The sequence below is a fragment of the Asterias rubens genome, chromosome 9 (assembly GCF_902459465.1).
Source record: "Asterias rubens chromosome 9, eAstRub1.3, whole genome shotgun sequence".
In the NCBI taxonomy this organism is placed as follows: Eukaryota; Metazoa; Echinodermata; class Asteroidea; order Forcipulatida; family Asteriidae; genus Asterias; species Asterias rubens.
Window position 1 is genome coordinate 5,079,460 of NC_047070.1, and position 235,450 is coordinate 5,314,909.

Sequence of the window (235,450 nt, forward strand, 5' to 3'; positions counted from 1 at the left end):
GTTCCTTTAACGACCGTTGAAGAACTCGTCGCTTTCCTTTGATTCCCTTAGTCAAGAACTTTAGAAAGATGTTTCATAACTGGGTAATTCAGTGACTCAATTAATCTTAGACAATAGCTGGGCACGTCAAGAAGTCACTCAGGTGTGAGTTTGGGATACTGAATGGACAACACCATGCACTAAAAAACAATTGTACCAAACACAATTATTATACTTTAATATTGTTTATTAATTTGAATAAAAAAAAAAACGAATGACCTCTCCGCAGTTATAGGTTAAAAATGCAAAAATAATGTGGTTTAGAGAGTAACATGATAGCAAACAGTAATAACAATGTTAATATTTTAAAAAGTAAAAGTAGGCCCATAAATTTGTTGGTTAACTTTCAGAGCTAAGATACTAAAAAGCACTAAAAATACATACGCATGTTGGTATAACAAGCTTCACTAAACAGGAATAATTTTGACCTCAGCTACTATCACGTATCATCACCTTACACACATTTTTGTCTGATAATGTAAAGAGAAAAGAGCAAGGTTAGAAGAAGAACCCTTTCGTACACGGTCGAAATTTAAACTACCGTTTAAATTTATGAAGAGATTTTTTGAGATAATGTATACAATTTGTCAAGCCCCTATCGACAAAAGAGCATAATGCATATTATTTTTCTGAATAAAATTATTTGAAAATCAATGTTTAACCATACTTTTGAAAATGATACAATCGGAGATAACACATTATTAGTTGTTTGTGTGGTTTTAAAGAATATGATAAAGAATAATTGTTTAGAGTTAGGAGTGTTTTCTTTTGTCTAACTTGTAGTTTGATATTAATTATAATAATATAGGATTTGAGGCATGGCATGGTGAGGTATCAATGTATGTTTGGTTTGCGGTAACACCATGGTGTATAGAGTTGTCTACCTGGCAAGTTACACCATTGTGTATCTACTTGCCAGGTAAAGTTGTCTACCTGGCAAGTATATACATGTACACACATGGTGTTACCGCAAACCAAATATATACATAGATATAACAATGTTAACAACTATGTGACAAATTTGTTGAAGTGATTGAACTACGCTTCGAGAGGGCGCTTTTTGATGAAGATTTTCATTGTGCAGTATTATTTTCTTTGCAAAACATTTCAAAAAGGTTTAGTACAATAATATAATGTTCTGCGTTTACATGAAGCAAACATATAGTGAATTAATCAATAATATGCCGTATTTTTTAAATGAGTGTGAAACTCAAAAGAACCATACGAGCAAAATTGACGATATATACATTGTCAACTTTTAAAAAGACTTGTTTTACAATTATTACAACAAGTTGGGATACATTTTTGTACAAGAAAAATTAAGAAGCCGGGGATCATAGACCCATAGCAAAAACAAATAAGTAAAACAGTGTTGTGTAGTTTAAAGGTACTAGACAATATCGGTAATTACTCAAAAGAATGTTTAGCATAAAATCTTACTCGATATTAAACATTGTATGAGACGGCTCCCTCCGATGAAACGTTTTTTTTTTGTTTTTTTTTTAATAATTATGTACTTTCTCACTCAAATAACACAATATTTCAACTGAAGTCTTTTATTACGCCTCTGAAAGCACACAAAGTAATGCAACAAGTGTGTTTTTCTTTAATTATTCTCTTGCAGATTTGCTATTTAAGCTCAATTGTTTGCATTTTTGTGAGTTTATGCATGTTGTTGATACACCAAGTATACTGGTCTTTGACGATTACCAAATGTGTCAAGTTAAATAATCCAAGTCATTTCGCCTACCCCCTCACAGGCAGTTGTCTCGCCATAATCCCGAGTAACTCGGAGCAACGTTTTTGTCGTTTTCAGTATCGCCTTGTCGCCAGGCCCAATTCCAAGATACATTTCTATAAAAACAATTCCAATTTCATTAAATTCAATAAGTGCATTTTGAGAAAACTTTAAACTATTTTATCATTTAATATTTTTTTAAATAAAAGTAAACCTTCCTAGCATCCCAGAACACCAGTCCTACCATAACCTATCGAATCACACAATTCTACTTCTATTCTAGAAACGCAAAAAAAAAAATAATAGTAAGTATTTTACACACACTTTCTATAATGCTTGATATTATTCAGTTTTTCTTAATCATGTAATTCTGTTGTAGGGTCACAGTCAAAGAAAAACGTTATGGGTGCCATTTTTTTGCGTGTAAAAGTCCCAACGATGTGTATAAATTATGTTTATTACATAATACTGTTTCCTTTGACGTCGAAGACATAACATCATTATTTTCCCACACACACAATCAATTAGGGACTGGAAACCCAATTAACCCACATAGTGCCCCCGGTCGATTGGAACATGGCCCCCATTATAACAGCGCGCATATCCGTCGCTCAGTGTGACGCTCCTGTCGCTGTAACATATAACATACAGTACGTCTATCCTGTAGGACTAAATTATGTCTGAATTATGAGACCTAACTTTTACAGCAACATGTAATGTTTTACAAGGTGCTGTGGCGCAATTTGCTGCCGATCGGACCGGACCAGGAACACATGGCCAACCCCTTCTCTTTGTGCGATAAGTGCACTGGGTTATTTTACGTGCGTTAAATAACACACGAGACAGACAACTTTACGTCCAATCCGAAGGTTGCAGCGTCGTAGTTAAGTGTCTTGCTTAAGGACACAATTGTGTCACGGCTGTGCGGCACCTAAATTTAGCCCGAGCCCTAAATGTAGCCTGACCTAACACTGCTGAACACTAGAGCTCGAGTCCACTGCTAGGCCATGACTCGCCACAACAACCTCAAACCAAAACACAAAGAGATGCCTACCTGGTGCCATCATGCTTTGCAGTGAAACTCCTCCTTCATAAACCAAAGTATACCAAAAGCGATGATTTGGTGGGATGTTGTCTTTTGTCATATACTCTGGAAAATCCTGTAGGAACAGTGAACAAAATATTGTTTTTTTGTTTGAACTGTAGATACATTTCAATTCTTTGACTGTCGCCAATAAACTTGGAAAGTCTGTCCCACTGAGATTTTTTGTCCCGAGTGGGAAATAACATGAACTGAAAGAGGTTGCGATAAAGAATATTAGTTGTGGTTTTACCCTATAGCACCGATGTGTGTACTGTACGCAATACTTTCCCGAGTCCGGGGAATAGAATCACATGCATTTTACTCGGGTGGGATTCGAATCCACGACCTTTGCAAGAGTGAAGGGGCTGGTTAAGCAGAGGGCGCTTTTGACATTTTGAGTCCTTGCCTAACAGGTAAGACTTCAAAACATATATTTTGTGGAAATGTTTCATTTAAATTCAATTCAATTTAATTCACATTATTTTTATTCCCACTAAGACATTTCCACAAATAACAGAATACAGCATAATAATAAGAATAAACTGATGGCGGGGAGCGCGTGGAGGCAAGGTCAAATGTAAGCCAGGTAGCTTGTAGCGGCTTGCCTTTACATACCATATTTGAGTAGTACACAAACAAAGGTACAAAAAAAACAAGCTAACAAACAAACAGACAGACGGACAAACTACTGGAAATAATGACAATGACAAAGTATGCAAAAAAGGAGAAGAACGGTATAGAAACTGTTTTTCATACTGGGAAATAAGGAACTTTTTATAATATGATGTTTTGAACCTAGCTACAGAGGATGAGGTTTTGATTGGACGAGGCTCCGATAGGACGAGGACCACGTTATTAACAGAAAGTATTTGATGTTTGATGTGCGAATGGGACGAGCATATTGTTCCCATTGCTGTTTTTTTGTTAAATGACTTACCATTAAAAAACGGTATAGGCCTAAAAGGAACAAAGCCGTCTGTGTCACGATTCAGTGTAATGTAATTGATTGACACTGTCATGACAGGTAAAGTTTACTAAGTGTTGATCAAACGAACAACACAGAGTTATTTTCATGGCTTTCATTCTGAATGTCCATAATAGTACTAAACATTCTGGCTTTAATCCTACCCGCAAGGTATCGTAGACTCACCATTACTGTCGTATCAAATTTCGAGTTTTTAGCGGTGGCAGGAGAAGACTTCTGTAAATAAGAAGTAAAAAACAAAAATCGTCACCATGTTCCTTTTTATTTTTTTAATAATTTTTTTACTAACTATTATCGTCTGAAGTAACTTCAACCCATTATTTTTCTCGAACACTGTGGTTATGTCACGCTAAAATGTATAACAATCATAAATATTTATGGTTTTTTTTTTTAGTGTACGTTATCAATTTAGTTTCTTTGTATTACCTCCCGTAGCTCACTGTATCTGTTATAATTATGTCAGTATTTATTGGAGCTTGTTTTATTGATAAACATGTGTTGTTGAATAAACGGAGTAGTACAACTCCACGTGTAGAGGAAAAATCGTTATTTTTTTTTTATATAAGACATGCAAATCTTTGACTCTTTAAATAGAGCTTTCTCCGGGAAGGGGGGGGGGGTGGTAATAATGAGTTATGTATAGAACTTTATCATACAAAATAGGCCTAGGAGTTTTTAAAAGTGCTCATTAGTTGTCTTTCAACAGGAAACGCAGTTATGAATTGGACTATTAGACCACTTAATGGTTCACAAGGTGCTGTGGTGCAAGTTCAACAGCCACTGCCAGAAACACCAGGGGCAAGTAAGGTTTTGGCAGTGGCTATCTGCTGCCACCTAGCGTCTTCTATTACCTAGGCATTTTCTATTAACAGTAACACTTACCACACATTTGTTGGACGAATCATTTAAGGAATATGCTACAACAGCTCCATCTATCGGTTGCATCGACGGATCTGTATACTTGTATAGAAAGAACTTGCCTGGAAGACAATCAGAAAGTAACATATTGACCCATTTCACCTGACGTCATCATCAGAATAATCTTGGATGCGCCATTTTGGTGGTCAATGTCAACGTGTGTTATTCAGTGAAGTACGCATTTTTAGGTGACGCGGCATTACACATAAACCTATAGAGAGGTTTCGCGTGACGTCACAATAGTCAGTTTTTGACACCCGCCGCCATGTTGAGTACTATTATCAGCTGGTCTGTAATTAGCGTAACGCATAAACGGTGCAAAAATCAAACCAAAGCAGTTCATGTTAAATGTAAATCGTAAGCCAGGAGACCGCGAATATTTTGTCGCCAACCATCGATTATTCTGACCCAAGCGGGGCCTAGCAAAGGCTGGCAAACAATCTGAACCTGATGAAACAGCCGCGGAGGACAAGGCATGGCTTAAATTAAAATGGCGGGAAACATCGGAATGGGCTTTGGAGAGAGCATCTCGACGACAAGAAGAAGTTGCCTAAACACAGGACAAACAGATCGTCCACGTATCAACATAATTATAAAAACAATATGAATTTGAAGGAAACATTAATAAAACAATTTTATCTCTCTGGTTTCTGACATTTTTGAACTTCCATTCCAATCCCAATTATGTTTTTGTTCAAGACACTGGACACTATAATTGTCAAAGACTAATCTTCTCACTTGGTGTATCTCAACATGTTTATGCAAAAAATAACAAACCTGTGAAAAGTTGCGCTCAATTGATCGTCGAAGTTGCGAGGTAGCAATAAAATAAAAAAAGGCGTGTGCTTTCAGATGCTTGATTTCGAGACCTCAAATCTGAGTTCTCCAAATCAAATTCGTGAAAACTTACTTCTCGAAAATTACGTTACTTCAGAGGGAGCCGTCAACGTGAATCGCCCCCTTCAGATAGTTGAATCTAAAATATACCAGAGTGCCGATGAAGGCAAGCACAATACCGCACGCTTTGCCGAAAACAAGTCATACATTTTGCTGAAATCCCAGTTCCGATTTGAACAAAAATAATTTGTTTTCTTCAGTGGTGGTACCGTGATGTGGTAGGTAGTTGGTAGCCATGTCCACGTCCATACAAAATAAATAATGTTTCGCAATAAATGCGGCTTGAGAGTAAAACTGCAGAGTTTGTTTACTTTCACGAGCAAATTGTCCTCACCTCAGTCACCCATCCAATATGATTGTATAGTGCATCAATGGATCTAAATGCGTTCAGAGTAACGGTATTTAATAACATCTGGATACGACACTGCTGAGAAAAGTTCAATGTTTGGAGACCAGTCGGCAGGTTTGAATTCTGGATCTTTTTTGTTTTAACAATTGTTGTTTTAACGAATGAATTCGTTAGTAATTTTTCTCACAGTATCGACCGGCGTTGACTTGCATTATCCGGAATTAATAGTATGTGCTTGAAGTAATTCAATTGTTTTACCAAATAATATATACTGAAAGAAAACCTCCACCAAATATTTGTCTATCGGAGAAAAAACAAGTTTCTCGGTTACAAACGTGCGTCTGCTGTTGCGAGCAGACGACGCGTTACCAACAGAAATAGTACTCAACATGGCCGACGACGCGCACAACGAACTTTTTGCGGGGTCTCATGACGTCCTTTTAGTAGGGCGCCCTCACCTAGAGGTCAAAAAGAGGCTGTTCATTGGCCAAACCTGTGCGCCGCGCGTACAAATCTGTTCGTTTCGCCATTGTTTCGTCACTGTTTTTCCTCTAAGATGGCGTCTGGGTGACGTCAATGCATAAGGTCTATTGACCACCAACATGGTGAGCGTGGCATCAGTCGCCGCGTGTGACGCGCGTGCAAGTGGTCAATACTCGGAGCTCTTTATTGAATAATGTGACTGTCACGGTGAAACTATGCCCAAGTGAAAACCGTGCAATTTGTGTTTGAAATATTATACAAATTTTATTGGATGGTACAATCATGCAGGAAGGAAGAGAAGGAGCTCGAACGAAGGGACTTCAAAAGCCGTACCCGTGGTACCGCGGTCGTCCACATACCTTATACAAACAATGGGCGACCTGGCGTATGTGAGTTTGCGCGTGCGCACTTGGTTCTTCACTCACCTATGGTGTCGTATGTCGTATTGATATAATAAAGAAAAAACAACTTGTTTGAGACCTGATAAAATTTGTGGACACTTTCGCCCACCAAATCGAAAAACACAATTGAACACCCTCGTGTGCTAATACCCAAATTTTGAACCACCGCTAGTGACAGGAAAGTTGCAAAAAATAAAAAAATGTAAAAATATGCTTTTTGACCCCAGTGAGCATGATCGTCGTTTATGGCGGCCTAATTACGTCACATCAACGCATAACGGTATACACGTGCGCCCCTCTACTTACTGGATTCGCTGTACTCCTGGAAAACCAGTTGCTTGTTTCCAGTAATCGTCAGATACTTGGCGGGAGCTTTTTCTTCTTCAATATAAATATTGTACGGTTCGGTAGCAACACTTATAAAATCATATACAGGGGTAGAGGGGAATAGCATGGCAGGTTGCATTTCATTTCTATCATTTTCGAGGGTCTCGAGAACAGCAACCTCTAGAACACCGTCTGAGAAAAGAATAAAACATCATGCAAAATAGTAAAGATAAAGTAAAAAGTAGCTATCTACATATAAGGGGGCTCTCATCAAAGCCTGTTCAACATCGTTAGTAATATTAATAATAATTTGGGGGCTGATCATCCTTACTCGCAGCTAAGAGCGGAATTGCGAAGGACGCGGCTACGACGTGTTCGAGAAGCAGGCATGCAAGGGCGCCTTTGGCTGCCAGCCACATCAACCAATTATGACCACGGAGCACAGCCAAGATCGAAAGTGTTTGATTTTTCCCGAGGGAGGAAAACCGGATGTTCTGGAAAACTCTCGTGAGGGGCTTTTAATTCAGCAAGCCTTGCAGTGACTTGTGTACGACACAAAGGAAGAGTCTTATAAAGGGCTACAGTTCAGCACGATCAGTTGAAGAGCAACATACCAAAGGGTGGCATAGGCCCTTGGTGACTGGCTTACACGAAGTTGATTTTTTGAGACCTTTTGACATCGATTGACGGATTTTCTCTTTGCTGTTTTTGTTTGATTCTTTCTCTCTTTGTTTGTTCCTTCGACTCGGAATGCTGCAACAAGTCCAACGTGAATGTACTGAATGATGCAAGTTGCCGATTTATTTGAGCTTTTGTTTTCGAACGAGTTCAATGATCAAGTGTTTCAACAAATGCTGCAACTTGTCGGAAACCCAATTTCATCAATAATTTCATGCAACCGTTTTGTGACAATTTGCATTCAATTTCTATTCACATTTAGCTGTGGGGGTTTCGCCGGCTCTTTTAAAGCAAATCTCACCCTTTGTAGTGATTTTGAAAATAACCCAAATGAAGGTAGTTTTCCCGTCATCTAACTTCCTTTCAACTCCCTGCAAAAAAAAAAGGAAAAAGAAAGAAAGATAAGAAAATTCAAATTAAAGAAAATTCACATCATTAGTTTTAGAATTTTTCCAACCTCTCTTTAGCTGATAGTGATTTAGACGACGTATGCTGTACACTCTAGGGGAGTTCGCAGTTTTATACGAACTCCCGAATAAAAGTTGTCATGTGAAGAATCGTTGACTTACAATGATGTAGTTAAACTCTTTGTAGTCAAGAAGCTCTTTCAGTAATTGCATCAAGTCCACGTTGTCAATGTCGATGGAGTTTGCCGAGACTAACACATCACCGGATCTGATACAAAATATAAAAACAATTAAGAAGACATGTTACCAATTATACGTTTAATGCAATAACTACATCAGAAGTGGAGATAAATATGTTGGTTCAAGCCTAAAACAATTAAGATCAAAACTAGATAACATAAATAGGTCTCAGCAGGGTTTTTTTTTCGTTTAAAGGCACTGTAGGCCCCCTATACATTTTGTTTTCGAACCGTTTGGATATTTTAATCCTATCAGATGGTCGCGTTTTTGAGAATAAAAAGTGATACTCTTTTTCATAACCATACTTCGAAGTGAAATTTTTCTCAATGTGCTTTACACTATCAAGTTGTTATGCCAATCATTTTCTGCGTCATTATCAAACATAAAGACCCCTTAAAGGCACCAAACAAGCAATAAAATCCATCGTAAGACAGATCAGTGATTTGTATTGTGGCATCACACTTCACTAAGCAACTACGATTGATTTGCAGTTACGATTTATCGTAGTTCTTTGTGAAATCGACCCCTGGACACCTTTGGTAATATTGTCAAAGAACAGTATTTCCAGCGAGTACCCCATCACAAAATATTAAATCTGTGAAAATTTGGAATCAATTGGTCATCAAAGTTTCAAGAGAATATTGAATGAAAAAACGTCCTTATTACACAAATTTGTGTGCTTCCAGATGCCTAACATACGACTTCAGCTGCAGTCTTTTATTTATTATGTTGAGTGAGAAATTACCTCTTTCTCAAAAACATTACTTCAGAGGGAGCTATTTCTCACAATGTATCTCATTTGCTCGTTTTACCAGGTAAGTTTTTATGTTAACAATCCCGTATATTATTATTATCAAACTCACCGGAAGCCAGTTTTGTAAGCCATTCCGCCCTCTAGAAAGTCCTTAAAGACAAACCGGCCGTCTTCTTGATGTAGGTTCACCTCAAAATGCACACCATACGTCTCCGTATCTTCCGGATTGTGGAGGAACACTTTGCGTCCATCACCGTTGTTCTCCTGTTAGGATGAACACGGTAGAAGAAATACTAGAGTATACGCCTCTCTTTATTCATGCATATGACGTTACAAATTGATGCAATCGGCACACGTCACACAGCAGTGGCTGCGCCGAAGGCCTCGATTACAGCCATTATACACTTTCGGTACAGAAAAAGAAAAGTACACAGATTTACAAATAATTAACAGGGTTTATAGAAGGTAATAGTGAAAGACTTCTCTTGAAATATTGTTCCATGAAATGAGTTACTTTTTGAGAAAACATTAAAACAATATTAATTCTCGTTAGCGAGAATTACGGATTTATTTTAAACACATGTCATGACACGGCGAAACGCGTAGTCTAGGTTCCTAGACCATTGGTGTTGCGTGGTCACACACAATCAACGTTCCGATTATGCACGGCAAAAACTGTACACGCTTGTAATGAACGAACGCTAGCGGGCGCTCTGTTTCTCTGATTTCCGGATCTCCCCATAGACCTTTTCGCAAATACCAGGGCGCGCGCGTAAAGCTTGGAATTAGGTGCATTGTGGTCTAGCTGGTATCCAAATTTGATCCATATATATCCCACAATGCACCTCATTCAACAGTCTGCGCTTGCGCATTGGTATTTGCGAAAAGGTCTATGTCCTGTGCTCACAGGAAATCAGAGAAACAGAGCGCCCGCTAGCGTTCGTTCATTACAAGCGTGTACAGTTTTTGCCGTGCATAATCGGAACGTTGGTTGTGTGTGACCACGCAACACCAATGGTCTAGGAACCTAGACTACGAAACGCGCGGAAACAAGAGTTGGTTTTCCTGTTATTTTCTCCCGACTCCGATGACCGATTGAGCCTAAATTTTCACAGGTTTGTTATTCTATTATAAGTTGTGATACACGAATTGTGGGACTTGGACAATACTGTTTACCGAAAGTGTATAATGGCTTTAAAGGCAGTGGACACTATTGGTAATTACTCAAAATAATGATTAGCATAAAACCTTTCTTGGTGACGAGTAATGGGGAGAGGTTGATGGTATAAAACATTGTGAGAAACGGCTCCCTCTGAAATGCCATAGTTTTCGTGAAAGATGTAATTTTTCCACGAATTTGATTTCGAGACCTCAGATTCAGAACTTGAGGTCTCGAAATCAACCATCTAAACGCACACAACTTCGTGTGACAAGGGTTAGTCATTATTATCTCGCAACTTCGATGACCGAGTGAGCTCAAATTTTCACAGTGTTTGTCATTTTATGCATATTATGTTGAGGTACACCAACTGTGAAGGCTAGTCTTTTACAATTACCAATAGTGCCCACTGACTTTAAGGTAAAATGGTGCAAGGATATTAAAAACACTGGACACTATTGAAAATACCTAAAAATACTAAAGTGGAAGATTACTGGATTTACCTGCTGTGAAAACCAGTGTGCAAACCAGCTGAAATAGTTTCCCATGGTGGTTCGTTTTGCTACCTAAAACTTCCGCTGCTGTTCCAATCGATGGCACTGCAAAAGTGGTTTGGCTGCCAATTCTTTGAATAATTGACAAACTAAACTTGATTCAAGCATATCGCGCCAAATACACTACTAGCAAACAAGCCGTATAATATATACTAGCGGGATGCCGCGCTTCGCGCGGCACCCCGCTAGATGAGGAGGATTCTAGTATACAAATGTTGTAAAAGGTAATGTGGGGGCAAGGGAGGTGTTCTTACAGGTAATAATCATTTCGTAGGATTGGATTAGAAATTGTATTTATAATCGGTATGGAAATTTGTCATTAATGTTGTATTTTGATAAAAATTGATTGTTGAGCGTGCACAACTTAGTTGTGAAACGTCGCGACGCGTCGCCTCCCCTCCTCACCTTCTCTCTTGCGTTCTCCAACTCAAGGAATTGGTGTTCGTTTCTGGAATTTAGCTTAAATATTGGGGATGGGTATACTTGGCAATGATGGTACTTGGCATGATATGTAGGGTATTTCGTAATATTTTAGTGTTGATCGAGCGGGCCAACGCATTATCCGTAATGTGGATTATGTTTCGCCTCATTTACGCATAGTTTTAATTCAATCGGCTTTTGTCATTGTGTCAATTTTATCCACTGCACTGAGTATTTCCCAGCTAAGATGACTGTAAGGGTAATAATGCTTAGTCGACTAAAAATATAGCACGTACACTGCTCCAATGACACACTTTTTTTTTATTGTGTTGAGCACATTTGGTATAATTCAGTTACACGGATTTGAGTGGTCTCCCCCCTCAACAATAATCACCGCTGCTAATAGCACAGGAGAAATCCGACTAAAAAGGCTTGTATGAAAGTGGTACCCTCTTTTAAAACAAACCCATAATCACAGCCACTAATAGCCGTGGAGTTTATCTGACTGAAAAGGAAGCTTCGAGGAAGTTCTGGTATACAGCAGATAAAAAAAAACCGCGCCAGTTGGTATGGACTTTAACGACAAAGTCAATTTCTGCAAATTGTATTGAAAATAAATATATTTAATGATTGGTTGCTATAACTGTTGAATGTTTTTTGCTTTGTTTCCAATGACGTGTACACGATTTTAGTCTAAGGCCCCATTCATCGTGATTTATTGAGCGTACGTCCAACGACGCATACAAAGTTGTCTGAGCACCAAATAAAGCGAGTTTTCGGAACATGCTGTGCAACATCTAATCTACTGTTTTTACCACCGCTTTTGGGAGTAACAGAGCGTCGGCCTCATGAATTTTTAGTTTATCGTCATATCAATTAATTCTCATGTAAACTTTCTGGTCAACATCCGCCACTAATGGTGCAGAGTTAAATGGAACAAATAAAGTTTCACAACAACGGGTTGCTGTTTGATGCGTTTAAAAAATGCTGGAAAGTTGGGTAGACCTACATGAGTGACTTAATTGTAATAAACACAAATGTAACAGATGCATGTATTAAAGCCTAATGTTTTTTATTTAACACGCGAAATTAAACCCCCTGTACAAAATGGTATATTATACACAATGCCATTTACCCCTCTGCGAAACATCAATGAGTCACTCTGGAATGTTATTAATGGGAGTCCGAGGTTGCCACCCACTTCAAACCTAAAGAGGTGGCTCTGTGTGCAGCCTACAGCTTCCCCCCCCCTTAGACCAACAGGTGGCCCATATCAAAACCATCACCAGAACCAAACGAGTGGTAAAAAGAATTTTCTTTTTACCTGAGAGGGTCTTTTCACTTGGTGTGTCCCAAATACATATGCATACAATAACAAACCTGGGAAAATTTTGAGTCAATTTGTCATTAAAGTTTCAAGAGAACTAAGGAAAAAACAGCATTGTTGCATTACTGTGTGTGCTTTCAGATGCCTATATATAATAAAATTGGAAACAAAAATTGCCTTAAAAACCACGTTACTTCAGAGGGAGCCGATTCTTACAATGCTCTTTATTACTCGTTGCCAAGTAAGGTTTTATGCTAGTAATTATTTTGAGTAATTTTAAAAATGATTTTGTTCAGTGCCTTCAACAAAACGACAACAAGTAGCCCTTTTTAGCTTTTACGCTAACACTTATTTTAAGTAATAGTGTCCCGTGCCTTTAAAAACATGCACTACTTTCCATGTCTTGACCTTATAGGGGGAGGGGATTGCCTTTTATTCTATGACCTGCTTATTCTCGCCTCCCAGCCGGGAAATACCAGACAGTAGTGACGAACAAAGGCACGTCACAGTTGAATGACTCCATAACCATCTCTACCATTGTCATGTGCCATTCCTCATTGCGCTTGGTAGCTATTGACGTATGTGGCTGCTGACGTACTTTCCTTCAGTACTATGATACCAGTCGGTGGTTGGATTTCCATTCTTTGGTTGTTGCAAACCACTGTGGTTTCTGTACTTTCTCTTTTTATTATGACGTAGAATCCGGTCCGTTGCGGGCGAAATTTGGTGTAGGCCTATTGTAAAAACATTTTGGTACATATTATGACGTAGAATCCGGTCCGTTGCGGGCCAAATTTGGTGTAGGCCTATTGTAAAAACATTTTGGCACATACGCTCACTCGCCCAATCGGCACAGTGTTGATCAAAGTGAACATCATCTCTACACTGTAAACCAACTGACAACACCACATACAACTGCATCTCGTTATAGATTTTGGCTTCGTGGACAGCGTATACTATCCTCCCGAGTGTTAACGGCCTTCTTAATGAGGATGGCGGTTTGGGCTGCATGTCTCTTGCTGGCAATACTTCAAGGTACGTGTACGTCTAAAAAAAACAAGTGGTTAAAAAAGTAAATATAAACATAAATGAGTAATAAATATATTATAAGTTTTCATCACATTGTATGGCAAAAGATGGCCAATTCTCATTATAGTTGGTTTCCAAAAAGGATAACGGAAAAGTTTCCGTATGGCGCCACCACGTTTTCATTCGAAATAAAATAATATAGTATCTAATTTACCTGATTGATATATCCCTTTTTGTAAAAATTAGTAAAAAAGTGGTAACTTTCCGCACCTCGCCACCACCTTTTCACAATTTTTTTTCAAATTAGATACTATATAATTTCATGTCCAATGAAAAAGTGGTGGTCGACGCCCTCCCTTTCCATTGCCAATTCTCTTACCATTTGCTCGTGGCCGAAATTGTACAGTTATTATTATTATTATTTTTTGCCTGTGGATTTTACAGAGAACTCGGGGAAGTACTGTATAGAACAGACTGATGTAAAAAAAACATCGTAGTAGAAGTAACAAAAACCATGCCTGGGAACCACACACTGTTCTTCTTGACATGACTATATTTAGTTAAAGCAGTCTGCAAACAAGTATCTTGTTTGCCTAGTAAAAGTACCTTTTAATACCAAAGGGGGAGGGGGACCAGGCTAATCTTCAATCTAGTCTCGGTTTGGTTGTTTTGATTTCAGAAAGATATTGTAAGTTGGTGGCCTGAAACATTCCGTGATATTAACCTGATGATGGACTGGAGAATGAACCTAATGAGGAGCAAATGACGCAGAAAATTACCTCAAAGCGCTGAAGTATTAGAGTTGTAAAGACAATACAACAGAACCAAATTTGCCATAGTTAGGAAAACATTGTCATTTTATAATTTTAAGCGCGCGAATTCACGAAATAAATTGTACAAAATAGTTAATTAGAGGCCACAAGGAACGATTTTCAACATTAGTTGTGTTTTTCACGGAATGCATAAACATGCTGGTTAATTAAAGGGAATGTTAGACTTTTCGTCTAGCAAAAGCACTCTTAAAAATTAATGGCAATTCAAACGTTTGGCACTGAAAGCCTACAGCAGCTTTCACTTCGTGAAAAAAATTCGTTTCGACCCTCTAGCAGAGTCTTTCTCGAAGGTTGACAACGTAACAAACATGAACAGGTAAACTAAGTGAAACATAAGCAGTGAAGTGGAAACATGAAATGGAGTTAGAAAGTATGAAGAAAAAAAAGCAAGGGGAATGCCTAAAAATTGAATAGGGGGGACAAAAGGGGGGGGGGTAAAGGGACAATATCAAGGGTGGGAAGAGGGGGGAAAGCTCTGAATGAGGCTAGCGAAAAAAAGTGAAAGGCCATATACATCTGAAAACAAGTATGTAAAAAACTTATGCTTAGAAAAGTGTCGAAAATCAAAGACTGTTTTAGAGTGTATAGGTACCATGAACTTTAAAGGGAAGGTACACGTTTGGGAATTGTCAAAGACCAGTCTTCTTACTTGGTTATCCCAACATAAGCATAAAGTAACAAACCTTGAGCTAAATTGGTCATCGAAGTTGCGAGAAAATGATGAGAGAAAAAACACCCTTGTTGGACGAATTTGTGTGCGTTCAGATAGAAACAAAAGACTTCTGGTTAGAAGTCTTTTACTATTTTAGTGAGAATTTACCTCTTTCTCAAAATCTATGCTACTTCAGAGTAAGCCGTTTCTCGCAATGTTTTATACTATCAACAGCTCCCCAATGCTCGTTACCAAGTCAGTTTTTAAGTTAATATTTGTTTTGAGTAATTACCAAACGTGTACCTTCCCTTTAATTAGCAAACATAAATTTAGTAAGTTCTCGAAATCAAGCCGGACTTGACCTCCGGGCGGATGTCTGGCTAAAGCAAGGACAGATACAGGTGCTCATCCATGACTGGATTGTTGGTGGAAGCTACCAAGGATAAAAGGCTTGAATATATTTGACCCTTTCCAAGGGCGGGAATCTCCAGCGCCACCACTTCATATCAAAGTAATGAGAGTTTCCCACCAAGGAGAGATTACGAAACTACGGGCCTTGTCACACGAGGCAACTTTTACTGCAAACTTTGAGGCAACCAACTGCAGTGCATAATATATAGATGGCCAAGCGGATAAGAGCACCAAACTCAAGCTCTATTGATTCTGTTCAGCAGAGTGTGGGTTCGAATCCCAGTCGTGACACTTGTGTCCCTGAGCAAGACACTTAACTATACATGTGTCATTGCTTCTCTTCACCCAGGGGGTAAATTATCACATGTGATGGCAGAGATGGTTCTTGTGATTGATTTAGCCGAGTAGCAAGTTATTAATGTTGCACAGGCTGCATACTCCCCAGGGTGCTGAGATGGTTTACGAAATGATTTAAGGCACATTGACCAGAGGTAATAGTGTCGGAGCGCTTTGGGAGACCCTTCGGAAAGAAAAGTGCTACATAAAAACTATTTATTATTAGCAAAACTGTATTATCCGTCACTGGGAAAATTAAAATGGCCTTAACAAAAACCTGTATGCAAAATACAATCATAATTAAAATGTTTTACACGGTTTTCCTATCGTGTCAGTTAGAGTATCGATACGGTACTTTTCTCGTAACCGCCACTCAATACCGCCCTTTTTTATTAAACAAGCATCACGTCAACCATATTAAAACGTAACCATGACAACAGTTTCCATAGCTCTACTCCACTAATGTTGTTGTCATGGAAACCACGTAGCGGTGGTGGTACAAATGGCTGATAGTGTTAAAATCGCTGTCTTTGAACAAACCTTGAGGTTTTTTCGTTGCGACACTCTTTCTTGCCAACTTCAAAAGCCGAGTTCCGATCAAGAAGCCCCTTCCATCATAAATGCTAGGTAAACCTTTGGCTTTTAGAACCGTTCGATTGTTTAATCCAGTTTAAGTGTCTTTGTACACATTTAAAATTAAAACCAGTGAACATTTCATTTTAATTTGTTGGAATGGTTCTTTGTTCTACTCTCTAATGTAAAAGAGTGAAAAACACCCCTCTTTACATTTCGAGCTGTCCCTCATATGGCTCTTTAAAAAGTGTGGTGGTTATTTCACTCCTTAAGAGGGGTTTCACTCCAGGAGTGAGTGAAAAATTACTCAAAAAGATGCAAACTTCAATCTAAAATAGTGGAAGACCACTCGAAAAAGAGATGTCATTCATAATATGGCTCTTCAAAGAGTGCCTTTTCACTCTTTTACATTAAGAGAGTACATCTTAGCAAAGCAAGCTTGTGTGGGTGAGAAGGCAGTGTTTTTTTTCTTTCAGTTAATCTTTGATGAAACTTACAGTCCTATTGATGATTATTTGTTAAATTTCAGCCTTTACGATATGTGATGCAGACCCGTACTATGGTGCACTCGTTGGTAGTTTATCGACCATTAATCACGGGGTGACCGGGACCGTATACGCCGTCGACTCTGACCGTCTGCTCATCCGGGGGTTCACGTACGATGGCACGGCACCAGGTAGGATCCAAGTCAAACAAAAAGTTTATTCATGTTGGTTATTGGTGTGGCATGACAGAGTCGTCTAAAGTGATATAAATTATTATTACGTAGGGTCCCTTGCCTTATTTAGCATGGTTGTCAAAAGGTAGCAATGTTTGACAAGATTTTTCAAGAGAACTTGGTAGTATAGAGAAAATGATTGTCCTTTCACACGAGGTACATTTTGTAAAGTTTTACAACCATGCTACAATTTAGCACGGGACCCTTGCTGTAGTGTCAAAGGGGCTTAATGATATAAATTATTATTACCGGTGTCCTTTGTCTAATTTTAGCATGGTTGTAAAACTGTAGCAATAATTGACAAGATTTTCCAAGAGAACTTGGACAATAATGTAAATTATTGTCCTTTCACACGAGGTACATTTTGTAAGATTTTACAACCATGCTACAATTTAGCAAGGGACCCTTGCTAAATTGCTTTCGTGTGAAAGTGGCTTAATGGTATTAATACCTGGGGTCCCTTGTCTAATTTTAACATATTTTTTGTTGTAAAAATGTAGCAATGTTTGCAAGAGATCCAAAAGAACTTGGACAGAGGGAAAAAATGTTGTCCATTCACGTGAGGTACAGTTTATATATATTTGTATATATTACTTTACAACCATGCTACAATCATGGAGCAATAAATCTAGGTCATTGCTCCATGCTACAATTTAGCAAGGGACCATTGCTTCTCGTGTAAAAGGGCCTTAATTAAAATGCAACAGGCTAATCTAGTGCATCAGACTGAATTACTAATGGTTGAATGGTTAATGGTTGAGTGTGTGCATGATGGGTTGGATTTCCGGTCATGACAATAATGTCCTTAAAGCGGCACATTGCCTGTAAATAATATGTCACCATTTTGGCAGTGCTCCTTGGAATTTGCAATATTTTAAAAATGATGAACACAGAAAATTATGTAAAACTCCATGATACGAAAATGCAATTTTTAAAGTGGAATTCTTGTTGAAACCATTCCATAAACCATATTAACAACACAATACATCTGGGACATTTAGTGCCAGGATCTTGATTAATCATTGCATATTGGAAACCAATAGAATAATTGTAAATTGTTTTGATTTTTCTACCAGATGCATTTTTATGGATTGGTGATACAGATCGACCCGATGCTAGTGGTACTATATTGCCAGTCGATCCTAATAATCCGTAAGTACTTAAGGGTGCATGATAATCGATACTCAACTGGAAATAATTATATACAGCCTTTCCTGATTTAAAGTCGTCGTTTGTGAAAAATACCACTTTTGTCGTCTAGAAATTGGCAAAAACACAATAATTGTGAAATAACTAAACGTTACATCTAATTTTACAGTGAGATACGATTGTTTGATGTGTTCATTAAAAACTAGAGGATGTGGTGAACTTATAATTACAACAAACGACGTGTCATAGTCTTTTGGCCCTTTCCGGGAAGTTTAATTACAAAGTTGTCCGGGAATTTTTTTAGCAAGGATAGCAACTCTAAAAAATGTCTGGTAAGTTGTGTCGTGACCCGTTTCCCCTGTGTACCAATAACAATGTGAGACTTTGGGGAGTTTAGGTGCCAACAGAATCACCAGTTAAACCCATTGTGCTAAGTCTAATGTCACCTACAGTCAATTATGTTACTGATTTTGTTTTCTCCATTTTGTTTTATGTGATGCAGGGATGTCAAATTAGGCTTGTACGGAGATGCAGAGATATCGGTCCGTCTCCCAGCGGGTAAAACAGTCTCTGACTACAAGTGGTTATCGGTGTGGTGTCGTCAATTTCGTGTAAGTATAGCAAAACCTGGGCCGGGCACAATTTTATCTGCTTCTTAAAAGCAATACAAATGAGCAGGATACCAGTAAAAAATTGTACACATGACATGGTAGTTTGGCTGGTAACCTTTTAAAGTTATTTTACGTACGTTACTCGTAATTTTTTACATTTCCCCGCAAATATTTCGTTATCAATATTTTACGGTAATTGTTTGACCCCTTGGCTGCCATGATCACCACACATTAACTACAGTTATTTACAATAGTCCTATAATTACAGTATGTCGCAAGGGTTGGTTCTTATATCCTCGTTCTCCTATTAATTTAAAAAAAGGTATCGTATTAAAACGGTTTTGAACGTTATTTAAAATTTTGTACGAAGTTAAATTAGTTCACCGATAATGTGATACAAAATTGTAGATTTTTGTTTTTGGTTTTTTTTCAAACTAACCCTAAAGTCAAACTTGTTAATATTTTATCCCCTTCTGCATTTTAGGCGAACTTCGGTAACCTAGCCATAGCCGACAGTTTTGTCAATCCAGCCGTCCACGACCTCGGTGCTCTACCGACGTTCGCCCACGCGGTTCGTGCGACCAGCGTCAAGGTACTAGACGCAAAGACGTTCCGTTTTGAAGGGCTGTATTACGATGGATATGGACCAGGTTGGTTGGGTCATTCTCGACTTTTGCTAAGGCTGTTGTTCGGATAATAATAAAAATTAATAATACTATCGAAGTCTTATAAATCACACGTATCTACCAAACAAGGTACTCAAGGCGAACTGAGTATATAAAAACTTAAGAAAGATAGGTTATTGCAGTGATGAATTCTGAGAACCAATTATTCAGCACCTTATAAGGGTTTACAGGGTGCTACGGCGCATACAGCAGCCACAGCCAGGAACACCCGGGCGAACCCCTTCTCTTTTCGATAAGTGGACTGGGTTCTTTACATGCGTTACATAACACATGGGACAAACGGCTTTACGTCCAATCCTATACGAATACAGCTAAGCCATCCCTTTTACTGTTATGATTGGGTTTTTTTTATTTCTAGATGCATATTTCTGGGCGGGACCCGGAAGTACTCCCACAACGAGCGGTATCAAGCTTGTATGGAAACCAGAGTAAGTTCCTTTAGATAATTTCGTGGTTTGCATTATACCTGAAGCAGATGACTCATTTTGTAGCCTGAACGCAATTTTTTAGTAGTGGAGAAATAAAATAATTGGCTGCCCATATAGTAATTGTTGAAAAACCTACATAATAGTTTCAGATTCAGAAGCAGGAGCTTGTAGAAAACAGCCAAACAAACAAACAAACAGACAAACAACTACCAAAACAAACAGACAGCCACTTAAATATTATTCATAAATACCTGAGACAGTTTCGCTATTCCTATTGGTATAGAGCGCGTCACGTGGGTGTGTATAAACCTTTGTTTATGACCAGTAAACAAATGTTGAAACATGGGCGTGACACGCGAGCTTGCACCTGTTATTATAAGACAGTTTCTGCATTCCTATTGGTCGAGAGCACCGGCTGAAATGGTCTGGTTCCCAGACCCAAAAATCTCCGACTAGGCTCTGTCGAATTTAGGGTCCAGTATCACCCAAAATCACGTGAAATTTCGAAGTTATCCGAAATGTTCCGAACGTGTTGTCGTCAACATTCGGACAGTATCGTTGATGTTCGGTATGGAATCATAATGTCAGTCCCGTCGGCCGTAGATCCAGGAGTTTTTATGCCAGCTATTGTTATTAAAAGCCAATGCAGGCGTTGTGCCTAAATAAAGCGTTTGCAAAACGATGCGACAAGTTCAAAATATATAAACCTGGGAAATCGCTCCGGGATCTGGTAAGTTTTTGTCCTTTTTCTTCAAAAGTATTGTCTCAAAGGTGTTTTGACTTGAGTGTTCATTTAGACATTGATTGAGGATTAGTTGTCATGATTTTTGAAAGTGGTAAAAATGGGGGAAATCAGGTGACAAGCTGTCAAAATTATACGTATTGAACCAGATTGTCATTTGCCGATCAAAATAATCTCGTAACCGGCCTGGCGGCCGTCGGGAGGAGGGTTACGTTGTCGCAACTAGTGCAGACATGGTTTCCCTGGGGATGACCCCCGACCCTGACAAGTTGCGTCATGCTCTATTGTTAACCGTGGGTGATACCTGACCTAAGATTTGTAGCAAGAGACGTCAAGGAATCTTTGGTCAGGGGACCAGACTACGGCTGAAACAGTTGTGCCACATCACGCGATACGCGCGACGCGCACAGCATTACCCGAGGGCGGCGGAGGGCTTTACCATTTCATAGCTGGAGGGGTGTTGTGTTGAAAGAAATCATTGAACAATTATAATTTTTGCATTTATTTTACATTTTGACCAAAAAGTGTTGATGTTTTTGACCGAAAAGGTATTTATGAATGGGAATCAAAGTGTGTTTATTCGGTTTGCAACTAGTGGTTTTAACCCGCCGAGGCCTGGTTTCTTTTACCTCGACTTCGTCTCGGTAAAATTATCAAGAACCAGGCCTCGTTGGGATTAAACCACTAGTTGGAAACCTCTTCACCACACATTATATCATACAGACGATCTGGGGAACCTCTGATGGTCGCCCTTCCACTGCATCCCGGTCCAGCATCAGCCTCCTAAAGCTCAGTTGTTTCTTGTTGTGTTGCGTCCATCTCCAGCTGATCTACGATAGTAATTTAAGTCTCCTCCTGCCCTTGCTCTTGTTTCCATCGATGTTAATACTGCTCGCCATTTATGTCATAGTTTAGAAGAAACTAATATACATATAATGAATGTTTATGAGTGCAATGGTGCAAATATGTTCATGAGTTGAAAGATGGAATGTTCTATTCAACGAGGCGGAGCCGAGTTGAATGGAACATTCCAGCTTTCAACGAATTCGGATGGAACGAAAAAGCACGGTGAGTGACTCGGCGTGTATTGGTACTTTTATTTGCTATCACGTGACGGACAATCCTCCAGTCAAATGGCAATGATCTGCTTGGGTGTTATATAATACTAAATAGTAAACTTGCGAGTACAACCATGTGTACTATCTCGATCTTTTGAATGAGTGTTGGCTCTGAATAGAGCCGTTGTGGTCTTGACGTTTCGATTAGTATACTCTGCTCATCTACTCCACTACCTTCACACAATGCAAAGCTTCAAACGCCATTTGAATTCATAGTTAACGAATCGTTGATATGTTAAGTTTTATGCTTCGTTCACACAGCTTATATGCGGCAACCAGAGGACTGGACAGACAGACAGACAAACAGACAAACAGACAGACAGACAAAAACGCAAACAGTAGGAGAGACAAACATTGGGCGTGACAAGTAGCTACAATCTGCCTGACAAATAATATACATTTATCATTAATTTTGTCTCCATCTTGGTCATGTTCCTTGTACAAAATAACAATAATGAATGATAATAATAATTTTGAAAACAGGAACCAGACTATTATTTTCTTCCAGCGTCGCTTTGGTTACATTGATATCAATGGGGAAATTAAAAAGGATTTGAGTTGTATTATCGTTGAATTGTATTGCTGTTTCTGCCACACATCACAGCTTACCAGCTACCGGCAACAACCAGAGAATCGGACAGGCTTTTACTGGACAAGATATTGAGGTCACCATGCCGGAAGGCATGACCGTGTTTGACATCAATAACATCGGTATGTGGTGCGTCCTGGCCAGGCAGAACTTCGGCCACATCTCATTTACGTCGAGCGCCCTCAATGTGCCCGCTGTCGTCCCCGAAGTTATGGTAAATATCGATGCGGTTATTAGACTCGTCGTTGTTCTCATGTATAACTAGATTCATTCATTCATTGTTGGTTTGTTAACTAAAAATATCACATGAGAGCAAAGGGCTGAATTGTGGACACACATCAACAATTAAAACCTATACAGCTTTTTTTCAGAACCACCCCAACTCAATAAGAGATTATCATTACATGGTGTTACCGCAAACCTTACTTTTATGACAACCATCGAGTTAAAAAAAAAGAGAAAAAAAGAAGCTAATTATAAAATGGCCTATGAAATGCAGAAAATTCATAAAAACCGTACAGACAAATAAAATAGGTGAGCAAGACACCAGTCACACATTGTACTTGTGACACGGTAGTTTTGCTGGTAATCTTATTCTGGTAAGCATAATTTATCTTGCTTAGCTACTTTCTATGCTTAACATCTCCATGAGCGTACAAACGGTACGCGGGGGGGGGGGGATTAATGCACGCCGTACCTTTAACAAACAATTAATGTTGATATTAATTTTACGCAACTCTCCTGAAAAAATTGCTCTGTGATTTTCACTTGACGATTTGCATTGTATGAAGCTGAAACTTCTACGGTAAATATACAGCTTCATTCACACTAGATGTGGGTTAATGTCATGGCCAAAAATTTGATCTACAAAATTTACAAAAACCCTTTAAACCACATGCACTTGTGAAAATGTTGGTAATTGTGAACGGCCCCTAAGCAGCACTGTTTTTTCATAACCACCCCAACTCATTTAGAGAATGTCATTACATGGTGGTACCACAAAGCTATACTATATCGTATTTCCACCATGCAAATTTTCAAATTCATCCCACATAGGCTAATGATGTTATTTTGTTTTTTTTCTCTCTCCAAAAGCCTGCATCGTTCCAATGCGAAGTACTGTCCGATAACGAGTTTCAAGTTAAATGGAGAGTCGACGGCACCGACCTCGAAGTAGAACTCGCAGGTCGAGTTGACCCCGGGAACTACATGGCATTCGGCCTGAGCGGCTCTGACTCTCAGACCTTAATGGAGGGATCGGACGTAGTGGTCGGGTGGATGGACATCGCGTCGATGAGCCCCAGGGCCGTGGACTACAGGCTTCAATCCAAAGCACAGGTAGATATAGATATACAAACAATATTGTATTAAAAAAACTGTCCTCCCAGCATAAATGCTGAATTAAATAATTTTGAATTTTAAAAAGTTAGGTTAAACAAGAGGACAATATTAATTACATTTGCTCATACCATTTAAGCCACTCGCTTTATAACATGCTTATTTTTGTAATGTTTTAATGTAAATTGGGCTTTACTAACAAAGCAGTTGCTGGCAGCGTAATCACTTTATTATTTCAACCATATACTTAAACTGACAAACCTGTAGAAGTTTGAGATCGATTGGCCATCTGGGTCATGAGAGAATAGTGAAAAACCGACTACAAATTTTGCATTGCATCGATGCCAAAATAAAAATGAATACAACGCTCACTGAGCGATAAACTCCATACGCGAAGTTAGATTATTTATTTCCCATCAAATATGACATTTCAGACAGAAATATTTCAAGGGATGTTTTCTACTATCATCATCATTAGACCGTGTAAGTTTTATGTAAATCTGTGATCTTCACGATTTTTGTTTCTTACCAATTCTGTAACGTTCCTTTAAAGCCAGGTTCATACTTCATTTAATGATTATGAAAATTTGATATAGTTTTTATATTTGATAAAGTTTTTACAAGCAACGGGAGAACTGTATTTAGCGCTGATTTTTATGTGTTTTGTTCACAATTTTTACAGAGTCTCTGTTGTCAGGGGTTTCTGGAAATTTCGTTTAAAAATAGTCTGTTTTTCCCTTTATTTTTAGTGTTCCACCAACGATGGTAGAGGGGCATGCCCTGACGACATCGCAGCTGTTGGCGGGACAAACAACGCAGTGGTAGGCAACTTAGTCTCGGTGAATGGTATTGTGCGTCTATCTTACACAAGACCTCTCAATACAGGTACGCTTTAACATAGCACTAAGTCCACAGACTTACAAATTACACCGTTTGAAGTTAATGATAGTAGAGATTTTGTTCGCTTCACTTAAAATATTACTTGCGTAGGGGTTGTAGTTTTTGAGAAATGAGTAAAACAATGTCACGAAAAATACGTTTTACATGCTTAAATAATGTTCGTCTCCTGATAAGAACATGTTTTATAGTATCAACAGCTCTCCATTGCTCGCTACCGAGTATAAGTTTTTATGCTAACAATTATTTTGAGTAGGTACAAATAGTGCCCAGTGCCTTTAAAATAATAAGTTTTATTCTAAATTTCCCAGGTGACAGCGTTGATCAAGTGATTCCCACTGATCGTGAAGTGTACATATCCTGGGCGTTGGGACCAATCAACCCTGACGGACGAGTAGCCAAACACACAAGCGTACCAAGAGGTAGGCCCTTAGTGTAGTGAAAATTAGTATACGTTTTTCCTTCCATTTTTTTTTATTTATCTTTTTTTTATGCAATTCGCCAGATGCACAAGGCCCGAATGCCACTCTAGGTGTGCTACAATCAACTATCCAGGGGCCGTTATAACACCTACTCCTGGGGCCGTTATAACACCTACTCCAGGGGCCGTTATAACACCTATTCCGGGGGCCGTTATAACGCCTGCTCCTGGGGCTGAAGCAGGGCTACCCCCTTTTAAGTCCATATACGGATGTAGGCTTGGGTATCATCCATCAAAAGCATGGCTGGTAGAGCAGAAAGCACTACCTCCCAACTTTTACAAAACAATCATGCTTAAGGACACATGTGTCACGATCTGGACTCGAACCCACACTCTACTGATTATACCAGAGCTGAATTTCTTGTTACCCCTACCCCCACAGCGGATCTGAAACTAAACTTCGGTCGCCAGGGCGTCACCACTTGTCCAGAGTTCACCAGGCCAGCCGGCACTGACAGCTCCATGACGTCATGGACACCGTCTCGCATAGAGGGCGTTACATCATTCACCGTACAGATCGGGCAATCTGGTGGAGAACGTGGCTACACTGGCATTACAGGTGGGATTAGAAAGCTAACAGACCATCAAAGGCAGTTGTCTGAAAAGATTATTGTAGTTTCATTTTTAAATCTCTCTGATGATAAATTTCAAATCAGCATGTCATCTAGCCTAAACTTTCTGACGTCATACTTCGAGAATCGCGAATAACGCCAGAGAGTGGCCTCTAGCCTATGGTCAATCCCCGTCCACAATCACCTTTCACCTACAATCATATGCAGACTACCGAAAGTGCAGCGGACCAATCAACACGCAGATATAGAAAGCATACGTCACTGCACGTTTATCCAATGAAATCATTTTGTAAAATGAAACCACTAGTTCTTATACAATGTCCCTTACAGGTAGCGGCACACCCTCTTAAATACAAAAATTAAAAAATATTCAAACAGGAATAATTCAAACAGGAATAAGATACAAATGACTTGCGAAAAGCTTTATGTTTCATAAACAAAACATTTTCCCCTCAAACTTCAGGGATAGTTGGCTGGGGTATCGCTTGGTACGTCAACGAACTTCTGATTCCCGAGATCACAGTCCAACGTGGTACCACCTATACCTTTCAAATCTACGGTGGAAACGACCCTCAATTGTCGGCCCAATACCACCCATTCTACATCACTGACGACTCGGAAGGAGGCTACGCACAGAAAACGGCAAATGAGCAAAACGTAAGACGTGAAACATTGTTATATCATCAATGTAAGGCAATTTTGTCACACAAACCTTTTTTTAACTTGAGGCAAACAATTGGTCATAATTATTTTGGCAAACTGCGAAATTTCTTGTGTCATTGCACAATTTCAACTGAGCATGACTGTACTTGCAATCTGGATACATTTTGTAACTTTGAGGTTCGCTACAGATAAAATTTTGGAATGTAAAGGAACGTTTCACATGGCAATATTATTTATTTATACAATTTTTTCCTCAACACCTCCAAAAATGGAAAAGATAAAAATGATAAAAGTACATCAAATTTACAGTAAAAGGTACATAAACAAAATTAAAATTGTATAATTATTGTTGTTTATCTTTTTAGAACGTGGACATATATGCTGGGATGGAAGGTAAGTTGAACTGGGAGTCGATGAAGCAGGAATTAAAATATATCGTAATACATTTTACCCATTCAGCAATTAATTGGATATTATCTAGTTATAGTCCAAAATCTACAATATCAAGACTAAAAAACTTCTTTAGCAATTTCCATACACTGCGACCACATTACATGGGCCAACACTAGGTCTTTTTCATGAATAACTCGAGGATTTTTAAAAATGAATGTAATTTTCCAAGGAGAACGGTAACTCATTCCACCAAGGAAGTATAACATTACTTTGAAGCTTCGAAATAATTGTTTGTTCTTTGTCTAGACGGCACAATGTGCTCTCTGTCATTATTTGCGATCAAACTGTTTTTCCCGGAAACGTAGGTTTTCTTTTCCGAAAGCATGACCTCAAAATAGTTTTGAGACAATCCACCGATAGGAAATAAATCTTTACTCCAGTGTTGTAGGTCTCGAGTCTTGGACATGCTGGTCTTGGTCTTGGTCTCGGGCGTACCGATCCTGACTATGACACTGCTTTAAATAATGTACAATTTTATACTATCTTATAGTGTCTTGGTATGTTGGTGTTTGGTATGAGTATAATTGTATTGTTGTATTCACATTCTGCTTGTGTTCTACGGGCAAAAATACAATGTTAAATGTACACCAAAAAGAACTTCATGTATACTTTACAATTTGTTTTGTGTTATGTTTTGTAATATGTGTTGTTTTGTTATGTTTACGTTTTGTATTTTATGCTTTGTATTATTTTTATGTTTTAAAAGTACAAGATATACGTAAAAGAATAACATGTTCCCGCCACAACCAATAATAAGCTCAATATAAATATATAAAAATAAAAGCATAAAGGTTGTCACCCAAACGTTAAAACATTAATGCCGAATACAAACGGTTTATCCACCATTCAAATAATAATAATTACATCATTTTTAATCTCCGTTTTAATTTTCTTTGATTGTGGTTATTCTTATTGTAAATTTAATTGCTCATTTAAAAAATAATTGTATTGCTGTTTCTTGTATTCATTTGTATGAATAACGCGTTTATGTATGTGTTTGTATTCTTTCTTGTATCTATTAAATATTTTGTTGTTTAGCACATTTTAACAAAATTATGTTGGAATTTGCGCTATATAAATTAAAAAATTATTAATATTATGATTTAAACCTTAAAATGATTTTCTTCTGAAAAAAAATCCATTAGCACTTTTGAAACCTTAGTCTTCCTTCAGTTGTTTTGTAAAGGCTTACCTTTTGTTTTCTCATTATATAATCCCCATAAATCCAAGTCATAACAAATGCTTTTGTGTTCAATCACAGTTGGTCCGTACTGCGAGTGGCGCCCCAAGACCATCGGAACGTCCCCGGATAACTACGACAGCTTCGCAGCCTTCAAAGATACATTGGAACTCCATTGCGTCAACCCATCGGCCTCTGCTGGAGTGTTAACTTGGACACCAGACGGTACCACACCGGACTTGGTGTACTACCAGGTGAGGAACCGTGGTCAAGTGGTTTGACTGCAGGATTGCAATCGCAAGGTTGTGGGTTCGAATCCCCCAGTCAAAATGTTTGACTCCCATAAATGGCCGACCGTGTTAGTTCGCAACGTAAAAGGAAAACCACGCAATTTCGAGACACATTTGTGTGGATCATTGTATTCTACTTTTAAAACATCTTTCTAACCATATGCATTTTATAACAGACTTATAACAGACGCTTTTTAAAGACCAACTCGACCTATCCAAGGCAACGTGTTCCTTTAAAGCCACGTTGAATACATCTAGTCCAAACTTATCAAATGTTTATGTCGTGTTTTCTCTTGTACATATTGTGCCTTTGTATGTTGTTTTGTCTGGATTGCCTTTAGATAGCGATTGTTTTCGTTTTGTTGGTTATCTGCAGGCTTGATGTTCTCTGTAGTCTTACTTTTTATAGTGTTATTTCTCTGCATGTAATGTTTGTGTGTTGCCTGCTGGAAATAAATAAATACAATAAATTTTCTTTTCTCATTTTCTTTGAATTAGTGTTACACGCACAGATTTTTGGGATGGAAGATTCGCGTCGTGGATGACCCCAGTATCACGATGCCTGACGGAGAAGCCACAGGAGAAGCCACTGCGCCTTTGGTGTCCGTCGTCGCCATTTTGTTTACGACGATGTTCGCAGTAATTTTGTTTTAAAATGTTCCACACAAAATTTCTCTGCACACATTTATTCTTAAATACATTCTCAAAAAAGAGGTTTCTTTATCTGGTTTGTACTAAAACAGTTCTTTGAGTCATTGGTGTTTTTTAATCAGTTATTTATAACACAATCAAATTTGGCAGGTTGGTTACAGCTGTTATAATTCCCGAGAAAAAAATTTCCCAGATTTTGTATATATATTGTTTTAGCACATTTGTTATAATATCTTTGTTTTCCTAATGGGAGACTTTCGAACGCCAGGTGGCAGCAGACTTATTAGGTAAATTTCCAATGTTAACGTAGTTCTGAGCATGCGCACATTGTTGAGTTTGCGAGAAATGTGTAGGCTTAGCTGAAATATTAACAAAACGCACAAGTCAGAAATTGTTGATATCTATATTTTTTTAATTTGTTTTTGCAAACAACTAACTTCGCAATAATGCCAATAACAGATCGAAGGAAACTAAAATATTTTTGTTAAGATGTAATAGGAAAAACACCCCAGGGGGAAAACGCATGCAATCGGGTAGAGGCTGAGAACCAAATCCACACACTCTGTAGCTGAGGTTGGATTCGAAGCGGGGTCCACTGGTATGGTAAGAAAGAACCAGCCTGTATGTAAAATAAAGAAATGTAATTTGTATCTCTGTCTGGCGCACAAATTAATATGAGCGTATCATAGACCAGCTTTGAAATAATTTCGAATTAATGATAAATGTTTTGATGTCTGTGTATGACGTTTAAACTCCAGTGTAGACTATATTTATCTAAACTCTAAAGTTTCAAAAGAATTTTATTAGTGTTAACCTATTTGTGACACCTCAACTGTATACATATCGATTTTTTTGCTATTTACTAAGTAAAGTTAATGTTTATTTTGAATATGAATATTTTAGTTTTAATTGTTTGAAAAATCTTACTAGCTCTTTGCGATTGTACATATAAAGTGGTTTGGTTATTTGTTTTGTATTGCACGCTTACTCCGATCCTCAAGGCTATTCTATTGTAAACTTTTTAAAATGTGCGACTTCGAATTTCAATACATGATAAAATAATAAACAAATACAGTACTCCATCAGTACTCCTTGTCCTGCACTTCAACGCAACGCGATGCTGAAATCTAGCTGTAATCATAGCTGTGGCAGGTAGTCAATATAAACGGTCTAAATTTATTCCAATGATTGGTCGATACGGTAATAGTTTCGAAGTCAAGGTCGGATCCCTTAAAACATGCAGATTCTTGAAAATTATCGATGTTGACATTATCCACAGCTAAACTCGCACGGTTCGATCATGACCTACCTAATGTGCCAGAGATCAATGGTTGCATAAATGTTATTATGGCACGGTCTCTTGAGGTCGCCCTATTTTTTGTTTAATCGAGTTTGTTTGAATGTTGTCAGGTTAAACGTGTTTCACGGTATAGGATGAAATGGTCGAATATTATAGGCTAAATAGGCTTTAGCGAGAACATCGAAGAGCTTTCAATTATTTGAACCTTATAGCTACCACCTATTTTTAGTGCGTATAATGAACTTTGCCTTTCGAACATTACTGCAGTCTCAGTTCAAATCGTGTGTATACTGGAATATTTCTTTGAGATGCGGGACGGTGTCCCAGTGAATTCTGCCCCCGCCCCATCTCCTGTGATTTTAACCCCCCCCCCGCCCTCCTTTGAATCCTCATTCAACCCTTGTTAATTTCCCATAATGGGGGAAAGAATCTCCATTCTCCGGCGGACAGAATTCCCTGGGACACCGGCAAAAAATGTTCAAACACTTTCCCCTGACCCCTAAAGCTGTCTGGATGACCCAAGGTCAAAATGTCCCACTACAAGCGACAACCATTTGAGTCCCTGTAAATCAGTGTATTGTGTGTGTACGTGCAAAATATATAGTGTCAGAATTCAAAAGCATAAGGTGAGAGAAATTAGGGCGAGAGGAGATAAGTTTATCCGACGATATCAAATCGCCAGTCGTAATCTAAGCAATCAGGATCAGCTGAAGCTGTTCCCCCACGAAGGGCCTTCTGGTCGATTGCGTACACTATCTGGTTACTAACAAATGTATTAGTCACGGAAATTATTAGGTCATGTTTTTTTTATTCACTTGTTTTAGAATACAACTTTATCCAAATTATTGATATTGAAGAAGTCGTGTTCCAACAACAATTTCTCTCTGGGCAAATTGTATTGTTTTTATGCTTTCCATGTGGTGTGCAATGGCCGAGCGGATGAGAGCGTCCGGGCTGAACTTGGTGTTTCTGATCAGCAGAGTGTGGGTTCGAGTCCCGGTCGTGACACTATCCTCTGTCATTAAATTAGTAGGCAAGGCACTTAACCATTATTGCTGCGTCTTCGGATGGGACGTAGACGCAGCAATGTAATTGTTGGTCCCGTGTGTTGTACAAAGCACGCAAAAGAACCCATGTGCATGCTTATCGTACAGAGAATAGAAGGGTTTTCACCCCTGTTCCTGGTTTGATCGGCAGCAAATTGATCCACAGTACCTTGTAGGCCTATTGCATTGTGCTATATGATAGGTATCATACTTCAGAACGTAGCTCCACATTATATGCAGGAAGAAAATACAGAAGACTTTGAGACGCCCATCGGGTGCGATAAAGCACTAAATCGGGGTTAAATGATTGACTTATTAACTAAGGATTTATCAGTCAGAAAGACATACCTTTTATAACCAAAATATACTGTAAAACTTTATCTAAACTTTTTATTTTCTGTTGATTTTTTAACAAATTGATCTATACAGAGTCAACTAAAAATCCATTTCAAAAACTTGTAGCAACATTTTGTACTGTGTATTAGTAGTCCAGACAGTTTGACTTGCTAGGTGGTCGTTCGTATCCTAACAATATTATAAAGACTTCTATAACACAGACAGGAAAGTGAATATAACACCACAAACAGAAGAAATCTGTTAGAATTACCGGGCCCCTGTGACTTGAACTCTAGATAATGAGTAAAATGGCTAAACCGCGGCACCTCGTAACCAACACAAGGCGAGCCAGATTAACCGGTAAACTGAAACAGTTTGCCGTTACTTGTGACCAAATTAAGGGGGAAATTACTGCTGTTACGAGTTTTCTTCCATGGGTGGCGTGAAGTCACCACCGTGATTTGGCCATTTCATAGTACCGTTCACACCGGCCGCCGCCAGGGGCATGATTCGTTACTCTGAGGTCCTCGGCGATCGGAGTGGTCATTTGCAGGTGAATTGATTTTGAACGCAAATGGGAGCCAGCGGGTAGTTGACCTATATAGAAAGAGGTTTTGGATACGGGACTAACTTTAAAGGGAAACGTTTGTTGTGAGTAACTTTTTGTGTGTGTGAGGAAACACTTTTTGTTTTAATCCACGTTATGCCCTTATACTATTACCATTTGAGTGTCATTCTCCTGCGTTAGATATTTTCCACAGTGAACGTTGTTTATGGCAAAGCCTGCGAACAAAAGAATCCAAATTTATGGATTGTTTTTAATTCACATGTCTTTCTTTGGTGACTGCTCTTATATTCTGACAACCCTGTGTGCCAAACCTAATGAAAGTGTTAGAGCTATAGAATTAGGACATTACATCACTGACGTTATCCCGGAACAAGGGTATCGGAACATGGGTGTCGGAACATAGGGGTGTGACCCTTTCCTTTTCTAACAGTCTCGAAAGACATTTGTCAAACTTTGTTTGTGAAGTCGCTCCTTTTGATGCCATAATGTCTTGATTTGATTTCCGTTGTGTGTATAATTGTGTTGCCACGGCACCTCCAGGATGTTATTCTTACGGTATCGCAACACAACGTTTTGAATGACCAAAGATTGCCAGCTATAGTTTCATGCCCTTCTCTGAAATTGAAAGTTCAACATCGTTTAGAAAGAGGGAGGGAAAAACACTCCTAAAGTTGCTTTTGGGGAAATATAATGATTTGTTTGTCTTTCTATCGGCAATAACACCAGAATGTCTTGACTCACTCTGAGGTATCGCCTTAAGCTCCGTCGGCTTGGTAATCCGGCTGTCCTGCTGCTCCTACAGTGACGCATGGCATCCAAGTCAACCCCTCTTACCGCAATTTGTACACCAGTGTTGTTGGACGTGATCCAAGTTCCTATTAAATCGAAACTTTTGCGGTGAACCGGTAACTGAACCTCAATGTTTTAGAGCCTCTTTTTGTTTGTCTGTTTGTTTTGTTTTGTTTTCTCGGATGTTATGAGTTGACACTGATCGAATCACTGACGTTAAAACCATATCAAGAAATTGTCGCTAGGCTGAAACATATAACAAAATGTGCAGTTACCGTGACTCACTTTTCAAATACTTGTTAATAATTCTGTTTGACTATGCAGTCTATGCCATAACTTGTTTAAAAAGATAATCTGACAAGAGTATACGTTAAATAATTGTCCGTATCGCATAATTATTATAACTAAAAATAAGTTTTGAAAACATGTGAAAATATCACAACAAAGCTCGTAAAATTTAACTCGGACTGTAAAGTCAAGATTTAAGGGGGGTGGCGGGGGTTGTCACGAAAATCAGTAAAGGCGCGTGCCCCGTGCCCCTTCTTCTACAGTTGCTTGTGCCACTGTGATTTGGTGCCCTGTTTCTGAGTGCTTTTGTAAACAATTAAATATGTTGTACCATTTTCAGTAAACTGTTAGAAGATAGTGAGAAAATTTCAAAGCTTTCGAAGTGAGCCATCATGTCTTTATTATCCCTTTAAGGTGAAATGAACCATTTCCTGGTCGCGGGTCTCACCTGTGGGAGAGGAACCCAGGTGGTCCTCTGAGGGTGGCGCGTCAATTGTACCTGCCAGTCTTTCTGGGCACGATGGGGGTGGGACTGGGTACACAAGGCCTTACAAGGGTGTCAATTGGGTGCAGTAATTGGGGTATAGTTACTACGGTCGGCCTTCCTTCACCCCTGTACGTGGGATATATTTTGGGGCTGTAAAATATCTTGGATGTAGCATGTTAGTATTGGTGTCAGTCTCCTTCTAAACAACAATGAAGCTTTGATAAGTTTTCGGGAAAACCGTACTGACAATCTCTACTTGTGTTAGTTTTTTGGAGTGGTTCTGAAAAGAAAGGAGGTTGAAAAGAGGCGTTGAAACCTTCGGTTCTTTTCAGAACCACCCCAACTCAATGAGAGATTATCATCAACCCAGGGGTCGATTTCACAAAGTAAAGAGTTAGGACTAGTCCTAACTTAGGACTAGTCCTAGGAGATACTACAAAACTTAAGGGTAGTCCTAAGTTAGGACGAGTAACTCGTCCGTCCTAACTCAAGATAAGACTTATCTTAACTCTTTGTGAAATCCTCCCCAGGTGTTACCGCAAACCGTACTATATCGTATTTCCACGATGCAAAGTTTCAAATCAAGAAGCCTTGGATAGACCCTGTTTCCTTGTGCCAATGTGTGACTGAATTTCAGTGGAAAATAACCAGGTCCTCTTTTCCCGAGTAATTATGATCGCATTGGTATACACAGGGATCAAAACAGAGATGGATTTCTAAATTACATAAGCACACGTGTCATACTGCACTGGACAGCAGGAAGGCCTCCTTTTTATTTTATCTCCGCACTGCATTTTTTATTTATAGAGAAACCGTGTACAAGTTTAAAGGCACTGATGGACACTATTGGTAATTACTCACAATAATTGTTGCCATAAAAACTGAATTAGTAACGAGCAATGGAGAGCTGTTGATAGTATATAACATTGTGAGAAACGGCTCCCTCTGAAGTAATACAGAGTTAATTTCACAGTCAAATATTAAATGAAAGGCTTCAGGCCTGTAGCACACAAAGTTGTGCAACAACGGTGTCTTTTCTTTCATTATTCTCTCGCAACAATTCTCTCGATGACCATTCGATGACCATGCTCAAATTTTCACAGATTTGTTATTTTATGCATAAATATGTTGGTATACACCAAGTGAAGTTAGAATACTGGTCTTTGACAATAACCAAATGTGTCCAGTGTATTTTGTGTTCTTACGCCCCTAGTTCCGTTGTCGCATGCAATGATGTCCTCTTTGCAATACTATATATCCGGAGGACATTATTGCAAATGCAATAATGTCCGCCGGATGTATTTGCATATGCAATCGTGTCCGCCCGGACGCTGCTGCATAATGCAATTGTGTCCGGTCGGACACATTTTCATATGCAGTTGTGTCCGCCCCCGTGCAAAACCGTCATTGTAGTAAATTAAACGCCCTTGGTCGACGGAACACGTTCGCCATGTTATTTTACAAGCTAATTGCATGTCATGAATGACATGGGAAATGTTCGGCCGTTGGGTATTCGCTGCAATCATAAAATACGTGAATATTCATGCTGCAGATTCAGTGCATGCACGCTCGCTTACGCGCGCACACATAATATACATGTGCATGTACAGTCAAGTACATGTCCACCGGACGGTTTTTGCAAGGCCCCGGACACGATTGCATATGCAAAAGTGTCCGGAGCGGACAGTATTGCATGGCGGACACAATTGCATCGGACACCGGCAGCATCTGATGACGTCATTCCGAGTATGTCACTTGCTCTTTGGGATGCTGTGGGTACACTCAGCAGTGCTGTACTGCAGGCCGAATCTCCATACCACGAAGCACGCGTATCTGGTGCACATCGAATGGTAAAATCCATGTAGAAATAACTGAAGTTTGCCCCACACAAGGCTAAACGCCAATCTTGATAATAAGGGGGCTACACGAAGACAACATTCAAGATTAATACCCACTGCCAAAACATAGGATTCGAAATGCCTCTAGCTGCCGGGCAACCTCGGTAGTCTAGTTGGTAAGACACTGCTCTAGAATTGCAAGGGTCGTGGGCTCGAATCCCACCCGAGTAACATGCCTGTGATATTTTTTTCACAGGACTTGGGAAAGTACTGAGTATACAGTGCTAACACACATCGGTGTATGGGTAAAAACCAAAATTAATATTAATATGCCACTTAAAACGCTCCAGATTTAGTGATGGGGGACACGCGACTAGGCAAATTAATATTCAAAAGATCTGCAGTAGGCGTACGAGTACTGCTGTTGGGAGTGATTTTTTTATATATATTTTTTAGATTTTAGCAAAGCAAGAGATAATATAGCTTGAGTGAGAACAAGCAGAAAGCCCGGTTCTACCCTTAAACAACCTGTCCTTATTGTTATCTCATTCTTTGTAACCAGTATACGGTATAGGGCTATACCTTTACAATGCAAATGTTATTTCTGAAAAGACAGGAATGTTTAAGTTGAACTATCACTTTAATTTGTACGCTCAACTGTATATACGCCTCTCTTAATATTTTATGCATGACGTCATAATTCTTACCTAAAATGAGGTTATGGGCGCACGTCCCCCATCACTTGCAGTGGCTGCGCCCATCGCCTCGTTTTGGGTTAGCATTGTGACGTACCTCATGCATAAATATTAAGAAAGGCGTATAGATTCTGCAGTTGAGTGTAGATTCTAAGTGTAGATTCGTAAACAAATAATCTACACTTTCATCAATAGGGTGACGTCAACCGAATAGTTTAACAATCAGTTTAATTTACAGACCTTGCGTCTTTCTTAACATGATTGTGTCTTTCAGAACTACTGCCACCGTTGTTTGCCTCTGTATTACTCCTATGTTGATAAAAAACAAACACAACTTTTTCATTTTTTCCCCTGACCCCATTCCGTACGGCTCGTGTTACTATTTAGCCTAATACAAGACAACATCAAATAGATCGTATAACATTTAATTTGGATAATAAGTTGACATTTTAGCCCACACAGTGCGACTGTAGCAATGCGGTAAATTATCACTTGACATTTCCATGCGGTCGTACAAGAAAAAAAGTACATCATTTAAAATACAAAGTGGATTACTGTCCCATGGCTTCAAAACCCACTTTTTGTAAAAGGGTATACCCAGTTTGGGTATACACCGCTAATTGTGGGTATAATTGAGTTAACCAGACAACCCGAGGTGAATTCTTTATGGTGGATAGGTACCCAGTGTACCCATGGCAATTAAGGGTCAGCGAGGGGTCCGGGATCGAGCTGGGTTACCCCTAGCCTGGGTGACATTTCGGGGCCGGTGTCGTGCCGTTTTGAACCCAGGAAAACAGGTGAGGCAGCCGTGGGACCATGGGACTCATCTTTCACACCGTGCAAAAAGATCACATCTTTCCCTCGACGATTTGGGCCTTGTGATGAAGCGGCGGGCGACAAAACCGCAAAGTTCACCCTCCAATCAAATGTTGTAGAAATGAATACATAGCTTGGAAAAGGCATCCATATTCGCCCCATTACTTCAAGATGCGTGTACCCGAGATGTCCCACCACCCTGGATTTAATCGAATAAATGTGGGTATTATAAGTCGAGCTGGATAAAGTTTGAGTGGCTTCATCGCAACTCGGCCTCTTGATCTCTACATAATTCAATCATTTTTTTTTCTTTCATCATGACAATGTTACTGAGTACATTATTTTATTGAATGTTCCTCGAGTTAAAAAAAAAACTTCTTCGAGACTGGTCGATAACTCTTTGTCTAACCCATTTTCCCACGAACCCACAGCCAGAAATAAATCAAAATAAATTGAAAACTTCGGAGGTTCTATTATCAAGACAATCGACATCAACCTACGCAGTCCAGTAGCATTTGTAATGCATCTATTGCTGTTTTTTCAATGCTAGTAAAGGTGTTTTTTCTTGTCTGGAAACTAACTATTTGGAAAACAAAAATCTCTGTTTGTAAATGTTTGTTGTTATTTATGCTTTAAAAACATGAATGCCGAAACGAGGCTTCAAGGGGGAAACAGACTGTGCCTTTTCTGACTCTTGATGGTTTCAGCCCCATTGGATACAATAAACCAGACCAATGGTGGCCTTGGAGTTGCATTAAAGTTTTACATTATGCTCGCTGTGGATTCATCTTAACTCAAAGTACAGTGCATTTGTTCTCCCTCCAAAAATTCGTTAGAGCTTTTGAAACCGCGTCTTCGGCTTGCGGGCTGCAGTCGTGGCTTCCGTCAGTGGGTGTAAGGCCCCTTGCTTTCGTCAAGGAGCCCAGACGGGAAGTGTGGACAAAAGCTGTGATTTCGAAAACGCCCATGTAATGTACTTTTAAACTGGCCCATTTGTATATTTGTTTGAGGTAATAACATGTGTGTGTCTACTTGAATGGCAGATGTTTTGTTCTTTAGAGAACTCTATTGCTTTATATTATACTGACGGGGTTGCAGATGTTTTCGGATTTCGGGAGACTTCTTAGTTCTGAAAAGAACTGGAGAGTCCTGCTTTTTTAACTACTACCTGGCGGAAGGTAGATTTCGGCGTGGACTACTACTTTAGCTTTGTACGGGATCGGTATTAATTTACCGACTAGATTGCTGTTGTCATCGCCCAACTTGTGTATGGGAACTGTGATGGTACATCCTCGCTGCCATAAGCCATTTTGAGATATGGTGGACACAACACTCTGACGTGTATCTTTCTGTAGACAGCCAAACCAAACCAGTGCACTTAAAGTGTCCCCCCATATCTCAAAGAGGCTAATGGGCAGCATGCCATATCGATACCTCTCGTATAATTATCGAGCAAGGCATTCGGAAGCGGGGGGGGGGGGGCGGCACGGCGAGATTGCCCACCACTGGGGGCGAGGTTGTGTGTGGCGAGACTGTACACAATTTGCGACGAGGCTGTGTGAGGCGAGATCGTACGCAATTGCGGACGAGGTTGTGTGAGGCGAGATCGTACACCACTGGGAACGAGGTTTTGCGATGGAGAAGATGAGCATCTCCGATGACGTCATGTTCCCCCATGTCGACCAGAGTGAAAATCAAACCATCAGCTCTTCTTCTCTTTCCTGCCAGTCCCTAAACAGGTGTCTCTCACTACTTCCCAAACAGGCCCCGGCGGTGCCTTTGATGTCTCACACCGGCCCCTTGCTGTTACTGTCCTTCACACTCAACGCAACCTGTCTACCCTCCCGACATGACAGTTTGGCTCACAGTCATTTAACGTGGTCATTACTGGGCCTTAAAGGGATTGTATACGTTTGGGTATCTCACTCGTGAACCTTAAAATTGACGATGACTAGAGAAAGCTAGTCGAACGCTGAGACCAATTAAGAACTCATTCCATGGTAGTGCAGTTAATAAAGATTCTATCAGCTTAACTAGTAGTTTCAGCCCCTTTTCTACCTTTAGGCCCAGGTAGTAGTTAAACAAACAAGACAGTTTTTTTCAGAACTGAGAAGTCTCCCGAAACAAATCCGAAAAACTTACTCCGCGGTTTTATAGATAATAGCAAGACGGTTTTAACAAACTCTACCTGTCTATAGACACACACATGGTGTTACCGCAAACCAAATAATATATTGATACCTCACCATGCAATGCCTCAAATCCCATATTAAAATTAATGGCAATACAAACTTCTTCGGTTTTGAAATCATGAAGTGTTTTGAGAATGGGATGAAGTTATGAGGTAGAGGAAAATTACTTTAGTTTGTATCCACAAAATTTGAATTTGAGAAACGTTACTGTATAAGACAGATAGTGTGTTCCGATATAAACTGCACAGCTATTATCACAAATGGACTAAACCGCTCCGACCTGGTTAGTATTATCATAACTTCTACATTTATTTAGGATGGAAACAATCGAACGGTTAAAAGAACAAAGGCACGAGTTCCCTTTAAAGGTACGGAGTCTTAATGGTATAATGCTCAAAAAAGTAATTACCATAAAAAACAACTTTGGAAGTGTCGTGGCCGAGCGGTTATTGAGCACCGAATTTAAACTCTGGTGTTTCTGATCAGCGGAGTGTGGGTTCGAATCCCCCAGCCGTGACACTTGTGTCTTTAAGCAAGACACTAAACCATTGCTTCGTCCTTCGGATGGAGCGTAAAGCCGTTGGTCACATGTGTTGTGTAACGCATGTAAAAGAACCCAGTGCACTTATCGAAAAGAGAAGGGGTTCGCCCCGGTGTTCCTGGCTGTGGCTGCTGTATGCTCCATTAGCACCTTCTAAATCCTTTAAAGGTGCTACATAATTGGGTCTCATAATTAATAACTTTTAAGTTAAAATAACCAATCTTTCTGTATAACACTAAGCGCCTTGAGTATATACCATGTTTGGTAGAAACGTGCGCTATATAAGACTTCAATATTAAAAGGCCCTGCAGCTGTTGATAGTATACAAAAGTGTAGTATACAAAAGTGGTAAAATGGTTTGGATGATTTTTCACCGCAACACAATTGAGCTTTGATGAATCGTTTCTCAGATTTCGGAGGGTTGGTGTCCGTTCGCTTATGCTGCGGCCAGATATGTGGTTGGTACCTGCGGTCGCCTCGCTCTCGCTTGAATTTGAAATTGAAACCATTCTTGTCAAAATACAGTACGGTTTGTTGCTGTTTCTTCAGCAATTTGTTTGTTAAAGATAACTATTAGTTTGTCAGTTAATATTGTCGTTTGCCTGTCTTTGTCTAACCTGTCTGTCCGTTTTTTAGTTCCTGTTGTGTCTGTCCTTGACAAGCTTCGGATTCGCTCGTAATACATAAAGTTTTTTATGCCAACAATTATTTTGAGTAATAACCAAGAGTGTCCAGTGCCTTTAAACTTGTACACGATGTCTCTATAAAACACAACACTTTAACTGAGTCCTTACAACACCTTTAACTTTGAATCTAAGAGACTGATGTCCAATTACTTAACACTGCTATGACGTCAATTTAGGTTGCACTACGAGGGGGCGTTTATATACTGCTAATAACCTTAAAGGCGGTATCATGGTTTTCTCAAATTAACCAATTAGAGTCACGAGGCTCACACGGTGTGGAGTTTATCACATGGAACAAAGCTTGTGTGAAGTTTTGCATGGTTTCGATAAATAGGAAATAAATAGTAAACTTGCGGGTACAACCATGTGTACATCTTTGTTTTCTTCTTGTTTTCCCTCTTTTTTTTGGAGGGGTTGGGGGTTGGGGAGGGGTGGTGGCTCTGCAAAGAGCCAGAGTGTGCTCTTGACGCTTCGAACAGTATTCTCTGCTCGTCTTCAGGAAGAATGCTGGACTGGCGGTGGTGGAACAGCTTCTCAAGAAAAGTAAAGAAGATTCAGTCCAATAAAATCTGACTTTGGGTTTTCGCGCCAGGGCTTTGTATAGTCAGTTTCGTCTAAAGGCAGACTTCTGTCAAACAGAAAATTGCACCAATTGAACGTGACTGTCATGTTATTTCTGTTTTCTCTCTACTTAAATGGAGTGTCGCCCATTCATCATCTTTTTCGTTAAGGCTGTGTTCATCAAGTGTAAGATATAATAACAATAATAATAATTTTGGGGCTATTCATCCTTACTCGCAGCTAGAGCTGAATTGCGAAGGACGCGGCTACAACGTGTTCGAAAAGCAGGCATGCAAGGGGGCCTTCATCAGCTGCCAGCCACATCAACCCATTATGACCACGGAGCACAGCCAATATTGAAAGTGTTTGATTTTTCCCGAGGGAGGAAACCCGGATGGTCTGGAAAACCCTCGTGGCACAGCAGAGAACCAACGCTTAACTCAACTCACATATGGCCTGGCCGGGAATCGAACCGGGGTCACATTGGTGAGAGGCGAGAGCTTTACGAGCGCTTTACGCACAAGCCAACCATGCCACCGCCAAGATGTAGCCATCCTCACGTATTCATTTCTATTTCTTGCAGTTCTGGTCCATGTTGTTCCTGCATATAGTATTATACCCTAATGTAATTTCTCCATCTTCTTCTCTTTCAACCTCTTTTCATTTCCCCTGTCCTTGGTCGTCTATTGGTCGTTGTGACTGACCATTGTGTTTTGTCTCGATCAACTCGATGTAACGAATCAGAGATTAAGGGGGGCAATGGTTCCCTTTTCATCTATCTATCCAAACGCTGATGGACGTTGGGGCACACAGAAGGCTTTGTACCCAGTTTCACTTATAACCCTATTCTCCACAGACCACTTATGAGTTGGAAAAAGTCCAAACATGTCCATTCTTTGTCACGGCTTCCCGCCTTTTCTTGGCATGGTCCTCTTCTTCTGCCTCATCTAACTGATCCTATATCGGTCAATCCAGCTAACCTTGTTTTTTATGAATTAAATATATCAGGAACAATTTGGGTGCAGGTTGTTTTTCAGTAGAGTATCACCATGGACTGGAGAGAGAGAATTTTGCCAGCTGAGTAAAAATACCTTCAAAACGGTACTTCAGAAGTGCTCGGGTATGTACGAGCACCAAGTATCGAGAAAGGTACTCGAAAGGCACTGGACACCTTTGGGAGATGTCACAGACCAATATTTTCACTTGGTGTATCCGAACACGCATAAAATAACAAATCTGTGAACATTTTGATGCAATTGGTAATCGAAGTTGCAGGAAAATATTTTGGTTTTCACCCATGATACGCCGATGTCTATTAGCACATGTATGAAAGAAAATAATGAAAGAAAAAAACACCCTTGTTGCACAAGTGTTCACTTTCGGATGCCTAATAAAAGGCCACACGTTGCCTTCGATTGGACGAGTTGGTCTATAAAAAGCATTTGTAACGTTTGTTATAAAATGCATAATATGGTTGGAAAGATGTTTTAAAAGTAGAATACAATGATCCACACACATTTGCCTCGAAATTGCGTGGTTTTCCTTTTGCTTTGCGAACTAACACGGTCGGCCATTTATGGGAGACTTGACTCTCATAAATGGCCGACCGTGTTAGTCGAGGTAAAAGGAAAACCACGCATATTCGAGGCATATTTTTGTGTGGATCATTGTATTCTACTTTTAAAACATCTTTCCAACCATATGCATTTTATAACAAACGGTTACAAACGCTTTTTAAAGACCAACTCGACCGAATCAAGCCGGCAACTGCTTGTATAGTTCTATATTTTTATACTGTATACCATGTTTTAATAATGTCCATCTGTAATGTCCCTTTTTGTCTCTTCGTAAATTGTGGCATCAGGAGATTAACTCGATAGTAATTTAGTTTACTTTTTTAAAATCCTTCAGGGGTGCTGCTTTTTTTGTTATTGTATTGTATGTTCTTGTTTTTGTTTTCTTACTGTTCTTATTGTCTGTGCTTGAATTTTTGCCTGTGAAATTAATAAATGAAATGAATGAAAATGGCAACGTGTTCCTTTAAACTTTCTTTGTTGTGTCGACTAACCAAGAACACAGTTACCAACTTTTTGGAAAAAGGCCTTACCAGAAGTGCGTACACGTAAACCATACACACACAGGGCCCAATTTCATGAAGGGCTGCTTAAATATTTCTTACACATTTTCTGCTAAACAAGTATAAGCAGGATACCAGTGACAGTGTGACATTGTAATTTAGCTTGTAACCATATTCTGGTATCCTTATTTTGGTTAGTTAACCTTATTCTGGTAGGCATAATTCGATTGTGCTTAGCTACTTGTTGTACTCAAGCAGATATATGAAGAAGATGAACTGCAGATCGAGTGCACCAAATTGTCCCTTCGTCATTTTGTGCTTTTCATAGTTTGTGTAAACTTTGCCCGTCACTTTTTTGCGTATGCTGACGTCATTCGTGTAAAATCCCCGGCATTTTGAGGTCAATTCTCCTGAATAGAGGAAAGCACACAAGGAAATGGCTGCCGTAAAGTTTGAATCTTCATCGTCGTCCATAAATAAAAGTCATGCTTTTTATTCCCAGGCAAGTTGACCTCTACATCTGACCCCAAAAGCCATCACACTGATATGTCTACAAAGGATAAGAGTACGAGCTAAATTGCACGTAATTTAATAAGAGTCCAACTACAAGGAAAGACCTATGTGCCCGTGTTTGATGCAAGATACAACTTGTGCCCCCGGCTTGTAGTTTTAAGCCCGGCCCCTTGAACAAAAAAAGAAGAGGGGATAGCTGACTGTATAGGGTTATGGGGAGTTTGCGGCTATGTTTAGCTCTTGCGTGGATCTCTTCTTTTTTTCCCAAGATTTTATTTGTGTGCATCTTGTCAGAACGGAGTGTAAACGTCTGTACAACGGTTCAGATTGGAAATGTCAAATGGTGCAATAAAGTACCTCGCCGTAAGGGGCCCTTCATGCTAATATTATTACTAACCATGAATCTACAAAACAGCGGGCTGATCAAAGATTTAGCAAAGTGGGGGAGTGATTAGACAAGAACGCCCCCATACTGACTTTCTAGACAAGTTTGGCAAATTTGTTTATAATCTGCGATATCTGTCAAACATCCTTAACTGGAATTGTTTTACTACAGTTTTCTCCATGCGCTTGCATATATCTTTTTAGCACGAGGAAAAACAAACATTTTGTTGTATAACATCTCTTTGTCTCTATAGACGGCTTTGGTATCAAAAGATCCCTTGCATTGGTAACCGTCGTTGATGTAATGTGCATTAGCGTGATTGGAGAGTTGTGCACAGCGCGTACAAGCGTGCACTCAGTTTCCACTGTTTTTTAGGATTTATGCATGGGTATCAACACAAGTAGCCTGGCTGGCAGCGGTAGAGTAAAGCACTTCTTCTAAACTGTATCTGTAAACGAAGCAATTATGGTTAGTGCCTTGTTAGCTCTAGGGCATAATTATCATGACCGGGATTCGAACCCACACTCTGCTGCTGACAACACCGGAGCTATGGTCCGGTGACCGCTCGGCCACGATAAGTAAACATGTCCTCCCAATCATTGTACTACTCGCTTTAAAATTCTAAACTCATGGTTTTTTCGAAACGTCTGCTTCGGGAGACCGACTTCGGCTTAGGCCTGTCTGTCAATTGGAAGTCATAATATCACAGTTTGAAAACGACTGACCAAGTCTACACCCTGAGCCAGAGCCCCAAACTCATCAAAGTCCAAGGCTTGGAAAACACCGGAGGTCGGTTGTGAAGATAATAATAGAATTGTGCGTATACGTCAAAACATTCATGATAAGTAATTTAGATTAAAGAAATGAATAAATAAACCTCAATGCATTTAATTTCCTTTAAACTTCCTAAATGGCTTGGCTCAACGGTTGTCCAAAGACAACAATCTTGTTGTTGTTGCAGATGGTCTGAAACACGTCACTGTGTAATCAATTTTAATGCTATTAATTTCACTTTTTTGTTTGACACCAGAGTTTAAAAATGACTAAACCAACGTCATTGAGAACACACCCGGATCTGACTTTCCTGGTATACGGTGAAGAGTCATCGAGTCTCTAGTTACCGAACAGTGATAACTAGAGCAACTTGTCCGCTCATTGACGCGCTCGCTGTACACCTACAACTACGGGGATCTGGAAGTACCATCCAACTTATCCTGTAATGGTTTACTGCATGGTGATGACACTGTAGCGGTTTGTCATTTCGCCTTAAACCTTTTAACTCCGATTGTTTGCAACGTTTTATGCTACGCCATCTTTTCACAATCAATTGTGTGTGAGTGAATCCGAGATCGTCGTCCGAAAATCCGAAAACGTCGTCATTCCAGATTACGGCAGAGTGAACATTCAGCCGTATAGGTGAGTTCAAATAACATACAAAATCATAAACGTAAGATGGGTTTCCCGTGATCATCTTGGGATGATAGCATCCTGAAATGGTCGAGAACCCATTATCTTTGGAAGACAACATCCTACTTTCAAAATGATGCTAGTGGAATTGTATATAGCGCGCTTATCCGTCACTCAGTGACGCTCAAGGTGCTCTAACATTTTCCTACAAGGTATGTGTGACTACGTTTTGAATTATGATACCTACTCCTTGTAGTAAGACCATGTAATGATTTACAAGGTGCTGTGGCACAATTTGCTGCCAATCAAACCAGGAACACCGGGGCGAACCCCTTCTCTTTTCGATAAGTGCACTGGGTTCTATCCGTGCTTTACACAACACACGGGACCAACGGCTTTACGTCCCATCCGAAGTAAGAAACGTCTTGGTCAAAGCGTCTTGCTTGAGGAAGAAAGTGTCACGATTTGGACTTGAACCCACACACGATCAGAAATACCAGAGTATGAATCCGTTGTTCTTTTCTGCTTGGCTAAGACACTTTCATCCCGAAATAAATCGACTCAAAATAGCGTCATCTTAAGTTGTCATGTAGTTGTCATGGAGTAAGCTCTCTCAGGATTCCTACATATTGGATGGCACTTCCAGATCTCCGTACAATTTTCCGAAGATGGTTTAATTTTTCAGGGGGTGGGTCCGAGGCAGTGTACAAACACCGCAAATGAATTATAATAGCTCAACCTACGCTATAGCATCGTCGGAGGCTCCTCAACCCGAGCCTGAAGTGACGTCATACGGGGTTTGCTATGACGGCTGTTTGGCCTGGCATCACTCAGTGAACACGCCGGGACTGCGTCGCTGCCGTCCCCCGGAGATACACCGTGGAGAATACGGTGAACACCATCCCTATAGGCGGGGGCTGGTGACGATCCGGGCCCAATTTCATAGAGCTGCTTAAGCACAAAAAGTAGCTAAGCACAACAAAATTATTCTAGCCAGAACAGGGTTACCAGCCAAAATACCATGTCACATGTACAGTTTATGGCTGGTATCCTTAGCTCTTTGAAATTGGTCCTTGGGCCCAATTTTAGAGCTACTTGTGCACAAAATACTGCTAAGCAGATATGAGTTATATGAGATAACAGTTATAGATTGTACATGCGACATCATAGTTTGGCTTGTAATCATATTCTGGTGAGCATAATTTTGTAATGCTTAGCTTCTTGTTGTGCTTAAGCTGCTCTATGAAATTAAGCCTTGTATACATGATCCACCACAGCTCGAAAATATTAAGTCGTTTTTTAAGACTGTTTGAGATCGAAAAATCATGTAATACAAGAGCCCATTGTTATACCACTTCAGTGATCTTATTGCAACTTCTGTCGTCACATAAACTTGTTTTCTCATTCCCAAATGGAAACTCATACGGTACTCGCTGTTCATTTTCGTGTTCGGCATTAACTTTTACACCACATTGTGTTAACAAAACACTGATTACAAAACAATTACATTTTTGCTATTTTAACACCATGATGTCAATTTTGATTCTCTTTGCGGTATCTCTATGTGACAACGGCCATAATGGTAATAAAGACATCAACACTTTTCCAAATGTATATATTTTCTCAAGAAGACACTGAAAACTTTATTAATGTTTTTTATTCTTCACTTTTGTTTAGATTTTATTTTGGTGAATATATTTACTTTTTTTTTTTTTTATCACATTTTGTTTTATAACTCCTTCATCATCAACGACCCAAATTTTGGACACACCTGCGAGATAACACAAACCAATAGTTGTAGATGCTATAGACATATATTATTTGTTCGCAACTATAGCAGTTCATCATTTTTCCTGTTTAAATATATGTGCAAAACGAGATAGTGATTTTCATGCTGGCATGATGAACAATAATTATTGAATTGACTTGAATTATATGAGCATTTTCCGAAACAACATAGTGAAATCCAAACTATTCAAAATGAAATTGCCCACCTTGACCATCTTGAATGCCTCATTTTGTGCAAAGCGGAACTTTATAAGATAATATTTTCAATGTCACAAAAATGTTGTGACCCACAATAAGAATACAACCAACCACTTCGCTATCAAGGACACTTAGGTGAAGAACATTTATATTTTGAATATAATTGAGGATCGAAGAAAAAAAGTAGGCCTAGTTAATTCATTGTTTTTTAAATAAAGATGACTGTCCTATACAAACCCTCACCAATAATTGCATTAGACAGTGCGTGGGTGAGTTGTTTTCGTGACCTGATTTCACGCATGACCTATTAAAATAATATCCAATCCAAATTAGACATTATTAGTTATCCCTGGTTATATACTATAGGCAAGTTACTATCATTAATATTTTGTACGCTCAATACTGTCCTCAAGTCAACTCGATCGGGTCACAGCACTAACGGCCAATGCACGACTTAAAGACACTGGACACTTTTGTTTATTGTCAAAGACCAGGCTTCTCAATTGCTGTATCTCAACATATGCATAAAATAACCATACCTGTGAAAATTTTATCTCAATCGGTCATCGAAGTTGTGAGATAATAATGAATTAAAAAAAACACCCTTGTCACGCGGAGTTATGTGCTTTCAGATACTTGATTTCGAGACTTCAAAATTCAAAATCTGAGGTCTCGAAATCAAATTCGTAGAAAAATACTTCTTTCTCGAAAACTACTAGAGGGAGCCGTTTCTCACAATGTTTTATACTATCAACCTCTCCCCATTATTCGTTACCAAGTAAGGTTTTATGCTAATAAGTATATTGAGTAATTACCAATAGTATCCACCCGTTATCACTCTCTCGTGTAAAAAGGGACCTTTCTATTGTAACGCAGCTCGAGTTTTTGCCAGGAGTTTCACTGTCGTTTCATCAATTACTGACACATTTTAAACTGTTGACCTTTTTGTACCATGTGTGGGTGCTTTCAACGGTTAATGGCCTTATCTCATCAGGTTGTTCACTTTTTATATTATTTTGACAGCCTGTAATTGTCTTGTATCTATTGACAAGCAAACAATACTCATAATTACAATGAAATGTGTTGTTGTTTTTCGACCCGGGTTTCACAACACGGAAATTTGGTTCACACCATGGCCTCAAAAATACTGCGAAATGGCTCAACCTTTCTGACGTCACCATCGCATGCTAAATCTTGCTGGCGCCCTTTTGGGAGTAATTTTTGTCCACAGGTGTATCTTTGTTGTGCGGTTTAAGGTGCGTTTTGTCGGTCGTTACCAATAATTGTTTCGGTTGAATTGGTCAAATGCTGAATCACTGACCACTAACCGAAACAGGTTTACGACCGCCAAAACTCACACCAATTGACTCGCGCGCAATGAGCTGCGAAGACAAGTCTGTACGTATTTGAAAGTTTCATGGATTTATTCATTTATTCATTTAAAAAAACATTAAACAAAAACTGGCAGCACACAGCTGAATTATGTGGCATTAAAGGGTAAAATGTTTGTTAAAAATGTCACAGATAAAGGACATAAATTAGCACCACCGCAGTACGGGGGTACAATTAAACAAATATAAATTAAATTTAAATACATGGTCGTTGAGTTTTTGATAGCAGAGTGTGGATTCGAGTCCCAGTCATCACACATGTATCTTTATAAAGTAAGACACTTAACCATTATTGGTGCGCCCTTCGGGTGGGACGTAGTGCTGTTGGTCCCTTGTGTGGTGTAACGCACGTACACTAACCCAGTGCACTTATAAAAAATAAAAGAGGTTGTCCATGTTGTTCCTGGTATTATTGGCATAATATTGCGCCAAAGCACATGGTGCTATAAAGGAATAGGTAACATACTTTAAAAACGTATTAGTTCACAAACATTGTAGGAACAAATACTGATGGTTTTGACATGCTTCTATGGGGTAGTGATAAAGCGCTATATGGCAGTAGAGTATTATTAATTTCCAATTACTAGATAGCGTATACCGACACACGTATAAATACCATAAAGGATGTGATATGATCCAATAATAGTGCAATGCACTATAGTGGAGGCGATACATGTACTATTTCAACACCCCAGTTTTTATCGCAGGTCAAAATTGTACACTCTGAATACGACAACATTTGATGAAAACGATCTGTGATATAAAACAGCATATCCATAGTATTAAATTCGTACGGGTGTTCCGTACAAGAATGTGGTACTTTTCTTGTTAAAGGCACTGGATACCAATTGCAATTACTCAAAATAATTATCAGAATAAAAACTTACTTTCGGGTAACGAGCAATGGAGAGTCTTTGATAATGTGAGCAATTGCTCTCTCGGAAGTAACGTAGTATTTAAGAAAGAGGTAATTTCTCATTAAAAAAAAAAAAGGCGTCAGAAAGCGCACTAAGTTGTACAACAATGGATTTTTTCTTTCTTCTTTCATTACTCTATTGCAACTTCGATGACCAATTGAGCTCAAATTTTCACAGGTTTGTTATTTTATGCACGTGTTGGGATACACCAAGTGAGAAGACTCGTCTTTGACTATAATTACCAGTGCCTTTAAAATAAGGTTAGGGAGAAGACTGGGAACTGCTGGGCCCGGGGACTGGGTGCACCCGTCTTGACCCTCTGCGTGCTCCGTTTGTGGTTACAGGCTCATGATGGGAAACAAGTTACACGTGTCACGCTCGTTTTGTTGGATTAAAAACTGAGTTTACCATATTTTACAAAACTGGGACTCTGGTTTTAGTTCAATTTCCAGCTGCAGCAAAAATAGGATATGTTGAGTTCGCCAATCAGCTCTGACTCAACCAGGAGTTGCAAGTAAAACGATATTTTTATTTTGTTTTATAAAACAGGGCTTCTGGTTCGTTCAATTCCAGCTGAGCCAAAATAAGATATGTTGAGTTCACTAATCAGCTCTGACTCAGAGAGTTGGAAGTTAACCAAGAACATTTCCGGGATGCTACTTTATACAGCAAATCCCATTTGATTGTGTTTACACAGTCATGATTTCCCGTTTTAGAAATTAGTTCCGCATTCAGAGTTACTGAGCCTAATCAATTTGCTAAGATAGAGGAAGTGGAAGTTTCCCCTTCACCAATCCATCTTAAAATTGTGACACTTTTAGGCGTGTCTTCGTCTACAGCGTTTCCATAAGACCGAGATTATTTCAACAGATAAGAAAGACAAAGAAGCCAGCCACCAACTGGCTCTTCTTCAACATCGAACCGGTCTTTGAGAATAAAGGACCGCGGTCCCAAGGCTTTGCCACTGATTGTTTCAACTAATAAGAAAGACAAAGAACCCAGCCACTGGCTCTTCTTCAATATCCACTGGGTGCAGAGCCTGGTCTTTGAGAATAAAGACCGCGTACAGTCCCCAGGCTTCGCTAAAGACAAAGGGTAACATTGATGTAGCCCGATAATGTTACCTCGTCACGGCAGACCGCCCAGCCTATAGAGCTCACCCACCCCGTGAGTTCTTTGGCGGCAAACGGCACCGCAGCGAGGTAATGATCTCGTCGATTACGACAAATTTGTTATTATAGCAATTCTATCGGGTACTACAGGACCGGGTATTAGAGGCAGGGAGAGAGGAGGGACACACACACACATACGGATACAAGAAAAGTCACCCACCAAACAGACGTGCTCGTCCCTGGATGAAAGCCTGGTGTACGATGTGAGTGGAGCACCGCAGGAGGGCGGGCACGGGTTAGCATAAAGGGTAGAGGCATCACTGCGGTATCTCCAGACGACTAACTCGACCCTTTTGGCAAAGGAACCCCGCTTTCAGCCAGCTCTCTCACCCACTCTCTATCTATCTCTCAGCTTCAATGATAGGGAAACACCGGGATTCCTTTGTATCCTCGTTGAACCAATTCCAAGTGGTGGTATTATTCTTTTAGTTGGCAAGGATTTGCAGTTCGTGACAAACTTTCTACGAAGGCAAACTCCAAACTCTGATCAGGTAAGGAGATATCAATATTTTAACTTTTTCAAATTTCAGGAAGTATAGATGGATTTTACTTTCACTTCTAATTTTAAAGGCACTGGGCACTATTGGAACCTACTCAAATGATTGTTTTTTTCATAACTCTCTTGCAACTTCGATGACCAATTGAGCCCAAATTTTCACAGGTTTGTTATTTTATGCATGTCGGGATACACCAAGTGAGAATCCTGGTATTTGACAATATTACCAAATGTGTTCAGTGTCTTAACATAAATGTTTTACCAAATTCGCCCCTTCGCCAATATATTTGCTTTGAACCTGTAGGTCTACTTTATTTTGCCTAACAGTTTTTTAATTCTTATTTTGCTTGCAACAAGTTTGATGGTTTCGTTGTAATATTATGTGATATGTTGTTATTATAATTTTTTTTTGTGTCGACGAGCATTTTGCTCTACCTTTGAAAAAGTCGTGACCTCGTGAGCGTTGAGAAAATCTAGACGCTACATCAGTCGTTTTTCTGTGATATAATTTGTTTCTCCACTAGCCACACACGAGCTCTATATAGCTTCGTTATGGACGAACCTTGTAACCTCGTATGTAACCTTGAAACCCTTGAAAACCGAAGAGACAAACTGTGTAGCGATTTTGCTTATTCAATCGAATCCCATCACATGAGTAGAAATTGGCTACCTCCCCATAGAAACTGTCAGATCAATTTAAGACACACCAAATATGACCCACCCAGATGTAAAACAGTTCGCTACAAACAAAGTGCAATTCCTCAAATCGTCAGTCTGTTAAATGCCTTTTAATATAGTTATGTGTGTATATATAATAATTGTGCCTACTGGTTTTTTTTACCAATGTATTTTTGCCAATGTATATAATAATAATTTTTATTTGATGTCCTTTTCTTTGTTAACTTCTACTTGATGTAATTTATTTTAACATATTATGATGTAACATGTGCAATTCAGTTTTTTTAACTGCGAGTCATGTTTTAATAAACCATTTTTGAATTGAATTGAATTGAATTGTACACCATGCAAAGTCCCTACTATTTTCTGAGGCTTTTTATACAGGGATTACCATGTTAAATATACGAGGTTTCTACTCTTAACTGATCTCGGATGTCAGGAAAAGAAACATACCCAACTGTCTCCTTTTTCCATTACGTAGCATTGATTCAAGGTTTGCTTTAGTTAATAATTTAAGAAGATTCAATAATTGAAATTAGTGAAAACCAGCTGAAAACCAGCTGCAGTGTAAAAGCCTGTTTAAATTGGAATGTAGAAGAAGTGTGTAGACTTTGGCCCTTCTGGTTCTGGTATATACCACCAGTCTGTAAACCACGCCCCTCAATGTTTTTTTTATTTATTTTTATTTTTATTTTATTTTTTGACACATATTGAAGTTAATTCAATTAAGCATTTAACAAAGTTTGTTCACGGCTGTAACTGCATCAATGTGCCTCTGACTACGCAACACGTCATAGCTAGACATATGTGACGTCATCCTCATGAATATGCATTTAGTCTATCCAATCAAAATGAATAAGCTGGAAAAGGCTCTCATTTGCATATTTTGACAAGTCCCCGCGGCATGGAAACCCAAATGCCAAAGTGTGATTTTCAATTTGTCTCAATTAGAGCAGGCTCGCCCTGGCCCAGACAGCAGACGTGTTTTAATCCAGCGTATGACGTCACGAAAAATGAGCCACAGTGCCAGAGCCGGCTTGGCCATAGAATTAAAAAATTATGTTTTTGAATTTAGTAGCTTCAATTAATCTGGTTAAAAAGGTACGACCTTTCCACAACCCCCGCATTTTAGGAATATATGCCAGCACCAGATAGTGTGTATCATTCAGAGTGCTGCAACACCTCAACAATAAATTTAAAAGTATAATTGTTGCCATATTAAACTTAACAAAAAATACGAATAAAGTTTTTTTCAGCGCGGCCCCGTTTATAGCACTAACTAGAATGACGTAAGAAGTTTGCATTGCACGCCCACCGAGTCTAGCACCTACACGTCATAGCGTCTTTAATATGATTTAATAAGTTAGATAATGTAATCTGGCCCCGGCTGAAATGTCTTTTGCGGTTAACCGAAAACACGGCTGCTAATTTAACCCTAAATCCCCAGCGTATAACGTATGCCCTCCAGGCTACTATAAATTGAGTTATATTTTGTCATGTACCGTCCGATCTGCCCACATCGGTACAAAAAATTGTCTCCACACAACAGCGCAAGTTCTCTTATCTTTTTATTACTGGGTGTTGGGTAAGTTGACTTACTATGGTGTTTGTGGGGTTTTCAATAAACCGAAAATAATATATTTTATGCTAGCTGATTTGTTGGAAATTTTATTTATATTTTTCAATTGTCATCCAACATTGCTTTGCTGTGGGGATAATTAAAGCGATTTATTAAAATTCTTAAGAATTAATTGCAGAAGCTTACAATAGTAGGTAATTACCATGTCTTTAAACATTATGCATTGAGTTATATTTTTCGCTGGTAACCCGTTTTTATGAAGAATATCTGCAGTATTCCATCTTGTATTTAACTAGTTGATTTTTCCACACCATGTTTGTTGTTCAATGGGCCCAGCCATCGCCATTTCGTTTTGGTAATTTGTAACATTCACAGTTGCGAATACCTATTGGAGGGGGGGGGGGGGTTGGCACGTTCCCTCCAATTATGTCCTTAACACACCCCCACCCGTCCCCCACCTCCTGAAAACTTGATATTTAAGCGTTGGCATCGTGTGCTGAACAAGTTTGTGTAGGGACTATAGACAAAAGGTGTTTCAAATCCGACATTACGTAACACACCTTAAAATGGTTGTACCACTTTATTACGCTAGAATAGCTTTAAGTTACATTGTTGTTTTGTCTTGCTCTTGTCTTTCCATGATGGCCCCCAACAATCTGACATTACGTAAACTGTTGTACCACTAACGCTAGACAGCTTTTACTTTACAATTGTCTTGTCTTCTTGTCTTTCCAGGATGGCCCAGAAAAACAGAACGCAGCTCGGCATGTTCAGCTTGCTTCTCGTGGTAGGGAGCTTCCTCGTTGGGGATGTGAGCGCGGCGTGCGGTGGTGAGGAGACGGCCAGCTACCGGCTGGAGTTTCAGGGTCTGTGGAGCGAGAGCAGGTTTCCAAAGAGCTTCCCGAAGTATCGTAAGAACGCCCAGTGGTCTACGCTGACTGGTGAGTCATTGGTTTTCTTTGAGGGTAAAGTTAACTTTGACGTCCCTTGACGTGCCTCGTATGATTTTTGTTACCTCCATGTTCTACGGTTCTGTTTAATATTGGTGCGACATACTATATACAGTCCTGATACTTAATGGCCTCCTTGCCCCCTGAGTAGGCCCAATTTCATAGAGCTGCTTAAGCATAAAGAGTAGCCAAGCAAAACAAAATTATCCTTACCAGAATAAAGTTACCTTGTCACGTGTGTAATTTGTGACTGGTTTCCTGCTCACTTCTGCTAAGCAGAAACCTGTTAAGCAATATTTTCTGCTTGAGAAGCTCTATGAAATATGGCACAGGTGCCCTTAAAATGCTCCAGTAGATATTTACATTTTCCTCATGTGCCATTTGTTAGGATGTTGCCATTTGATTTTGTTATTTGTTATTATTTTTCGGGGGGGGGGGTAGCTGAGCTCAACTCCTTCTTTCAATTTGATCCTCATTCGGTCATCAGCACATGGGCCCAAATGTGGGTTCAAATATGTACTCATAATATAACATTAAAAGGTGTTTTAAACTTACTTGAGTTCCCTTGCTTTGGATGATCATTCAATTATTGCTTAGCAAAGATGCATTTATCTCTATAAAGTAAAAACAACATGCATGATACGAACATAATAATGGTTATTAGCAGATGGTTGGATGGTGGATGGGTATTTGTGAAGGAGTGAGGGCGTGGCAGGTGAGATGACTCACTTTTGAGCAGATGCGAATCTGGAGTTCCTCCAGCATGCTATACTTTCACTGTCCCCAACCTTTAGCCCATGCCACTGTTTCCACACATGTTTCGGGGATCAGATGGAGTCAATTGGCAACCATACCTACCCCAATCTAGACCAAATGTTCACCCTCGTCATATGGTACTTATGGGATGCCGGAAATGGTAATCTAGATTTTGGATGTCAACAGTTTTGTTTTCCCGGATGAGTGAAATTAATTCGCCTCTCAAAATAGATATCAGTATTCAAAATAAGCTTCTGGGTTCCGAGAACAGATGGCAATTGATAGAATTCTATATTGCGTAGAATTATCGTGTCAACACACTTTCCCTCGTATAACACAATAATAATAATAATAGTTTTAGTAATACAAGCATTTATATAGCGTTCTAACACAAAGAGGAACCACAACGCTTTACAACGATAATTACAGGCAATCAAAAATAAAACAAACAAATTAGTTTAATGTAATCATGCAACAATCTGAAAATATTATTGCAAGTTTTCCACCCTTTTCATTAATTAAGATTCAAAGTTTTCAAAAACACATGTATACTTTCTTACAATTGTAAAACGTTTGTGTTATATCTCTTTAAAAGAAACACTGCGTTCACCACGTGTTAATACCACTTTTTAAAAAACCCACCAAAATCAATTAGACTTACAACCAGTCCTACCATTGTTTGAATATGAATTATGTGGGAAATGAAATTCCATAAACACACATCAAACACAGCTTTGCACGTATATTAAATGTTAATCGCAAAGACGTAATGAATTGTGTATAATGTTCTGTTAACCATAGAAACTTCCAAGGCAACATCATGACACATCTGTCCCTGGTTTCTTCTTGTTTTCTTTTCTTTGTTTATAATATGGGGCTCAAAGACTACCTTGAATCATTTTCACAGGAGATAAAACGTGACCGTTAATCCTTGACTTTGCTCAAGCACTATCTACAAAATAATATAGGTGGTCCCCGCTGTCTGCTGGCTTCACTCCAGTCGAAAGACATTGCACGTGAACCTAGGTCACGTCTGGTGCACAGTCGACGCCACATGCAACCAGTGCTGGGGAGTCAAATTAAAGGAACTGCCGTCGATTTCAACAAACTATTCCTAACTTTTAGGATTAATCTTAGGACTTTTAGGACGAGTTAAGTTTCTTAACCATAGAAGTGATGACGCATTGAACCCATCCTAAATTAGGACGATGTTAATCGTCCTAACTCGAGATAGGACTATCCTGGCGTTTCGTGAAATCGACTGCTGTATACACTTGATAATAATTTGACAACAAATTTTTTTTTTTTTTGTCAAGTTCAAGCCTCTAAACCAAAGGTTGACACAGCCCAAAACAATAATACTTTTGTCATCGTGTTTTTCTGATAATATTTTTAACAACATTCATTTCTATCAATTGTAGATACAATATTTTGCAGGTCAATATTGTTCAACTATAAGATGGAAAAATATAATAAATTGTTGCAAACTGCTTACCAACCAAAAAGACCTATGGTATAAATGCAAACAATGTTGGCCTGGGGTTTATAACTTAGTCGTGTCTGTAAAACGTACATAGTTTTCAAATAAGTGCAAATAAAACGAATGAAAGTTCCTCTAACATTATTTGCGATTATATTTAGCTCAATATTTTTAAACGAGGTGTGCATTATTAAAACACTTCGTGAGCGTTAATTAAGATAATATTTACTTTTTGAATAAAATCGTCCAGAAATCAATGTTGTACCTTTTGGAAATAATATGATGGCGTTTAAGCTTTAGCGTGAGTCACACTGCTTCCATGTGGGTGACATACGAGCAATCCGGTCATCATGAAACTGGCTATGAGAGCGGGTTAGGCACTCCGGGCTCTGGCCCAGCAAGCCGTCGCTTACCGTTCGCTGGGAATCACTCAGGAACCCTGCCGATTCGAATTAATACCGGCTTGGCCTTGAGCCGACCAGGATTTCTTTCTCCTTGTAAAGGTTTTTTGAGTCTTTCTTTTTTTGAATGGAAATCTGTGAATCAGACCAATCATAACTTTTATATCACAACTGATTTCGTGTAATTTCCTGCAATCAATCTGCTTCGATACATGAAATACCATTCAACCACTCTAGATTGCAACTTTGGTAGTACTGTTGTTAGTTTGAATATGTTTGGTAACCATATAAAAGTATACAGTTACTTAGCACTATGTATAAATCTGTTCGGGGATATGTGTTGGTTCTGAAAATATGGTTGACAACTCGACGTTTCGGCATATACTTTGAATGGTAAACACTACTCAAACGAGATTGGTTAATAATTATATAGTACTACCGCAAACTTCACCTGATTGTACTCACACCATGCACAGTTTTAAATCCCACTCTGTTTTGTAGCTTTTGCAACCTCCTTTGTTGTAATGGGGTTTCATTGTTTTTATCCTTAAAACGTGACTTAAGTCTCCATGTGGAAGCGCACGTGTTCAAATTAACTGACACCAGAGCCTTAATCTGGGGACCAAACTGACCGCAGTTTCGAAAAGGGCCGACCAATAGCATTTCAAAGTGTTTTTTTTTCTTGAGATGGGGCACTTTATCTTCAACTCGGATACTTATAAGGGGTAGATTGAGGGTGTTTATACAAAAAAATAATTTTATTATTATTCTAGAATCGCATTCAAAATTCGGGTGAAGTACATGGGTGTCTATGTTTTATACTAAAATGTATTACATACAGTCTACTTAATTAACTTTGTTAATTAATTGGGTTTTATTTTATTTTATACAAAACTGTACAGTTTTAGCCAGTTACTTGGAAGACCGAATTCCAAACAATTTTCTTTTAGTAACATGAAGTTCATGGAATCTGAAACTCTGGATCTTATGAATTATTTGTTGAACGAACAATGACAGCGCGTTTGTAATGAGGCAGGAAGTTAGGTTTAATTAACATTTTTAACAACCAAAGTTGGGGCAATTGATAAACAGCGCAATATTAAGAACATGTAGAACCTAACTGCACGTCGGCCGTTATAACTTTCACTTTGTATTAAACCAATCTCTTAATTGGGTTTTCTGGGTCGTGGGGGCGGTGTTCAACCTCATCGCCCCTGTAGTCTCCAGTCTACACACACCCACCCTGTCACAAACTGTTTGCCTTAAGATCTTCATTTTCCCGTCTTGGCTGTATAATACGGGGTTCATTTTCGGCCACCACTTGCCTCCGGGAGCAATTAGCATTTCGCTTTGATGCCGGTAATAGAGTCAGAAGAGGGCATGTACTGCTTGAGAGGAGTCGAGAGGAGTTTGCCGACATTTGGAGAATGCCGTGGGGATGGTTGTACCGGGGAGTATAAAGGACGCAGACTCGCGGTCTCGGATGCAGCAACTATATGATACCATGCTACGTAAGAAATCAGCGGCCATTTAAAGTCCCTGTAGGTCGCCCATATTTGGCACGAAAAGCAAATCCCCCCATTAAAAGTTTTTAACAGCCAGTGATTTGGCGAATTTGGAAGGGAACACCGTCGTCCGATGAGCCCGTTGCGCTGTGCCCTTCGTAAAGTACAGCTGAGGAGCTGGCAGGGGCGGAGGTCACGGGCTGTGCGACACTCGGACCCGGCAGGCCAGCGGGTGCTGTTAATTGTCGGCGGAGTGCTCAGAGAATTGCCGTGTTGTTCTACCCTAATTTGATCACGTCGTGCCGTCCTGGAGCTCGCCGGGGGATTCGCAGTCGGTAAACGGGACCGATTGTCGGCGGTGACTCGCTCCTCTTCCACCGGACCCCTTTCGCAAGAGAGACATCGGATCCACGGAACAGACCCTATCTATTTCATCCTAAAACAACTCTTTGTTTAGTGAGGTCTCTATCAAAACTTTTCCCATCTCCCAAGATAGTGGCCTGCGGGCTCACTTAACTTGCTGCCAACCCCTTCTAGTGATCGGCGTCCCGGAAAATATATCAAAGTCTCTGGTGATAACCGACCTCCGTTCAGGGGGCCGTCCCGCGATGTCTGTTCTCCCTTCCCAACCTTAAAGACAATGAGAATCGGCTAACAGGTTTCCCACGTAGTCAAACACAATTAGTCAAACCCCAGGGAGAGGGGGCTGGAGTTTCGGTGTCCTCTACTACCCGTCCGGATACAGCTTTTTGTTTTGCCTCGCCACATTGTCTCGCTGAGAGAGTGGTGGACATGACACTAGGAGATACTGGGCAGACCTTGCATAAACACCTTTCGATACCAGACAAATTACAACAGACATTTTGTCCACTAAAACTTCATCCCCAACAAATATTAGCCGAAACTTGTGCTAACATCTGCCACGTCTGTAAAGAAAAATTGTAATCGACACTGGCTGCCTGAACTCAAGTTAGAGAGGGGGGAAAGAAAGAGAAAAAAAAAAACTAGAAAACTGGAGTGACTTCGTGTGAACAAACATGACAGCACGTATAAACATGTATACTATACTTTGCACAGATTATCTGTTACACGACCATGAAATTCTACCTCAATGACTATAAGCCAATTTTTAATTGGAGTCTTCCGAATTGTTTCCGAACCATATTTTTTTCCAATCGCTCAACAAGATAACTCTGTGTGGTCAAACTTTGGAGTCAGTTTCTACCTATGGTCAGACTTAAAAGAGAAACAGGTAAAAGGATTGATCTGTATCCTCTTGCTAGTGGTCGTGTTAGAGTAGATCTTGGTCAGGTTGTTATTGTTGACCCAGATACTGGGTCAGGTACTTGTTGACCCAGTTACTTGGTCAGGTACTTGTTGAACCAGTTACTGGGTGAGGCACTTGTTGGCCAACTAGATCAGGTATTTGTTAACCCAGATACTGGGTCAGGCACTTGTTGACCCAGTTAACGGGTCAGGCACTTAATGACCCAAATACTATAGTTCAGGTACTTCTTGTACAGGTTCAGGTTTTTGTTGACCCAGATTCTGGGCAATTTTTTGACCCAGATACTGGGCTCGGTAGGCTACCTGTTGACCCAAATATTGTTGTACAAAATATTTTCACTCTATGCACACAGTTATACTGAGCTACAAATCTGTGAAGCATGTGAGGCTGGCACTGTCTTGCTAACAGCCTATGGTGTGTCCTGAGGATCCCAACACTTACCCACGCCAATCAAACTTGTTGGCTTACTGGGGGCCAGTAACTAGTGGAACATAAACTGGTGTTTGAAGCTTTCAGGAGAAGAAGACGAGCAGGGTTTACTGTTCGAAACGTCGAGACCAAACCGGCTCTTCTCAGAGCCGACACTCCTCCCTAAAGTGTACTATTTATAGTTACTTCTTAATAGTGGAACCTTCCTGCATTAAATGTGTATTAGTCCTTAAAAATGCACGTTTTTAAAAATATGTACACTTTCACAATGCAGGTGTCTCTCACGATGACCGATTCAGGATGTGGGAGCCAAGGAGACTAGCTGGTCAAGCCTTTCGGAACTTTGTGGAGGGCGAGGACCCGTCTGGGACCAAGCTGCATGGCGAGATGACCCGGAACACGTCCGTGCACGCCATCTTCGCCGCTAAGTCTATCCCCACTGGCACGGGGGCATCTTTGGCAACAGCTTCGCTGAGCAGAGACTTCACGAAGGTAAGGGGCTTACTTTGTATTGGTAGAGAGTTTCTTGGCCACAACAACAAAATATGACAAATATTTTTACAGGTACTTGGGTCACAAAGGATTGATCTTCTATAGTGTGTGGGTGTGGGGGCAATTAGAAAGTAATGGTGTCTAAAAGGGTTTATCTTTGGAAAGAGAGGGCATTTAGAATAATGCTGACTTCGATGTGCTTAAAGAGTTAGGTCAACGTTGTCACCCTCCCTCGGTCAACCTTGGTGACCGAGGAGTGGTGACCACACCCCACCCCATCTAAGGGAACACCATCACCACCACATCCCATTGTGTCTTCTTTGCGCCCCGTGAATCTCATGGGTTTTTGTTTATAAAAAGATGGTGGTGGGGAGGGTGAGGTTGTTTACCCGCAGGATTTGTTTAACAACACAGACAAGTCCGTTGTCTGAAGGAGAACTCTCCACAGAATGACACAAGATGTAATTTAAAGGATGAATTTTAGTATAAAGACAATCAGTTTAATTTGTGTTTTCTTCAAATTGTCCGCAGATCTCTTTTGCCGTTCATCTCATCCCCAGTCCTGACTGGTTCGTCGGCGTGAGTAATCTAGACCTGTGCGAGGGGGGTACGTGGCGCAAACAACCCCTGGATCTGTACCTCCAACCCTGGGATGCAGGTACGGACGGTGGCTTCTCCTTCACCTCCCCGGACTACGTCAGCACTCCCCAGGAACCCATCAGCCAGATCACGGCGCACTACCCAGACCACCCGGCCAACTCTTTCTTCTACCCGCAGCAGGAGGCGCTCTCCCCCATTGCAAGGGTGACGTTGACGTGGAAGGAGGTGGACGACACCAACGTGTGGATAAGGGATCTCCAGGCTGATGGGAATGGTGGGAGGGTTGGGTCTACCGTGGAGACCAACGTTAAAGAACAGAAATATGTATTTCCTCCCATTCCAGACACAGGTATTTATCATAAAATAATTTATTTTAAAGATCAAATAACAGATCATGGTTTCAAAATATGTTTCTTGGTCTCGATGGAAAGACTGAAAAGAAAAGCAAAATCATGTGGGTATCATACACTTTCTGAATATTTAATTTTTTTTACTTTTTTATTATTTTTACATTGCCATGCAGAAAAACGAATTAAGCTCTAGCTATAATTTAAAAAAGGTTGCACAACACATAACTTGTGTCAAAGAAAGACATACTAAAAGTTGGCATGTTCATTTTTATTTTTACTGTATTTTTTGAGGGGTTCAATAATTCTATACTAAGTAGATTTTTGAAACAAAAAACTTCCTTGCTATTATCCCAACTCTGATTTCCCACTTTTATTGTTGTCTGTATCGCAGAGATAGTTGTGCCCTATGACTGCCAGGTGAAATCGTGGGGAGCCTGGAGCCCCTGTTCGACCGTCTGGTGCAAGGTCAGCGTCAAGCAACGCTACCGCATGGTCATCGAGAAGCCGAGAAACGGAGGGGCAGACTGCCCGAGTCTGATGGGGCTACAGGCGTGCGAGAACCCCGTAGGGAAAGCCCAGAAAAAGTGCCTCAAAACCCGTTTCAAAAAGGAGACGAAGAAGTATATGAACAAGATGAGGAGAAACTACATGGGAAAGAAAAAGCGCAACAAGTTTATTGTCTAAACTTGATGTTTCAGAAATATCTATTCGAACATTATAAAGTATTGATTAATTATTGAAATAGGTTCCTGCAGCTTTTTATAGAGAGGGTGGAAGTATAGTCTTGATTGACGACCCTGTTTGGGTGTATTGGTCACCAGCAGAGAGCGCTACATGGATTGATTTGGAGGCTGACTCGGAAGGACTGGGCGAGTCTAAACATTCAAATCGAAATGTTTGTGTGATACAGATAATATCTCTTCTCCAGTAGTTGTAGACAGTAGTTCATGTTGCGATATGGGCAACTTCTTAAACAAAATGAACGTAGCCAATCAAGACTAGAATGGACGGTCGTTTGAAGGTGATGTTGTATTTATCTTCATTCGAATGAAACAACTTAACAACCGTCAGTAAGAAAAACAAGACAGTTATTGTCGGCGATTTTTGACTGAGCGATCCTGGACTCCTCTTCGAATTCCCCGTATGCAAACAGTACGATCCCAGCACTGATTCTCCAGAAATTAAATAGAGGGGCCAATCTATACCTCTCGTCTGGGCCTCACTGTGTTCGGTTGAGTTTCTATGGCCCTTTTCGAATCCACGGCTTCGGCTTTCGGCTTCAGGCCCCGTCCTCTCGTCTGAAGCCCTTAGCAAGTACGAAAAGCACGCGCAGGTGGCAAAAAAAAAACCGCAGGGCCAAGCTAGCCTCAGCCGAATCTGGAGTAGAAGCCGTGGTTTCGAAAAGGGCATAATTGAATGTGGACAAGGTGATAGTGTCAACATGTATACACCTTTTCATATCAAGAGGGAGCTAGTATGTATACTTTAACAAAATGTTGAAAATCTATCCAATGACCTTTGCTCGAAATATGTTTTTCTCGATTTGGGATTTCTGATATTTTTATGTTCAAATTGCTAAGGGGAAAACGTTGTACATTGAAAAGAAACAATTTTAAGCCATTTTTAGTTTGTATTTGTACGTTGTGTAATTTAATTGTAAGAATAATATTTAAAAATAAGATATATATAATTAATTAAATGTCCAAAGATATTAAGACGATTGGTATGCCAGTCAGAAAGTTGACAAAGAGGAACGTAAACTCACCACTCCTTGCCTGTTTTTGGCTGTCTTAAAATGTGGCACTCCCGTAAACGATTGTCTTAAGAACTTAAAGGCACTGGACACCTTTGGTAATTGTCAAAGACCAGTCTTCTCACGTGGTGTATCCCAATGCATACCATAACAAACCTGTGGAAATTTGGGCTCAATTGGTCATCGAAGTTGCAAGAGAATAGTGAATAGCATCTATCTGTCTGTCATTTTGAGTGAGAAATTACCTCTTTCTCAAAAACTACGTTGCCACTTCAGAGGGAGCCGTTTCTCACAATGTGTTTTGTAATACTATCAACGGCTCTCAATTGCTCGTTATTTTTTATGATGGCAATTATTTAGAGTAATTACCAATAGTGTACAGTGCCTTTAAAGCTATTAAAGTTATCAAGTTGAAATAGTATTGAAAGTTTAGTTATGCAATGTCTCGAGGAAGGGCAAGAGTGGAAAACTCACAGGCCTACTAGAGTATATTCCGATGATAGATTTAATGTATTTTTGAGTGTAAACGTCTTTCTAACAAAATATTTTAAATTGCAGATTTGTATAGTGCGATAGCCCTTACATGTAACGTAACGCACCACCAGGTTGAAGCCAGTGTCTAAATGTATGGGGCAAGCATGTGGTAATCATTGAGCTCCATATTTTAAGACGTAGACTTTACAGTAATGTAAAGAATTCCTGAGTAAAATTTTCCTCCAAAACTCTGGGGGGGATTATAGTTTCCCGTCTTTTAAACACTGCAAAAACTGGGGTGTTAAAATTGGACACCCTGTTGGTGTTGCCATGTTTAACACCAAAAATAAGAATGATTTACACCTTTGGGTGATAAAAAAAAACCACATTTGTGTTGTTTTTACAAACTAAGATTTCAATTTGAATTTCTCTTTTGTATCTATAATGTGTTTATTTTAACACCCAAGTTTGTGTAGTGTACTGCATCGTTTTAATGTAAGCGAAACTCCTGTACAGTAACTCTAAATTTGTAAATAATAATTTTATTTCTGAACGAAATGTTTTGTTTAATTTAGCCTACTAATTTTGATGATTCCCCAAAAAAATAAAACATTAAAAACATTCCTTAAAGATTCACTACAAAACGACAAGGCACGGTTGCAAAACCCTACTGTTGTGTATAGTTTGTCGTTAACAGAGGTCATCACCGACAGAGGGCGCTACCAACCTCAGCCAGGGTGCACAACACAACAGGCAAAACTGCATGCACAAAACAATTTATCATTTAAATTTAAAATTTTAATTTCCAAAAATAAATATGATGGATTTTTAAGAGACTTTAATTATTGCTGGACCCCTCTGTATTTATTTGTAAACATTATCTTAAAACTTTCCTCAAGAATTATAAACTCTTTAAAAGTCTAGTAGCATCTCTGCTATCTTTGTAATATTGATGTATCAAATTGTACCTATATAATAAGTAGAATCAATGGTGAAGTCAGATCTCTGGGTGTCTCAAATGTTACCTCTAGGTGAACAGAAGATGGTTAAGAGCGTTGAGCGTTAACACAACATAAATCCACACTGCCCAAGTGTATACTGCTAGTTGATGGAAGCACGGCTATTATTTTAGTCCTGCAAAAGGTTGCTGCCGGAATGACCACTGCCTATTAATCCCCCAACAAAAAATACAAATAAAGTAACTTTTGTAAAACCACAAGGGCCCATATTCATAGAGCTGCATAACCACAAGGTGCTTATCACAATAACAAAAAATTAACAAAATTAGACGTACTAATTAAGGTTACCAACCAGCAATGTTTTCATCTTAAAAGCAGCTGCATGAATTTGAGCCGGGGGGGGGGGGGGGTTGCCAAGCTTTTGAACAACCGTGTTGTTCTGGGTTGGCAATTCATCGGCCCCATTTCACTCTGTTTGAGCACATGGTGCTTCTACAAAACTCTAAACTATAGTGGGCAATTTTAACGACGTTCTTCATGCATGTTGTATGGACAAATAAACCCATCTTTTTTATAGGGGGCCGAAACTTGCTAGTGTAATGCATGTTTTTGAGTGTAAATTAAAAGTGTACATGCCGTCTGCCTTGTATATAGACAAATGCTTTCAGTTATTCAAAACACTTTGTACATAATGTGTAATAAAATAAAAACCCTGCTTTAAAGACTGTAAGTTGTGCGTTTATTTTTAAATGAGTTATGTTTTATATAGAAGAGTTTGCGGTAACACCATGTAATAACAATCTCTAAATGAGTCTTCAGAAGACGATCAGAGCATACTGATCGAAACGTCGAGTTAATCCAACGGTTCTTTTCAGAACCACCCCAACTCATTTAGAGATTGTTATTACATGGTGTTACCGCAAACTCTTCTATATCTTATTTCCACCATGCAGAGTTATGTTTTGTTTGTCATTGAGTAGTTTGCAGTATTCTAGTTAAAAACCCATCTTGGTTTTAGCAAAAACCTAACTTCTGATGAACACTGTCACTGGTGAGTCTCCAGTTTAGAGTCCAACTCCATTGTGGAATTTACTGCAACTTTGTGATTGCAAAATAACGACTTATTTAGTGACCAATATCTCGTTCCAAAACATAATAATTTTTTTCCTTAATTTTTCCGCTTTCTAGAGAAAAAAACAAATCAATAAAGTTAATGCCTCCTTTTGTTACAATAATTTTATTACATCAAGAATAAACTTCTCCCTGTACAGGATGTGCGAACACGGAAATAAACCCTACTCGCGAAACGCGTATTGAGCAAGAAAAACAAAACAAAAGACAACCATGAACAATGACTGTGTGTTTGGCGCCCTCTGTTGAAATATTTAAAATGCAGAGCGTATGATCCGGGCTCGTTTTCACAAAACGCTAAGCTTCATCTTAATACTAAGATGAGTTGCAATAGTGGTTTGTATTGTGACATTTTATGAGTTCAGTTATATCAGTGGATATTAATTAGTAAAACGCAAGCTTTCAATCTCTGCGTCTGATTGGTCTGCTCCGAAGTGGCGTAGTTCGTCTGCTGCATGCATGTACAACTCTAATGCATGTAGTCCCCCTACATGTGCGAATAAGATGTGATGTCAATAGTACTTGTGGCATGATCTCGTCATGTGGCTGGTATCTGACTTAATTTACAAGGCATCGAAGTGTGACATCAGCTGTTGCTGTTCCTTTTCGTTCTTGGAATGTTATTCAATGACTACGCATTGGTAATGCATGAATACCTTTGGTGTGCCCCATAGCCAGTGCCATACACGTTGTAAAACCCATAATGGTGCAGCGTTAGGCCATCCAACATTAGTCTGGTTCCCAGACCCAAATATCTCCGACTAGGCTCTGTCGACCCAGACCCAAAAATCTCCGACTAGGCTCTGTCGAATTTAGGGTCTGGTATCACCCAAAATCACGTGACCAAAAAGGAGGAATTCCTCCTCTTTCGAAGTTATCCGAAATGTTCCGAACGTGTTTTCGTCAACATTCGGACAGTATCGTTGATGTTCGGTACGGACTCGTAATGTCAGTCCTGTCGGCCGTAGATCCAGGAGTTTTTATGCCAGTTATTGTCAATACAGGCGTTGTGGCTAAATAAAGCGTTTGCAAAGCGATGCGACAAGTTCAAAATATATAAACCTGGGAAATCGCTCCGGGATCTGGTAAGTTTGTGTCCTTTTTCTTCAAAAATATTTTTTTTCAAAGGTGTTTTGACTTGACTTTGAGTGTTCATTAGACATTGATTGAGGATAAGGTTTCATGATTTTTAAAAGTGGTGAAAATGGGGTAAAAATCTGGTGACTAGCTGTCGAAATTATACGTGTTGAACCAGATTGTCATTAATTGACGATCAAAATAATCTCGTAACCCTCCGGCCTGGCGGCCGTTGCGGAGGGTTTATGCGTTATCGTACGTGCAGACATGGTTTCCCTGGAGATGACCCCCGACCCTGACAAGTTGTGTCATGCTCTATTTTTAACCGTGGGTGATACCTAGCTGACCTAAGATTTTTAACAAGAGACGTCAAGGAATCTTTGGTCAGGGAACCAGACTAATCAAACATCCCCTCCGTCCACTGCGATGACTTCCCCTACCTCTCCACCGATGGTCCTCGACGGTGTTGCTGCTGGACCGGACGCTGGACTATCGTTGCTCCTGAACTGAACTCCCGGGTCAACTTCTACCCACCTTCATGTGACTTAGGCTGATCTGGTGGGCTGTCAATCTTCTTATAGGGAACTGACTTTCAGTTCTTAAAGGTAAATCTTAAACTCAACCGAACCTCAATACTTGCTTTGCCGGTGTGTGGCAGGAGTTTCTGCCCCCGGAAATTATGTATGCCTACCCCCCCCCCAATAATAAAACAAAACAAAAACAACAACAAAAAACGACGAACTGTGTATAAACTTCTGAATTACCAACCGGATAACTTTCCGTATGGCGCCACCAGCTTTACCAAAAATGTTTGGCCTGTGGCTTTACCGTTATAATGTGCTTTAACTCGTTGGTCTGTTCAGTGGCTGATACATTCAATATCATACTGAAGATTCATTTATCTATTTTGTGCTTTTACCAAAATAATTTTTATTTTACCAAAATTAAACAATATTTCTGGAATGACCCCTTGTAATTTTTATCGATTTATTTCAAAGAATTTATAAAAATGCTGGCCTTCCCCATTGCGGTTTTGTCAATATTCTGAAAACTTTTACCATAATGCTGGACTAACCCCTTGTGATTTTTTTCAAAGTTTTGCCAAAATTTGGTAAAAAAGCTGGAATTGCCCCTTGCGATTGTTTAATATTTTGTAAAAAATTTGTAAATTTGCTGGACTCACCCTTGTAATTATTTCATTATTGTACACAAAATTTGATAAAATTGCGGGAATTATCCCCGATGGTTTTTCACTAGTTGCCAAAATCTGATAAAAGTACTGGAAAATTTTACCATAATGCTGGACTAACCCCTTGTGATTTTTTAATAATTTTGCAAACATTTGGTTTAAAAAGCTGGACTTGTCAGTATTTCACTATTTTGGAAAAAAATGATAAAAATGCAAACAGTTTTTTAAACTTTGGGAGTGTCGTGGCCGAGCGGTTAAGAGCACCGAATTCAAACTTTGGTGTTTCTGATCAGCAGAGTGTGGGTTCGAATCCCAAGCAAGACACATAACCTTTGCTTCGTCATAATAGATGTTAAATTTGCATCGGGGATAAAGAATATTAATTTTGGTTTTTACCCATACACCGATGTGTGTCAGCACTGTATACTCAGTACTTTCCCGAGTCCTGTGAAAAAATATCACAGGCATGTTACTCGGGTGGGATTCGAACCCACGACCCTTGCAATTCTAGAGCAGTGACTTACCAACCAGACCACCGAGGCCGCCCGGCAGCTAAAGGCAGTTCGAATCCATGTTTTGGCAGCGGGTACCGCAACGATGTAATAGATGTTAAATTTGCTTCGTCCTTCAGATGGGACGTAAAGCCGTTGGTCCCATGTGTTGTGTAAACGCATGTAAAAGAACCCAGTGCACTTATCGAAAAGAGAAGGGGTTCGCCCCGGTGTTCCTGGCTGGATTGGCAGCATATTGCACCACAACACCTTGTAAAGCATTACATGGTGCTTAAGGATTAGGTCTTATATCTCAAAATTCGCCCCACTCCTTGCAGTAATAATACCTGGCACTTTGTATCCTTTGGCAAAAGGCGCGTTATAAATACGGTTATTATTGTTATTATGGACTTACCCCTCGTGGTTTTTCTAAATACTCTGTCCCTGTGGTGTTTTTTTTCTTCAATATTTGCAAAAAAATTATGAAATTGCTGGACTTACCCATTATGGTTGTGTTTTTTCAATACTCCACCAAAGTTTGATAATTTTCCAAAATTTGCCAAAAACTGAAAAAAAAAATGCTGGACTTACCCCTTAATTTTTTCCGATTTTTTTTGGGCCAAAATTGTATAAAAATAATGCTGAATATACCCCTTGTGGGTTTCTCAATATTTGCAAAACAATTGATAAAAATGATGGACTTACCTATTGTGCAATTTTCAATACTTTTGCCATACATTGATAAAAATGCTGTATTACCCCTTGTGGTTTTTTCAATATTTGAAAAACATTGATAGAAATGCTGGACTTACCCCTTGTGATTCTTTCAATATTTGAATTTTTTTTATATAAAATTAATGTGATTTATACAATATTTTTGCTGAAAATTTGATAAAAATGCTAGAATTGCCCCCTTGTGATTTTTTTTCATATTTGCAAAGCTTTGATGAAAATGCTGGACTGATCCCTGTGTTTTTTTGTTTTTTTTTCTTATGCTGGACTTACCTATTGTTTTTTTTTTCAATAATTATTACCAAAATGAAATAAAAATGCTTGTGTTTTTTGCAATATTTGCGCCAAATTTGACAAAAATGCTGCACGGTGTTTTTTTTTATATTAATACTTTGTCACGAATTGATAAAAATTGTGGACTTACCCCTTGTGATTTTTTTAATGTTTTCCAAAATAGAATAAGCACATGGAATTACCCCTTGTATGTAATTTTGTCAACATTTTGCAAAAGTTATATAAATGCTGGACTTACCCCATGTGATTTTGTAAAAATATTTTTGCAAAAAATGTATAAAAATGCTGCCAAAAATTTGATAACAATGCTGGACCTACTACCCCCATGTGATTTTTTCACTATTTTGCGAAAAATTGATAAAAATGCTTGACTTACCCCCTTGTGATTTTTAAAAAATATTTTTACAAAAAAATTTAAAAAAAGACGGACCCCTTGTGGTTTTCTCAATAATCTGCCCTTATGGTTTTTTCAATTGTTAAAAAAAAAAATTGCTAGACGTATGTTTTTTCCCGATATTTTGCCCAAAAATGATAAAACTGCTGGACTTCAATATTCTGCAAAAATTTGATAAAATGTAGAGACTTACCTCTTGTGGTTTTTTTTCAATATTTGCAAAGCTTTGATGAAAAAGCTGGACTGATCCCTGTGTTTTTTTTTGTTCTTTTTATGCTATTGTGGTTTTTTTTTTCAATAATTGCCAAAATGAAAAAAAAATGCTTGTGATTTTTGCAATACTTGCCCAAATTTGACAAAAATGCTGCACTTACCCCGCTGTTTTTTTATTTTGTTATATTAATATTTTGTCACGAATTGATAAAAATGCTGGACTTACCCCCTTGTGATTTTTTTTAAATTTTCCAAAATAGAATAAGCACATGGACTTACCTCTTGTATGTAATTTTTTCAACATTTTGCAAAAGTTATATAAATACTTGACTTACCCCATGTGTTTTTTATAAAAATATTTTTGCCAAAAATGTATAAAAATGCTGCCAAAAATTTGATAACAATGCTGGACCTACTACCCCCATGTGATTTTTTCACCATTTTGTTAAAAATGTATAAAAATGCTGGACTTACCCCCTTGTGATTTTTTTAAAATATTTGTACAAAAAATTTATGAAAAAAGATGGACGTATGTGGTTTTCTCAATAATCTCCCCTTATGGTTTTTTCAATTGTTTAAAAAAAAATTATAAATTTTTGCTGGACGTATGCTTTTCCCGATATTTTACCCAAAATTTATAAAATTGCTGGACTTCAATATTCTGCCAAAATTTGATAAAATGTAGGGACTTACCTCTTGTGGTTTTTTGAATATTTGCCAAAAAATTGATACAAATGCTGGACTAACGGTCCTTGTGATTTATCAATATTTGCCAAAAATTTGATAATTATGCTGGAATTACCTTGTGTTTTTTCAATATTCTGGATAAAAAATGGTGGACTTACCCCTATGTGATTTTTTCAATATTTTCGCTAAAATTGAAAAAAAATTGTGGACTTACCGTTTGTGGTTTTTTTTTTCAATCATTTTGCCAAAAACTTATAAAAATGCTGGACTTACCCCAATTAAATTAAATCTCAATTAAATTTGATGATAAAAAAGCTGGACTTACTTTGATATTTTTTTAATATGTTGACAAAAGTTGAAAAAAATGCTGTACTTACCCCTTATGTTTTTTGTTTTCAATATTTTGCAAAAAATTGATAAAATGCTGGACTTTACTATTGTGGTTTTCTCCATATTTTCTAAATACTCTGCCAGAATTTGATAAAAATGCTGGACTTACCCCCTTTTTTTCTTTTTTGTTTATTTATGCCAAAAATTGATAAAAATGCTGGATTACCCCTTGTGATTTTAAAAATATTTTTGCAAAAAATTTACAAAAATGCTGGACTTAACTTTATATGTGGTTTTCTCAATATTCTGCCCCCAAAAAATGATAAAAATGCTGGACTTAACATTTGTGGTTTTCTGAATATTCTGCCAAAATTTGATATAAATGCTGGACTTAACCCTTATTTTTTAAATTTTATATTTATGCAAAACATATTATGTAAATGCTGGACTTACCTTTTTGAATTTTTATATTTATGCAAAAAATTGATAAAAATGCTTGATTACCCCTTGTGATTTTCAAAATATTTTGCAAAAAAAATTATAAAAATGCTGGACTCTTGCGATTTTTTCAATATTTTCCCAATTTTTTTTTACATGCTGGACTTAACTCTTGCAGTTTTCTCAATATTCTGCCATTCTATATTAAGTTTGATAAAATTGCTTGACTTACCCCATGTGATTGTTTAAATATTTTTGCCAACAATTTATTAAAATGCTGGATTACCCCTTGGGATTTTTTAAATATTGTTGCCGATAATTTATAAAAATGCTGGACTTTAATCTTGTGGTTTTCTCAGTATTCTACCAAAATTTGTTATAATTGCTGGACTTAACGCCGGTGGGTTTTCTGAATATTCTGCCAACATTGTTAAAATGCTGGACTGAACCCTTATTTTTAATTTTTATTATTTTTATATTTATGCCCAAAAAAATTTATGTTAATGCTAGACTTACCTTTTTTATTTATTTATATTTATGCCAAAATTTGATAAAAATGCTCGATTACCCCTTTGTGATTTTCAAAATATTTTTACCAAAAATTTATAAAAATGCTGGAGTGAACTTTTATGGTTTTCTCAATATTCTGCCAAAATGTGTTAAAATTGCTGGACTTACCTCTTGTATTTTTTTTTTCAATATTTTCCCAAAAACTTATAAAAATGCTGGACTTACCCCAATTAAATTAAATCTCAATTAAATTTGATGATAAAAAGCTGGACTTACTTTGATATTTTTTTAATATGTTGACAAAAGTTGAAAAAAAATGCTGTACTTACCCCTTATGTTTTTTGTTTTCAATATTTTGCAAAAAATTGATAAAATGCTGGACTTTACTATTGTGGTTTTCTCCATATTTTCTAAATACTCTGCCAGAATTTGATAAAAATGCTGGACTTACCCCCTTTTTTTCTTTTTTGTTTATTTATGCCAAAAATTGATAAAAATGCTGGATTACCCCTTGTGATTTTAAAAATATTTTTGCAAAAAATTTACAAAAATGCTGGACTTAACTTTATATGTGGTTTTCTCAATATTCTGCCCCCAAAAAATGATAAAAATGCTGGACTTAACATTTGTGGTTTTCTGAATATTCTGCCAAAATTTGATATAAATGCTGGACTTAACCCTTATTTTTTTAAATTTTATATTTATGCAAAACATATTATGTAAATGCTGGACTTACCTTTTTGAATTTTTTATATTTATGCAAAAAATTGATAAAAATGCTTGATTACCCCTTGTGATTTTCAAAATATTTTTGCAAAAAAATTATAAAAATGCTGGACTCTTGCGATTTTTTCAATATTTTCCCAATTTTTTTTTTACATGCTGGACTTAACTCTTGCAGTTTTCTCAATATTCTGCCATTCTATATTAAGTTTGATAAAATTGCTTGACTTACCCCATGTGATTGTTTAAATATTTTTGCCAACAATTTATTAAAATGCTGGATTACCCCTTGGGATTTTTTAAATATTGTTGCCGATAATTTATAAAAATGCTGGACTTTAATCTTGTGGTTTTCTCAGTATTCTACCAAAATTTGTTATAATTGCTGGACTTAACGCCGGTGGTTTTCTGAATATTCTGCCAACATTTGTTAAAAATGCTGGACTGAACCCTTATTTTTAATTTTTATTATTTTTATATTTATGCCCAAAAAATTTATGTTAATGCTAGACTTACCTTTTTTATTTATTTATATTTATGCCAAAATTTGATAAAAATGCTCGATTACCCCTTTGTGATTTTCAAAATATTTTTACCAAAAATTTATAAAAATGCTGGAGTGAACTTTTATGGTTTTCTCAATATTCTGCCAAAATGTGTTAAAATTGCTGGACTTACCTCTTGTATTTTTTTTTTCAATATTTTCCCAAAAACTTATAAAAATGCTGGACTTACCCCAATTAAATTAAATCTCAATTAAATTTGATGATAAAAAAGCTGGACTTACTTTGATATTTTTTTAATATGTTGACAAAAGTTGAAAAAAATGCTGTACTTACCCCTTATGTTTTTTGTTTTCAATATTTTGCAAAAAATTGATAAAATGCTGGACTTTACTATTGTGGTTTTCTCCATATTTTCTAAATACTCTGCCAGAATTTGATAAAAATGCTGGACTTACCCCCTTTTTTTCTTTTTTGTTTATTTATGCCAAAAATTGATAAAAATGCTGGATTACCCCTTGTGATTTTAAAAATATTTTTGCAAAAAATTTACAAAAATGCTGGACTTAACTTTATATGTGGTTTTCTCAATATTCTGCCCCCAAAAAATGATAAAAATGCTGGACTTAACATTTGTGGTTTTCTGAATATTCTGCCAAAATTTGATATAAATGCTGGACTTAACCCTTATTTTTTTAAATTTTATATTTATGCAAAACAAACTATGTAAATGCTGGACTTACCTTTTTGAATTTTTTATATTTATGCAAAAAATTGATAAAAATGCTTGATTACCCCTTGTGATTTTCAAAATATTTTTGCAAAAAAATTATAAAAATGCTGGACTCTTGCGATTTTTTCAATATTTTCCCAATTTTTTTTTTACATGCTGGACTTAACTCTTGCAGTTTTCTCAATATTCTGCCATTCTATATTAAGTTTGATAAAATTGCTTGACTTACCCCATGTGATTGTTTAAATATTTTTGCCAACAATTTATTAAAATGCTGGATTACCCCTTGGGATTTTTTAAATATTGTTGCCGATAATTTATAAAAATGCTGGACTTTAATCTTGTGGTTTTCTCAGTATTCTACCAAAATTTGTTATAATTGCTGGACTTAACGCCGGTGGTTTTCTGAATAGTCTGCCAACATTTGTTAAAAATGCTGGACTGAACCCTTATTTTTAATTTTTATTATTTTTATATTTATGCCCAAAAAATTTATGTTAATGCTAGACTTACCTTTTTTATTTATTTATATTTATGCCAAAATTTGATAAAAATGCTCGATTACCCCTTTGTGATTTTCAAAATATTTTTACCAAAAATTTATAAAAATGCTGGAGTGAACTTTTATGGTTTTCTCAATATTCTGCCAAAATGTGTTAAAATTGCTGGACTTACCTCTTGTATTTTTTTTTTCAATATTTTCCCAAAAACTTATAAAAATGCTGGACTTACCCCTTGTGGTTTTCTCAATAATGTGCCCTTGTCGTTTTTTCAATTATTTTAAAAAAAATTGATAAAATTGCTTGACTTACTCTTATGGTTTTTCCGATATTTTGCCCAAAATTAATACAAATGCTGGACTTAACTCCTGTGGTTTCCTAAATATTCTGCAAAAATTTGATTTTTATGGAGTTTCCCCTTGTGATTTTTTCAATATATTTGCAAAAAAAATTCTGAAATGCTGGACTTCCCCCTCATGTTTTGTTTGTTTTAATTTGCAAAAACATTTATAAAAATGCTAGACTTGCCCCTTATGGTTTATTCAATATTTTTGCAAACAATGGTTAAAACTGCTGGACTTACCCCTTGTGGTTTATTTTAAATATTTGCAAATAATTGATGAAACTGCTGGACTTAGCCCTAATGTTTTTTTGCTGGACTTAACTCTTGTGGTTTTCTCAATACATTATTCTGCCAAAAATTTTGTAAAAATGCTGGACTTACGTGATTTTTTCAGTATCTTTGCCAAAAATTGATAAAAATGCTGGACTTACCCTGTTGTGATTTTTTCAATGTTTTTCCCAAATCCTGAACTTGCCCCTTATTGTTTATTTAATATTTTTGTAAAAAATTGATAAAAATGCTGGACTTACCCCCTTCTGTTGTTTTTTTTTTCAATATTTTTGCCCAAAATTGATAAAAATGCTGGACTTACCCCTTACGAGATATTCAATTTTTTTTCCCCATAAATTTATACAATGTTTGTGATTTTTCTACCATTTCAGAAATGCTTTCAAACGCTTGAAACTAATTGATACAAATCTCCAGTTAAATTATGATCCTGATATGGTAACGGTTACAGGAAAAATAGCGCCCTCTAGCTACAATAATTTTTCCTGATCAAACTAGATCGCCTTGGAACCAAGCCTAAGCTTGCATAATAGAAAGAGACATTGACACTTCTTTCTAAAATCCTTTAACGTTTTATTAAATAATCTAACCTCTTGAACTTCTGTTTTTATTTTATTGTCTCAACTTGAAACAGTTTTCTTGATAATCCTAACAGTATCCTTACAAATGACTCTCTTGATTTTTTTTTGTAAACTGTATAACATATACAGTAATATAGATATGGTAAGACATAATTAACTACTCTACTGAAACAAAACTTGACATTAATTAAAGTGATATAAATATTAAGAGAATTGAAAGAAATACATCCAAAAAAATTATAGCTAAAAATATGTACAAAGGCTTACCCTCCTGTTTTCTTCAAAAAAGTCTCAAAACTTTCCTAAAAAAACCCAGTGTCTTAAAAGTCAATTGGCCTCTCTTCTATCTTTGTAATTGACGTCTCAAAGTGACTTCTAGATAAAGAGAAGCAACTATGGTTAATAGTCAGGTAGCCTCTCTGCTTTCTTTGTAATTGATGTCTCACGTTGTACCTCTAGGTGAAGAGAAGCAATTATGGTTAAAAGCGTTGAAAGTGAGGTTAACATTATGCTTTTCCAATTAGTGAAGAGAAGCAATAATGAAGACGGGAAGCATTTATGACTAAATAAGTCTTGCAAATAGATAAAGACCCTGGACAATATTGGTAATTGTCAAAGACCAGTCTTTTCACTTGGTGTATCTCAACATATGCACAAAATTAAAAAACTGTGAAAATGTGAACTCAATTGGTCGTTGAAGTTGCGAGATAATAATGAAAGAAAAAACACCCTTGTCACACGAAGTTGTGTGCTATCAGATGCTTGATTTCGAGACTTCAAAATTCGAATTCTAGGGGCCTCAAAACCAAATTCGTGGAAAATTACTTCTTTCTCGAAAAATACACTACTTCAGAGGGAGCCGTTTCTCACAATGTTTTATACTATCAACAGCTCCCCAATACTCGTTACCAAGTGAGGTTTTATGCTGATAATTATTTTGAGTAATTGCCAATAGCGTCCACTGCCTTTAAGTGAGTACTCCTTAGGAGAAGCAAACAATTGTGATAAAGAGCCTTCTGTGTGTAGTAAGAGATGTGCTCCTAGGTGAAGAGAAGCCATTATGGTGATTGCCCTACAAAACCCTGAGTAAACTCGAGAATTCCACTTTGGTACTCTATAATGGAATCCAACCAAACAACCCATACAAGGAGACATTTTGATAAACAAACATTGTATACAAATATGAATCTGTTAAATATATCGTACGTGTACAACAGTAATGTTGGTCAAAACATGTTGCTTTTGGCATAACAACTGCCTGTCCAACATCCCCCCCCCGCAAAAAACAGTTACATTAATAAATAAATAATAAGCAAATACAAATAAACTTTTAAATAAATAAAATAAACTGTTCCAAAAATCCAGCATGAACATCACTAGTGTGCAGTCAAGACAAGCACCATAATCATACTAAACTTATAATATTGAAGCTGGTATGCAGAGTTGTGAAACCGTCAGAACCCAATTTCATAGAGCTGCTAAAATGAAGGGGAAAAAAAGCTGAGCACAATTGATTTTGGTGACCAGAAATAGGTTACCAGCCAAACGTTCTTGTACTATGTCATATGTAGTATGTGTGTCTAGTTTTCTGTTAACTTGCACTCAACAGAAATTTGTTAGGCAATTTTCTCTGCCTTAAAGGGAAGGTAGACGTTTGGCGATTACTCAAAAAAAGCATTGGAGAGCTGTTGGTAGTATAAAACATTGTGAGAAACGGCTCCCTCTGAAGTAGCATAGATTTTGAGAAAGATGTATTTTCTCATTAAAATAATAAAATCTGAAAGCACACAAATTCGTCCAACAAGGGTGTTTTTTTCTTTCATCATTTTCTCGCAGCTTCGATGACCGATTGAGCCCAAATTTTCACAGGCTTGTTATTTTATGCTTACGTTGGGATACACCAAGTGAGAACACTGGTCTTTGACAATTACCAAACTTGTACTTTCCCTTTAAACAGCTCTAGATATGCGGCCCAATGTCTTTACAAAGTCCCGATCAACCGCCATAACTCTTAATATGTCTTAACATGGTGCTGCCTCAAAACATCTCACAATACATGTAAGCAAGTTTCAATTTCTACTCCCGATGTTCGCCTTGTTGGACGTTACAAATAAACACTTCTCTTCCATGGGCTGAAACTTGCAAGTGTAATGCATGATTATTAAGTTAAAATTAAAAGTGTATAATATGCCTTGTATATAGACAAATGCTTTCAGTTAATCAAAACACTTTGTATTTTTATGGAATAAAATAAAAACCCTGCTTAAAGACAGTTCTGCACCCAATTTCAAAGCTATTGTTTTATTTGTCACCGAGTAGTAATGCGATAGGAGACTTTTGGGACGCTTGGTGACAGCAGACTTACCACGTAAAATCCATTGTTCTTGGTAATGCGCGCATGCTCAGAACTACGTAAACAATGACAGTTTACCTGGTAAGTCTGCTGCCACCTAGCATTCTAAAGTCTCCCATTGAATAACCATCATTTTTGTGGTAAGAGCAAAAACTTCCAATTAACACTTTCCACCGAGCCTCCAGTAAATATTTCTCAGAGTCCAAGTTCAAGCTAAGAGCTTATCAAGCTAAATCTGTAACTGCCAAAAAAATCACTAAGTGACCAATTTCCTCTTGAAAATAATTGAAAGGAACATTACACAACTGGTTTTTGCTCACAAAACAGTTGCAGTGTTATTTATCTCTCATCAAATATAATTTTCTTTCAAGGGATGTTTTCTACAGTCATCATCATTAGACCGTGTAGATTTTATGTAAATCTGCAATCTTAGACAAATATTGTTCTTACCAATTCTATAATGTTCCTTTAACATATGAAATTCTTGCTTCACTTCCATTATAAGCTATTAATTTTTTTCCTTGAGCAAACAGCCATCTGAATGAAAAACAAAAATTCAAAAAACAAAATCATGCATCCTTCACAAATATAAAGTATAAATTACTCTCCATGAAAGATGCGAGAACACACACACGGAGAAAACCATACAGGCTTATAAACCTGTATCTTCTGGAGCAAGGAAAAACACATTACGACACCAATGAACTATTAACAATAAATATGACTGTGTATGTAACAAACAAGATTGGCGCCCTCTGTTGATATAAGTAAACAGAGAGTTATGATTTGGTGCCTCTAGTGGCCATCATCTCATTTGGTTTAATGGAGGATACACTGGTCCCCAGCCTGTCCTCATCCAAAAGGTTAAGGACAGACATGTACATACAACAACCATACCGCGCAACCGTCCGGATCTTGATGTAGGACAATCTCTGGCGTGATCATGGAGTTATATATAAGAACTAGAGGGCACACTGGCCTATAAACGAGACCCGGCATGCGCGCAGGCGGCCATTTTGTAAGTTGACAAAACACGCATCGCACAGCGTGTGTTTGTGCGCCCATTTTGTAAGTTGACAAAACAGCATCGCGTCAGCGTTCAATAAACACAAATTCCAACGTGAACATCATATTCAACGCACGTGCAGAATGGCGCGCGTGTCTCCTTGCGGTCTCGTCGCGTTTGTGCAAGAAGCATCACCAGTACGCCCTCTAGTTCTTATATATAACTCTATGGGCGTGATTCACAAGCGTGAGATCAGATGTTCAGGCTACATAGAGGATAGCCTGAACATTATACACCACACGTCGAGGTTCATGAATTACGCCACAAATTTATCCATTGAGCCCATGTCCTTATTCACCTTTGACCTCACATCATTTGACATGGCCTTCATTGTTCTAGAGGTTCGTAATTGAATCCGACCTACATGTGTATACATGAACACCAATACCTGTCCTTATCCCAAGGACAGGGGACCAGTCTACATGGAGGAAGGAAACCTGACTTATCTCCCGCCATACGAAAGCAAGCTAATCAACAGGGGAGGCATTCCATGCTTCAATGCTGCATTGGCTTTGGTTCCGCATGTACAGTACCTTCTCCCCCTTGGAAAACAAAAAATCCTGCCATTTTATTTCTTTTGATACAAAACTCATGAGTGGACTAAAGTTAAACATAGTCCGGTGGCTTTTATACAAAAATCTAAGTATACTATACAAAATGCATGCAGGAACTGGATACCAACACTCTGTGGACAAATCCGATGAACAAGTGCGCACAAAATGCATCGCAGATTGATACAAAAGAGCCACTGTCCATTAGGGTTATTGATACTGAACTGACTCAAAGGGAAAGGTCCTGAGAGATGAGTGACTGCAACTTGTCTGAGGTTCTGAACAAAGCTCATTCTAGTCCCTTCCCTAACTAGGAAGCTCTTCACTGAGACAACTATTTCTTTCTCCTAACTCAGAGATACTCATCCAGGGCTGCTGTATAAAATACTCACTGCAGGATAGTATTATATAATTTAAAAAAACATATGCGTTGATTCGTATATGGGTATCTATCACACCCATACTATCCAGATTGGAATACCCCAATTGGTACCCTCTGATCCCAATGAGGGTGTAACTGGTACCCAGATTTGGGGGGAAACCACTGGGTGACAAAACCTTTCTTCTCAAACAACTGAGATGCGTCATCAAGGATACAAAATGAGTTTGTTTTATTTTTTTCAGACATATTTTTCAGGAGGGTGTTGATCAGTTTGAATTGGACGACGAGGCTTTGTCATCTTGCCCCTGTGAAACAGGTGGTTTGACGTCCCCTGGTGTCCATGGACCAGGCCCGCCGGATGACGGGGGCCGCTTGCTGGACCCGGATTCAAACTCCTCCTCCATCTCCATGCCGTTGTTGGAGTCAAACTGCTGGTTCTCCAGCCGGGTGATCAACCTCTCATCCTCGTCGCCAAACTCTCCGCCCATCAGGGACGGCTCGCCAACGACCATCACGTCCTGTGCCAGGAGGGAGGGAAAAGAACAAAAACAAAAAGGAACAAATAAAAATCTAAGTATTTAATTATTTGACTCAAGATTGTAGCAATGAGCTTTGAGTGTCATACCATGAAGGGGAAAAAAACGGGGGGAAAAGTAATGGGTAAAAAAAGTTGGGTGCAGGGAGAACAGGTTAGAACAACTCGAACTCATCTCCGTTTTAAAATGAAAGGGTAAAATTTGGTTTTGTGTACTACGAATTCAGGGTTTGTTTTGGAAAACGTTTGTTTGATGAGTACACAATTTTGGGGAAAAGAGTAGTTTTTTCTTCTTCAATTTGTTTGTTTTACACTGTAATTTGACGGTCCTCCGGTTTGTAGGAATTAATTAAAATCTTTTCTAGGGAAATAGTGTGTTTCTAAATGATAAAATTAGGAGCTAAAATGTGAACATCCTGGTGCCAAAACTCTGATCACTTTGGACTTGGATCTGCAAGACTGGAAAGCCATTATTAAGTCACAGCCAGAAAATCGTTCTTTCAACTTTGACAAATAAATGTGGCTTGCACATTAATTTGTGGCCAAAAATAGCTCTTGTGGTTTCCATCCTTGCTTAATCCAACACATGCAAAGGGTTTCCATAAGCAAGAATAGAAAAGTGAGAACATTTCAGTAAAGCCATTGACAGATAAATTGCCTGACTTGTAAAATTTTAAATGAAAAGCAGTTTCATTAAAACAAAAATGATCAAACAATAGGTGCACCTTACATGACTAATTATGAAAAGCTTTCTCAATTAATCTGAATGATCCCATTTTAAAGAACTACACACTCATCCATAAAAGCTATTTTTAAAATGGTCTTGGAAAAAAACGGGGAAAAAACAAAACAATAGACAGACGTCATAGGCGGAGAGATAATTGGAAAGTCACATTAACTTTTAATAATCCACAACCTATTAAAACCGGTTATTAATAATTAATCACACATTAGCTTATTGGACATGAAGACTAATTGACTGACAGAAAAACACATCAACAACAGTATGCAAGATCATCTTTCATGGATGACATTTTTGCTTTTGTGTGCAACAATTAGACTAATTAAGCCATCACAAAACTCCATATCAGCCACTACCCACCATCCAACAAATGCAGCAGTTACCAAACAAAAGAGCTTCACTTGCGTGGTGCAGACTCAAAATTAAAACATTCAGAGCGTAATAGATAGTACCCAATAAACTTGGGAATTGGCTTTGAACTGCGCCAAACGTTCTCGTTTTGTTTTATGCAACCAAGTGGTTTACTGACAAATCATTCAGGAATATTTTTTTCAATGGCATTTCACAAAAACCGAAAAGCAGATATTGCATTAACAGAATGTGCATTAACAAAATGTTGCTGTAAAGAGTACCGACTTTGCATTGTTTGACGTCAAGTGGGAACCATCTTAGGTACAAGAGCAAATAATAAAGGATGCAGATTGTGGCCAGAAGAAAACACCAGGTTGACACTTATTCAGAAATTGATTCAATTGCCCCAAGCATTTTCTCATCTCCCACTACAACTCAAAGACAGTTTCGTACTTGAAATAAATAACCTGAGAGGTTCCTTTTTTCATTTTCAGAAAAGGGTGAGATTTATTGCTTGCATGGGAGAGTTTGTTTGGTTTTCATTTGCCGACAAATAAATAAAAAAAATTGGAAACTTGGAGAGAGCATTTTGGTTTTGAAGATTCTTTTTTACGTTCGAAATATTCTTCATGCTCTCAGACAGTGCATTTTTAATGAAATTTCAGAATGTATCAAAGTGGATTTTGGGGTCCATGAAAAGAGGTTGTGTTCATTTGGAAAAGTGGGTGTGGTCAATTGGAAAAGTGGGTGTGTACCATAGAAAAAAGGGGGTGTGAACAATAGGAAAAGAGGAACTTGTGGTCACCAAGGAGTGGAGGTTGTGGAAAATAAAAAAGTGTGTACACTGAAGAAAGAAAGATCTCATTATAGAGTGCTGTGGAAAAAGGAAATCAAAGACAAACAAAAGCTGAAGCATAAAGTTGACAAGTAAATGCGCTGACAAAAAGGAGGACACATTTATGGAAACTCAGAATCTGCGACAAAGGAATAAGAGGTTATCAAGAGAGAGACAAGACAGCCTGACACCAAGACTCAAGCTAAATCTAAACACAGACAAGCATGACCATACAAAGACATTAACAAAGCCGAGTTCCTTTCATTTGACACTTCGCCTAACCCAAGGAGTTCATCTCAAACCCAGTACAGGAGCAGTTTGGGTTAGATGGTAGTTTTGCCTAACCCCACCCCTTTAAATCCAATATTTTTCTTGGGAAACCAAAAAAAATTGTTGTTATTCTAAAATTTAAAAAAAGAATAAGTACTTTTATTAGCTCAAGTGTAAAAACATTGTATGGTAAACATGTTGATGACTGTTTTACAAACAATCTACATCTTTAATGGAGTTTGAAGTACCCAGCTCATACCCAGTTTGTGTCCAGTATTCTACCAAGGTAATCCCAATTAGCACCCAGTTAATACCTCATTTTTAAATACAGATATCCACTATGTACCAATTTTTGTACCCAGAAGTGAAATATTTGAAGGATGGGCAACGGAACAGTTTAAATTGACAAACATGTACATGTGGTCGACAGGAGAATGGGAAAGGCAGACCAGAATAGCAGAGACTGAGACACAGCAACACTTATCTCATGTGGTATTGGGGTATCGTTTTTACCAGTGATCACAAAATGAATATTAAAGTGCAGTTCATCTCATAAATCCCGTATAAGTGCAAAAGAGACTGAAACGTTTCTTCAATCAACGGTTTCATGCCTTACACAAGGTAAAACAAATACAAAAACCAGTGACGCTCCTTTCCAACCCTGTTTTCTCAGATGGTCCTAGATGGTACATACCACCCAATGAGTAAGACATTGACCGACCAACAGAGAAAGGCCTCCAATTCCTACTCGCCCACTGTACTGTCATTCTTTTTTTTTCTTTTTACAACAAACTATCCTATATTTCCCAAAGAATTTGACCATTATTAACAGTTTATTTTTCTTTCCAACATGTCCAAGGAAAGAAATCTTCAACCTGTCCTTTTCACATCAAAAAGTAGTAATACCAGGTAGATGAAGGGGAGAAGAAATGTCAAACTCGGTGCCGAGTGGCAGTTCAGTAAAAGTGTTTAGTAAGTGTTTGTGTTAGAGTACTAGTACCACCCACATACTCAGATTCAGAAAGCGTGGTTACAAGACCATTTAGTCTGCAAGTGCCGCTTTTAAGGGGTTTTGATACCTTTTGTACCTGAAGGTAAAGTTTTTGGCCATGCCATGAATCCCTACTCACTGTGAATGAAGATAGGTGTAATAAATTTTACCTGTAGAAGTTTCAACCTCATTAGATGTTAAAAAAAATTTTTACAGAGAAAAAGTGAAAATCACAGAGCAATGTTTTCAGGAGAATCCAATCAATCCATTGTACATGCTAAAATAATTTTGTTTTGTTTTCAGAAGAAAAACAAATTCGGGAGAATTATTTTCTTGAAATTGTTTTACCCATTTCTCAAAAGCAAGTAATACATATGTACACAAGGGAAGCTTTCTACATACCATCATTATCTTCAATGTAAGTTTATTATAAATCTGTTGGCGTTTGTCTTTTGTGTCCTACATAAAGTACCCTTAAACCCATCACAGGGTGAGCGCAATAAATGAGGCTCCCTGTGAGCCTGAACGAGTCTGACTATCATCTCATTTTATTTAATTTGTTTTCTTCTTTTGTTTTGTTTTTGGTTTTTACTGGGCCTTGATCACCCATCAGGGTGGATATGCGAATTACAAGTCTTTATTATTATCATTATTATTATTTTTATATTAGTAAGAGGATTGGTACTGTAGCAGAGTTAAACACAAGCAAGAGGATTGGTAGCAGAGTTAAACACAAGCAAAGTTTAGACCAGCAAACAGAAAAGCATCAAGGCGTCAGTGCAAATAAAAAATCATTCCAACACAAATATTCCTGGGCTTTAAGTTTGTTTTATCGCAGAACTATCACAGCAAATCAAACGAGTGGAACTCTCTACCACAAAACCTTGAGGTGAACCTGGAATGAAGTTATTGCAACAAAAATTATTGTCACAAAAGTTTTGGACGGAGGGCAAACAACAACAAAACAATTATTGTGAGCAGAAGACTTGCAATGCAATTGAATATTTTGCCCAGGAGGATCACGGTTCTAGAATTATACAAATTATCAACATTTTTGCTAACTAAATACTCTTCAAGACTGATAAAGGCGATTTAAAAAATAACATATACTTCACAGAAAATAATAATAATAATAATAATATTAAAGAAATGTACTGCGCATATATCCACCCTGCTGGGTGTCAACGGCAGTTTATTACTTTGTTTTTGTTTCTTCTTTTTTTTTTTTTTGGGGGGGGGGGGGGTGCAATTGATATCAAATGATTGCGCCAGTTCCTTCAGTAAAATGTTCTCTGGCAGCAGTTTGTTGCAGAGTTTAGTAGTAGTTTCATACATTCCGTTTCCTATGCTCTTCATGTTAACTGTTCAAGCTTTTAGTTGTGACAGACTTTAGCAAAACCAGGCATTTTGGAGACAATCATGTTTAGTTGTTGTTTTCTTAACTATACGAAAAGTCACCCTAGAAAATAGGTAACCTCTATCTTTGATAAAACTCCACTTTTTCCCTCTCAACACTGTACTAAAAAAATAAAAATCACAATTAAGGTTAACCATGTTGGATTCATACTCGTTTTTGCTGAAGTCTGTTTACATATACATACATTATCACCATGCAGTCATGCATGCTTTAAGCACATTCAATTAAAATGGGTTATTCTGGGTTACAATGCTCTACCAACAAACACACACAAACACTAACAAAAAAAGTTGAGAGGGGCAAATCTTCCGTTTTCCCTTCGGATGAGAAATATTTTTTGGTGAGAAGAAAGTTGTTCTCTTAAGAAAACAAGAACTTTTTTTCCTTTGGAAATAGGAAGAGGAAGGAGGTGGATACCTCGGCAACGGACTCGTGGATCCACGGAGGCATGGGGACGGGCTGTGGTGAGCTTGGACGGTTTCTTTTGCTCTTGTGTCGGCCCGCCGGCCCGTTTCGCTAGAGGGAGGAAAAGAAAGCATTCAAGAAAGAAATAGAGACAGATATCCCCGGGATGTTTTGTGCTTCTCTGGTTTTATCATGTTCCCCCTTCCCGCATCTCTTAAAGGGAAGGTACACGTTTGGTAATTACTAAAAACAAATATTAACTTAAAAACTGACTTGGTAATGAGCATTGGAGAGCTGTTGATGGTATAAAACATTGTGGGAAACGACTCCCTCTGAAGTATCGTAGTTTTTGAGAAAGAGGCAATTTCTCACTAAAATATTAAAAGAACTCTAGCTAGAAGTCTTTTATTCCTATCTGAAAGCACTCAAATTCGTCCAAAAAGTTGTTTTTTTCTTTCATCATTTTCTCGCAACTTCGATGACCGATTGAGCCCAAATTTTCACAGGCTTGTTATTTGATGCTTATAATGGGATACACCAGGTGAGAACGCTGGTCTTTGACAATCACCAAACGTGTACAGTGCCTTTAACGACCTGAGACCAGGATGAGCTAGTTTTATTTTTTTCAACTGAAGACTTTTGCGGTTGTACCCGCAAGTTTACTATTTATTTATAGTTCCTTGTTATTTCTTCACACCATGCAAAGCTTCAAACAATACTGACTGATGACTTGTTGAGAAGGGGGGAAATTAAACAGTTTCAAGCCTACATCCGTTTCAGCTCCAGGATGAGGTTGCAATGGCCCCCGGAAAAATAGTTTATTGTAGCCGACTTGTGTACCTATGTGTGTGTTTTTAATGGGTATTTAAAGTCTTTGATAATCAACAATCAACTGATACTCATCACCTTTGGTTCACACAAAAAGTAGACACACTCTAAAGTGAATGACTGTATGAATGTTGGTGACGGAACTGATTGATGGGTTTGAAATTGTATCTGAACAAGATAAAATTGGTGCTTGCATTTTTGTATCATAAAAAATTCACAATGGGAAGGGATGGATATTGGAGTAGATCTTTGTGTATAGATAATTTGTTTATTCCTTGATAAGGAAAAAGAGGAAAATCTCTCCGTGCTTTGTGGTTTAATTTACAGATATGATTTATTGATTGCGGACATTTCAAAAATGAAAATGATACGCTATCATTTCAGTTTGAATAGAGACTTTTAGAACCCACCGAGGGAGTGGACATACATTTTCATGTGACTTCTGCAGTCTGTGGCTTACCGAGGAATTCGGTATCGATTCTAAGCAATCATTGGGATGTCATTGGTTTTAAGGAGCGACCATAATGGAAAAAAAATCTAAAACATAGTGATTTGGGGTTTAAAAGTAAGTATGTTTTGGGGGATTTTGATATATATATTTTAAAAAATCTCAGAGCAAATGGTTAGATCAGGCTGATTTGAACATGCATGTGTTAGTCCGTGCAGGCAGTTGTTATTATAAAAATGTTTTCCATTCCACATTGCATGCTCATCGCCAACACGATAAAAAACACTGTGAAAGAAAACATGGCGTTTTGAAATACACGTCATCATCATTATACATAGAGCCACATGTGTCATCCGCCTTTGTTCTTTCAATGGGGACGTTTAGGGTCGGAAAGGGCGGTGACATAGTCCCTACTAACCCACCATTAAAGGGTCTGTTTACGTTTGGTAATGACACTGAAATCAATAAAAACTTACTTGGTAAGCAGTACAACAGCTTTGAAAAGTTTATTGCATTTTGAGAAACTGCAGTTATGAAAAAAAGATGTCGCTCTTTATATCAACAAATTTGAATCCGAGTAGTAATACTGACATTAATATTTCTCAGTTAATTCAAATTGCAGAATATTCTTCCTGCAAGGCCACAAACACTCCAGATTTGAGGAAGGGGGAGGGGGGGGGGGTGGGTGAGAAATCTGGAAACTCAAAACTTACTGTGGGTACACCCTCAGGTGTGGTGGATATTGTGTAGCTACCGGGAGAGGATTTCTTCTTGGAGCCACCGGACGGTAGACCATTCCCGCCTCCAGGGGGCATGCTGTTGGAGGATTTACGCTTCCGACGCTTGGTCTGTGTTCTATTGGGTTCTGCTGATTTAGAGATCAAGTTCTGCTGTTAAATGCGGAGTTCTCTCTCGGTCAAAGAAAGTTCCCTAAATGCCTCGCTGTGTACCTGTGTCCAGGCCTCGAGATGACCCACGGCACACACAGCAATTGCTGTATTATGGTGCACTGTGCTTTTGCTTTGGTGCCCTCTACAAGGTTCCAGTACAAACTTACATTTTCCCCAAAGACGTGCCCCCTTATTACCAGAGGAATTTCGCTGTGACCCTTCAAAAACTAAGTTCAAGGTCCGAGTGTTCCTCCCCGTGCCCTTCCAAAGACTTGAAGCAGCCCACAATGCTAGAACTCAGAGACTACTTTGCTAATTATGTTTACCATTATCACCACCTCGCTGTGAAGATGTACCATAACGGAAATAATAATCCCTAAAAAGAAGTGCCCCTTGATTTACCTCTGTGTTCCAATTTGGATTTGTGGATGGAATCATGGCACATTTGTGAGAGTGCTGCTTTCTTGTCAGTTTGCTGATTGAGTATTTGTCACTTCCATCGTTTATTTAAATTTTTACCACCTCACTTTGTTCAGCAAGAGAAACACTGCTGTAAATATCATGATCTTTACATCCCCCCCCCCCTTTTTGAAATGAAATTTTCACAGGTTAGTTTTACTCTATATATTTTAATTCAAATTGGATTAAAACAATCGAACAGTTAAACCAAAAAAATGATATACTATAAGAAATGTTTAATGGCAAAGCAACAACCAAACTTGTTGTGTAATGTAAATTGTCATGATATTCTTTTGTCCAACAGCTGGGCAAAAATATCTCCCATTTCATGATGGACCACACAGGAAGAAACTAATGCCCTCTGCCATAGTCTCATTTGGACTTTATTTCGCAGTAAAGACCTCTCAAAGAGTCCAATATCATCATGAAATTTTATAGACCCCTTGCTGAGATCAAATGGTGTGTCATGCCACGCACACCTCTTAGCCAATAAAAGGTCTTTCCTTTAACCTCAACGAGGGCGCTGTTTGACGCAATGGGTCTATAACATGTTCCAGACCTGTCCTCTCTTCAAAACCATACCTGGGGGTGTCACCATTCGTCGCCATTTCTGGAAGAGAGTTGCTGTCAAACAATCCCTGGGGCTGAGGGTGTAGGCCTTGTGACGCGACATCAGCTCCTGCATGGGCTCCAAAATCACACACAGCTGTGCAAAAGGGAGAGAAATAATAACGGAGAAAATTACAACTTAACCGCTCGGACGACCGTTGAAACACGACTTGATCTGCCAACGTCAAAGTCTCCACATCTGTCAAAATTAGATTTTCTTTTTGAGAGGGGAGGGGGGCTCGTAATTTTGGGGAAGAGGCCAATTTGCATGTTAAGGGCTTCAATTAAGTTGCAGACACTACGCCCGTCAAAGTGAATTACGGACAGAGAGTGGCTACCGGTTAGGGATACTGGCCTACTTTCTGGGCCTGGGTACTTTGCTAGTAGCGTTGGACTGTCACATTGAAAACCCCCTTTTTTCAGGCTTTTCCTTTTTTTTTCTCTTTTTTCTTTTAGGGGGAAGGTTTACTGCAATACATCATCTGTAATCTTGCTTCACAAACTGATTTAAAGTTTTAGGAATAGTTCCTACAAATCCTTTCAAACAGCTAATGTACTTGGCACAAAATACTGGTTGGGGCATGTAGGGATGCTGGTAAAATGCCAGAGACATAAGAGATTTTCAACCACTTACCCTGAGATAGTTGAGTGTAACGTTGGTGAGTCCTTGTCTGGTGATGTTCTTTGAGAGTTGCTCCATCATTGCAGGGTCCTGGGAGTGATACTGTCAGGGAACAGAGATAACAGGTAGATGGAAAAGGGGAAGGATAGAAGGGAATAGGAATGGTTGGAATGGGTGAGAGGGAGGGTAGGGGTAGGTGAAGGGTACAGAGATGGGTGAGGTGGGTGAGGTGGGTGAGATGGGTACGAGGTAGGGTAGATGAAGGGAACAGAGATGGGTGAGATGGGTACGAGGTAGGGTAGGAGAAGGGAACAGAGATGGGTGGAATGGGTATATGAGGTAGGGTCGAAGAAGGGAAGAGCGATGGGTGGAATGGGTATGAGGTAGCATAGGAGAAGGGAAGAGCGATGGGTAAGATGGGCGAGGGTAGGGTATGAGAAGGGTACAGAGATGGGTGGAACAAGTACGAGGTAGGGTAGGAGAAGGGAACAGAGATGGGTAAGATGGGTACGATGTAGGGTAGGAGAAGGGAACAGATTTGGGTGGAATGGGTGTGAGGTAGGGTAGGAGAAGGGAACAGAGATGGGTAAGACGGGTGAGGGTAGGAAAAGAAAAGAGGGCAGAGGGGTGTCAGGTAGATAGATAAGAGGTAGGATAAGAGAGAAGGGAAAAACAGCAACAAATTGAGACGTCATTGGTTTATTCTTCCAGACACAGGTATGACTTTGGGAAGTCTACAAGTGGTGGACGGATTTTAACAAGGTAAAAAAAAGCAAGTAAATTTTCAAAGTGTCTTGGAAATGTTTTTATTTTTTTATTTGGGGATTACTTGTTCACTGTGCATGTTAGTCTTTATTTTGATGCTTAATGTTCTCTTGTTTCATTTTGCCTTCGTTCCAAGTTCATTTTTATGCTTTATTTTATCAACTTAAAGTACAAGTAGCTTGCACAAAAATATATTGTTCAATTGTACAGTCCCCTGCCCCACCACACGAGGCTTTCATGTTTGACAGCTCCAATCAACAATCAATTTTTAATCACGTTGAATGATTCACCAAGGTTGGACAGGTTACCCCAGTGGTGTACCACTTAGACAGATTGGCCACATGAATAATTCTCCCCAGTTGTTTGTGTTCCACAGGTTTTCTCGATACTATAATTATCTCACGCAAGGGCAAGGTGGGGTGGGGGGGGGGATATGGCTAATCCTAGATGTACACCAAGGTAATCCAATTGTTCAGTGTTGAAATGCAATCAGGAAGATTAGTTTCCCCTACATTTTGTACTACTAGACATTTACACGCACACTTAAGTGGTGGGTGTACTGGTATGCGGTTTAAAGTCAGATGACGCAAAAGATGCACTGTCAAGTGTGATGTCTAATTTGAATTGAGGCAGGAGGACCCGTTTTTGTGGCGCTGCATGCTGTGGCATTCTGCGCTTATGGTATACAGAATCACACGCTTTACAATAAAGCAAATTCTTGACACAGCCCTAAAAGCTGTGCCCCTTCAAACGCCAAGTTCAATGCCTGCACAATCCAACAGTGTTGTTTGATTCTGTTGGACTTACAGGACTGCACTAGTAAACTGATCATGCTTAACATGGGATCAGGCATGCCACCATAATCAGAGTCTAACAGTATGGGTGTTGAGTTACGGTGTGGTGTTGGATTTTGTAAAAAGTGAGGGAAGATCCTCAATAAATCACTCATGGGAGATAGGGTTAATCGTTTTGGTTTTGCGTTTTTTGTTCTTCTGCTGAAAGGCTTTGTGAAACAGGAGCTGAACTGATACCTCTTTGCATGATGTGTGTGGGGAAAAATATTAAAAAACTAAACTGAACTCTTGCTGCAAGTCCTACATCAGGCATGATGGTTGGAAAAAAAAGTGAACAAATCTTCCCAACTACTATACCAAGAACAAATGCTTACATGTAACTACTGTACACCAGGGGTCGATTTCTCAAAGATTTAGGAATAGTCCTAATGTAGGACTAGTCCTAGGAGACTTAAAAGCTTAAGGCCAGGCCGAAGTTAGGACAAATAACTTGTCCTAACTCGAGATGAGATAAGACTTGTCTTGTTACTCTTTGTGAAATCCACCCCCGAGTTGCCAACATTTTCATCTTGCAATCGGGGAGATTTTGTCAGACAGTCAGAATCAGCTTGGGCGATGTAGATTTATTTTATTCACGATATATCGTTTACAATATATCGCGATATTCGATATAATCGTGATTAATTAAATTTGACATCATCAGTCTTCAAACTCCCAGTGAAAGTTGTAGAAGCGACAGTCCTAGCATAAGAGAGGTGTTCTAATGACCTATTCTTCTGGTTTTACTCCAAACCAATGGGGTGCAAGATGTCTCGGCTAGGAAATACATCGCAATACTTAACCGACTGCGATACTTAAGCGATATCACGATACTTAATCGATATCGCGATATATCGATATTTCGATTAAAACCAAATCGATCCGATATCGAAATCGATTCCAAATTAGTATCGCGATATTTGATAATATCGCGGTATCGCCAAAGCTTAAGTTAGAAAGATATTTTTAAAAATAACATTCAATGTTATTTAACAGGGAAAAGGTTTCCATAATCAGGGAGATTTTCAAATTTGTTCATCAGAACATGGAAAGATTTATTCATATCAGGGAACTTTCCGCAGAATCAGGGAGAGTTGACAGCTCTGCTAGTTACAGTATGATGGTATAGGCTTTGAGAGATTATATTCAGGCAATTAAAAAACTCTCAATGGGAAATTAATTAAAGGCAAGGTGGGGGTGGACACTATTGGTAATTACTCAAAATATTTATAAGAATAAAACATTAGTTGGTAATGAGTAATGGGGAGGGGTTGGTAGTATAAAACATTGTGAGAAACGGCTCCCTCTGAAGTGGAGTACTTTTCAAGAAAAAAGTAATTTTCAACGAATTTGATTTCGAAACCTCAGATTTGGAACTTGAGGTCTCGAAATCAAGCATCTGAAAGTGCACAACTTCGTGTAACAAGGGTGTTTCTTTCTTTCATTATTATCTCGAAACTTCGGCGACCGATTGAGCTCAAATTTTCACAGGTTTGTTATTTTATGCATATGTTGAGATACACCAAGTAAGAAGACGGGTTTTTGACAATTACCAGTAGTGTCCATTGTCTTTAAAAATAGGAAGATACAAAACAAAATAATGAGATCCCTGACAATAATTGTTTCCCATAAAACATTTTGTTTCCCTTTCAAATACAACAAGGAACATATTTTTCAGGAAGGCCAGTTGCGATGTGCAATGTGCCTGCAATTCAGTCGGTTTTAACAAATCCTACTTCCTTAAAAGGTAAAAGAACTTTTCCACTTAGTCATTTCAGCACCACAGGATGACTTCTTCGAGACGGCATCATCCCTAAAATATTCTCAGCCAGAACTTTTGTTGGGATCAATCAAACTTAAAGGGCTACATTCAGAGAAATTTCATCACCACAGATTTTTTTTCCCATATGATTTTCTTCTTTTTTCTCAACGATGCAGGAGTTAATCTACAAATAGAATTCGCTGTGATTCGATTTTCCATGCGGAAGTGAAGTACATCAAATACCACTCAATCTGATTACGGAGGACGGGACAGGTATCCCTGCATTTCTAGCCACTGGATCGAAGATGGTCAGAGGGAGGGAGGGAGGGGGGGGGGGGTGGCTAGGTGAGCTGCATTGATTAGTCAACACTCATTTTGCTAAAAGCAATTGGCAAAGTGGGCGAAAGAAAAAAGTTGTTTTCGATCGCCGGACAGGGGGACTACATAATATATGACAGGGGGATGGTAATTTACTGGATTAGTTTTTTATCAAGGACTGAACAAAAAAAGAAGATGTAGGGAAACTAAAAATGGATTGGCAATAAAGGGGATGGTGGTTTTTATTTTATCTCATGATGACAGTCGTGGGGGAGCTGGCGGTACTTGTTAAATCGTTAACTGGTTAATGCACTTGTTCTAATTGAGCCGAACGAATGAAAAAATGGATTTATCATCATCCGGACTAAAGTGTGCTTTCATTTAAAGACTTCCAAACTGATCGCGAGGTCGTCTAAAAGCAAACAACCCTTTCATGCAGGTGCACAATATTATATTATTTTTCAATTGAAAAGGTTAACTAGCAACAGAGTACTACATTTGCTTTCCATAAACACCACAAGATTTGATACCATTAAAGATGGGGATTCATCTAGGTACGTGTCTAAATAGGACTGTGGTTTGAGTGAGGGTGGGGGGAAGCAATAGATTCTCAAAGTTAAATGACAGATTATCCATAACTTCCAAGATTATTTTCAAGATTATCAACTCCGCGGTAGTAGAATATATTAATTAAAAACAGTTCTCTAAAGAACAAACTCTACACCTTACAAGTAGATACACACATGGTGTTACTGGAAACCAAGTATACGTATAGAGACCAGTTCCTTTATAAAGCACCTTTTAAAGGCAGTGAACACTATTGGTAATTACTCAAAATAATTTTTAGCATAAAAACTTACTTGGTCACAAGTAATTGGGAGAGGGTGATAGTATAAAACATTGTGAGAAACGGCTCCCTCTGAAATAACGTAGTTTTTGAGAAAGAGGTAATTTTCCACGAATTTGATTTTGCGACCTCAGATTTAGAACTTGAGGTCTCGAAATCAAGCACCAGAAAGCACACAACTTTGTGTGACAAGGGTGTTTTTCCTTTCATTAGTATCTCGCAACTTCGATGACAGATTGAGCTGTTATTTTCTGCAAATGTTGACATACAGCAAGTGAGAAAACTGGTCTTTGACAATTACCAACTGACCAATAGTGTCTACTGTCTTTAATGGTTTACAAGGTGCTGTAGCACTATAATTACATACAACCAATCAAGAGATGGTTGAGCACTAACCTGCATGGCCACTACACTCCTGGGGATTAGTTCTCTATGTTGACGAATAGCGAAATGCCACGACCTGATGCGCATCAGGTCGTCAAAAGTGAACTCCACGACAAGCCGGCCTTCTGTGCAGACCTGGAAAGTTGGAAGAGAAAGAAAAAGAAAAGAAAAACATTATTGAAAACGTGAAGTCAATAAAATGGATTTGGTGTGCTTTTTTAAAGATTTTCTTTGTAATATTGCCTTTACAACATGTATGTAACTGTTTCTGTATGCTAATTTTTTAGTACATGTTTTATCTACTTTTTCATTTTTATCTTTAGTTTTTAGAAATTTTTCATCTAAAGTGCGGTTTATCATTTTTGTAGAAATCGCACAATACAAATCTCTAACTATCAATAGACCATGGAAACTCTGTTTACAATAAGTGTGATCTTTACATTATTTGGGTATTCTGGCAGGTAAGATACTGCACTGGTCATAAATTATGGGAAAGCTGACATTTTGTGTCATAACTTCCACATAAATCCAAGAGTTATGAAAGTAAAAGCTTGTCAAGTTTTGAGATGTGCCCCCTTTCATCATATCAAAAGTGGATAAGAATTAGACAGTGCAATCTCCATAAAATATAAGATTTTATGTGTTCTTCCATTGAGCTGTGTACAAATCATGCCTGCAGGAAGTCCAGGCTCTGTGGCTCTTTTGTAAACATACTGTGACATCACAGGTCACCTCATCTATATCAGTACAACAGTACCTGTGTATTAACAAATCACAGGTCACATCGTCTATATTAGGTAGTACAACAGCACCTGTGTAGTAACAACAGGGCCCTACGTCATAGAGCTGCTTCGGCTTTAACAATTTTCAACAGGATGGGTCTATTCATGCCCCCCCCCCTCTCTTCCCCCGGTGAAAAACATTCTGAGGTCCAGAAACGACGCATCTTATCTCAGCACACCTCCTGCGTTGTACAACCCGTCCACTGGGTAACTCAGGATGCACTGTGTGGAAGTTGATAAACTGAACGGGCTGCGTGATTCAATAGTTAACTACCAATTAAGAATCGATATCATGCTTTGAGTTATGGGTGATGCACTCTCTGGACCAATTCAGAGTTAATATAAATGTAGATTGAAGTGTTGGATGGGGCACTTCGTTTCAATCACTGGCGTGGGAAGTACATGCAGGGTTCTACCAAGGATTTTTTCAAAACATCCTGGACCCAAATTTTGGAATTGAATTGAGAATTTTGGAACGTTTTCTACTTGGTGTTTATCTTGGTTTGAAAATGCCTTAAAGGAACGTTACTGAATTGGTAAGAAAACAAAATCGTGAAGATCACAGATTTACATCAAACTTATACGGTCTAATGATGATGATAGTAGAAAACATCCCTTGAAATATTTCTGCCTGAAATGCCATATTTGATGAGAAATAAATAATTTAACTTTGCATTTGGAGTTTATCGCTCAGTGAGCGTTTTATTCCTTTTTTTTAGCGTCAATGTCATGCAAAATGTGTAATCGGTTTTTCACTATTTCCTCGTGACCCAGATGGCCAATCGATCTCAAACTTCTACAGGTTTGTCAGTTTATGTATATGGTGGATTACATAAAGTGCTTACACTGCCAGCAACTGTTTCGTTAGCAAAACAAATTCTGTAATGTTCCTTTAATGTGCATTCTGGAGCATTTTAAAAACTGTGGGGCGTTCTGGACCATAAATGTTTAATTGGAGGAGGTCTTCGGAACATTTTCTAGTTGGTGTTAACCTTAGTTTTAAATTCCCTAATGTGCACTCTTGAGCATTACAAATGGCTTCATCTTTAGACTTTTGTGAAATCCGTCTTTAATTTATTTTAGTTTCTATTGGCTGAAATTTGCGTGTATCAGCTAATAATTCGTGCAGACCAACCCCACACTTTAGCATCTGACAATCTGCAGTAACAACGTTCCTGTTCTAATATACACATGTTTACATGTTTACATTAAAGTGTTTTAATTTGAATGTCGTCTGAGGTTTTTTTTTCCCTCAAAACTACAAGGTGGACATTGGCACTGAGAATCAACATTTTGGGTGAATCATGACTAACGAATGCTCAAAAAAAGACCAAGATGTCAACACATTCCCTTGCCTTGAAACGCTCTAGTGGAAATTTACAATTTCCTCATATATAGAGGTGCCCTTTATCGAGGAGAAAATGCCTTGTTGCCCTTTGCTTTCCCTATCAAGAACATACTGTACAGTAGCAAGTAATCTTGAAACTGTGTGAGTTTGATGTTAATCTGTGGACATTGTGTTTTGTGTCCTACAAAAAGGACCCAGACCCTTTAAGACATTGTAAGCAGTTTACGTACTTTGCTAATTTTTTTTCACTAGCCTGCCTAACTACACCGTCTACTGCTACATGTACATGTACACGTAAGTTCAACCAGCACCCTGCAATCTATGACAAGAATGACAAGAACATGTACAGTATGTGTACAGTCGATGTACATGTAGCCTGCTTGGGAAAACCATGTTCAGCAATAAACTTTTGTCTTAAGTGATTTTTGTGTGATATTTTCATGTCAGAAAACATTTAAGCAGTTTCCTAGCCTGCCAAACTACAGCATACTGTTCAAACAGTGTGTACAATCAGGGGCAAGATCGATCAGCTCCCGGTTCCATGACACAAACACTGCCTTAGGAAAACTGTGTATATCGATTATCATTATGTGTGTCTCACCTCCACTCAGCATTTTCATAGGGGGGCGCGCTCCCTACTTAATTGAAATGTAATATCACCTCACAACACTGAGCCCTGTTGATTCTTGTCAGGGGATCGGGACTGAAGCCAGGGAGAGCAGGTTGTGCCTGCCCTCTTGCCTCGTGACCCCCCATTAATTTGTCTGGACTGAAAGGGATCTAACGCGATTAACGAAGGCTCTTCGTTGCTTGTTCAAATTTGCGTGCCCTGGATGACACGGTGGAAGGGTGGCTTCTGCTGATAGCAAACAATGTAGTAAGACACTTCTTGAGATGACTTGTCTTTTCTTAAAGGGAAGGTACACTATTGGTAATTGTCAAAGACCAGTGTTCTCACTTGGTGTATCTCAACATATGCATAAAAGAACAAACCTGTGAAAATTTGAGCTCAATTGTTCATCGGAGTTGGGAGAAAATGATGAAAGAAAAAACATCCTTGTTGGCCGAATTTGTGTACTTTCGGATAGGAATATAAGACTAGCTAGAAGTCTTTTATTATTTTAGTGGGAAATTACCTCTATTTCAGAATCTATGCTACTTCAGTGGGAGCCATTTCTCACAATGTTGTATACTATCAACAGCTCTCCAATGCTCGTTACCGAGTCATTTTTTAAATTAATTTTTGTTTTGAGTAATTACCAAACATGTACCTTCCCTTTAATGTACTTTGTATTCAATTTTTGTTTTTCAGTGTGGGATTTGATTTGGGTGGGGGGGGGGGTTCCTACTTTTTGTAGGTGTGCTGGTAATTTCATCAAGTAATAGCACTTTAATTTAAAGCTCTGAAGATTTTTCAAGGTTAGAAATTGTATTTATTAATTATCTGAATGCAAGTGCAGGTACGAAGTTCTCTCAATGTTTTTTTTTTTTTTTTTTTTACTGTGAGATATTCTGGACAAATTTTGGCCGAAGCTCGCTGAATTTATACAAAACAAGGTCTTCGGAATGTTTTCTACTTGGAGTTTATTGTGGTTTTAAAGGCAGTGGACACTATTGGTAGTTACTCAACATAATTACATGTATTAGCCTCAAACCTTACTTGGTAATGAGTAATGGGGAGCTATTGATAGTATCCAAATATTGAGTAGCTCAGAGTGGAATGGGAGGAATATTATCGCTCGGTAAAATTTTGACTGTTCCATTTCACGAGGCGAAGACGAGTGAAATGGAACAGTCCAAATTTTACCGAGCGATAATTTGCCTTCCATTCCACGAATTAAAGCCACTCAATATTTGTTTTATATAACTGACATACAGATTCTTGTCATTTGAAGTATGTTAAAAGTATAACATGAAAAATCACTGGTACCGCGTTTGCGGCAACAATGCACAAATTTAATAGCAGTCGGATCACAACCTTTTGCACAGGTGCTCCTTTGTTTTAGCAGCGGCGCGGCGGCGCTGTACTGCTCAAAAACATTGGGAACAAGAATGATCCTAACTGTTGAATGGGAAATGCTATTCCCCATGGGCGAAAATGTCTTTTTGATCGCCCGTGCGGATGGGAGTAATAGTGAATGTCACGTGAAGTAAGTTCCACCAATCAAATGAGAAATGACAAGGATCTGTATGTCAGTTATAATATAAAACATTGTGAGAAACGGCTCCCTCTGAATAATGTGGTTTTCGAGAAAGAAGTACTTTTCCACGAATTTGATTTTGAGACCTCAGAATTAGATTATGAGGTCTTGAAATCAAGCATCTGAAAGCACAAAACTTGTGCATCAAGGGTGTTTTTCTTCCATTATTCTCTCAAAACTTCTACGACCAACTGAGCTTAAATTTTCACAGGTTTGTTATTTTATGCATACATCTGTACATGTTCTGATACAGCAAGTGAGAAGACTGGTCTTTGGCAATTACCAATAGTGTCCAGTGTCTTTAAGAGCCCTAACTGTGCAATCTGGAGCATTCTACAATCTATACTACATGTACATTTTACATGTACGTTCTTCCCTCAGTTTTTATTTGTAAAGGGGGGTGTAAGAATCCGCAATCCAGCGCAGTTCTTCTATACTTCACGTCCCATGATGATGTGTGCAATTCAGACTGTACTGTCAACAAACGTGAAGGAAGGTTCCTGGGAAAACTAGAGTTTCAGTCATCCCCCCAAAAATATCATAAATAATGTCCATAATCTCAGGTGATTTTTCAAAAAGGTCATGTGGTACATTGACAAGAATTTCTTTGCAAAAGATTTCACAGGGTTGATCACACGACCTTTGCGAGCTGATTGCGAACTGAAACGCCATCGAGCGATACCACATGTGCCACCCCCTACAACTATCAGTCGCATGACCTGTCTGCTGTGCGATGGGTTGAAATTGACAATTCCATTCATTGCAAGAGGGGATTTTAAAGTAAACAATTTATTATCAGAGCATGTTAAGGCTGTGGTTATCTGAACTTTCTTCTCTTGGCAGTTGACATGTTTTATTTTAACGATGAAAATCATCAATGGAAAACAAAATTAACGAATATGAAAATAGAGCACTTAAAACGTTGTTGCTAGTGTTGTTTTATTTCCGGTCAGTGAGTTTATAACTTTTTTTTTTTTTTCGAAGGGGGTATCCTTCAATCACCCTTTAATTTTTTAAATGTGTAAGTGGTACTTTATTGCTTAAATTTTACTTTGACCTGGGTGGGGGATGGCAACAGTGCTGTCTTCTTCTTGAAACATAAATTCTATGATTACTCTTAACAGCAGAACTATAGGTAAAGTTTTGTCATTGTGCTTTTCTGCAAGACTGCATCATTTCCAATCTTCTACTTTCCCAAGAAAAAAATATTTTGAACCAACGCCTCGCCAAAAAGAAGAAGAAAACCAAAAATTAAGACGGTTGGTCACGACGAGTGCACTTCTTGAAGATTTCCCACAGGATATAAAATGACACTGAAGAAAATATTAAGTTAAAGAGTGCATTACGCTGATTACGTCGTGCGATTTTCGTCCGATGTGGAGTTGTACACTGAGCCATTGTGATACTGAACAATGAGTAGTAAAGTAGGATAATAATGAGGAATGTACGACCACATGATCCACGGTGTACAATCAGTGTGAACTCTCATCTGGTCCTCCGAGAATTTGCTGAAGGATGCCACGGACGAGACCTTTCTCGTTTATTTTTGTGTACCCGCAGTAGTGAGAAATGTTTTGGGTTGAATTATTTCACGTTTTGTGTTGAAAGCGAGCACGTTAGTGGATTGTTTGGCAACGCTTGAAAATTCAAGGTTGTCTTTTTTTTTTGGGGGGGGGGTTTCTTTTTTCCCTGTATGATGTCTTAAGAAAACGATTACGAGGATGTGTAAAACATTGGCAAGTTTGAAAAAATAAATGTTCACAGATTTGCACAGAACTTATGTACATACATCAATCAATCAATCAATCAATCAATCAATCAGAAGACATTTATAGTGTCAAATCCAAACAGAAATCGGTGCTAATGGATTACTTGAAATTGATTACATGTACAACACATATTGTTAAAAAGAAATTGTAACATTGAGCAGTTTCTTGAAGATATGAAATGTCTTTTTAAAAGCATCCTTGTGATTTAGAAGATAGTTCTATTCTTTTGAACAATGGCAGGTACATGTATACAGATGGTCATGGTGGAAAACTTTCCTTAAAATATTTGTTCCTGACATGCTATCAGTATGCTCTGATCGCCTTCAGTATTTTGTTTTTTAATGTAAAAATATAGCCTTGTTCAAGGCGGTCACAGTTTTCACTCTGAAAAAGACGGCATAAACCCACCCACCCGTATGTGTGTACCTTTCGTTGTGCATAATGTGTTCATCACACTGAGGAAAACACCCGTACTACAATGTACTACACGAACTACTGTGCATAGTTTGCTTGGACAGTGCCATGTGTACACAAAGTTCACACGATGTGGTACGATGTGGTTACATCAGCATGTGCTGAAAGCAGCCCGCGCTGCAGGGTTATGACTAACCAGTGAACAAGTTTGTGGACAAGTGAAACAACAAGCAGTCCTGATGCAAAGGCAATTGCCTCCATGCTCCCTGGTCATTGCATTGGTGCCCTTGAAATGCTCCAGTAATAATTTACAATTTCCTCATAGTGTGCACTTTACCAAGGAGAAAATGCCTTGGTGCCCTTGTACGTTCAAAACAAAGCATACAGGCCTGAACAAGCTCACTGATACATCACTGAATAAGACTGAATAAGACCTTACCTTTGTGAACATTGGTTTTCCGTGATGTGTGACCATCGTAGTCTGATCGCAGTCTAGCGTGATGGTGGTGTTGTGGAACGACTCCTTGGGATGTTTGAGGAGATAATACAGATCTGTTACTCCTCCCTCGAAGACCGTGCGGAAGTATCTCGGAATGAGCGTCCGGCCAATAGCTGAGGAGAGAAATCACAAAGATTTTAAATGAGATGGGCATGTAAGAGGTTTACAGACTCTCCTGTACACTAGTAGGCATCTGAAGGTCGCTGGTCATAACAATGGCACGCCTTTCATGTCTGTGATGGACTTTCACCTCTTAAGGCACAGGGAGGTCAGTGAAATCCTGACAAATCAGTTGCCTTAAGAATGGATGTATAGAGCAGCTTTTGCAAGCCTCAAAGCGCTTTAAAGTACACATACTTTTTTTTGTAGACCTATAAAATGAATGCGATTCGTTTGAAACAATGCAGGCCTATAATTCTGGCAAAAGTACAGTACTTGCGATGTAACCTTTAAAGCCTAAACTTACAAACCCACATCTCTTCCATACCAATCAATCTACATTACATGTATCCGATAATACGCAATTCTCATCAGTCATGCAACTTTATTATTACTGCAAACATTTTTGTTAAATGGCCGAACCCACTTAACAATGTTTTCAGTTTTCTACGGCACTGTTTTGAAAAGAAAAAGAGGAAATCAGCTGTTTAGCATACATGCACATCAGTACAGTAAACTCTATCATTTTATCCACAGTGACCTTCCAACATCAACTAGCCAACATCTCTGAACATAATTCAATAAAGTGTGCACATAAGAATAACATTATCGCCCCCCCCCCCCATGCCATTTAATGGACATTGGCACTGGGAAGCTTTTTTTTTAGCAAATTCTATAATTTTATTGTTAATTATATGCTGGCTTTTTATTCTTTTTGAAGGGCATTTCAAATAATTAATTAATTAATTTGCAAAATTGCTTTTCTTATTTTCCATTATAAATATAAAAAAATATTACTTTTTGGCTTTTTATTGTGATTGTTTCATAATATATTTGTTTTAGTGCGATAAAGGATCCACATATATATAACTGGCACCCATGCCTCGTAATCTAAAACTAAACGAGATATTTTTGTACACGATTCACATGGACAAAACCAGACAAAATTGCCGGCCTGGAATTTCAAGAAGGGCACAGAGGCTACGTGCTTCCATTGCCATCCTCTTGGCCTTGGCCCCCCTTCAAAAGTTGGCCATAGACTTTGAGATTTACCAATGGAAAAGCCGTTTTCAAAATGACAAAGGCCTTGCCCTTTCAAAGATGAAATTCCAGGCCTCAATGTTAATTATAAGTTGAATTTTTGAAGGGCGTTACAAATAGTTAATTAACTTGCAAAATTGCCTTTCTTATTTTCCATTATAAAATACTGTTACATTTTGGCTTTTAATAGTGATTGTTTTTTAATATATTTTTTGTTTAGTGCCATATTAAAAGGGGTCCACGTGACATATATAATGGGCATGCGTGCCTTGAATTTCAGCGTTTCGTGTAAGAATTATTTCACTATTAAACAAGCCAATTTTGTTATGGACTTAGTACCAGTAGCTGGCTTGTACACAAAACCAAACAGAATTGCAGGCCTGGAATTTCATGGAAGCCCAAGCTGGAGTTGAGTTACGATGCAATATGACATCAATTGCCCATCGTTACAAGCATTTTCAACACAGTCAAACGTTTCACGTGAGAACTGCAGAGACAATGGGAACATTTCATAAAACTCATTGAACGATTGGTTAGTGAATGCCCATAAAGATGGCCTCAATGGGACACTTTTAGACGGTCCTTTTTCCCAGTAGTGCGCGTGCTCAGACCTACGTGCGCAATACTGAGCATGTGCGCGCACCCTCAGAGCCACATGTCTGCTACCGCCAGCGTCTCAAAAGTATCCTATAAGAAACACTTAAGTACTTACCATATCTTTTGGGTCCGTCTTCCAAACAGAATGATAACGTGAGGCTGGCATCGTCTTCGAAAAACTCTGTCGCGAATGCATCCCACCAAAGGTTGTCACTCTCCTGCGATTCATAACAAAAGCAAATAGACACTGTTTGTTAACAAACCAAAGTTAATTATGCTTAAAATGCTTTTTAAAAAACCTGCTAACACAAAACTAAATTTAGGCGTTCACTGTTACATGTACAGTATGTACAAAGAAGGTATACGTAAATTACTACATGTACATGTACATGTATAGTCTACATCAGTACGCACACAATTAAGCGGTACTTTGCTACTGGATTGGGTGCTTTGGGCTACAAAAAGCGTTGTTTGTGAATGGGAACATCTTTTAAAAGGAAACTTATTCAAATACATAACTTTTGAAAATGCATAGTTTTTGTGTAATTTCACGACAAACCACGATCCGCTAGCGGCTATTTAGCAATTACCAAATAAACAAAACGGTGGACTGGATGTTCCACTGGTTGTACTTCAAGGGTAAAATTTAATCAGCTTTTTAACTATAAATCACTAATTCCAGCATGCTGTACATGTTTTGGTGCGTAAAACATTCTTTAAAAAGGGATAAGGAGTAATTCCAACAGCAATGTGTTGAGGGATTTGGAGGCAATGTGCCCATTTAATTATGTGTGTATACGGGGTTACTTCTGTACAATGTATGTAGCAATGTTTATGTACACATGTACAGTATGCATAAATTGTGTGTTAACATGGTTAAAGGCAGTGGACACTATTGGTAATTGTCAAAGACCAGTCTTCTCACTTGTTGTATCTCAACATATGCATAAAATAAGAAACCTGTGAAAATTTGAGCTCAATCGGTCGCCGACCTTTCAAGATAATAATGAAAGAAAAAATACCCCTGTCACACGAAGTTGTGTGCGTTTAGATAGTTGATTTTGAGACCTCAAGTTCTAAACTTGAGGTCTCAAAATCAAATTCGTAGAAAATTACTTCTCTCTCGAAAACTATGGCACTTCAGAGGGAGCCCTTTCTCACATTGTTTTATACCATCAACCTCTCCCCATTACTGGTCAGCAAGAAAGGCTTGATGCTAATAATTATTTTGAGTGATTACCAATAGTGTCTACTGCCTTTAAGTAATTAGCAAACACTGCGCAGAGTTAATGGAGTATGTATGTACATCAAGTTCTTCCTGTTTACAACAGAATATAAAAGGGCTTGTACTTAAAGCATTGTGTTTACTATTTACCTTCTGATCAACAGTGTAAATAATAAACATTTGTATTTAAGAACAGATTTTGTTCTTGTTCAAACTAATGCATAATCAGCATTCACTTATTTCAATCTCTAACTTGACTTTCACTTAGAACTCAATACAGTCATTGCTTTAAAGTCGTTGCTTTAAAATTTCATTTTGTAAAGCTTTTGTTGAAATATCTTTTCCTGGTAATTTTTTTTCATTTTCATGATAACTTGTATAATTTAATGTAAACTGTTATCAAATTATCTTGTTCACATTGTGTTTTTGTCTTGTTTTTCTTCTGGGGAGAGGGGGGCTTAATTATAAGTCCGTTTTATCTTATGGTGGTAATATTTTCAAAGACGTAATTATACACTGAATTTTTAGACTGACGAGCAATTGTACATGAGTATCATGCTGTGTACTGCTTTCAGTAATTTAAAAGTTTTATCAATAATACACCCAAGCATTGCAGCATTGACATTTATTATTTATCTGTTAAAGATGTGTCTCTCGCCTCATTAAAATAAGTAAACAATACCTACGGTCAATTTCGGCTTAGTCCGTCAACCGATGATTGTCTGAATAATAACAATCTTGTTCATTGAAACTACAGAAAAGCTTTCAGTTATAAAATGCAGAACAATTTTTCTTTGTAAAGTTTGCATGCTTGAGGGTCTTACATATTTTCAATAGCCGTGTGGGTTAACGTGGATGACGATCAAATAAAGTGTAGGCTAATATTTGAGTATTAAAGATTTTACAAAAATTTGCCAATTACATGTTTCCGCTTTCGGATAAATAATTTACAATGGGACTGTAGTCACGAGAGCAGTCGTCTTGCTCAGGGCAGAGGTCTTGCGAAAAGAGAGTCATTTCGCTATCAACGCAATAGACATTTTACGACTTGTCCACAAGTGGCCGGAAGATCGGAGCTACTTCCAGTCACATAGAGGTCAAAGTAAAGTTCAAAGTAAAGTTCATGTCCAGATATGAAATGAATGTCAATGAAGAATGTAAACACACATGTAGTATCCTAATTTATAAATTAAAAAAACGAAATTTTCTGTTTTATACGTTATTGCCGACTGATATTTTTAGTTTTAACAAAATTTGATTAAAAGACTTGCAAACAATATTTGCACTGTGCTTGTGTTACACCACTACACAATGTAGGTTATGATGATACCGAAATTAAGTCTCTAAAAGGACCCTTTAAAATAGTAGACCTTTATCATAGTTCGGCCATTTTGATTTTCTCTCATTCAAACCAATGTAACCAAACCGAGGCCGGAAGCAGAAATAGTCTGATTAATTTTTGTTTGATGCATATTAGCATTCATTACTGTTATTAGATACAAGGAACATGACAAAGATGATGGCATCATAATAATGATGATCATGCCTGCATCCCTGCAATGGAGTGTTGTTCAGCTTACTGTACACACAGCCTCCGGAGACCGTAATGGCATAAAAATCAGGCTGGCAACGGTATTGAGTCAAGTGGCAATAGACTGGGAATAAGGAATGTAAAGGGAATACTGTGCTGCTGCATGGAACAAGGCATACGTTTAGGCTCCAACCAACGGACCCACTGCTAGCTAGGCCTACTGCATTAACTAAATAATTCAAACAGGTGGTTTACTGCCATGCACTGTGCAGTAAGACTAAGAGCCATTACACTATGCACTTAGTCAGTTTGTGTGTAGCGCAGTTACAAACAGTGTGCAGTTAATGCATATTTTTGTAGGCCTACATTTTAGCAGTGTACACATTTACATAGTAATGTACATTTAATATTAATTTTAAGTAATGTACATTGATCAGGCCACTTTAAAGGCAGTGGACACTATTGGTAATTGTCAAAGACTAGCCTTCACAGTTGGTGTATCTCAACATATCCATAAAATAACAAACCTGTGAAAATTTGAGCTCAATCGGTCATCGAACTTGCGAGATAGTAATGAAAGAAAAAACATCCTTGTCACACGAAGTTGTGTGCGTTTAGATGGTTGATTTCGAGACCTCAAGTTCTAAACTTAAGGTCTCAAAATCAAATTCGTGGAAAATTACTTATCTCTTGAAAACTAAGGCACTTCAGAGGGAGCCGTTTCTCACAATGTTTTATACCATCAACCTTTCCCATTACTCGGCACCAAGAAAGTTTTTATGCTAATAATTATTGAGTAACCAATAGTGTCTACTGCCTTTAAGGGAGAACGAGTACAATCTCTGTCCTATCCACTGCTTAACATTTTTTCAATCAGCCAATGCTTGTTCTCGAAAGAAAGTCTTAAAGGCAGTGGACACTGTTGGTAATTGTCAAAGACAATTCTTCTCACTTGGTGTATCTCAACATAATATACACAAAACAACAAACCTGTGAAAATTTGAGCTCAATTGGTTTATCGAAGTTGCAAGATAATAATGAAAGAAATAACACCCTTGTCACACGAAGTTGTGTGCTTTCAGATGCTTAATGATTTTGAGACCTCGAATTCTAAACTTGAGGTCTCAAAATCAAATTCGTGGAAAATTACTTACATGTATCTCTCGAAAACTATGGCACTTCAGAGGGAGCCGTTTCTCACAATGTTTTATACCATCAACCTTTCCCATAACTCGTCTCCAAGAAAGGTTTTATGCTAATAATTATTTTGAGTAACCAATAGTGTCCACTGCCTTTAAGGGAGAACGAGTACAATCTCTGTCCTATCCACTGCTTAACATTTTTCCATGAGTGCAAGAATTAGTACTCCTTCCAATTCAAAGTTTTTTTTTTTTTATAAACCGGGGAACGAAATGTGTAGTATCAAGAAATAAACTCTCGATGTGGCATTTACTGGTAGTGAACATGTACGTAACAAAGACAATTAACTGCAAAAACTAATCCTACACTGCAGCGCGTTACATGCATACGAATCATCATAGGAAATGTGCTTTATAAACATAACATGTCAAATTTAAATTTTTATAAAATCATGCTTTATTTTCAAAGGCAGTGGACACTATTGGTAAAATTACTCAAAGTAATTATTAGCATAAAACCTTACTTATACATGTAAATTATTCAAGAATCAGCTCAACCCAAAAGAGTAAAGACTCAAACTTGACAGTGAGAAATCAGACTAGGACTCAAACTCAAGGAATGTTGAATTGCATGATACAAAGTTCTCCAATACTTTCCCAATTTCAACACTGGTTGCTCTGAATAGCCCTCAATATGTTTTAACTGTCTATGGTCGTATAATTTTTAAGCATACTGAGGTTCAAAGGGAAGGTACACGTTCGGTAATTACTCAAAACAAATATTAACTTAAAAACTAACTTGGTTACGAGCATTGGAGAGCTTTTGATAGTATAAAACATTGTGAGAAAAGGCTCCTTCTGAAGAAGCATAGATTTTGAGAAAGAGGTAATTTCTCACTAAAAATAATAAAAGACTTGTAGCCAGAAGTCTCTTATTCCTATCTGAAAGCACACAAATTTGACCAACAAGAATTACCAATTGAGCTCAAATTTTCACAGGCTTGTTATTTTATGCTTGTTTGGATACACCAAGTGAGAAGACTGGTCTTTGGCAATTACCAATAGTGTCAAGTGCCTTTAACTAACTGCGATTCCAATAAGCTACATGTACAATGGCAGATTATGATTGACAAAAGTGCACAAAATGCCGTAGTGAAGACAAAATTTTCAAATCCACACACAAAAGTCAAAATTGTGTCCGCTCAACCACACTTGTTGTAGCGTTTCTGCTTGAGTGATCACATCTGTAAACCTTCTGCAAAATTTGTCCCAATTTCCAAGAGCTGCTTTTATAAGATAAAGAAATTGTTCGTACAATTTCTGCTGTCAACCAATATAAATAAGCGGCGAACCAGCCACAAATTCTACACAGGACACAGTGGTATTTTGGCTGGCAACCGGTCTTGTGCGTTCACAGCTCTATGGATATAGGCAACGGTTTTCACTAATAGTTTTCACTCAAAGCAAAGGTCAATTTTGAGCATGATTCTAAATTTGGAGGGAAATAAATAAGACTTACACTAAGGCATGTACAAATGCAATTTATGCAGGCATAATATTTGGTTCATGGAAAAAAGTAGGACCTGTTTATTAACAACTGTTTGTTATTGATTACATGGGCTGACCTATGTACACATGGTGTATGCTTTAATAGAATGTTCAGTCTATTTACATAATCACATTTTGTCCCTGATTATTCCCAAAGGCAACAAAAATGGAAATCAGAAATTAGCACAAAGAATTGCCTTTTTATAGGCTAAATTAAACAAAAATTAATACACAAACATGTATACCGTGTAGGATTGTCACAGTGCAATTTTAATTCTATGATAATTATTTTGATTTACTAAAGAACACTTTTTAATTTAATTGACTTTTTTTTAATATAATTTTGTTTATTCTGTTCACGTACAAATGTTTTAACTCGGCCTCTTAACGCGAATACATGTTTAACTGTTAATTAACCATTTCAAACCAATAAAAAAAAATAACTATCCAAAAAATTTATCAAAGACTCACAATAGTAAGAATTACAACTAATGTAAACCCCATCAAGTGTTGATATATTTAGTGCTAAAAAATTCCCCCAATAAATTGTTATTTATTTGTGTTTGCGACAGTGGTTTGTATTCTGGTGACTGTAACACATACTGTCAACGCAACGCAACATGTTATCAATTTTATTTTATTTTAATTTTTTTTTGAGGCATGGAAATAAATATTGACGATTGAAAATGTTGCTGATGACATCTCAACAATGTCAATAAAAATAATAACAGGATTTCTACAGGACCATTCCAGTGTATCCAGGCATGCAACTGTAACTTTACATAACAAATTTAAATGACTTCGTATTTTTAATTTTTGATTGGTAAAACTGAGAAAAAAAAAAAAAAATGGAAATCAGCTGATCCGAGAAAAAAGTTACATGCCTGTAGATCATGGCGCTCAGCAAAAAGAGGCAATGGAAAAACAAATACATTGAAAGAGCAACTGCAAACAGGTGAGTTTTAAAGCTGTTTTTGAATAACGAAACAGTACTAAAAAACCTTAAAAATGAAAAGCCATCTTTCCTTCCCCCATCCCCTATTCCATACATACCTCTGACCGTTGCTGTAGTCTCTTATTCAGCTCATAGATTCGGTAGTCCGGCTGGCTGACAAACGGTGTATGCCTCCTATAGAACGGCAAAGAGTTAAACATGGGTAAGTCGGGGCCGGCCATACTGCAGTTTGGTGGCATGCACTGCATGCCTGGGTTCGCCGTGGCTGCCATTCAAGTTGGGAATTTATATCACCCAAACGCACCTCAAAAATTATCCATAGACGTCAGTTTTTACTACAGTAAAGCACACAACCCATACATACACACATGGGTTACCTACAGAGAGTAAGAGATGGGGGTTCTATATGTGCAGTAGAGAGAGAAAATGCATTACAGTTTCTGCTAATTATTCATATTTTATGCCTCCACAGACGGTGACCTAATGTAATGTACATACCCAGCACTTGAGCACTGTGCATGTGTATGACTGTACGTATTGGACGGTTGCTCTCAGGGCATGATGAACATCCACTGGTGGTAGCACACACACACACCACAGTAATTATATTGTACATTATATTCTAGGAACAAGTGTATAACGTAAATCACTGGTTACATGTTTATCCCGATTGTTTTGCATGGGAGGTAATTATTTGGATTTGGGGAAAACCACACCATTTTTTTCCTTCTTCAATTTTTTTTCAAATTATTTATTTATTTATTTAGGTTTTACAATTTCTTTTCTTTTTTGAGGAGGGGGAAGGGGGGGGGGGTAGTGGATGTATTTTACACCTTATTTAGTGAGCACGCAGCTTCCAGTAATAACTATTTTGTGTCAAATTAAATTGCATCAAAACTTAATTGACCCAAAAACATTTTTTTACATGTTCTAATTAAAGGAGATTTATTAGTCCAAATTGATTGGGGCAGTAGGCCCTATTTTTTCTGCTTCAACAAAAATTTACATTACGGAACAATGAAATTAACATGCTGACAAGCGAGGTCCGTCGACGTCACCTTTTTTTTATAGTAAATCCTTAATGTAAAAATTTGTGTGCATACATCCGGCTTGATCGGTTGAGTTGTGTTGCATTACTCACATCGTGATCACAAGATAATTGGTCTTTGAAATTTATTTTACAAAAAAATGTAACAAATAACCAGCAAGGTACTTGGAATACACTGTACAGTTTACATAGGCAGATATTACTTTTCTAACATAAATTAAAAACATAAATTATTTATACCATTTATAAATATCAAAATATTGTTTCTACTTGAGGAAGCTGTATTACAAGATTTATCTCATTTGTCTTAAATGGCATGGTATGGACTTGTATACTTTGATAAAAAATAGGATTAGATTTAAAAGATATTTATCAGACTCGAGTCAACATTTTAAAAAAGCTTTTAAAATTGTATTTTCTTTCTCTATACGTAGGTTACTAGCCTGATGCTTGAATTACTCAATACCAACATTTTCACCATCTTTGTATTGTTTTCAAGGGGTATTATCCAAATGAAAAATACAAGACTGCCGAACTTGTCCAGTAAATTTATTTATTTTGTTTTATTTAACCTGGCTGGGTAGCCCCATCAGTTTTCAATGAACTGTTCTTCCCGGGGGCCTGAGATACAAAATACACAATAATAAAATACAAGTATAAAACACAAAAATATATAAAAATCCCCTAGATGAAAACATTATCTGGTCATTAATTAATAGCCCTGGTGCTAAAATCACCAGTCTCAGGACTGTGTTAATTTGTATTTGCAATAATGAACACAATTGGTTTGTGTTTGCAATACAATTGAAAAAACAAATTGTTTACATTTTTAAGAAGCAACATTACGTAATTCTCTCAACCAACTAATTTGTAAACAAACTAATTTGCCAACCCCCCCCCCCAAAAAAAAAACCACAAAAAAACAGTCAATTGGTTTCAGTGCCACCTGCGCACATTATCACACATTAATTTTTACTAACATTTTGTACACCAACGGTGAACATTGTCAATGATTACTAAATGCACAGTAGGTCTACTGTGAATGTACATGTAATGGTTCATGTGGTAATGTCTTCAAGTGTACAGTACATACACATGGCGAAAATTCATGCTTAAAAACCTGTGGACTGCACAGTCCGGTACCCACTGTACAAACAACCTCGGATCAATGGGGGATGGGGGAGGAGGGGAGGTATTGGTTACCATGGCAACCCCTCATTCACTTCAACTACATCAGTCGGGCAGGGGCAATTTTGGCCACAATCGTGACGTTACACATTTTCTTTATTTGCTCACTGGTTTGGAATATAAAATGACTTGAAATCATTGAAATGAACTTGCTGGGCCGAATAATATTACCATACCAGCCAATGTATTTTTTTTTTGTATCAGTTTTCAGTTTGTTGTGTTCTGTTTAGAAAACAGATGTGTTTCTGAAATTAATTGTGTACAGCTGGCAGAGTACTTGTAATGAAAATTATAGCAAGCATGCAAAAGGTTTCTGTGAGCAGGAACATTTTGCCTGGCTTTCGAGATAATAAGCATACATTGTACATTGACTGACGTAAACTATTTGTAGCTTGTAAAACAGCAAATATAGGCCCTAATTTCTTGAAGACTACAATAAACTTCACCGTATCAGATATCTGAAAAGTTGGTCGCAGTTTTGGAAAGCCTCAGTTTCGTGTTAACTATGGATACAGTTGAATTTCTACGTGGATACTAAGTAATACAATTATATTTTTTGTAATTGGTAAAACTTCAAATCAATTTCTTGAAGAATATTTCACATCAGGTCTCTAAAAAGTTGGTTGCAGTTTTGGAAAGCCTTAGTTGCTTGTTAGCTTTGGATACATTTGACTTTGCAACAATATCCGATGCAGCACGTGCATGCATTCGGTATCTTGGCTTAACACCTTGGTCAGCTTGTCCTTCCGAGTGTACTCTTCACGGGGAACGCACTGACAACACCGCAAGATTCAATTAAACAACGTTGAGCTAATCGCAGCGTCTCAGGTGCTCAGGCAAGGCAAACGGATAGCCACTGCTAATGAGCTCAAATCGGAGAGCACCCGTTTACAGTTAAATTGCGGTTCCCCCCTGTGATTGTCAGGTGGTTGCCATGTCCTTATCTCAAACCACCAGGCTTTATGGGGGTCTTCCTGAAAAAATAAAAACGTAATGCAGACACACCCATGCGAGGAGCACTGGGTTGGGAAGTGGGAACGAGAAGAAGTTGGGGGGGGGGGGGGGGGCTCCTAGTGATCAGTCAGGCTCCAAGAACACGTGTGGACACTCTGGTTAAAAATGTGCACCAAAGCTTCAAACAAGCTCAGTTCACTGCCAGCCATGCCCAGCGTTTACAGTTAGTGAAGAATGAATAAGTGGGATTGGGACATGTTTTTTTTTATAAAGCAAGCCTTCATGATAAAATATTTTAGTTGCGATATAAATTCTTGGGGTACATGTATAGGAAAATGTACATGTAGTGAGGTGTGCAGTCAGACAGGATGAAACAGTAAAGGAAAAAATGTTGATAAAATTTTGTATAACCAGGTTTTTCATCGGCCGGTCAGAATACAGGAAACAAAACTTTTTTTTTGTAAGGCTGATGAAGCAGGGACAAAAACACAACACATAATTTCCAAGCACAAGTAATTCCTGACATTAAGTGATCAGTGGTTCAATTTAGTTTGAACAAAGCGCTTTTGTTCCAGCTAATTGCTTTGTGCTTTGTCTGCACATTACTTTGTTCACATTGAACAATTTTATAAAGTGCACTTTCTTTGTTGTTCAGTTCCATTGTTTATTCTCAGAGTGAATAATTTCTTTCAACTGCACAGCAAGATGTTCCACAACCGTAGGCTGTCTTGATAAAAAAAAAAACTGGATTTGCCACAATCCAAATTTTTAAGAGCTCACCAAATACATAGTATCTTGGAATAACAAATTTGTGAATATTTGGGCTTAATTTGTTGGACAAGTCTGGAGAAAACAGTCAACAATTTAGCATGTTAACACAATGTCTATAGCTTTGGTTGTAACAACTGAAATCAGATGTTGCATTTTTTTTGCAAGTTTGCAGGATACAGTTTTGTCAAAAAATTACTTCATTTCAGATTGAAAATATTTCATCACAGAAAAAAGGGTTCTAGTACGGACTTATCTTCATAATCAAAAATATTTCATCACAGAAAAAAAGGGTTCTAGTACAGACTTGTCTTCATAATCAGTAAGCTTACAGACTAAACTTATGAACGGAACACTTATTTGGGGGCTTTTCTTTGTAACTCCCAAATCCAGGCCTTATGTTATACTTCACTGAGGTAACGAAGGCGATTGCCTCCACGCCCCCTGGTCATTGCCTTGGTGCCCTTAAAATGCCCCAGTAGAAATTAACAATTTCCACATCTAGGGTGTCCAAGGAGAAAACGTCTTGGACGTCTTGGACGAAGCATACAGGCCTGTAAGCTTGGGCGATATCGATTTATTTTATTCACGATATATCGCAGACAATATATCGCGATATTCGATATAATCGCGATTAATTAAATTTGACATCATCAGTCTTCAAACTCCAAGTGAAAGTTGTAGAAGAGAGGTGTTCTAATGACCTATTCTTCTGGTTTTACTCCAAACCTACGGGGTGTAAGATGTCTCAGCTAGCAAATACATCGCGATATTTAATCGATATCGTGATATATCGTGATTATCGCGATATATCGTGATATATCGCGATATATCAATATTTCGATTAAAACCAAATCCATCCGATATCAAATTAGTTTCCAAATTAATGTCGCGATATTCGATAATATCGTGATATCGCCCAAGCTTACAGGCCTGCAAATCATTTGAAAATTTACCCACTCAGTTCCCCTTGTGGCTTATTATTTGAAAACTAAACTTTGTGAAGCAAAAAGGAAAATGACAGAACAAAGTTGAGGATTTTATTAGAACAAAGGCAAAAATACTTACGGCATGTAGCCGTGCTCTCGTCCATCCATAGGGACCGGCATTCCCGGTGGTGGCGCGCCGAAGGGGAACCGCGGCCTTTCCCCTGGGCCGTCCAGGATTCCTTGAGGCACCGCCCACCGCTACGCAAAACACAGTGAAACACAAAAGGTTTGCGGGAGACAAGCGGGGCGGGGGGCAAGCGTTGGTCCTCCGACAGAAATCTTCGTAGAAGCCTCTCACAGCTCAGAAGTCTGGAAAAGTTTGAAGAAACTGCAGAGGGCTACAACGGGCTCTTTTAATCGGGAATCTACTAGCTAGTGAGGAGGAGAGTCAAGAGATGATGAAAGGGCTTTGAGCCTTCCCTCAAACAGCCTCGTCAGCTCCCTGAGTAAGCCACAAGTAGCGAGGACAGCAGCTCTGTTTCTTATCCACTCCAGGAACTCGCTACTAATAAAGTGATCTGTGATGTACCGATGTTCAAGACAGTTTTACAGTGATCACCCACTGGATCTCGATCTTGTTCAGTTCGGGGTCTCTCTCGAGCTGCAATCGGAATAAAACAGAACACAAGTTGACAATTAATGCCGGGCTGATGCAATTTGTGGGTCAATAGGGGTGAATGAATATTGGCGATAGGCTCGCGAGAGGTAATGCAATCTGTCACCGGATTTCATTCTTAATTACGGGCCTGCATGTTTTGGAAGGAAAAGCATGAACACACACACGATATCAATTTGCATTAATACCTCCCTGGATCAGTTCCTACAGGTGCTTTATCATCGCAGGGTGGTTGCTGTGTAAGTTTTTTCTTTCTACATGTGGTCAACGTCAAAACCTCAGAATTATGTGGACTGGATGAATTCAGGATGGTTTTTAGACTGACATCATTCGGTTTTGTACTGAGTTTAGGATTTCTAGCCCTTAAATGGAAGATTTGGGGCTTTACAAGGGAGATTGTCAAATGTCATCCATGTTATTGAACAGGGGTACTGGATATGATTTACATGTTACTACATCCTGAGAGCTCGAAATTGGGGCAAAAATCCACTAGATTGCAGGACTTTTTTTAGCTTGTAAGTTTTACTGGACCAAAACTTTTTCAAACAATCAACATTTTGATACATCAGATACTTAGACAATAAATGTTCATTGTTTATGCAGGCATTGAGTTTCGTTCTTGAAGAGGCACGGCAATTTTCCTCCGATAAGGGGAACTTCTACGACTATGAGGACAATTTTAATTTGTATTGGAACTGTGCAAAGGGCACCACAGCAATTGATGAGGGTGCCGTGGATTATTTCCAGGCCTGTTTACACGTGTATACTGTATTTAGTGTTCTAAAAACGAAGAATGAAAGGAACTTGAAGAACTTCCGAATAGTTACTTCCTTTATAGAACAAGGAAAAAAACAAAGCTATTTCCGCTCTGATAAAAAAATAATACAATGAAAGGAAATTGTGATTCATGAAGATAGTAGCTGAAAGGATCACGTTCAAAGACAGGACGGCAAAACAAACAGTTTTGGTGTAAGTTTCTCCCCATGCACAGCTACATGTACATTGTAGCATATCGGGCCCCAGTCCTTCAGAATCCTTCCCATTTTGTAATTAATGTATTAAAAATTGGACAGAAAACTTTTCAGATAAATTAACTGAAAATGCATAATTTGTGTTGCTGTTCATATTTTAATCTTAACAATGTGACGAGCTTACATTACATGTATGAGATGATTAGAGGGCTTAAAAAAAGTAGTAAACATAAACTTAATTATCTGCATAATGTATACTTTTTTTTGGGGGGGGAATGAAATTTCATACATGTAGAACTTCTTAGAACAGGTTCTAGAGAAATATAGTAATGGTAATTTATTTTATTTAATATATTTGTACTCAATCGTCAACACAGTCTGACACTTCACAGCAGCAATTGCAGGCCTTACTTTACATACATTGTAGTAATATTGAACAAAAGAGTGGTGACTCGATTGTGGCAGGGTCGTGGCTGTGCATGTGTCCCAGGGACCTTGGTTTTGGCTTGGTCCTCTATCGCACAGCTACGACTCTCTCGGTGTAAGAGGACCATTGAAGACCCCGTCCCATCTCTTTTATTTCTTATTCATAAATACCTCAGACAGTTGCGCTATTCCTATTGGTGGAAAGCGCATCACGTGGGGGTGTTTAAACGGTTCATATAATGACCAGCTGTAGCTCTGTTAATAACCTGTTGTAGTCGAATACTGGGCGCTAGTCTTGGTGCAAGATGTTTCTCGTCACGGGCGATGCGTGGCGATGTCGGTGAGTTGGCCGCGTTGTGTGTGAAAGGAAAACGAGAACATCTTGCACCAAGACTACAACGCGCACGAACGAATCCGGAAACTGACGAAAATAGGCATCTCAGTCATAACAATGCGACACACGGACGTACAGAGCTCAAGCATGTCGGAAACGGATAAGTTTAACACAGTTTCTAACTTTATCACGCCTTTTAACCAAAAAGGCATTTATGAATGGGAATAAAAGAGTAGTGACTCGTTCTTTAATGGCATTTTAAAACCTTGCAGGGTCGTTGCCAAGTGATAAAGGGTCACACGGCAAGACCCTGCCTGTTTTAAAGCGACTGATAAAGAACTTGTCGCTCCCCTTTTATTCCCTTATTCATAAATATTCCAGACAGGTCAAAAGTGTTCAAAGCTCAATGGAAGAAAAATATACAAACTTGTAGTTTTACAAATTTAGCAAAAATGTGTGTCATAAAAAAGCATGATACTTTACAATTGTATAAACATACATGTAAAGCTATTTTCTGATAATAAAATCAATTTTGTTTAAGTACAGCAGGCCCTGGGGAGCTTGCAAGCAGTATTGAAAAGAAAGAGACCAAACGTAAGTGGGAAATGCGGTACAGAATACAAAGACTTGCCACATGGACAATACATCACCTCCATCTAAAAAGAAATGTTCAAGGTTAATCTATAACAATGGTTACCAGGGGCCACACAGTTTCATAAAAGAGGCGCTGTAACAGAAAGTATTGCTTCACAAAATGACAAAATGTCTAGCAAAAATTAGCATGCAATCAGTCACACCTACCGGTACGTATTTAGTCCGTAAGGCTGTTTTCTAGTGTGAGTAGGCAGGCTACTGCATTATGTCAACAGTACGCAACACACATTGGTGTCACAGTGAGATCTAAAAATCCACTAAGAGTACATGTTCCTTTGTTGTCTTTCTTTTGTTTAAGGAACATTACAGAATTGGTAAGAAGAAAAAAAACATGTCCAAGATCACAGATTTCAATAAAACTTACACGGTCTAATGAAGATGATAATAGAAAACATCCCTTCAAATATTTCTGTCTGAAATGTAATATTTGATAATAGATAAATAAATTAATTTACCGTTTGGAGTTTATCGCTCAGTTAGCGTTTTATTTTTAAAAAAATCAATCTCTCAATGCAAAATCTGTTTTTTATTATTTTCTTGTGACCCAGATGGTTGATCGATCTCAAACTTTTACTGGTTTATCAGTTTGTATGGTGGATTACATTAAGTGCTTACACTGCCAGCAACTGTTTTGTTAGCAAAAAAAATAACAATTCTGCAATGTTCCTTAACCCTCCTACTGATACACCATTCAAAATTCACAAATGTTTACAAAACCATTGGTTTTGTACACACATGGCAGTACCATTTGAGCAGCATTGATGATAAGCTGTACTACCACACGCAAAACCATTTGGATGGTTTTGAGCTGCACATATCCTGTACCTGTTTGCATTACTGTAGCCGAATGGTTTCAGATGGTCAGGAAGCTACATGTATGCAACAAATCCTGTAGTGCCTATGACATAGTGTACAACCTCATATATCGAACTCTTCATGACATTTATTTTTATTATTATTAAATTTCTTCCCCTGAAAAATAAAAATATCCAGGGGTGGCCATATTTTTAAGGTAGGTCGGGTTACGCCAACAACATACCACATTTTTTGTTTGCCTACTAAGGGAAGATTTATCTCATTGTCTTATGAGTGAAACTTTACAGTAGGTCTGCAATAATTTTTCCTTTATAACAGATATTACACAGAGAGGCTTGTGTAATTAATATAAAATTGTGAATCTGATTTATTTACCAGACAGCCAGACTTGTTTGTTCCCAAGTTTAATGGCCCGATGCTGAAAACACTGGCTTACCTAGGGCCTGCAGTTCAGTGTAAATTTTGAGCCCTGATAAATCTGGTATCCATTCATAAAGGGACTACTTTGCCTGCTATGTCTTATAAATAAAAATATTTTAAAAAGGGTTCAAATATTTAGAGGAATTTCTTTTTGGATAACTTTCCGTATGGCGCCACCACTTTTTCACTCATTTTTACAAAAAGGGATATATCAATCAGGTAAATTAGATACTATATTATTTCATTTCGAATGAAAAAGTGGTGGCGCCATACGGAAACTTTTCCTTCTTTTTTAACAATAACTTTTGTTTGGGCCAAGAACAAGATGCGATTAATTACAGAACCAGAAAGTCTAGGGCAATGGAATCAATGTATAATGACCCTGACTTTGTAATAATACAAGTACATTTTGCTTCGCATGTGGCCAAATGAAAAGGCCACAGAAATATGACTTGGCCAAAAAAAAAGGGGGGATAGGTTATAATGTGAGCAGCTATCCCGCTATGCAAGGGGACAGGTACCAAAAGAAGTCATATTCCAGATTCCAACAAAACCATTTCTGTATCAAGAATTCAATAATAAACCATGTGCACAAACAAAAATAAACACAAACCAGAAAGTCCCCCAAAAAGCATAAATAGCTTAAATTTATAAATTATGCCAAAAGTTAAATCCTGAAAAATTAAGAAAACCCTCTGTCTAGCTATGGCTATGCATGCCAGCAGTACAGTAGTACAGGACAGTCTTCACCATGTTTTGACTTTTGTTTACTTGCTTTCAAGATCAAACCAAAATGACAAGTGACACTTTGACTTGAAATGTCATCAACAAGGTTCAATCAACCCTGGATCACAACCTCACTGCGAAGTTTAACCCGACGTAAAAAGCGGAGTTTTACCAAAGCCAGGAAGACCAAAAAGCTAAAGGATTTCCAGCGCTACCAACACTTAAAGAAGGCTACAAGGTCTGCCTGTAAACATGCGTACAGTGAGTACCTCAACAACATCATCAGCCCTGAGTCGACAACTAACCCAAAACGATTCTGGGGTTTCATCAAAAGCAAAAAATGTGACAATTCTGGTGTCTCTCCACTAAAGGCAAGAAATGGAGTTACGTACTCGGACAGTTTGACAAAAGCAAATATACTGAATGAACAGTTCTCCTCAGTTTTCAACAAGGACGAGGACAAGGCAACCATCAAAAACAAAGGCCCAAGTCCATTTCCCTCCATGGGTTCTTTTACTGTGTCATCCGAAGGAGTTAAAAAGTTACTTGATGGTCTTAACATCCACAAAGCAGCTGGTCCAGATGGTATACCATCCAGGGTATTGAGGGAGTTGTCAAAGGAATTTGCTCCAGTGCTTGCTTTATTCTTCCAAGCTTCTATCAATCAAGGTGTCTTACCGGAGGAATGGAAGGAAGCCAACGTCACCCCCATCTTCAAAAAGGGAGAGAGGAATAAGCCAGAGAACTACAGACCTGTGTCACTGACTTCCATAACCTGTAAGATGCTGGAGCATGTGCTATGCAGCCAGATCCTGAACCACTGCGACAGAAACCACATTCTCACCAATGCTCAGTTTGGATTTAGGAAACGGCGCTCATGTGAAACACAACTACTGTTGACCATCCAAGACCTTGCTAGTTCCATTGATGCCAAAGGCCAAATAGATGTCATCCTATTAGATTTTTCAAAAGCCTTTGACAAGGTGCCGCATCAAAGGTTGCTACACAAGCTCAATTACTATGGAATTGATGGCAACATAAGTCAGTGGGTCAGCAATTTCCTAGAAAACCGCACTCAACAAGTCATCTTAGATGGAGCTACTTCAATCCCTGCACCAGTCCTATCTGGAGTGCCACAAGGAAGTGTTCTTGGACCATTGCTGTTCCTGCTGTTTATAAATGACCTTCCTGACTGTGTCTCACAAGGCACAACAGCCAGATTATTTGCAGATGACTGTATCCTGTATCGTAACATCAAGACAGAGGAAGATGCATCTATATTGCAGCAGGACCTAGACCAACTTCAGCAATGGGAGAGTGACTGGAAAATGGAGTTCCACCCAAAGAAGTGCCAGGTTATCCATGTCACCAACAAAAGGAAGTTCATCAAGCAAACATACACAATTCACAACCACACTCTGGAAGAAGTCGACTCTGCAAAATATCTTGGGGTGAACATTCACAAAACCCTAAGCTGGAATAATCACATCAACAGCATCACCAACAAAGCAAATTCCATAAGGGCTTTTCTGCAGCGCAACATAAACCAGTGTCCCAGGAAAACAAAGGAGCTGTGCTACAAGACCTTAGTGCGCCCTATTGTAGAGTACTCCAGCATCATATGGGACCCCCAGACAGCTAGCTACACCCACAAGTTAGAAATGGTGCAGCGACGCTATGCACGCTTTGTGCTTGGAGACTACCGAACAACAAGTAGTGTAACTGCCATGATCAGCCAACTTCAGTGGACCACACTTCAAGAACGGCGTGCACAGGCTAAGGCAGTTATGATGTATAAGATTGTGAATAACCTGGTTGACGTCCCACACACATTTCTGGCACCATGCACCGTTTCTCTGAGGGGTCATTCTTACAAATACATGATACCATTCACCAGGACAGGGGTCTACACACAGTCATTTTTTCCCAATAGCATTAGGATATGGAACAATCTCCCGGTAGACCTGATCAACTGTACAACTCTTGCTAGCTTTAAGCAGGGTGTACAGTCAGTCCAGCTCCGCTAGGTCAGCCTGAGCTGTTTTTAGCCGCACGTTCACTGTTCACCCACCTGCACTGTATATGTCTACACCCTCGCATGCACACAACTACCACAGTACGCAATACACCAGATGGTGGACTGTACTTTCACGGAAGAAGACTTATTATTATTTAAAAAAAATTTTTTTTTAATAAGAAATTCCGACCCACCATACGTGGGTACGAGGATTGAGAATCGGATAATTTTAGCGACAAATTGAAGTGACAGTTGAGTTAGGCCTGTGTACAAATATAAATTATACAACACAGCTGCATATAATGATTGTAACACCATACATTCAAGCATAGAGTAAGGACAGAGATTCAACACAACACGCGAAACATTGATACAACAATAAACAGTAAACACGTACAGAGAAATTCGAGAAAAGGACCCACTACTCTAACACGTCCGGAAACTGGGCAGGGGCTTTAGTCGCTAACCTCTTGAACTTTAGCGGCTAGTTTTTGCCGACCAAGTGCCAAAAAGTAGAGCAGTGTTTCCACTTAACCGTCTACCTACCTAGAGTTGTGAGTCTTTCAACTTTCCGACAGAACCTTCGACCATTTCTCAGAGGTACAGTCTGTGCAGGCTGGTTACTTGAAGAACCCAGCTCGTCTTTTTGTCCGATCAACACGCAGCGGCCATATTGAATCCTAATTTCTTGTGCAGCGGTTTTATTTCACCGAGAGCCAGCTGGTAAGCGAACGTCGTTTTAACTGACTTAGCGTGTGCGCAAAGGACCAGTTAAGACGCTTTACCTGTTTTTCACTTTGGGACTGTGTATTGTTCCGCCGTGTTTTGTTTTTGCATACTAACTAGCTGCGGGTGATGTTCAATCCTGTCATGTTAGAATTAATTTTATTCAGCTAAATTTATTGGTCGACTGTTGTCTTTAATTTTTTTTTTAATTCGGCTCGAATTACTTGGGCTTTCTAAAGTTCGAAATATTTCCATAAAAAAAAATATACACACAAAAATCCAATAGGCTTTGCCAATTCGACCCGAATTTAGATTTTTACAGAATGCAGGCGCGGTCTCTATATTTTTGGTCTCCAAAGTATTAATGACAATACAAATTTTATTTTCTAGTAAAGAGCATTGGAGAGCTGTTGAAGTGACTATAATACATTGTTAGAAATGACCCCCTTTGACGTAATTTAGTGTTAGAAATGGTTAATTGTTCACCCTTTCGAAAAGTCATGAGATAAGGCTTTAGACATGAAGAATACTTTCGAACTTGAGCGTCTGGAAAGTACGATAGATTGTTGATTTATTTATTTATTTTTTACTTTTCCACTCAAGTAACAGCAAGTAATAAAGTAATGGCTTTAAAGTAAATAAAATGTATTGAGCAGAGAGTCACCTAGCAAACAAACAGCGCTCATTGGTGACAGTATATTTGTGCCAATGGGAAAGTGGATTCATGGGAAAGTATAAACTATAAGAATGAATGCAACAAGGATATTGTTTTTCTCTTTATTTTCTCACATAGTTTGTTTTGTTATGCATTAAAAATAATTATGTCGGCATACACCAAGTGAGTTTGTTACAATTACAAAAAGAACAATGTTTTGAAAGTCAATATTTTTAGATTTTAGTCACGGAAACCGGTTGAAGGCTTTCATTTAAGATAGCACGAAAATAAAACCTGCAAGCCAATTAACGGTAAGTGGTTGTTAATTAAAAATTAAAATGAATTATTTTCAGGATCTCGACGACGTGAGCTAATTATCTCACGTCCAATTGGCCTAGAAAGCTAAAGGCTCTGCATGTCACAAGTGTGTGCAATCCATAATATTATGGCATAAACATAATTTGTTTTTTTTTAACGATTGTAAATGTCGCAATTCAGCGGTATTAGTGCGATGAAATTTTCAAATAAGTAAACAAATTAAGCCAATAATAAACATGTACAATGGGAAATGTGTTAAGGCCTAGCCTAGGCGTCTTTAGTTTTGAAGCAGCGTCGTCAACCATTCTTTAGGCCTATACCGAATTTCAGCGAAATCGGACCTATCATACTATCATCCGAAACCATACTTCCTAACAATGTTCACAATGTCAATTGGTGAGACTAAAATTAATATCAATCGTTTAGCAAACGTAGACAAGTCTACCTTATCTTCAAATGCCCTGGTGTATTTTCACCACAACTTTGAGGGCTACCAATTTTAATAGGGGGCGCCCTACATAAAGTCAATTTTAATACTGACTGAACGGGGGCGCCCTACAAAAAATTTCACTGCACTTTTTCCATAACTATCAGATAACTTGGATTGAATCCGTATAGTTGGATATTTAATACTACTTTCTGTTTTACTTTCAATTTTTAAGTACCGAATCACATTCTCACTGTGGATTAGGAAGTGGGGAAGTAAACAGTCTGCAATGACGTCACACAGTGTAAAGTTGGCAGCTTGTTGTCGGGCAAAGTATCCTTCTTTTTGTGTTCGGGTGGACATCGCAAAGAGTTAGACTATTGTTGATCGTCCTTTTTTTGCGGATGGGGAGGGAAGTTTTGTGTGTTTTTTGTTTTGTTTTTAAGTTTTGTTGACATGCCAAATATGATTGAAATCAAGAATAAAGAAATCATCACAATCACTATAAAACAGAGGGTTTGTGTGTTTTTGATGTTTTCAATAGTTTTGCCAAACAAATTTAACTCATAGATGACATTTTCTGTAAGTTTACAGTGTAAACTTTTTCAAATAACTAAGCACAGTGTAGCCCAAGTAATTTAAAGAATTGGTCTTGCTTCGCCAACATGAATAAAAACCTTCTTTAAACATCTTTTCAAACCTGTACATTTTGAAAAAAAATATCAGCTGAAAAACCTGGGCAGTAAAAGTATAAAGAAATATCCATGCAGACACGGGAGAAAAGAAAAAGAAGAAACAAAATGGGGTCGGGAGGGTTTGAACGGTCGGGCGGGGACGATCAACATTTTTTTTTATGTGGCCTTATCTTGAATACTTTTTCTAACTTGGGACTAGCCTTAAGTTTTTAATATCTACTAGGACCAGTCCTAAATCTTAGTGAAATTGTGAACTTGCAACCGTGCAATGTCCATATTTAAAGGCAGTGGACACTATTGGTAATTGTCAAAGACTAGCCTTCACAGTTGGTGTATCTCAACATATCCATAAAATAACAAACCTGTGAACATTTGAGCTCAATCAGTCATCGAACTTGCGAGATAATAATGAAAGAAAAAACACCCTTGTCACACGAAGTTGTGTGCGTTTAGATGGTTGATTTCGAGACCTCAAGTTCTAAACCTGAGTCTCGAAATCAAATTCGTGGAAAATTACTTCTTTCTCGAAAACTATGGCACTTCAGAGGGAGCCTTTTCTCACAATGTTTTATACCATCAATCTCTCCCCATTACTCGTCACCAAGAAAGGTTTTATGCTAATAAATATTTTGAGTAATTACCAATAGTGTCCACTGCCTTTATTAGTTGGTTTGTGAGTGCTACACAATTTTCCTCAACAATCACTACCTCAGAATTGAGGAAGTTTCTATAATAACAAAATGCTTGATTGATGGGAATTTGAGTTTTTACAAACTTACACAAAAACAAGATGTGCTTTGGAGACAGGATATTAAACTTTAGTTGTGCATGAAATACGCACACATAAGTGTGCAATGACTTAAAACATGGCCAGCGGTATAGCCACGGGGGGCTTGGGCATCTGCCACCTCCCCGGTGTCTCCGAGAATCATAAAGTCCCCCCAACCTGAACAGCAGCCCCCCCCCCCCCCCCCCCATGTACCAAGTGTAGTGGCTAAAGCTGCTACACAGGATCTTGGCCCCTTAAAAATTGCTCTGCGCAAAAAAACGTGCTTTTACAGCAACTTGTTACCAGCTGATGCTCCACTCATTGAGCCCAGGGTAGACGAGAAGCGAAACGTCAATTCATTTTGAATAACGGTTCAAGTACGACGGGTGGAATGCCCTCTCGAAACGTGGTTCCCAGAAACATCTGATGCTGTGAAATGACTCCTTAAAAACTTCTCTAAATCGACGACTAACAAGTAAGAATATTAGTACAGTCACAGCCGAATTAATCAGGACTAGGTTAAGAGCAACACTTGGCCAAGTATCTTCGTCTTGCGAAAGACCAGCGCGGAAAAAATCGTGCTTTGTTTGGAGAAGCAGGACTGGTAACCACGTCGCGAAGAACAGTAACGATTTGGCAAATGCCATTCGGATGATGCCGGAGTTGAATTGGTTGGTAGTTGGCCGCGGCCGCCGAGGGTACTTAAGTAATTCAGACAGCCGGTACTCATCACGGCATCGTACCCTCGTTTGCAGATCGTCGAATTTCACCCGGGGTTTGTTGTTGTGGCGATTTTCCTGCTGCCGACCAGGGGCCTTTGATGTTAGATTTAGACGCGATGCGTCATTTGATGAGACTGATGATGGTAGGCTGTTCTCGGTTCGTTGGAATGACGTTGTGGCCACTTCATTCATTTCAATGCCGGGCGGTGCCGTGGCGGCCAGCGAGGGGTGTGCTCTTAGATCAGATGCGGGAAAATTATGCGGCAACATGAGAGAAACTTGAGTGGCAGCACTGATGAGACTCAGAGAAGGTCTGCTGTGACCATCCACGCTGACGCGGGTCCTGCGTCTAACGGCTCGAAACAAGGCTAGGTACAGCCAAAAGGTAACCAGAAAAGCTACAGCAGTCGCCGCGAGAAGCGAAAACAGTCTCACGTTTGTTAGCCATCGCGGCGATACGATGATGCAGTGGTGTTGGTCACCATCTTCTTCAAGGAGTTTGTACTCCGCCGGTAGAGTGAAGGCACACGCTAGTATCAATGCACTCGTAGTAGAAAGAACTATAACAAACTTCGTCTTCCATTGGTTGACACTCCGCCGTCTGAACCCCCTGGGTACACGGCAGGCAGTGTACCGGTCCGTGGCTATCAAGGTCAGAAGAAACAAGGACATGTAGATAGAGAAATGAAGAGACGCATCTGAGATCCGGCAGCGCATTATGGCGGCGTCGTTTTGGACGTGTGGGTCGACAACAATAAAGATATACATGATGACCATTCGGCATACACAGACCATGAGGTCGGCCAGCGCTAGCCCGATGATCAAGGCGTGCACGTGGAGATGGGGATGACGTTTGGAGAACACCTTGATGACGAGATAGTTTCCTGGAACGCCGATTGCGAATATCAGCCCGTCTAAGAATGGCGGGAACCATGTGGCTACAACCATACTTTTAATGGTTTTGTTTTTCAAAGATTTTATAAGCTCGAACTGTAGATGATCCGATGACGATGTTGATGATGTCTAAAACAAGAGTAAAAAAGAACAAGATTGATATCATTTTTAGCCTTATTTTAGTATAAATATTATTGGGCATACTTTACAAGACAGTTTACAAAACAGTGTAAGACTATGATCAAAATGACAAAGGAAAATCGAACCAGCAACACATTGCATGTAAACAACAATAAGTTAACATATAGAACTGTGGCCTGGCCGGAGCCTTCGTTTTAAATAGGGAAATGTTATTCAAAACAAAAAAATTGTTTTTTACAAAAATAAAAAGCTCAGCATAATACAGTAGTTGTCAAAGACATTGGATGTTTCCAAACTGATCTCCCCCAACTTAATGAGGGATTCACAAGAACGGTCAAATCACAACATGATTCCGACCCGTCGGTCCAACAGAGAAAGAGACATTAGTAAAATTATTGTGTGAACATCAGTTAAAAAAAATTTCACTTCAACGTCAGTGATCTGAATAATACAATGACGAGGGGAAATGCAATTCTAACTTACAGATGAAAATGTTATGTCACCTTCTAACTTTTCCCCCTTCGTCAACCATTCTGCTGAAAATGTCTTACCTGGTGTTTTTCAGACCCTCCAAAGATGGAAGAAAACGCATCACTGCAGGTGAAAATCACATGAATAGTTGAATATCAAATTCAGTGTGTGTAGAACACTGTGCGGCTGCCAGCCAGCCGCATCCCTTTGAGGCTTACATACATACATAGTGATACGTAACGGTGACGTTGCTGTTTTGTCTCACGGCCACACGGGACGTCTCAGCAGTTCGCCCCCATCTTATAACAACAGTTTTATCTTTAAAGAGATGGTGCTTTGAAACGCTTCGTAAAAAAAATACTTTTGTTTATTTGAAAGGAAACAATTTATTTACTCTGTTATTTTGCGCATACTTGTTTTCGTTGTTTCAGTGCATACATTTTTTTCTAGCTGAGGAAACTTCGGCATTGAGTCGAGTAAACCAAAAGGGTGACAACTTGGCCTTCTGTAAAACCTGTTCAAACGGCAAGATATCACGCTTTCGAAAATTTACAAGTTAAAAAAAATATATATAAAAAATGGGGGGGGGGGGCGGTAGTATTTGTTTTTGTTTATGTTGTTTAAATAATATTTTTTTTTTCGGTTTTTCTTTCTTATTCGCCATACCCCCCAAAAAAACACGGAAATTCTACTCCTTATCTTCATGCATGAAGCCTTTCTCAGATCAACATTTTTTTTGTGAAAAATTTCCTCTTTGTCTAAAACTACATTAGGCCTATCTCCAAGAGTGTTGTTTCTAAAAATGTTTTATGATAATCAACACCTAGTGATCCCTACAAAATAATAAGCTGTTAATGTCATACATTTTTTTTGAGTAATTACGAACGGTATGCCGACCCTGCCTTTAAGCAATGCATTTGCAAGGACGGTTCGGGAATCAATTATTTTCGTTGTCATGACATGTAATTGACGCAGTGGTTGAGCCACCCCCCCCCCCCCCAAAAAAAAAAAAAAGAAAGAAAAGGATTAAGCAATTTTACAATAAAATGAGAGAACAAAAGGGTTAGGTTTAGATAAATGCGGTTGGTATGTATAAGTCGCTTATTTTGATTTGATTTCATGGTGGGTTTTTTTTTTGGGGGGGGGGGTGCCATTATTATTTTTGATGTATTTACTTTAGTTAATTAATTTCTTGTGCTTTGTTTTCAGCATAAATCTTCTAATTTATTGTAATGTTGTTTTGATTTTGTTTTGTTTGGTTTTTAGGTTGTTTGTTTATTGATTGTGTGTTTTGGGTCGGGTTTTGGTTTTCTTTGGGTTGTGTGGAGGGGGCGGGGGAGTGCCGAAACACAAGGAGAAAACATATTGCACCCCTGACAAAATTGTTTGTTTCCCTAGTATCTTACTTATAAGCTTCTGGAAAATAAGCTCGAATGTCTAAGTTTTTATATATTTCAAGACAACCACGATTGAATACCGTATTTAATCATGGTTACCTCGAAATATGTAAAACAAATTAATTTTGTCAATTTTTTGCATAGAATTATCGAGAAGCAATGATATTCAAGGTTTCGCCGTAGCATTTTATGTATTATGGTTTCAGACATTTAACATATATTTTGCCGACAGCCATTGTGTAACGTGACAGGTTTCTTTCGTTTCATCGAATCGTTTTTTGATCTTTAAAAATAGGGCAAGTCGTTTTTTTTTTTTCAGAAAATATTAATTTGTTGTTTTGTACATTAAAGGCATTGGGCACTTTCGGTATACTCAAATCGATTGTGAGCATAAAAACTTACTCGCGGTAGTATAAAACGTTGTGGGAAACGGTTCCCTCTGAAGTGACGTAGTTTTGGAGAAAGAGGTCATTTTTCTCGCTCAAAAAATAAATGAATTCAGCTGAAGCCTTATACTATGTATCTGAAAGTACACAAGGGTGCAATGCAACAGAGGTGTTGTTCTTTCATTATTCTCTAGCAACTTCGATGACCAATGGGGCCCAAATTTTGAACACCTTTAGAAATTTTCAAAGTATCAAGAATCACTTATCAGGCAAATTCATAACAATTTACACGCGTTGTGCATTGTTCATGGCAAAGACAAAACGTACTTTGTATAAAAAAAAACCCATAATCTGTCAAAAATCGTCAAGAGAAAAAACTTCTACTTCTGGCGGTGAAAATTGGGTCATTGAAACGTTCTTGTGTATTTTTCGTTTGTATCGATATCCAACGGGCCATAAAACGGAACGTTATCTACAAAATCAACCCGAGTACAAACCGACCGACTATCCACCGATTGACGTAGGTTTACCATGTGGTATGTCCTACTAGTGACGTACCTTTACTCGACAAATGAAAGGCGACTAAAGTGTCAATCGGGCCATTTTGGACGATTTCGGGGGAAAAAATACACATGACCTTAAACACTACATGACAATTATTTGTTTACCTATTGTTTATTTCTGTTACTAAATTTCTATGACCAAATAAAATTCCGCACAAGTGCCAAATAATCAATTTCTACAAATATTTAAATCGCACAAAGTATACCTGTTCCAATTAGTTTTCGATATTTGAGACGAGGCTTACGTTACCACTTTATACAAATATTTCACCCTTTAAAAAAATATTATTCTTTCCACTGATACGTTTGGAAAGAGCAACAACATTATTATACAGAGAATGACATCTGATTTAAAAATGTATATGTTATATACTTCTACACAACAAAAATATACCACGCTAAAAATAGTCATAAAAGTACGGTATCATTATTTCGTTTAAAAAAATACAAAATTGAAAGCAATTAGGAATTCCCTGATGTATTCTGTATGAAGGTTATGCGGTCATTTTGTCAAATAAGCAGACAACTTACAAGCTGCTCATTCCGTTTCGCGCGAAATCAAAGGCTCCTCAAAATTGGACAATTCATTTCCTCTAAGCAATACATTTTTCTTTTGCATCATTTTGACTAAAAAATATATTCAATTTCACAATCTATACTCAAACAACACTCTAGTTCGCAGCAGCTCTTCTTTTGCAGAAATCTACATTTGCGTTTACTCTCCCGATGTAAAAAGAAGAGTGAAAAACCCTCATTTTACCCGCCATACAACTCCTGCGAAGAGCCAAATGGGGACAACTCTTTTTTGAGAGTGAAGAGCCAAGTGGGCGTCAAGTCCGACAACGCTTTTTAGAGTGAAAGACGGGTACTTTCAAATCGATTTAGAGTGAAGTTCATTCCAATTTCACTCAAAAAAAGTGAAGATTGACTTTCACTTTCAAAAGAGTGAAAGTGAAACACACTCGCCCAAGTGAAACGTTCAATCTTTTACATTAAATTGCTATAATGCTATATAAATGTGCATGCCTGCAAGTGAAATTAATTAACGGGTTCAAGTGCAGACGCAAAAATCGCTTTAATTAAAAATTGAATGAAAGTAAAGTATACGCTGCTTTGTTTACATAAAATTATCGTTAAAACCTACACAATGCTTACACACTGCAAAAACTTGGTGTTAAAATTGACACCATGTGTTGAATAAATACCGAAAAAAGAATAACAAATTTACACCATAATGGTGTCAAAATACCATGAATTTGTTTTTGAAAAAAAGCTAATGGTAATAGTTTCTCTTCGGTATCGATGAGACAACACAAATGGTGTCGATTTTCACACCCTGGTTTTGCAGTGTTATGCCAGCTTCTGCAACTAACATCAGGCAAATTCAATTATTCATACTCAATTATATGTACTTGAAAGACACAATGACATAATAGTATGGTTTCAGAAGGTACATACGCTTAAAGGCGACAGTTATATATTTAACTTTTATGCTTTCCTGGGGATCCCACTGTTGTTTAACTTAAGTTTTAAAAGTATGTTTAAGGTGTTTACATGTACTTGTGAATGTTTTGCTCGAATAAATAGTATTATATTATTATAGTTAGTTTAGAAAAGACAACAAATCCATTGAAATGATCTAGTTCTTTGAAGTTAAAAAGAAGAAAAAAACTATTCTGTATTTCTTTATTATTCAAAAATGTGCTTTTAACAACAAAAAAACATTAAACAACAAAAACAAATTCCAGGTCTGTTTCATACATATACACTTTCATGGAGTGATGAGAAGGGGGGAGGGGGAAGACAGCAAACTCACCTCAACCCAAGGTTATCTTGCTTACGCTACCCCTTGGCAGATGTAGCCATTTCTTGTGCAATAAATGCAATAAAATCATTCAAATAAAAAAGATATTCTTCCAGTGAAAAAACGAGCCTGTGTCAACACCGAGTTGCCACCGACATAACTCTGTTATAAACAAAAATATTTGTGAAAGTAAACTATAACAATATAGGGTTATTTGAAATTCCTAAAACACAACACTCAAACCTAGCCTCCACTAACCAAATTAATGAAACGAAAGAAACTCATCTGGAAACAACTGCTGAGATTTCATGCTAAAAAAATTCAAATGAAATGACATAACTTACATCAAATACAAGCTTTCAAATCACAACTCTGCACAATTATTCCAACCCCCACATTCTTTGTTAGCCAGTGAAATATACAGCAGAACTTGAAAATACAGTGAAAATAAAATCCTTGCTACACAATCAGACAAGACGCTGTGTCGTCATGATCATAACAGGCCTGTGGCTGTAATTAACTTATCCCTGATGCAAATTTAACATCTATTATAGAATTTCAGTGTTGATCAGAGGCACAATTTTGGTTTACTCTTTGATTGGTCCTCTTCCTTGGTTTTGGTTGTCCCCGTCCGCACAGACGTCTAGAGGAGTTTGATAACAGCAAACATGGCCAGGAGGAGGAGCAAAGATATCTTGAGTCCAGCTGCTGAGTTGACGTTAATTTTCCATCCCAAGAAACGATGAGTGTAGCACTGTATTATGGAGAAGGAGAGATTTTTATCAATAAGAATGAAAAAAAAAATATATATTGACAAAATAGGGGGACCGCCAACTTAGTGCTAGATAGCTCAATTGGTAGAGCACCGGAACCCCCAAGTCAATAAGAAAACATGCATGTACAATCCAGGGGTGGATTGCACCAAGTGGTCTTAAAGACCTTCTTGATTGTAACAACTGTATTTGCCTTAGCGCCTGAACATAAATAAACACGTTTATTCGTACATTGGGAAACATTTATTACAAAAGAAATTCAATTGTTGACAGAAACACTTTGTATTACACCGTTGGAAAGAAGACGTTACGATGTCAAATTTGTCTTTTTTGACAGCTGTCATAACGATTTACAGTTACAGGGGAAAAGTATGAAATTTAGATACTAGAACGACTGAAAAAACAAGGAATTGTTTCTTAGACAATAAAAAACACATACAACAGTCAACAACGTAGCATTTTCTTTTGACAATTTTCTCTGTCTAAACGGCAAAAATTCCCATAAAAACAGCTCAAACCTGTGTGCTGTTGACGCACCTCTTCCTCCCTCTGACAATCTTTAGACTGTCAAAAACAAGATTTTCCAGCCAAAACATTGATAAAAATTGTCATAAAACTCAGCGTAACGTGTCTGTGACTGTAGTGTGTATTGAAGCAAAGGATTGTGGGATACATTTCTGGTCTTTAGACGGCCAAAGGGGTTAAACTATCAAGAACAAGAAAGGCAAACAAATCTGCAACAGGAAAACCTGTATGTCCGCATTCGTGTTATTTTTTCTGATACAGATTTTGCTAAGCTCGACTGATAAGGGTTAAATAGCGTTCCCCCCCCCCCAAAAAAAAAAAACGCTCAAGTAACTATATAAGCCGGTCTATGCGCTATGGCCGGCCAACTTGAGAAGTTCTTAGACAATCTTTTATTGATTTTGGGTTGAACAAAGAAAAATTTACTAGAGCGGGATTTGAACCAACGACCTCCGGTTTAACGTGCCGGCGCTCTACCAACTACCTATCTTGCCCTATGTTGGTGGTCTCCCAATTTTGTCAATATCTTTGTTCGGGGGCTGCCTGTCAGAAGCCATTCAACCACAAACTGCCGTGTGTAGCCAGGGATCACACCCAGGTAACGATACAACCTGGGAAGCGGCAAACAGGGGATCACCTTAAGGGGATGCGACTTTTTATATCAGATATCAAATAATAAACCACAAGGGAAACTGACTGGCAATCTTTTATTATAAACAGATTACAATACCACGGTCTATATTTTAAAGCCTTAAATCTCAAGATGGTTTGTCGCACTTTATTGTCTTACCATGGCTCAACATTTTGACACTGAACAAAACATTTTGTTTGCAAACCAACTTTTTTTCTTCCGACTTTCGCTACCCCACCCCTCGACTATCCCCTCCCATCTCCTCCCTCAGTCCCATCCCATCTACCACAGACTTGCCTGATAGTACACAAGGTCCGGTGTATTCTCGTCTGGTGTCCATGTCATCTCCATTCCATCAGAGCCACTTCCTATGCAATTGCGCTCAAGCGTTGCTTTATAATCAGCAAAGTTAGTAAAGTCATCAGGGTTGGAGCCGGTCTGGGCAACTTCCCAACTGCATAAAGGTCCCGCTGAAACATTTGTTTAAACAATTTCAGGATAATAAATAATGATGAGAAAGATTTGACATTTCCGAATATCAATCCCTCGAAAAATTGCCACCATCATTTCTTGAGAGGAAATACATTTTCTTTTCAGTTTAACTCGTCATGTGCAAACTTGCAGGTCCACATTACATTTAATTTTTCTTTTCTTTTTTCTTCTAAAAATATGTAATTTTTTCTAATGTTTCCACGGGTATACAAATACTTGGATGCAAATGAGAGCATTGTCGCAAAATGGCCGAGCTATCTAGTTCACCGGACACATGCTCTGGGTGTTGTCAGCAGCAGAGTATGGGCTCGAATCCCGGTCATCACACTTAAAGGAACACGTTTCCTTGGATCGGTCAAGTTGGCCTTTGAAAAGCATTTGTAACCGTTTACTATAAAATGCATATGGTTAGAAAGATGATTTAAAAGTAGAATACAATGATCCACACAAATTTGTCTCGAAATTGAGTGGTTTTCCTTTTACTTTGCAAACTAACACGGTCGGCCATTTGACTCCCATAAATGGCCGACCGTGTCAGTCGATGTGGATCATTATATTCTACTTTTAAAATATCTTTCTAATCATAAGCATTTTATAACAAACGGTAACAAACGCTTTTCAAAGACCAACTCGACCGATCCAAGGCAACCTGTTCCTTTAACCATAAGTGCTTTGTAAAAAGTTAGGAAGCTAGTGCAGTCTCCTAGTGGAACTGGGTCACTCTGTTTCTGCATAAATCCTAGGCTAGGTGATCTCCCATTAACAAAAAAAGGGGAAGTAGAAGAACAAATAAAAAATTACCTGTTGGCCCGGCAAATATTGTCCGTTTCTAAAATGTTAAAGAAGAGAGGGGAAAAAGGTGTAAGTTCAGTCTTGTTTGGCAATGTAGGGACTGCAAAACAAATGCGTTGGGGACAAGAAAACAAAGGGGTTGACCTATAGCACTGTATACCCAGTGTTTTCTGTGTGCAATCAGGAAGATATTAAGGGTTTGGTTAACCGTTTAGCCACTGGACCACACAGCAGGCTTAAAGACACTGGACACTATTGGAAACTGTTTAAAATAACTAACCTGTGAAACTTTTAACTCAATCAATCGTCGACGTTAAATAATAACCATATTTACAACGCGCCTTTTGCCAAAGGATTCAAAGCACCAGGTATTATTACTGCAAGGAGTGGGACGAAGTTTGAGATATAAGACTTCATCCTTAGCAACCATGTTATGGTTTACAAGGTGCTGTGGCGCAAAATGCTGCCAATCCAGCCAGGAACACCGAGGCGAACCACTTCTCCACAATAAGAGCACTGGGTTCTTTTACATGCGTTTACACAACACATGGAACCAACGGCTTTACCTCCCATGCGAAGGACGAAGCAATGGTTAAGTGTCTTGCTTAAGGACACAAGTTTAATGGCTGGAGATTCGAGCCAACACTTTGCCGATCAGAAACACCAGAGTTTGAGTTCGGTGCTCTTTACCGCTAGGCCATGACGCTTCCAGTTGTGAGATAATAATAAATAAAAAAAACACCCTTGTCACACGAAGTTGTGTGCTTTCATGCTTGATTTTGAGGCCTCAAATTCAAAACTTGAGGTCTCAAAATCAAATTCATGGAAAATTACTTCTTTCTCAAACACTACTTTACTACAAAGGGAGCCGTTTCTCACAACGTTTTATACCATCAACCTCTCCCCATTATTTTTACCAAGTAAGGTTTTATAACAATAATATCATCGAAGTCTTATATAGCGCACGTATCTACCAAACAAGGTACTCAAGGTGCTGAGTGTATACAAACTTTAAGAAAGATATGTTATTGAAGTAATGAATTATGAGACCCAATTAAGTAGCACTTTATGAGGGTTTACAAGGTGCTACGACGCATTTAGCAGCCACAGCCAGGAACATCGGGGCGAACCTCTTCTCTTTTCGATAAGCGCACTGTTTTTTTTTACATGCATTACACAACACATTGGACCAACGGCTTTGCATCCAATATGCTAACAATTATTTTGAGTAATTACCAATAGTGTCCACTGCCTTTATAATATGTGGTAGCAGGAAACCTTTTAAGCTTGAGCTTGTAGGGAAAAAAAATAGCATCAAAATAAAACATGATAGTCATTATTAAGTGTACTACATTGGCAAATACATCTAGTTGTTTATAGATCATTGTTTTATTCCCCCTTCACAGTTGACTTGTAAAAACGTTGATGCTAATGAAGATGAAAATTATGCTTTCTGCAGAAACCAAGAGAGTTGGCAAATAACTCTCTGCATTTAAGATAAAATTTGTTCCATATGTACAATTGCTCTGGCTTTCAGCCTCAAACTTACCGCTTTCTCAGCATCCGACAGTTGAGCGTGACCTCCTTCCTCGTCGGTGGTGATGTAGAAGGGGTGATATTCTGCGCTTTTCTCTGGGTTGTCTCCGCCATAGACTGTGAAGGTGTAGGTGACACCCCTCTCCACAGTGATCTCAGGGATCAGAAGGCCGTTGACGTACCATGCGATACCCCATCCGACAACACCTTAGGAGGAATAATATTGCCGATAGATCAGTATGAGGTGGTCGGGTTGTCCTAGTGGTGTTTTCCTGCAGCCGATTTCACGAAACGCTAGGAATAATCCTAACTCGAGTTAGGACGAGTAACCCGTCCTAACTTAGGGTCCTAACTTAGGATGGGTTCAATGCGTCCTACGTATTTGTATACGGAACTGACCCAGTCTTAAGTCCTAAGATTAATCCTAAGTTAGGAAGAGTTTGGTGAAATCGACGGCTGGCTTTTTAAGAGGAATGCAAACTTTAACTACAGGTCACCGAAGTTGCAAGAGAATAATTGAAGAAAAAATTACTTAGTGTGATTTCTGATGCATAATACAAAGGCTTCATCTGATGCCTTTTGTTATGTGAGTGAGAAAACACCTCTTTCTCAAAACCTAACTTTGGTACTTCCGAGGGAGCCGTTTCTCACAATGTTGCTCGTTACCAAGTAAGTTTTAATGCTAAAGATTATTAATAATAATAACATAAAATTAATAAGGCGAACAGTATCTGAAAGGTACCATTCAAAGGCGCCGGAAGCTATAGCCAGCAGACAAATTGAACAGATGAGTTTTGAGGTTGTGTTTGAATATACACAGATCAGGTGTGCCCCTCAGCTCGTCTGGTAAGGAACATAGAGTATAAGTGGTGATGATGATGATGATCTAAGGCCTGGTCTAATGATACGTTGCTGTAGAAGATCAGTAATGTAGCAAGGTGCTAATCCATTATTCTGTGTAGTTACTAATAATGTCCAGTGTCTTTAAGTTTGTTATTTTGAAACTCACCTGTGATTCCTGTGTAGCCACGCTTTCCCCCAGACTGACCAATCTCAACGACAAAAGATGTCTCATCTTTGGTCTTCAAGGCCTTCCATGCCGGCAGTGGGGGCCCATCATCACCAACTGGCAACGGGGGACACGTTGAACGGGTTGAGACACCAAAGTTAATCCGAGGATCATCTACATGGAAGGCACAAATTGAGAAGTAAATAATCACTTTCTTTCTGTTCCGCGGAGTCACTTGTATTTCTCAAGAAACTTCTCAAAACTTTGCTATTCAATAATTGATTGCTTTGACTGTTTTCCCATTCAGCGGCACTATTTTTTTGCTTATTTGTATAGTTTCTTGTACAGCGTTGTGGTACCATGTGTAAGAGCCCTCTATAAATGCTTATTATTACTTTTCAAGGAGCTGTTAATATTTTGCTAAACTGTTGCAGTATTTTTCTTTGTTTTGTTTTGGAATAGTTTAGTTTTCTACTTAAAGCCATTGGACACTTTCGGAACAGAAAGAAAAAAAAATCACAGATTTACAAATAACTTACAGGGTTTACAGAAGGTAATGGTGAAAGACTTCTCTTGAAATATTATTCCATGAAATGCTTTACTTTTTGAGAAAACATTAAAACAATTATCAATTCTCGATACCGAGAATTACGGCTTTATTTTAAACACATGTCATGACACGTCAAAACGTGCGGAAACAAGAGTGGGTTTTCCTGTTATTTTCTCCCGACTCCGATGACCGATTGAGCCTAAATTTTCACAGGGTTGTTATTTTATATATAAAATCTGATACACGAAGTGTGGGTCTTTGGACAACACTGTTTATCGAAAGTGTCCAATGGCTTTAACCACTGGAATTGTATTTTGAATCTTTTTAAACTTTTTACTGTTTGAACAAGTATATACCAGATGGCTGTTTTGATTTATTTGTGTATGGTTTCATGAAATCATGATCCAGTCCTATAGAAATAAGTGCCTAGGCTTCCAACAGGAGTTGCCACCGTGGCTTAATTCCATTCCAAAGGACTATAAAGTAAGATGCTTTGGCTCCCACTCGTGGCCGAGCGGATAAGAGCACCAAACTCAAGCTCTGGTTTTTCTGTTCAGCAGAGTGTGTGGGTTCAAATACCGGTCATAATAATAATAATAATAATATCAAAGTCTTATATAGCGCACGTATCTACCAAACAAGGTACTCAAGGCGCTGAATATATACAAACTTTCAGAAAGATAGGTTATTGCAGTGATGGATTCTGAGACCCAATTATGTAGCACTTATAAGGGTTTACAAGGTCATGACATTTTACTTTGAGCAAGACATTTTACTATAATTGCTTCTCGCCACGCAGGGGTAAATGGGTACCTGTGAGGGCAGAGATGGTTCTTGTGGTTGGTTTAGCTTAGTGCGCTACATATTCAGCGACACAGGCTGTATACTCCCCAGGGAGCTGAGATGGTTTAAGGAACGAAATGGTCCAGTGATCAGGGTAATAATGTTGGAAGCGCTTTGAGACATGGTGTATAAAGCGCTTTATAAAAAACAAATATTATTATTATTATTATTAAGATTCTATCATGCAGAATTGCTTAGGGAAACCCTGATTCAGTCCAAGTAATAAGTGCCTAGGTTTTCAACAGGAGTTGCCATCGAGGCTTAACTAGAGTAACGTGATTTGGTTCCTGTAAGGGATTGCAACTAAGCTTTTTATTAAACCAAACCCGGTTTCAGTCCAAGGAATGAGTGCCTGGGCTGACAACAGGGATCATAGCCTATATTGTGAAGATTGTGAAGATCGACCTTGTTAAAGTGGCTTTGGGTGGATTTCACAAAAAGTTAAAGACACTGGACACTATTGGTAATTGTCAAAGACTAGTCTTCTCATCTTGGTGTATTTCAACATGCATAAAATAACTAAGAAAAAAACCCTAATGTTGCACAAGTTATGTGCTTTCAGATGCTTGATTTTGAGATCCTCAAAATCTTATTATGAGTTCTCAAATTGAAATATTTTAGTAAAAAAAAGACTTCTTTCTCAAAAACTACGTTACTTCAGAGGGAGCTGTTGCTCACAACGTGTTATACTATCAACAGCTCTCCATTACTCGTTACCAAGTAAGGTTTTATGCTAATAATTATTTTGAGTAATTACCGATAGTGTCCACTGAGGACAAGTTTTTTAGGATTACAGCCTTAAGCTTTTAATAACTCCTACTAAGACTAGTCCTAAAAGTTGGGACTATCTTTGTGAAATCGACCCAGACTCCCTACATGGTGCCAGTTCCTCAATCTAAAAGAAACTACTTGAGGCCAATAAGTAACTCGCCCACGTAAAGTTACAATGACCCTCTCTATTTGTACAGTATGAAATCTACCTCTTGGGACGGAGACATGTTTAGCGGTTCGTCCATCAGCGTTGATAGGTCCCAACGCCCAGGAGATGAAAACTTCACGATCAGTGGGTATCACCTGATCAATGCTATCACCTGAAAAAGGAGCACAAATATTATCAGACGTCGGAAACAATGAAAAAAAAAGAAAACTCACTCTGAAAGCCGACTGATTTAACCTCGTTCCCAGTACGGTACAATCTCCCTCTGCCATTTTTCCACGGAATGCTTTGCTTGCTAATCAACCAGGGAAGTTTGAAATATACTGGATATTTAAATTAGTCCTGCGGTTGATCCATTCTGTGTTCAGAAATGTACATAGAGTGTAATATCAAAAGAGGCATCAACTCAGCCTCAATAACATGGGCGGCGCGCCGTATCAATACCTCTCGTCACTAACCCCTGGAAAGGATGTACTGAGAAACAACGCTGATTGGCTCATGAAATTGGTTATGCATAAGAGTTCAAGTGCGTGTGCGTAGTTTTAAGATATTTACATGTTGATCACGCCCATGTTTTATGGCACAAACCTTTTTTTTTTAAACACAATCAAAACCATTCTTTAAGACAGAAGACATGCATGGGCGCGTAGAAAGGATTGACTACAGACACTCATCAAAATGCGCTAGATTCTAGTATATTTTAATGAACAAATTCCAGGGGTTATGAGCGAGCAAGGCATGCTGGAAAAAAAATGATGCTGCGAGATCGATCACCCCTGGGAACGAGGTTGGCATCATCCATAGAGCAACTAGTCCCCTCTCGATCTTCTTTAACCTTGTGTCGTTTCTATTTCTGTAGGCAGTTTAGGGTAACCACAAAGAATAAAATAAGTTCTCAAAATACTTGCATTTTGAAATGCGCGTACTTAGCAACTCACAAGCACTCAAAAGTTTTCAACAAGCATGTCCGAAGGGCAGACACCTTTGGTTGGCCAATAAGCGCTGCTGTTTAATGCTTCCCTTCCAGTTGTCAGTGACAAGAGGCATCTTTTTCCTGATTTGCCTGGTTTGGTTGAGGGTGTGTTTGGTCTTGTTGTTGTCTAGAACCAAAAGGTCAGCCACTTTGAAAGTGACTTTTTGTCACTATTGGCTTTCCCTGCCAGGGTTCTTGTCTTTTGTTTTGCTTCTAGTGTTTTTGTGTACCATCCCCACTGGAGGTTGTTTCATACAGTATATGTATCTGCCCGCGGCCAGGCCTGGTTCCTCAATACTTTGCTTAGTGTTCTTAAATGTTTGTATTCTTCTTTAAACTATTGATATGCTTGTTCTTGTAGATCTTTTGATTTGCAATTTTTTAATAAAACATTGTGAGTAACGGATCCCTCTGAAGTAACGCAGTTCTCATGAAAAAAAGAATTTTCCACTAAAATATTTGAATTTGATTTTGAGACCTCAGAATTAGATTTCCAAGCATCTGAGAGCACACAACTTCATGTGACAAGGGTGTTTTTTCTTCTATTATTATCTCGCAACTTCGGCGACCGATTGACTTCAAATTTTCACGGATTTGTTATTTTGTGCATATGTTAAGATAAACCAACTGAGAAGACAGGTCTTCGAAAATTACCAATAGTGTCCAGTGTCTTTCAGCAATATGCCGTAAAATTGGGCCTGTGTTTACCTGTGTCAAGAAGACGAGAGTATGAAATCCTTGTGATGCCCTTTCCGAATAGAAGAGCCAATAGGGTGGAGTCGCTTGTTCCGTTGACGGTGGGGACATTGTCTGGGCATGCACCACGCCCATCATTAAGGCCACACTGTATAAAAGAAAGTAATCAAAGTCAGTTAACTCTTACTTTTGTTACTTGCTGAGGCAGTCTCCTGATGATGACTAGAGCAAGCTAGTCGAAACGTTGAGACCCATTCAAGAACCGACTCCGCATAAGTGCAGTTTATTACGATCCTGTAAACTAAAGTAGTAGTCCCAGCCAATTTTTGTATACCTTCCGCTTAGGTAGTAGTTAAAAAGCAGGACAGTTCTTTTCAAAACTGAGAAGTCTCCCGAACATCCGATAAATCTACTCCACGGTAGTAGAATAAAGAAAGACAGTTCTATATACGAACAAACTCTACCTGGCAAGTAGATACACATATGGTATTACATTTGTGTCCTTTTAAAAGCAAGACACTTAACCATTGCTTCGTCCTTCGGATGGGACGTAAAGCCATTGGTCCCATGTGTTTTGTAAACGCATGTAAAAGAACCCAGTGCACTTATCGTAGAGAAAAGGGGTTTGCCCCGGTGTTCCTGGCTAGATTGGCAGCATATTGCGCCACAGCACCTTGTAAACCATTACATGGCGCTAAGGATTAGGTCTTATATCTCAAACTTCGCCCCACTCCCTGCAGTAATAATACCTGGCGCTTTGTATCCTTTGACAAAAGGCGTGTTATAAATATGGTTATTATTATTCTTATTATTCTTATTATTATTATTACTGCAAACCAAATATATACCTGAGCCTCGGACTCCAAGTTGTAATCGGCCACCATGGGGCTCATGCTTCCTTCGTCCATCCATGCGACCGTCACGTCAGACCCTACCATTTGGGTTCTAGTTTGGGATCCACTCAACCCGAACGCCATGTAGTTGCCCGGTTTGACTAGGCTGGCCAGCTCCACGTCAATCTTATTGTCAGTGATTCTCCACTGGACCTGGAATTCATCGTCTACCAACACCTTACAGTTTGGGTATGTCTAGAATATTTTAAAATAAAATAAAAGATAATAGATAAAGAACATTTTGGTTTTTACCCATAATACCCCGACGTGTGTCAGCGAATATTGTACAATTGATAAAAACAATTGATAAAAACATTTGATAAAAACAATTGATAAAAACATTTGATAAAACACTGTACACTCAGTACATAAATGCGTTCAACTGTGAAGGAATTTGTTTACAGGCATATTACCCAGATGGGGTTCCAACCAATGACCGTTGTCATTTTAGAGCAGTGTCATACCAACTAGACAACCCAGATTGCCCGGTAGCTAGAGATAGTGTGAATCCTATGTTTGAGCATGTGTACAGCAACGATTTGTAGAGATGTTGCAAAACAACGAACTAATGTTGAAGTAAAGAAGCAGAAACGGTTGTTGTGGAAAAATAAAAACTTTAAAGAAAAATCCGATATTGAGATCATTCATACTGGTGGGCGTCTGCCAGCATTAAAGGCAGTGGACACTATTGGTAATTGTCAAGGACTAGCCTTCGCATTTGGTGTATCTCAACATATGCATAAGATAACAAACCTGTGAAAATTTGAGATCAATCAGTCATCGAACTTGCGAGATAATAATGAAAGAAAAAACACCCTTGTCACACGAAGTTGTGTGCGTTTAGATGGTTGATTTCGAGACCTCAAGTTCTAAACCTGAGGGCTCGAAATCAAATTTGTGGGAAATTACTTCTTTCTCGAAAAACTATGGCACTTCAGAGGGAACCGTTTCTCACAATGTTTTATACCATCAACCTCTCCCAATTACTCAAGTAAGGTTTTATGCTAACAATTATTTTGAGTAATTACCGATAGTGTCCACTGCCTTTAAGGCTAGATGGCTGAATTTGTAGAGCTCCAGCACATTTGAAGGTCACAGATTAAAAACCTGCCCTAGTCAATTTGTCTTTGTTCAACAAAAAGTTACATATAGATTCATAACCATTCCACCTTATACTGTCACTTAATTTTTTGAAGTCAGCACATCCTAGTTTGAACCAAATCTTGTTGTGAGGGCAAGGCATGTTTCAAGTATCAAAGGGCACCCATCCTTGGAGAAAATTTAAACTTGTACTAGAAGGGCACCAAGGCAGGGGTGGGCAAGAGGCAGCAATGGAATCGACTTTTGATTGCCTCAAAACAAATATTAGGCATATAGATTTACAATGAAAATTGTGTGAAAATTTCACTCTTGTTGGTCTGTTTCGCTTGTTTCTCCATAATGACATTTCCGACAAGCGACTCATTTAGCTTGATCGCATCACAAATGTTGACAACCTATTGATTCTCGGAACTTGATTATGCACATAAAATTTACATACCGAAGATGGAGGGGGGTCCAGAACAGCTGGGACATTGAGAGTATCTTTATCGTAGGTTATACTGCCAAAATCTTGACGGGCCTGGACGCACCACAGCCCAATGTTGATGAAGTCATAGACGGTGGTATCACCCGGCATGGTGACTGTCACTGTTTGACCAGTGAAGGCCATTCCTATCCTCTGGTTTACCCCAGAATTTGACATACTAGATAGGTATAAAATAAATAACACATAATAAATTATCATTTCATGGGAAATAACTATAAACACTAAACAGTTAACTGGTAGGTACAACCACGTATAATATCTCTTTTGAGAGAAAGTTGGCTCTGTAACTATAATTGCTTCTCTCCACCCAGGGGTAAATGGGTACATGTACCTGTGATCGCAGAGATGGTTCTTGCGATTGATTTAGCCGAGTAGCGCACGTTTGTATAGTCCCCAGGGAGCTGAGATTGAATTAAAGGTGACGTTACCAGGGGTTATAATGCTTGAAGCACTTTGTGACGCTCTTTTGGTGTGTAAAGCGCTATATAAAATGTAAATTATTATCAGCGTGATCAGTATTATTCTTACACTAACCCAGGTTGCCAGATGAGTTTGGTGCCACTACTTGTTGGATTACTTCGTGTGTCTGCCCAGAAATAAGCATCTAAAGTAGAAAATCACAAAGGAAGGTGCTGTATAACCGACATAAATAAAAACATATATACAGGCATGATATTTGGTCCTTTGAAACAAACCAAAAATATTCAAGTACAAGGGTTGACCTCTACATGTACACATAAACATTTCAGGCTATTGTATCATAAACATCACATTTTTCCCCCAAGAGCTAAGAAAATTTGAGGTCAGACCATAGAGCTATATATATATATTGACTAGAGCACTAACACCCTGTTATACAAGCACTAAGGTTTTGAAGCCGTTTGGGCGCATCCATGTTGATGTACAAACCAGTAAAAAAGCTTGAAATTTTGTACAGCAATGTTTGGCTATTTGCATTGATAGTGCGTTTGTTATTTTCTATGTGTCATCGGACCAAAAAATGCAGCAAATGTAAACACACAATCTGCTGAAGAGTGTACAAACTGCGAGCGTCTTGAGGCACATATAGTTTTTTTCAGTACGTCATTTAGCACAAACAATAATTAGGCAGCACGGGTACGTCGTACGCAATGGGCAGTCGCGTAAAAAAATAAACGGCAATGTGTGTTTCCTTTTAAAATTAAAATTGTTCAATAGTCACACACCACATCAAACATGTCTGCACCCAGGGTGGAGCTAGTTAGCACTCTAGTTAATATGTATAGCTCTATGGATCAGATTTAAGTCGGAAGAATATTATGCCTGCATACAGAAAATCTATGCAATGTCTTAAAAGAGGGGCTTCTAGCTCAAATTCAGTTGTGTAATGAATTCACTTTTCCCAATAGATAAAGCCTTTATGAAAATGGGTAGAACATTTCAAGTCTCTAAAAGGCAATTGACACCTTTGGTAATTGTCAAAGATCAGTCTTCCCACTTGGTGTATCTCAACGCAAAACATATAACAAACCTGTGAAAATTTGAACTCAATTGGTCGTCGAAGTTGCGAGAGAAAAAATGAAAGAAAAAAACACCCTTGTCGCACAAGTTGTGTGCTTTCAGATGCTTTATTTCGAGACCTCAGCTGAGGTCTCGAAATCAATTCAAATATTTTAGTGAGAAATTCCTTTTTTTTGCTCAAAAACTACTGCACTTCAGAGGGAGCCGTTTTTCACAATGTTATATACTATCAACAGCTCTCCATTGCTCATTACCAAGCAAGTTTTTATGCTAACAATTGTTTTGAGTAATTTTAGTCTCCAGTACCTTTAAACATTCATTGGTGAGCTCAACCAGACATTGCTCCAATTTAATTCTCAAATGGCTAACACCATGTACTGCATTCAGCGACACAACACACACTTGAACATTAATTTCTCAGATTTATAAAAATGGGGAGTTTTCGTTTTCGACGACGGATGGTTCTGCGACGGTCATTTCATTTGGCGTCATCTACATGTACATGTATGCATGCGTCGGCTTTGAGATCGGTCTTCCCTCAATTTCTATGACAGCACTTGGGATGAATCTTCGTTGTGCTAAAAACGACAACAATTGGCTGATAAACCAACGCAGAACCATCCGTCATAATAAGTGTTTTAAGAATTTCTCCATTTTTTTTCTCTACCTGGGCCATTTCCATCGTAAAAGAGGTTTGTGAAAGTGAGAGTCTTGGCGTCGTTAATGACGACACTATCGGCTTTGACACGATGGGCATACGTGGGCAACGCTCCCAGATTGAACGGTGCCGGATTGGCAAATGAAGCAGGTATATAAATATCTCCAAAGTTGGCCTGTGGAAGAAAGAAACAAAAATAAATACTTGAAAACCTCTTCTAGAATACAAACCTGTGCAAGATTTGCATAATTGTACGTGAAAAATATAACATATCACTTAATTTAGGTTTAAGATTATTTGTTTAATGGAACTCAGCAAACTCCCAACCGCAAAAGGAGATATAAAATCCAAGCTGGCAACAGCCAATCTCTCTCACATACATCATGTACATTGGTTTAACGTCTATGATCATGAGTTTCACAAATCAAGAAATTGTGATTCAGTAACTAGACGGCAATACTTATTCTAGTCATTGTGAAATCAGCGGTTAGCCTGGGGGGATCCAAACCCACAACCTTGTGATTGCAAATCATGCAGTCTAACATTGCAATTTTGTTTGTTCTATAACGCTAAAAATACTCACACCTGCCATTCTACACCAGATTGATAAAAAAACTCACGCCTGCCATTCTATACCAGATTGATAAAAATACTCACGCCTGCCATTCTACACCAGATTGATAAAAATACTCACGCCTGCCATTCTATACCAGATTGATAAAAATACTCACGCCTGCCATTCTACACCAGATTGATAAAAATACTCACGCCTGCCATTCTACACCAGATTGATAAAAATACTCACACCTGCCATTCTATACCAGATTGATAAAAATACTCACGCCTGCCATTCTACACCAGATTGATAAAAATACTCACGCCTGCCATTCTATACCAGATTGATAAAAATACTCACGCCTGCCATTCTATACCAGATTGATAAAAATACTCACGCCTGCCATTCTATACCAGATTGATAAAAATACTCACGCCTGCCATTCTATACCAGATTGATAAAAATACTCACACCTGCCATTCTATACCAGATTGATAAAAATACTCACGCCTGCCATTCTATACCAGATTGATAAAAATACTCACGCCTGCCATTCTATACCAGATTGATAAAAATACTCACGCCTGCCATTCTATACCAGATTGATAAAAATACTCACGCCTGCCATTCTATACCAGATTGATAAAAATACTCACGCCTGCCATTCTATACCAGATTGATAAAAATACTCACGCCTGCCATTCTACACCAGATTGATAAAAATACTCACGCCTGCCATTCTACACCAGATTGATAAAAATACTCACACCTGCCATTCTATACCAGATTGATAAAAATACTCACGCCTGCCATTCTATACCAGATTGATAAAAATACTCACGCCTGCCATTCTATACCAGATTGATAAAAATACTCACGCCTGCCATTCTACACCAGATTGATAAAAATACTCACGCCTGCCATTCTATACCAGATTGATAAAAATACTCACGCCTGCCATTCTATACCAGATTGATAAAAATACTCACGCCTGCCATTCTACACCAGATTGATATCCACTTGTAGTCCTGTACCGTCGTTGAGCCTGGTAGTTTAGCTATGACACGCTCCCCGGTGTACGCTCTGAGCTTTTCGGTGCTACCATCAAAAGAGAGATCATTCAAATTAAATACTTTTTTTTTCTCCTTTGGTTTTGTCAGATATCTATACCTCATCAAGGTATGAGAGTGCATTGAATCAAAGACTTTCTGACAAAATGATAATCCTTAAAAAAGTTAACTCAAAAGAAGACGAATACAAATATACAGCTAGAATTTGGAAGTATTTGATGTTCCAGATTGGACACTTAACTACTCACAAAGAGCAGCTTAGGTACAAAAAGTAGCTTATCACTTAACAATATTGTGCTTACAAGAAGTTTACAAGGTTAGCAGCCACAGACTAATGGTTTTCTTCAAATTATTATTATATTCTTAATATAAATTATGTATTTCTGGTAACAAAACCAAATTTGCCTCATAAGTGAATCAAATCACTGTAGCTAGCAAGCCATAGGAAAACTGTAACAAGGGCGCTTGCTACGTGAACCAGAATCAAGCATTTATTGTACTAAAGTATCTTGCTCAAGGACACAAGTGCCACGACCGGGACTTAAACTCACACTCTGCAGATGGAAACACCAGAGCTCGAGTCCGGTGCTCTTAACTGCTTTAGCCACAACATGCCTCCGAGTGAGTTAATTATTGGTTGCAATGCACCAACAAATTATTGCAGCTAATTGATTCTCTCGTAAACTCTGAGAGAGCCAGCTGCAGATGTGTGAAATGTTGACACAGTGTTTTGTTTTCAGCATTTTTGTAATCCCTGAGTCAGGCACCTCAAAGTACTTTACTTCTTGGCCTTCACCTGATTTATCTTGAATTTAAAACTGATTCTTTATGATATAAACAATACTTACTCTCCTTCAAAGGCCGGCACAATAGTGCCGGTAGCACCAGGCTGATCGGTTGTTCCGACCCAGATGTAGGCATCTACAAAACATGAGGCACATGTGACATTTTGAAAAGTAAGGACTGGTATGAAGGTCATGTAACCATTATTAGCAAAAAAGTTACTTTTGGTTAAAAGCGAACAATTTCCATTGAACAGCAGAGCAAAATGCCACTCAAAAGTCACCATTTGCTGATCAATATTGGCATTCAGTATGCACAAAATATATTCAGTTTAAAATGTTCGCTATGCAAAACTGCTAGAGGAAATCGTTCCCTGGTTAACATGGTTAATTGACTTTCTCCAGGATGCATGCCCCACACTTGGGATTCAAACCCTTGGCCATGGCTTGGTTGGCATAGTGCGTAAAGCACTCGCCTCTCACCAAGGTGAACCTAGTTTCTGGTTTGATACCGGGCCAGTGCCATGTGTGAGTTGAGTTGCACGTTGGTTCTCGGCTTTGCCACGAGGGTTCACCAGACCACCCTGTTTTTCCTCTCTTGGGAAAAATCAAGCACTTGCGTTCTCTGGCTGTGCTCTGTGGTCATGTTGGGTTGATGTGGCTGGCTGCCGAAGGCACCCTTGCATGCCTGCTTCTCAAACACGTTTTAGCCGTGTCCTTCACAATTCAGCTCTAGCTGCGAATAAGGATGATTAGCCTCCCAAATTATTTGTATATATTAATTTACCTGGTCCAGCACCATCATAATTGAAATCCTCAATGACGATGGTTTTTGAGTCAGCGATTTTAACGGTACCAGTGACGCCATGAGCTTCTGTCCTTAGCTGACCCAACTCCTTGCCGAAGTATTGTGCGGCGGATGAAAGACCCACGACTGCAAGTAGAATAGGATTAATATTAATATTAAAGCCATTATACACTTTCGGTAAACAGTATTGTCCAAGTCCCACACTTCGTGTATCACAACTTATATATAAAATAACGAACCTGTGAAAATTTAGGTTCAATCGGTCATCTCGCTAACGAGAATTTATATTGTTTTAATGTTTTTTCAAAAAGTAAAGCATTTCATGGAACAATATTTCAAGAGAAGTCTTTCACCATTACCTTCTGTAAACCCTGTAAATTATTTGTAAATCTGTGAACTTTTTTTTTTTCTGCACCGAAAGTGTATAATTGCTTTAAAAGGAACATTACAGAATTGGAAAAAAAAAAAAAATCAGAAATTAAAAAAAAAACTTAGTAATTATGATGAATAGTAGCAAACATGCATTGAAATATTTCTGTCTGTTATGACAATTTTGATGAGAAACAAATAAAACCAACTTTGAGTTTGGAGTCTATCCCTGAATGAGCACTTTTTTTCTTCTTCATTTTTTAAATTTAATCTAAGGGTACTTTTTGTAGGAAACAAAACATGATGTCCACAGATTTACATTAAGTTTACACGGTTTGAAGATAATGATGGAAGAAAGCTTCCCATAAAACATTTCTTGCTGAGGTGTGGAGAAATGAGTAAAGCAATGTCACAAAGATAATCAGAAAGCGGAAATTATTTAAAGGCAGTGGACACTATTGTTTATTGTCAAAGACAAGCCTTCACAGTTGGTGTATCTCAACATATGCATAAAATAACTAACCTGTGAAAATTTGAACTCAATCGGTCAATGAACTTGCGAGATAATAATGAAAGAAGAAAACACCCCTGTCACACGAAGTTCTGTGCGATTAGATGGTTGATTTCGAGACCTCAAATTACTTCTTTCTCGAAAACTATGGCACTTCAGAGGGAGCCGTTTCTCACAGTGTTTTGTACCATCAACCTCTCCCCATTACTCGTCACCAAGAAAGGTTTTATGCTAATAATTATTTTGAGTAATTACCAATAGTGTACCACTGCCTTTAAGCACCTCATACAACCTACTACATGTACCAGTTCTGGCATTCAAAAACTACAGCACCTATAGCAAGTTATACTTTAAGGGGAGCTTTCGACCATCAGTATCTTCAAACTGTGTAAGTTTAATGCCAATCTGTGGACACTTAGTTGTGTCCTAAAGAAAGTACTAGAACCCTTAAAGAGCAAACTTCCAGGTCCTGAATAGGCCTATACCATACCCAGGCCCTTAAAGAGCAAACTTCCAGGTCCTGAATAGGCCTATACCATACCCAGGCCCTTTAAAAGCAAACTTCCAAGTCCTGAATAGGCCTATACCATACCCAGGCCCTTTAAAAGCAAACTTCCAGGTCCTGAATAGGCCTATACCATACCCAGGCCCTTAAAGAGCAAACTTCCAGGTCCTGAATAGGCCTATACCATACCCAGGCCCTTTAAAAGCAAACTTACAAGTCCTGAATAGGCCTATACCATACCCAGGCCCTTTAAAAGCAAACTTCCAGGTCCTGAATAGGCCTATACCATACCCAGGTCTCCTTGCCCCTTGGCCGAAAGTTCAAAAGGGTTCAATTGAAGTGTACAGTGAAACTTAAGTGTCTTTTCAATCAAATCATCTAGTTGGTTTACTTTTCGGTATCAGGGCCCCACCTCTGAGTTCATTTATTTCTTTTTGCTAGGCAACAAACAAAAGTTCTGTTATTCCAACCTGTTGACACTCGATCTTCTCAGGGTTTTGGCCGGAACATGCTGAATTGAAATGTGGAACGTTTTTCACTTTGGTGTTTGTTTAGTTTTAAATTCTCTACTGAGCAATCAGACTTAAACTGTTGTATTTTTATGAGTTCTGTGAATTTTATTTAGAAGGCATGCTCTTTTGTTACTCTAACTTGTCATACTTGAACTGTATCTTTGATCCCGGGTTGGGTGTGTCAGGGTAGTTGACTTGAATCTGTGAACCCATAAAAATATGCCGAGTCACTGGAGTGGTTTTGTAACATGGGCCCTATTTCATAAAGACTGTAAGCACAAAAATTTGCTTAGCATAAATTTTCTTCCTTGGTAAAAACAAGATAACCAACTAAATTTTAATATGTTGCATATATTATTGCTTGTTACTGGCATTCAGCTGTTGTTTGCTTATCCTAAAAATCACATGGAAATTTGGTTGGTAATCCTGTTTTTTAAGGAAGAAATTTCATGCGAAGCAAATTGCGAAGCAAATTGTTGTGCTTATGAAATTGGACCCTTGCTAATTAAACAAAGCAATACATTTTATCGCAAGACAAATTGTCAGTATCACCATAGTAATTTGTATAGTGACATCACACCTTCCTAAATAGCAACTACGATTGATTTACAGTAACTATCAATTTTAGCTCTTTGTGAAACCGACCCCATGGGCCGATTTCACAAAGACTTAAGATTGATATTAACTGCAAATCAATCATAGTTGCTAAGTTAAGTGTGATGTCACAATACAAATCTCTATGGTGATACTGAAAATTTGTCTTGCGATGAATTTTATTGCTTTGTGAAATCGGCCCCAGCTGGTCCTATTGTTTGTCTGTTGATTAAGTGCTTGTTGTTGTTTACGATGGATATAAAATGTAAATATTTTCACAGGTTTATAATTGCATAAACTGTATGATATTGGGTCACATAAAATGTTGAAACTTGTCTCCCACAAATTACATTGTACCAATGATGTACACTGCAATGTCTTTCTAAATACATTTTCTGTTCATTTTACATATTTTATGCCCAATGAGGAAACACGTGTCTCTAATTACAGCCAAGAAAATGGCTTTGAGGTGAATTTGAATACAGTTCTCATCCAAGAATGTCACATGGCAAGGGTCTAGCCAAGCCCCCCCCCCCCCCCCCAAAAAAAAACCCTATAAAATAAATGAATAAATAAATAAATAAATATCCGGGTGTATGACTAAGCAAAATCAGTTTCACGGTAAATTACTAAAGACTGTGAAAAAGTTGTAATGGTGCATGGTACAATGTACCCCCACATGCCCCACATGTCATGACTCGGCAACAATAAAATCTAATCTCACAAAACTATACCAGAAATACAATTTCTTTCCCTCAAGGTTTTTTCTTTTAAAGTAAATTAAATAAAGTGGTCTGTGAAAAAGAATTGTGCTCGGTGGGTGTGGGAATTTTACAGTTATATGACGTAGCACAAAGTTCTTAAGGCCATGAAAGGGTCATGTGAAAAAAAACCCACACACACTACACTAATGTTGTCGCAGACTGTGACTTTCGTTCTTGAACCGGGGTATAACAATTTTTCCTATGATACGGGGCACATCTATGAGAACATTGTAAACTTATATTTAAACTTTGCAAAGGGCACCATGGCAATGCTGCGGCTGCCTTGGTTTAATTTAAAGCCTGTTTTTGTTTAGCATGTTAAGCGTCTCTTCTGGGACAATACAAAGAACCTGTCCCTACATATTTTTTCCTCCCAAATCCAAGCAAGACTTTTTGGCCTAGAAACAAATTATTTGGACAATTTTATTGAGTCCAAGGGCCGCCACCCTACTTTTTCAAATGTTTCAGGCTATTTGATCACATTTTCTGAATTTGCCACGGGCAAAAAGTAACGTGTCAGAAGAATACCATGCTGCCAAATCTTCTTTTCTATTTTGGCTGGTTTTTATCTTTTAGTTCTCGTTTTTAAAAGTAACTTTATTTTTCTACAATTTTGCTGCTTTTCATGAGCAACTTCTTCACTGGGGTGAGGATGTGGGATGCTCTAATGTCTCTCAATTGATGTTTTTTATATTACTTTTAATTGTCAGTTCTGGCTGATGGCAACTGATTTTATATTGTGGTGCACTTTGCACATCCGTGTCCTTTTGAATAGTTTTTGAAGGCTGTGTTTATTTTCCTTGTTTGCAGGATTGATTAAACAGTGTGTATTGTTTATTTTTACATGACGTTCATATCATTCATTTCCTCATAAGGTTTACTCTCAATTAGACTTTGTATGTACTTAAATTGTACATGTAGGTCGCCTGTGAGCTTTTTTATGATGCAGATATAGGTATAATGTGGGAATCAATATAACGCGGGAATCAACAGCACGCTATTTTATGGGGTGTCGCGGTCTGGTGGGAAGAGCATAGAGCAAGGCACTGAACCACAAGCTTCTCTCCACCCAGGAGTAAAATGGGTACCTGTGAGGGCAGTGATTCGATTTATGTGAATGATTAGCTTTGAGCGTGGTAACTTGCATCACCAACTGTTTACTCCCCATGGAGCTGAGATGGTTAAAGCAATGAAACACATGGCCCAGTGAGGGGTAATAATGTCAGAAGCGCTTTGATATGCCCTTTGGGCTGTGAAAAAGAGCTGAATTAGATTATTAATATTATCACTACTATTGTTAAACCACTCGCCCTTGGTGGACTTGGTGGATTTAGATCTGAGAGCCCACCACAACAATTGGTCTCGCTACAACTTTAACAGCCAATGAAAATCATTGAGCATGGGTGTGATGGATTCCCCAGTGGGAGTTTTGTTGACAAGTCTAGCAGCGGAATATTGTAACCCTTATTTTGTATGTTCCCCATCTTCATTCATGCATTTTAAGTAACCACAGACCTGTGAATCATCTCTATTCTACAAATTGCTTGACAGCAACTGTCAACTTCCCTGCCACTGCGCATTTGTCAAAGTATTGTCCGAGTCTAACCACAAATCTTGTGTACAGGACCTTGACTGGTTTCTCGCCTGATCACCCATATCCATTCAAACATGTCAAATCTTTCAAATGATCAAACACTTTCATCTATGAAGGTCAGTCACTGCATGGTTGCTGTCAGTGTTATTGTTACAAATTTGTTTTGGAAATGTTGCAGACTTTGAAAAAAGTTAAGGTCTTGGTGGTTGTTGCCTCAAGTTTATCATTGATTATATCGTTTAAAAAAGATTTGCAGAGAAGTTTCCAGAGAAGTTTGCCTTCAGTCAGTATATTCAAGTCCTGCAAACAGAAGTACTCCAAGAAAATGTCTATGACAATTTAAATTTGAGTGATGAACTTGTTTACAAAATGTCTGTGATTTTTTTATCTCAAAAATGGGATCACCTGATCTTGCTAGTTAATAATTTTCTGATTATGTCATCGTCTAAAGACAAAATAAACAGGTCCGGAGTTACACAGAGACCACAGCCTCTGTTGCCCAGCAGCCGATTTCATGAAATGCTAGGATTAATCCTATCTCAAGTTAGGACGAATAACTAGTCCTAACTTAGGATTAATCTTAAGGTTTACATGTCAAAGTGCAAGGCTGAGATTCGTCCCAAGACCTTAGATTAATCCTAAGTTAGGAAGAGTTTGCTGGTCTTGGTGCTTCTACAAAAAAAATAAAAAAATTCCCGTAGACGTTCAAACACAGTACTAAAGTCGGTTGACCTCATGGTTCAACCCGATCGAGTTCGACTCTGTGTGTCTGAACGGTTCTAAAGTTAGTCCGAATCGAGTTCAACCCACAAAAGATAAACTGTCCAGGGAGGGGGTTTATCCTTAAACCGCTTCGGGTGTATCTTTTAATACTATGGGTACGTTCAGACGTGGGGTTAAACTAGTCCTTAATCCGAGCACCGCGGGTGTCCAAAAGATAAACATGACTTAGTCCAAAATTGGCTTGCGTTCACACAGTGAGTTTATTCTGGTCAAGCGGACTAAACTAGCCCACGATGTTGATTATTGGGTCATGCATCGGCGAACCTTACCATTGCTGGTTCCGGTTTGTTACATTGTCCATGCGTTTTCCACAGGGTTTCGATCCGCTATCGTTTCTACGAACCTCATGGTCATCATGTATTCCATCAAAAAAAGACGGCAAAATCACTTCATATCCTTGCTTGGCCCCAGCACAAACGCAATTCTATTGTGCCCGCTGAAGTTTCCGTTCCGCACTGCCCTCGATGAACGAAACATTTACACGTTGTTGTTGAAAGCTTCAAATTATTTTCGAGTGTGAACTTTTGTAAATATATCACAACTTGGTCATTAAGAAGTCGTAGCCTACACACATTCTCATGTTACGTTAAAAATTGTTTTTCAATTCAACATTAGTCTGCTACTCGTATAACTGTTACGTAAAGTTGTTGAGGGCAGGAACCAGATACAACCTAGTTTTCGAACCCAAACTTTGGTCTTAATTGTCGATCCCGTGTGTGTAGCTTAGCTGTGATTAGATGCCACTTTCTTCAAAGCAAAACCCGTTCGTTATCATAAAGTAGCGTTGCACACAGAAGAAGTGAATTTAAAAACTAAATAGTGCTACTAAAAATGAGAACTTGTTTTCGTGCGACGTCCATTTCAAACATTTTCGGCGAAGGGGAATACCGGGGCCCCAACACTTAATGGTAACATAAAGGGAAGGCAGCGGAGAGACGCAAGGAGATATTATATAGCTCCATGGATTCATGAAGACACCACCCAATACTCGCTGCCGATCCATCCATACACGTGGAATGACGTCACCTTTGTTGCCGCGGTCATTTGGGCTAAAATAGACCGGAAGTAGCAGGTCAGTTGCGTTCCAACGATGGTTTACTGGGCCTCGCAGCGGGGGGTTGGTCGTAAAACCTGGGCTAAGTTAGTCTAGTCCACCAATTTTTTTGGTTTAGTTCAGCCCAGCTCAGTGGGTCAAATTAACCCTCGCGGACCAGAATATTGCGTTCACACGCAGGGTTAGTTTAGCACTTTTGGATTAAGGACTAGTTTAACCATAGAGTAAGGGTTTAACCCCACGTCTGAACGTACCCTGTGTGTGGCAGAATCAAACAGACCACATCCGGTTTAACTCACAACAAACCCATTGACCTCCGCAATCATTACGTAAACACACGGTGACCAATAAACAGCCCAATAAACAGGATGTTAGAGTAAAGGGGTTGCGTTTGCTTTGACCTCTATAAAACCAAAGATAAACCATATCAGGTTTAACTCAGTGCTGTCTGAACCCATGGAAATTCCTCCATGCTGCACCCAAGGGGAATTTATTTTTACGACCACCCCCTGCTGCTCATAAAAGTAAAACCAGTTTGGGTCTAACTTAGTACGCTGTCTGTACATACTTCCTTAATTTTTGCAATTTCATCTTCTCCTTTATGTTTATAAACCATAGTGTCTGCTGAATCACAGAATGACTGTATAAACCACACAGTAGCCCCAACCTGGACAAAGGAGGGTAAACCTCTTGGTGTTGGGGAATAAACTCAATAGTCTGGTGTATTGACAATAAAAGCAAGTGGGAAACTGAACAAAAGAGTGGCCTACCAGGTTTACCACACTCAGTCAATGTCAAACTTGCCCTGGAAATCATTTAGCTAAATCATGGAGGTAAAAAGGTTACATGTGGTGTCTAAATAGGCCTGCTGTCGATTTCAAGAACTGCTGGGATTGATCCCATAGATCTCGAGTTCGGACGAGTAACCCGTCCTAACTTAGGATGGGTTCAATGGGTCCTAACGTCTTCCGATAGGGAACTTAACTCGTCCAAAGTCCTATGATTAAAACTATACATGTAGAACTATTTAGGATGTGTTTGGTGAAACCATGGAGGTAACGCGGCGGCTGGTTGAACCTCAACTAGTCACGACTACGACACCAGTGGTGACTAATTCTTTATTCTCAAGATGCCTTGTGCCAATGTGTGCCGCAAGCACAATTATAGTAAAATTCAAGCTGAAAGGGTTATGTCAATGATGTCTGATTGTGTTTTGTATGTAAATTATGTTGTCAAGAATAGTCGTGAGCGACACAACTGGTTCACCAAATAGGTAGTCGCGACTATTTTTGTAGGACTTGACTAATGATTGAATAGTCACAACTACAACATAAGTCGCACTAGTTGCCCAGGCATATGTAGTTTAGGCTGTCAGACAGATCCCAGACCATTACCTCTACAGGTGAAACACATTGAGATCAGGTTGGCTTTGTCACACTTCCTAAATCACATAACTAAATATGACCTTCACTTCATATGTCCATGGAGGATACCAGGAAATACCAGTCATTGTTACACACACAATAGTGTGCAAAGCTACTTCCACAATTCTATACTCCATGATTTCACCTTCACATGACTATAGAATTACAAACAGGGACAAACATGAGTGGGAACAAAGAAGTTGTTTTGTCTTTGACTTTGAATTACTATGACTTTTCAAAAAGTGCATTCCCAAATTGCGCGATTCTATTGTTCTTGCCTTTTCTTCTGTACTTAAAACCATCTTTTACAAAAAGAAAACAAATCCTCAACAAAATAACAAAAACATGTTGTGGGTTGTGGGGGCGATTAGTGTTCTCTTCAAGTCACACAGCCATAAAACTTGTGTAACAAATTGAAAACAAATAGAGCCAATCAAGACAGAATATTCAACAAGCCACAAAAAGTTGCCCCATGATCATGACCAAGTTGGTGAATTAAATGAGAAGGAAAGTAAATATATATAATTTTTAGTGCAAGTAAAAGGACAACAAGGAGGCTGGTTTCACATTTTATTTCGTCGTATAGCTGAGAACAATCAATCAATCAATCATAAACAATTTATCACCAAAATCAAAGGTTTGCTCATAGGCGCCGAGGCACAGATGAAATAAATAAGTCATTAATGGTAGGCCTCCTGAAACAAGGTGGCTTTCAGAAGTGCCTTGAACATGTTGAAGGATGTTGTGTCCCTGATGTGATTTGGAAGTTTATTCCAGAGTTTGGGTCCATACACATGAGAAGGCTCTGAAGTTTATTCCAGAGTTTGGGTCCATACAAATGAGAAGGCTCTGAAGTTTATTCCAGAGTTTGGGTCCATGTATACACATGAGAAGGCTTTAGCCCTGGCGGCCTTACACTTTCGTTTGTACTACAGTGACGTCCTGGACATCAGGGTACATTTCTGGGGCAGAAAATTTTCACAGCTTCATACCTCAAATCTTACCTGCAACAAGCCACAAATTTCAACAGATTCACATTCTATGGCGGCATACATTTTTCTGCGGTGGGTTTTGGTCCTCATATATTCCTCACAAATCCGTCATTTTCGTGAAATAATGCAGCTTCCAACGTTAAAAAATTCCTGTTTCGATCGTTTTCTCTCAGTGTTGTCTGTTGTGCGTACGCGTATACATTCGCGTGCAAGACGCATGATGCAAGCTTAGACGCATGAGTTCTCGGTCATCGTATCTTGACTGGACAGCGTTAACACGCAACACAATTCAAAATTTGCGCGTCCTGCGTGTGTCTTGCGTACACACGGCAGACTGTGAGAGGAGTACGAACAAAAATGGGAATTCCTTAATGTTGGGAGCTGCATTATTTCATGAAATTGACGGATTTGTGAAGAATAACTTACGATCAAAACCCACCGCAGAAAAACATGCTGCCATGGAATGTGAATCTGTTGAAATTGGTACTTTCTTGCAGGTAAGATTTAAGTTATGAAGCTGTGAAATTTTTCCGCCCCAGAAACGGGCCTCAATAGTTAGGACTCTGTTCCTGTGTACAGAGATAGAGTCCTATATATAGGGCTACAGAAGGCTCTGAAGTTTATTCCTGAGTTTGGGTCCATACACATGAGAAGGCTCTCTATGATCAGTGAAAGTGATGTGGCTTGTTCTTGGCACAACAAACTATGGTGAACACAATCATCAAAGAAAACCACTGACACAAAACGATATCGGAAACTAGAAACTAGGTTTAGTGTTGTATACTTATACATCACATCCTGGGAAACTAGACTAAATATACTTATTTGCTACAAAGGATCATTCCTGGAATTTGAACAAGCAGGGGACTGTAATAAGCAGTTAACTGCTTGGCTAATTAATTATCCACTTTAAAACACCTGGATGTGATAGACTGTTGAGACAAAATCCTGAACTTTGAGGTTAAGCATGCGAGTTCCCAAAAATTATCTTTGGTTTTGTAGGAATCCAAAGTGCGCCCTCATTGTTGGATTTGTTCGAAGTTTACTTTTGGTATTGTCACGGGACAATCACCCTCTTTTTCTATAGCTTCGACTTGGAAGAGCAACTAATTTATTTGGGGAGCATGGCTCTGGCCATGCTCCAAAAAACCTATTTATATAATACGTGTCACACACGTGCGTCGGTTTTAGCGTCTGTGTGTGCTGACCTTTTTGTGAAATTCGTGCACTGTATTATGTAGGCTACATGTAGTGTATACTGTAGTGTACTTTTTGTATGTTTTCTATGGGTTGGAAGTATTAAAACCTGTATAGAAGAGATTTTCATATAAACATAATTGGCTTATATTGACTGTATTATTATTGAAATGTATTTTGGCGAATGCTCGTCCTTTATTAAGTAGAGGACCGGCTCTCTCACCTTCCCGTCTCTCTTTACAGTTTTAAAGCCCTACTCTACAATCTGGGGCGTTACCACTGTGTTTTTTATCTTCTTCTTTTTTTTTTATCAATTTGATCTTTCAAAAAAAAAAGGACTTAAAACTTATGCATGTTTGCTAGTCATGTACAGAGAGATGGTACATGTAGCAACGATTGTCATGTTTAATTTTTATGTTGAACTTTAAAGTGGAACAACCAACTTGAAACAAAAACTTTTTGCAGAAAACACACTGTGTTGAGCTGAAACACCAGAGCTCAAGTCCAGTACTCTTTATATCTGTTCGGTCCAGCCACCACACACGATTTGTAAGGAAACAAGTCCTAATGTTTTAACAGTGTTCAGACAACAGTTGCCGACATTCTTAATGAGAAAATTTGCCGAGTTTTTGTGACTTGTTTTCTTTCTTTTTGAAGCAATTTTTTACGTACAAATATCTTTTTTTTTAAATATGAGTTGCACCGATTTGTTTCATACAAAACGACAGATATGCTCTTCATTTCAATGTACTGCTACATTATTTCTGTCAATACTCTTCAGATAAAGTCGAAAAAGACTGAATTTCAGAAGCCCTTTGGACTAATTAATATTCAAACCGAGGTGACGCTTGAAAAACAATGCTTATCAGTGCAGATAAATCACAAAGGAAACGAGTGTACTGCGGGTAGACTGACAACTTGTTCGTCTGACAACTCGACCCTTCGGACAACTTAACGGTTAAGACAGCTCGACCGTTCGGACAACTCGACAGACCTATTTTTCAACCGTCAGACAACTTGACTTACAACATGTAGGACCAGGACACTGTGGACAAGTCGCAGGCAGATTGCCCTGACGGGAGCTTCGGCACGAGGCACGCACAGGGCCGGGAGGGCTTGGGGGTGGGGGAGGGGGGTAGGGGTACAGTTAGAGTAAGAGTTAACATTTTGACAGGGAATTCATGTTCAGGGAATTCATGTTCAAACAACTGAGGTTAACCATTAAATCACCGCTTGGTCTTGGCTTTCTGTCGTGTTGTCAAGCTGTCTCAACCGTCAAGTTGTCCGAACGGTCTAATTGACCGACAGACGAGTTGTCTAACAACCGTTTTAACACGCCTCGGACCTGCACAGTCTATAGTAATTTTAGAAAAGTTTTGCAGCAAGGTACTGTACTCACCATGTATAATGAACGCCAACGCCACGACACCCATCATGGCTATACTTGTTATTTGATCCACTTACTGCTGCGGAGCAAGCTTGTCTGAAATTTTGAAATACCTTGGAAGTGAAACAAAAAGTAATTGTAATTATCTCACAGTGTACATCGCTCAACTTTGCGGGGAAAATACACAAAATGCTAAAAATCTTTTCTTGACCGCATATTTTATTTTATTTTCAGAATTTAATGAGAAAAAAATACCGTGCACTTGTAACATTTTGAAGAAGTCAGTTTATTTCAGAAGATTCATTGCATAATTGTATTGTGCAGAAAAAAATGCAAATTATACTTGAAGAAGACACACAAATCAGAGGGCAAAACATTATCCAGATTTGTATCTGTTTTTCGTACAAGGATATTTAGGAATTTTCTTACGAGGATTCTTAGGAATATAGAATTTGAACCATTTGAAGAGAGAGACAAAGCTAGGGAGCGACATTGCAGGGGGCGACTTTGCTAGGTTGCCAATTTTTAAGCAGGGAAAAATTTATGGGACGAGATTACTGGTTCAAGTTGCTCTCCATAAAATGCCACAAGTCTTAATATAATACTTGACCGCAGCATAATATTATTTATTTTTAAATGCACTGTCGCATGCAATGAATATTGAACCCATATAGTAGTCTTTGTACTCCACTACAGGAGAGTTTCACTCCTCTGGAGTTAACCGCCACTTGTACCTTATTTAATACATTTCTCTTTATTACACTATAATACAAGTATTAAAGGGAGCGGACACTATTGGTAATTACTCAAAATAATTATTAGCATAAAACCTTACTTGGTAACGAGTAACGGGGGGAGGTTGGTAGTATAAAACATTGTAAGACATGACATCCGCTGAAGTGGATTAGTTTTTGAGAAAGAAGTAATTTTCCACAAATTTGATTTTGAGACCTCTTAATTATCTCGCAATTTCGATGACCGATTGAGCTCAAATTTTCACAGGTTTGTTATTTTATGCAATAGGCCTAGATGTTGAGATACATTGTACAGTAAGTGAGAAAAACCCTGGTAGTTGACAATTACCAATTTAGTGTTCAGTGTCTTTAACATGTTGTTCGAATTGTGCAAATCAAAATAAACCAACCAAACAAACACACAAACTAGTGTGGACAAGTAAAATAATAATAATAAAATATAAACAAATTCATCGAGTTTTCACACTCCAAGGGTTTCTCAAAGCGCTAAAGTTCACATCATTACCCATGGTCACTGGGCAATGGCATTTAATGCTTTCTTTGTAAACCAAGACCTCAGCTCCCCCCCCTGGGGAGAACATTATACAGCCTGTGCAACAATAATATGCGCTAAGCCAAAACCATCTTTGCCCTCTCAGGTACCAATCACCCCTGGGTGGAGAGTTCAGCAATTATAGTCTGAAAGTGTCTTGCTCAAGGACAAAAGTGTCACGACTGGAACTCAAGCTGGGATTCGAACCAACACTCTGCTGAACAGAAACACCAGAGCTTGAGTTTGGTGATCTTATCAACGTCTTGGCTTGGCCACAACACCCCTCGAAGGTACCCATTTCCTACCGGGTTGAGAGAAGCAATTATTTTGAAGTGTCCTGTCACGACCGGAACTCAAGCGTGGACTCGAACCCACACTCTGCTGAACAGAAACACCAGAGCTTGAGTTCTGAGATCTTATCCACTCAGCCACGACACCTCTCAAAGGTACCCATGTACCATCGGGTGGAGAGAAGCAAATAGTCAAGTGTCTTGCCATGGGACACATCAGTGTCACAACCGGAACTCAACCTGGGATTTAAACCCACATCCTGCTGAACAGAAACACCAGAGCTCGAGTTCGGGGTGATCTTATCCACTCGGCCACGATACCCCTCAAAGGTACCCATTTACCACCAGGTGGAGAGAAGCAATTATAGTCAATTGTCTTGCCCACAGGGACACAAGTGTCAAGACCGTGACTCGAACCCACACGCTGCTGAACAGAAACACCAGAGCACAAGTTCAGTGATCTTATTCACTCGGCCACACAACCCCCAAGAACCTTTGGCAGTTGGCTGAAATAGAAAGGCCTAGTTAGTACCATTCCTAATCATTGAATCAATACCCAAGGTCAAATTTATTGTGACTCTGCTGTAGAAAAACAAATTTGTTTAATCCCGTCATTGCACTGTCACTGTCAGTCACTCGAGCACTGTCACCATGGTAACCAGTGACCCATTTTTTTTCTCTCCAAAACTCATACCACGATGTTTCATATTATGAAATGTAGGATGCTGTAGTTGCGATAACGTAACCCTCCTCCCGACGGCCGCCAGGGATGCTGTAAGTGTATTTGAAACCATGGAAGGTTGGAATAAATTTTCTCTTCTTCCGAAACCCATTCTGTGACTTTCTGTGACTAAGTAACCCAATTTAATATTTCTGCTAGGTAGTAGTAGAAGGTAGGCCTAGAAGTTAAACTATATTTAATTTTAAAATATCGTAATATTTATATGTACCCATCTATTCTCAGGAAGGCCAATTTTAAAGCCAATTAATTTTGAGGAAAAGTATGGCTGCGATAACGTAACCCTCCTGCCGACACGCCGTCGGCAGGAGGGTTGTGGCTCTCCCTGCGTTATCGCAACTATAAAAAGTAGTGAGTTCCACTCGTCTTCCGTATTACTGTAGCGGAAATAATAGGAGTAGGCAACATAGGACATTGCCTCCATGTATACTTCTAGGTCTTCAATTCAAGTACGGAACAGTTCCACTCTCTTTCGTCAGGCGTCTCCCGTAATGGAACGAACCTCTTAGAGGATGTCGGCCACTTCGTACCTTTGTCACTTCGTACCCTGGACACTTCGGACTTTCGGGACACTTCGTACCATAACCAAATTAGTCACTTCGTACCTTGGGCGGGGTACGAAGTGACCATCAGCTGAGTCTTTTCGTACCTTCATTAAAATGGGGATTCCTCAATAATTTAATGTTCGTTGAGATAAAACGTAATAATACTTACTGAATTGTTACTTTTGTTTGAATAATGTCAATGTCATTTTTAATGTGAAATTAATATTTTGTATTCAGTTAATTACCGCCAAGGACAACATCTTCCGCCAATATTTTTTACAAATATTTTAAAGTCAAACAATCACGCAATCGTCAAAATGGCTCCTTGAAAGCCTTGCCCTTGGTCCCAACAAAATAGTTAACAATTGGTTTGATTTGCTTTTATTTCATAATCATCCGATCACAAAGCACAAAATAATCATAAATGATGCAGAAATCCCGAATTCATGGAATTAGTACGAAGGTAGGACGCAAGTGTCTCGTGACTCGTGAGAAGGTACGAAGTGTCTTGTAAGAAGGTACGAACAACGAATTGTCTGAAATGTCCAAAGTCACTTCGTACTTTGAAAACGTACGAAGTGTCTACTTCAAAACTATAATAAGTATCCTCCGCTTACCAGTTTTCACGCTATTATGCCTTTTTCTTTGAATTGGGAAAAAAATATTGATGCCATATATATCAACCGATGCCCTAATTATCTTCATTTGTTAATATGAAGTATGCAAACATATATTAAAACTTGATGGACATTGAAATGTTCACACCACACACCGATCTTCGATGACTTCAACTGGCCCCATTTGTTTTGAGTTTTTCCTGTTTTCACGGCAAACGAGAAAGTATGGTTTCCCGGTGAAGCCATACATGGAAGAAACATCTGCAGTGACTACAAGTGTTCTGTGAGACTCTGTGTATGACTCTATAGCCAGCAGTTGCCTTCATTTTATTCAAAATATTTTTTATTAAATTTTAAAAACTACCATGGTAACTTGCAAAAATAAAAAAGATAAAACAAAATTATAAAATGTGTGAATAATTACTGGCTTCCAAATCTGATTTTTATTTTTATTTTTTTATTTTTTTTTTTCTTAATATTTACAATAAAGCGCACAAAAATAAACAGTGATAATTGAATCAACAAGCTGATGTTTAAATTTTAATATAAATAATAATATTGATATGAGGGTTAAAAAATAAAAATCTCCAAAAATATTAGAAAATGATATAAGGCACATGGCTTCTTTAAGTTTAAGCCTCGGTATTTTTTTTCCAGAATGCTCAGCAAAACATTCAGTCACATAATTTTGATCATGAATTGTAAATTGAAATAGTGTTTGATGAAACTTTTTCGGTGGGCAAATATTTTTTATGCCTCAACATTATGACATGTTTTTGAGTCTTGTAGAAATGCCTAAAATACCAAACTTTTTGCATTTACAAGTGCAAATGACCAGTGGAGCCTTACGTGTTTCTAAGTTCTGGTCAAGGGAGAGGCAAATAAAACCACACAATTTTTATCTAGGGACTGTTTACATCGCGCACAGAGAGGTAAAAGATTTGCCACGATTTTAGGGACACCTCGAAAACAGGATCTCCTACGATATAAGGCTCCCCAACTCCCCAAGAAGTACGAAGTGTCCAGGATACGAAGTGTAGACAACATAGCCTACGTACATGTAATGGTCTTAAAGTCTATTGTAATTAGTAATAAATACTCACCGCTGACGTTTGCTCTAGATGTTGATGTGCACTACGACTCCGACCGAGCACATGAATAACAGCTTAGTAATAAAGTACCGAACTGCACCCAAATAAAAACAACCTGCTTTTAAGGCTTCTGCTGGTGGTCGGTGTCCTACCATTTTCCATGCGGGTAAAAATGCCAGATATATCACAGACAACAAATCAAATTACTACAAAATTAAGCCCGCATAATAGCTTTAAAAAAAAATTAAATTCCTTGATTTGCATTTTTCAGAACACTTATAGGATGTAAATGGAGAATTATTTTTGGGGAAAATCTCATTGTATGAGATATGGTAGATTTTCCCCCTTTAAAAAAATGGAATGGTCTAAAGATGAAAACAAAAGCAATGCGTACGGGATGGACGGTCAGACGGCCGGTGGTGTTTATGTATGGAGCTTTAGCAGTGCCAAACCAAATAAGATACAGAGTTCGTTCGTTCTTGTTTTATAAAATAATTCAACCCGTTAGTATTTATCCTGCTAATACTACTAACTGAAATCACAAACTTGTTTAAAACAATTTCTTTTTTAAAGGCAGTGGACACTATTGTTAATTACTCAAAATAATTATTAGCATGAAACATAATTAATTGGTGACGAGGGGGAGAGGTCCATCCCTCTGAAGTGACGTAGTTTTCGAGAAAGAAGTAATTTTCCACGAATTTGATTTCGAGACCTCAAATCATAGAGTTCTATGCTCAAATCTAGAATTTGAGGTCTCGAAATCTAACATCTGAAAGCACACACAACTTCGTGTGACACGGGGTTTTTTTTCAGTCATTATTCTCCGCAACTTCGACGACCAAATGAGCTGAAATTTTTACAGGTTTGTTATTTTATGCATATATGTTGAGATACACCAAGTAAGAAGACCGGTCTTTGACAATTATTACCAATAGTGTCCAGTGTCTTTAAATCAGTTAGCTGACCGTTTAGTTATCTAGTAATCTAGATAATTTGTTTGGCGCTCCTAAAGCTCCGTACATTTTCTCAGGCAGCTCGTACCATGAGGTGCATGACAGATTGTTGTGAAGAGAAATGTACAAACAATTTTGAGAATAAATTGGGTGTGTCACTCGAGGAAGGCATGATTTTCTATAGTAGAAATATTTCTACACTTCTGTGGTTGTGGCAGCAACAAAAGTACATTGAGTGTCACACGAAGTTGTGTTTGATTTCGAGACCTCAAGTTCTAAATCTGAGGTCTCGAAATCAAATTCGTGGAAAATTACGTCTTTCTCTAAAACTATGGCACTTCAGAGAGAGCCGTTTCTCACAATGTTTTATACCGTCAACCTCTCCCCATTTACTCGTCACCAAGTAAGGTTTTATGTCAATAATTATTTTGAGTAATTCCCATTAGCGTCCACTGCCTTTAATTTTGTAGGGCGCTGTATGAATGGTGTAATATTACTCTGTGGTAAGCACTGCCAGTTATTCATAATCAAAAATACGGATGGTTGTACGTTGGCTACAATAACCATGGTGATACATACGTAGGACTACTCAATAACCAAGAACTTTATTATGTCATCAGACAAACGTCAGTTTTGAACAATAGAGGGCACTATTTACACTATCGTTACAAAAATTGTTACACATCGAACAAACTCACTAACCAATTTGCTGTAGCTTTAGTTTTCAAAAGTTCTCGACAAATTATTTAGAGTTCTCTCAGACCCTTGGAACCAAATCCATTTTATTTGCTGACAATTATTTGCATATTATTTTACTTAGCCCGGTTGAATGTTTCAGACCTAAATCTCATCAAAACAAAATTCTACCCATTGGTTGAAATTTTACGGATCGCAATAATTATTTGATCACAATTTTCACTTAAAATGCACCATGAGTTGAGTTGATCACACATAATATTCACTCTATAGTTAAGTCACTTTACTTCTATTTGTGAGAATACCAACTGCGCTCACTATTAATTTTGTGTTAAAGGAATTGAAAGGTACATGTTTGGTAATTACTCAAAACAAATAATATATAAACTTAAAAACTGACTTGGTAACGAGCATTGGAGAGCTGTTGATAATATAAAAAAAACTGTGGGAAACGACTCCTCTGAAGTAATGTCGTTTTTGAGAAAGAGGTAGTGTCTCACTGAATAATAAAAGACTTTAACTAGAAGTCTGTTATTTTTATCTGAAAGCACACAAATTCGTCCTACATGGGTGTTTTTTCTTTCATCATTTTCTCGTAACTTCAATGACCAATTGCGCCCAAAGCTTCACAGGCTTGTTATTTCATGGTTATAATGGGATACACCAAGTGAGAAGACTGGTATTTGACAATTACCAAACGTGTACCCTCCCTTTAATGTGTGACGCTCTAAAATCTTGTTGGACTTGTGATTTCTCTTTTAAACGACTCCAAAAAAGGTCTAAAGGAAACTCTAAACCGTACTGCTAGATTCTGAAGCCTTAAAACAATCTAAAACCAAAGTGAGGTTAAGTTACATTTTGGCAAAACAATGTACACAAAGAGCAAATAATAATAACTTATACAGAGGTGATTTATTAATAATCCAACATGGCGACGAATACAACGGCAACCATGTTAACAGACATGGTTAAATCAGTGGCAGATGAACTCAGCTCTATCTTGAACCCCAGTCCAAAATGTGTATAGGACTGCATGAGGGTAAAAAGCAAGAAACAGAAAACATTTATTTTATTTTCATTAATATCTATAATAAACAAAATACACCTATCAATGGGAGACTTTGGAACGCTAGGTGGCAGCAGACGTATCAGGTGGAAGACGGTGTCGTGCCATTTTGCCCGTGTCTGAAGCTATAAAAAAAATGCGCTTCAACAATCGATCCGGGTGGGTGCGTTTACAGATTTGGTTCCAAGTCTGCGATCGTGGCTTTTAGTCTACCCGATAGCCAATACATTACTACTGCCTGAAATATCACCCGTGTACTGTATAGTCTCCATCATTAGCCTATCCCAGTTGGGGCACAAGATATAGCTCATCAGTGCCGGCGTTTTTCGTGGTTGATGCATAAGGAATAATTAAACCGTGATCTCAGACTTGAAATCAAGGCTAACATAATCTGGGTTTGACGTCAGTAGCATGAAAGTGATGCCTCGATAAAAACTGGATTACCAACCAAATGTCCACGTGATTTTCAGGATGAGCAAACATCAGCTGAATACCAGTAAAAAGCAATGTCCAATCAATGGAAGTTTTGTTGGTAATCCTGTTTCCATCAAGGAAGAAATTTCATGCTAAGCAAATGTTTGTGCTTAGCAGCTCTTTGAAATTGGGCCCAGTGGAGTGGGGAGGGGGGGGGGGGGCTTCCTCACCTGATAGTAAACAGTGTCTGGTGTGGAACTGTCCGGAGTCCACACCAATCGCCCACCGATCACCGAGTCAGAACATGTATGCCTCAGGTGCGTCTTATACTCCTCGAAGCTATTGAAGTTATACGCAACACTGCCATCATAATCAATGTATTGACATAGTGGTCCAGCTAAAAATGAAGAACAAAAGTTGGCACCGTGGAAATAAAACAGGCCGTCATTAATTGGAAATACTTGCTGGTAAAGGCTACGGTTAACAGGTGATAGGGCATTTTCAATTGCTGCTCCCCGACTATGGAATTCTCTACCTACCCTTACCAGAAGCTCCAACAGTGTCCCAGCCTTCAAACGTGCTCTCAAAACCCACCTTTTTGCCTCTTCGTAGCTGGTCATCTTTATCTTTGTTCTGTTTTTTCCCTCTTCATTCCTTCTCAGCGCCTTGTATCCTTTGGCAATTTGGCGCTTTATAAATACTGTTATTATTATTATTATTATTATTAACACCCAAAATACTTACGAGGTGGACTTACAAAATAAGATGGCACTACCAGTCATTGAAATAGTGTAAAATAATTGATATTATGTTTTAGACGCAATGACCAACATTCATCTGTTCCAATACTCACCTTGTTTATCGGCGTAAATAACTTCATTCTGCAAGAAAACCCAACCCAACAAATATTAAAAGAAAATGATCATTAATTGTAAAGGAACAGTAACTGAACTAGTTTTTGGGGTGATGAGTAGGGTAGATGGCCTTAGCTTTCGATCGAAACCGGACCTTCTTCAGAGGCATAATAAAACTATAAAACACAAACGTCTCGATGTGCTTTATGATACAACAATACAGGCAAAAAATAAACACAGGTAAACGTAGGACTGAAATACCATATACAATTTTAGTAGCAGTTTTGATGTGATAATTATTTGGTGGCTGCATAAAGAACATCCGTACAAAGTCTTAGTGCGAGTCTGAACATTTAGTATAGTTCTTTGACGGAAACATCTTCCGGAACAGTTTTGGGACAAGACGGTATGACATCAAAAGTCCATTTCCCTTTCACAACATTTGCCATTATTCTCTCGCCTATTCTCTCGCCTACAGATGGATTGCTCATGACGTCATTGACCGCCATCTTTGATGAAAAACAATGCACAGGTGCATGTGTGTATACGCCCTCGCGGACAACTCTCAGGTAATTAATTGCAAGAATGCACGTTTCATTAACGATGGTGGCCAATGGCAGCCAATGGCGGCCAACTTGAACACTGGGACAACTTTAGTCTCCTATCATACACTGCTCGCGTGAACGAAACCAACAAGCTCATCATGCATGTTTTAATGGGTTCCAAAGTTCGTAAACGCGCGAGACTTACACGTTTCCATTGACCTTTTAAATAGGGTTGCTGGTGAGAATTAATACTTAGGTACCAAGTGAAATAATATGACGTCAATATTTACGTCAACAGTGTGGTCCCTCACAAGCCTCCGTTACAGAAGGTCAGTCATCCCCATTTGTATTGTTCTTCAATGGATGATACATTTTATATCGACCATTATTAATTATTTATCTGATGTATGATTGTATGAATGGAAATAAAACAAACAAACAAACAAACAAACAAACAAACAAACCTTTCTCTCATCGTGTGACAGTTGATCGAACCCGCCCGTTGGGCTGCTGGTTAGGTACAGGGGATTATAGTTGATTGGGTCGGTTGGGTCATTACCAGTGAACACATTAATGATGTACTTCGTGTTTCGCTTCATCTTGATGACGGGTACCAGGAGCCCATCGACGTAAAAAGAGTCTTTCCAAGCAGGTTGACCTTTAGATTGTTTGTTGCAAAATAAAAGGGACACAATATTATTGAACTATAACAGACTCGAGTAACAACTTTGTTAAAATTGCGATAATTATAACTGCAGTTTGTCTCAGATTTTCTGAGTGAAGTGGTTTTATTTCAAACACATTGTTATATAGATAAGTCCTTACTATGGTATTGCAATTCTTAGAATTTACATTAAGGGTTTGCATTAACTCTGGTAATGAGGTAAACAGCCTAGCCTACTTTTGATGTTGTGAGTCCAATGTTTGAAACAAGTAAAATCATTTCAGGGTGTTTTCACTTCTTTACTAGACCTAATTACGAATACTGGTCTTTGACCAAACTGTTGTCAGGGCTGCAATGGTTTTAAAGTCCACCTCACTCAATGATGTTATCATAAACGTACTTCAAAATAAGTTATCGTGTACGTACACGATAAGTCCAATTTTATTGTGTACGTACACGACAAGAGAGGTTATTTTTATTCGTGTGGCGGCAATACGCTTTCATTATGTTAGAAACAACAAAAGTTATCATTTTAAATTACATGCTTATAACCTCAATTGTTTTTTTCACAGAAGATAGAATGTTCTGTATAAGAATTTTAACAACTCTAAGTGAAGGTTTCTCACCGGTGATTCCTAGATACCCTCTGGAGCCTCCAGACGGCCCGATATCGACCCGTAGCTGCTGCGTCCCGCTGACCGTTAATGTTGACCAGGCTGGTTGCACGTTTGCACTGTTATCCGTTGGAAGGAGAAAAGCTGGACAAGCATCGCGGGCTGGACGTCCAAAATTGATTTGCATTGAGGCTATGACAGATTCATATAACAGAACTTTCATACAATGGGTTTTGAGCTTTGAACAGTCCCTATACAAAACCCCACCCACCACCGCACCCCGAAAACCCCCACAGTAAAAATCACGGTTTGTGCCTGAAGTCATGCAAAATAACAAAATTAAAGACATTATTAATATTATGTAGGACAAAGTTAAAAACTTGTGCATGCCTGGAATTTGCATCTTTGAGAGGGCAAGGTCATTCTAATTTCACAAAGGGCACTTTTATTGAACAATATAACAGTCTTCCCTTTGACAACTTTTGAAGGGGCACCAAGGCCAAGACAAGGAGCAACATTACAGGCCTGATTGTGTCCCGAGTATGGTGGCCCTATAAAGGGACGTCAATTATGCGAATATGGGACAACCACCAAAGTCATAATACTGACGAGAAAAAAAATTGCACAACTTGTAGCCAAAGTCATGAATATTTACCTCGATATTCATGATCAAAATTATACAAAGTCGCAAACCAAACGAGGCCGCGAGGCGTGAATGAGATAATTGTTTTGCAGCAACAGGTGCCTAAAATCCACGCAAGTACTGCATGCTGCAGGCATTGTCATGAATATTGGCATCGGTTGGATAATTATTCAAGACTTGTGGCACAAGTTGTTAATTTTGCCATGACTATTACATTTAATGTCCACCACAATAATATCACTTGGCATCACAACCAATATGGCCTAGATATAGAAATTTATGTAGAATAATTGTTATAACCAAACTTTAATATTGATTGAACATGATTAATTTGTGGATATTTACACGACATTTTGGCTTGATCTCTGTTGAACAGGACAGTCCCATCCCGCACCGGGCCTATAACCCAGACGATGAACACAGCCGTGTTGGTCGGAATCACAGCATCAATTGAATCACCTAGAACAAAATGTTATTAACAAGTGACAAAGATGACTAATTTTCAAACAATGTTTTGCGACTGATTTTGTACCATGTTATCAGGGCGTATGTGAACTCTTAAACATTCACCAAACTTCAAAAAAATTGAAGGCAATGGACACGTTTGGTAAATGTAAACGACCAGTATTCTCACTTGGTGTATCCCAACATAAAAAAAATAATAATAAAATAACAAACTTTGGAATCGATTGGTCATCGAAGTTGCAACAAAATAATGAATCAAAAAACACCCTTGTTGCATTACTTTATGTGCTTTCAGGTGCATACGTAAAAGGCTTCGGCTGAAGTCTTTTATTATTTTGAGTCTCTTTCTCAAAAGCTACGTTCCTTTAGAGGGAGCCGATTCTCACAATGATTTATACTATCGAACAGCTCTCCATTGCTCATAACCAAGTACGGTTTCACGTTAACAATTATTTTGAGTAATTACCAATAATGTCCAGTGCCTTAAAATAATTAGTTTAAAGAAAATATCAACCATGAAGAAACACTATTACAAACAATGAGGCTCATATTGTAAGGAAAACGGACAGCGTTTACCAGTGCTTAGATAGCGGGAGTACGAGATTCTGGTGACGCCACCCACAGTGGAGTGGGCGATCAAGATGCTATCGTCGGTACCCGAGGTCGGTTTGACCATGGTGTCCGGGCACACACCAAAACCCTCGGAACACTGCGAGAGAGAATAACACAGAATAACAAAAAATACTTTTTTTGTGAATAGACCAATAAATCAATTACCTACAAATTAATTTGGTGAAATCACCTTGTTAGTGCTGCACCTGTTTAAAAACACGCTGACAACATTGGTATTTGCATCCGCAGTTTTATAAAAATTATGTGATATGACTACACATTTCTTTTCGTATCCGTTTTACAAACAAGTTTGAAAACCAATGTGATTTATAGTGGCCTTAGACCAAGCAGCAACGATGATTAAAACGCATAACATGCCTATATCAGAAATGATTGAAAGAAAATTCATCTACCGAAATAAACTTTGAAATCTACTTGAATTTATTAATAAAAAAATGTTTTGTTTTGTTTAAAATACAGCTGCAATAGATTCGTATTTCTGCCCCAATATTGACAGTTTTTATTCGTTTGGGGCGATCTTTACCTGTAGCTGACTCTGTTGATAGTAACAGTCAACCACCATCGGCCGTGTCCGGCTCTCCATCCACGTCACGGTGACGTCAGAGTTAGTCAGTCGTGACGAAGAGGAGCTACCACTCAATCCGAACCCCATGAAGTTACCCGGGGCAATCTTGCCGCCGAGTTCCACGTCGATGACACCCCCCTTGACCGACCAGCGAACTTGCATCTCGTCCATTGAGAGAACTTCACAATTATCGTAAACCTTTGGGGGGAGATAGAACGAAGTATAAAGACCAACAATAATTCCTAATAATCTAACCCTGTTGACATCAAAGTGAACCAAACAAAATTAAAAATGGAGATGGGCAGTTAGTACAGGGCATAAGACAACATAATGGACTAAGGAGCCGCCTGAAACCACTCACTCTCAGATAGTCCAGCCCACACAAATCTGTTTACTTACAACTTGATTTCAGTTTGCAGCACATTGTGTTAATATTTTGTTTCCGTGATGACTAAGCACATTTGCACCTATACGTATATACTCCTCTGGAGTGATTAACTTATTTGAAGATAGATAGATAGATATAGAAACAGACTGGCAACAAAGAACAGGCATGAGAAGTAGAGGAAGCCAGAAAGAACATGGAGAGATTAAATCACCAAACATGACAACATGGAGTAGAATGACAAGCGACATAAGAGAATGACAAATTGTTGGAGGAGGGAGGGCTTTATCATCCAACAAAGGATGACACAAGCCTGATACGATGATAGTGAATGCAATGTTCTCCTACCCTAATCATTTCAGTAGCTGGTGGGACATTCTTGGAGGCGATGTCTTCGGGAATCAAGATGTGACCGAAGCTCATGACGGCTTTCTCGCACCACATACTGATGTGTGTAATGTTTGTGACTGTCATACCGACTGGGAGAGTGACGTCAATAAGCTCCAGCTGGAAGGAACGTTCAACCTGCTGGCTCGCTCTGGTGAAAAAACCCCAAAAGGTTAAAGGCAATGGACACCATTGGTAATTACTAACAAATAATTGCATACAAACCTACTTGGTAACGAGCAATGGAGAGCTATGAGAAACGGTTCCCTCTGAAGTAACGTAGTTTTTGAGAAAGAGTTTTTTATTATTTGAGGGGAGAAATTCCCACCTCACATAAAATACTTTTTTGTCTTCATTTTATACTCTTTTGCCACTTCGATGACCAACAAATGTTCACAGGTTTGTTATTTTATGCCAGTTTTGAGATACACCAAGTGAGAAAACGGGTCTTTGAAAATTTTTTACCGAAGGTATCCTTAGACGTTATGACGCATTGAACCTAACTCGAGATAGGATTAATCCTTGCGTTTCGTGAAATCGGCTGCAGTGCCTTTATAGCTGCAGCTTCGTATACAAAAACAAATTATGAACTTTTTTGGGGTAAAACAATGACCTTACGTGTCTTTCCAAATCAATCTCGTTCCGTTCTCATCAGGGACTGTGGTATTTCCCGCCCAGAAGAAAGTCGCTGTAGTTAGAAAAGGATGAAATATCAACGAAATTAATTATTTTTACCAACTTAACATCCTCACTTAAGGTTCCTATACTACTCCCAATCTTACTACCTTTATATAATTGCGTATATTATAACCCCAAATTGTTACTAATATTGAACAAACTGATTAGAGTTACCCCTCATAAACCAAGGATATAACCGTTTCCAAACTGTGGAGAAGAGAACCATTCACTTTTTTTCCAAAGTTAAATATTAATTATGCAGAGAGGCGATTTGTTCAACAAAAAGATTTCACGAGCTTCTTCCATTACAATTAAATTTAATGTACAGCGTCTTTTGATTGAATGCGATGCCCCAGGGAAATCTTTCCCCTATAGAGATTCTGTCCCCAAACTGGAAAGTTAACATGGGCTGGAGGAGGAGATGTGAAGAAGTTGTATACAGAGTCGCCGAACTTGGGGGGGGGGGGCAGAATCTCCAGGGGCGGGCGGGGGGGGGGGGGGGGGCTGCCACACCGGTGTTCCCGGGCTGTCCGCCTGAGATTTAGTCCCCCATAAAGGAAATAAACATGAACTGGACGGAGGGAGGAGGATTCAGGTAGCGCTATCAGAAGAAGTTTGTACATCGCCGAATGTGGGACAGAATCTCCGGGGGACAGAATTTCCTGCCACAGCAGTACTCACCCGGACCTTGGCCATCGTATGAAAGACCAACAAACCTGACCGTCTTGGCGTCTAAGATGATGACATTGGATGAGTAAAAGTCGTGCGCTGTGCCCGTTAAGACGCCCAAGGAATACGGCGCCGGAGGGACGAAACTTTCTGGAATGGACACAACTCCAAAGCTTTCCTTGAAGGGGACATGGACAGAGATCAATCATTAGACCTAATTAATTTAAACACAGTGTAAACTCCCTTTGGCCTGAACAGTTCCCGGTCCGACAGCAGGGGTCTGACCCATTTTGGTCAGTTTGACTCGACTCGCAACTTAGGCAACATGACCCGGAAGCTGGTCATACTGACGAGCTAAAATCTCACTTTTAACTACTTTGAATTGTTAGTTTTGTCGATCTTTCCGGGCAGATTCCAAGATCCGGGTCAATATTCTGGCCCGGAAGTTTAAAAAAAATTTAAGACTCGCTCAGGCGATTGAGGTCCTTGACTTTTGCACAAGAATCATCTTTGGGCTCCGACAATACTTGCGTCATTCATAATCATAGATGTTAACCAATGTTTGTTGGAGTGATTGGCTGTTGTCAGCTTGGTGTTTTATCCCTTATGAGGGAGTTTGCCGAGTTCCCTTGATGGGAAGATCGTTCAAACAAACAAACAAACATACCCCTTGATCTTGTCGATTCCACACGGCGATATACCTGTATGCTGAGATAGGTTCATAGCCGGGAACAGTCAACACAAGCAAGTCGTTATCGTAGTCTCCCAACCCAGGCATGGCACGCCTGTTGGTACGAAAAAGGGGCGTGTCCGAATTAAAGAGACACGCTGCATTGGATCGGGCGAGTTGGTCTATGCAAAGCTTTTGAAACCGTTTGTTATGAAATGCGTAATATGGTTAAACATATTGTTTTAAATAGAACATATTATTTTCTTGTTACTTTGCGAACTTAAAATACGTTCGGCCATTTTGTGGAGTAACGTTTGACCAATTGGCGTGCCGTGTTAGTTCACGACGTAAAAGGAAACCCTTACAATTTCGAGGCATATTATTGGATCGTTACTTCTTTCTAAACCATGTATGCATTTTATAGTTTTCAAACGCTTTTCATAGACAAACTCGCCGGATCCAAGGCGTCGTGTCCCAATACCTCTAATAAAGTCTACTAATCACGTTATATACAAATGAGATATCAATCAAAAGACTTACCCTAATCGAACAATAGGAACTTCGGTGCCATCCGATGCGGGTACCTGTGTCTTTCCAATCAGGATTACTACATCTGTATTAATTATTAAACCAGACTCATTTACAATATTTAGAGCAGCAATTAACCCATCACGCGTTGGCTTATTTCGCAAAGGGCTAAGATTGATTTTAACTACAAATAAATCGCACTCACTATAGGGTAGTATTTACAGTTATTTTGTATTGCCATGAATTTTATTGCTTTTTGAATGAAAGAGGCCCCAAAAAATAATTTGTACAAAACACTGATTGCAATAATGTTTCACAAACAAAATGTTATAATTATATTATTTATCTATGCCCATCTAAACTGGCCGAAACGGGTCGGGTGTGTCCTTCACCATCTCCCGGTCCCGTTAACAGGCCAATCAAATTATTTTGGTGAATAGATGTCATATACTCACCACTAGATGACCCGTCGAAGGTGAAATTGCTGATAACGATTGTCACGTTATTTGCCGCGTAAACTGTTCCCGATACACCGTGCGAAGTTAACTTAAACTGGCCGATCACTTTGCCGTAACTGGCACCGGCTGTGCAGAAAATCCCTGTCAAATCCAATTAAATACGATGTGGAATACAATACTTATTATAGAGAACATTTTTTTGTAGTTTTTTTAAGTTGGTGCAAAACCGGCAGGAATACTAAAAGAAAAGGCATGGACACTTTTGGTAATTGTGAGTACAATTGGTCATCGAATTAGTAAGAGAATAATGGAAGAAAAAACACCCTAATTGTTGCATTACTTTGTGTGATTTCAGATGCATAATAAAAAGGCTTTAGCTGAAGTCTTTTATTATTTGAGTGAAAAATTACCTCTCTCTCGAAAACTATACGTTACTTCAAAGGGAGCCGTTTCGTAGAATGTTTTATACTATCAACAGATCTCCATTGCTCGTTACCAAGTAAGTTTTTATGCTAACAATTATTGTGTGTATACCAACAGTGTCCAATAGCCGGTGCAATAATTTGGCAGGAACGTTAATCCGGAGGTCGTTGGTTCAGGTCCCGCTCCAATCAATATATCTTTGTTCAAATCATAAAACCATTTGTTAGCTTATTCAGTCAGTTTCCCTTACATGGCATTTAATTTTTTTTTTTAAGTAACCCTACCCATGCAGATGATGTGACCGCAAACGAAGGGTGGATGCATTAACGAAGTCAGATGTAAGTGAGTTATTTAAGTGTTGATGCGATATCCGAAAAGGTTTTTCAATTCAGTGGCAAACAGAAGACATCAAAATGAGTTGAACTATAAGATGCAAACCACTTAACGATTGAGAGGAATTTACGGTTCATGCTCTTCAATTTAATAAAAGTGCCAACAATGGGGTGACTTGCGACAAAGGGGGAAGGGCTTTCCAGTCGTAGGCCTACCTAGAAGGGAACAAAGATCTACAAAGGTACACCATTGAATTTTAGACAAGGTAAAATCATTTCCAAACTCTATAATAGTGAGAAATGAACTCACCATCAAAAATGTACCTATGAGAAAAAATTCTTCGAATTGTAGATGGTCCCATTTTAGTATATGTATAATTGTTGTTTAATCTTCCAGTTGATGTTTTTTTCAACGGATTTTGTTGCATAACGTACTGATGAAGATTCTTAATCTCGGTGTCTTGAAACACTATTTTTGTCGACTTGAGTATTTCACATGGAACTATTTTGTTGGTTAAAAAAATAATATGACATTGAAACGAAACATGTTGTCTTTTGAGTGATTTTCCAAAGTGTTGGTGCGTCATTGGCGTGGGGGAGAGTATATACATTCATCCCAATCTGCTGGCTTTCAAGCTACTATTGTCACAACATTTTTACTAGTTGAAGTTTCAAGGAGATCAATATTCCATCAATCAAACTTGAAGCAATTACAGTCATGGATAACAAGTAATTAAAAATCGTATAGGTCCAAATAAAGCAAATGATTGAAAAGTCAGTACAAGTTGGAAGATAAATGAAGAGTGCCTGTACCTGACAATAGTAGGATTTTGACGCTCCAAGATTGCGAGTCCATTTTCATAGTAAGCTACAAAACACCCTGCAGAATTAAACAACGATAAGTAGAGAGGTGTTGGTATCTTCAACCTGTAAGCATTTCCAATGAAAACTAGGGGTATTGCTCAAAATAACTGTTACCATAAAAACTTACTTGACAAAAAGCAGTAAAAAATAGTATAAAACATTGTGAGAAACGGCTCCCTCTGAAGTAACATAGTTTTTGAGGAAGAGATAATTCTCACTCAAATAACAATTCAGACCTGAAGCATTTTGTTAGGCATCTGAAAGCACACAAATTGGTGCAACAAGGGTGTTTTTCTTTCATTTTTCTCCTTGCCACTTCGCTGACCAATTGAGTCCAAATTTTCAAAGAGTTGGTATTTTATTTGGGATAATGGTTTCTGACAATTACCAAACGTGACCAGATGCCTTTTAAAGAAATATCTTGATGTTATGCTTTTATTTATATACGTTATTTATATACTTCATCTGTAATTGATGTCCAGCACTGCTTTCCACAGGAGGCCCTCAGGACAAACAAACTGTATTTTAATAAATAAATAAAACATTTTACATCATCAAAATTGTTAAAGAGGAAGACACCATAATCTCCATAACAAAAGATTCATTACAAATAATTCGAGATTAAAAATAGGCCACAATAATCCAAAGGTTCTGGACATACCACACATCTATCAATGACTATACAGGGACATTAAACAAAGCCACAAAGCAAGACGTCTGTCATTTTGGAATCGATGTTATTTGTATTAATCGTGATAAATTGTTTTTACAGTATTTAATAGACGTTAAATTTGCATCGGGATCAAGAATATTAATTTAGTTTTGTACCCTTTCACCAATGTATACTCAGTACTTTCCAAAGTTCTGTGAATAAATCACAGGCATATTACTCGGGAAAGTACCGAGTATACAGTGCTAACAGTAATACGCATCGGTGTAAGGGTCAAAACCAAAAGTAATAAAACTTGATTGTTTGGTCGTGTACCACTCTGTTCAAGCTCAAGTGCGCGATGCGTACGACTACAAAAGGGTTTTGTTTTATGAAAATAGAATCAGCTTTTGCATACTGCTTACGAACCAAAATGAACGTTATGAAACGGTGCAAAAAAGTTAATAGACCGACATTTTCGACCCTAGCAGAGTATTATAACGTTTCGACTTTCTCGTCCTTTCTCGATTGCGTTAGACTAAAACAAATAATATGTATTACATTCGTCTTTCGTGAAAAATAGCCTATTTTAACAAAATGACAGCCAACCTTACCAGTATCATCCAATGATATGCCGTAGGTGTTGAACTTTCCCCATACAGTACCGCTCCAGAACCGCAGTGTAGCATCGATCAAGTAACACTTGCACAAATTTATAGAAAAATATCATCCAATTTCATCTAAGGTTGTGCGCAGACGCAGCAAAAGGTTCAAGTAATCTGATTGGACTAGACTGACTGTACAATTTAAATATGTCATCCAAAAGGCACCTCCCATTATTCATTTAGACTCGTCTGATTGGCTACAAGCAGATTGTGGTAAAACATTATCAGCAATTTACACAGGCAAAACTTAATATTTATTGAAAGAACACGTGGTTCTGATTATAACGTTTTCTGGCATCTCGTATGCTGCTAGTATGACTTGCATGATAGATTTTCCCGGTAACTTTTAGCAAAAATGGGAGTCTATGTCACTTTCACGTATTGATATTTAAGCGAACTACAGTTGCTTTTACAGCAACATACCACTAAAATATACAACCGTCAGTGTCTGTGCCGACTGCCTTTGCTTGAACATCGTACTTCAGGAACTTGCGACAAAGTGAACAGTAATTCCTTCCCATTTCGCTGTGGGCCACACAATGCATGATGTTGTGTGAAAAAAAATATTATTTTGAAAGTGGGAACATTGATATGTTAATAAAATTAATTCATATTGTTTACAAGTGTTTCAAAGATGGCACGTATCTTCATCGTGTGTTGGGAGTGATTAACAAAATTTATATTTAAAAGCTGTTAAATATGCATTGGGATAGAGAATAATTTTTTTTTTAAGCACTGTATACTTGGTTGGTAAGAAACTGCTCTAGAATTGCGAGGGTCGTGGGTTTGAATCCCACTGAGTAATATGCCTATGATTTTTGGGAAAGTACAGAGTTTACAGTGCTTACACACATCAGTGTAAGGTTAGAAAACAAAATTATGACAAGGTTTTATTTGTTATTGACAAATTGCTGTTGGACCAACCGCCAAGCCAAGCCAATACTAGACTTGAAGTCAAGACGGTAATTGTTAAGCGCGGTGTGTAGTTACAGCGCGGCGTAGCTACGGGGACGATACACACACCCTCGATCCCAGTATATATGTGTGTGTGAGTCAGTCGCAATTACTGCCTCGCGCTACCTACGACTGTTGCATGTGTAACATCACACTGTGACTGTTGCATGAACGGCCGACAAATAGGCAGCGCCTAAAGCCTTGTTATCAAGTCTAAGCCAATACCTGTATCATGTCTTAATCACCCTGACAATAACAGATTTTACTTTCTCCTTTTTTTTTTTAACTCTGATCACATAACAACAATTAATGACACAAAAAGAAACAAAGTGACATTTCAAAAACATTCAAATATTTATTTTGAGTACAAGTTGGGACAGCGGATCGTACAAGTTTCGTTGGTCGAAAGCAAAGACTACAAACATCAACTATTGCATTTACTTTACAACTGAGGTGCCTCTGTTTGAAAAAGTGGTTAGCCGCAAAATTACATAAAATAGTGGTGATTTTGCTCAATATAAACCATTATTAGAATGATGGAAAGTTGTACAGCGAAATGAAACAGCAACAATGCCCAGATTCATAGAGCTGCTTTTACAAACAACAAATAATTGCTGAACAGTTTTCTGCTTTAGCGAAAAAAAAGCACGATATGAGTCACAAATGGGACAAGGAGAATGGTATTCTCGCTGGTTACCTTATTCTGGTAAGCATAATTTTGTTTTGCTTAGCATATTTTTGTGCTAAGGCAGCTCTATGAAATTGGGCCCAGGTCGTAATGTGTGCTGACTCCATCTGGACTTATAATCGTCACACGAGGCTTGATGTGTACGGGGGTGCATCTCTAAATATACAAACAGTTGCAGATAATTTTTTCTGCTTGGAAGAAATGTTGCTTTGACACGAAAGAACGTCCTAAAAGTGGTGTCCCAGCTAGTTGAAGAGAGGAATAGTATCCATAAACTCTGAATCACAATAGCAGACTGATGCTGATCGCACCAAATTTGTCTGAACACATTCTGCTCAAAATTGCTTGAAAATAATATCTGTAACGTTTGCTGAAGCAAGAGCGACCCCCTGCTCTAATCACTAAGCCTGAAAAAGAAATGTCTGGGTGGCTAGTACATTGAGGTTTGCACAATGGAGAGAAATCCTTGCCTCTTAATTTTGAGCTAGATATTTATATTTTTACTTTCTTTGTACTCTTCATTCCTCTGCAGACAAAACCCATAAGCAGTAGAAAATCAAAAGATCTTGGGTTGGTTTGCACTGAAAGCATGATGTTTATCCTACTTTTACACATCAAGAAAACAACATAATGTAAAGATCCAGAAAATGCCAGGCTTATTCTTTTTCAACGGACAATTTTTCGCCAAAAACTTGAGGGTTTTATTTATCTGGTCTCCAACATGTCAGGTCTTCAGTATAGCATGACTTTCATTTGCTTAATACGATTTCATTATTTTAGTGTTTTTAATTAATTTCTAAAGTGTTAAGCCCTAGAATTTCACAAGTATGGACAGGTGTAGTTTTTTTATAGATATAAATACAAGTGGAATCATTTCTTATCCTTGGACTTGGCATCCTCTTTTTTCTTCTCCTCTGACTGCTGTTGTTGTTGTTGGGTCAGCGTACCCATTGCGTCTCGTACAGCCTCGCTGGAGATGTCTACACCAGGGAGGTTCTCCATGACGCTCTGGAGGAAAGCTGGGTCGGACATCAGCTCGGAGAAATCCTCATTCTCACCCTCAGCCTGTTGACACAAGAAGAGTACAATTGAATACAAAACAACCTTAAAGGATTTTGGATGTTCATGATATTTTTATGTGAAAGGTAAAAAGTCGCAAGATTTGACCTACTTCAACTCAAACAAGATGGTCAAGTAAAAGGTATCAGACCAAATTGACATTTCCCAATGTTTCCCACGTTAGCAAAGCTGAAGCCAAACAGTCTTAGATTTGGAATCTGTCATTAGCTCAATGGCTTACAAAGCCTGCATTTATTTATTGAGAGAAAGGGACCCACCTTAGAAGTTTCTCCGTCCATGCTGACCGGCGTATCAGTCTCCATAGGGATTTCACTGGCTGCACTGTCGCTTATCAAACCGGAAAGCTCTGAAAGTAGTTTACAAACCTTGGAGGTCATCACATTATTTTATCAATTTCCATTATGGAAAATTCAAATTAGTGAATGTTAAAATAGGATGTGGAAAGATATACAGAAAACCCTCTGGTTACCATGATGGTCTGGAGGTTAGGTTTTTTCGATGAGCTGTAAGATTAATCAAAAGATCAATCAATCAATCAAAAGAAAGCTCTGAAAGTAGTTTACAAACCATGGAGGTCATTGTTTAATCATTTCCGCAATGGAATTGATAATGTGACCTGTGACATCACATGTTTACAAAAGAGCCACAGAGCTTGGACTTCCTGCAGGCACGATTTGTACACAGCATTATGGAACAAAACATAAAATCTTATATTTTATGAAGATTGCACTGTCTAATTCCTATCAACTTTTGATATGATGAAAGAGGGCACGTCTCAAAACTTGTCTAGCTTTTACTTTCATAACTCTTGGATTTATGTTGAAATTATGCCGCAAAATGTCAACTTCCCATAGGACCTGTGTAGTATATTGCCTGCCAGAATACCCGAAGAATGCACAAGGTCACACTTATTGTAAACAAAGTTCACATGGTCTATATGAGAAGCAACTATTATTATTACTATTGTAACAAAGAGAGACAGTGAGACCAACCTGAGCTCTGTGCGAGAGACATTTGCATAGCGTACGCAATCTGCTCCTCTTCTGACATGGTGTTGAGGTCTGGCATGGGTGTCTCCATTGCGCTGGGGGCATCAGGGTCCATCGACATTGCCAGAGCCTGCTCTAGTAATGCCTCTTCCGAATCAGCTGCAGACAGAATATTAAAAAAATTAGTAATATTTCTCAATTTATTTCCATACTTCGTGAAAATTTCCAAACAGTACATAGCCAAAACATCAATTGAAAAGGAACACTACAGAATTGGTAAAGAAAACTTGTCCAAGATCACAGATTTACATAAAACTTACCTGGTCTAATGATAATGATAGTAGAAAACATCACTTGAAATGTTTCTGTCTGAAATGTCATATTTGATGAAAAAACTGATTTGGAGTTTATCACTCAGTGAGCGTTTAATTTTCAATCGATGTCATGCAAAATGTGTAATCAGTTTTTCACTACTTTTTCATGAACCAGATGGCCGATCGATCTCAAACTTCTACAGGTTTGTCAGTTTGTGTATAGACCAATCCGACGAAACAAAATTGGTTGCGCCCTCTTTTAAAAAATTAACAACTGCGGTGTCTTTTTGTGCACAATCTAGGCACTGAAGACACCGCATCAAATGGCGCGCGGTGCTCAACACTTGCACGCCCTGTGTACATGGTGGATTACATGAAGTCCTTACACTGCCAGCGACTGTTTTGTTAGCAAAAACTAATTCTGTAATGCTCCTTAAAAGAAGTAACCAAAAACGTAATTTGTTTACCAGGCAGGTCAATTAAATTAAGCAAGGAGGCATCATCTAAAAACCGAGGCTTGTGGTGAGACGCTTGTGGTGAGACGCCTGATGGACAGACAAACAGAACATAAACAGGAACAAGAACGTACGGACAGACAGCTTGATCAAAAACAGAAATGGGCTCAAATTTTACTGAACCAGAATTTGTTTTACAAGATCAGGTTTAAAATTTAAAAAAAATTCTGTACAGTTCAACTTCTTGACTGCAATTATTGATATCACAAAATAACGATAAAATTTTTAAAGGTAAAGTAAGTGAAAGGGTATGTTTATCTAAATATTATATTATTATCTCACATACCCACTGGTCTATTTAGACACAATCAGAAAAACCATTTACAATCAACAACTCCAAACCCAACACAACCAGACATACTGAAGCTTGGAAAACAGCTCCCCAAGATGAAAACCTTGCTAAAGATCTCGAGTTTCTCTCTTACCTGGCGCTTCTGTAGTAGGCTTGGGTGTGGCATCCTCCATGGGCGTCGCATCCCCTGGCTGGGTGGTATCTTCCTGTCGTTGTCTTTGCTCCTCCATGGATATACGCAGAGCCTGCAATGTGTCAACAATTAAAACCTCTTTAATTTCTACTTAGCAAATGAATTTTCTATGAAACACAGCCAATACTTATATAAATTTATATGTTTACGCTTCGACTAGTATCACTAGTCATCCTCAGAATGAGGCACCACCAACTTCTGATTCAATAACTTGGCCCAATTTCATAGAGCTGCTGTAGCAGAAAATATTCCTTAACAACTGTCTGCTTAGCATAAATGCGCAGGTCACCAGTCACAAATTGTACATGTGAAATGACAGTTTGGTTGGTAATCTTATTCTGGTAAGCATAATTTTGTTGTGCTAAGCTATTTTTGTGCTTAAGCAGCTCTATGAAATTGGACCCAGGTCACAATTGAAATTGAGCAGACAATTGTTTTCATTCACTACCACGCTGGATCACCTTATGTTCTCAATTGTGATATGGGCCCAATTTCATAGGGCTGCTTAATATAGCTTAACCATTTTCTGCTTAGCAAAAATCAGCAGGATACCAGTCACAGATTGTACATGTGACATGGTCATTTGACTGGTAACCCTGTTCTGGTAAGCATAATTTTGTTGTGCTTAGCTACTTTTTGTGCTTAAGCAGCTCTATGAAATTGGACCCAGGTCACAATTGAAATTGAGCAGACAATTGTTTTCATTCACTACCATGCACGAGACCTGATGCACCCGACGTCATTTTAGTGTGGCGCTTTTATATGGCACCCTCGTCTAGAGGACAAATTGAGATTGTTCATTGGCCAACCTTGTGCGCCATGCGTTCAACCGCTAGACTGAGTCATCATCGATTTACCTCTAAGATGGCAGATGGATGATGTCAATGTATAAGGTCTATTCAAACCAATTTTCTTTGCAAATAATAAAATTACCATGGCCAGTTCTGGATCAGTAGATGGGTCGAAACCAAACTCAAAGTCACCACCGGTGCCTGGTAGTCCGGGGACTGCCCCCGTTCCATCTTCGCCAACGATGATGGGAGAGTTCATGAGGGCATCGGAGAGGAGGGTCCCAGGGGGAATTGTGACGAGATGGGACCTGTGATATAAGTCAAGAGGTTGGGTTAACACAACCTTATTTAGGTTTGAAAAAGCTCACTCAGATGTATAGATGGTTTATCTGACCATTTAAAGCCATTATACACTTTCGGTACAGAAAAAAAAAAAAGTTCACAGATTTACAAATAATTTACAGGGTTTACAGAAGGTAATGTTGAAAGACTTATCTTGAAATATTATTCCATGAAATGCTTTACTTTTTGAGAAAACATTAAAACAATATCAATTCTCGAGAGCGAGGATTTACTTTAAACACATGTCATGACACCGCGAAACGCGGGGAAACAAGGGTGGGTTTTCCCGTTATTTTCTCCAGACTCCGATGACCAATTGAGCCTAAATTTTCACACGTTTGTTATTTTATATATAAGTTGTGGTACACGAAGTGTGAGCCTTGGACAATATTGTTTACCGAAAGTATCCAATGGCTTTAATTCCCCTTAAAATTTTGCCTAAATAATATCCTTTTCGTTTTAGAAAATCAACAAACCAAATTTTTGCAGTTTCACAATATAATTTAAAAAAAAGGACATGGTTAAACAACTTCACTTCTTCAACTTTCTCAACCATCCCTTTATATAACAGGGATAAGATTATGATTCCAGGCATCCTGACGATGACCAGAGTAAGCTAGTCAAAACATTGAGACCAATTCAGAACTCGCTCATTGTCAAAAGATTTTAGCCATAAGAAAAAGTATCCACAGTTGAGTGCAACTACATCCACTTACCCTGTGCCATCACTGCCATTGATAGTGTCTATAAATGCAGTCAGCTTGTCTGTGTTAGCTTTCTGTAGATGAAAGAAAAGAAGAAGAAAAAAAAAAAACTATTGGTAATTACTCAAAATAATTATTAGCATAAAACATTACTTGGTAACGAGTAATAGGGAGCTGTTGATGGTATAAAACATTGTGAGAAACGGCTCCCTCTGTAGAAGCGTAGTTTTCGAGAAAGAAATAATTTTCCACGAATTTGATTTCGAGACCTCAGATTTAGAAATTGAGGTCTTGAAATCAAGCATCTGAAGGCACACAACTTCGTGAGACATGGGTGTTTTTTCTTTCATTATTATCTCGCAACCTAGACGACCAATTGAGATAAAATTTTTCACAGGTTTTTTATTTTATGCAATGTTGAGATGCATCAAGTGAGAAGATTGGTCTTTGACAATTACCAATTGTGTCCAGTGTCTTTAACCCTTGATCAATGTATAATTCTGAAACAAAGATTGGTGCAAACATACAACTAGAAAAAACAATTCTGATGAATCCATAAGATATTTGTAAAAGATAATATCTACTCACATCTTCACCAAAGTTTACAAGGTCCACGTTGACTTTTTCTTTCTTCAGCTTTTTCGCTAATTTGACTAACTATATAGGAGAAAAACAAATACATTAAGTTATTACGGTTAACAGAGTGTTGTCCTCATTTGATTTTGGTGATGTAACGACGCACATTGTTCTTGCTGTATTATGTTTTCCTTTACAAACCCCAGATTTGAATCCCATCCAAGGATAGTACCTGCTTTTTTTTTTTTTTTTTTTGCAGGACCTGGAACAGAACTTGAACCTGCGACCTCAGAGCTATCTAGCCCTACAATGGCAGTCTATATTTTGTCAACATCTCTGTTCGGGCTGCCAGTCACAAACATTCAACCTTAAAGACTCACACCAAATTTTGTTATACAAGCAGCAAAGGGATCACCCCAAGGGGATGCAACTGTTATTTTTATTTTTATTTTTTTGTCAGACTCACCTCCTTGTCATCATTTAATATTGGACTTCCTACAAATGCGATGATTCTCATGCGGTGGTTCTTGCCCATTCTATGCTTCAACGCCAACTGTGAAAACAATATTGGATTGGAAATATGTTACATTCACATTTCTCCTGTTATCAGTGTATTACTTGAGATAACCAACCCATACATCACTTTGCCACAACAGTGGCATTTTGAGGTACACAAATGCTGATGTAGAGAGCAGAGCCACTGCCCGAAGTGCTTCAATGAGAGTGGTAAACTGGAGAAGCCACAAGCTGTGCTCCATTAGGCGCCGCCCAAGACGCATGTGTGAGCAAGAACACGTGAGCCTCTCCAATGCCTTTCTACACAACTCTGCAGCGCGCGCCAAACATATGCGCATGCATGTCGGACTTTATTTGTCGGACCTTCGTTGCGTTGTGATTGGTCAATACACAATGGGGGCAGAGCTTATGGATCGGTCTATTGACTTTGTGCCACTGTTGGTACAGATAAGGTTATATATAAACCGTGGTCAATTTCTGCAGTGGCAGTCTGTGGCAATGGGTGATCATACATACAATACAATGACAGTGTCACATGAATTAATTCAACGTTGTTGTGTATAGCGCATGGGGGATTTTGTGGCATCTTCATCCTGACCATGGTCTTACTGTGTTATACAAAAAATACAAACTAATAATATAGTACTTTCTAGTACATGTTTGGAAAGGTTTTCATTAATTTGGGTAATCTTACATGAGCAACACGAATCCCTGTGATGAAACTTAAGTCCCCCTTGGGCTGAGCCTGGTGTAGACTTGCTAAAATACGTCCAACATCGGAAGATAGCGTTACCAATACCTTCACACTTAAAAAGGGGGGAAAATAATGAGAAGAAGACACAGAGTTTATAGAAATCCAAGCTGTCTGGAAAACAGAAAAAGGGCCGGAATTATGCCACAAGTAGACTCAGTTTATATTCCTTGTGAAGAACTTTCCATACCTATGGGAATTCCACTATAATAATTCAATGCAAACACATCTCTCGAAGACCAGCTTTCCTCCCCTCAGAAATTAAACTGCTTGCCAGACAGGCTGAACTACTGGAACAGTTTAAAATAAGTAAACACACACTCTCTAAAACAATTCCCTTGATTTGGGGTTTAATACAAAATGATTGGCATCCTAAAAATACAATGGTGTGCCACACAACATGTTCACAAACATTTCTTTCTTTCATGCCTATTTCATTCTACTGCGGGAGGAAAGATAAGACTCTTTACAAACTTAGCCACTTCCCAACCAAGACCATAAAGATCCAAATGAATATTGTTTAATTGGAGTGAGGACTAATTAAACTGATGATGCTTTACTTAGAATCAGGCATACCGTATGTATCTAGCAGTTTGGGTTTGAAGTAAAACCATATGGCATTCCTGAGTTATTGTAAAACTAGATAGCTAGTTGTTTTTATTAGAGATCGCCTTACATCACGGCTGGACAGCCGCTTCAAGGTGAGCCTGGCTACACTTCACTGTTTTAGGCCGCCGACCAAATCAATTCTCTCAAGGGGCACGTTGCTACCTACTCATGAGGCCTGAAGTAGGGTTACCCCCTTCACAGGATGTAGGCATGGGTATCATCCACTAGGAGTCTGGCTGGTAGAAGAGAATGCCCTACCTTCAAACGTTTGATTGAGATAAACTTACTTGGCAAGAGTTATAAGCCCAACAGTGTTTTCCACGTTCGAGCGTGTCTTAGAAAGACAGATGAGGTTAACAGCATCTTGCTGGGCCTGGATGCGGGTTGGAATAAAATCTCCATTTCTCATGTATTCACTTGTATCCACACTGTAGGAAGAATAAGACAAGCATGTTGTTTATTTTTCCCAAAGGAAAGTAAAGAACACTGAACAACAAATCATTCAGGCACATTTATCAAAGAACTAAGAACACAAAAAAAAAAGTTGATCAAAAGAATTCTGCACTTACATGCACATGCCAGTAACATCATTTTTATCCCTGAAGCATACTGTTCTTTCTTATTTATCTTTTATTTGAGTGTTTATATTTCTTTGAAAAGCATTTTAGAAATATTCAGTTGTCTAATATAGCGATACGTATGTTCCGCATACTGTTTCATAATTAATCTTAATGACCAGAGTTAAGTAACACTATAAACAGGACCATACAAATACCATTCCTCAAGAGAAATGATTGCTGTTATAAAATAATGCCTAAGCTAAAATGATAGAATAACATTCAAAGAACTCACAAATCCTGATGCAAATCATCAAAGAATAAATTTGAATTTTAAAAATAAAGCTGCAGTGAATTGAGGTTCCATCCCCCATCCTGCGTTCTGTGTATTGTTTTCCTAATAAAACAATAACAATGATTTATACGATAGAGGGTTTACGATAAAGGGCACCAGCAATAAATTTGTTCTTGAACTTGCGGCCAAGTAGTTCAAGGCAAAAACAAAATCCGCCATACATCCCCCCACTCCCCAAAATGGTTGCGATATCATAACTCTCCTCGCATCGCTTTGCAAACACTTTATTTGTTGGTTGGACTAAACCATTCTGTGAAAGGGGTGTTACAAAGCAGTGCGTGCGCGCTGTCCTTTTACATTGCCCGCCGTTCACTCATAACTTTATGGCGCGCGCGCACTGCAGCGCTGCCCTGTAACACCCCTTTCACAGAATGGTTTAGTCCAACCAAAAAATAAAGTGTTTGTAAACCTGGGAATTCGCTCCAGGATCTGGTAAGTTTTTTTGTCCTTTTTTTCTTCAAAAATATTTTCTCAATGGTGTTTTGAGTGTTCATTAGACATAGAGTATTAATTTGCGCACCTAGAATTTGGGTCATGACTTTTGAAAGTGGTATTTTTTTTGTGTCATGACTTTTGAAAGTGGTAAAAATGGGGCAAATCTGGTAACTAGCTGTCAAAATTATACGTGTTGGACCAGATTGTCGTTTGCCGCTCGAGAGAATCTCGTAACCCTCCGGCCTGGCGGCCATTGGGAGGAGCGTTACGTTATCGCACCTACCCCCCCCAAAAAGAAGCGGGCGGGCCGATAAACAATTTTTGTGTTTTTTTTTTTGCCTTTACCCAGCTTTAAAGACAGTGAACACTATTGGTAAATGTCAAAGACCAGTCTCCTCACTTGCTGTATCTCAACATATGCATAAAATAACAAACCTGTGAAAATTTGAGCTCAATCGGTTGTCAAAGTTGGGAGATAATAATGAAAGAAAAAACACCATTGTCACACGGAGTTGTGGGATTTCAGATGCTTGATTTTGAGACCTCAAATTCTAAATCTGAGGTCTCAAAATCAAATTCGATTAAAATTACTTCTTTCTCGAAAACTACGTCACTTGTTTTATACTAGTATAAACCTCTCCCTATTACTCGTTACCAAGAGGGTTTTGTGCTAAGTAATTACCAATAGTGTCCACTGCCTTTAAAGGGAAGTTTGGTTTCTAAATAAAATCAAAAAAAGGTTTTTGTTTTTTGTTTTTTCAATCACAAATTCTAAAACTTGTCCACCAACATTTTGAACATGTCCAACTTCAACAATCATAACATTTAAACAAACAACAACTTTGCCGAAATTTCCTGCATACATGCGATACAAGATGGGAATGGCTTATCCGACTTTCAAAAAGGTAAAAAAGAAAAAGAATGTGCAGTGCACAGTGTGGCTCCCTCAGTGCATAAGGCAATGGCATTGGAAAATGCTTGTTAATAATTTTATTTTGTTAAGTCATCAGTTTAACATGTAAAAACTTTCATATAATTCTTATGAAGAAAAGAAAATGTTCATTACTTTAGCATGAAAATGTAAGCACAAATATTGGTCTATTATCTGAGTTAACATGGAAGCAAATAGATGTGTCCTTCTCCTACAAATTCATGAAAAACTGTAAGAACTCACCACACGACTGTACTTTCGAGCACCATCTTGGACGATTTTCATGAATAGAGGATGCAAGAGACACGAGCGTTGATTGGTACATTTACCCGGTACGGAATCAGAAACTTACAATCAGCCAATCAAATTATACGACACGTAACGAAATGCAGAGCCATCCTCCCAGCATGCATTTCGAATGAAACGGAAGTAAACAAAGAGCAGACGACAGAGCGCTTTGGCACGTGTAGCGCAACATCGAAAACACAAAACTTTGTTTTATTTTATTTCAAAAGATCCCGATTTCTCAATGTTACAAATAAAATGGAGATTTTTGGTTGTGGATTCAATGGATTTGGGCAGTTACTGCCACAGATGTCGAAAAGGTGTGTTTTGTTCCCCATGAAGATAGAGGGTTGTCAAGAACTGAACGCCAGTTTGCAAACTTCAAGTTCTTACAAGACTTCGATAACCATTTCTAAAATTGTTTCATCATGGAGTATGACTTACATTTTGACAGGTATGTTGCAGACGTTTTATGAAATCTCAAATTTAAAAGAATTTGAGAAATTTCAATAATCACGACTCCGCCATCTGCAATTGGGACTTTCTTTGAACAGGCTTTGATTTGACGAGTAGCTGAATTCTTATTGATTCTATATAGGGCCTAGATTAGAATAGATGTCTGAGGAGGATGGAGCTACCTGGAGGGTTCGATATTGTCGCAAAAGCATGTTGCTTCTTTCATGTGAAACTAATTGAAACTCGGTAAAAGTAATTGCCATTCATATGTCAGTAAACTGGGTGTCGGTAAACTGGGTACCAGTAAACTGCCCTGCCCCTACTCTACTCCTCTATCTAATGCATGGGTAGTTTCATCACTGTGCCGCCGCTGAAATGTATTAACTACCTTTCGGCTAGCTCAAGCTCAATCAAATTGCCAACCCTACCGTCAAGTTTAACCCTATATATGTACCCATGACTATAGTTTAGCACAGTGTCTTGTTATTTACAATCACTTTTGTTCATTTCAGATTCCTCAATTTTCCTGCAAGGTTTTTGTAACGGACAGAAAGGCACTAAACAGAGATTGAAAAGAGCAGAGGGTGTCGGCAAGAGTATTCTAGACATGGTGATTGGTGCTGGAGGAAAACTGTACTATGTCTTGGCTAATGGAGAATGCATTGTGACTGACATTCACTCAGATAATAGTTCCAACGTATTAGTAGTAGGGGTTGACGATGCTGGTGAATCAGAAAGACCTCACTTCCTTAGGGTTTCTGCTGGTGAAATGAATACTGTTGCACTGACAGGTTAGTTGACAATAACACTAACAGCATGAAAAAATCATCACACATAAATAAGTCTTAATCACTCAACCAATTCATATCAAGTCAGACAATGATGATTATGAGTTATAACTACGGCTCGTATGCATTCATTTCAGTTTCACCCCAACCCCTGTTGTTGTCATGTTTTTGTCTGTTTTTTGTGTAACTGTGTTTTTAATCCTTGCTGACTTTCCTGATAAAATGAAACAAACTGTCAAATTCATATATATTGCCAACTCTTATTGTTTTATGTGAAAGCAGTCAGTACTTTTGTATTTTATTGTTTTCACATGGAAATCGCAAGAGCGCAAACCAGCTGTTAAGCAGCTATATGAAATCGTCCCCTGGTTTGACCTGGCTGTGTTGTGTCAAAGGAAATAGTATTACCATCAATAGACCCTTCCCATGAAATATGTAAATTGCACATAGCGCGTGCGCACTAATGTTTTGGTTGGCAAAATGAGGGAACATCGCGCTGTTTTGTACACGACTAATGGCTGCGTGACGCAGACGCGATTGCGCGTCTGCTCAGTGCACAACTCTATGGCGTTTGCCAACCACCAGGGTCTGTACGCATGCGTGAATGTAAATAGCATATTTCATGGGAAGGGTCCATTCAATTGTTGTATGTTCAATGTTCATTGATGTTGGAAGAATCTTAGGTCTTTATCGAACCTTGGTTTGGGCTCCGTCTCCAGCCACAGGCTCTGTTTGATGCTAGAAACACCTTGCAAAATGTACACTACTTTAAGTTGAAGACTGAGCCCAAGCCGATGATAAAAAAGGCTGTGAAATCATGTTATTTGTCTCTTTCAGACAAGTCATCCGGCTTGATTTCCACTGAGAAGCAAGATTACATCTTCAGACCCTTGGATTGTTCTTTGAAACTCTCGCAAGTCTCTTGTGGAAAGGAACATGTGATGTTACTCTCCAATAATCACCAAGTCTACACCTTTGGACTTGGAAGGTGAAGATTTTTATGGGACCCTTGGACGGTTTTCTTATTCAACCTTGTAATTCCAAAATTCCTTTTGAAATAAATCCGGCAATATTTTAATTATATGGGATAGTACAACTACATATTTCTCAAAAGCAGTGGTGTGGTGTATCAATTGGCCCCCCATCCAATGTCCCCTGCCCCTGATGTAGAAAAAAGAAAAGCACAAATGTATGGATAAATACGTGTACACCAAAATCTCCCCCCCCCCCCCAAACTATGTCCTCGCCCACAATGACCTGCCACAAATGAAAATGTCTAGTTTAGTCAATGCATTGGTGATAGCATGGGGTGGATTGTGGTTTATTAACAACAGGAATGTATTGAACTAAGAATACTGTTTAGCAGAAAATATTTACTAAGCTATAAAATTACCACAGAGTCACTCTCCAGAGCAATGTGCAGTAGTTAACAGTATTTGGCCCTGATGCTTTTCGGCTAAGCAGGACTTTTCTATGCTTAGAAAATGTTTGTAATACAACAACTTTGTCCATGTATCTCCTTTGACCTACAGTCGAGGTCAGCTGGGTCATGGGTCAACTGAGAAAGAGGGGCAACCAACACTTGTTGAGGCAACTGCAGGGGTACCCATGGTGGCAGTAAGTGCTGGAGGCTGGCACTCGGCGTCTGTCAGCAGTGAGTTTTCTTTTAGTCTTTAGGAATGGTTTCATTTCTCAATTACAACCAGTTCCATGTTGTACAGTCCTGTAACCAGCTACTATGTAATACATTTTCAATATGTTGCCATAATTACATCAAAATTGACAGTCTTTTGAGAGTGGCCAATGCTAGACTGTTAAAAATAATATGGCCTTCATCAGCTTAAGCCAAAGACCACTCACAGACTTCACTCTGACATGATAATCGCTAAATGAGTTGGGGTGGCTGCTGAAAAGAACCATTGGTTTCAACACGACCTTTCGATCAGTATGCTCCCATTGTCTTCTGGAGAAAGCACTATTTAAAATGTATTAACTTTTACTTCTTTAAAATGTTGTTACCATCTTCACAAAAGAAGATAACATTTTTATCCAATTGGAAGTCCACTAAAAACAAATCTGAAGACATAGTTTACAGTACCTTCTCCCTTTTCAAAATTCTTTTGTCAGCCATTGGTGACCTCTACATTTGGGGCTGGAACGAGTCTGGCCAGTTGGGATTTCCGACAAAAAATGACAAAACCTCTCCAGATGCACAATGTACTTCTCAAGGAGAGTCGCTTGAAGCTGCAGACAATCTAGACTCTAGTAGAATGAAGACGACACTTGAAGAAGGATGTTCAAGAAGAGCACACCCACAAGAAACTGATTCAAAACCAGAATCGGCAAAGAAAATGAGATTTTCAGATTCTGTTGAAAGTGCTGATATGAGCAAAGAACAACTACATGAATGCGGTGGTGTGGTTAGATCAACAACAGATACAGATGATAATAATGGAATGTATAAAGGACAACTTGAAAATGCTTCAACAGCAACGCAGATATCCTTGACAACTTTAGATGTTCTGCATGAAGATGTAAGCAAAACGAGTGATGAAATGAGGAGACAAAGTACACAGAGCCAAGACATTTCTCAACAGAAGGCTTTTTCAACAACATTGGGACGGTTTAACAAGGATCCTGTGAGAGATCAATCGAGGGAGCAGATTGCGAATCGAGAAGTCCACTTGGGGTCAGAGAGCAAAGAAGATACAGCAGGAGATAGATGGGATGGTGATGAAGGTGGAGGTAGCGATGTTGTACTCATCCAAGCTTTGCCTGCCATTCTTGACCTCCCAGATGGGAAGGATGTGTCAAAGGTCAGCTGCGGGTCACGACACACTGCTGCTATCTCAGGTGGGCATTTAGTGCGAGTTTTAATAGTTTTGTTACAGATTGAACTTATACTCTTTTTTAAAGTTAATAACCTTTACAAATTTGCACCCCATAAAGTATTAAGGCCCAACTGTTTGGAAGAATATGCATAAAGTTCTATAGCTTAAAAACCCTTTAATTAGCTCTTGTGAACTGCTTACCATTCAAAAGAACCTATTGTATAAATTTAAAAAATAGTTAATGGTCAGAGGTTTCGACCTTAGCAGAGTCTTTCTCGAAGGCTGAATGACATCGCAACATACATGAAAATGTACTCAAGTGTAATATTACATACAGAGAGAGAGAGAGTCAGAAAGCACACAGCAAGAAGCAAGGGGTAAACAAAGTTCAACCATATGCTATTACCTCACCTGTTCACAGACGATTTTGGTCGGCTTTTAAAATTAAAGACCTTTTGCCTCTGAATTTAAGCCAAAGACCGCTGTTTCAAACAGTAAAATCTTCTATTTACTTGGTTCCACTATCAAGTTCTGAGTCATGAAACGCTACATGTATGGTTCCTGTCACATTTTTTTCTCTTCTCTTTATCATCAGTGGATGGTGAGCTCTATACCTGGGGTTGGGGTGCATATGGCCAGTTGGGACATGGAGACAGTGAGACACTGGACGTCCCCACTTTGGTGAACTCTCTACCTGAACATCAGAAAGTGTTGGAAGTATTCTGTGGTGGATGGAACACTCTTATTACAGTCGCTGCACATTTGTGAGCACTGATTTAAGATGGTGATTGGAATCCCTTGATAAGGCCTTTTCACACGACGGATACGATGCGGATAATGTGCACTGACCATTTCACACTACAACTTTTGAACACGCTGTCGATCCGGATATGGCACTTTATCCGTGTCGAAACCAACCCTGCCCGGGAGGTGGGTTGATAAATCTCTATCCGTGTCGAAGATTCCAACACAGATCGAAAGCCGTAGTGTGAACACCTATGGGTTAATTTTTTATCCGTGTAGAAGACGCGACGTGGACGTGAAGCGCGGTAAAGCGTTTATGTGCGTCAGTTTGCATTGCTGCGCGCCATCACGCAACCACTCGCGGTCGCACAATATCCGGATTGAAAGTTACATGTGTAACCAAAAAGCTGATTTCGCGCAGAGCTAGTGTGAAAGCGAAGCTGTTTGTATCCGTGTTGAAATTTTACCGAACCAACACGGACCCTATCCGGATAAGGTTCGACACAGATCGAGGGTCGATAGTGTGAAAAGGCCTATAGTGTCTATAATGAGGATGCTGCACATGGCACTTGACTTCACCTGATAAGACCACATACACAACAATGACCTGCATGGTGACCTTCCGCATACCTAAATTCTGATCAGGGAGAGGAGGATGGGTCTGGTAGGCCACTGCATTCAACACCCGTAGGTGGCAGTTCATCAAACCATCTTGTGGGAGCCAAATCAGTGGGGGTGGGGGGAGGGGCAGGGCTGGACCCCTTGTGATCAAAGACCTTCCCCAAATTGTTGTTATAGCCCCCTAAATTATGTCTTTGCCTCGGCTTTCCCCTTGGTGACGGTAATTTTTTTTTAAATCGCTGATATCACAACCAGAACGTTTGGAACAGAGATATCTATGACAAACAAACATCCGGCTCAAAACTAGAACCAATTCAAGTCTTAGATCGTGGTTATTCTTCTGCATCTCTCAGCCCCGAAAACGCCCCCTATTAGCTATCACGTGCTCTCATGACGAAGGTTGATCACAAGAGGGCACTGTTTGTAGCGGCTATCAGAACGACTATTAAAATGTCTTGTTATATGTCAAATGTTGTTTTTACCTTTCTACACATTACAGGAAACTGAAAAGCAGAGTATAATAAAAAACAGTTCTCTCTACAAGTTTATTGAGTATAATATCCTGATGGCATCGTAGTCCAAAAATCTTACATGAGTATTTATATCTTAAGTTCAAGGATTCGTTGAGGCCTAATTAGTTGAAACTGTAACAGAGAAATCTCGGCAAGCAAATAGGTAGACAAAATCCAACCATGTATTAAAGGGAAGGTACACGTTTGGTAATCACTCTTAAAATTAATGGCAATAAGAAGCTTTTGGTTAAAAGCCTGCAGCAACTTTTGATAGTTAACAGTATTTTGAGAAACATTCCACTTCAAAGTAATGAGGTTATGTAAAAAGATACAAAATGCCTCAAAATTTGAAACTGAGAAATGATACATTTGTGTATTCCTACAGGGATCATTCTTCCGTTGTGGAGAAATTCGCTCTGGTTTTTCGGCGTTATCTCAAAAATGGCGACCACCTTGAATTGAAAGTATTAAATAATAACGGTTCCAAAACCAAAGGATGCTTTGCCTTAAAAAGAATGTACAATCTTTTTTTCCTTAAAAGGCACTGGACACATTTGGTAATTGTCAAAGACCAGTCACTTGGTGTATCTCAACATATGCATAAAATAACAAACCTGTAAAAATTTGAGCTAAATTGGTTGTTGAAGTTGCGAGAAAAAATGGAAGAAACAAACACCCTCGTCGCGAGTTCGAGATCTCTGCTGAGGACTCAAATTCAACTCAAATATTATAGTGAAAAATTACCTCTTTCTCAAAAAACTATGTCACTTCTGAGGGAGCCATTTCATAAATGTGTTATACTATCAACAGCTCTCCATTGCTCGTTACCAAGTCAATTTTATGCTAACAATTATTTTGAGTAATTACCAAGAGTGTCCAGTGCCTTTAAGACTAAAATATAACCCACACGTGGATGTTGGGTGACTTGAGCAAAAGTGTTGCATATTCAACCGACAGCGTCAATAAAGTTGCATTTAGAACCAAACAATTTCAGAACCCAGTGGAAAAAGAGCTTTTCTATGACATCCCAACGTATTCATAGCATGATTCAAAAGACTAATAACTTCACTTTGTCATGCAAAGCCTGGCATTCAATTTAGCAGAGTATGTGTAACTACAGATTTCTCTAAAAACCTGCTCCAAACATAAATGCTGTATGAGTGAATTGTTAAATTGAATGGGTATCTCCATGATTTGGGTGACACAAAGAAACATTTTTTACACATTAAGTAAAATTTATTTATTGTTTTGAGGAGCTTTCAATGGGAGACTTTTTGGCGGTCCTTGTATCACAGTTCTCGCGTGTAGTGCATTCGCTCAGACCTACGTGCGCAATACTGAGCATGTGTGCGCACGCTCAGAGCTGCAAAAAAAGGACCTTTATGTCTGCTGCCACCTCTCAAAAGCCAACCATTCACTACAAAATAGAACACCATGTCGAAATTGGCCACTTATTCACCGAAAAATGGCAAGGAAACCTATAGTATATTTCCATTAACAATTTTGCTCAAGTTTAGCTTAGAAACCAGAAAATGTACACGTTAGTTCAGGTGTACAAAAAGATATAACCAGTTCACATTTTATACACTCTATCCTGAAAGGCATGTTTAATATACAGAGATAAAACCGCACTTCAGTTTCTCCAGTTACAATGCAGCTAGACAAGACTCATCCTAATTACCCGCTTAGCTTTTAGATGACCATTTTCCCTAAATCAAACAGTATCATGAATTCGACATACAATAACTCATCACACAGTTATGTAGACCCCTATTGAGCTCAATGGTGAGCAATGACCCAGTTCACCTGGGCCCAAATTCATAAAGCTGAAAAGCAAAAGACACTGCTTAGCAAATTTCTTTACTAAGCGAAAAATGAGTGGGGAACCAGTTCCGACAAAGTAAACTTTATGGAATTTTGACTGGTAACCAAGATTTTTCTGTGCTAAGCAAGTTTTTGTGCTTACAGGCTTTTTATGAAAGTGGGCCCAGTTCTATGGCTCTGCGACAGGCACTGGTTAACATCCTTATTGAATCTCAACTCTTTCAGTGCCTGCTCTTTTTTCGCATTTTGAACCTAAGATGCCCACCTTTGATTTGTGTTGCCTTGGTAACATCCCAAAGTCTATAGTATTTATAACATGTACATCACGAGTCATACATTCACGATTGATGAAACTTTTTGAGAACATAAAAAAGTTTGTACATTCACAATAATGGTGCTTTCAGGATGCATAAAAATAGATCGCAGCCACATGAATCTATCCAACGTTGAAGCCGCCCACCTACATCATTCTTAAAAAGTAGCTTATCTCCCGGCCATGTTTTCCCTAACAGTTAAAAACAGGTTCTTTCCAAACAACAAATGTAAACTTCAATGATCTTTTTGTTTTTACAAAAAGCAAAACAACTTAGTGCATGTTTGGTCCCTTGTCCCCGGTTTATTCAATCGATCACAGATAGCTATACAAAATATGAGACATATAAAAAACAATTGCGAGTTCTGATTTTGCTCACGTGTATATATATCTGTGGATCCAGCCCGTCTTGAAATGAATACAACATTTATGCCCCCCTCCCCCCCCCCAACCACCCAAACAAAAAATCCCCTTACATTGCTATCTTGACCGGCAACTTGAATTTCAAACACTGCAGTTTAAAGTATTTGACTCACAGTAAGACCATGGCCTAATTTCATAGAGCTACTTAAGCACAAAAAGTAGCTAAGCACAACAAAATTATGCTTACCAGAACAGGGTTACCAGTCAAATGACCATGTCACATGTACAATCTGTGACTGGTATCCTGCTGATTTTTGCTAAGCAGAAAATGGTTAAGCTATATTAAGCAGCCCTATGAAATTGGGCCCATATCACAATTGAGAACATAAGGTGATCCAGGCCTGTATGCTTCGTTTTGAAAGGGCAAGGGCACCAAGGCATTTTCTCCTTGTTAAAGGGCACCCTATGAGGAATTTGTTAATTTTTACTGGAGCATTTCAAGGGCACCAAGGCAACGACCAGGGGCAACGGAGGCAATCGCCTCCATTGCCTCCGTGAAGTATCAGGCCTGGTGATCCAGCGAATCCCCATTACGCATATTAAATCAGACTCAAATCTCACGTTCTCACACACATTGTTCGCAATCTATCTCCCTGAACCCAAGAGTCGTAACAAAGATACCCTAATAAGGCCTTCCTCTGTGACGACCCCACCCCCGTCTGACCATCTTGGGACTATTGAGCCTGCTGTTCCACTCGTTGCCGGATCCACCCCACCCTCCAGCTCCTGGGCCTCCACCCGCTGGACCTCCACGACCACGCCCTCTACCCCCTGTGAAGAACAAAAAAGAAGGAAAGCTTATTAACAAGTTGGCCACAGGAGGTCTGAGAGGTCGTAACGAGGTCAGATAACCCAATGACACCTGCATCTCTAAGGGCGGTCAAATGGACCAAATTTAAAATTTCCCCTCCAGTAATTTAAACTGTATACTCAGTACTTTCTCGAGTTCCATGAAAAAAAACCTCACAGGCATATTACTAGAGTGAGGTTCGAACCCACGACCTTTGTAACGAGTAATGGGGAGAGGTTGATAGTAAAAACATTGTGAGAAACGGCTCCCTCTCAAGTAATGTAGTTTTCGAGAAACAAGTAATTTTCCATGAATTTGATTTCGAGACCTCAGATTTAGAACTTGAGGTCTTGAAATCAAGCATCAGCAAGCACACAACTTCGTGTGACAAGGGTGTTTTTTCTTTCATTATTATCTCGCAACTTCGATGACCGATTGAGCTCAAATTTTCACATGTTTGTTATTTTATGCATATGTTGAGATAAAGCAAGTGAGAACACTGGTCGTTGACAATTACTAAAGGTGTCCACTGTCTTTAATGTCTTTGAACAAATGTTAGTAAAAATATCAACACAAACAAGATGAAGCAGAAAATTCAGTTCACTGTTAAGGGGTTAACATACTACATGTACATTGGGCAATTTCATATCTGGACATTTTGACCTCTTTACGTGAATGGAAGTCGGTCAGACCTTGCGGCCGTTTTGGGCATTGCGGTTGTCACTATGGTCTCTAAAGGGTTAAATCCTTTCAACTTTAGTCTCGCAATTAAAACCAGAATGCACATAATGAGAATGAACTTACGAGGACCGTCATATCCAGAACCACCCCAACCATCATGAGGGCCAAAGCCACGCCCACGCCCTCTGAAACCTGTGTAGTAGAAAAACCAGACACAATGAAACATCAATAAAAATGTTAAAAATCACACCGCCTGAATTTTACAAATTATTTTAATAACCAATACAAAAATATCCTGAAACATTAAACAATAGTTACGCAGATATGATAAACCCCCATTTTAACCTTGTTTTTTGTTTGAAAACAGCAACTTGGCAAGATATCTTGTTATAGTTGATAACCAGTAGGAAAAAGGGGACCAGCTAAAAACTGCACCTTAGTTTTGCGACAAGTGCAAGTGCAAAACTTAATAGTAAACAAATTGGGAGGCTTAATCATTTTGACTCACAACTGAGAAGCTGAATTTTTGAAGGACGCAGCTATAACATATTTGGAGCAATGTATGGCATGTGAGGTCACCTTTGAACCAATTTTAGTTTTGTATTCTTTCTCTCAGCCAAGATAAGACTTTTAGGCAATGGTTGGTGGAAAAAATCAAGTATAAGGTGGAAAGTAAATTATAAAGTTTGCATATATACAATCTATTTGTGAGTAGTGGTGGCTCTTAGAAAAGCCGGGTTCTCTCATATTACATCAACCAACTTGATTCATTATTCATTCATCATTCATCATACATTTACTTTATTGGTGTCCTCACTTTTCACATTTCAAAACAAAGTTTGTCAATAAGGTTCAATTAATAGTAATACACAGTAATACACAGTAATACATAGTTAATTAATAGATGAAAAATTGATAACTCACAATGACTTAAATTGATCAGTAATACACAAAAGTTATAAATAAGCAGTAAGTAGGACAACAATTAGGTTAAGGTGAAGCCAAGGCTTTTGTGCATTAACCTATTGACAGACAAACAGCAGAAAATACTATACAGAAAAAACAACATATACAATACGACAGAATAGACAAACAAAACACACAACAAAGGCTAACTTCACAACTCACCTGGTCCTCTACTCCATGGCGGGGGAGCTCTGCCCCTTGGAGGCATACCACCCCATCTTCCGGGACCGCCGCCTCTGAAAGGGGGTCTTGGACCCCATGGTGGGGGAGGCCTGCCACCCCATCGTTGAGGAGGTCCATAATCCCAGTTTGGGGCCCAATCATCTCGTCCATATTGGCCAAAACCACCTCTGTTGGCCCTTTCTGCAGAAACAAGACGTAGGATACGAATGTTTACTGGTTTGAGTGCTTTGGTTAAAACTAAGACTCCTGAGGTGATCTTCAGAGCGTTCTATTTTCCTGCAGGGAAGCCGAGGGAAAATAGCTTCTACCTATCTGGAATCACTAAGGCAGTCTTGGTTTTGCGGGTTTGTCAGTGGTTGGGGGTCATGCTCTTATTTTGGAAGGGGGACTCTGCAGGGGGGGGGCACCATCCTCTTGGTTATGATCCCGTTTGCAATCGTTCACTCGGTTAGATTATACAAACACACATTTTCCTCTTTTCCCTTTTAGACTTTTGTGAGTACTACCGCGTGGCAGCTTTCTGGTAAATACAAGAAACCAACACTTAACCAATCACAATGCAGAATCTATGCATTCATGGCATTGGGTGTTAGAGTATCCTCTTTTTACTTCTGCCTGGCTTCTGTTTAGGTTCTGTTTAGGTTCTGCAGATAATTACCCTCGGCTCTGGCTCGGGTAATTAACGCATCCAGACTGCAACCGGTATTAAACAGAGTGTTTAAAACCGGCCAAGCACATATTTATTCCCTTGTTATATACCATTTCTAACCAAAGTTCTTCTTATGTAAAAACAACATGAAAACACATAAAACTTTACCAATAAACAATATTTAGGAGGAGACCAATATAGCATTACCTCTTTCCTTTCCTCTGTCTATGAGACTTTGGAGATTGTCTGCTTTCTTCTTCTTCACCTTGTTCACGATGACTTTGTGGCCCTTAATGACATGGTCACGCAGCACTTCAGACAAGAACAAAATTATACAAAGAAAACAATTTTACCTCTATGAATTAAAGGGAATGTTACAAATGGTAATCACTCTTATAATTAAATTGAACCTCTGGTTGAAAGCCTACACAAGCTCTTGAACCCCGTCACCCAAATCCAGAGGTCATAAATCCCGCTCTAGCCAATTTTTCTGTGTTCAACCCAAAATTAATTTGAAAATAGAGAGTAGTAATGAGAGTACATTTTAATGAGAGTAGAAAATTTCACTAGCAAATTTCTCCACCAGAGCTTACCCGATCTTCTCCTCTTTGTTCAACTACAAATTGTTTTTAATTAACCCAGTCACTTTCTTTTGGGGGTTTATAACTTGTTACCTAAACACAAAAATTTTAAGAAAATTATTTAATATGGAGGCCCGCCAACATAGGGCTAGATTCGGTTGGTAGATTCTAGCATGTTTATCCAGCCAGAGGTCATCGTTTCAAATCTCACTCTTGTATTAAAAAAATGTTATTTAACCCCAAATCAATTTGTTTAAAGGCAGTGGACACTATGGTAATTACTCAAAATAATTATTAGCATAAAACCTTACTTGGTAATGAGTAATGGGGAGAGGTTGAAAGTATAAAACATTGTGAGCAACGGCTCCCTCTGAAGTGGAGTACTTTTCGAGAAAGAAGCAATTTTCCACGAATTTGATTTTAAGACCTCAGATTCAGAACTTGAGGTCTCGAAATCAAGCATACATGTATGTAAGCACACAACTTCGTGTGACAAGGATGTTTTTTCTTTCATTATTATCTCGCAACTTCGATGAACGATTGAGCTCTTTAACTTCCACAGGTTTGTTATTTTATGCATATGTTGAGATACACCAAGTGAGAAGACTGGTCTTTGACAATTACCAATAGTGTCCATAGACCTTATCGCAAATACCAATGCGCAAGCGCAGACTGTTGAATGAGGTGCATTGTGGGATATATATGGATCAAATTTGGATACCAGCTAGACCACAATGCACCTAATTCCAAGCTTTACGCGCGCGCCCCGGTATTTGCGAAAAGGTCCATTGTCAAAGGAGGGGAGAAGAACTTACTAGCGAATTTCTCGACGTCGTGGTGGCTTTCAAGCTCCATCAGAGCGAACCCAATCTTCTCCCCTGTTGCCATGTTGAGAGGGAATTGCACTGATTTGATGGTACTGTCCGTTCCGAAGTAATCCCTAAGCACTTTCTCTGTGATGTTGGTGTCCTTGAGACATGTGACAGTCATTTTAGTCGGATGTTCTTTCATGGGAGGTACCTGTTTGAATGGAAAGGGAAAAGAGAAGGTACATGTCAGCATTATACCATAAAGGGACAACTTGCTACAAACTACAGAACTCCAACTGACCCCTCATCACCAGGCATGCTTGGAGCAAGTTTGAGCGGCCACATTTAGTCAACCTGTGATTGATTACTGATGTACCAGCAACGTACATGCGCACTCGAACGACTTGTTTTAAGGCCTAGTCAACCATCTGTACCACGGTATTCAACACTCCATTGGATTCCGCATTTACGCTATACACAAGTTTTCGCTATACATGCTAGAATGGAACAGACTATTCGGACCAGTAAAGAAATCATGGGCTCGAGGCTGGTTCCAAATAATCGCCCAGAGTAGATAACCAATGGTCGTCCAGTCTGGGTTCGAGTCAGAATAGGCAACCTTTAGTTATCTATACAAATACCACCCAAATAGTTTCGAGTGGGCACATTTAGTCAACCAGTGATTGACTACTGGACAGCAACATACATGCGCACTCGAATGACTTGTGTTGAAGCTCAGTCAACCATTGGTACCACGGTATTCAACACTCCATTGCCTTCGGTGTTTTTCTCTTTAGTGTCAATGGTTCCCTGGAACAGGCTATTGAAACCCATGGTGCTGAGGATAGTCCTAAATGGTCAACCACAGTATTCAACCAATGGTCAACCACAGTATTCAACCAATGGTCAACCACAGTATTCAACCAATGGTCAACCACAGTATTCAACCAATGGTCAACCACAGTATTCAACCAATGGTCAACCACAGTATTCAACCAATGGTCGACCACAGTATTCAACCAATGGTCGACCACAGTATTCAACCAATGGTCAACCACAGTATTCAACCAATGGTCAACCACAGTATTCAACCAATGGTCAACCACAGTATTCAACCAATGGTCAACCACAGTATTCAACCAATGGTCAACCACAGTATTCAACCAATGGTCAACCACAGTATTCAACCAATGGTCGACCACAGTATTCAACCAATGGTCGACCAGTCTGCGTTCAAGTCAAATTAGTCAACCTTTAGTTAACCACGGTGCACATTTGAACTTGCTCTTGGTGGTCTCATGGTTGAGATCAGAAATGCAGAATGCAGGGTCATCTGTACAAATACCACCCAAATACATGTAGTTTGCCTGTCATTTTTGTCTTTTCAGTGGACTCAGAAAACACAAAGCCAACTTTGCTTAAATCACATATCAGCTTAAAGGACCATTACAGAATTAAAAATAATATTCTGAGATCTCAGATTAACACGGTCTAACATGTCTAATGATGATGATTGTAGAAAACATCCCTTGAAACATTTCTGTCTGAGATGTCATATTTGAAGAGAAATAAATCAATCTAATTTTCCATTTGAAGTTTATCGCTCAGTGAGCCTTTTATTAAACAATTTTTTTACACTGATGTCATGCAAAATGTGTAATCATTTTTAAACTTACTTTTCATGACCCAGACTTTTGTCGTGACCCAAACTTCTAAAGGGTTGTCAGCATATGAATAAGGTACATGACATAAAGTGCTAGCAACTGTTTTGTTAGCAAAAAAACAATTCTGTAATGTTCCTTCTGAGTTAAAAAAAACGAATTATAAAGAGAGAAAATCAACTTACCGAAACCGTCCGCCCGAGCGTCAGCGTCTTGCCATGAAGGATATGGGCCTCCTTGCGCTTAAGAATAGCATCCGTCTCGGCCACAGTGGACATCAACATCATGGCGTATCCCTTAGACTCCCCTAGAGTGTCTTCATCGGACCTCTCTCTAAAGACGTACGACTCTTGGACGACACCGAAGGCACCAAAGTACTCCTCCAGATCGGCCTCGAAAGTTTTGTCCTTGTCGATGTCATCGACGTAGAACCTGCGTAATTTCTCGTGGTCCTGTCATAAAAAGGGAAACATTTAGTTTTCGAAACCAATTTATTTAATCTATTGTTATTATTATGAAAATATTTTAGACAAATACAATAAAACCAATTGTGAAAATTTCATTTCAAAAAGTGGCCACTGTTTAAAGTAAAGCTAAAAATATTCAACGGAAATCAGACCAAAGTATATTCCTTTTGGTTTCACCATTATACTAAAGTATACTAAAATAGGATGACAATCATGCCTGCTGAACCTACCTTTTCGATGACCAGTTTGCGGCCATGAATCGTACACGGTTCTTCCCCTAGCTGTGCCGTAAGGATGGCCTCATGCTGCTCGTCCGAGCCCATCCTTAGGAAGGCGTGGGTGCTGCGGACACCGTCCTGCTCAACCACTTTCTGAGAGAACACCACATCTACGATGCTGCCGTACTTTCTGAAGCACTCCATGATGTCGGCCGTGGTTGTCTCATCGGGGTCGAGATTGCCAATGTAAAGTTGGTATCGCTTTAATTTCTACATATAAGTAAAAACAATGATTTAATTTCTCGGGTTGATAAAAAGTACAACTACATGTATGCACATTAATCAGGTAAAAACATTAAAAACTACAGCAATGAAAAATTTAAATACAGATGAAGGGAAACAAGATACCTGGAGCCCAAAGAATGGCCTAAAAAAACACAGTTCCTGTCTGAAGGCTGATTTTAAAGAGAACAATAAATTGAATGCAAAAATATATAAATATATAAATATACAAACAACAATAAAAAATATTACAAATGCACATACAATTTTTGCACTGGCAGTTAAACATGTTAAAGAAAATCCTACATTTAACATGTTTAAATAAATTTGTAATAACCTAGCAGCTAGACACATCAGGACGCTGACGAATTTTACTATGTTGGCGAACTCCCCTCCCCTGACTTAACTGCTCTCTCTGCGAAATACGACCAATACATTCTGTACACACCAGTGTCAACAGTCAATATAGACTGTACACAAGTCATGGAATCAGTATATATCAAACAGGTAGGAGGGTTTTTATTTCCACTCTCCACCAATCGACAGGTAAGAGGTTTTTTTTTTCCACTCTCCACCAATCGACAGGTAGGAGGGTTTTTATTTCCACTCTCCACCAATCGACAGGTAGGAGGGTTTTTATTTCCACTCTCCACCAATCGACAGGTAGGAGGGTTTTTACTTCCACTCTCCACCAATCAACAGGTAGGAGGGTTTTTATTTCCACTCTCCACCAATCGAGAGGTAGGAGGGTTTTTACTTCCACTCTCCACCAATCAACAGGTAGGAAGGTTTTTATTTCCACTCTCCACCAATCAACAGGTAGGAAGGTTTTTATTTCCACTCTCCACCAATCGACAGGTAGGAGGGTTTTTACTTCCACTCTCCACCAATCGACAGGTAGGAGGGTTTTTATTTCCACTCTCCACCAGTCGAGAGGTAGGAGGGTTTTTATTTCCACTCTCCACCAATCGACAGGTAGGAGGGTTTTTACTTCCACTCTCCACCAATCGAGAAGTAGGAAGGTTTTTATTTCCACTCTCCACCAATCGAGAGGTAGGAGGGTTTTTATTTCCACTTTCCCCCAATCGACAGGTAGGAGGGTTTTTATTTCCACTCTCCACCAATCAACAGGTAGAAGGGTTTTTATTTCCACTCTCCACCAATCAACAGGTAAGAAGGTTTTTATTTCCACTCTCCACCAATTTTTTTTTTTTTTGGTACAGTTATTTCAGTATTTGTAGGCCAACCCAGAACAGAGACTGGACAACGACATGATGAAGAAGCTATAAATGTATGGGCAAATTTTCATAAAGCTTTATAGCTGAAGAAGCAAATCTTTCTACTACGCAAGCATTGAGTGAGGCACCAGTTGCAACATAACAATGTAAACACCATGGAATGTTGCCTGGTAACCTGTTTCTGCTCAGCCAGCTTTTTCTGTGCTTAGTAAATTTATGAACAGTACACTCTACAGAGTCAGAGTTCCGTAAGTACCCCTTTGGTAAGCATCACAATGAAACTTTGCCTTGTTTTGATCAGGGCAAAATTTCATAAAGCTGCTTAAGCAGAAAATATTGCTTAACAATTGCTAAGCAGAGACAAGCATGATGCCAGTCACAAGTAGGCAGATCAATCAAAAGCCCCAAATACTTACAACTCTATCCACTTTGATAATGACGCTGGCCCCGTCGATTATCTGTCTGCCTTTCTCATTGTTGGCAGCCATGACGGCATTGGTCCCTTCGTCGGTGGCCATCTTGATGATCCCGTACCCTCTGGACACCATCTTGTCGTCTACTTTAGACACCCTCAGGATGCACTCTTCTACCTCTCCAAATTGGCTGAAGTGCTCTCGCAGGGACTCCTTGGTGGTCTTGTCCTTGTCCAGACTGGTCAAACTGAGTCTCAGCTTTATCTCTGAGGTCTGGAGAGATAATAATAATAAAAATAATAATAATAACAATATCAAAGTCTTATATAGCGCACATATCTACCAAACAAGGTACTCAAGCCACTGAGTATACAAAAACTTTAAGAAAGATAGGTTATAGATTGATGAATTCTGAGACCCAATAATTTAGCACAAGGGTTTACAAGGTGCTACGGCGCATACAGCAGCCACAGCCAGGAACACCGGGGCGAACCCCTTCTCTTTCCGATAAGTGCACTGGGTTCTTTTACATGTGTTACACAACACATGGGACCAACGCCTTTACATTCCGTAACGGAAGGACGCCAATGGTGTCCTTCCGTTACTGACCTTATTAATATTCATATTTTATAAACTAAAAGTTTTTCAGCCAAAATGAGGCAGCCATATTGAAGGCAGTCATTAATAAAAGACACTGTGACATTTGCTTGATGAAACTAATTAAACTGTTAAAGATATCCACGATTTAAATGTTGTTTAACGAGTCAAAACGTCCTTCCGTTACTGTGGAATTGCCCTTTTTATACCAACAATTATTTTGAAATGATTTTTGGGGTTAAAGTAATTACCATCAGTGTCCACTGCCTTTAAGCATCGTAATAAATAGTTAAATCATGGTCTGAATCCCCAAAGGTAACCTCTAGTTTTGCAATGGTTAGAATAAGTATTGTATTGTCGTCTCGTTACTGAATCATAGTTTCTTGATTTGAGCAAATGTTAAACCAATGTTAGTATGAGAGAGATCGGCTGTTGCCAGTTTGGCTTTTATATCCCCTTGTTGGAGTTTGCAGAGTTCCCTTGGCGAGAAGATCATCTAAACAAACAAATAAACAAAACTTTGAATTTATCTTGAAGTTCCCCTCACACATTGTCACATACTTACTGGTTTTGAAGGCTCTACAACAATCGTTCGATCGTCCATCATGTGGGTTTCTGCATTAAGAATGGCAATGGCCTCATCTTTAGTGGACATCGTCACGAACCCAAAACCTTTGGATCGACGGGATTTCCCTTTTGCCGCTGCAACCTTGTCATGTGCCACGACGGCATCCATGACGGTTCCAAAGGCACTGAAGTATGCTTTAAGCTCATCTGCCGTTGTTGTTTGAACGAGACCACCGACAAAGACCTGCTTTGAAATGTCAGAATTCCTCTCCTGTAGAAGTTAAACAGAGGGCGGGTTTTTATTACGTAAACACAGGTCTCGAAACAACCAACAGCATCCACAGCGGGTCGCACTAAAAACCGACAACTCACGACAACAGTTTTTAAATGCACTTTAACAGAACATTTGAACATAAGGCTACCATTAAATATTTGCACATGTGTATCCAAATCACGTTCAAACTGTTGAAAACATTGTATGTTTAATTGTAAAAAAAAAAGTTTTCTTACCCGTATTTAGTAACGAACGGAAATATCCATCATGTTGTCTTTCGACGTACCTGGACAATTCCATTTGCCATTACAACACAGGGGTGCTACAATATGCAAGATGATTATTTACCATTTTATGTGCCTCTCATAGAGTAAAAAAAAAAATTATATTTAAACCTCCCCTTTTAATTTCGAAATCCAGAGTGGCGGCTTAATTTACTAACAAGAATAAAAAAAAGCAGCTAAAACCAAAAAGAAAAAAATACAATTCAGCCCTCAGAAATTACCCCTGCCCCCTGCGGTGTAATAGAATCGTCCAAGTACGTCGAAAGAAAACAAGGCGAATAGTTCCGTGCGTTACTAAATTCGTGGTAAAAAACACTTTCCTTAATTAAAGCCATTGGACACTTTCGGTAAACAGTATTGTCCAAAGGCCCACACTAACAAACCTGTGAAAATAACAAACCTGGGAAAATTTAGGCTCAAACGGTCATCGGAGTTCGGAGAAAATAACGGGGAAAACCCACCCTTGTTTCCACACATTTCGCCATGTCATGACATGTGTTTAAAATAAATCCGTAATTCTCGATATCAAGAATTTATATTGTTTTAATGTTTTCTCAAAAAGTAAAGCATTTCATGGAATAATATTTCAAGAAAAGTCTTTCACCATTACCTTCTGTAAACCCTGTAAGTTATTTGTAAATCTGTGAACTTTTTTCTCTTTTTTTCTATTCCGAAAGTGTCCAATAATGGCTTTGTAAAATTTAATTAGGAAATAACAGTGCGAGTACCCGGTCTTCACTGCGTGGTGATGACCGAGTTGGTGGCTGGCGCTGTTAACGGACCGAGCCGGAGGTGAGGTTCGTTAACAGCGCCAGCCACCAACCAAGGTCATTACCACGCAGTGAAGACTGGGTACGAACACTGTTATTCCCATTAATAAATACCTTTTTTAGCGAATTAACCGGCTAAAATTGTCCAAATTTTGTGACTTTTCTCTTGGCGGTACTTCCAGACATGTTCAGGGGCAATATTTGAGCTTTTGATGGTTCTCATCTCTTTTGTGCGTTAATCACATTACTGATCTTTGAGACCAGTGACTCTTTTAAATAATGATCTGTTCAGCGCCTTCACTGGGGTCAAAGAAGGCAAATGATTGGACCATAATAGCTGTTCCTTGTGCATTAAAACGCACGCATGAGCTCGACGTCAGTTTAAACGTGCGCACATGTTACACGCGCGCACTCAAAATTGATACATTTTCAGAGAGCGTACGCGTAAGTGCGCGAAGTTGCAATGAAACTTACAGGGATATAAATAAGCGTGCAATACAGTGCAACGCGCAAGGTTTACACAATGTATGCTGATTTAGTGGCCACTTATTCGCTATTTTCAAAAGCCGGATTTTATACCACCGTTAACACTCCCACACGTCACCGGGGTTTGACCAATCAGAGACTTGAAACCGTCCAAACTCCAAGGTATTTATTAATTAACCTTAAAATTTGTACTACAAATTTTAAGGTTAATTAAATTTTTATTTAAAAATAAAAATTGAAACATTGACAACATCACACTCACTCACACTCACGCGACTCAAAAGAGTCAATCAAATCCTGAAGCTGATCAAATTCAAAGACACATTAAATTGATTGAAATGGCAAGCATAATATTATTAATGATGATGATTGAATGTCAATAAAAATTAAAATAATATTTTATTTTGAACAATTTTTTTTATCTGCTGAGACTGAGGTTTTGATATGTAATACTAATATAATTTAATTTTGAAACTTGAAGAAATGTTGGTTTAAAAAAAAATCAAATAAACACTGCCACAAAACAAAAAACAACCGCCATTATTCGTGGCGGGTTCTTCACTCTGCATGCTCCAGCAGCATGTGTTCATCGCCATTGCATTGTGTTGTGCGTGTTTGCAATGGCATTGCTTTTTTACCAGCAGTCATTTTGTTTTTTTCTTTAATTTTTCAAACATAGGTTTAGGCTTTACGTACGTTTCCTGACGTCTGTTCATTTTCTCCTTGATCATACGAATCCATGTCGTACACAGCTTCATCCTGGTAGGATTCATTTTCGACTTGGGAGTCTCCTTCTGCCGTTTCCATCTCTTGTTCAGCATCCCCCATCTCCCCTTCGTAGCCCTGCCCTGGCTCGGTAGCGTCCATATTTCAGAGAGAGATATGAGTCGATAGAGGGCGCCCCATAGGTTTAGCAGTGAAAACAAACTAAGGTCGTGTCCGAAACGACGACTTCAGTGTTCTACCAGTGTTGAAGAATAGGCAGACGCGCGCGATCTAGCCGTAGCTGTAGCCTAAGTCGCCGTTTCGGACACGGCCTAAATACTATTTCAAGAGTCGTTCATTATTCGAACGAAACCTGAAATATAAGCCATAACTTACACATTTTTACTTGATAATATAACAAATTCAAAGCAACAAAAAAATAAAAGTGGATTAAGAAAATGTTAGAAAATGAGCTGAAACACCTGCTAAGTGTGAAACACTTTTTCTTTGCATAATGCACCAATTACAATACTGACAAGACCGGTGTCAGATGCAATTGTGTCCGCCATGCAATACTGTTGTCCCCGTACACTTTTGCATATGCAATCGTGTCCAGGCTATGCAAAAACCGTTTCCAATGTCATTCATGACATGCATGACATGCACTTAGCTTGTAAAAAAGGCGAGCGTGTTCCGTCGACCAAGGGCGTTTAATTTACTGCAAGGACGGTTTTGAACGGGGGCGGACAAATGTGTCCGGGCGGACACAATTGCATTACACGATTGCATATGCAAAACTGTCCGGCGGACATTATTGCATATGCAATACTGTCCTCCGGATAGTATTGCATAGAGGACATAATTGCATGCGACCGCAGAATTGGTTTTTGCTTACAAAACAGTTGCTGGCAGTGTAAACACTTTCAAATAAACTAACAAACCTCAGCCTGTAGAAGCTTGAGATCAATAGGCCTAGGTTCGATCACACATTTGCGTGACATCGATTAAAAAAAAGAAATGTATGAGGGATAAACTCCCATTGGGAATTTACTTTTATTTATTTCTCATCAAACGACATTTCAGACAAAACTATGTCAAGGGATGTTTTCTACCATCATCATCATAAGACCGGAAGTTTTATGTAAATCTGTGATCTTAGACAAGATTTGTTCTTACCAATTCTGTAATGTTCCTATAATTAAGACATCGTGTTTAGAGAAAAGAAAAACAGAATCTGTAACATTTATTTTGTATCACTGATAAAATGTATTTAAAAGACAATATCATGTTCACAATCATTTCCAACACAGCACAGTCCTAACACAGTCCAATAATAACAATAACAATAATAAAAAGACAAGTTCAAGCAAAATGTGTATACATGTACTCAGGGGTGCAATTTATTATCTCACATTTTTCTAACAGTAAAACAAGTAACAAAGAAAAGCCAGTAACAAATTGATAAGGAACCAGAACAAAACTAAACATAATTTCTGATCGCAATACTTTGTTCAAAATTGCGTCTGGAACAAAACAACTTTACTAAAAAATGTCGCTCAGATGTTTAAGAAGCACATTATGTATAGATGACCATTTCACAAATGACCCCTCAGGTTTTGACCCCAGCAGAGTCTTTATCAAAGGCTAAAGACTCAGCTTGTGGGCCAAAACAAGGGGCCATTAATGTTGCATTAGTATGCACCTGTGGTGGATTTCACAAAGAGTTAGGGCTAGTCTTATCTCGAGTTACTAGTCCAAACTTAGGACTAGCTGTACATTTTTGATATCTCTTAACTCTTTGTGAAATCGACCCCTGATCTAATTAAAATTATCTTTTTAATTTCTTAAAATCTACAAACGTGCAACTTGCAAACTTGGCAACAAAAGTTCTGTAACAAGTTTTTTTTTTTAATACATGGTTGAACCAGTTACAGCTTGGATCAATATTTTTGGCTACGATAAAAACCTACATCCCTAAAAACCAAATATCAAAGACACACTTAAAAAACAAAATATCAAAGAAGTATGTTACACTGTTACTACCCCCGTCTTATCAGGCCTTTTATATTAAATTAAAACAATCTCAACTCCTTAGGAGTATGCAGCACCGGCAGCCAAGATGGCCGCTGCTTAAGCATTCACATCAGCAATCTCTACTCTCACAATGAGACTCATTAGCCTTTTTGAGGTATGGCGGACACTATAGGTGTGCACTGTTTGGTTTGGGAGTAAGCAGACAATTTGAATTCATCATATCTCAAAATGGCTTGTTTCTTTGGAGATCTTGCAGAACCAGGGTAAAAGTTAAATAAATAGCACTGAACAAAATCCTCACTGCTTGTTTTGATTGCAGTTAATAAAATGAGTACGTGTTTGAATGTCACGTTTACGCTACGTAATAACTACGTGCAACAACAAAAACTGAAAAACTGTAAAGCTTGTTTTTTTTTCTTCAGTTTGCTTAAACTTATTCAGCGATTTTTCATACAGATACTTGTTCTGATATAGTGTACATATCCTAGTAGCTAGATCATGGCGTTTCATATAATGATTTTCCCTATTCATCAGGCACACTGTATGCTGCTTTTACACGAGTAGACACTGTGTTCAGCTGAAAAGCTAACAAGTGACTTTTAGGCATTACTTGTAGAAAAACCCAAATCTAAGACACTTAGTTAGGCCTCTGGACCCCGACACCAGGTCCAATTTCATTTAGCTGCTGAAGCATCAAAAATTGCTTTATCATTTTCTGCTTAGCAAAAATGAGCAGCATACCGTTAAAAAATTATTTGGCTGGCAACCCTGATCTTGTAAGCAGAATTTTGTTGTGCTTCAAAGTTACTTTTTGTGCTTTTAAAAGCAGCTCTATGAAGTTGGGCCCAGCATCACATGCAAATATAGGGTGCGTTCGTTTAGCTTCCCTGGGTCATCCCCGGTCTGTTCGAAGGGCTCACCCAGGTCAGCCCCCCAGTGCCCTGCTTGTGGAGTGGGTCACTTGGGGGCTGGCCCCAGGTAAACGACGTCACTACGAGAGCGGTGAGTGGTCGTTCGTTTAGCTCTTGTCAGGGACTCACCCGAGTGAGCACCGCGGGGGAGACCCAGGGAAGTTAATCGAATGCACCCACTGTTGCCAACGGTCTGCCATTTTGGTAGTTAAATTGCAAGTGAAGACAAGGTTAATGCACATGGCCCCTGAAATCTGCACTCCAAAGTATAGCACATAGGGAAACTGAATCTAAAAATGGCATAACTGACAATGTGGTAATGATGTCTGGGTCAACCCCCCCCCCCCCCCCAACCCAATGACATTTGAGGTCTGGGCCCAATTTCATAGAGCTGCTTCAGCAGAGAATTGTGATTAAAATGCTTCTGCTAAGCACAAATAAGCAGGTAAGCATAATTTTGTTGTGCTTAGCTACTTTTTGTGCTTAAGCAGCTCTATGAAATTGTTCCCTGTATATAGCACGGGATGGAATTTGTTTAATACGGTCTGCCTTTACCGCGTCGTTTGTTCCTATTCATGTTGTTCCCCTTGACCCAGTTATCACTGAACCCTCCTCCGCCCATGCCGCCCATGCTGCCCAGGTTGCCTCCCAGGTTGCCTCCCAGGTTGCCTCCCAGGTTACCACCCATCTGCTGGTCCATTAGGTTCCCGTATCCACCGCCTAGATCCATGGACGTGTTCTGTTGTCGCTTGTTTCTGAAGCCTGTAATAGAACAACAACATTTATTTATTTATTTATTTCCAGGCAAACGGTATGTACAGAGAAATAACAGCACAGAGACCAACAAGCCTGCGAATAAACCAAAAAGCGAAAAAACATCACTATCTTGAAAAGCTAGTGGTTGGAAAGAGAAACTTTGGATCTTTATATTAATGGTGGTAAAATAAATTAAGGTACATGTAATGTGCAGTCCCTTCAATTTGAGTGTTAAGATCCGAAACCATTTTCAACACAGGTTTTTGAAAATCATGAATTCAAAGGCCCATATATATAACACCTTGTAAGTGGTTACAAGGTGCTACAGCCCATTATACAGCCAGTCAGAAACACCAGTGCAAACCCCTTCTTTCGACAATAAGTCTAACTGGGTTCTTTTAAGTGATTTACACATCACACAGGACAGAACAGGGTCCAATTTCATAAAGCCTGTAGGCACGAAATTTGCTTAGCATGAAATTTCTTCCTTGGTAAAATCAGGCTTACCAACTAAATTTCCATTTGTTGCATATTGCCCGTTACTGGTATTCAGCTGTTGTTTGCTTATCCTAAAAATCACATGGAAATTTGGTTGGTAATCCTGTTTTTATCAAGGAAGAAGTTTCATGCTAAGCACATAGCTTTAGTGCGGTGAGCTTGACCTCTCAGCAACGCACACCAAACCAAGATGGGACTAGACCCTACACTATGCTGATCTGAAACACCGTAGCTTTAGTGCGGTGAGCTTGACCGCTCAGCAATGCACACCAAACCAAGATGGGCCTAGACCCCACACTAAGCTGATCTGAAAACCATAGCTTTAGTCCGGTGAGCTTGACCGCTCAGCAACGCACACCAAACCAAGATGGGACTAGACCCCACACAATGCTGATCTGAAACACCGTAGCTTTAGTGCGGTGAGCTTGACCTCTCAGCAACGCACACCAAACCAAGATGGGACTAGACCCCACACTCTGCTGATCAGAAACACCATAGCTTTAGTGCGGTGAGCTTGACCTCTCAGCAATGCACACCAAACCAAGATGGGACTAGACCCCACACAATGCTGATCAGAAACACCATAGCTTTAGTGCGGTGAGCTTGACCGCTCAGCAATGCACACCAAACCAAGATAGGACTAGACCCCACACTCGGCTGATCAGAAACACCACGTTGGTGTAGTTGTGTCTTGCCTCGCCTTCAACCTCTGGGACCCGATTCGAATCCCACCGGGGGCACTACGTGGATTGGGTTTTCAGTCTCTGCTTGACTGCATGGGCATTCTGTTTTTTTTTCCTCCCACATCTAAAACTGAAATTACTTCGTCATCTTCTCTTCTCGTTTGACTCTTATTAGAGCGTCGAGAATATTGATCCAGATCCAGATCCAGACCAGAGCTTGAGCCTCACCACCTCTACAATCAATCATCCTCCATGTCAAAACTATCCCACATCATTTTTATTCATGCGAGTTCTGCTCACCTTTCATCTGTCTCTGGTTCATGTTGGTCCCTGAAAATTGTCCTCCTTGCTGCCCGCCCTGCTGTCCGCCCTGCTGCCCGTACAGATTCTCAACAAACACCCAACCACCACCATCACCTTTACTCACTTGACCTGTAAGTGATTATGTCAAAAGTCACATGTCAAAGGTAGCATGTCAAAAGATCGCATGTATCTTCTGGAAAAACTTTTGGTCTTGAAGAAAGATTTGATTTCTGATTCGTTTCGGCCCCAACATCCAAAACATTTGATGACATCATTCTGAGAAAAATTGGTCTGTACATTTTTGTGGGGGAATGTTTTGATTCTCAGAGGACTATTTTAATGTGATAACTTTGAAGTTATATGACTCTTGCATAAAGTCTCTTTGACTGCACAAGTGTATTGCTCCTTATGCTTTTTTTAGGAGCATGTAAATCATCTGTATAGTTTTATTTCTATTTTTTTTTCAGCAGATGTACAAGATTCTTACCCCAAATCTACCTCTAGAAACATTCCATTTGGTTTTCTGGAGCATGGAAATCATTTGTGTATTTAGTTCTACCTGATTTTTTTTTTTAAGCAGATGTACTAAATGCTTACCCCGATTTTGGAGCCTACCTCTAGGAACACCACCTGCACATAAAATCATATGTAAACAGGATTCTTAAAGGCACTGGACACCTTTGGTAAATGTCAAAGACCAGTACTCTCATTTGGTATATCCCACAGGGATGCCAGTGACTCTTCCCTTCAGAGCCTGAAAAATTGTTTGAAGAAAAAGGGGTCACCGCCCCCCCCCACCCCAGACCCCAAAAACTAGAAAAAACAAAACAGCACTTTTTTAATAAAACATAAAGAAGAAAAACAATTCTCCGGCCAAATGAAATACGGAGCGCCGGAAATCTTTTTCAAAACTTATATTTTTTTCGGCCAGATGAAACACAGAGCGCTGGAAAAAATCGGGGAAAATTTTAAAAAGCCGGAATTCCGGCAATAGCCGGAAAACTGGCATCCCTGATCCCAACATATGCATAAAATAACAAATAATGTGAACATTTTGCCTCAACTGGTCGCCAAAGGTGGGAGAGAATTATTTAAAAAAAAAACAACTCTGGCGCACAAGTTGCTCAACCCACCCAACATTTCACTGCCCCCTAATCATTAGTATACAGTCATTATCACCATACCTTTGACTGCACCTATACAATCATTATCACCATACCTTTGACTGGTCCGTAGGAGGATGCACTGCTTCCATAATAATCATCCATCAAGGAAGTCTGGCCCTGGGATATAAAATCTCCCGACATCATACCGCCACCGAATCCTCCGCCACCTTGTAAAGACAAAGAAACGTCATCATTAGCACAACAGAAAGACTCGAGTGGTTCATTCTGCTAGTCCGACTACTTCGAAGTCAGAGCAAAAACTACAAAACTGCAGAAACTTGTTACATTCAACAGCTTTTTATACTAGCACAACATATTTTTACAACAAAATACAGAACATATTAATTGATCATAACATTTACAATAAATCCATTAAAGGATTCGGGTACTTTTTCAAAATGTCCACAGATTTACATTCAACTAACAGGGTTTGAAGATAATGATAGTGGAAAGCTTCCCTTCAAATATTACTAACTAAGGTTGTGTTGTTTTTGTGAAATGAGTAAAACAAGTCACGAGACCAAAATTATTTTAGCATGTAAAATCCCCTCAACCAGTTATGATATTATACCAAAACCATAGCATAACTGGTTAATACGTTTTTACACGCTAAAACTGAGACAAAAATTATTACTTTTACTCATTTTTCAAAAACTACAGCACCTCAGTAAGTAAAATTTCAAGGGAAGCTTTCTTCTATCATAATCTTCAAACTGTGTAGGTTTAATGTAAATCTGTGGACATTGCGTTTTTTGTTAGTACAAGTACATTTTCGCTTTAAATAACAAGGTAGCGGCTTAGCGTGTAGCATGGCAAACAACTTGACACACTCCAACAATAAGGGCGAAAGTGTCAACTGTGCAGGTGCACAACGTGAACACAATGATCTTTACAATACATTGCGCACTTGTATCAGCAGTATCACATAGGCCTAGCAGTGAAGCGCACTGCCAACTACTGATAATCTATACCTGATAAATCTATAATTAATTCCTTTAGATCTAAGTGTAGTTTCACAACAAAATCATAAATTGTGAACTCACCCTGTCTTGCTGGTCCGTTATAATACCCGTCATCATAATGCTGAGCTTGGTTTCTTGCTGGCATCTTGCCAAATCCTCCTGGTGAGAAATTTAAAAAAAAGTGAAACAATTTTTTGGTTTACTCTGGTTGGGGAACAAACTTACTCTTAAAAAAAATGTATCAAAGTTCGCCCTAAACATGGCTTAAGCCACTCTTGGTAAGCAGTTACAAGAAGAAAAACTACTAAATTTAAAAAATAACTCAGGGAGCTGAAGTTAGGAATTGATATTCCTCTTCAAACATTCTAGATTCTAGGGAGTTCCAAAAAGATGCAGAAGGTCGAATGGCTCCTCTTCATAAAAAATGAACATTCCATACACTATTGATTTGTTGAGATGTAGAACAATAAGCCATTCAACAGCTTTATTCCACGTACTGCATCTCTTTGGACTCCTTGCCTGGCGCATGTTTCCCTCCATCCTACAATCCAGACTGTCTTGAGATGAATGTTAATTCCTACCTTCAGCTCCCCTGAGTTCTTTTCACATCAAATAACGTTTATTTTTTTAGCTCCATACTAAGAACGGCGTTTAGCCTTGTTTGAGGCGAACTTGCATAAATAAATTTAAAAACATTAAAAATCCTAATTGTTTTTGTGGTAAGAACGATGCCAACTCACCTTGCCTCCTGTCATTAGCGCGTCCTCGTCCCGCCCCTTTTCCTTTAGCGTTCTTTGCGGGCCCTGGTGAAGTATGGATGTCCTTTAGTCGTTTGGGATTGGCAGTTTGTGCACCTGATTTAAAATAAAAGTGTTTTGGGGTTTACAATTCAAGTGAAATGGAGCGGGCGATTTCTCTGGATTTCTTTCTCAACCCCTTTGAGTTTTCGAATGTTCTTAAAAAAAGTATGGGGAGAAAGAAATAGTATAGATTGTGTCGGTATTTTTTTCATATCTGGTGGTTCACAGATTCAGCTAACCTCATGAATTGTAACATTTGAGATATTCTGCGCCTAGAGTAAGGGGAAACACTAGCCCACAAGCTAATTTCAGGAACTTTAAACTTCTGAAAATCATCCTTACTGAATGGCTCACAATTGACCCTAGCAGTTACTGCTCAAAGATTGAATGAAAAGTAGACATATATATGCATTGTGCCAAATGATTGAACACTACTGTCTCATTTGTTGTTTGCAATGTGCTATTTTTGGGGACATTGGGAGGCAGCAGACTTGGGAAACATGTTTGTTTTCTTGTTTTTTAACCACTAAATGCACTAAGTTACATAAGCAAGCCTCCCCACCACTAAAAAATAGTAAAAATAATATGTTGCCTCTTGTCTCCTTAATTGGGTGACAAGTGAATTCAAATAACAAAATGGCATCAATTATTAAAGACTCTTGTAGATCGCTTCAACTTGATATGAAATATAAAGTGATAAGTACAGCTTGTATCAGGCCTGTGAGCGGGTCATGAAAAAAAAGCGGAAAATTGTTGTCCGGATTTTGGGCCAGCACTACGAACGTAATAATAAATAATAATAATAATAATAATAATAAGACTTGTAATGCGCACATATCCACCCTGCTGGGTGTTCAAGGCGCAGTAAAACCAAAAACAAAACAAAAACAAAACAAAAACAAAACATAACACAAAGAAAAACAGACACAAAAAAATTAGTCATTGAAAACCTGTGACATAAGATAAGTTTTGAGAAGAGACTTGAATTTTGCAGTACAGAGACAAGATCGAAGATTAAGTGGTAGAGAGTTCCATATGCGTGGCGCGGCTGAAGAAAAAGACCTGTCACCCCATGAGTGTCGAGACTTGGGTTCAATGAGGAGAAGCATAGAACTTGATCGAAGACTCTTTGATGGAGTGTAAACTTGAAGCAGTTCAGAAATATAGTGGGGAGCCTTGCCATTAAGAGCTTTGTGGACAATGAGCATCAGCTTGAAGATGATTCGGCTTTAATTAAAAACTGAAGCGTAGACAACACATTCACAGAAACATAGGCCACAATTCTTACATGTAACAATGTGTTGTACATCATCATTTTCAAGACATTTTTGTAGCATTCTTTTAGGAATAAATCCACAAGCGCGATAAGTCCTCGTCGTCAACTGTCATATATTTTACTTGTCGCAAAAAAACACACACCGTACATACACAAAACGTGCGTCGTGTGGGGGAAAAACCATGTGTGCCTAATCTTGTCTCAAGGCATTGGCTTTTTAGTAAAGCGCCCTCTATTGGTGCAATGGAACAATGACATTGAAGTACATGTAAAATAGACATCGCGCTAAACAAAAAATTAACAGCAACGGCTCCAATGAAATACCAACACGGAGCATTTACTGGGTCTAGCCCCCGACTCACATGTCAAAATCAAATCGCAATTAAAGTGCTTCCCGATTCCAGGTACGTGCTGCTTGACGATCTATTATGGATGTTAAAAAAGAAGAAGATAAAAACGGAAACGAGAAAAAAGCGGAGCCCGCAAGAAAAACAAGGAACGGAAAAAAGCGGAACCCAATAAAAATGCGGACGCGGAAAATTAAAAAGAGCGGAAATCCGCTTTAAAGCGGAGATTTCACAGGCCTGTTGTATAGTGCATATTATTACCTTTTGATTTGTTGGCATTTTTACTCGCATTGTTGGCCTTATTTTTTGCCTTCTCCAGTTTCAGCGTCTTTAAGCTCGCCTTCTCCACAGTCAGCCAATACTTCTGGATGCAGTGGTCATGTACTTCTGTAAAAGTTAGTCACGTTCAAAAAAGAAAACAAGAACAAAATAAGTGATAAGAAACAAATAAAAAAATGTTGGAATATTTAATCTAGACGGTCTTGTTAATGAACAAGATCATAAAAACTGTCTCGGCCTTCAGGGCAAGCATCAATGCAAGCGAAAAAGGCTCCACTATCTTAAGGTATGTTCAAATTATGTCATTTCCACCTTTTTTGGTAACCCCTGGAGTTATAGTTTTCGAGGAGCTTCTGGGAACAGTATCCTTAGCAATAGAGATGTAGATCAAAGACATTTTGTTTTTTCAGACAAAAGTGGCACAGCTTCTGACGGGTAACGCAAAGATATTGACAAAATAAGGATACTGCCAACATAAGGCTTAGATAGCTCAATTGGTTATTAACTCGGAGGTCACAGGTTCAAGTAGATCTACATGTATAAATTTTTTCTTTCGAATCTGCAGAAAACAACAGCCTTCCTATATAATTTTAATACAGGTAATCTTAATTCCGAAGTCAGAGAAATGTGGAGTGGCTTCCGACAGGTACCCTCGCACAATGAACTTGACAAAGTAGAGAGTCCGCCAACATTTAGGGCTACATGACTCCCTTTGTTTAGCATCAATACTTTAATCGAGAGGTTCAAGTCCCACTCCAGCAAATTTTTGTTTGTTTTACCCCCAAAAAACCAATCTATTAAGCTCCGCCTCTTTGCATATTGACCAATCACAACCCATTGCGCCATCAAAATTCTGACAAAATAAAGTCCGACATGCGTGCGCGTGCGTGTATGCTTGGCACGCACGGCAGAGTTGTGCAGAATGGCATTGGAGAGGCTCACATGTTTTTGCTCACATGTATGCCGTGGGCAGAGCCCAATGAATTGCTCTATTGTCAAGAAAAGAATTTCTCCTTGCTGTAATACTCACGTGCAAGTTTGTCAGCATCTTCAGCTCTTTCCAAAGCGACGATAGCGGTGCCCTCACTCTTCTCCATAGTGAGAAACCTAAACTTAGCGTGACTCTTGAAATACGCCATCAGATCGTCCTGGGTGAGAGGCGTGTCCTTGAGACCCGAGACGGTTACCAGTTTGTCTGATGCACTCTCAGCATCTGGCTGGCCCTAAAGAGAATAAAAAAGGTGACCACTATAAGCATAGCATTGTTTGAAACTATTAATAAGGGATACAACTGTGTGTGGTGAAGAGGTTTTCAACTAGTATTTAAAACTCGTCGAGGCCTGGTTCTTAATAATTTTATTGAGACAAAAGCGAGGTAAATTATCAAGAACCAGGCCTCGGCGGGTTTAAACCACTAGTTGAAAACCGATTCAACACACTTTGATTCTCATTTATAAATACCTTTTTGGTCAAACAACATCAACACTTTTTAGTCAAAAAGTAAAACTAATGCATAAATTATAATTGTTCAATGATTTCTTCAACACAACACCCCTCCAGCTATGAAATGGTAAAGCCCTCGGGTAAACAACTCCTTATTTAAAAGGAGATTGCTGTGGGCGGTCGGAATGAAGAAACTGTCTTTTAAGCACAGGTGCAAGCTCGCGTTTCATGCCCAAGTTTCAACACTTTTTACTGGTGCTATATCATCCGTTCAAACACCCCCACGTGCTGCCCTCTCAGAATGGATAAACTGTCTTAGGAGTTGATGAATAAATGTTCATAAATACCTCAGACAGTTTCGCTATTCCTATTGGTGGGGAGCGCGTCACGTGGGGGTGTTTAAACGGTTGACAATGACCAGCTGGAGCTGTTTATAACCGGTTGTTTTCGGATACGTTTGTGCTGGCTAGCCCACAACCTTGTTCACATGGGCGATCGATCTTGCCGCGCCATTTAAGCCCATGAATACGAAGATGCATACTACACGCCGAATGCATATCCGAAAACTGTCTCACTCATAAAAAATGCAACACACGTACAGAGCTCAAGGCAGTTCAGTCGTCGCGACACTTTCATTCCCTTAGTACACTTGCAAGTACAACCATGTGTAAATCTTTTTTGTGGGAGTGTTGGCTCTGAGAAGTGTAAAGAGCCAGTGTGGGCTTCACGTTTTGATTAGTATGCTCCTCTTCGGGAGAATGCTGGACTACTGGCGGTGGTGGAGCTTAAGTATTGCTTGAGGGATATCGTTTGGGCCTGAAGGGTCCAAGTTTCAAATGTAGGAAGATTCTACAATGATAAAACAGAACACTCATAGACAACCCTCAAACTAAATTGTCTTTAAAATTTGGAAATGATTACGACCTTTTTGTTTGAAGGCACTAGAAACGTTTGGTTATTTTCAAATACCATTATTTTCACTTGGTGTATTCTGACATATGCATAAGATAACTAATCTGTGAAATCTGGACTCAGAAAAAAACCTTCAATGCACCATGTGTGCTTACGGATGCCTGAAAAGGCGTCAGGCCTGAAGTCTTTTATTACTTGAGTGAGAAATAAACCTCTTTCTCAAAAACTATTTTACTTTAGAGCGAGCTATTTCTCACAATGTTTATACTATCAACAGCTCTCCGTTGCTCATTACCAAGTACGTTTTTATGCTAGCAACTATTTTGAGTAAATACCAAAAGTGTCCAGTATCTTTTAACCTCTGGCAAACACAAATAAAGGAAAAATTGCTGTCTCTCCGCCGATGCAGAACACTTTTACTACTCACCGGCCTCTGCAGCGTGCGGTTGAACACCAGCAGTTTGTCGTGAATCTTATGCGGTTCTGGATGTTTTAAGATTGCACCCGCCTCGGCGACATTCGTCATGCCAATGAAGCCATATCCTCTTGACTTGCACTCCCCACCCTCTGTCTCTGGAGGGTCTCGGACGACGACGCACTCCTTCACTGTCCCAAATGTGGTGAAGTATTCCAACACGTCGGCCTCAGTGGTCTTTTCCCTGTCCAGCCCTCCGAACCATAACTTACGAAGCCTTTCATGATTCTGTGGAAGAAAACAACAAACATTGATCAATTTATATAAAACATTTCTGAATTAGATTTCTCGTAAAACTTCCTAGGTTGTATCCCAAATCGGGTGTGATCCCTGGCCATTAGGCAGGTAAAGTTTCGTGGCCTCTGCCTGGAGTCCCGCGAAAATAGGGAGACCAGCAACATCAGGCCTAGACCAGCAACATCAGGGAAAATGCCATCGTGTGCAGCCTGTATGTGACTGGTACCTGGTACATTTTTCTGAGCAAATGAGTCATTTTCAGACGCGAGTTCGTCCTTGGCTCAAATCAAGGATTTGCTCTTCTTACAACCTGTGAGTACTAACAGAAAAACAAGACATTTAGTCAGTTCTCATTGGTTGGCCGTAACTGTTATAAGGGCTCAAATTCATGTCTCTGCTTCTCACTGCGGTAAGCTGCACTTTCATTTGTTTAAATTTCAAATGAAAACATAGATTATTATAAACACTGAGCTAACCAGTTGAGCCATTTGGAGTGCAGTTTGACTGCTGATCAGGTGTTTTAACTAGCATCTATCCAGCAGGCCACTGTTAAAGGCAGTGGACACTATTGGTAATTGTCAAAGTCCAGTCTTCTCACTTGGTGTATCTCAACATGTACATAAAATAACAAACCTGTGAAAATTTTAGCTCTATTGGTCGTTGGAGTTGCGAGATAACTATGAAAGAAAAAAACACCCTTGTCACACGAAGTTGTGTACTTTCAGATGCTTGATTTCGAGACCTCAAATTCTAAACTTGAGGTCTCGAAATCAAATTCGTAGAAAATTACTTCTTTCTCGAAAACTACATCACTTCAGCGGGAGCCGTTTCTCACAAGGTTTTATACTATCAACCTCTCCCTATTACTAGTTACCAATTAAGGTTTTATGCTAATAATTATTTTGAGTAATTACCAATAGTGTCCACTGCCTTTAAAGCGAGAGCGGTTTAAACGCCCAAAACTCTCAGACACATCAACGCGTTGCCAGATAAACGATCAAGGCAATGTGGAGTTGATACATGTAGGTACAGCCTTTGCAGAGAGGAGATGTGTGTTTCGCTATCCCAGGTAAATTGTTCATTGTGTCCGTGTTGACAACAAAATTTACAAGCTTTGGACTGCCATTCGTGTACATTCAATGCACAGCTACAAAATGGCGTCAGCTGTCTCATAAAAGGTGGCGGTACGTGTAGACGTTCACTTGAGTCATCTGCACTAGACAATGCAGATGTAGCTTGGGAATCAGCCCCACACAGCATGTCACTTAACACAGTGATAACTTTATTAACTTAGTATTATACACTTTTGCAAGCCGAGTAGGCTTCACTCAAAAGTGCCTTCCTATACTATCATCTATGTTCATCAGGCTCTTGGCATTCCTGAAACCAATTCAACTCCTTACGAGTATGCAGCACCGGCAGCCAAATGGGTGCACAGGCTGATAGTCACCGGCATCAACAATCTTTTGCTTGTACCCATTGTACTCCTGGGTGATGAGGAAACAATTATGGCCAAGTGTCTTGTTCAAGGACACGAGCGCCATAACTGGGAATCATACCCACTCTCTGGTGACTCGGGCACCAGAACTTGAGTTCCATGCATTACACCGCTACGCCAGCAACAGGCCACTGAGATTAAAATGACTTTAGAGCAGCAAGTCAAAGTTTACGCCAAAAAGAAGGCACATTGGTAAACAGGTCAGCAATGACCCAACTCTCCACATGAGGGGTGGAATGTCTTTACAGAGAGTCCGTCACAGCTGGATTATGACCAGGGTTCTTAGAAACAACCATGGCCGGGAGTGTCGCACCTTGATCAAAAGGAACAATTGATTCTGTGTAACTAGAATTCCGCTTACTTCTCACACTAAGGCTGTACACCAATCTGAGCTGCAGCAAGTCATAGCTTATGCCAAAAGGAAGGCACATCGGTAAACAGGTCAGCAATGACCGAAACCTCCACATGAGAGATTGGGGTGTCTTTTTATAGCAGGATTATGACCAGGGTTCTTAGACACAACCATGGTCGGCAAGAGTCGCACCGTGATCAAAAAGGAACACTTGATTCTGTGCAACTAGAATTCTTGTTACTGCAGCAAGTCATAGCTTATGCCAAAAGGAAGGCACATCGGTAAACAGGTCAGCAATGACCGAAACCTCCACATGAGAGATTGGGGTGTCTTTTTATAGCAGGATTATGACCAGGGTTCTTAGACACAACCATGGTCGGCAAGAGTCGCACCGTGATCAAAAAGGAACACTTGATTCTGTGCAACTAGAATTCTTGTTACTTCAGCAAGTCGAAGTTTACACCAAAAGGAAGGCACATCGGTTAACAGGTCAGCAAAGACCGAAACCTCCACATGAGAGATTGGAGTGTCTTTTTATAGCAGGATTATGACCAGGGTTCTTAGACACAACCATGGTCGGCAAGAGTCGCACCGTGATCAAAAAGGAACACTTGATTCTGTGCAACTAGAATTCTTGTTACTTCAGCAAGTCGAAGTTTACACCAAAAGGAAGGCACATCGGTTAACAGGTCAGCAAAGACTGAAACCTCCACACGTTCTTAGATACAACCATGGTTGGCAAGAGTCGCACCATGATCAAAAGGAACACTTGATTCTGTGCAACTAGAATTCTGGTTACTTCTCACAGAAAGCATGCCTAGATTTTCATCTTTGAACATATCGAAAGGGCAAGGCTGCTTTCATGTTGTAAAGGGCACTTCAATTGGAAAATCTTAAAGTCAATGGGAATCTTTTGAAGGGCACAAATGCCTAGACTAGGGGCTTCCGTGGACTGCGTGTAATTCCAGGCCTAAGAAAGGCTCAACACCAATGTGAGTTGCAGCAAGTCAGAGATTACGCCAAAAGGAAGGCACATCTGTAAACAGGTCAGCTATGACGGAACTCTCCACATGAAAGGAGAGGTGATGAGGCCACGGCTTCTCAAACCTCAGTCGGACAGAAATGAAGCACTGGCTGAATAAATATTCAGGTTCGTCCTCTCCAAGTCAAATCAAAAACAAAATGCGGACAAAAAGGTCCATTAAAATACTCTCCCTCCTCGTTCAAGATTTTGTAAAGATATAAATGAATCAGAACTAAGCTATTACCGCCTGTGAGAAATTTCGCCGGAGTGGACACCTTAATTCAAAAGTCGATCCTCTGACACTTCATCCAGAGAAAGAGTGATCTTAAATCTTGGAACCTCTCCTTCATATCCTGGGTGTGTCTCAAAGTCTGTATAAAGTTCATCCAAAGAGTTAGTGAAGAGATAAATAAAATAAAAATAAGAGACACAGACAAACAGGTAATTTGGAGTTGTACAGGAGTGAAAAAAGACAAAGAATACAGGAAGAGAACTTTAGGGCCCTTTTCGAACCCATGACTTTGGCTTCGCATTCGGTTCAGGCTAGCTAGGCCCCTCAGTTGTTTTGACTATACACATGCTATGCAGTCAGGGATTCAGACCAGAGAACGGAGCCTGAAGCCGAACCCAAAGCCAAAGCCAAAGCCGTGGATTTCGAAAAGGGCCTAGGAGACCAAAATTAGTTTGCCAAATTCATGTTACCTTTCTCTAAAGCTCTTGGTAACATTTTTCCAGTGAGTTGACAAACCGTTTAAAACCATTCAACTACATGTACGGGTTTTGTATGGTGGCACAGCTGTGCACAGAACAGTGTGCAATGAACCAGTATGCATTCAATGACGATAATAATAATAATAATAATAATAATAATAATAATAATAAACATTTGTATAGTGCTTTCCATAGGCAATTCAAAGCGCTTTAACGTTGTCTAAAAAGATGTGTTCTTCACTGAGTCTTGAATGAGCTGATCGAGGACGAGTCTAGGATGCCATTGTAGGCTGACATGGTTCATCCTTGAGAGCTTAAAACCCTTTTACTATCACCACAGTGGTTTATATCGAATGGTCAGACAGTAGGAGGGTTAACTGTGTACCGATAGACTCATTCACCACATGGTACCACATTGATCTCCATAACCCCTCAAACTTTTGTCTACCATTCAACAACACAGTGGTTTATATTGAATGGTCAGACAGTAGGAGGGCTAACTGTGTACTGATAGATGCACTCACCGCATGATTCCACATTGCAGGCTGATATCTCCATAAACCTTCTAAAATGTGTCTACCATTCAACATTTGGATATTGAATGGTTTGACAGTAGGTGGGTTAACTGTGTACCAAGGGATGCATTAACCACATGATACCACACTGCAGGCTGGCATCCATGCACCCTCTAAGAATTGTCTGACATCTCCATAAACCTTCTAAAATTGGTCTACCATTCAACGCCACACAGTGAATGATATTGAATGGCCAGACAGTAGGAGGGTTAACTGTGTACTGGTAGATCCATTCACTACATGATACTGCAGGCTGGCATAGTATTTATAATACAAAACCACTGACATCACGGTTCAATGGTCACACAGTAGGAGGGTGCACTGTGTACTTATGCATTCAGCAAATGACGATCGAGAACGTCAGTGAGGACGCCGCTAAAACAAAATATTCAAACAATTGTAGAACAATGAGAAGTTCGCCATTTACCAGGTCAGCATCGTGTGTGGATAGGTAGGCATTCACCATGTACCAAATTGAAGGCTGGCATGGTCAATCTATCCTTAACGGTGTGTCATGGCTGAGCGATTAAGAGCACCGGACTCAAGCTCTGGTGTTTCTGTTCAGCAGAGTGCAGATTCAAGTCCCGGTCGCATCCTTCAGCAAGACACTTAAAACCATTATTGCTGCGTCCTTCGGATTGGACATAAAGCCGTTGGTCCTGTGTGTTGTGTAATAAAGCATGCAAAAGAACCCAGTGCACTTATTGTAAAGAGAATGGGTTTCGCTCCGGTGTTCCTGGTTTGATTGGCTGCATATTGCGTCACAGCACCTTGTAATAAATTACATGGTGCTATGGTCTCAATACATAACTCCACAATACCTTGCAGGAATATACTGGATGTGGACGCAACATAACTGAGTGACGGATATGAGCACTACAAATGTATACTAGAATTACTTCAAGTATTCTGACGGTTGAGCCAAAAACAAATGAGGAAACCCAAGCAGTAAGTGGTTATTGGGTTGAAAATTTGAGAATTCAAAAACAAAAAAATGAAAATCAACAAAAATTTACTTTTCCTTCTGCCACAGCTCTCTTAACCTCGACGCTCTTCTCGTCGATAGTTTGGTGGCCGTCGACGCTCCCGGCCAGGGCAGCTTTCATTTCTTCCTCCGTTGCCATGGTAATGAAGCCGGAGCCGCGCGACACCGTCACGCCGTCCACCTGCTCCATGCTGATGGTGCACTGCACGATGTTGCCGTACTGGCTGAAGTGGCCGATTAGAGTTTCCTTCGTGGTCTTTTCTTTGTCTAGGTTGTTGAGGCTGATCCTAAATTTTCTCTCTGGGGACTGGTGATAAAAATGTTTAGTAAAATTAAAGGAAAACCAGTGGCAATTAAACAAGCAAAATGTAACTAATATTAAGTTTTGTACCTACATATACCCATAAACATTTTCTCAAGCTCTTTTAAAAAAGAATTCAGGCATATCACTCCGGTGTGATCCCAAGTTGTAACTACTTAAAGGGAAGGTACACGTTTGGTAATTACTCAAAACAAATATTAACTTAGAAACTGACTTGGTAACGAGCATTGGAGAGCTGTTGATAGTATTAACAGTGTTGGAAACGACTTATTTTATGCTATAAATGATTGGATACACCAAGTGACAACACTGGTCTTTGACGATTACCAAACATGTGCAGTGCTTTTAAATGTAATGTTGTATTATTATTTGAATTTTGCCTTTACTTTTACAAGAACTTGCCTTGTATTAACAGGTATCATACAGGATTGGTATTATTTAAAAAAACATAATTGTTTGGTACAGGCTAGAATTTCATCTCAGAGAACTCAGACAACAGAGGCCTTGGCCTTTGTGCCCTTTTAAAGTCTCCCATAAACCTTACGGCTTAAGATTTTCCATCAGAAATGCCCTTTTCAAGTTGAAGATGGCCTTGCCCTTTCACAGATGAAATTTTTCGGCCACACCACAGAGGGCTTGGCATTTGTTGCCCTGGCCTTTGTGCCCCTTAAAAACACCAATAAAACCCTGGGTTTGTGCTCTTACATCTCGTGGTTTGGAGACCATCACTGCCACAACCTTGTCATTTATTACATGGGTTTCAACTAGCACAGCATCCGTCTCGGCCTGCGTAGACATCGTGACAAATCCATAGCCCCTGGATCTGCCCTTGCCGTCCCCACCATATCTCTGCTTTGTTCTGGCAACTTGGCACTCTGCCAGCTTGCCGTACTTCTCAAAATGCTGCTGTAGGTCGGTGTCTCTCGTCTTGTAGTGAAGACCTCCAATGAAAAGACGTGGGCCGGTCTCAATCTTAGTTTCTTCCTTGTTGTCTCCCTGCAAGGAATACATAAGTTTATTAAAGCTACATTTCGTGAACTCCGTAGCGCGTACGCGTAAAAAGCACCCAAGCTTAATTCACATAAAATAGCTGTTGATTTGTATTCGCACTCCACACACTCCGCCCACAGCTCAGCCAGCCGATGATGTCATGCTGATTGGCATATTCCAAGATGGCTACGCCATGTACAAATCGAGGAAATTAGAGTGTTCGGAGAAAGGTAGCAAAGTTATTGTGAAAAATTTCTTTTGAAAATTTTATTTGTTTGACTATTCAAAACTTCAAAACACACAAAAAGCAAGCTAAGGGTAAGACTAAGAGCTAGGTGAACACATTCTGCCAGTTTAAACTGCCAAGTGGCTCGTAGGGGAGGCGCCAGAATTTGACATTTGGTTATTTCTTATAAGTTATAGCTGCATAAGGAAATGGTATAGACATGTGGCTAAGGATTCATCCAGCCTTGGCCACACAAGTGGGGCTAGGAGGTAGGATGCAGTTAATGAATTTTTGAATTAATAATAATATATGTAAAAAATTCTTACAAATATTTAAAATAATTGTCCACAGCTAGTCACCGGTCCAGGCTATTGAGCAAGCTAGCACGCAGTCCAGTAAATGAGTGAATCGATTATCGATTATAGATTACATTCATCATGCCTTTCAGTTCACTGTGACTGATTCACATTTATAAATTATTCACATTTATAAATTAATCATACACACGTTTTCTTCTTGCTCTGCTTGCATTTGGTCCCCTTGGCCTTCCTCCGTCTCGCCGGTGTACTCCATTCCGCCGTCGGCGTCATCTTGACGGTTTTCAGATTCTTGATTTTCTCCTTCCACTCCCGACTCATCCTCCTCAAGTAATCGGGCCACGGTTTCGTCATCGAGATCTACTTCTGTGATCATGCTCTCTGATGCCTCGTCTGACATTTTAAGGATTGGTTTTCTACTTTTTTATTGAAAAGAAAGGGTCTGAAGCAATTTGTCTTTGTGTGTAAATTCAGAGCGAGGGATAGGGGAGTGCGCGTGTGTGAAGTTAAATGACACAATCGAACCGGCATCCGCTGTATAACCCATGCAGTAAAAGGAGAAAGTGCGTTTTTCACAGAATGCGGAAGTAAAGTTCTACTTCTGTCTGTGACAATTTTTTCTCGGTAGTAACAAAGCTGCTTCTTCAAGAAAACAAACATGTTTTTCCAAATATTTTCAAATGCTTCCGATGAATACCATACTTTTTGAAGGCACCGCGAACTACTGGTACCGGCTGCAATATGCAAATGATCCTGTAAGCAGATGGATTCTAGTTTCCAATGAAAATCTAAGGACCGACTGAGGGCGCTATATAGCGTTTGCGCCTCGAGCTTCCCAAGTTAAAAAAATAGAGGCGTGGCATAATGTGGAACAATTGAGGGGGGGGGGGTACATTTTCCATGTTGATAAGTGTTTTCCTCGATGGTTTATGTTTATAAGATGATGAAAAATGTTTCCCCTAAAAAAGAGATCAACAAATAATGTATAAATAAAATAGACAAATTAAAAATTGGGGAGGAAAGAAAAAAAATAAGTAAACAAATTAAAGATGCTATGTCAGATTTTGGGCCAATTTGACCCACAAATTTTGATTTAAAATTCAATAGGTATTTTGATGGGGGCCGAGAAAGTAACAAGCTTTCATTTGAGCCATTACTCGAAAAAAGTCCGCCAATTATTAGTAGCAGTGAAATAAAGTGCTCAAAATTAGTTTTTGTCGGGATCCCGACAATATATCACGTGACCAATTCTTATGTGTTTTAAAAGAAACGTTTTAAATTTTGGTCATGGTCCTGACCGTTAAAAGTGATACTCATTGAAATACCATTCACTCAAACAAGTCTATTTTTTAATGTTTGGGGCCAAAAATCTGACATAGCATTAGCATCTTTAATTAATAAATA

The 235,450-nt window shown here is 38.9% G+C and overlaps 10 protein-coding genes across 20 annotated transcripts; 3 read left to right on the forward strand and 7 right to left on the reverse strand.

Annotated features, from left to right (window-relative positions):
* The first annotated feature begins 13,375 nt into the window (after nt 1–13,375).
* On the forward strand, nt 13,376–33,324 carry LOC117294471 (protein Skeletor, isoforms B/C-like). The gene is made up of 15 exons (XM_033776893.1): nt 13,376–13,795; nt 17,124–17,270; nt 18,389–18,464; nt 18,964–19,072; nt 19,557–19,722; nt 20,117–20,186; nt 22,651–22,849; nt 23,731–23,973; nt 24,723–24,858; nt 25,182–25,292; nt 25,734–25,910; nt 26,387–26,580; nt 26,952–26,979; nt 28,301–28,473; nt 29,008–33,324. Exons 1-15 carry the CDS (start codon nt 13,747–13,749, stop codon nt 29,161–29,163), a joined length of 2,034 nt encoding a protein of 677 aa, XP_033632784.1. The 5' UTR covers nt 13,376–13,746; the 3' UTR covers nt 29,164–33,324.
* A 12,266-nt stretch (nt 33,325–45,590) lies between these two features.
* LOC117294821 (spondin-2-like) lies at nt 45,591–64,210 on the forward strand. Of its 3 annotated transcripts, none has more exons than XM_033777357.1 (5): nt 45,591–45,694; nt 54,640–54,845; nt 60,988–61,205; nt 61,737–62,154; nt 62,547–64,210. In XM_033777357.1, exons 2-5 carry the CDS (start codon nt 54,641–54,643, stop codon nt 62,837–62,839), a joined length of 1,134 nt encoding a protein of 377 aa, XP_033633248.1. In that variant the 5' UTR covers nt 45,591–45,694; nt 54,640; the 3' UTR covers nt 62,840–64,210. The 3 variants fall into 3 exon arrangements, with proteins under 3 accessions (XP_033633248.1, XP_033633246.1, XP_033633247.1); XM_033777355.1 differs by lacking the exon at nt 45,591–45,694 and adding an exon at nt 51,291–51,642; XM_033777356.1 differs by lacking the exon at nt 45,591–45,694 and adding an exon at nt 53,875–53,910.
* A 15,683-nt stretch (nt 64,211–79,893) lies between these two features.
* Nucleotides 79,894–122,996, reverse strand: LOC117294468 (LIM domain-binding protein 2-like). Of its 6 annotated transcripts, XM_033776888.1 has the most exons (11): nt 122,843–122,996; nt 115,396–115,917; nt 110,468–110,543; nt 104,087–104,189; nt 102,115–102,287; nt 95,174–95,296; nt 90,265–90,354; nt 89,604–89,727; nt 88,386–88,540; nt 86,409–86,507; nt 79,894–81,368 (listed from the first exon to the last, which is right to left on the reverse strand). In XM_033776888.1, exons 2-11 carry the CDS (start codon nt 115,434–115,436, stop codon nt 81,117–81,119), a joined length of 1,236 nt encoding a protein of 411 aa, XP_033632779.1. In that variant the 5' UTR covers nt 115,437–115,917; nt 122,843–122,996; the 3' UTR covers nt 79,894–81,116. The 6 variants fall into 6 exon arrangements, with proteins under 6 accessions (XP_033632779.1, XP_033632778.1, XP_033632777.1 ...); XM_033776887.1 differs by lacking the exons at nt 115,396–115,917; nt 122,843–122,996 and having other exon boundaries at nt 90,265–90,342; nt 110,468–110,826; XM_033776886.1 differs by lacking the exons at nt 115,396–115,917; nt 122,843–122,996 and having other exon boundaries at nt 88,386–88,537; nt 110,468–110,826.
* Nucleotides 122,997–126,242: 3,246 nt separating this feature from the next.
* Nucleotides 126,243–128,225, reverse strand: LOC117294692. Its single transcript, XM_033777201.1, has 2 exons — nt 128,195–128,225; nt 126,243–127,631 (listed from the first exon to the last, which is right to left on the reverse strand). Exon 2 carries the CDS (start codon nt 127,554–127,556, stop codon nt 126,243–126,245), a length of 1,314 nt encoding a protein of 437 aa, XP_033633092.1. The 5' UTR covers nt 127,557–127,631; nt 128,195–128,225.
* Nucleotides 128,226–130,547: 2,322 nt separating this feature from the next.
* LOC117294648 (protein Skeletor, isoforms B/C-like) lies at nt 130,548–166,229 on the reverse strand. Of its 2 annotated transcripts, XM_033777152.1 has the most exons (16): nt 166,144–166,229; nt 161,575–161,675; nt 149,856–150,002; nt 149,135–149,207; nt 148,206–148,314; nt 146,670–146,835; nt 145,037–145,106; nt 144,455–144,659; nt 142,870–143,109; nt 142,034–142,169; nt 140,396–140,506; nt 138,023–138,196; nt 137,027–137,220; nt 135,487–135,514; nt 134,491–134,663; nt 130,548–133,018 (listed from the first exon to the last, which is right to left on the reverse strand). In XM_033777152.1, exons 2-16 carry the CDS (start codon nt 161,609–161,611, stop codon nt 132,908–132,910), a joined length of 1,974 nt encoding a protein of 657 aa, XP_033633043.1. In that variant the 5' UTR covers nt 161,612–161,675; nt 166,144–166,229; the 3' UTR covers nt 130,548–132,907. The 2 variants fall into 2 exon arrangements, with proteins under 2 accessions (XP_033633043.1, XP_033633044.1); XM_033777153.1 differs by lacking the exons at nt 148,206–148,314; nt 149,135–149,207; nt 149,856–150,002; nt 161,575–161,675; nt 166,144–166,229 and adding an exon at nt 147,318–147,339.
* A 2,469-nt stretch (nt 166,230–168,698) lies between these two features.
* Nucleotides 168,699–179,632, reverse strand: LOC117294693 (protein Skeletor, isoforms B/C-like). Its single transcript, XM_033777202.1, has 15 exons — nt 179,590–179,632; nt 178,022–178,162; nt 177,576–177,648; nt 177,033–177,150; nt 176,378–176,543; nt 175,637–175,706; nt 174,980–175,169; nt 174,205–174,444; nt 173,625–173,757; nt 172,929–173,042; nt 171,953–172,132; nt 171,127–171,320; nt 170,117–170,144; nt 169,494–169,660; nt 168,699–168,812 (listed from the first exon to the last, which is right to left on the reverse strand). Exons 1-15 carry the CDS (start codon nt 179,630–179,632, stop codon nt 168,699–168,701), a joined length of 1,971 nt encoding a protein of 656 aa, XP_033633093.1.
* Nucleotides 179,633–182,238: 2,606 nt separating this feature from the next.
* Nucleotides 182,239–192,821, reverse strand: LOC117295009 (26S proteasome non-ATPase regulatory subunit 4-like). The gene is made up of 11 exons (XM_033777571.1): nt 192,790–192,821; nt 190,556–190,696; nt 189,603–189,714; nt 188,859–188,945; nt 188,405–188,473; nt 187,829–187,890; nt 186,913–187,078; nt 185,920–186,031; nt 184,669–184,824; nt 183,934–184,022; nt 182,239–183,661 (listed from the first exon to the last, which is right to left on the reverse strand). Exons 1-11 carry the CDS (start codon nt 192,813–192,815, stop codon nt 183,467–183,469), a joined length of 1,215 nt encoding a protein of 404 aa, XP_033633462.1. The 5' UTR covers nt 192,816–192,821; the 3' UTR covers nt 182,239–183,466.
* Nucleotides 192,822–193,002: 181 nt separating this feature from the next.
* Nucleotides 193,003–199,381, forward strand: LOC117294842 (RCC1 domain-containing protein 1-like). 2 transcript variants are annotated; one of them, XM_033777378.1, is made up of 6 exons: nt 193,003–193,285; nt 193,800–194,078; nt 194,913–195,063; nt 195,608–195,729; nt 196,203–196,928; nt 197,502–199,381. In XM_033777378.1, the coding sequence occupies exons 1-6, from the start codon at nt 193,090–193,092 to the stop codon at nt 197,672–197,674; spliced, it is 1,647 nt and encodes a 548-aa protein (XP_033633269.1). In that variant the 5' UTR covers nt 193,003–193,089; the 3' UTR covers nt 197,675–199,381. The 2 variants fall into 2 exon arrangements, with proteins under 2 accessions (XP_033633269.1, XP_033633270.1); XM_033777379.1 differs by lacking the exon at nt 193,003–193,285 and adding an exon at nt 193,605–193,664.
* Nucleotides 199,382–201,789: 2,408 nt separating this feature from the next.
* LOC117294694 (nucleolysin TIAR-like) lies at nt 201,790–214,126 on the reverse strand. The gene is made up of 10 exons (XM_033777203.1): nt 213,956–214,126; nt 211,444–211,716; nt 210,285–210,554; nt 208,361–208,618; nt 207,849–208,115; nt 206,009–206,213; nt 204,820–204,924; nt 203,943–204,143; nt 202,938–203,006; nt 201,790–202,114 (listed from the first exon to the last, which is right to left on the reverse strand). Exons 1-10 carry the CDS (start codon nt 214,124–214,126, stop codon nt 201,966–201,968), a joined length of 1,968 nt encoding a protein of 655 aa, XP_033633094.1. The 3' UTR covers nt 201,790–201,965.
* A 3,220-nt stretch (nt 214,127–217,346) lies between these two features.
* On the reverse strand, nt 217,347–234,588 carry LOC117294878 (heterogeneous nuclear ribonucleoprotein A3-like). Of its 2 annotated transcripts, XM_033777423.1 has the most exons (12): nt 234,237–234,588; nt 233,219–233,509; nt 232,223–232,498; nt 226,762–227,037; nt 225,010–225,202; nt 223,962–224,087; nt 222,018–222,131; nt 221,359–221,436; nt 220,369–220,482; nt 219,747–219,779; nt 219,147–219,278; nt 217,347–217,671 (listed from the first exon to the last, which is right to left on the reverse strand). In XM_033777423.1, exons 1-12 carry the CDS (start codon nt 234,444–234,446, stop codon nt 217,445–217,447), a joined length of 2,070 nt encoding a protein of 689 aa, XP_033633314.1. In that variant the 5' UTR covers nt 234,447–234,588; the 3' UTR covers nt 217,347–217,444. The 2 variants fall into 2 exon arrangements, with proteins under 2 accessions (XP_033633314.1, XP_033633315.1); XM_033777424.1 differs by lacking the exon at nt 219,747–219,779.
* Nucleotides 234,589–235,450: the final 862 nt, after the last annotated feature.

What these genes read in the sequence shown, in the direction of transcription:
- LOC117294471 (XM_033776893.1), top strand. Translation starts at nt 13,747, where the DNA reads ATGAGGATGGCGGTTTGGGCTGCATGTCTCTTGCTGGCAATACTTCAA. An exon ending in CACAAGACCTCTCAATACAG is followed by an intron (nt 24,859 to 25,181) that starts GTACGCTTTAAC and finishes TAAATTTCCCAG; the next exon opens with GTGACAGCGTTGATCAAGTG. An exon ending in CATATATGCTGGGATGGAAG is followed by an intron (nt 26,980 to 28,300) that starts GTAAGTTGAACT and finishes GTTCAATCACAG; the next exon opens with TTGGTCCGTACTGCGAGTGG.
- LOC117294468 (XM_033776885.1), bottom strand. Translation starts at nt 110,641, where the DNA reads ATGGCAGCCACGGCGAACCCAGGCATGCAGTGCATGCCACCAAACTGC. An exon ending in GGAGTGTAGTGGCCATGCAG is followed by an intron (nt 90,355 to 95,173) that starts GTTAGTGCTCAA and finishes GTTCCCTGACAG; the next exon opens with TATCACTCCCAGGACCCTGC. An exon ending in ACGAATGGTGACACCCCCAG is followed by an intron (nt 88,541 to 89,603) that starts GTATGGTTTTGA and finishes TCTCTAAATCAG; the next exon opens with CAGAACCCAATAGAACACAG.
- LOC117294821 (XM_033777357.1), top strand. Translation starts at nt 54,641, where the DNA reads ATGGCCCAGAAAAACAGAACGCAGCTCGGCATGTTCAGCTTGCTTCTC. An exon ending in TGAGCAGAGACTTCACGAAG is followed by an intron (nt 61,206 to 61,736) that starts GTAAGGGGCTTA and finishes AATTGTCCGCAG; the next exon opens with ATCTCTTTTGCCGTTCATCT. An exon ending in TCCTCCCATTCCAGACACAG is followed by an intron (nt 62,155 to 62,546) that starts GTATTTATCATA and finishes TCTGTATCGCAG; the next exon opens with AGATAGTTGTGCCCTATGAC.
- LOC117294692 (XM_033777201.1), bottom strand. Translation starts at nt 127,556, where the DNA reads ATGGTTGTAGCCACATGGTTCCCGCCATTCTTAGACGGGCTGATATTC.
- LOC117294842 (XM_033777378.1), top strand. Translation starts at nt 193,090, where the DNA reads ATGGAGATTTTTGGTTGTGGATTCAATGGATTTGGGCAGTTACTGCCA. An exon ending in TATGACTTACATTTTGACAG is followed by an intron (nt 193,286 to 193,799) that starts GTATGTTGCAGA and finishes TGTTCATTTCAG; the next exon opens with ATTCCTCAATTTTCCTGCAA. An exon ending in ACACACTGCTGCTATCTCAG is followed by an intron (nt 196,929 to 197,501) that starts GTGGGCATTTAG and finishes CTTTATCATCAG; the next exon opens with TGGATGGTGAGCTCTATACC.
- LOC117295009 (XM_033777571.1), bottom strand. Translation starts at nt 192,815, where the DNA reads ATGGTGCTCGAAAGTACAGTCGTGTG. An exon ending in TATTAAATGATGACAAGGAG is followed by an intron (nt 188,474 to 188,858) that starts GTGAGTCTGACA and finishes TCTCCTATATAG; the next exon opens with TTAGTCAAATTAGCGAAAAA. An exon ending in GTCTCTCGCACAGAGCTCAG is followed by an intron (nt 184,023 to 184,668) that starts GTTGGTCTCACT and finishes AACTACTTTCAG; the next exon opens with AGCTTTCCGGTTTGATAAGC.
- LOC117294694 (XM_033777203.1), bottom strand. Translation starts at nt 214,126, where the DNA reads ATGGACGCTACCGAGCCAGGGCAGGGCTACGAAGGGGAGATGGGGGAT. An exon ending in ATGAACAGACGTCAGGAAAC is followed by an intron (nt 211,717 to 213,955) that starts GTACGTAAAGCC and finishes TAACTTCTACAG; the next exon opens with GAGAGGAATTCTGACATTTC. An exon ending in TTATCAAAGTGGATAGAGTT is followed by an intron (nt 208,619 to 210,284) that starts GTAAGTATTTGG and finishes ACTTATATGTAG; the next exon opens with AAATTAAAGCGATACCAACT.
- LOC117294878 (XM_033777423.1), bottom strand. Translation starts at nt 234,446, where the DNA reads ATGTCAGACGAGGCATCAGAGAGCATGATCACAGAAGTAGATCTCGAT. An exon ending in AAGCAGAGCAAGAAGAAAAC is followed by an intron (nt 233,510 to 234,236) that starts GTGTGTATGATT and finishes TATTCCTTGCAG; the next exon opens with GGAGACAACAAGGAAGAAAC. An exon ending in GAGCTGTGGCAGAAGGAAAA is followed by an intron (nt 227,038 to 232,222) that starts GTAAATTTTTGT and finishes TTTCTTCCACAG; the next exon opens with AATCATGAAAGGCTTCGTAA.
- LOC117294648 (XM_033777152.1), bottom strand. Translation starts at nt 161,611, where the DNA reads ATGATGGGTGTCGTGGCGTTGGCGTTCATTATACATG. An exon ending in ACTTGGAGTCCGAGGCTCAG is followed by an intron (nt 142,170 to 142,869) that starts GTATATATTTGG and finishes TCTTTTATACAG; the next exon opens with TGTGGCCTTAATGATGGGCG. An exon ending in CTCTCGTCTTCTTGACACAG is followed by an intron (nt 140,507 to 142,033) that starts GTAAACACAGGC and finishes CTCCTTTTTCAG; the next exon opens with GTGATAGCATTGATCAGGTG.
- LOC117294693 (XM_033777202.1), bottom strand. Translation starts at nt 179,632, where the DNA reads ATGGACTCGCAATCTTGGAGCGTCAAAATCCTACTATTGTCAG. An exon ending in GTTCCTATTGTTCGATTAGG is followed by an intron (nt 177,151 to 177,575) that starts GTAAGTCTTTTG and finishes TCGTACCAACAG; the next exon opens with GCGTGCCATGCCTGGGTTGG. An exon ending in TATTTACGCCGATAAACAAG is followed by an intron (nt 169,661 to 170,116) that starts GTGAGTATTGGA and finishes CTTCATTTTTAG; the next exon opens with CTGGACCACTATGTCAATAC.